Source organism: Trichomycterus rosablanca, chromosome 1 (assembly GCF_030014385.1).
Source record: "Trichomycterus rosablanca isolate fTriRos1 chromosome 1, fTriRos1.hap1, whole genome shotgun sequence".
Taxonomy (NCBI): domain Eukaryota; kingdom Metazoa; phylum Chordata; class Actinopteri; order Siluriformes; family Trichomycteridae; genus Trichomycterus; species Trichomycterus rosablanca.
The window spans coordinates 74,173,283-74,461,640 of record NC_085988.1 but is presented as its reverse complement, the minus strand read 5'-3'; the positions used below and the strand labels follow the sequence as shown (position 1 = coordinate 74,461,640).

Here is a 288,358-nt window from a genome sequence, read left to right as displayed (position 1 = left end):
GACTAGTTTGTGTGCACAGAATACATATAACAGTCGTTTCATTTAAGGGCTTAAAAGATCAAGGATGCCTTTATTTAGTTATTTATGGTGCATTGGTAGCATTAAACTACATTTTCCTCCCAATCTAGTTGTATCTAATTACCTGATTGCTTTTCGCTACCTTTACTGCTGCTGACCTGTAAGCATGTCATCGCGTCTGTATCATGCACATGTATAAGCAGTGGAGAATTATATTCCCCTGACTGCCTTTTACCAAATAATTCTGCATCGCTGGGCTTATGCTTTAACAGTAATTATTAAGAGTTAAATTTACTTAGGGATGATTTATATATATCCAATTTTTTTCTTTTGCATTTTGCCCCTATACATCATCTTGGGGGAAACAAACATCGGTTGTTAAGGCTCTGGTATTACACTTTTTTATAATAAACATAGCTGATGTAATTGCTCTGCTATAAAAGGATGTTATTTTTTCTCTTATTAGATTCGGCTTCTGACACTGAGGATTTTGTCCCACTTTGAGGCAGAACTTCCTAAACCAGCAGAGGTAACATTTGTTTGCCTTAGTGGAAGCTCACAGACAGGCACCATAGACAGGGATCAAACCCAACCCCTTGGGACCCATATTACTGTGCAGCACCCACTTTACCAACTGAGTCTCTTTCTGACTTTTATGGATGTGTTCATATCTTTGCAGGGTGAGGAGAGCTCGAGTTTGCAGACTGTGTTTGCTATCTGCCTGCAGGCTGAGCAGGTTCCTGCTACAGTGCAGGATTACAGAGAGAAACTGCTGCACTTGCGCAAACTGCGCCATGACCTGGTCCAACCCTGTCTTCCTCATGGATCCTTCCAACAGGTATACTACATTTTTAACACAAAAGACATTTTATGCAAAGCCTGAATGACGCATTTTGTTGACAAAGATGTCAGTACAACCGCTGATATTTTTTTATTTGCAAATGTTAATGCATAGTTACTTTATATTTGAACATACATTGTTGTATGAAAGCAATATACAGTGCATCACAAAAGTGAGTACACCCCTCACATTTCTGCAAATATTTTATTATATCTTTTCATGGGACAACACTATAGACATGAAACTTGGATATAAGTTAGAGTAGTCAGTGTACAGCTTGTATAGCAGTGTAGATTTACTGTCTTCTGAAAATAACTCAACACACAGCCATTAATGTCTAAATGGCTGGCAACATAAGTGAGTACACCCCACAGTGAACATGTCCAAATTGTGCCCAAAGTGTCAATATTTTGTGTGACCACCATTATTTTCCAGCACTGCCTTAACCCTCCTGGGCATGGAATTCACCAGAGCTGCACAGGTTGCTACTGGAATCCTCTTCCACTCCTCCATGATGACATCACGGAGCTGGTGGATGTTAGACACCTTGAACTCCTCCACCTTCCACTTGAGGATGCGCCACAGGTGCTCAATTGGGTTTAGTCCATCACCTTTACCTTCAGCTTCCTCAGCAAGGCAGTTGTCATCTTGGAGGTTGTGTTTGGGGTCGTTATCCTGTTGGGAAACTGCCATGAGGCCCAGTTTTCGAAGGGAGGGGATCATGCTCTGTTTCAGAATGTCACAGTACATGTTGGAATTCATGTTTCCCTCAATGAACTGCAGCTCCCCAGTGCCAGCAACACTCATGCAGCCCAAGACCATGATGCCACCACCATGCTTGACTGTAGGCAAGATACAGTTGTCTTGGTACTTCTCACCAGGGCGCCGCCACACATGCTGGACACCATCTGAGCCAAACAAGTTTATCTTGGTCTCGTCAGACCACAGGGCATTCCAGTAATCCATGTTCTTGGACTGCTTGTCTTCAGCAAACTGTTTGCGGGCTTTCTTGTGCATCAGCTTCCTTCTGGGATGACGACCATGCAGACCGAGTTGATGCAGTGTGCGGCGTATGGTCTGAGCACTGACAGGCTGACCTCCCACGTCTTCAACCTCTGCAGCAATGCTGGCAGCACTCATGTGTCTATTTTTTAAAGCCAACCTCTGGATATGACGCCGAACACGTGGACTCAACTTCCTTGGTCGACCCTGGCGAAGCCTGTTCCGAGTGGAACCTGTCCTGGAAAACCGCTGTATGACCTTGGCCACCATGCTGCAGCTCAGTTTCAGGGTGTTAGCAATCTTCTTATAGCCCAGGCCATCTTTGTGGAGAGCAACAATTCTATTTCTCACATCCTCAGAGAGTTCTTTGCCATGAGGTGCCATGTTCAATATCCAGTGGCCAGTATGAGAGAATTGTACCCAAAACACCAAATTTAACAGCCCTGCTCCCCATTTACACCTGGGACCTTGACACATGACACCAGGGAGGGACAACGACACATTTGGGCACAATTTGACATGTTCACTGTGGGGTGTACTCACTTATGTTGCCAGCTATTTAGACATTAATGGCTGTGTGTTGAGTTATTTTCAGAAGACAGTAAATCTACACTGCTATACAAGCTGTACACTGACTACTCTAAGTTATATCCAAGTTTCATGTCTATAGTGTTGTCCCATGAAAAGATATAATGAAATATTTGCAGAAATGTGAGGGGTGTACTCACTTTTGTGATACACTGTATATAAACTAGTTCTTAGTAACAACACTTTCAGCCGATATCAAAGCTTGTAGATGCTATTTGCAGCCAACCAGAAGTCTTGCTATTCTTGTTTTAGCAATTCTCACCTATTTTTATGAAGATTGCATCAAGGTTTGAGATATTCTTGGGCCAGCATGCATGCACAGGCTGTGTAATGATTTTTAACCATGTTTAAGTTTGATGACTGAGAAATGTATTCTCAAAGAATCTGCCGATACAGAGGAATGAATTTTTCCATCTACCTGTGCAGTATCTTCTTGTAACTAAGGCCCTACCTAACTCACGGTCGTGAAAATCGTGTCACGGGCCGTGAAATGAGCCGTTTTCCCTGTGTTATATGCTATTAGCTCCGAAAAAAAAAATTCAAGGTTTGTGTTTAGTGGTTTAACATTTTAATAATTTAATTACTATTCAATCTTAATACTAAAACTATACCGCATTCATAGTCATTACAGTTACCAGCCATCCATTTTTATGTAAAATACAAGAAATACTCAGTTCGAGTTTTTCTGTTTGCTTTGATTTGTACTGTACTGTTAATTATTTGTTGTGTTATGCTACTGGGGCTTTAATTTCCTTCGGGATCAATAAAGTATCTATCTATCTATCTATCTATCTATCTATCTATCTATCTATCTATCTATCTATCTATCTATCTATCTATCTATCTATCTATCTATCTATCTATCTATCTATCTATCTATCTATCTATCTACCTACCTACCTATCTTTTAACACTATAAGGCAATCCCAATGATGACTGGCATGGTGACTAAGTGGGTAGCACTGTCGCCTCACAGCAAGAAGGTCCTGGGTTCGATCCCCAGGTAGGGCAGTCCGGGTCCTTTCTTTGTGGAGTTTGCATGTTCTCCCCGTGTCCGCGTGGGTTTCCTCCAGGTGCTCCGGTTTTCTCCTACAATCCAAAGACATGCAAGTGAGGTGAATTGGAGATACTAAATTGTCCAAGACTGTGTTCGATTTAACCTTGTGAACTGTTGAACCTTGTGTAATGAGTAACTACCGTTCCTGTCATGAATGTAACCAAAAGTGTAAAACATAACATTAAAATCCTAATAAACAAACAAACCAACATTTAATGACTGCTGTGAGAGGCTCTTTTCTTAAAAAATCCGTGAAATCTGTGTTTTTGAAAAACGAGGTCCATTAAATTAAGCATATTGTCCAGTGTATTTAGTAGGGCCTTAATCATAACCCCTAGGGGTGCACATACTTTTCCACACAAATGAAGTAGGATTTTACTGGGAACAACTCTCATGCTGTTTTATGTGTTTTACAGGTTCCACTGCGGTATCTTATTGCAATGCTGTTTGTTAATTTCAGACCTTTGTGGGATGCTGTCATTGATCTGCTTGTGTGAGTGTAGCATCGTTGGAAAATGTATTAGTTTCTTTTTCACTGTTTTTTATGATGGCTTTAAAGTTGATAAGATTTTTTTTCTTTTTAGGAGCCATGCCAGAGACATGGACAACAAGGAATTCTGGAAGGTTTACTATGAACATTTGGAGATGATTGCTGGTCTGGCAGGTTGGTCATGTCATACATGTGTTAAAAGAAATATACAGTATACATTTATACATTCCTTTAATAAAGAAAAATATTTGACATTAGGAAATGCGTTGAATGTCATCAAGAAATCCAGATTCTATAATTATGTAGATATTAAGTGCTGAGATCCTACTTACTGTGGTCTAAAAGTATCCAGACCTGTTGAGTTTTTGCACACTTTGTGTTATTGTTGTGGATTTGATTTTGAAAGGATATAACTGCCATTTTTACCTGACAATCAACTAGAGATGTACCGATCGGGGTTTTTGGCACCGATTCCGATCTCCGCTCTCCTTTCAGGGACATCGGCCGATAGCCGATTCCGATGGGGGGGGGTAGCAGTAAATAAAATAAATAAACTTAAAAAGAGCCTCACAGTGAAGATAAACCGGAGCGCGCGTGTGTGTGTGTTTGTGCCTTTAGAAGAGACGCTTTGTTCACAGTATCGCTATAAGTGATTCATTGATTCATGAGTTGAATCGTTTTATGTGAAGCGTAAGTTTCTCTTCTCAGTTATCTCTCCGTGTTTACTGTTATTAATTAAATGTCGTGGTTTTAAATAAACACCAGCTACTACAGAACATTTTGTGTGACTCTCTTACATTAAAAAGCTTAATTAAACTGCTATTACCACAGATCTGTAACTGAGTCAGACTCGTTCCGTCTAAGCAGCTAAAAGTTTTCTGATCCTAAAAGTTCAGCAGATGATCCTGAACTAACGAATTTGCTAATGAATAAACTTTTGCCTCTGATTGGCTCTGTAACGTCTTCTGTTCTCATCTACATCACAAGTAAGAACCGCGAGTTTATATAACGTGCTGATAGAATCGACTCAGATGTGACCGGGTTGAATTATCTTTTTAAAGTAAATATTACAATCAGCAAAATTACATCGTATGTATGACGCACAACGTTAATGATGTTATTTTAGGTCATGAAGAACTTTCACTGTGGTTTCTGTACGATGGTTGATGAATGGTGATGTGATGGTTGGTGCTTCGTAGCTCAAAGTCTGGATCAATCCACTGAGCTGTTAACTTAACATGGTCTTTATATATCACACGATCGGATCGGCTACTTTTAGGAAATATCGCCGATCGCCGATAGCATATTTTGATTAAAAATCGGCCGATACCAATTCGTAGCCGATCGATCGTCCGATCTCTACAATCAACACCTAATTACCCACACTCGGGGCAGCCGCTGGGGTGGGCATTGCCCCCCAGATTTTCTAACTGCCCCCCAAGCGCAACACAAGCAAAGGCTTTTTTTTTTTTTTTTTTTTTTTTTTTTTTTTTTTTTTTTTTTTTTTTAATTTTTTTTTTTTAATTATCTCTGAACCAATCACAAAAGCGAGTTTCGCAGTTCAGTGTGATGTTATTTCTTTGCTTATTTCTAATTGGTTCTGTAAATCATATAAAACAGGCAGACTGCTTCGAGCAGCTCAGTAGAACAAACAGGTTCTGTCAGTGTGAACAGGAGAGGCGATTACATATCAGGGCAATTTAAAACACTTCTTCGAGTTTAAACTCACTTCCACATGGTAACGTTTTCTTAACGTGCTGATTCGTTGCTTAATATTACTTACTTTTAAAATTATTTTATTAGCAGTTAGCTGCCAGTTAGTAGCAGCTAATCTATCAGACTTAACTTTGCTTGATATCTTTATGTATGTTTTTTGTGTGAATTTTGCATTTAATAAACATACCTATAATGCAACGAACTTAGCATTTAAAAATATGACTAACGACATGCCCACCCATTATGTTTTACTGTCCCCCCAAGCAAAGCAGTCCAGAACCAGGGCTGCCCACACTATGAAAACATTTTTTAAAAGTCAATACAAAAATCTAAACCTAAAGTTCAGACCCATAATTCAATACTTTGTAGAGGCTCCTTGGAGCAATTATAGCTGTAATTAAGTCTTCTTGGATACACTTCTACAAGCTTTGCACACCTGGGTTTAGTCTCTCCACTCATGTTAGATGCAGTTTTTGCAGGGAAAATGTCTAACAAATGTATGGTTGTAAATGCCTCGATCTCTGTGTCTTTTAGAGAAAGAGCTGCAGACGGATGACGGTGAAGAGGAATGTGATCAGGATAGAAGTGCTGGTCAGATTCGAGGTCCGGGGACGGACGTGATTGCCAGTGGGGATGTCGGCATTTTGTTTCTGGAGCAGCTCGATGAGGTGGGCAGTGTCAGCGATCGCACAGACTTCACCAACTTCCGTGGCCTGCTGTGGAGAGCCATGACAAAGTTCCCAGACCGAGTGGAACCACGGAGCCGAGAGCTTAGTCCACTGCTTCTGCGCTTCATCAGGTGTGTTTCAGTGCCTTCATGTTACTAGTGCTAATTTTAGGTGCAACCAAAACTTACTTTATAATAGTAAAAACCAAAAGGGGCAAAACCTGGTGAGACAAACAGTTTTGTTACAGGCTGAAGGTAGAAAGATGGATAGCTGGGTTGATGATTATAGCTGCACAGATGTCTATACACACAGAGTCAAACAATAAACGTAATTGATGACTTGCTTAGTTCGGTGCTTTTTGTACTTGTCAGTCAAATAAAAGTTTAAAAGAATTAACAAATTGAGGGCGCCCAGGTCGCGCGGTGGGATATTCCGCTAGCACACTAGCGCCGAGATTCTGAACTCCTCGGTTCGAGACTCGGCTTTGCCACCGGTCGACTGGGCACCATCTAGCGGGCATAACTGGCAGTGCTTGCAGCAGACGCGTCTCTGTGGGTATGGGGTCTTCAAATGCTGTGTAGGGACCCTGATTGGCAGATGGAGAGGTGCCTGTGCAGAGTGCATGGATGAAAAAGGGTTCTGCTGGGGGCTGCACGTGGGTCGGAGGGGACATGGGCACCAATATACCCACCTCGACTGCAGTCAGGGATCCCCCAGCAGCGGAGGACAAAATTTATGCTAAATTGGGAGAAAATGCATGAATAAAATATTTTTAAAAATCCAAACTGCCTCACGGCAAGAAGGTCCTGGGTACGATTCTGAGGTGGAGTGGACAGGGTCCTTTCTGTGTGGAGTTTGCATGTTCTCCCCGTGTCTACATGGGTTTTCTTCAGGAGCTCCGGTTTCCTCCCACAGTCCAAAGACATGCAGTCAGGTTAATTGGAGATACTAAATTGTCCATGACTGTGTTTGACATTAAAGACTTGAACTGATTAATCTTTTGTAACCAGTAAGTAGTAAGTAATAGTAATTGTCCTGTCATGAATGTAACCAAAGTGTTTAAAACTTGACATTAAAATCCTAATACATAAAGAAATAAATATTAATTAGAACAGATATTGATTATTACTGTAGAGTTATATCAACTAATCCAAAATATCTGTAAAACATAACCCTATATATTCAGATTTTCTTTTGCAATCAAGCCTATGCAGCATTGGAAGACAAATCTTTGTTCATTCTATTCTGCCGGCCAGCTGTTTGCTTTTTTAAGCTAGTTAGTATCTAACTGTTCTCCTGACATGTTCTATTGGGCAGTTTATCCGTCTAATGGTTCCCAAGTCCAGCATGCAGAATGTTCATAAGAGGATTCTCAGGTGGATTGATGTCAACACTGTCAACAACATCAAGAATCTTCACTGAAAATAAATTATGATAAAATACCACATATGAACACAGTGCATTTGGGAACCATTCAGTTTCTTCCTGATTGTCTGACTCCAGTTTGTTTCTGTGGTAATTGACAGGACTGAGTTTTATCCAGCTGATCTGATAGTGGCTCCGACTCAGAACTTGACAAAAAGAAGCCGTTTATCATCACAGTCTGAGGCTGATAACGAGGCTGACGGCATGAAGGAGGACGAGGAGGAACAGGTGGAGGAGGAAACTGAGAGAAAAATACCAAGGAGAGCCGCTGCCAAGTTAGTATGCTCAGTAATGCATTAAATCCACATTCTGCACCCATAGGTAATAACTAAAACATGATTATGATGAATTCCTTGTATATTTTAATTATTGCTTTTTAGGCAGCTCATCACACATCTGAAGGTCTTCTCCAAATTCACCAACCCCAAAGCTTTATACCTGGAACCTGAATTACACGAGCTGTACACACAGGTGAATTTACTTTTTCCTCAGACTGAACAGTATAAGTAACAACCATGACACATTATGCATGTTGTTCTGTTAAAATTATAATCATTGATCATAATTATTTAGCCAATTTAGGTCCACAGTTACAATAGCTGGCATCCCACCCCCCAAAACACTGCTTAACTGCTGTCGCCTCACAGCAAGAAGGTCCTGGGTTCGATCCCCAGGTGGGGTGGTCCTGGTCCTTTCTGTGTGGTGTTTGTATGTTATCTATCTATCTATCTATCTATCTATCTATCTATCTATCTATCTATCTATCTATCTATCTATCTATCTATCTATCTATCTATCTATCTATCTATCTATCTATCTATCTATCTATCTATCTATCTATCTAAAAAATTAGACCCTCATAGTCACACAAACACTCAACCACTATGCACACATGAAAAAATGGACCCACCACCTTGATGTTTAATTAATATTTAAGCTAGTCATGATAATAGCCATTGCAGCTGACATGTAATTAAAAATTAAACAACCAAACAAACCTGGCATCCCTGCCTTCGGTACTTTGTACAGCCTCAATTTTCCAAAACAACTAACTTACTTACTTAGTCTTTTCTCCACATACATATGGCCACATGTTCCTCCATGTTTCAGCCAACCAGTAAGAACTGTGCAAGCCTATAGATTAAAACTGCACTATCAATAATGGGGCTTGGTTGCGCAGTGGTAAAAAGATGCTAGCACACTAGAGCTGACATCTCAGACTCATAAATTCGAATCTCAGTCGCTCAGGTGGCGCAGCGGTAATAACACACGCTGCAACCAGAGCTGGATTCTGAGCACATCGTATCGAATCCAGCTCTGCCTTACCGGTTCGAGGCTGAGTGGCTGTATGAGCAACGATTGGCCAGTGATAGCTCAGTGGTTAAGGTACTGGACTAGTAAACACAAGGTTGCCGGTTCAAGCCCCGCCACCACCAAGTTGCCACTGTTGTGTCCCTGAGCAAGGCAAATTGCTCATCGTGTAAATCGCTTTGGATAAACGCGTCTGCTAAATGCTGAAAATGTAAATGTAAATGGTTGCTCAGTTGGGGGGTGGGACAAAGAACAGGATGTGGGTCTCTCTCTGTCAGAATGCGATTACGACCTCTGCTGGCTGATTAGAGGCGCCTGCACAGAGATGAGGAAGAGTGCCCTTAGGGTGTGCCTCTCCGCACGCAACGCTAGGCGCCACAACGCTAGGTGCCACACTCATCAATGTGTGGGTGGCAAAAATGCATCCGGCTGCTGCCCATGTTTCGGGGGGGGGATATGGGTTAGCTTCGATCTCCTCGGTCAGGGCAGGGTTCGGCATAGACAGAGGAAGCACGATGCAAATTGAACAATTGGATGCGCTAAAGGAGAAAAAGGGGAAAAATTATTAAGGAGTCCGTGGCTCCTACACGGACTATGATTGGCTCGTCCATCAGGGTTGGATGCCGGAGGGGATTCCTCATAACTGATGCAATTACGACCTCTGCCGGCTGATCAATGGCACTTGCATCAAAGACGGGGGATAATGAAGATCAGTGCATGACGCTCTGTTTATGAGACTGAGCCCCATATAAACTCGTGCAGGTTAAAAGATCTAGTCAGCTACTGCACACGTGTCTGGGGGGGTGGGGGTGTTAGTCACGGCTCTCCTCTGTCAGGTATGAGGGTCAGCAGCTGTAGAGAGGAAGTGAAATATATTCGGGTAACTGGACATGACTAGATTAGGAAGAAGATTCTTATTTAATCTAAAGTTAAGGTTAATTAATCATCGTAATTCCCAGTTAATTTCAGCACCAACACTTTCCTTCACTAAACAGACACCTCATACCATTTATTTCAGCTATTGTGCCACAAAGACCAGCAAATACAAAGAGCAGCTCTGGATTGTCTGATGACCTACAAGGACCCAAACATCCTTCCTTACAAGTAAGTTCAGCCCACTGCTTCTGTCTGCCTGCTCTTTATCCTGTTTCCCCACTGTTATTATTTCTTTCCTTTCACTCAGTAATGAGTGTAACATGATAAAACATTTTTGTTCAGTGTATGAAAACGGCTCTTTATATTCTAAATGGATGCTGATATCTACCAATGGTTCTCATGTTCTCATCCCACTTAGAATGGAATGCGTGTCGCTCCAAGAGTCGACTGTAAAAGCCCCACTGTTAGCAACTGTAACTCCATTATGGGATTCATTTCACATCCCAGTGCTGCTGTTGAATGCTTTTGTCATCAACTTAATAGGAATAATGAGCAGTGAAGCAGAAACATTTGTTTGGGGTTTTTGTGGTTTCTGATACTTGTAAAAAAAAAAAAAAAAAAAAAACGTGGCGGTAGCTGTACATGCGTTCACCTTCACTTAATTAAATCAAATGTGTTCATTTACATATACACCAACTAGGCATAACATTATGACCACTGACAGGTGAATAACACTGATCATCTCTTCATCACGGCACCTGTTAGTGGGTGGGATATATTAAGCAGCAAGTGAACATTTTATCCTCAAAGTTGATGTGTTAGAAGCAGGAAAAATGGACAAGCGTAAGAATTTGAGCAAGTTTGACAAGGACCAAATTGTGATGGCTAGACAAATGGGTCAGAGCATTTCCAAAACTGCAGCTCTTGTGGGATGTTCCCAGTCTGCAGTGGTCAGTATCTATCAAAAGTGGTCCAAGGAAGGAACAGTGGTAAACCGGGTACAGGGTCATGGGCAGCCAAGGCTCATTGATGCATGTGGGGAGCGAAGGCTGGCCCTTGTGGTCCGATCCAACAGACGAGCTACTGTAGCTCAAATTGCTGAAGAAGTTAATGCTGGTTCTGATAGAAAAGTGTCAGAATACACAGTGCATCGTAGTTTGTTGCGTATAGGGCTGCATAGCTGCAGACCAGTCAGGGTGCCCATGCTGACCCCAACAATAGGCACGTGAGCATCGGAACTGGACCACGGCGCAATAAAGAAATGTTTGAATTTGAAAGTTGGAGATCTCAAAAGTGGTGGGGCGGCACAGTGGCTCACAGCAAGAGCCCCAGGTGGGGCGATCTGGGTCCTCTCTTTGTGGAGTTGTGCATGTTCTCCCTTGTCTGCATGGGTTTCCTCCGGGAGCTTTGGTTACCTCCCACAGTCCAAAGATGCGCAGGTGAGGTGAATTAGAGGTACAAAATTGTCCATGACTGTTTGACATTAAAATTGTGAACTGATGAATCTTGTGTAGATAGTAACTACAGTTTCTGTCATGAATGTAACCAATGTGTGTAAACCGTGAAGTTAAAATTCTAATAAATAAATAAACAAAAGTGGTAGACTAGCGTGATAGACTGCTGCACCACTCACACACTTTTCATACAGATTATTTTAATCAAGTATTTATTTTTCAGAGAGAATCTGGAGAAAATGTTGGACGACAAACATTTCAAAGATGAAATTGTTCAGTTTAACATCTCTGAGGAAGGCTCGGCGGTGCTGGCCATACACCGCTCCAAACTCATCCCTGTGCTCATGAGGTGTGTATGAACGCTGTTTGTGATGTTTACAGGATATCTGAACATGCTGATAAGTTGTGATGCTGATTTAAGGCTGTCATTTGTCTTTGTGTAGGGTCCTGTATGGACGCATGCGCACTAAAGCTGGGAATAAGTTCCAGGGTAAAGCTGCAGCCGCCTCACGTTCTTCCATTGTGCTTCGCTTCCTGGCAGGATGCCAATCAGAGGAGCTGGCCATGTTCATCGACCTGCTGCTGGAACCAGTGTGCCATTACGGCCAAGGTAACTGTTCAAATGCACATGGTAGTGCAGTGACAGTGTTGTATTAGGTTGTGTGAGTCTATGGACTACAGTTTTTGTCAGAAGCCCTGTCACAACCTTTTTTTTTTTTTTTTTTTAATAAGTTTGTGCCAGTTTTGATCATTCTTGTTTGTATACCTGATTTGGCACAGTTTTGCCAAGTACATTTACATTTATGGCTTCTAGCTGACACTTTATCCAATTTTAACTGAATTCAATGATAGCAATTAAGGGTTCAGAGCCTTGCTCAGGGGCCCAACAGTGGCATCTGAGTGGTGGTTGGGCTTTAACCAGCAACCTTTGGATTTCTAGTCTAGTACTTTAAATGCTATGCTACCACTGCTGTCACTTTGACCAGACAGTAGTATCTTCCTTGACTATCTGAGTCTGTTGAGCACCCAGCCAGGCCTGGCACTGTCGAGACTGGCACTGGCCCCACATGACCAACAGTAGTGGCTTGTAGTTTTGCCACTGGATGTTCCTTCGAGATATTCTTATCCGGTATTGGGTCCGGCTCTGAGAGCGCATGAACAAGTGCACTGTTTAATAGCTACACTGTTCTGCCAGCCTATGTTGACCGAAGTCCTTGTTTTTAATTTTTTTCATTATTGATTAATGTATTTTTGTTTTTTAATATGACTGCTCTTCAAAAAGTTTCCACACTTATATTTTGATTGGAAACGGTGAGGGCGGGAGTAGTAGTAATTGATCTTGTCTGAGAGGCAGAGAGAGACTCTTATAGTCTGGATTTATCTGATTTCCACCTTTTGGATGCCCAAAGAAGCTTTAAGGGGAAAAAGATTTTCATGTGATAATGATGTGAAAGTGGTGAGGCTAAAAATTTTTTTGCTGATGGCATTAAAAAGTTGCTATGACACTGGGAAAAATGCATCAGAAGTTGATTATGTAGAAAAGTGATGTAATTTGTTTTTAAAATTCTAAATAAATAGGGTTAAATAAGTGTGGAAATAAACTCATATATGTACATGCATTAACCCAAATATCTCCCCCTATTCCTCTCATGCAGGAACATGTCTAGCTGCAATAGAGAAGGCCATGGCTGACACTGATTCCTCTTCCGTGCTCCCTCTGGGACGTCAGCATGGTCTGCTTAATGTCATTGAAATGATTCTGAACAAACTTGGTCATCTTATAGACAGCTACCTGCCCAAACTTCTGCAGATCATACTGTGTGCTACTGCCTCTGTGGCCTGGCTGCTGGATTGCAGAGAACAGGTTAGTTTACTGTAATGATGAAAAAAACGGATTCTTAACCCTTTGATGCACAACCTGGGTCAAAAGTGACCCAACTGAGTTTTTATTTTCTATATCTTTGCAATAAATTAATTTCGTCATTCAAGCTTCCATGAATTTTTCAATTAACTTGTTTTTGATAATCACAAATCCTTATTTCAGTTTTATATTTTTTGCTTTTTTAATAAAAATCATTTTTGTATCACTACCCTTCTAATGCACAACATGGGTCAAAAACATATTTACTGATCTTTTGAAAGACAACCAAAGATTAGGCTCTTGAATCTTGAATATGTCCAATACTATTTGCTTGCTATCTGTTTACATATTCTAGTATAGATAGCTTTTATTAGCCAAGACAGCAAATACATGAATAACTGACAAATGTGCATATGAAAATATTCTTGAATGGATGAATACGGGTCATTTTTGACCCATGTTGTGCATTAGAAGGGGTTTGCTTAGCTTGTGCATCAAAGGGTTAATGTCTATCTACACTACAGTTGTTTGTGAGCTGTAGCATTCTCGCACCATAGCAGGTTGGAACCAAAGCTTTCTTGACCTTTCTTGTTTTGTGGTAAATTTAAATACAATTTAATATGATTTGGAAATGTGTGTTACACTAACTGCTTTGTGTGTTTGTCTATGTGTCTAGCTAAAGCCTGGATGTATTAGTCCTCTGAAAAACCTGAGAAGACTGGGGCTTCTGCGCATCCAGGACTTCTTTGATAAGTTTGAGTCATACCAGTTTACGTCAGACGAACTGGACGCTGTGTTTCATGCTGTTGTCTGGCCTCAGGTAAGAGGAAGTTTACAAATTGTCAACCTCTGCAGACTTTGCATACACTCATCAAACCTAAAAGGCATTTGGCCTCTTCAGCCAGTGACAGACTCCTTTGTAGAAGTCTTGCACTAAGGTACACACTATACTCAAAGTACATTTATGGCATCTAGCTGACACTTTTATCCAATTGTAACTGAATACAATGCAAGCAATTAGGGGTTCAGAGCCTTGCTCAGGGGCCTAACAGTGCCATCTGAGTGGTGGTTGGGTTTTGACCAGCAACCTTCGGATTTCTAGTACAGTATCCTAAACGCTATGCCACCGCAAATGCTATTCTCATCACCTGTGCAGCCACATTGACCAGACAGTAGTATCTTCCTTGGCCGTCTGAGTGCCCAGCCAGGCCAGGCACTGCTGACACTGGCACTGGCCTCACATGACCATCAACAGTAGCGGCTTGCCGATTGTGGTGCTTTAATCTTTAAAGCCAACAGCTAAGCCACCACACTCAATAAGGTCCTGCTGATCTGCAACTATTGGTATCTTAGTTGGCTTGGTCTTAGTTATTGATTATTTAAAACAATACCAATGATTATTATTGGTTATTGAAATGATTAGCTGCTTTAAATAAGGAATTGTGAATGTTTTTGGAGAGCTGAGACTATCATGTGCTCAAGCTGCAACTAAAACCTGATTGACTGCCAATTGTGCTTGTTTGGACATCCGTCCAGGTCACTAGAAACATATGGGATTTAAACTTAAGAGCAAGGGTGTAATCTTGCTTTTTGAGGGGATGTGCTTACATCTCCCTGTCAATCTGTCAGATAGACTAGCTACTTTATACATCAAGTATAATGAATGAGACAGTAAGCACCCTTCAGCAAGCATGTTAAAGAGGTGCGGGCTGGCTTTACATGCCTTGGATGAAGCATGTGCTATCTTGAAAAAAATTTGAATCCCTCATTGATAGCTGTTTTGTGAAGAGGGGGATTGGTAATTAGAATGCTTGTATGAGTGGAACTTGTATGGGTTGCTCATGTTTTTATGCTGTCTATTTATTTTACCATTGCTTATGTTTCTCTTGCTTTCCCTTAGGTTTGCCGTTTGCCCTCGGAGAGTACGTATGCTCCCACTCCTCTTCTTAAACTCATCCATGTTTGGAGCAAGAATGCAAGGTGACTTAAGCACACATGCATAAATGTTTCGATTACAGTACACGTCTAGTCTTTGGTTCCAAGAAAAACTGATTTATATTTAGATTTTTGAATTGGATTATGTAACTTTGGCATATTTTGAAAATATAATCACTAATTTACCATTCCAAACCCGACCACACAGCTCTGAGATAAATGGTTAGATCTATAGCAGCGTATCACATTTTAAGTACCCCATCTTATCCACTCTTCTTATACAGTGTATCACAAAAGTGAGTATACCCCTCACATTTCTGCAAATATTTCATTATATCTTTTCATGGGACAACACTATAGACATGAAACTTGGATATAACTTAGAGTAGTCAGTGTACAACTTGTATAGCAGTGTAGATTTACTGTCTTCTGAAAATAACTCAACACACAGCCATTAATGTCTAAATGGCTGGCAACATAAGTGAGTACACCCCACAGTGAACATGTCCAAATTGTGCCCAAAGTGTCAATATTTTGTGTGACCACCATTATTATCCAGCACTGCCTTAACCCTCCTGGGCATGGAATTCACCAGAGCTGCACAGGTTGCTACTGGAATCCTCTTCCACTCCTCCATGATGACATCACGGAGCTGGTGGATGTTAGACACCTTGAACTCCTCCACCTTCCACTTGAGGATGCGCCACAGGTGCTCAATTGGGTTTAGTCCATCACCTTTACCTTCAGCTTCCTCAGCAAGGCAGTTGTCATCTTGGAGGTTGTGTTTGGGGTCGTTATCCTGTTGGAAAACTGCCATGAGGCCCAGTTTTCGAAGGGAGGGGATCATGCTCTGTTTCAGAATGTCACAGTACATGTTGAAATTCATGTTTCCCTCAATGAACTGCAGCTCCCCAGTGCCAGCAACACTCATGCAGCCCAAGACCATGATGCTACCACCACCATGCTTGACTGTAGGCAAGATACAGTTGTCTTGGTACTTCTCACAAGGGCGCCGCCACACATGCTGGACACCATCTGAGCCAAACAAGTTTATCTTGGTCTCGTCAGACCACAGGGCATTCCAGTAATCCATGTTCTTGGACTGCTTGTTTTCAGCAAACTGTTTGCTGGCTTTCTTGTGCGTCAGCTTCCTTCTGGGATGACGACCATGCAGACCGAGTTGATGCAGTGTGCGGCGTATGGTCTGAGCACTAACAGGCTGACCTCCCACGTCTTCAACCTCTGCAGCAATGCTGGCAGCACTCATGTGTCTATTTTTTAAAGCCAACCTCTGGATATGACGCCGAACACGTGGACTCAACTTCTTTGGTCGACCCTGGCGAAGCCTGTTCCGAGTGGAACCTGTCCTGGAAAACCGCTGTATGACCTTGGCCACTATGCTGTAGCTCAGTTTCAGGGTGTTAGCAATCTTCTTATAGCCCAGGCCATCTTTGTGGAGAGCAACAATTCTATTTCTCACATCCTCAGAGAGTTCTTTGCCATGAGGTGCCATGTTGAATATCCAGTGGCCAGTATGAGAGAATTGTACCCAAAACACCAAATTTAACAGCCCTGCTCCCCATTTACACCTGGGACCTTGACACATGACACCAGGGAGGGACAACGACACATTTGGGCACAATTTGGACATGTTCACTGTGGGGTGTACTCACTTATGTTGCCAGCTATTTAGACATTAATGGCTGTGTGTTGAGTTATTTTCAGAAGACAGTAAATCTACACTGCTATACAAGCTGCACACTGACTACTCTAAGTTATATCCAAGTTTCATGTCTATAGTGTTGTCCCATGAAAAGATATAATGAAATATTTGCAGAAATGTGAGGGGTGTACTCACTTTTGTGATACACTGTATACTAATGCTTACTACCAAACACTACTTTGATTTCATTTGAAACAAAAAATGTATGTGTGTATATACACCAATTAGCCATAACATTAAAACCAGCTCCTTGTTTCTACACACATTGTCCATTTTATTGGCTTCGCCGACCATATAGGAACACTTTGTAGTTCTACAATTACTGACTGTAGTCCATCTGTTTCTCTGCATGCTTTGTTAACCCCCTTTCATGCTGTTCTTCAATGGTCAGGACCCCCACAGGACCACCACAGAGCAAGTATTATTTAGGCGGTGGGTCATTCTCAGCACTGCAGTGACACTGACATGGTGGTGGTGTGTTAGTGTGTGTTGTGCTGGTATGAGTGGATTAGACACAACAGTGCTGATGGAGTTTTTAAACACCTCACTGTCCCTGCTGGACTGAGAATAGTCCACCAACCAAAGACATAAGTACCACACCTAAGTACGGGAGCAGCTGAGAGTAAAAAAAAAACGTTTTATTAACCCCACTGTGAGAGATTCTTTATTTTCCACATTGCCCACCAGCTTTCAGCTAAATTCAGCATTGTAAATGATCTGTAAAGAGTAAAATTATTGAGTAACCCTCTTTCTTTCTCTCGTCTGTAGATATTTCCCTTTGCTGGCTAAGCAGAGACCAGGCCACCCTGAGCATGACATCTTACTTAATGTCTTTGCATTACTGTCCTCAAAGAACGTATCTACCAACACGGCAGCCATGGTAATGGACGTCTGTGAGTCTTTACTCAACACGCCGGACTTTGTGCCCTCTGAAAACGAGACAGAGCTAAACGTCAGCAACTGTGTGATTCCTGAAGTAGCCTCAGGTTCTGAAATCGTCGAAGGTAAAAAGAGAACCAGGATTTCCTATTAGAGTCAAGCCCTAGTTTCGTCCTAATCTCTATTTGTAATGATGTTTATCTTTTATCTCTTCTCTACTCAGACTCTTTGTCTGTAGGCTCAAGGCTGCTGTTGCCTCACATTCCTGCAGTGCTTCAGTACCTCAGTGGAGCTGTGCTCAACTCTGATCGTATAAAGAAGAAGAGATTCCGAGCTCAAGTCAGCAAAGAGCTTAACATCTTGTCCAAGTAGGTCAAGCTTTGCTGCTTGCTCTTTCACTCTAGCGATGCGTACATTTGTGATACAAAGCTCTGTGTCTCCATTGAACCACAACGAGAACCATTATCTCTAAACAGAGGAAACTTAAAAATGGTAGATGCTCCCAGGGTTGCCCATATTTAAAAGGCATTCAAGAATCAGCGTTTATGACAGCTTCAAAGATACTACACAAGGTGGGGTTCATATGAGGGAAACAAAGGGAAACCACAGCTAACATGAGAAACCACATTGCCTGTCTGATATTTGCAAAATTGCATCTTGATAATTCCTAATCAGTTTTGGATAATGTTTAATAGACAGGTGAATCAAAATTAAAACATTTTGGGGGAAAAAATGAAAAGCTGGCGCCCAGGTGGCACAGCGGGATATTGCGCTAGCACACCAGCGCAGGGATTCTGAACACCCCAGTTTGAATCTCGGCTCTGCTACCGGTCGGCTGGGCACCATCTAGCAGGCACAATTGGCAGTGCCTGCAGCAGACACAAATTGGCCACCGTGTCTGCTGTGTAGAGGAAATGACCGGACTAAGTGGGTGGGATCTTCAAACGCTGTGCAGGGCCCCTGGTTAGTGGGGTAAAGAAGGGGTCCGCTAGGACTGCGTATGCGTGAGGGCACGTGAGCAGCAGCAGTATATCCTCCTCGAACGCAATCAGGGATCTACAACAGAGGACAACGAATTGACGATGCATGAATAAATAGGAAAAAAAAAAGGAAAGCTAACATCATTTTGTAACATATTAACTTTCAACCACTACTATATACTGTATTTGCTGCTTCAAGATCTAAACGACTTACTTTTTGAAGCCCAATGCCACTCACTATGAGATAATTTTTAAGGTGAATTTAAGGTCAGCTGGAGTCAATTCATTAGGAAGCAGGATAGAGATCAAAAACACAAAAGCAAGTTTATTTGACTGGCTTTATTTGAATTAAGAGTTTTGCAGGCCCCTAGTCAAAGTTATAGTTTTGATGCTGTGGTGGGATCTGAAATCTGCAGATTATACTTGAAAATCTAGCTGGGGGGGGGGGGGGGGGGTTCATGACTTTATGACTTAACAAAGGGAGCCATAAAGGCATTTACATTAGGGCAAATCAGGCAGCAACAAAAGCCACTTGTATACCAGATCCAAAGTACCAGATGGACATCAAATCTATGATACACTTATATATCAAGGACAATTAGCACAATGAATGGAGCACACAAGAGACAAAAAAACCACTGGGACCAGACAGTGTACACAAGATGCCATATTGGACACACCAGAATAACACACATGTATCTGATAAAAGGTGAAGCTGCCCCATAATGTGCAGCATGTCAAACTCGGCTTACAATAAAACATTTAATGTTGAAATGTATCATTTATGATTGCGAGAGACAACAGATCCTAACAGCAAAGTCCATGAAGGATCTATTCAACAACACAAAAGCAAAACCTTTAAATTCTCTTTAAACAATCTTTAAATTCCTGTCAATAACAAAACTAAAGCAGCACATATAATGGACATACATAGACGAGACACAATTTTACTAAATAAAACATAGTAGCGAATAAAAGACATCACAACCTTTCCTGCCATGAACATGGTCCAAGAGCAGGCATGGCATTAAAAAGTAACATTCTGCTTTGATTGTTCCATTCTAGGATCAGCAGATTTGTCACAGACAAGGAACAGAGCTCAACACTTATCAGCCTACTACTACCATACCTGCAAAAGTCAAAGATTGCAGAGGTATCATCCTTCTTCATGCCAACTGTTCTTTAATCTGGAGTTATTTTAGTGGTTAAATTTAATGTTCTGTATTTGTGTGTGTTTCTCGCTGCAGGAAACAGAGCTGGATATTCTTGGCACAGTGAAGAACCTGTTGAAACAATGTTCAGAGCCCACAGTTTTCTTGAGGCCTCTCAGTAGGCTTTTCTCGATCATACAGAGCAAGCCATGCCGAAAAGCTCTGTGTGAAGTATACCAGGTAAGCTAGTGTGGATACAGTACACCTGCCTACCTAGGCAGCTGCCTAAGTAGTGAGGATTCTAATAAGACATCGAACTCATAAGGCAGATTATTTGCACACACTACTTAGACAGTGATTACGGAGATTACGTCGCTTACTAAGCTAACACAGATAGCATTAGGCCATTCAAACAAATGGGCTGAGGTGGCACAACCAGCTAGAATGCCAGCTAACATCTTTTCCCTGTTTACTGAAAATGGTTAAATTGACAAATCTGAATCTGCAAATAAATGACACTTGTACATACAAATTAAACATCAATATGTATTTATTTACATTTGAAAAGAACTTCTTTTGTTGCTCCACATTCGTCCAAGTTGTGCCACACTGAATACTGGGATTGCCTTCACAGCTAAGGAAGCATTAGATGCCCCCTTATTATTTAGTTTCATTTTATTATTTAGTTTAGGGCATCTAAGAATTCGGACAGCCTTCTTCTCGGGAGCGCTCATAGGTTGGTGTAAAATGCATCTATGAAGAACGCTCACTAGACTTTCGGACAGACCTATTGTGTTTCTGTGTACAATTTAATGTCTTGTCACTGACTCTTTCTTCTCATGCAGACTCTATCAGACCTGAACGGAGAACTGAAGTACATAACTGATGTTGCAGTGCAGGTGAGAACAGTGTATTTTTAATATTAAGTGCAAATTTACTTAGAAATAAATACGAACGTATGTTTTATCAAAGGTCAGTTCATTTCTGATGACACACTGACTGTTTGGTAGAGCCGGGGGATTTGAGAGAGACGATTTGGCTGCACTGTCTCTAATGTAGTATAGATCAGTTTTTCACTGTTTTCTGTATAGTCACTTAACAGTACTGCTTTTATAGACCACACTTAAAAGGTGCTTAATTTGTGCAACCAGCACTGTCACCTCATAGCAAGAAGGTTCTAGGTTCGATTTCCAGATGGTGTGGTCCGGGTCCTTTCTGTGTAGAGTTTGCATGATCTTTCTGTGTCCGCGTGGGTTTCCTCCGGGAGCTCCGGTTTCCTCCCACAGTCCAAAAACATGCAACTGAGGTGAATTGGAGATTGTATGTGCGTTTTTGATATTAAAGACTTATCTTGTGGAACCAGTAACTTCCTGTCCTGTCCTGTCATTAATGTAGCCAAAGTGTGTAAAACGTGACATTTAAATCCTAATAAATAAATAAATAAATTTGTGCATCCGGCCAGCAGATGTCTTAATTGCTGCATACAGACATACAGCCAACTGGTCAATAGCACAGCTGGGATTTGAACTTGAGAGCTCGAGATACAGCAGTAGTGGACTAGTTAGATCGGTAGTTAGACCAATGTTCAAAAATAAATCACATATGGAGCTTGGGTGGGGTAGGGTCTATTATGGTGGACATGAAACAGTGGGAGTCAATCAGCTCAGTGGCTATTTGGCATCTATGATATGTACGGTTTATAAAAAATGAGCTTTTCTTTTTAAATCTCTATATTTATTGGAAATTTGGAGTTGTGTCAACGTTTCACCTGTCCTTACTTTATTTATTTATTTATTTATTTTCCCTGTGCAGCTGAATGCCTTTGACAGTCGGCACCTGGACGAGATTCACTTTGACGTGCGATTGACGGCTTTCCAGAAGTGCATAAAACACATCAAAGAGATGAGCACGCTGGACATTAGATACCTCACAGCTATCATGCACAACTGCTTCCACTCTTTTGAAGTGAGTATGGGTGAGATCTTTTGTGTTTGAATTGAAACTAAGAGAAACTTAAGCCTAAATAGAAAAAAAAGAATGAAATAAACATGTTAACAACCTGTATTAATTTTTCTGTGCCTGTGTAATTTCTAAATGCAGTAATACACAGCTTGTTTGTGTTCTCTGTGTGTTTGTGTGCATCAGATAGGGGACATGTCTTTGGCGGACAGTGCCACTCTGTGTCTCTCAGCGATCATTACACAGCTGGCTGCAGTGGGCACCCCTGAGCAGGAGTATAAAGAGATCGTTCAGTACATCATGCTGGATGCAGTGAGGAAGGGACTGAAGAGCAAAACTGAGGTACAGTTTCATACATGCCCTTTGTAAGCCCTGTCTTTTAGCTTTATGGCAAAAGTATTGAGACACCCCTTTTAATTACTGAATCCATGTGTTTCAGCCACAACAGTTGCTAACAGGTGTAATAAATCGATATGATTCCAATAGTTTAAAGAAGGTCTTTCCATGTTCCAGCATTGCTATGCTCCTATGTACAAAGCAAGCCTGGTGCAGTGGCCTGCACAGAGCCCTGACCTCAGCCCACCTAACAGCTTCGAAATGAACTAGAACATCAATTGAGGCTTTCTGGAGCAACACCAGTGCCCAGCCATACAAATGTTCTTTTGACTGAATAGGCACAAATTCCTACAGACATACTATAAAGTCTTGTGAGAACTATTTGCTAAAAAAGGGCTGTTATAGCTAAAAGATCACATTTGTTTTGGAAATGGGATGTCCAACAAGCTCATGGTCAGGTGTCCAAATACTTTTGCTCATGTAGTGTACTTCAAGTATGTCTATATGTAGGAATTAACATTAGTCATTTATTGAAACATTAATAAATGCATACTTGCTCCAATATTAGGAAATGAAAGGCCACCTTCTTTCATTGCTCCATTGTCCAGTTCTGATGCTCACGTGCCCATTGTTGCCGCTTTAGGCGGTAGACAGGGATCAGTATGGGCACCCTGACTGGTCTAACGAGATATGCAGCCTCATACGCAACAAACTGTGATGCACTGTGTATTCTGACACCTTTCTATTAGGACCAGCATTAACTTCTTCAGCAATTTGAGCTACAGTAGCTCGTCTGTTGGATCGGACCACACGGGCCAGCCTTCGCTCCCCACGTGCATCAATGAGCCTTGGCCGCCCATGACCCTGTCGCCGGTTTACCCTTGTTCCTTACTTGGACCACTTTTGATAGATACTGACCACTGCAGACTGGGAACACCCCACAAGAGCCGCAGTTTTGGAGATGCTCTGACCCAGTCATCTAGCCATCATAATTTGGCCCTTGTCCAACTCGCTCAAATCCTTACGCTTGCCCATTTTTCCTGCTTTTAACACATCAACTACAATGAGGATAAAATGTTCACTTGCTGCTTAATATATCCCACCTACTAACAGGTGCTGTGATGAAGAGATAATCAGTGTTATTCACTTCACCTGTCAGTGGTCTCATGTTTCATGAGTTTCTTTTTCTAAGACATTTTGAAAGTGGAATGGCTACTTTTAACTGGCCCTAGTTTACACTTTGGGCACCAGCTATGTATAAGCTCTAAACGGGCATCCAGGGATATACCAATGTTTTTGCTGGCATCGGTACTTTTTATAAAATGTTCTTCCTTGTAGCTGAGGTGGCACACTTATAACACCTGTTCTATTTGTTTATCGACAGAGTGTGAGGAACGACTACACAACGATTCTGGCCTGTCTGGTAAAAACCTTCCCCAGCCGACCTGAGTTCCGGGACCTGGTACAGCTGACCAACTACAATGATCCTGAGTCAGACTTCTTCGAGCACATGAAGCACATTCAGGTAAAGACTCAGCTTACTGTTAGAGTTTAAAGGAAGGTCATTTAGGATTATACAGGGTTGGTTATATTTACATTGTGATCACATTTTTTAAAAATTCATTAACAATGTAAACTGTCATCTTCTTACCACCAATGATTGTGCTTAGTCTACAAGTATACATCTCTACAAGCTTTGCACACCTGGGTTTTTGGAAGTCTGGGCCCTGAATCTGAAGCTCAGCCAGATTGACTAGCAAATGTCTGAACTGCCATCTTTAGCTCTTTCCGCAGTTGTCTGGTCGTAGGCTGGACCACTTTAGGACACCTGGAGATCTGACCCGATGGCTCAGTGTTGTTTTGGCTAGACATTCTGGCCTGTAGCAGTTTGTGTTCAGTCTGTAGATGACTGCATTCATCTGTCCCTCGATTCTAAACACTTTCAATCAACCCTAATCGAAGCAAGTCTGTTGCTACCACCACCACGTTTTGCATATTGTATATTAGCCTAGTGCATAGTGCCTGACAAAGAGTTGTATTTCTTTCTCTTTAGACCAAACAATCTTTTTTCTAATGTTGCCAGAGGCCTTCACAAACAGTTTACAAACACTAAACAGGACGTCATGTGCCACAACTCTGCCATAAAGGCCTGATTTATGATAGACAGGCAACCTTCTATGCAGCCTAACAAGTTCTCACATCTCTGCACATGTCTTTTGTGGCTCTTTTATTGTGACCATTGCTCTCTTTCTTATGTCATTTCCTTCTCAAGCTCTAAGAACATGTTTTACTTTGTTATTATGGGTAGACTGATGAAAATGACACCAATATCACCAATATAGAATCAACAACAGTGTGTAACAAATCACATGGTTTGAATACTTTTTGAATCCACTGTATGCATTGTCAGCAAATCTTGTATTTACTGTAGTATGACTGTTCTAACATGTATATGTTCTCTATGTGTTTGAACTTTAGGTTCACCGTAGGGGGCGAGCTCTAAGGAAATTAGCAAAGCAGCTGACAGAAGGCACAGTGGTGATGTCGTCCCGCTCCATGCAGAATTTCATCATGCCATACGCCATGATTGCTCTGTTTGATGAGAAACTGCTGAAGGTAGTTACAAGAACTGTTTAATCTCATAGAAAATGGGTATATATGGTTATATGAATATGGTTGGTTTTGGTTTTTCAATTAAAAGAATAAACTATAACATGAAGTATCTTAAGTATGTAATATTAAAATATTATTGGTGGTGGTGGTAACATGGTGCTTTGGTTGCAGCATGAGGCTATAACGTCTGCAGCAGTTGAAGTTATTGGAGCAGTGTGCAAGTGCCTCACCTGGTCCAAATACCTCTACTACCTCAAACACTTCATTCATGTGCTACAGACGGGACTGGCTGAACAGAAACTAGCAGTGAGGTGAGTGAGTCTTCTGTGTTTGGAAATGTCATAACAGTTGGGTTTTTGTACTGGGGTAAAGTGGGAAATAAAAGAATTATGGGCACTTATAGTAAGGGCTCTACTAAATTCACTGGAAAATGTCACAGATTTCACAGATTTTTAAAGAAAAGTGACACATTTCACAGCGACCATTAAATAACACTTTTAAGTTAAATGATATAATGGAAGCTAAAATACACAGCCTAGCCTTCCGTAATGGTTGAATGTAAACCTAGAACATTTAGCGGCGGTGCGAGGCTCCGTCTTAAATATGAAAATACTCGTCCGTGTTTTGACACTCCATACTGCGTCCACAGAATTGGTTGGGAATTTTCCCTCATGTATCTGAGTAGTGTTTTTAACTGCTTTAGACTTCGACATCTTGGACATTTTGACTAACTGCTTGCTAACTGAATTGCCGTAGGATTGCTAGTGTAGCAGCCTTTTCTGTGGTGTAGTATGCTGATAATGTTTGATGTGTGTGTTTACGTATTGAGTGCGTTTACATATTTTTGTCTCTTTTGGGGATTCCATAATCAATGGGAAAGTGTGCTTCTCTACACACGTTATCATCTCTCTGTTGTCTGTGCTGAGGCGTTATTTTCACGGCCTTGAATTAGGTAGGGCCTTAGTTAAAGTGTGACTGAATTTTGGGAAGGGCAATGAAGTGGCACAGTACACAAACATGTATGTAAAATAGCTTTCATGTCCTTCCTGCTTTTATTTGGCATGTTTGTGGGCATCCTCAGAATTAAATGTGCAGTTTCTTATTTATAATAGTGGCAGATCTGCATCCACGAGTAGAACAATTAGGTGAAAAATAAATAGGATCAATCCAGAAAGTAACGGCACTATTGGTCTTTATAGATTTGGGCACCAACCTGTCTGTTACTGGATATAGTTCAGTTAAGAAACAAATGCATGTTGCTCCCAACATCTATCTGTCTTTTCTTGTTACAGTTACTTTAAAACCCAATGCTGGAGTAATTTTCTCCCTTTGTTTTTCTTCCCCAGTTTGCTGGTTACTATTTTGGAAGCATTTCACTTTGACCACGAGACTCTAAGCAAAGAAATCGAACTAGCCAAAAACAAAAAAGCTGACGGTGTGAGTGCCGTGGATGCAGAAGTGAAAGATGAGGTGCAGGCTGAAGCCATGGACTCGGATGAAAGTGATGCCGAGGAAGCCATGGAGACCGGCGATGCTAGAGCTGATGTGGATGCTACAGAGAGTGAGGCCATGGACACAGGTTCGAGTGAGTCAGCCAAGCCGAAGGAAGGCCCGCAGGTTCAGGTGATGAAAGCGCCCCCTGTTGTAAGCAGCGGCCTTCCACAGAGTAAAGAGGAGCTGGAGGCTCTCATCACGTCTATTCATCAAACAGTCACAAAGAGTGTCCTGCCCAGACTGCATAAATGCCTCACAGCCAAGGTTGGTGCCCATGTTTTGGTGGAGACTCATGTTTTGTTTGGTAGTTAAATAAACTAATCCTTTATATGCAGATATTTCAATGCTTCTCTGAACTGGTAGATTGTAACCATTATAATAGGGGGGAAGTGGTAACTTAACAGTTAAGGTGCTTTACATTTACATTTTGGCATTAATCAGATGCTCTTATCCAGAGCGACTTACAAAAGTGCTTCCGTAGATTAAGTAAACAACAGTCCAAGAATATAAATCTCTTAGAACCAGGGTTTTTTTTATAATACAGGAAATTAATACGAGCATTAGTAAGTACATGTCAGCTTAAGTGCTTAGTAAATAGGTGATGACGGTTTTTAATCGTCTTTTGAAGAGACTCAGATGTTCGGACAGACAAGGGAAGCTCGTTCCACCACTTGGGTGCAAGTGCAGAGAAGAGCCTTGATGCTTGTCTTCCTCGAGGTCTGGGTGGAGGATCAAGTCGAGCGAGACTAGTGGCTCGGAGGTTGCGTGGTACAGAGCAGGGTTTTATTAGACCACAAAGGTTGCTTGGAGCTGGTCCATTTTTGTCTTTGTAGGCGAGCATCAGTGTTTTAAACTGAATGCGTGCAGCTACAGGAAGCCAGTGAAGAGAACGCAGCAGTGGAGTGGTGGGGCAGTGTTTAGGTTGGTTCAAAACCAGGCGAGCAGCTGCATTTTGGATGAGTTGCAAGGGTTTAATAGTGGACATCGGCGCACCTGCCAGGAGGGAGTTGCAGTAGGTGCTAGTAATCCCTTCCACCTTATAAAACCTTTCAACCTGCCATAAATAGGAATTTAGAATACTAAAACATAATGGAATTATCCCAACTTGTTTCTGCCATCCAGAAATAGTAATAGGCCCCAAAACAGTTGTGTTGTTCGGCTATTCATCTGGCACTGCACACAACCACGGCACTAAAAATAGATGCCTAAAACAATAAGTATGTTGTGATAAAAATAAGGAGGGTTGCCTCAGGACGGTCAGGAAGTTAAACTGTGCTAAATTCAGTATGCGGACCAGAATCATCCACTGTGGCGACCCCTAAAAACTACAGGAGCAGTCGAAAGGGGAAAAAATGACTTAAGAAGGACTTTTGTGTTCATCCAAAATATTTCCCAAGGAAAATGTTATTTTCTAACATTGTATTGTGACACAATTGCAGGAAGGCTGAAGTAATTTGTATGCGAATAACACCACTGATTACCACTGAAAAGCTTGTAAGTGGGGAATATCTCCCACTCTGTAATACCTGCAGAGTACCTCCTTCTATTAAGCATGTACCAACTGAATGTACTAAGTACTCACAGGACGACAATGTCTAACACTACCAAGGACAATCTTTAACCAAGCCATTAAAACAATATTAAAACAATCCTTAATTTCTTTAAAAAATTGTGTTAAAGAGTACATTTAAAGAACAACATAAGAACATTACTTGACAAGGATGATTGACATGAAAATTATTTACCCTTCCTGCCGTGAATATAACTATGGTGTAAGAACAGGGTAAAAACAACAAAATAAATAAATAGAATAACACTGAACTGTATACAATGTAAACAGCCATGAACTAATAAAGAAAAATATGCTTTGATTTTAGCTGTTTTTTTTTATACATGATTGATTTTTAAACTTGAGTTGCTTACCACTGATATATGGGATCGAAACATAATTATTACTTGTGTTTGTGCAGGTTAAAAGAGATGATGAGCACAAGATGGTAAAATCGAAGGAAGTAAGGGATGAAGAGGTGGTGAGGGTGCCCATTGCCTTTGCAATGGTTCGACTTATGCAGTCTCTGACACAGGAAGTCATGGAGGCCAATTTACCTGGGTGTGTACTTTGGTATTAATGTTCTTGTTTTGGTATGTTATAATGTAAAAGAACACAGTGAATATAAATACATCATGTAGATTAATTACATGATATATTCACTAATCATTACACTAAACCTCAAAAGAATTGCTTAACAAACCATTAACAGTCCAGGATAGATATTGACTAACCTCAAAACTACAACCCCCTCCCCAATATAAAAAACCCTGGTTCAAGTCACTGTGTTTACTTTAAATTCCCAAATATATCTTACCAATAAAGTAAAGGGATTGGTTTAATCATTTGTTTATCAATGCATTTTAAAACAAAGACTTAATGACTTGAATACACCTTACACAGTCCACTAATCCATGGACCTAGTGGTGATTTTGAGCACAGTTCACCTTCCGCATGTTTTTGAGACCATAGTACCCAATATGAAACCAAAAGGACACAGGGGACGTGACTCTGTCTTCACAGAAACTAACTGGAGGTGAGGTTTGATCTTGGGTCCCAAGGTTCCTGGTACTGTGCTGAACCCACCCACATTATGGTTCCAGTTGTGTCTTCTGTTGTTTGATCTCATCAGAATTACTTTCATTAATTAAACACGGTCACTATTGTTTGTATTTACAGAGTGCTCATAAAAGTGTGTGTCCACCTGAGGAGCCGTTTTCAGGAGATCCGTGACGTTGCTCGTAACACCCTGATCAAGATCATCGAGGCTTTAGGGCATCGCTACCTGCAGTATCTCCTCACAGAAATGCATGGCGTCCTGGTGAAAGGCTATCAGGTTAAAACGACAAAACTGTCCTTATTTATCAAATATAAACCAAATTGCACTTGCATGGACTTGTAGTAATTTATCATGTTCTTTAGATCCATGTACTGACCTTCACCGTTTACCATCTGCTCTCAATCCTGAGACCATCATTGAAAGCTGGAGATCTTGATCCTTGTATAGACATTTTAGTAGAGGTGAGCACCAATGTCTGTCCTGTCTGTTTATGTTTAATAGCAATACATGTTTTTTTTTTTCACATTGCATGATATTACCCCCTCAGATCTTCAACAACGAGCTTTTTGGGGCTCTTGCAGCGGAGAAAGAGATTAAAGGCATAGTTTCTAAAGTGATGGAGGCTCGTCACAGCAAGAGCTCAGATTCGTATGAGTTTTTGGCACAGTTTTCCAGCCAGGAACGGGTCACTCAGCTGATCATACCGCTTAAAGAGGTAAACAGCCAATAACACAAACAACCCACCTGATCAATGAGTTGCACTAACAAAGTGAGACTAAATACAGCGCATTAATATGTACAGAATTGCTCTCGTGACTCCAAGAAATGCACGTCAGTTAGTTAGCAGAATCTCACAATCACATTTATGCTGTCCATTTTACTTCAAATATAAGAGCATCAAAAATATCCAGAAAAAGTTCAATATTTGATAATGCTTTGCTATCATTGCAAAGTGAAAGCGCACGTTAAATGATAGCACCACGACCCAGATCAACCACACAGCAGCATAAAATCATAACTGCTGCTTACCTGGGTGTTGTTCCATAAGGAATAAAATCACCTTGTTTTACTTCTTTAAGGCCACCTTATATGTTTCCAGAATATTTCCAGAATATATAAAACTATTTCCTCCTTTAAGGTAAAAAAGCTGAAACCAATCAAGTGAGAGTTTGAAATTCTGCCCAGAATCTGAATTCGGAAGCTCTGATTGATTTATACGGCTTGGTGGCCTTTATTTGCCATATATACATATACAGGTGTACAGTACAACAAAATTCTTTCTTTGCATATCCCAGCTTGTTTGTGAGCTGGGGTCAGAGCGCAGGGTCAGCTATTGTATGGCGCCCCTGGAGCGGAGAGGGTTAAGGACCTTCAAGGGCCCAACAGTGGCTGCATGGCAGAGCTGGGATTCGAACTCTCAACCTTTCAGTTGATGGCCCAATGCTCTTCCCACCAGGCTACCACTGTCCCAATTATTATGTATTTATAATAATAATTATTATATTATTATTATTATAAAATGTAATATACTATAATATATAGAGTATGTGGTTAAATCCAATATAAATCAGATTATTCTGTCTTTCTTCAGATCCTGGAGAGCACAGCCAGTTTAAAGGTGTCTCGTCGAGTGCACAGTGTTTTAAGAAGAATAGTAGCAGGACTTCTGTTAAATGAGAGCATGACCCCTCAATCCATTCTGCTGCTGAGTCATGGCCTGGTCAGTCAGAGCCTTCCTCTTATCACCAGCAAGAGCAGGTATTTCTCTCGTACACACAAGTATTCACACACATTCATGTTTTGTTTTACCACACATGCATTTTATTGTTTTTGTTAATATTATGTATTAACAGACAATGTAACAGTTAGTCACTGTTTGAGACAACGCAACATAGTTGTGTAAGGGATTTAAATGATAATACAGTGCAGAGACAAGAGAAAGAAAAGATCAAAAACCCAATGATGGGTTTTCCAGACTGTATCTGTGCAATATCACATATTATAAAGGATATTTTTATAATTATGCATGGATAAAATACCAAGTGTGTTTTGTAGGAAGACAGTACTGAAGCTGACACTTTGTGATGTGTCTGTAAACTATAAAAAGCACAAAACCTTTATATGGCATAAGAAATTCCTTTTATTATTTTAATATATGTATTGTATATAGACTAAAAATGTCTATATACATTTAAGTTACAAATTGGTTACCTGTGCTAACTAAGGTGTTGCTATGTGGTTGATGTAGTATCTGATGGTCTGTACGGTTTTGCTAAGTTGTTACCATGACATATTACAAGGGTGTTGCTAGTGTAATCTTTTTATGGTGACAAACAGACGTGCACAAAAACATTTGTCACAATTACACCATTTATTCTGGATGTTGACATTTTAAAAAAGGTTGAATTGGTTAGCAGACAACAAATCCAGCTAAATAAATAAGAAGGTTTTAATTAAAATAATATTTCTCTGTAATTTAGACAGAAGGCTGCTCCTCCTCCTGACCCTCGGCTGCCACCCCCTAGCTGCCTGCTGCTGCCTCCTACTCCGAAGAGAGGAGGCATGAGGCCTGCTCTCAGCCGCACAACCAACATGCACATACTAGTGGATACCGGACTTAGTGTAAGTGAACCTGAAATGGAACCTGATATTCCGTTCATATAGAACTACACAACACATAAAGGGCTGAAGAATGGTTTGTAAAGCTTTGGATGTTTTTAAGAAATTGGTTAAATAAAATACCTACATAGTATTTTAACTTTCCCCCAAATGTAGTCATTCAGCAACAAGATATTTGGTTTAGCTCTGTGGTTAAAGTTGGTCCTATTCTGTTGTAAACCACATTTACATTACACTACTCAAGATCTGAGTGTTGTAACATTTACAGGAATTATTTTATCTAGACATTTACTAACATCAGTTAACAAAATTATGACCTGCATTTATTTTCTTTTTATCTATTTGTTCAGCTGCTCCACTGTAGTTTAAGAAATTCTAAGATCAACTCATCGGTGGCGTCCGTACGGGAGATGTTGGATCCATTTGTCTCTCTGCTGCTGGACTGTCTCGATTCTATGCATGTCAAGGTCTGTCTCGTCTCTGTCTATGATAAATTTTGCTTTTAAACACTTAGTGGTCTTATAATTACATAATGATATTTATACTTTCAGGGGTGTATTAAACATTTCACTAGCTGAACTTACTGTTTCAGTGGTAGATCAGTGGTTTAGGTGCTGGACTAGTAATTGGCAGGTCGCTGGTTCAAGCCCCACATTTGCCAGGGCACCATTGTTGGGCCCTTAAGCAAGGCTTTTTAATCAGCGAATAAGGTGCTGGAGTGAAAATCAGAAGGTTGCTGGTTCAAGTTGCCACCAGTGAGCCCCTGAGCAAGTCAATTAACCCTCAATTGAATGAGCTGTATTTATTGATAATTGTACTTTGCTTTGGACAAAAGCATCTGATAAATTCTGCAACTGTACATGTTATTAAGAGTACAACAAATTGCTTAGGATGGGCTATACTGCTGCAGAAGTGAATGCAGCTGATATTAGGCAGTAATGTAAATGGAATAAATACAGGATTAACCTATATGGTCCAGGTATGCTTTAGATGACGTTCTATTGCATGCTGTAAATATTTGTGTTTTGTGTGTGTAGGTGATAACCGAGGCTCTTCAGGTCTTTATTTGGATTTTGAAGTTTCCTCTGCCTGCTGTGGAGCAGAACGCTGACCAGCTCACCAAGCAGCTCTTTGTTCTGCTGAAGGATTATGCCAAAGCTGGTGCTGGGCATGGAGAAAATTTCCATCTTGTCCAGAATTGCTTTAAGGTGTGCTGACCTGCTGAAAATACGAAAACTATTTAACTTTTAATTTTATTCAGAGAACTCATGCTCAATTGAAAAAGGTGTACATATTCCAAGTATATACTACTTTTTTGTTTTACAGGCTATTACTGTTTTAGTGAAGTGTGTGGCTAAACATCGCATCACTGATACACAGCTGCAAGTACTTCTGGGATATGCTGAAGAGGACATCTATGATAACACTCGTCAAGCCACGGCTTTTGGCCTGTTAAGGGTAAATGCATGGGTTTACTAACATGTGACTGGTAATTGGGCTTAAATCTGGACTTGGAGCAATGATTGGATCAAAATAAATTACTGTACAGACTCATTACTCTTTATTTATTAATATACTGTACATTAAAAACTTAGTAATAATTAAATAATGAGTGCTTTTTATTATTATTATAAAAATATTAGGAGATATTTCAAAGCAGTAGTAAGAAAATCTAGAAATATAATAACTAGGCTTATAATAGTAAAATACTTTTCTTCATGTTATACCATTGCTTCATTCTGGTTTGTGCTGCCTGTGGGTCCGGTTTCCCCAGAATCACTGGGCGCAATGGGCGAGCCAATCATCAACCAAATGGAAACACAGCATGAGGTGTTAAAATGGATACAAATCAGGCGCCCAGGTGGCGCAGCGGGATATTCCGCTAGCACACCAGTGCCGAGATTCTGAACTCCTCGGTTCGAAACTCGGCATTGCCACCGGTTGGCTGGGCGTATCTAGTGGGCATAATTGGCAGTGCCCACATGGAGAGATGACCGGACTATGTGAGCGGGGTCTTCAAAAACGCTGTGTTAAGGACCCTGATTGGCGGATAGAGGCGCCTGTGCAGAGTGCATGGGTGGAAAAGGGTTCTGTTAAGGGCTGCGCATGGGCTGGAGGAGGCTTAAGCAGCAAAGGCTTGAGGCTTGAACTGCAAAAAAAATTGGGGATCTCCAGCTCCAGCATATATAATACTTATTTTAAGGCACTAGTTTAAAAATCAAGTTACTCTACTAATGGTAACCAAACATTCTGTGTGTTTAGGCGATCCTGTCCAGGAAGCTGGTGGTTCCAGAGATGGAGGATGTAATGAAAAAAGTTGCCAAATTGTCTATTAATGGATCAAATGAGCAGGTTCGCGTTCGCTGCAGACAGGTCAGTCATGATGTCTTTATTTTGTTGTTTACACACAATTCTTGAAAGCATTTAATTAAAATTAGATTTTTTTTATTTCCTTACAGATTTACCTGAAGTATCTGATGGATTATCCCCTTGGAAAGAAGCTTAAAAGCCATTTTGATTTCATTGTTGCACAGCTTACGTAAGTTTCTTATTGCATAATGTACAATCTAAGATACAAAGACCACTTTAAGTAACTCGACTTGTTTTGAAGGATTGTAATTCTGTATGTAATGATAAGTTGCTCTGATCTGTGTTTTAAAAGACTGTCATTCCACATCCAACCTTACTGCGTTCAGATACATGTCAGGCTTTCTTTGCTAGATGTTTAGAATAACAAAATACTATTAGGTGCTGTTTCCACCTTGTACATGTACATCATGTACATCGAAAATATACAGCAAAAGCACTAAGCACTAATCCCCCAAAGGAACAGAATCATATAAAAATATATTAAATTTTTTTGTGTAGTTAGATTAATATTTCAAAATAATAGAATCATATAAAAATGTATTTAAACGTTTTTTTTATTTATGCATTTTCTTCATTCCAATTTAACGTAGCCAATTTGTCGATCGTGTTTGAGGAGGATATATTCACCTGACACATGCTCCCGCCGATGCAAGCACAGTCCACCGACCCCCTACTTTTTTGCATGTGACTACTGACCAGGGTCCTTACACACGGAATATTAACCAGGGTCTTTATACACGGACTACTGACCAGGGTCCTTACACACGGACTACTGACCAGGGTCCTTACACATGGGCTACTGACCATGGTCCTTACACACAAACTACTGACCAGGGTCTTTACACACGGACTACTGACCAGGGTCCTTAAACACAAAATATTGACCAGGGTCCTTAGACATGGACTATTGACCAGGGTCCTTAGACATGGACTATTGACCTGGGTCCTTACACACAGACTACTGACCAGGGTCTCTAAACACAGACTATTGACCAGGGTCCTTACACACGGACTACAGACCAGGGTCCTTACACAGTGTCAAAGACCCCACCCTCTTTTTTAGCCCCTTTTTTAGTTCGGTCTTTTCCCACCCAGCAGACTTGTGGCCAATTTAGTTTTCTGCAGGCACTGCCAATCATGCCTGCTAAAGGGTGCCCAGCCCACGACCGATAGCAGAGCTGAGATTCAAACTCGGGGAGTTTAGAATCCCAGTGCTGGTGTGCTAGCGGAATAGCCCGCTGCACCACCTAGGTGGCCCTGCATTCAAATCTTCTTAAACTTTCTTTCCTCTATGAAGCTGCAGATGGTTACCTTTCTCTCATTGTTACAGATATGAGTATAACACTGGGAGACAGTCGACTCTTGAGATGCTGGAATTCATTTTTCAATCATTCCCGCAGGTATTTTCTTCCAGGACTTCATTTAATCTTTAATATTTTTACTATCCTTGTTTTTTTAACTACAAAATATAAATGCATTCTTACTTTTTATCGTTTCTACAGCCTCTTCTCCTGGAGCACTGTGGTCTCTTCTTTGTTCCTTTGTCTCTGGCTGTGGTTAACGATGACTCGGCACGTTGTAAGAAAATGGCCTCCCTCGCCATCAAGACGTTGTTGGGTAAACTCGATGTGAAGCACAAGAACTCCATGTTTACTCTGGTCAATAGCTGGCTGACCGGAGAAAAGGTGAACAGAATGAATTACTGTCATTATGGGTGATAGTTTTGATTGATTGGTTAAAAGGGCGATTATATCCATTATATCCTATCCCAGCTATTCAATGGGCGCAAGGCACACAGTAACACCCTGGACGGGGTGCCAGTCCATCGCAGGGCAGACACACATACACACACCCATTCACCTATAGCACAATTTAGTGTCTCCTATTAACCTGACTGCATGTTTTTGGAATGTGGGGGGAAACCGGAGCTCCCGGAGGAAACCCACGCAGACAGGGGGAGAACATGCAAACTCCACACAGAAAGGACCTGGACCGTCCCATCTGGAGATCGAACCCAGGACCTTCTTGCTGTGAGGCGACAGTGCTACCCACCGAGCCACCGTGCCTCCCGTGTTGAAAAACAGTCACCTATAAAATGTTTCTTGTGTTTTCGTTATTAAATTGATAACATTTGTGCCCAGGTGACACAGCGGGATAATCCGCTAGCACATCAGCACTGAGCTTCTGAGCTCCCGGGTTCAAATCTTGACTCTGCTACCAGTCGGCTGTGCGCCCTCTGGCGGGCACAATTAGCTAGTGCCTGCAGCAGACAAAAATGGCACAATTGCCAAAAATGGGGGGGGTGTTATCAACACTGTGTAAGGATTTTGGTTGCCCAGGGCACCTGTCCAGAAAGTGGAGAAGCGCAGAGATCATGAGCAAACCCACCAAAGTATGGGTGAATAAGAAGGGATTGGTAGACTGCCCACACATCGGAGGTAGTGTGTGTCAGGCGAATGTACACCCTTGTTGGACTTCGTCAGGGTCCCCAGAAGCAGATTAACCACACTAAATTGAGAGGAAAAGGGGGTAAAACGCATAAAAAAGATGATTATACATTCTACCTTGGGTTTATCTGTGTAGATGGCTCTGCGGAGGCTGGGTGCTCAGGTGTGTGGACTCTTTGTGGAAGTGGAAGGAGAACATTTTAATAGCAGACTGGATTCTCTGCTACCTCTTATAGAGCAAGAAATCCACACAGACAACTTTGGTGATGTAAGTATTGAAGTAGCTCTTTTCCACTGTGATAATTTTGTTTTTCTACAAACAGGACCTAATATTTGAGTTTTTCTTTGCTCATGTACACACCATACAGCTAGATCTAATATTTCAGTAAGATCATAATAGGTAGTATGTGTATTTATTAAATATAAACCTCCACAGCTATGTAATGTTAGCTTTGATAAAGTGAAATTCACCAATGAGGCATAACATTATGACCACCTTCCTAATATTGTGTTGATGTCGAGGCATTGATTCCACCCGTCTGACCCGTTGAGGCATTGACTCCACTAGACTCCTGTAAATTGTAAGGTGGGGCCTCCATAGATCAAACTTGTTTGTCCAGCACATCTCAAAGATGTTCGACTGGATTGAGATCTGGGGAATTTGGAGGCCAAGTCTACAACTCAAACTCGTTGTTGTGCTCCTTTTTGCACAAAAGGGAAATGTGCTGCATTGTTTTGCATATTTTTTTATAAGTAATAAAAGGAAACTTTGTCATCATTTTTCTTCAATTTAATTTTGTTTAAAAAATTGGGAAAAATCGTATTGTGAACCCAGTATCGTGAATCGTATCGTATCGCATCGTGGGTAGAGTGTATCATTACATCCCTATTCCTAAACCATTTTTGCTTTGTGGCAGCGTGCATTATCTTGCTGGACCACACGGGCCAGCCTTCGCTCCCCATGTGCATCAATGAGCGTTGGCCCCCCATGACCCTGTCACCGGTTTACCACTGTTCCTTCCTTGGACCACTTTTGATAGATACTGACCACTGCAGACCGGGAACACCCCACAAGAGCTGCAGTTTTGGACATGCTCTGATGCAGTAGTCTAGCCATCACAATTTGGCCCTTGTCAAACTCGCTCAAATCCTTATGCTTGCCCATTTTTCCCGCTTCTAACACATCAACTTTGAGGATAAAATGTTCACTTGCTGCCTAATACATCCCACCCACTAACAGGTGCCGTGATGAAGAGATAATCAGTGTTATTCACGTCACCTGTATACAGTATGTGACTGCTTGAATTGTTACTACTTGAATTGTTAATATATTACACATTTATTTATTATTCTAAATGCATACTGCAAAGTTTATAAGCTGCTGTGAAATCTGTTTTTTTCAACGGATTGGATATTAATAATATGTTATGCAACTTTGTGCTGGTGAAGGCTTTTGATGGTACCTTGTACTACGAAGTAGACAAACAATTGGATCCTTGAACAAATTAAGACTAACCTACCACGCAAAGCCCAGACAACTAAACTAAAGCTCTCTTTGATCGTCTCTTAATGTGTCCAATATAAATCATTTAAAAAGACAGTTATGCTTGGTAGAATTTAAGGTTAAAGAGGAAGAGGACAGCCAGCGACCAGATAATTGGATACAATGAGAGGAGCAGTGAACGAGCCATTAAGAATCCTAAAGACCCAAACAGTTGACAGGATGTTCTGGAAAAACACTGTCTATTGGGTTGCCAGGAGTAGGAATTTACTTCACGGCACAGAAGCCATGGATACTTAAACCTTTTATGTCATCTGATCAAGGTTGCCAGGTTACAACACAAAATCAGCCCTAAATAGAATCATTTGTTGAAAGGTTTTTAAATACAGATGCGACTAAATCAAAGTTGTTCTCATTAATAAATGTTATGTAAATAAAAATGTATAAAAACATAATAAATTGTATGTTTACATATAATTTATTTAATATAATTGCTTTTACACACCTGCTAGCAATTGCTAGCAACACCCGAACTCAATAAATGCACGGGGTGTAGTTTATTGCGACATATCTTAAGAACCTATATGGTAGCATCCAATTGTGTGTGTGTGTGTGTTTTAGATTGAGGAGGAGGAGAACGAGAAAGCTGCAGACAGGTTGCTCTTCTGTTATCTCACTCTAATCATCAAACTGATCAAAGACTGTGGCTTCTTGGAGCTCCACAAACCTTCTGATACACTCTCAAGCATCTGGGGTAAATGTTAACAAACACATACCTTCCTCCTTTTCATCCAATTTAGTCTTGTCCAATTATCTATTAAAGTTTACTTGTCACATGTTCCGGGTCCATGCTGACTGCAGAAGGTCGCAGACTAGATTACACCCCCTCTGACACATGTGAAGTCACTGGGTGCTTCTCTACGCTGGCCAGTGGCGGACTCTTACAGTGAGCCCTAACATTTATAGAGGTCCATGCTATGCTCACTATATTTCTCGACCACCACAGTGGAATGACACCGCGCCTTTAAGCACAGACAACTGTGTCTGTTAAGTGCCCGACCAGAACAGCAACACTGCAAAGACTCAGACCTTAGGACAGCTTGATAAGCATTTTTAAAGCTATTTTAATTGCCAACTGTTGGGGTGGCTTGTTGGCTCCATGGGTAGCACTGTTGCCTCACAGCAAGAAGGTCCTGGGTTCCCGGGTGGAGTGGTCCAGGTTCTTTCTATGCGGATTTTGCATGTTCTCCCCATGTCTGCGTGGGTTTCCTCCGGGAGTCCAAAAACATGCAAGTGAGGTGAATTGGAGATGCAAAATTGTCTGTGACTGTGTTTGACAGTAAAGACTTAAACTGATGAATCTTGTGTAACCAGTAATTACCTGTTCTGTCATGAATGTAACCAAAGTGTCTAAAACATGATGTTAAAATCCTTATAAATAAAATAATAAATAAATGAATTGCCAACTGTTTAAATGCTGAACTATAATCTGTATCTACTGTCATGTTTTTTTCCAGCTCATATTGAGGCTCACCTGCGTTATCCTCATTCCTGGGTTTGGTTGACTGCCTCTCAGATCTTTGGTCTGCTTTTTGCTGCTCAAAAACCAGAGGAGCTGCTTTCTATGTGGTGCTCTGAGAAAAACGCCTCCAAAAACGAGCGTTCTACGGCATCTTTATTCCTCTCAGCTAACCTGGATAAGAAGGTAAAGTGATACTTCCATCTCTGGGCTGCACTCAGCAGTGTTAGGTCATGTTTATGCTTGTTATCTGGACCAAACATGAAAATAGTATATTGTTACATTTTAGGGCTGGGTTGCTTAGTGTTCACACTCACAAATTTACAATTGAAACTACAAAATAAGTAAAAAAGAAAAGTGATGTATAACCGCACAGGTGGCGCAGCGGTAAAAACACATGCTGACACATCTCAAATACATCGTATCGAGTCTCAGCTTTGCCTGCTGGCTGGGCTGAGCACCCACATGAACAACGATTGGCCCGTTGTTCATATAAGGGTGGGGCATTAAGCCGGATAGTGACTCTCTCACAACTGATGCAACCACGACCTCTGCTGGCTGGTTGATGGCGCCTGCACAGAGGCGGGGAGGGGGCGTGGGTTAGTAGAAGTATGACGCAATCGGGCAATTGGGCACACTAAAAATCAAACCAAAGCTGACAAGCCTTTAAACTCTTTCTTTTTTCTCTTTTAGATGAGAGAGCTCGTCTTATCATGCAGTCACCAGCTGCAGTCGAAATTTCTGGACATTTCTGCTGGCGAGCAGGTACTAATCCTAACCAGTTTATATCAAGCACAAAGTCACATTTTACCAGTAATTAAAATAACATTCCACTCTAATATGATTGGTTCACAGGTAATAAAGAACTTGCTGTTCGTGGCCAAAGTAATCTACCTCATCTCCCCCAAATCTGAGACTGTAGAGAATGGAAAAGAAGAACCATCAGAGGAACAAACTGTGGAGGAAACCGAAGACACTGTGGAAGAAACAGAAGAGGATAAATTGGAGGATGAGCAACAGCAGCAAGCTGTGGAAGATAAGGATGAGAATAAGCCACCGTCTTTACTCTGGGTGATACGGAAATTCTCACTGTTGGCTAAAAGAGAGGCAGCTGATACCCCTAAAATTCCACTCAAGGTACACTATCAAATCTTGATGCTTTTTTTCATAATACATAATGATACTAGTGCTGGGTCTGGCGTTACATTTACAACCTGTGTACCTTAGTATCTGAAGTTCTAGAGAATGGCTAGGTCTCAAAATATATTCGAGGCTCTGTGAAGGACTGGCATTCTGTCCAGTTACTGTTACTGCATTGTGCCCAGTGAACAGGGGGGACCACCTTTAGTGGGTGAAACATTTTGGCCCCACAAGACTAATTGACTCCTAACCTGGACTGGGTATGTCCACCATAATCAAAGTGCAAAGCACAGGGCGCTTGGGTGGCGCAGTGGTAAAGCACGCTATCCCACCAGCTGACATCTCCATATGGACCTGCCTGATGCTACTGCACATTTGTCAGAGAGGGTGTGTGTTAGTTACAGTTCTCAGGAGTGAAGTGCAACAGTAGAGGTGGAAATACAAATCAGGTACAGTTGTGTTCAAAATAATAGCAGTGTGTTTAAAAAAGTGAATAAAGCTCAGAATTCTTATAATAGCTTTTATTTTCATACACACAAATGCATTGACAACACTGCCCATTCTTTTCCAAATCAAAACATGAATTAAAATTGATCAAATGTGTTATTACTTTACAGAAAGTGAAGAAAAGGGAATATTAGGCTGTTCAAAAAAATAGCAGTGTCTGCATTTTTCTTTACAAACTCAAACATTTACTGTTTAAACTGAAAAATGCTTCAATATTTAGCTTTCCTGTAAACCACTAAACTAATAATCAGTTGTATAACCACTGTTTCTGAGAATTGCTTCACATCTGTTTCATGGTGTCAACCAACTTCTGGCACCTGTGAACAGGTATTCCAGCCCAGGACGATTGGACCACATTCCACAATTCCTCTGCATTTCTTGGTTTTGCCTCAGACACAGCATTTTTGTTGTCACCCCACAAGTTTTCTATTGGTTTAAGGTCCGGAGATTGGGCTGGCCAGTCCATAACATTAATCTTGTTGGTCTGAAACCAAGATGTTGCACGCTTACTGGTGTGTTTGGGGTCATTGTCTTGTAGAAACATCCATTTCAAGGGCATTTCCTCTTTGGCATGAGGCAACATGACCTCTTCAAGTATTTGGATGTATTCAAACTGATCCATGATCCCTGGTATGCGATAAATAGACCCGACACCATAGTATGAGAAACATCCCCATATCATGATGCTTGCGCCACCATGCTTCACTGTCTTCACAGTGTACTGTGGCTTGAATTCAGTGTTCGGGGGTCGTCTGACAAACTGTCTGCGGCCACTAGACCCAAAAAGAACAATCTTGCTTTCATCAGTCCACAAAATGTTGCGCCATTTCTCTTTAGGCCAGTGAATGTGTTCTTTGGCAAATTGTAACCTCTTCAGCACATGTCGTTTTTGCAACAATGGGACTTTGCGGGGGCTTCTTACCGATTAGCTTGGCTTCACACAGGCGTCTTCTAACCGTCACAGTACTCTTAGGTAACTTTAGACCTTCTTTGATCTCCCTGGAGCTGATCATTGGCTGAGTCTTTGCCATTTTGGCTATTCTTCAATCCATCCGAATGGTAGTTTTCCATTTTCTTCCACGTCTTTCTGGTTTTGGTTGCCATTTTAAAGCATTTAAAATCATTTTAGCTGAGCAGCCTATAATTTTCTTCACTTTTTTATGTTTTTCCCTCTCCAATCGACTTTTTAATCAAAGTACGCTGTTCTTCTGAACAATGTCTGTGACGACCCATTTCACTCTGTTTTTTAGAGAGAAATGCACCATAACCAGCATGTACAACATCTGCTGCTTTTATACTTTAATAAGGGCCACCTGTTTGACACCCATTTTTTCACAGAATGAATGACCTCACTAATTGAACTTTACACTGCTATTATTTTGAACACGCCCCTTTTAGTTACTTATTCAATTACACAGAATCAGCAGCATGCATGGGTCTGTTGGTTTTTTATTACTCTACTACACCTACTAGTAAGTTTTTTGCCATGTATAAATATAATTTCTACCAAAAACAGTGATTGATCTGGTTAGTGATGTTGGACTGCTATTATTTTGAACACAACTGTAATTGGATTGTAATGGGGGGGGGCTAAGTACTGAGGCTAATGCTTTCTTTCAGATAAAGCTCTGCAAAAATGACGCTACTGAATATTTATTTGAAAGAAAAGTGATTTAAAGAACTGCGTTTTTTATTTCTTTTTTCCCCCCCAGAGAACATGTGTTTTTAAGTTTTTGGGAGCTATAGCTGTTGATCTTGGCAAAGAGCGTCTAGGCCCCTACCTCACCACCATCATCTCTCCATTGTACAGAGAACTGGACAGTACATATGCCGACCAAGGTACTGAATTCATATTCACCACTCAGTGACTGAAGCAACAATCTTACTAAAATCAGGAGCAGTTTGGCTTTTACACTTTACCTTAGTCCCAATTTTTACAAATATTTTCTGTTCTGAGCACTCATCACACTGATTGGCACAAAGTGTTTGAAAATACCAACATTTTTGCTTTTGTGTTTAATTTAGTGTTGCCTAAATCATGCTTTTCTTAAGGAATGACATCTAACTTGCTGCTTCATGGACTCTGCTTGTATCCGACTCACTAGCACAAACATTCAGTAATATAATTTTCTAATCTGGTTTTCTCAGACCCCACACTGAAGAACCTGGCACAGGAGCTGATCGAGATGCTGAAGAAGCTGGTGGGATTGCAGAAGTTCTCACTCGCCTTTGCTGCTGTACAGAAAGAGGCTTCACAGAGACGAGCTACACGCAAGAAACACAAAGCCCTGCAGGTAAAAACCACTCACTGCATTAAAAAATAATTAGGTTTAATTTAGCCTAGATGTGGATAATGGGGAGAAAAAAAGAAAAAAAAGGTTTCCAGCAGGAAAGACCCATGAAATTCATTTATACACTGTAGAAGCAAGGAGGTGGTTTAAATGTTATGGCTGATCACTCACTGTTCATTTTACCAGCTCCACTTACCATTTAGAAGCACTTTGTACTGACTGTAGTCCATCTATTTCTCTGCATGCTTTTTTAACCTGCTTTCATCCTGTTCTTCGAAGGTCAGTTCCCCTACAGGACCAACAAAGAGCAGATATTATTTAGGTGGTGGATGAGTCTCAGCACTGCAGTGACAATGACATGGTAGTGGTGTGTTAGTGTGTGTTGTGCTGGTATGATCAGACACAGCAGCGCTCCTGGAGTTTTTAAATACTGTGTCCACTCACTGTCCACTCTATTAGACACTCCTACCAAGTTGGTCCACCTTGTAGATGTAAAGTCAGAGACGATCGCTCATCTAATGCTGCTGTTTGAGTTGGTCATCTTCTAGACCTTCATCAGTGGTCACAGGACGCTGCCCACGGGGCGCTGTTGGCAGGATATTTTTGGTTGGTGGACCATTCTTAGTCCAGCAGTGACAGTGATGTGTTTTAAAACTACATCAACGCTGCTGTGTCTTATCCACTCATACCAGCACAACACACACTAACACACCACCACCATGTCATTGTCACTGCAGTGCTGAGAATGATCCACCACCTAAATAATACCTGCACTGTAGTGGTCCTGGGAGAGTCCTGACCATTGAAGAACAGCACAAAAGGGGGCTAACAAAGCATGCAGAGAAACAGATGGACTACAGTCAGTAATTGTAGAACTGTAGAAGTGCTCCTATATGGTAAGTGGAGCTGATAAAATGGACAGTGAGTGTAGAAACAAGGAGGTGGTTTTAATGTCATGGCTGATTGGTGTATGTTTTGTTTTATTTTATAAATGTATTTATAAATGACTGAAGCCCTTCGATGGATTGGCACTATTCTAGGGTATTCCTGTGCCCAGTGTTTCCAGGTGAAACTAGACCTGCTGTGACCCTGACCAGGATAAAGCAGTTGATAAAAATAAAATGGAAGACATGCATTAACAGATATGTGGATATATTTTGTTAAGCATAATCCTGTTTTGAATGTAAAGCTTATCTCTTGATTTATGCTTGGTTTCATAATTTTTCTAGGGTTGCCATGTTAAGATTATTTTTCCTCTTTTTTTGTTCAGGCTGTGGCTAATCCAGACATTGCTGCTAGGAAAAAGATCAAGAAGCACCAGAAGAAAACTACGGCTAAAAAGAGGAAAATAGAGTTTTTGAAGCCAGGACACAAAGCGAAGAAACAGAAACGTACATCACTGAGGGATCTGGCTATGGTTCAGTAAACTCCTGCAAGTTTACCTGGCAGCATTTTTAATACATGAACTGGGTTATTGAATGGCTGTGAATGAGGGCATGAGAAACATTGACTATGAAATAACTGGCTGTTTGGTGTGCTGTGTCGATACTGGATCATTTGTACAATGTCATGTACAATTTTTTTATTAAAAGAAATGCATCTGGGTGCAGATCATGATGTGACCAAGACGGAGTGATGATGTGTTTTAATACAGTCCAGATAAACAAGTAACAAAATGAAACCAGACTGATAAAGATTTTCCTGCTGCCACATTTCATTAGAAGTATTATATACAAGTGGTGAACACATTCAATATTTTGATTTGTGTGTATATATATATATATATATATACATAACATTAAAACACTCACTTACCATATAGAAGCACTTTGTAGTTCTACATTTACTGACTGTAGTCCATCTGTTTCTCTACATGCTTAGTTAGCCCCTTTTCATGCTGTTCTTCAATGGTCAGGACTCCCCCAGGACCACTACAGAGTAGGTATTATTTGGGTGGTGGGTCATTCTCAGCACTGCCATGGTGACGTGGTGGTGGTGTGTTAGTGTGTGTTGTGCTGGTATGAGTGGATCAGACACAGCAATGCTGATGGATTTTTTAAACACCTCACTGTCAGTGCTGGACTGAGAATAGTCAACCAACCAAAAACATCCAGCCAACAGCGCCCTGATGAAGGTCTAGAAGATGACCAACTCAAACAGCAGCAATAAATGAGCGATCATCTGACTTTACATCTACAAGGTGGACCAAGCCTGTCTAATAGAGTGGACAGTGAGTGGACACAGTATTTAAAAACTCCAGCAGCGCTGCTGTCTGATCCACTTATACCAGCACAACACACACTAACACACCACCACCATGTCATTGTCACTACAGTGCTGAGAATGATCCACCAGCTAAATAGTACCTGCTCTGTGGTGGTCCTGAAAAAACAGGGTGAAAGCAGGCTAAAAAACCTGATAAAATGGACAGTGAGTGTAGAAACCAGGAGGTGATTTTAATGTTATGGCTGATCAGTGTATATAAACCCCATATTGCCAAAAGTATTCGCTCGTCTTCCTTCACACGCATATGAACTTGAGTGGCGTCCCATTCTTAATTCACAGGGTTTAATAAGATGTCGTTTAGGAGTGTGTTTATGGGAATTTTTGACCATTCTTCCAGAAGCGCATTTGTGAGGTCAGACACTGAAGTGGGACGAGAAGGCCTGGCTCACAGTCTCCGCTCTAATTCATCCCAAAGGTGTTCTATCAGGTTGAGGTCAGGATCTGTGCAGGCCAGTAAAGTTTTTCCACACCAAACTCGCTCATCCACGTCTTTATGGACCTTGCTTTGTGCACTGGTGCGCACTCATGTTGGAACAGGAAGGGGCCATCCCCAAAATGTTCCCACAAAGTTGGGAGCATGAAATTGTCCAAAATCTCTTGGTATGCTGAAGCATTAAGTGTTTCTTTCACTGGAACTAAGGGGCCAAACCCAACTCCTAAAAACAACCCCACACCATAATCCCTCCTCCACCAAACTTTACACTCGGCACAATGTAGTCAGACAAGTACCGTTCTCCTGGCAACCGCCAAACCCAGACTCATCTATCGGATTGCCATACGGAGAAACGTGCTCTAGAGTCCAGTGGTGGCGTGCTTTACACCACTGCATCCGATGCTTTGCATTGTGCTTGGTGATGTAAGGCTTGGATGCAGCTGCTCGGCCATGGAAACCCATTCCATGAAGCTCTACACACTGTTCTTGAGCTAATCTGAAGGCCACATGAAGTTTGGAGGTCTGTAGCGATTGACTCTGTAATTTTATGTGGCTACCACTTCGTGGCTGAGTTGCTGTCGTTCCCAAACGCTTCCACTTTGTTATAATACCACTGACAGTCGACTGTGGAATATTTAGTAGTGAGGAAATTTCACGACTTGCACAAGTGGCATCCTATCACGATACCACGCTGGAATTCACTGAGCTCCTGAGAGCGACACATTCTTTCACTGTTTGTAGAAGCTGTCTGCATGCCTAGGTGCTTGGTTTTATACACCTGTGGCCATGGAAGTGATTGGAACACCTGAATTCAATGATTTGGATGGGTGAGTGAATACTTTTGGCAAGATAGTGTATATACATATACACACCTCGATCAGGCATAACATTATGACCACATTCCTTATATTGTGTTTGTCCCCCTTTTGCTGCCAAAACAGCCTTGACCCATTGAGGCATAGACTCCACTAGACCCCTGAAGGTGTGCTGTGGTATTTGGCACCAAGATGTTAGCAGCAGATCCTTTAACACCTATAAGGTGGGGCCTCCATGGATCGGATTTGTTTGTCCAGCACAGATGCTCGATTGGATTGAGATCTGGGGAATTTGGAGGCCAAAAAAACACCTCAAACTCTTTGTTGTGCTCCTCAAGCCATTCCTGAACCATATCTGCTTTGTGGCAGGGCGAATTATCCTGCCGAAAGAGGCCACAGCCATCAGGGAAGACTGTTTCCGGGTCAAAGACGAGACGTAACTTTTTAGTGTCCCCACTTGATAAATAATATACAATTATATTAATTTAAGTGGATATACCTTCAATCTACTCCATTTGTACATGTTTACTAAAACTTAAAGTAATTTTAACAGAAAATGTATGATTTTTGAAAAAATAACCCTTGAAACCCCCAAAATGTCATTCAGTGCAACGGTCCCCCTACCTCTTTAAGTAATAAAACATTAAGAAAAAACTAATTAATCTTAAGTAAAACTTAAAATTTACTGCTTTGGCATAATTGTACAAATGTCATGTGTGACATATTAAATAATATTCAATCAGATGTGTTTTTTAATATTAATAATATTCAGGACACCTTCAGTCCCCATTTTCCCAATCTTCAGTTGTCATTCAGTACACTGTTAATAAAAAGCCTTATTTTAATATGCCATCAAGTTACTGCAGTCATGTGACCAATTATAACAACAAAAGAAGACTCCTGGGGACCCTTCAGCACACACGAGGTCAATGCATTTTAACATTATTTGATGTTTTTACTGACATAGTACATTAAAGGACAAAACTGAGTGTCATTCAGTACAACACAGAAAACGTAATATTATGGTTACTCTTGTAAACAAACAAGGTTATTAACATTTAAATGTGAATATGTATAGAAATGTCTTTGAGCTAAGGTCAATGTTAGCTTTGGCTAACCACTGGGATAACTGTAAAATGTGCTAAAGTAAAATTTCTGTCATTCAGTACAACAACAGTCATTCAGTGCAACAGAACTTCGCTGTTGCAATAAATTGACAATGACATTGTTATACTGACTTTTTAATGTTTTAAAATTATTTTTAAGCAAAATTGAAACAGAAATTCCTGTGTGGCCAAATCCACCTGATTAAATTTACTACCTTAAGTCTGATGTCAAAATCATAATCGGAGAACCAAAGCCATGTACAGCAAGAACCTCAAGGTTAACAACAAAAGACTGGAAAACATTTGTTGAGCTCATGAAATAAAATGTGACTTCAAATGGTTTTCACTGCTGAATGAATTTAGATTTACTGCAGCAACTTTTTCACGTGTTATGACACAAATTCCACACTTCCACACTGTTCTGGTGCCTTACAAGTTGTTATGATGGCTTCATTAGCTACGTATGTTTTAATATTAAAATGCTTTATGAATATATTGAAATGCTTTAACAGCAACCATTTTTTCATGCTATGACAGGACTTCAAATGATCTCATGTTACATCACTTTTATGCAAGTTTCTTGTTTTATTTCAGAATAAAGTTTACGTTTTTGATTGCCTTACTTTTTTCATGATGTAGTTTGTTTGTTTATTTGGATTTTAATGTCATGTTTTACACTTTCAGTTACATTCATGACAGGAAATGGTAGTTTATCTTCACACAAGGTTCATTAGTTCACAAGGCTTTATCAAACACAGTCATGGACAATTTAGTGTGTCCAATTCACCTCACTTGCATGTTTTTGGACTGTGGGAGGAAACCGGAGCTCCCGGAGTAAACCCACGCAGACACGGGGAGAACATGCAAACTCATGATGTAGTAATATTATAACACATACTTGCCACTGGTGTGGCATAATTTCATTCTACTACTGCTACTTTAATCAATAAAGAACTTAAAAACAAATTAAGTCATGAATATTCTGATGTAACAGGATAATTTGGAGTATGTCATTCAGTGCAGCATAAAATCATCATACAGTGCAACAAAAACATTTGCTTAAAATAACTGTAACAAGTAATTATTATTATTTTTTTTTCATGTGAATGCAAGAGAATCCAGGCCTGCTTCATAGAAAAGAGTTTGATTGGGTTTCAAATAGAATAGAATGTGTAGCAAAAACGTCTTGTATACAAATAAACAAAATCCCAAGACGCGTTAGAGTACAAACAATGCACAGACAATTCAAAACAGAGTAAGTACAGTTTCTTCTGAGGTTTTAAATCTTTTGTAAGAGATATACTAAACGTATAAATTTGAAATGGCTAAGATTGTTCCTTGTGTGTGTATTTTTTCATAAATTAGTCATTGCACTGAATGACATTTTTGTGCCCTTGTGTGTCAACAACACTAAAATTATCAAATAAGCAAAATTCTGAGAAAAAAAATACATATTTACATAGGTGACACATTTGTGCACAATATTAAATGAAAAAACTATACAATTTAACCATTTTATTTTTTTGGTACTTGGAAAACCCTATTCGTCTTTCACCATTCCATGAAAGGGTGTACATGGTCTGCAACAACGCTTAGGTAGGTGGTACGTGTCAAAGTAACATCCACATGGATGGCAGGACCCAAGGTTTTCCAGCAGAACATTGCCAAAGGCATCACACTGCCTCCACCAGCTTGCCTTCTTCCCATAGTGCATACTGGTGCCATGTGTTCCCTGGCCATCCACGTGATGTAAAAGAAAACATGATTCATCAGACCAGGCCACCTTCTTCCATTGCTCCGTGGTCCAGTTCCGATGCTCACGTGCCCATTTAGAGGCGATATATGATTGGCCAGTTCTACTGTCATTTGTAATTGATGTCTAATTGATTTATTATTGCTTGGCCTTCTGTAAATTTATAGCTGGACCACTAATCAGCAATATTTTTTCCAGCAACAGGTAAAGTGGCAAAATTTTAAGGAGACAAAGAAGCTTCTTTAACACTTTACATTTCAACACAACACAAATTGAATAGGCAGGTATGGGGGATTTATTTGTTTTGATTTGTATTAGTTGTGATGTTTGTCAAATTATGAGTAGATAAAATTAAAATGCATACTTTTAAAATATCTTGTGCCCTCTTTGAGGGTGAAGAGAAACATGATGGACAGGTTATGACTGTGATTATACAGGGTTACTGACTCTTTGACACTAAACAGCGTTACTGATCATTACTGTGAATTAAAAAAAATAGCGTCCTATTATGGGAATAATCTGAAGTTCAGTTTCAGTGTGGTGTAAAAGAACAATGCATATAGAACTCTGTCAACATCAGCTTTATTTCACAATATTGCCACTGTACATGCTGGACTATAAATACGCAATGACAAATCCACTGCATACAAACCACAATTAAATAACAACCCACTAAAATACCAAAGTGAAATAATGTATCAAAGCTGCAGGACTGTTGTAGTATTCAAAAGTAAAAGAAGTGACTGTAAGGCACTGTGCGTGCCATGCTCACTGTTTGGTACAAATGTAGTGGATATGAATTACACCAGGGTTCTCAACCTTTGTTGTACTACGCAGGGCAGGGGTACTGTCGGACAAGGAAGTAGGTTACACTGCCTTACAGGAAGAACAGGTCTGTCTGAAACCAGTATAACCTGAATTATTAGAAATTATTCCTTTGAATATCCTTAAGTAATCTGAACTGGGAGCATTTGGACAGATTTTAGGGTCATACTGCCTCCATCTATTAATGCAGCTTCTTCTTTTAAAAAGAGAACAGAAATAAGCAACTGCTTTTAAATGTCAAAGGCATGATGTTACTGGTCCAAAGTGCAGTCTTTCAACAGGAACTCAGAAGAGGGAGTATTTACAGGGTGGGGTGGAAATTACTGTCGGCTCTTCAAGGACTCCACCAGCCTGCGGAGAACAAGGAACAAAAGCTTTAGTACACGCAAAAAAGAAAACATCAAATGCACATATTTGTACAACAGGCTTTGGTGAATGAACAATTTAAAATGTGAACACAAACGCTGGTAGCCAACATTCCATTTCAAGATGAGACTAAATTATCAGATTAATAGTATAATGAAGATGCCATTAGTATTTTAAAATGCTCCCTGACAACATAAGTGTTATTTATATAGAACGTCAGCAGAATGTTAGCTTTATAGAGAGGCACGGTGAAACATTTCTGAATCATTTTTAGGAAAAAATAAAGATAACATTACACACAACGCATGTTAATGATTAACCAGTGATCAATAAAGAAGCCATTGTTCAAACATTACTGCTGTTGCTGCTTTCAGCTGTTCCCAGTACAGCAGTTCGCTACTGTGAATTATTTGCCTCCATTTTGCCCTATCCTCAGCATCCTTCTCGCGACACAAACACCACCTGCATGCCCTCCCTCACCCAAGCATTGCTGTTGCTTAAAAGGTCAGTTACAGTAATTTTCAACAGCTGAAAGATGATTTCAGTTAAGAACACAAATAAAGGGCCGTGTTTGAACTCTCAAGTTTGAATCCCAACAGTGCTACCGACCTGGCCACAATGGGCCGTGTCTGAGGGAGGAGGGTAGAAAGGGGGTTTTCATCGCTACAGCTGTAATATACGGTTCCTGGAACTGGATCATCACAAGTGGTGAGGACTCATATATAGAGCGTAAATTGACCTTCCGTATGCTGTGCATGAAAACCTGCCACTGGTTGGTGAACAGAAGTGTCAGAGGGGGAGTGTGCAGGTCTGTAGCTCTCCCTGACCAGAACCTCAAATTTGACATCAGTGCACACGCTAATGCATATGCTCAGTGCTCAGGGTGTTGAACTGTACTTAAATCAGTGTTAGAATGGACTGTGCACACTGGACAAGCAGGAAAATAATGTACCCCCCTTAAAAAAACAGAACTGCAATTCACAGGGCAGTTCCCCTAGCAGAAGCATGTTATAACAGAAATGTATAAGGCAAAATCCATGTTTTTACTTTTGATCATGTGTATAAATTTCACTTAGACTAATGTTTCCCAAAAGATGCGTACCATTCCATGGCCTCATCCAGCCCTGTTCCTTTGGTGGCAGATGTTTTAAAGATCTGCCACTTTCTGTCTTTGAGTGCCGGTAGTCCCAGCGAGTTGGCCACCTCAGTGGGCGTCATGGCTTGCTCCATGTCCTGCTTGTTGGCAAACACCACAAGGATGGCCTTCTTCAGTTCTTCCTCCTTCAGAAAAAGAAAACAACAACGTCAAACGATGTCTGCATAGAAAATGAATTATAGCAAAACACCATCCCCTAAGCCTACCTCCAACATAGCCACTAGCTCAGACTTTGAGATACCCATTCGGTCACGGTCGCTGCTGTCCACAACGTAGATAACAGCATCTGTATTAGAGTAGTAGCAGCGCCAGTACGGTCTGAACAAAGAGACATGGTGCAAAGTTAAATGTAAATCAATCCAACTTACAGTATATACCAACTTTAAAATGCAAATAAAATACCAGTACAATAACATTCCTGCATTCTGTATGGCTGGAACATACATGCAACAGTACTTTAGTCAATGTGTGTGTGCTGACTGAAATTTCCACTTGCATTGCAATATTAAGAATTAATCTCGAACATCCATGGCAGCTTTATTTGTATCTTTTTAAATGTATTTTACCCATCTAATCGTTGTACCTAATCGTTCGTGGTGGAGTCTCACAGAACAGCACCATGCACAGAAAGCCACACTATGAACTTTTTAAATACCCCAGCACTAGTGCAGATGGCTTGAGCAGACAGCAGATATCAATTGTACAGTGGCAATGAAGACCAACTGACCTATGCCTCCCTCCGGCACAGCCAATTAATGCCTGTTGGGTGCTTGGCCACTAGAGCTCTGCACTAGTGGACTAATGCATTAGACTGCTGCACCACCTGAGGACCCCTAAAACCAAAATCTATTGAAATGCAGATTTATTAAAGAACAAAATGTTGTCTCTCATATTTATCTGTTTTATGTTTAGTAAATGTGTATATTAACACGCAGGGAAAAATCTTTTTTGATTGAATTTTGGCAGTAAAGTCATTAGTTAAGTAGCCAAGTAGACAGCATTATTTATTTATTTATTTCTATTCTGAATTCTTAGCCATACATCAGCTTATGTAAAACATTACCTGGTAACCGGAGTACTTGCCACAAATTTGCATGTGCTAAAACACGAACAGGCACCATTCTTACATCACCAATGGTGTCATTTTTATGCTGACACAATATTTGGTATACTACTCTGTAATTTGAAAGGTTCTCTTAAAAGCAGCACAAAGCAAAGATAAAGGATGTTTTGTAGTAGTTTTAGCTGTATACAAATACATACTGAACAACAAAACACAATACACAGTGCAGATAAAAAGAACTACAATATATACAAGGGATATTTCTGGGACCTAAAAAAAGCTAAGACGTGGGACCAAAAGAAAAGTGTGTTGGCGGCCAGGACGCGGTACTAAATGCCAAGTGAGGAAAAAGAATATACAACATATTTTGATTTGATTTGTAAAAATACAGTCACTGGGTATTTGGTAAGCAAGACTGTGCCAGCCGGATGTGTGTGTAGCCCATAAACCATTCTTCAAGCCAAGGGGTTATGGTTGGGCTGATCAGGTAAGACAGGCCGACTACACTGGCCAAACGGTCCATAAGATTTTCGTATGTTGTCTTTGGATGCATTACAAAAGCAGCCAATACATGATTCAAGAACCAATATGTGAACCATACTTTCTGTCATTCGGTGCACAACTGAGTAAACCATGTGAATAAAGACTAAGGCAAACCACTCTCTGAGGTAGATACACAGTACAGATACAGTACATAGCGGTGGTGACAAGCACAAGTCTACTAAAAAAAGAAGCAGGCTGCTTTCTGTTACTGGTCTGTGATTATTTCGTTTCTGGATCCCTGTGACTTTAATGCCTTATTTTATAATAAACTGAACACCCAAAAGCTTCTTACCTGATACTTGTCTGTCCTCCAAGATCCCACACTTGGAACTTCAGGTTTTTGTAAGTCACAGTTTCAACGTTGAAGCCGATTGCTGTGAACAAAGAAAGCAATGTAAGTCTTATGCAAACAAAAGTATGTATGTAAAAATGTCGTGCAAATGAAGACAATGTATTGCAAACATGTGTGTGTATGTGTGTATGTGTGTATTTATACTCAAGGTCTTTCTAAAACAGTATTATGATTTGTGGTTTATAATAAAATGTCTGTTGCAATGACATACTGGGAATAGTGGTTACGACTTCTCCAACTTGCAGTCTGTAGAGGATGGTCGTTTTTCCTGCACCGTCCAGACCCAAGATAAGAATTCTCATCTCTCTTGTGCCAAAGAGGCCGGAAAACAAGCTGGAGAAGAACCCACCTGTAGGGAAAGAAGCCAGAAAATGACTTTGATCAGTTGATTTGTTGGAAATACTACACAGACAGATATTAAAAACACATAGCTAATGCTACAAGGGCATGCAGCTTGAAATGTTATACTAATAAACTACAGAAAACGTAACTTGAGCCCTTAACTTGTTTATGCTTACAGATAGGCTTCTGGAAGATGCAGGAATCCAAAATCATTTACAACAGAGACAGTTTACATTCATAAGGGATAAGGGCCAACAGTTGCAACTTGGCAGTGGTGGAACCAATGTAAACATTAATCCTTCTATTTGATAGGACAGTGGCCACTGTGGCCCCTTTGAACAACAACTACAAAAAAAGTAGATCCAATCCTAAGTTTACTGATAACCACTTTTAGATATTTGTACACTTCTAAAGTGGGCATTAACTTATTTATGCCACTGCCACATGGCAACATTTTCAAATATCCAACATTTATCCAGTGCTCATAGTAAATAAGTCTACAAGACAGTTATGGGTTGCTTAACATGAAACCAATAGTGCTGGCATGTACTGTGTTTAATCAATTTTTATGTCAGTGAACATCACAACACATTAAAATCACAAAATACAGTTGTGGATCAAATATGTCAAATCTGATGTAATACTTTGCCATCGATTTGGGGGTTTGCATATGCACTGATAATAATGCACAATACCAAAATGGTACATCGACACCATACGTTACTGTGGTCTGTAGGGACTCTCTAGCACTAAGATTGATCTTATTAAAGCCATTAAGATAGTCAATAAAAAAAATTAGGCTGCAGTTAGAATCCATTTGATTTAGTTTTTCTATATTTAGCAGACACTAGTCATGGTGAAATTTCATTAGTATAGTGCCTGGGAATGGACATTACGACTGTGGTCATTTGCTGTGGTAAATTTTCCAGAATGTTTTATTCACCTTTGTTGGTAAAATGCTATGGAAAGTTGTCTTAATAATTTTAATTATTAAGACAATTATTTATAATCCCAATAATTTGGCTCTACTCATAAGAAGTCCAAAATAAGCTTTAGTTTGATTATCTGCTCTCCAAGTGAAAGGTTAGCTTTGATTTGGTCGAGGATTGGAAAGCCTGTCACAGTTGGCACACTCAGTTTCCAAACAGTCTGGTACCAACTTTTGCAAAGACTTTCTCCAGATAGTAATCTCACTACCGGCCAAAGTTACAATAAAACAATAAATAATAAATGTTTTCCTCCTTTTATTAATTATACATACTACATACATACACCATACTTTAAAAACTTTCTCCAAATAGTAATCTCACTACCGACCAAAGCCAGACATGTAGTCATGACCTGTTTCCTCCTATTTTAACTATCTTTAAAAACATAATTATTACTTACATCACTTATTATTATTATTATTTTTTTTTTACAGTTTTTAGTCTATAGAAAATGTACTGTGCCATACTGTTTTCCAATAATTGACACGATGTTAATATCAATCCACGGTGAAGTCCAATTTGCAAACTCTATTTGGTTAGGTTCCAAATGAATCCACATTACCTATATATGTGCAGTAAGTTTGCTGTAAATAAATGACAATGTAGTGCACCTAATTTCTAACAGATATTCATTTGGGATACAACCAAGCATAAGAAACTACGAAGCTATGAATACCCAGCTTTATAAAAACAATTAAATTGTACAATTTGCCGTAATTAATTAAAGGTTATTTTTTATGACGTTATTAAATCTTTATAGCTAAGAACTAACAGTAAACTACAATTTACATAGCAATATTAGCCAATGCTAACAAGCCAGCTAGCGTTGCTGACATGCTGGTTAGCATCAGCGTTCTAACAGGCGACAATAAAACCCTGTTAGATACAAAACGCCACAAAACATTAAATAAATCAGTAGTTCTGTATAAATGATATACAAATAAAACATACCCATTGTATTTAATTGTCACTGCTTCAATGAGTAACAGATTCCAGCAGCAGCCTCCAGTGTTTCCGTCTTCGAAGTTTGAAATGACGTGTCAGTGTAGGTTGGCTTGGAGTAGAGCAGATTCAATGATTTACAAATCAATTCTTCTACGTAGAGCTTTGCACACATGATTTATAAATCGGATCTTTTGCTGTTTCCGTGGTCATTTAACTCGATGTTTGTTGATTCCTTACCAACACCGTGTCAGACTTCAGTGTTTTATTATTTTTTTACTGTATCCAAGGAAACACTCATATTAAACTCGAACACTATTTAATTTTAATTTTCCGTTTTACTGTAACCGTTTAACATATAAATTTAATATTTCAATTAAATTTATAAACAACGGCGGAGGGAAATTGAACATTTAAATGACACTGCTCATATGGCTAAACGGTCCGTGTATCTTTGGTTATTCGTTTTTCATCTCAAATCAAAAAAGTTGAAAAACAAGAAAACGGGTCGTTTTTCGTTTCAAAAACCAATATTGAAAAACGGGAAGTTATTCGTTTTAAGATAAAAAAATCAAATAACAAATAAGCAGAAATTGAAAAACGGCTCGTATTTTAATTTTCCAAAATCAACATTTTTTATCAGTTCAGCCAGAAATAAAAGTGCGAGCGCGTGCACGTGCTGATGTGCGTGTACACGCTTCATATAAAGTGTAAATCAGGTACAAGTGTTGAGAAGACGGAGCTAAAAGTCATAATAACGTTACACCGCGTCCCCTGTTATATTACCGTATAAGACTCACAGGCAGAACTAATCGTACATGTCACGGTGAAACTATTACAACATCTAATGCTTCTTTTTAATCAGCGTTCTGCTTATTGATTGCCAAATAACTTTTTGAAATATATTTGATTGTTGTTGCTCCTTGTTTACTGCAGAGTTAGTTCGTGCAATTTTATTAATTTTTGGATGTTTATTGGCCGAGAACAAGAAATATTGAATCGCCTCGGTTAAGGATTCGAATCTTCGTACTGAATCAGGAATCACGAGTCCGAGATCTCAATTAACCCGGATCCTATATGAGTCCTCTGATCGGCACCGGCTCTGAGTGCATGGAAGATAAGTGATATTTGGATGTATTTTCATGCAGTAAATCAATCGCAATCAAGATGTCAGTACAAGTGACTCAAGTGAACCGAATCACATAACTGAGTGACTCAGACTAACCCGAGTCCATAAAATGAACCGAATTTACCACCACTATGTGACATGTACGATTAGTTATGCCTGTATTACAAAAAAAACTAAAAAATGGACAAATGATTGTTTACTTGTGTTTGTATTACATAAGGGCTGCCGAAATCAGTTGGGTGCTTTTGGCTGAAAGGTGGGTGGAAACCACAACTTATAACAATGTAAGCAAAAGGTTTGAATTGTCCAAAAGACAGAGCTCGAATTTTACAACGGCAATCAAAGCAGTGTGTTCTAAATCACACACTACTGTACTATTATATTTAGTTTGTGCACCTCTAATTGTTTCACTGCATACATTGTAGCATATAGGGTATAGCAGATGTCTGCATTAATAAAGTCTTAATTTTAGTGTGAAGTAGAATTAGAATTAGAGCGGTTTTTATAGCAGTTCATCAATTGTATTGTTCATCAGCAGTATTACAGAATTGAGTCCTATACGGTAATAATAATAATAATAAAAAAGCATTCTTTTTCTTAGAATAGCCCCCTATTTTTTTTAGGAGAAATAGTTCTTGTGTGAATTACAAGGGCAGGAAAAAGTACAGCAGACACAAAAGTCAGAACAGGGGACGCGGTGTAACGTTATTATGACTTTTAGCTCCGTCTTCTCAACACTTGTACCTGATTTACACTTTATATGAAGCGTGTACACGCACCTCAGCACGTGCACGCGCTCGCACTTTTATTTCTGGTTGAACTGATAAAAAATGTTGATTTTGGAAAATTAAAATACGACCCGTTTTTCAATTTCTGCTTATTTGTTATTTGATTTTTGATCTTAAAACGAAACACGAATAACGCCCCGTTTTCCCGTTTTTCAGTATTGGTTTTTGAAACGAAAAACAAAAAACGACCCGTTTTCTTGTTTTTCAACTTTGGGATTTAAAGTGAAAAACGAATTACCAAAGGTACACGGACCCCGCCTCATTGAGTATCAAATTATGCTTGATTATTTAAAATGCCAATATTTATGTGCGCCTTAGAAGAGTGTTTTCGAGTTAAATGTAGTTTGCTTTCTATAAATAAAAAATGTAAAACAAAATTAAAAAAGTAAGGTATAAAACAGCGACGCTAAGTGGCAAATTTATGTACTGCAACTGCTCAGTTGCCCTAATTTTACTGTACTCTCCACATTCGGCTTCTGGAATATTTGTTTGTTTGTTTATTAGGATTTTAACGTCATGTTTTACACTTTGGTTACATTCATGACAGGAACGGTAGTTACTCATTACACAAGATTCATTAGTTCACACAAGGTTATATCGAACACGGTCATGGCCAATTTTAGTGTCTCCAATTTACCTCACTTGCATGTCTTTGGACTGTGGGAGGAAACATACGCAGACACGGGGAGAACATGCAAACTTCACACAGAAAGGACCCGGATCGCCCCACCTGGGAATCGAACCTAGGGCCTTCTTGCTGTGAGGCGACAGTGCTACCCACTTAGCCACCGTGCCGCCCTTCTGGAAGGTAAACCACTGTAAACTTTTGGTTTATGTTCCTTTATTTGTCATATATAATATACACATGTGCAATCTAATGAAATGTTTTTTTCTGCATATCCCAACTTGTTTGGAAGCCATTGTACGGGGCCCTTGGAGCCAAGAGAGTTCAGGGCCATACTCAAGGGCCTTGCATTTTGCATTTGAAGTGGAGTTACTGTACCACTCACATTCTGTACAACTTCTACATTTTCTGGTCATAAATTACCAGATGAGACAGCTCTATATTTTCCAGTTCAAATAAAAACAATTGTACACTGGGGTTATACAGTTGGGTGGCGGAATATATATGAGGGTACAGAGAGGTAATAAGGAATAGGGTCACTTTTTGTTCCCAGAACAGCTTTGATTATTATTAAAATGCTCTTATGGTTTATGGTAAGATGCATTTTTAAGAACAAATTCTTCCACTTCTATAAACCATAAAAAGAGGTGGAGTTTTATTATTATCCTGGAATATGAAAAAATAGTATAATTATACAATTATTATAAATTAAAGTCTTAAAAAACGCTTTTGCACCACATTGTGCATCTTGTCCTCTACAATCCCAATGCAACTTCCTATGTGAGCATATACAATCCAAACAATTGAGGATTAAGGGCCTTGCTCAAGGGCCCAACAATGGCAACCTAGGTGGGGCGTGAACCAGCAATCTTATGATTACTCAGCTGCTGCGCATTACCTTCCGTTAAGTCTATTTTAATCCCATTCCCCACAAGAATTTATTTATATTATTTATTTTTATATTAATTAATTAATTAATTAATTTATTAATTTAATTAAAGTTTTGTTTTTGTGGCAGATGCACCTACACTTTAGGCACTCATCTTTTGGCCTAACTGAAACTCCTATTTCAGATGCCTCCTATTCCTTTAAAATCTCGCATACCGTCAGATCTCTTTCGAATCTTTGTCTTGTTAACTGGCCACATAATTAAATACATATATATCTAATAGTAAATTTAGTGTAATGTAACATGACACTGCAAAATAAGAAAGAAACAAATGCCACAACAAAGTCATTACAACAACAAAAAGCTTTTTACTGTCTTTATGTGCTACACGTACAATCAAACAATACAGAGATATGTAATTATATTCAAATGCTTTCAGATAATACAGATTTAGTCTCCTGGGCTCCTGGTACACCTTGGGTTGATGCGTGTTTATCTCAGCCTGCCGCCCATCTTGCCCTTGCCACGGCCTTTGGCACTGAAAAGAAAGTCATCACAATATACAGTCATTTAATGTAAAATCTTTTTTAATAAAGTCTCTGTGGACTTCATCTACCAACTTAAATGAGAAACATTTTAAAGAGGAACAGCCAAATCTTTTAAATAAAATAAATAAATACATAAATCTTTGTGTTATGTCTGAACATTGATAGTATATGATCACAATATTTTATAATATAATATATAAAAAACAAAAAACTAAAAAATGGACAAATGATTGTTTACTTGTGTTTGTATTACATAAGGGCTGCCGAAATCAGTTGGGTGCTTTTGGCTGAAAGGTGGGTGGAAACCACAACTTATAACAATGTAAGCAAAAGGTTTGAATTGTCCAAAAGACAGAGCTCGAATTTTACAACGGCAATCAAAGCAGTGTGTTCTAAATCACACACTACTGTACTATTATATTTAGTTTGTGCACCTCTAATTGTTTCACTGCATACATTGTAGCATATAGGGTATAGCAGATGTCTGCATTAATAAAGTCTTAATTTTAGTGTGAAGTAGAATTAGAATTAGAGCGGTTTTTATAGCAGTTCATCAAAACCTCCAAAAAATACTTTTTGACAACTAATTAATTCCAATCCATAATCCATTGGTGTCTTGCAATCTAAATCAAAGGTCATTTGTTTCACAGATTTAAATAGTTACTGATATCTCATAATCACATAGTTGCGAGTTTATAAAGCACAGATTACTTGTACCTAGAAGCATTTACCAATGTATTAGATACTTAGTATATACAGTGTATCACAAAAGTGAGTACACCCCTCACATTTCTGCAGATATTTCATTATATCTTTTCATGGGACAACACTATAGACATGAAACTTGGATATAACTTAGAGTAGTCAGTGTACAGCTTGTATAGCAGTGTAGATTTACTGTCTTCTGAAAATAACTCAACACACAGCCATTAATGTCTAAATAGCTGGCAACATAAGTGAGTACACCCCACAGTGAACATGTCCAAATTGTGCCCAAATGTGTCGTTGTCCCTCCCTGGTGTCATGTGTCAAGGTCCCAGGTGTAAATGGGGAGCAGGGCTGTTAAATTTGGTGTTTTGGGTACAATTCTCTCATACTGGCCACTGGATATTCAACATGGCACCTCATGGCAAAGAACTCTCTGAGGATGTGAGAAATAGAATTGTTGCTCTCCACAAAGATGGCCTGGGCTATAAGAAGATTGCTAACACCCTGAAACTGAGCTACAGCATGGTGGCCAAGGTCATACAGCGGTTTTCCAGGACAGGTTCCACTCGGAACAGGCTTCGCCAGGGTCGACCAAAGAAGTTGAGTCCACGTGTTCAGCGTCATATCCAGAGGTTGGCTTTAAAAAATAGACACATGAGTGCTGCCAGCATTGCTGCAGAGGTTGAAGACGTGGGAGGTCAGCCTGTCAGTGCTCAGACCATACGCCGCACACTGCATCAACTCGGTCTGCATGGTCGTCATCCCAGAAGGAAGCTGACGCACAAGAAAGCCCGCAAACAGTTTGCTGAAGACAAGCAGTCCGAGAACATGGATTACTGGAATGCCCTGTGGTCTGACGAGACCAAGATAAACTTGTTTGGCTCAGATGGTGTCCAGCATGTGTGGCGGCGCCCTGGTGAGAAGTACCAAGACAACTGTATCTTGCCTACAGTCAAGCATGGTGGTGGTAGCATCATGGTCTTGGGCTGCATGAGTGTTGCTGGCACTGGGGAGCTGCAGTTCATTGAGGGAAACATGAATTCCAACATTTACTGTGACATTCAGAAACAGAGCATGATCCCTTCCCTTCGAAAACTGGGCCTCATGGCAGTTTTCCAACAGGATAACGACCCCAAACACAACCTCCAAGATGACAACTGCCTTGCTGAGGAAGCTGAAGGTAAAGGTGATGGACTAAACCCAATTGAGCACCTGTGGCGCATCCTCAAGTGGAAGGTGGAGGAGTTCAAGGTGTCTAACATCCACCAGCTCCGTGATGTCATCATGGATGAGTGGAAGAGGATTCCAGTAGCAACCTGTGCAGCTCTGGTGAATTCCATGCCCAGGAGGGTTAAGGCAGTGCTGGATAATAATGGTGGTCACACAAAATATTGACACTTTGGGCACAATTTGGACATGTTCACTGTGGGGTGTACTCACTTATGTTGCAGCTATTTAGACATTAATGGCTGTGTGTTGAGTTATTTTCAGAAGACAGTAAATCTACACTGCTATACAAGCTGTACACTGACTACTCTAAGTTATATCCAAGTTTTATTTCTATAGTGTTGTCCCATGAAAAGATATAATAAAATATTTGCAGAAATGTGAGGGGTGTACTCACTTTTGTGATACACTGTATGTGCACTCTAGGTGACATAGGGATACCTAATAATATGACCAGCAATAGTATTTACTGGTGTTTTACATAAACTAAAAGGAGGTCCTGGGTTCGATTCCCAGGTGGGGCGGTCCGAGTCCTTTCTGTGTGGAGTTTGCATGTTCTCCCTGTGTCTGCGTGGGTTTTCTCAGAGAGCTCCGGTTTCCTCCCACAGTCCAAAGATGTGCAAGTGAGGTGGAAAGTGAAGTGGTCCATTAAATTTGTGAACTGATGAACCAAATGTGTAAACATGACGTTAAAATCCTAATAAACAAACAAACAAAAACTAAAAATTTGAGTAAGTAAAACAAATGAAAAAAAGAGTTGAAAATGTAAACGTACATCATGCATTAGGATTAGTTGACACCCAAATAACAAAAACAACAAAAAATCCCAAACCCATTCCCAGTGTATGCATGCAAAATAAGTATAATCCATATATTCAAAAAAGCACACATCTACAAATCTAATTCCAAATAATAAGAAAGATGTAAATAAAAACAGACAGCAGTGATTTGCTAATCTATTTGACTTATAATAGTACAAAGGATATAATCAATGTTTTAAAAATGTACTGTATTATATTGTACTATACTTTCATTCTGCTTTCTGTTTTTATTTTTATTGTACCTACTGTACCAACTCACCGTTCCATTGGAAGGGACCTTACCTCTGACCAAACAACAAATCCAATTGCTAGACTTACCAAAATTGTCTTAGGATAAGGACTATGTGCTAAAAAGACCCTGTCTAGATGTTTAGGAAGAAAGTATGCCAGGTAAGAGAGCCACTAAACTGGTCTTATTAGGATCAAATTCAGGGATCCTAATGATCTTTCACCTTGATGCCAGTTAGGTTACAGGATTGAGCTGGATGACATGCTCAAAGCTCGCACCCGCTGGCATCTGGAAGTCCCAAAGGGTCTGGTCCATTAAGTTCATTGCATCATTTTTTAACTGAATAAAACTACATACACTATATGGCCAAAAGTAGTTGGACACCCGACCATGCTGACCATGAGTTTGTTGGACACCCACTTTCAAAAACAAATGGTATTAAAATAGAGTGACCTCTATGTGATTTTTTTCAGCTATAACAACAGCCACTTTCCTGAGAAGGCTTCTTACAAGACTTTGAAGTATGTCTGTGGGAATGTGTGCTCATTCTGTCAAAAGAGGATTTGTATGGCTGGGCACTGATGTTGGCTAAGAAAGCCTCAGTTGATGTTCTAGTTCATTCCAAAGCTGTTCGGTGAGGTCAGGGCTCTGTGCAGGCCACTGGAGTTTATTAAAACCAAGCTTTTCTCTTTATGTCTTTCTGGACCTTGCTTTATGCACAGGGACACAGTCATGCTAGAACAGGAAAGGGCCTTCCCTAAAGGTGGAATCATATAACCCTTTATTAATTGATTTACTACACCTGTTAGCAATTGTTATAGCTGAAACACATGAATTTAATAATTAAAGGTGTCACAGTAATTCACAGTAATAATGGCAAGAACATTTCTGCCAGTCCAGGACCCTTTGGCACTAGGAGAAAGTGACCAGTGTGGCACAGTGTACTTACCTCTGGTGATCCCTGACTCGAGCCAGAAGCTGAGTGATCTGTAAGGAACACATATGGAAGCCTTGCTGAGCACAAAAAAACACATACTACTGAGTGCAGCAAAGAGAAACCTGTGAATCCAGGGACGTCCGTATGAAAGCAGCCTCTGACCAAACCCTGCCAGTCACCTGCCTTTGACCTGCAGCCACAACTGAGCAAAAGAGCGAGCCTCCAGACCCAAGATAAGTCTGACCAGTTACTGATAGCAAGCTACACAACAGTGAGGTCACCTTCCTCACAACCATTTACTTACAACTTTTGCTGTTCATTGATTCGGGACTGGAGAAGTGTGATCTGCAAGTAAGTGACAATTTTAGACAGGCGCTTAATTATCATCATTATCATCATCAACTTCTCCGCTTATTCATTCCAGGGTCGCGATGGCAACAGGGCAAGCAAAGAAGCCCAGGTTCTACTCTGAGCTCTTCCCATATCTCTGAGCCATTCACCCCATCACGGACAGTATGTCCAGCAACCCGCCAGAGAAAACTCAATTCAGCTGCTTATACCCTTGATCTCGCTCTTGTTTAGAGCAGGGGCTTACTGTAAAGAGAGAACCTGTACTTCATGTACTTCATACTTAAATGCAAAGAATGCATGCAGGTACTGAAAATCCACTAAAATCCAGCCACCAAAATTGATTTATACACCACATATTTTAAGTCTGCATACTAACAACCTTCCCCATCTATCAAGTGACAAACTTTTTATTACCTTGCTGTAAACTCGGAGTATAATCCTTGCTTATTATGATACATACATGCTTTAAAAGTTGGGATCCTAAGAGGTTATTTACACTTACACATTCCTCTGGACCTAGGCCTGCTTTGAAACTGAGTTTAATATTATTACTGGGTATGTCAAATGAGTTTTTCAAATCAAGGTGTGCTCCCAGGCTTGCCGGCCTATTATCAGACTTATAGACAAGGTTCCGGGGGTAACTTAAACCAAACTTGCAGACTTTAATGTATGAAAATCCTCTTCTAAAGCAAAGAGGAGTAATGTGATTGGATAAAAACATCAACTACTTTCTGTTACAGAGCTCTTACATACCTTATTTGCAGTCCTTGATCCTTAATGCAAATAGAGCAAAGAAGGCTTTAAACACAAGTGACTAAAATTCATGAAACCCCCCCCAGTCCTGACCTGTCCCCATTAGAGAATGTGTGGAGAATTTTGAAACAAAAAATGCGACAACGACGACCCCGTACTGCTGCACATCTTAAGACGTGTTTGCAGCAAGAATGGGACAAAATAAAAGCTGAAACACTAAATCACTTGGTATCCTCGGTGCCAAAACGTCTTTTAAGTGTGGTGAAAAGGAATGGCAACATTACAGTGTAGTAAATGCTTTACTGTGCCAGCAGGAATGGATGTTTACTAATAAATGAAATGAAGTTGAGCAGACAAAACATGAAATATCTCAGGTTTATCCTGTCTGCAATAAAATAAATGTCAAAGTAAATGTAAGAAACTCTGTGTTTTTTTTTATTATTTGCATTTTCCATGCTGTCCCAACTTTTTCTGATTTGGGGTTGCAATAAAAAAATGCAGCCCTGACTTAGTTTTAATTATTTAGATAGAACGTGACTATGTGAACACAATGGTGTTGATAATGGTTTTGCGTGAAAACAGTATAGTATAGTTAATATTGAATGGTAAAAGTAACTTTTGTCTTTTTAAATTAGCATTATACATTTGCTTATTTAATTTAATTAGGACAGAATTTAACAACTGCCTCTCAGTGAATTTTCAGTTTGAATCTCTTTTGTTCTTTTCTCACTACAATGTAATGTGTTAAAATGTTTGCAGTTCTTGCACATTCCTTAAATGTGGTAAATAGAGACAATGTTGAAAAAAATGCAGAGTTTTCCTTTGATTAATTCATACATGGCTTTACCGACTATATAAACTTGTCAAGATTTATCATCTCTCCATCATAATATGGGTTCAGGTATCCTTTTAATGTAGGTCACACAAATTGAGATTGTTGGGGCACTTACATCGTACTTCTGTCTCTTGAGTTTCTCACCGAGGTCAAACTTCTCAGCCTCCAGCTCCATCATCCACTGCCACAGCTCATTGGCCTTCTCTCTGTGAAACGAAATAACACACTCAGACAGTTTCAAATCTCAAACTTGATCTAAGGGCACTTGATGGCAATTTGTGAGTTCGTGTATGTGCCAGAGGGAGTTGGTATCACGCAGGCATGAATGTTATGATGCACTGAATGTCAGAGAGCAATGACTTACTTCAGTTTGTCCTCAGACAGATGGTCGATGTTGAGTGGCTTCCTCCTTTCAGCCAAAATCTTTTTCTTCTTCTCTCTCTCAGTCTGTTTCTTCGCCCCTTTACGACCCTCCATCTGTCAGAAACAAAACACGGAATAAGATGAATTGGCTGCTTTAAAGAAAAAGGAAAAGAATAATCAAGAACATATCTGACATCAATTTAAAATCAAAAGCTTTGGAAGTTTGAGGGCAAATTCTGCAGTATTTCAGACTTAGGAAACTTAATGAAAATGATATTTAATTGATCTGAGAACTGAAATGAACCATATTTAAGTGTTTTTGTTGTTAACATCAAAGAAACGTTTTCAGTGACTGACTGACTAATCCCAATTGTTTAAATACACTGATCAGCCATAACATTAAGCCACCTCCTTGTTTCTACACACACTGTCCATTTTATCAGCTCCACTTACCATATAGAAGCACTTTGTAGTTCTACAATTACTGTCTGTAGTCCATCAATTTCCCCCACATGACCACCACAAAGCAGGTATTATTTGGGTGGTGGATGATTCTCAGCACTGCAGTGACACTAACATGGTGGTGGTGTATTAGTGTGTGTTGTGCTGGTATGAGTGGATCAGACACAGCAGTGCTGCTGGAGTTTTTAAATACCGTGTCCACTCACTGTCCACTCTATTAGACACTCTTACCTAGTTGGTTCACCTTGTAGATGTAAAGTCAGAGACGATCGCTCATCTATTGCTGCTGTTTGAGTTGGTCATCTTCTAGACCTTCGTCAGTGGTCACAGGATGCTGCTCACGGGGGGCTTTTGGCTGGATATTTTTGATTGGTGGACTATTCTCAGTCCAGCAGTGACAGTGAGGTGTTTAAAAACTCCATCAGCATTGCTGTGTCTGATCCACTCATACCAGCACAACACACACTAACACACCACCACCATGTCAGTGTCACTGCAGTGCTGAGAATGATCCACCACCTAAATAATACCTGCTCTGTGGTGGTCCTGTGAGAGTCCTGACCATTAAAGAACAGCATGAAAGGGGGCTAACAAAGTATGTAGAGAAACAGATGGACTACAGTCAGTAATTGTAGAACTACAAAGTGCTTCTATATGGTAAGTGGAGCTGATAAAATGGACAGTGAGTGTAGAAACAAGGAGGTGGTTTTAATGTTATGGCTGATCAGTGTATGCTTTAACAGAAGTCAAATGGGGGCATCAATACACTAGATGGCGGTATACACACAAAATGAGGACCACCAAATTATCATCGACTTTAATCTAGCGATTCTGTAGCTGTGTTGTTATAACAAAAAAGTGCTACGATTAATCGTGTGAAATGTAAAACGATGATTTAGTAGTCTGAAGATTGGACAGTTGAGACAAGGGTGTAATAAATTCCATCATTGTGTCTCTAGTATTAACGTTTTTCTGTGGTTTCTATAATGATATGAAGCACTTATTAAATGTTTTAGATATTTGCATAGTCATCTTTTGTGACCATAATCATAGAAATATAGAAATGGCTTATATCACGGGTGCCCAATACGTCAATCGCGATCTACCAGTTGATCGCACAGTGCACGCTGGTAGATCGCTCCTCATTCAAACAGGTCAATGTGTTTGACATGAATTGTGGCCACCATTTCTTTAATTTGCAGTTTGTCACCATAGCTATGCCTCAGCCCGCCTAAAGCACTGCAAATCTAAAAAGTTTTCATTCATCAGTAGCCAGTTTGCACCATTTTTGCATTTTTCCTTTTGTAACCTACACTGTTTGTGAAGATAAGTGCGCAACCAAGCACAAAGAAACCAAAAACGATTGAACAAATCGATTCGGGCAAGAACACTGCAAAGATGCTGTATCATTCATACATGGAAGAAGCTGACGGAGAAATTTTAACCCTGCAATCTGACATTTATATGAAGTAAAGGGCCTCTGTTGCTGGCTGAGGAAAAATATCCAAACATATAAAAATGTGCCACATATTTAACAGCATTTTTGGATCAACCTATTTGTGTGAATCAGCCTTTTCCCACACAATAATAATGAAATCTAAATATCGGTCCACCCTTACTAATGAACACTTGGAAGACAGCTACTGTCCAGACTACATAAACCTGGCTGACACCATTCAGTGCAAATCAGAATAAAGTTAGTGTGATTTTTCAGTTGCTTGCCCTGTAAAGCTGAATATCAATATAGGCAACCGAAGTGCATTTAAAAAAGCTTCAAAGCTTTTTTGAAAAATGATAAGGCCAACCTTAAAAATTAGATCGCGATGACCTGTCGGATGAAATAGTAGATCTCAAGCCATGAAAGTATGGGGACCCCTGGTTTATTTAAGCTAATCTCTGAGAGTAACATCATTCATTACTATATCTAATGCCCCTTTTCCACATGGTACCCTATGGCAGGGTTTTTCAAACAAAGAGAAAAATAATGATAATTAAGTAAACTAATTTTAACAGGCACAAAAAAAATTTACTTATACACGAACGCCCCCTTGTGGAGGCTTTACGTTACACCTTTTAAATCACAGTGGGACCAGATTGCCACAATTTTCATTAATTAAGTACATTTTGTTTTGTGTTTTGTTTTGATGAATTTGATGTGTTTTGATGTATTGCCTGGGTCACGGTAAAAATCATGGACAAAATGTGGGTTGCTTGAAAAAAGTTAAGAAAGGTTATTTAGATTGACAGGTGACCCATCCTGTATGTAAGTACCCATGCTAAATTTGGTTACCCTCCTTGATCAGGGACCAAAGTATACCAAAGCTGTGTGGGTGGAACAAGAAACATTGCAGGTTGTTGACTAGTTAAAAGAATCGGCAAAGGAGTAAGACAATACAAGCGTCATATTTAAAACTACCCTACAATACATTTCTCATTACAGCAGTGTCAAGATAAACATTAAATTCTTTAGAAAATTAAACACCACAAAGAAACCTTCAGGGCGTTTGGGTGGCGCAGCTGTCAATTGTCCAAGGAACTACCACAGGGATCCAGGGTTCCAATCCCCAGCAGTGCTATCAGACAATCAGGCATCTACATACAAACATGATTGTCTATAACTGAGAGGGTGGCCGAGGTTCCACAAGGGATTTGCGTCCTGTCCAGAGTGTGCATGCAGTAATTCTGGTAAGCCGGACCTGCCAGTATTAGCTCTCAGAATAAATTGTACAAAAGCAAACTGACAACACATTAGGGACGGTACCAATAATTCTGGATTTAGATGCATACCAGATTGTACTGCAGGGTACCGTGTAATGAAAAGGGGGCTTTATGTAACAGCTTATTCTGACCAGAAATCTAATGTTGAAAAATGTTCTGTTAGATATAACAACTGGTAACTAAGTAACAGTAAAGGCCCTTTTAGCTTTGGCAAACAGTTTAACATTAAGTTTAAAAGGTTAAATAATGCATTGATTCAACAGCATGAATCATTTGTGTTGTATCCCACATTTCGTCGCCCCAGCTGATGCACTGATGGACAGGTACTATTAAAGTAAGAAGTAGCCCCATCAAGCATCCAGACTTTAATTTTAATAAATGGATTGTACACTTTAACAGACAACGAATGCATTTTTCCCAATTATCCTTCCAATCTAGTCATATCCAATTACCCGATTGCATTACGCTTCCTCTCTACTAATGCTGATCCCCACTGCTGATTGAGGAGAGCGAGACTGTCACACACCCCCTCCGACATGTGTGCATCTTTTCACCTGCACGAAGCGAGTTCAAATGCGGATCAGCTTTGTGTACGGAGAGCCACACCCTGATCAACGCATTATTCCTCGTCTCTGTGCAGGCGCCATCAATCAGCCAGCAGAGGTCGTAATTGCATCAGTTATGAGGTCCCTATCCGGCTTCCCGCCCTGTATGAACAACAAGACAATCGTTGTTCATGTAGCCGCTCAGCCCAGCCCGATGGCAGAGCTAAGTTTTAAAGCGACGAGTTCGTAATGTCAGCTCTAGTGTGTTAGTGTGTTTTACTGCTACGCCACCTGAGCGACCCCCAATATATCATTATTAATAATAGTAATAATAACTAATTTGTCTTTATTTTTTGTGGTGCTAATTTTGAAATGTTGTTCAAGAAATATGTTAAAGGCTTATTATTATACTTGTTGTATTCTTAAATTTTCTTTATGCATTTTCTCCCCTTTTTCTCCCTTTTTAGCAATTGCCCGATTGCGTCATGCTTCCTCTCCACCAATGCGGATTCCTGCTCTGATTGAGGTTTTTGTTTGTTTTTGTTTATTGCCATTCCAGCTCAATTTGGCTATGTACAGTGTATCACAAAAGTGAGTACACCCCTCACATTTCTGCAAATATTTTATTATATCTTTTCATGGGACAACACTATAGAAATAAAACTTGGATATAACTTAGAGTAGTCAGTGTACAACTTGTATAGCAGTGTAGATTTACTGTCTTCTGAAAATAACTCAACACACAGCCATTAATGTCTAAATGGATGGCAACATAAGTGAGTACACCCCACAGTGAACATGTCCAAATTGTGCCCAAAGTGTCAATATTTTGTGTGACCACCATTATTATCCAGCACTGCCTTAACCCTCCTGGGCATGGAATTCACCAGAGCTGCACAGGTTGCTACTGGAATCCTCTTCCACTCCTCCATGATGACATCACGGAGCTGGTGGATGTTAGACACCTTGAACTCCTCCACCTTCCACTTGAGGATGCGCCACAGGTGCTCAATTGGGTTTAGTCCATCACCTTTACCTTCAGCTTCCTCAGCAAGGCAGTTGTCATCTTGGAGGTTGTGTTTGGGGTCGTTATCCTGTTGGAAAGCTGCCATGAGGCCCAGTTTTCGAATGGAGGGGATCATGCTCTGTTTCAGAATGTCACAGTACATGTTGGAATTCATGTTTCCCTCAATGAACTGCAGCTCCCCAGTGCCAGCAACACTCATGCAGCCCAAGACCATGATGCTACCACCACCATGCTTGACTGTAGGCAAGATACAGTTGTCTTAATACTTCTCACCAGGGCGCCGCCACACATGCTGGACACCATCTGAGCCAAACAAGTTTATCTTGGTCTCGTCAGACCACAGGGCATTCCAGTAATCCATGTTCTTGGACTGCTTGTCTTCAGCAAACTGTTTGCGGGCTTTCTTGTGCGTCAGCTTCCTTCTGGGATGACGACCATGCAGACCGAGTTGATGTAGTGTGCGGCGTATGGTCTGAGCACTGACAGGCTGACCTCCCACGTCTTCAACCTCTGCAGCAATGCTGGCAGCACTCATGTGTCTATTTTTTAAAGCCAACCTCTGGATATGACGCCGAACACGTGGACTCAACTTCTTTGGTCGACCCTGGCGAAGCCTGTTCCGAGTGGAACCTGTCCTGGAAAACCGCTGTATGACCTTGGCCACCATGCTGTAGCTCAGTTTCAGGGTGTTAGCAATCTTCTTATAGCCCAGGCCATCTTTGTGGAGAGCAACAATTCTATTTCTCACATCCTCAAGAGAGTTCTTTGCCATGAGGTGCCATGTTGAATATCCAGTGGCCAGTATGAGAGAATTGTACCCAAAACACCAAATTTAACAGCCCTGCTCCCCATTTACACCTGGGACCTTGACACATGACACCAGGGAGGGACAACGACACATTTGGGCACAAATTGGACATGTTCACTGTGGGGTGTACTCACTTATGTTGCCAGCTATTTAGACATTAATGGCTGTGTGTTGAGTTATTTTCAGAAGACAGTAAATCTACACTGCTATACAAGCTGTACACTGACTACTCTAAGTTATATCCAAGTTTCATGTCTATAGTGTTGTCCCATGAAAAGATATAATGAAATATTTGCAGAAATGTGAGGGGTGTACTCACTTTTGTGATACACTGTACATGGCATTAGATGTGGGTTCAAAAACCAAGTTTAAGTTAAATCAAAATTGATGTACTATATTTGGTTTTTTATTTTTAGATAATTCAAGAAATTAAGTATTTTTTGTGCATTATTGTGTTGGAAGAGATCTTTCATATTAGTGTCTTTGTAATATGTTTTTCTGCTATTGTCGATGGCTTGGCATTCTGTCAGGATATGTTTTATTGATAACTGTGATCCACAGTACTGGCAGTTTGGCGCATCTTCCCCCAAGAGAAGGTGTCTGTGAGTCAAGGCTGAATGTCCTATACGGCATCTTGTTAAAATCGTTTGGTCGTGTCTTTTCATTGGATAATGGGTAGGGGTTCTGTCAAGTTGTGGCTTGATTTCATAAAGTTTGTTGGCTGTGTTGCGATTCCATTCCTCTTGCCATGTGTTTGTGCAAAGTGATCGGATTGTGTAAAGGGCCTCTGATTGAGGAGAACGAAGCTAACCCACGCCCCCTCCGACACGTGGGCAGCATGCCGTATGCATCTTATCACCTACACTTTGACGAGTGTAGTGCAGCTCAGCATTGTGTACGGAGAGACACACCCTGAGAGCACTCTTTTCTCATCTCTGTGCAGGCGCCATCAATCAGCCAGCAGAGGTTGTAATTGCACCAGTCATGAGTGAGAGACCCTATCCGGCTTGGTCCCACCCATATCTGAACAACAGGCCAATCGTTGTTCATGTGGCCGCTTAGCCTTAGCCGAGCTAGAAACAGTACGAATGTATTTAAAAACATACAAATTACTCTAATTTGCTCTTATTTAAGTTCTGACCTTCTGTTGGATTCCACCATACTGGTGTGTCATGTTGGTGAGAGCTTTCTTCTTCTTGGCATCATCATCTTGCTTCTTCCTCTGTTCCTCTTGCTCTCTCCTCTCCTTCTCCTCCTGTACAGTTAATGAATTTGCCCATTTTCAAAGTTAGCTCTCTTTTAGTAGTTTTTTTCTTCTAAACATACACGATTACTGAATGATTGACTGGAAGCGGAGTCGCTCACCGCCAGACGGGCCTGTCTTTCCTTCTCTTTCTCTGCACGGATCCTGTGCTGTTCGGCTCTCTCGCCACGACGCTTCTCCTGCACACAGTGCCAGTTCAGTTGAGCAGTCAGCTTCTAATTAGAATGATAAATTGGGGCTTAATTGCTGTGGGACTTGTACAACACTTATAGTGACTTACAATCCTGTTGACCAGAGCAATGAGCTCCTCTTCATCCTTCTTCCTCTGGACGAAATGAGCCTCGATCAGGGACTGCAGCTCAGCGAAATCCTTGTCCTGACGCTTCCTGTGAATGTCCTGTTGTAGAGTTTCACACATTATTACAACTGTGAGGATTTAAGTTGACATCAATTTTGGGGTCACTTACAGAATTACATAAATGTTATTTTACTTTATTACATTAGAAAATAATCATAAATTATTATATTATACACCGATCAGCCATAACATTGAAACCACCTCCTTGTTTCTACACTCACTGTCCATTTTATCAGCTCCACTTACCATATAAAAGCACTTTGTAGTTCTACAATTACTGACTGTAGTCCATCTGTTTCTCTGCATGCTTTGTTAGCCCTTTTTCATGCTGTTCTTCAATGGTCATGAACCCCACAGGACCACTACAGAGTAGGTATTATTTAGGTGGTGGGAGAACAGGGTGAAAGCAGGCTAAAAAAGTATGTAAAGAAACAGATGGACTACAGTCAGTAATTGTAGAACTACAAAGTGCTTCTATATGGTAAGTGGAGCTGATAAAATGGACAGTGAGTGTAGAAACAAAGGTGGTTTTAATGTTATGGCTGATCGGTGTATATTATATATTATTTTGTGGCTGAAGTGGTATTTTTTTTGGGCATATAATCCACTACATGTGTTTTACACTTCCAATCTGTTATAACCTACTGTATGTACTGTAGTTAGCAAAAATAGTGAAAAAGGTCATATATAGCTGAAATTCAGCTATCACCTCTGAGAGTAAAAATATATATTAAAAATGTGACCAGGTCGCTCAGGTGGCGCAGCGGTAAAATACGCTAGCGCACAAAAGCTGGGATTTCGAATACATCGTATCGAATCTCAGCTCTGCCATACGTCTGGGCTGGGCGACCACATGAACAATGATTGGCTGTTGTTCAGGGATGGGAAAGCCGGACCAGGGTTCCTCATAACTGGTGCAATTACGACCTCTGATGCCTGCACAGAGTTGGGGAATAATGCTGATCAGGATGTGGCTCTCTGTGCACAAAGCTGATCCGCATATGAACTTGCCTCGTGCAGGTGAAATTGGTAATTGGATACGACTTGATTAGGGGAGAAAATGGGGGGGGGGGGGGGGGGGGGGGGGGTTGACCAGGTAGATCTTCCTTGCCCTAATTATTTTAAGACTTCTAGACTTAAGTATTCTAGACCATCATTGAGTCCAGAAATTCATTGGGGTCCACTTTTTGCATTTTGAATTAATAAGACATAGTTTGGAAAGGCACACTCTGGGTCTATAAGGGCTTACATTTACTCTTTATGGTGTGTGTTCGAAAACCTAGGGAGCTCTCTACATAAACAGCATTTTACGTCATCCTTTGCGAGCTCCCGAGAAGTAGACTGTTCGAAATCCTAGATGCCTTAATATGCTCACTAATAAGATATCTTAAAATTTCAATGCTATTTTGACTCAAGAACGAGTGAGCATCCGATGCTGCCTTAGCGGTGAAGGCAATCCCAGCATTCATGCGGCACAACTTTTCTCACAGAAAAATTAAAAAACATGGCGGACGGTGCGGAGAAACGAAGCTGAGTTATTTTCCAACGTAAATAAATTATTACTGATGTTATTTATTTGCAGATTCGGGCTTGTCAGCGAATTTAACCGTTTTCGGTACACGGAGGAAGATGTTACTTGACATGCTAGTGCGTTGTGCCACCCCATCCCATTGGTTTAAATGGCAAGAAGCTAACTGTGTTAGCTTAGTTAGTGAAAACTGATGAAATCACTGTCTGAGTAGTGCGTTCGAATAACTTATAAGTCAATGACTTATTAGAATCCTCTCTACTCTAGTGATAGCTCAGTGGTTAAGGTACTGGACTAGTAAACAGAAGGTTGCCGGTTTAAGCCCCGCCACCACCAAGTTGCCACTGTTGGGTCCCTGAGCAAGGGGCTTAACCCTCAATTGCTCATTGTGTAAGTCGCTTTGGATAAAAAGCGTCTGCTAAATGCTGAAAATGTAAATGTAAATACTTAGGCAGCTGCCTATGTAGGCAGTAAGACAGCAAGGCAGCTCATTAGGTTTTTGAACACACCCATAGTCAGGAGAAAAAAATGCATAAATTCATGGATGTTTGTGGACTTCTGCTATTGTGGCAAAGGGCAAGGATATGGCACAATATTTAAGGCTTTGAGTGTTACCATTCGGTCACAAAAAAAAGTAGAAGTAGAAATCATCCAGATTCCAAAGTTGCCAAGGCATCATGTCTCATAGAAATGTCTCACTTTTGACTCTTTGACTCTACATATTTAGCTTTAGGAATCTATATATATGAAGGGCAAAGAAAAACTCACATCAAAGTCCACCTTGTCTCCCTCTGGGATCTTTGGAGCCGCAATATTTGGCATGAACATCCTAAAAAGGTTTTAATCAGATATTTCTTTTTAAATGAACAGTTTATATAAGTGAAGCAGTAGGTCAAAGTTCAATAATTCAATAAATCTTACTTTGGCTTCGGTTTCGTTTCATCTAAACAAGAGATGACATAAGCATTGGTATTAATATTAGCATTTGGATTATAGTTAAATTGAACATAGCAAGCATATCTACAACCCCAAATCAGAAAAAGTTGGGACAACATGGAAAATGCAAATAATAAAAAAACCAGTTTCTTACATTTACTTTGACGTTTATTTGATTGCAGACAGGATAAACCTGAGATATTTAATGTTTTATCTGTTTCATATTTTATTTATTAATAAACATCCATTCCTGCATTTCAGGCCTGCAACACATTCCAAAAAAAGTTGGGATGGTAAAGCATTTACCATTCCTTTTCACCACACTTAAAAGACGTGTTGGCACCAAGGATACCAAGTGATTTAATGTTTCAGCTTTTATTTTGTCTCATTCTTCCTGCAAACACGTCTTAAGCTGTGCAACAGTACGGGGTTGTCGTTGTCGCATTTTTCCTCTCAAAATTCTCTATTGGGGACAGGTCAGGACTGCAGGCAGGCCAGTCCAGTACCCGTACCCTCTTCTTCCACAGCCATGCCTTTGTAATGTGTGCAGCATGTGGTTTTGCATTGTCTTGTTAAAAAATGCATGGACGTCCCTGGAAAAGATGACGTCTTAAAGGCAGCTTATGTTGCTCTAAGATCTCACTGTACTTTTCTGCATTAATGCTGCCATCACAGAATTGTAAATGACCTTTGCCAAGGGCACTGACACAGCCCCATACCATGACCGACCCTGGCTTTTGGACTTGTTGCTGATAACAGTCTGGATGGTCCTTTTCGTCTTTGGTCCGGAGCACACGGCTTCCATTTTTTGCAAAAAAGACCTGGAATGCTGATTCATCTGACCACAATACACGTTTCTACTATGTGATGGTCCATCCTAGATGCCTCAGAGCCCAAAGAAGTCGATGCCGCTTCTGGACATGGTTAACATAAGGCTTCTTTTTAGCACAGTAAAGTTTTAAGTGGCATTTGTGCATGTAACTCTGTATTGTAGTGCCTGTATTGTTGTGCCCTTGGCCTTTACATACTGAAATTCCTCCTGATTCCTTGAATATTGATATTATGCACTGTAGAGGGAGAAATATGCAAATGCATTCCAATCATTTTCTCACACATTTGTTGACAAACTGGAGATCCTCTGTCCATCTTTGCTCATCAAAGACTCAGCCTTTCCTGGATGCTGTTTTTGTACCAAACCATGATTACAATCACCTGTTGACATCACCTGTTTGGAATCACATCAGTATTTAGTTTTTTCACCTCATTACTAGCCCTAAATTGCCCTGTGCCAACTTTTTTTGGAATGTGTTGCAGGAAATGCAGGAATGGAGGTATATTAACAAATGAAATGAAGTTGAGCAGGCAAAACATGAAATATCTCGGGTCCAAACTGTCTGCAATCAAATACAATTCAAAGTAAATGTAATGTACACTGCATTTTTATTTTATTTGCATTTTCCATGCTGTCCCAACTTTTTCTGATTTGGGATTGTACTTGCTTAATAGATACTACAATTCTAAGTACTAAGCATTCTAATAAAGGAAAACAAATAATACCTGTAGCCTCCTCTTCAGCAGGAGCTAATGTTTGGAATAAACAGATTTAAGAGCTTTATTTAGACATATACATTAAATTATACAACACCGATAATACAATGTAGACAAATGATGTATTTTCGTTTTATGTAAAGAGCAATATACTAGCTAATACTGCATACACGTTTGGCATTTGTAAAGACCAAAGATGGACAACAGAATATAACAACCCTTAAAACCCTTAGAAGCATTTTAATCAGGTGGTCACCCAGTGTTCTGACCGGTGATGACTTTCTTCATCAATCCAAACACTCGTATATTTAATTATCAGATACAAGACATATAATCAAGCATTGGTTGATCTACATGCCACAGTTCAGCATGCTTTAGTGTTCTAATTAACGTCAAGTAAAATATTAAATACCAAAATTCGTTCAGGTGTAAACACAGTAACACAGTCATAACTAGAATACAAAATCAATGTAGAGGTAAGAAAAATAAATAATAGGTTACCTTCTGCTTCTGCTTCAGGTTCTGATATGAAAACATGAAACATGGATAAAAATGTAATGCATTACACACTACTGTGGATGGAAAGTCTCTGTAGTATAGTGTATATTCAAGCCTAAACAAATGTCATGTTGACTGAAATGAAAATGGGAATACTGTAGTAGGTAAGTATGTTTTTGTTTATCTTCTATCACAGCTTCTGGTTCTGATAATAAATGTAAAAAAATGTGAAGATACAAAATGTTTCAGAATTTAGGTAAATATAATTAAAGAATAAAATTAATACATTTTTTAATAAGTGTTTTGTACACTGATCTGCCATAACATTAAAACCACCTCGTTGTTTCTACACACATTGTCCATTTTATCAGCTCCACTTACCATATAGAAGCACTTTGGAGTTCTACAATTACTGACTGTAGTCCATCTGTTTCTCTGCATGCTTTGTTAGACCCCTTTCATGCTGTTCTTCAATGGTCAGGACTCTCCCAGGACCACTACAGAGTAGGTATTATTTAGGTGGTGGATCATTCTCAGCACTGCAGTGACACTGACATGGTGGTGGTGTGTTAGTGTGTGTTGTGCTGGTATGAGTGGATCAGACACAGCAACGCTGTCCTGTGACCACTGATGAAGATCTCGAAGATGACCAACTCAAACAGCAGCAATAGATGAGTGATAGTCTCTGACTTTACATCTACAAGGTGGACCAACTAAATAGGAGTGTCTAATAGAATGGACAGTGAGTGGAAACGGTATTTAAAAACTCTAGCAGCGCTGCTGTGTCTGATCCACTCATACCAGCACAACACACACTAACACACCACCACCATGTCAGTGTCACTGCAGTGCTGAGAATGATCCACCACCTAAATAATACCTGCTCTGTGGTGGTCCTGTGGGGGTCCTGACCATTAAAGAACAGGGTGAAAGCAGGCTAAAAAAGCATGCAGAGAAACAGATGGACTACAGTCAGTAATTGTAGAACTACAAAGTGCTTCTATATGGTAAATGAAGCTGATAAATGGACAGTAAGTGTGGAAACAAGGAGGTGGTTTTAATGTTATGGCTGATCGGTGTAGCTCCAAAACTCACCAATTAATTAAATTAAATTAACTATTGGAATATATTAATGAGAACATGGTGAGTGTAAGTATGCAGTAAGAAATATTACCTTCATCTTCAGGTGCTATTAATTAAAACATAAAATGTGTTTTTTAAATGCTTGTAATGTAATGTAATTAGATTAAAATGAATTTAGAGTCTACAAAGATGATTTCTTATGTTAGAATATCATATATTAGTCAATGTGTTTTATGAAAATGAATGATTGAATTAATTAATTAATTAATTATTACAGTAAAATGTAAAATGTAAATAGATGTAAAAAGTTTAAAATGAATAAAACTTTACCTTCTACTTCAGGTGGAGCCGCTATCATGAAAAAATAACATTAAAAAAATTGCAGTACAAAAATATTATACAAAAACTTTTTATATAATACAGTAAAATGCCCAAATCCCATTTTAAAAACAGATTTAACAGATTTATATATATCAAAGTTTCAAATATCAGCCAACACCAGTACTGATTACACTGACTTTCTACAGGCAAGCTATGCAAAATCTTAAAGATGTGTTGAGGCTGTGTTTAGTCAAGTTTTAGTTCTGTCAATAAACATCTAACACGTTCACAGCATATAATATCAGTAGACTGGATCAGAGAATATGTCAACAGTACAGTTGGTGTCGTACAGAAAAATGAGTCCTGTTGACCTGGGTTTGTTTCCTGCCTCATGTTACTGTCTGTGAGTTGTGTGTATTCAAGCCACGTCCACATGGCTTTCTGTTGGTTACTGCTGGTTGCCCAAAATTTTAGACTGGAAATACAGTATAAATGAAGAATTGTTTATTAATAGAATTTTGTTTTATTGCTTTAGGCAGAAAATTATCCTAAATATTGTGACTTTTTTGAGGCACTCTTTTTTTGGGGGGATCTAGTGGCAGTTTAGAGTAGCCAATCCATCTTCTACATGTTTTTAGGAATACATGTAGAAGAAATACAGCAATTATAGGAAACAGTATAACTGATTTTATTGTAGATACTAGTATTGTTTACTATTACAGTAAAATGGTTTTGAAAGGCGCCTCCAGTTTGATTGGTGTTTATTAGAGATCAGAGATTTATTCAATAGAATATATAAATATGATTGACTACAAATGGAAGATTTGAAATAAAATAGAGGAAAAATAAAGGATTTTGAATTTTTTAATTATTTAAATCTAATTACTTTTGGGAGACGCACTGTACTATACACATTAATATGTGTAAAATAATCTGAGAGTTCAATAAATATTTATGTGCCAAAAAGAACCCCTACATCCAGGACACTGTTTTAATTTTGATATAAAAAAATGACAAACTACATTAAACTATGTCACATGGAAACGAGAAGTCATTAGAGAAGCAATGATTTAATATTAATTATTATTATTGTGTCAAATATTGGCCCAATACATAGGATGTATTTAGTAATCTGATTAGAAACATAATATATTTTTAATCAGATCCACTGTTGTACTGTAAATACTTGTGGTTTTGACTGAAAGGACACAGATCTTGCACATAAAATCAAACACAATTAATCTTAAAACATGGCACCAGCATGTGGCATGTGTTGTTTCTCCTATTTTTTTAGTGGCAGAGTTGACCCTGTAAGTAAAAGAATGTCAGAACTGGATCAGTATCTGGTATTGGTCGACACTTTAAGCTTTGATATTGGTTTTGTATTATAAATGGAATTGGTGCATTGCTAGAATTCAGTAATGTGTTTTATCACAGTACACATCATGCAATCAGTACAATCACAATAGATTGATGGTGCATTTCTATTCTGAATGAAATGTTATATTACGTATGACTATTAATCTGTACAAATGAGAAGTCAAGGGATAGATTAAATAGGCAGGATTTATTCCATGAATTTTAGGTGGTCAAAAAACAACAAAAAGTAAACAGGAGTATCATAAAATGAGGGTGAATGGTGTTACCCTACTGATAAATGTTACCTGAACACATTAAAGAGGAAGAACCCATTGGTGTTAGAATGTATGAACACAAACATGCACTTCACAGCAAACCCACATAAAAGCAAAGCTTTACCTTCTTCTGTGAGTTCCTCCTCCACTGAGTGGACATAATTAGGATAAGTATAAATGCAGCCAAAAGCAGCAAAAGCAAAAACTGATATTCATTCTATGCAAACCCAGCTGTACATTTGTAGTGTTAAAAAGGTTTTAGCTTTACTAGCTTTTACTAGCTTTTTACTTTTTAACCTGTAAAGGAGTTTAAAGAGGTTAAACTGCAGCACATGAATTTGGTATAAATTAACCAAGAAGCATGAATACATATCACCTTAGTCAGAACATTGAGATCCACTCAACATTAAATAGTTTTTTTGTTATGCATTTTCTCCACATTTTCCTCCCGATTTAGCACACTCAATTTTGTCTTCCGCTGCTGAGAGATACCTGATTGCATCCAAGAAGAGCACGTCACTGTACACGCCTCTTTCAACACGTGCACAGCCCTGCTCTTCTCGTCCCTGCATTCTGCACAGGTGTCTCTTTCGCCAATCAGGGTCCTTACACAGCGTATGAAGACCCACCCACCCACACATAGTCTGGCCCCCACCCTGCAGATACGGTGGCCAATTAGTATCTGCTGCAGGCACTGCCAATTATGCCCGCCAGACGGCGCCCAGCCGACCGGTGGCAACACCGAGTTTCTGAACTCCTCGGTTCGAAACTCGGTGTTGCCACCGGTCGGCTGGGCACCATCTGGCGGGCATAATTGGCAGTGCCTGCAGCAGATACTAAGCTGGTGTGCAAATGGGCGCCAACATTAAAAAGATTTTTGTCTCAGAAAGCATATTTAAAAAAAAAAAAATCTTGCATATCAGTTCCGTATCAGTAATTGGATACAAAATTTCATTGCACCCTGGTACTTATGGCATGTAGATCTCCTTTATTGGCAGACATGGAATAAATCTATTTAACTTCATGTCAAATCCCCTCTTCTTCTATTGCATTGTCAATGCCTCTCTTACGCATGACATTAGTGCAGGATAAGAAGTACCACAAACTTGCACACACCCTGTCAGACAATTGTGACTTGTGACTCCTCTGTTTAACAGCCCAACACATACATAGGAATACACTGTACTCCATGTAATACTCTATCACTCATGTTAGCGTTTCGGCCAAATAGTAGAAGTATCTGCTGTGTCAGCAACAAAGAGAAACCCTGTCTGATTTTAGCCAATTATAAACACCCTTGAGGTGAATTAAAATGTTAATTTTAAGCCAGGCATTCTCATGTAACACCACAATCTCACAAATGCTTTATATTAACTGTGGAGGCTGTAAAGGGAGTTTTGGTTGGGGGACACTTTGTTTTAATGCCCATGGTTTTGATTGGTGTTTATTAGAGATTTAGGCAATGAAATATATAATTAGGACTACAAATGGAATACTTAAGAAAAACAGAAGATTTTGAAACAAAATTTTAAAGATTTAAATCTAATTTGCTTATTGGGCAGCACGGTGGCTAAGTGGGTAGCACTGTCGCCTCACAGCAAGAAGGTCCTAGGTTTAATCCCCAGGTAAGATGTTCCGGGTCCTATCTGTGTGGAGTTTGCATGTTCTCCCTGTGTCTGCGTGGGCTTCCTCCGGGAGCTCCGGTTTCCTCCCACAGTCCAAAGACATGCAGTTAGGTGAACTGGAGATACAAAATTGTCCATGACTGTTTGACATTAAACTTGTGAACTGATGAAACTTGTGTAAAGCGTAACTACCTGTTCTGTCATGAATGTAACCAAAGTGTAAAACATGACATTAAAATCCTAATAGATAAATGTACTTATTTTGTGGGTATTACTAGGATATAAAGTGACTTGTAATATGACTAATGGACATCCATGGTCATACTAAGTTTGTTATTCTTGATTTTGGATCACTTGTTTTTTTATATGAGTACTAATTTTACCCCTGTAGCTGAAGTAATATGTATTTACTATGTAATTAACTAACAGTATGTAATTATTGTGAGCTTATAAATCAAGTAGCTTATATTAAAAGGTAAACTTGACTTGCCAGCAACATTCTTACCTTCTTCCCTATAGAGAAAAAGACAGACAGAAGGAAAAAAAACATTAAATAATTATAGGAGTATGAATATAGAATAATACTAAAGATAACATAGAGGTAAGATAAACAGTTATACTTACTGCACTTCTTCCTCCACCACTTCCTCAGTATCAGACATGATTACACAGTTCCTGAGAGCAGAAACACATGAATCAGTTAGAAAAACGTTTTCAAAACTAGAAATAAGCAAAATAGCTGAATATTCTACCATTTAAAGATCAACCAGAATACATATACATGATACCAATCCTACTTTTTAGCCCACAAATCCCAATTTTTGAATCCTGAAATGTAAATAAATGTACTGATTTTTTAAAATTAAACTGGCACTAAAATACTAAAACAAACAATTTCTATGTATTATCAATTCTGATATCACTTCTTTGGCTTGTGCAATTTTGCCTGATTGATTAGGAAGTGGGGGTGTACAACATTTTTAAGGTTTAGCTACGGATGCTCGATCTGGTTAAATTCAGGACAATGAGATAAATTTTCCTCATTTTAACTGCTCAGTGTTGATTCGGAGGTGTGCTTGGCTTTATTTGGTTTGCACAATTCATATTTCACTAAATCTTGTCCAGACTGCCAGTCCATGCTGCTAAAAAGCATCCCCAAAACATCACACCACCATCACCATAGGTTATAGTAAGGGATGATGCTACCTGACTAATACGATTTTCCAGACTGTTTTAGTCTGTTAAGATATGGTTGTTCCAAAAACATCGCATCCAGTCGCAGCCTTTGATTTTTGCACATCCATCGGAGCAACAGCTGGTGCTCTTTAAGTTTATTGTTTGGAGTTTAAAGGTGACCTGACCTAGGCAGTGTGACTATATTTTCTAAACTTTTTATGATGGACTAAACTGAACTCAGGTATCTTTAGTGAATTTGTCCTTTAATATCCTTTGTATTCTTTTCCATGTCAGTGTTTTCCTATGATTCAAACCCTACCATATTATAAATGCTCTTTTGACTACATTTTGATTTGTATTTGTATTTTTACCATACTGAAAGACATATTGTTAAAATTGCTGTTTAAATATTTTAGTATATTATTATATTTTTATTATATTTTAGCTGTCATGATGAGCTCTGTTTTACACAGGTGTTGACTATCAACAAAATGCGTAAGTTAAAACATTATATATAATATAATATATTGCATTATTTTTTACTGATTATTAGTTTGCTGGTGTAGAATGTTCTATAATGTCATGTGACTGTGTCATTTGAATGCACCCATTATGCAATACATGGTCTCTTGTCAAGGCTGGAAAGAAAAGCCAAACTGCCTCCATTATAGTGAGAAACATTTGTAAAGACATGATTTTTCCTCTGGGGTTAATAAAATGATCTATCTTGTCTGGATTGGTCAGAATCCAAGAATCCGAGCAGTGATAGCTCAGCAGATAAGGTACGGGACTGGTAAGCGGAAAGTCAGTGGCTCAAACCCAACCACTGCCAGGTTGCGCCTCCCACTGTTGGACCATTGAGCAGGGCCCTGAAAGTCACTTTGGTTAAAAGCATTTGCTAAATGCCATACATATGAATGTTAAACAAAAAAAAAAAACAGGTCTGCCATAAATAAGATTAGTCTGCAGGTAGTGTGGGTGCTGCAAAGCACCAAGGTCCTGAAAGTCTGGGTTTAGACCTCACCTCTAGTCAGGAGTTTGGTATGGCCTACTGTGTCTGTGTGGATTGTTTTCAGGTACCCCAGTTTCCTCCCACCTCCCAAATACATGCAAAAGCTAAAAAGGTTACTTTTATCCCCCCCACCCCACCCCAAGTGTAAGAGACTGAGTGAGTAAATAGTTAAGCAGTTCTAGTCTTCTGTAACTGTCTGTGAAGAGTTTTATATCTACTCCTGGTGTCAGCATTGGTTCCCTCCAGGTGCTTCAGTTCCCTTCATTGCCCCACCTTACGACATTCAGAAGGTACTGTATATTGGCTAATGTAAGATGACCCTGGATGTAGGTGAATAAGTGAGTATATGTGTGTGAATGAGTGTGTGCTCCTTTTGGAATTGGTCCCTGTGTAGGGTGCATTTCTGCCCTGCATATTGAATGACCCACAATAACCCTGAAAAGAAATGTTTACTACAATTGTGATATTGTGAATCATGGAATTGTGAAGTATAAAAGTATAATAATAAGTATATATAATAAAGACCTCTAGTATCACTATAAACATTTAACTTCACTGTGTTGTCGTATAACACACAGTAGCAAATTGAGCAGTACTTTCAACACAATGAGGAGCATGTCTCTATAACAATGACCTGAACAAACTAAGCATGTTTCAAAAATAGACCACAAGGACACATGCACCTTTGATTTACTGTGCAAATAAGTGAGAGGCTTGGATGAGATCAGCCAAGTTCATTGTCTACAATAGTACGTAGCACCTGTTCCAAAGCCTACTTTATTATTTGTAAAAATATTTCCTTCTTACCCTGCATCACCTGTCCCAACTCTTTTACAACCTGCTGATTTATTTTCTGATTTATTGCGTGAGCAATGTCAGCCAACATTTCAGAGCAGCATGCGCTCTATTTCAAAGGATTGTAAAACTTAGTGTGGAAAATCAATAAGATAAATTACCTTTTTTAACTACAGTGACTTTTTTTAAAGTCAAGCAACTGACATAAAAATATCTGGTTTATTTTACAAACTCGGTTCTGAAAAGGTTTGGACAGCTAAAAAATTAAGTAAATAAAAACAGACCTTTTTAAGTAATTCAATAAATTAATATTATTGGATTTTTTTGTATGTAAATTGTACAGTCATTCTAAATTGCAAGGCTGCAAAACCATCCGAAAAACACCTGTTGTTTTTTCTATAATTTGAGAACTGAGGACACCGTTTGTATAAAGTTGTAAAAGTGGAAGGTTAAAGGTCATGGGCATTCAGTATTAGTTTCTTGACTTTGCCCTTTATGCACAGACATTTCTCTGAACTCTCGGAACCGTTTAATAATGTAATGGATTGTAGATGGTGAAATCCATAAATTCCTTGCAATTGAGAAATGTTGTTCTCATACTTATACTGTTGGACAATTCGCTCGTACGTTTTTCTCAAAATAGAAAACTTCGACTTAACCTTGCTTGTAAACGACTAAGCATTTTATACCCGATGACAGCAACACCTGTTACCTATTGGAAAGTGGAAACTTGTGGAGGGTTTTTAAACTTGTTTGGAATGTGTTGCAGGCATCAAATTAGGAATAAGTGTATATTCTCAAAAATCTATTTGATTAAAAAACATGAAACATCCTCTTTTTGCAATTTGTAATTAATACCTGTTAAAGACAGTTCATAAATCATTGCCATCAGTTTGTATTTGAATTTTACTATTGTTCAACTTTTTGGAACTGGGTTTGTATTTAGATTTTGAGACACTTGTGTCATTTACTTTTTAATACAATTTTAATGCAATAGGATATATTAATTCCATATTTATTTTGTTTGTTTGCAGTCTTTCCTAAAGTCTGACATAAGATGTACTATTACAATAAAACACAAGGAAGGTGGTGCAATATGTTACATAATAAACACACTTTTTAAAACTCTAGTATGTAACTCTGCTACTGCTGCTTGGACCACTGCTGTGTTAAATCTGAATAAACTGTTTCTGACCTGGGTTGTGCTGTGCTCCCCAACCCCATCCAAATGAACCTAATTACTATTCAAGTAATGTCAACATGGGCCATCATAGTGCACCAGATCTGTCAGACAGCTTTGATTTAATGTTTAAAACTTTTCTGTGTACACTGTGTTAACTTTAATACTCACAAATATTGTAACAAACATTGTAACAAGTTTCAACAGCTTTTTATACTGATGTAAGGAAAAGCAATTAACTACACTTTCTCACTCTTATAGGTGTCAAAGCCTGAATATGATAATCAAATGATATAAGTACAGCTAGAATGAACTGATCACACTAGCAAAGTCACATAGTCTTAAATCCTTCCAGTCTTTGCAGTAGATTAGCCCTCTCTGAGTGGTATTACGCAAGTTAAACTTTAATAAGCTGTTGGTGCTCTTGCCATGGTGTATAGACTGGAATAACATGGCCTTCTAGCTGCAGGAATGTGGCAGATAATTCCTGCATTAAACAGCATTACGTAAAAACCCCAAAGCATCCCAACCACAAGTGCTTTCTGATATTACTGATGTTCAAGCTGTCGCTGGATAAACCTTGGCCTTATCTCATACACTTTTATTGAAATGTTACATCACAGCCTTTGAATACAAGCCAGTGACTATCCAGGTGATGTTTTTGTTTAAGTATTATTTATTTAGATCAAAATGCAGACACTTTAGACCATTTTGGTATTTAATAAACATCTAAAACATGAGAAATGATGTGTCTTTTTCTCTTACCTGAGATGTCCTCAAGGACAGAGAAGGTCTTATTCTCGAGGGTCCAGGGCACAGACAGATTTCAACAAACTCTAACCAACCTAATACAAGACCTGTGTGCCCATGTGACCCCGCGCTGTATTTGGGTTGGACAATGTCTGGGTCTATTGTTAGTCAACGGGGGAAGGGGGTGGTACACATGACAATCAAAGGTGATATAACTTTAGCATGGCATAACACTCAGAGTCATACACATACTAGGCCAGGCCTTTAAAAGATGTTCAAATAGAATCAGGACTACTACTTACCTATATGTAATATATGTGACAACTTCATCCTGGAATAAATTAGTTTTCTTCTTTTTATTTATGTTTTATTCTGGTCAGGGTTGCAGTGGGTCCGGTTTACCTGGAATCACTGTGCCCGGCGCAGTAACACACTTCACCTTTCATAGTCATAGTCACACAGAGAACAGCATTAAAAAGGAACCTGTTTAAACACCCGTTTAAGCATTAATGAGGAACCCGTTTGTGCCTGCGTGGGAGCTTGCCTCAGCAGAGATGGGCTATCTGTCTCTGACCACTGCCCACCTGAGCAACAATTTTTTAAATCTAAATTAACTCCAGTTCACTGTTTTACCTTTTTTATGTGAACACATTTTCATGCATTAAAAAAACATGACATGTAATATTGGATAGTCTTAAACAATTCCTAAAGATAAGAACAGTTATTAAAGATAGATTTATCAAGTATTTTAATATGTTTAAAAAGAATGGGCAGAGTATTACAGTTTCAAGAAAGCTCCAGATAACCTTTTTTAGTAAATGTGTGATGAATGAACCTTTTGGGCTGCTCCTGTTAGCGGTCGCCACAGCGGATCATTCAACCACATTTGATTCGGGACAGTTTTCCTACAGGATGATCCTCCTGACCTTCCTATTTATTCGGGCTTGGGACCGGCACTAAGGGTGCACTAATATGTGCCTCCCACTCTCAATGGCTAGATTCATGTAACGCCATGAGCCTTTCATATTTATGAGCCAAGCCTGGGATTCGAACCCCTGGCACAGCTGTTACCATCAGCATGACTTTTAACAACAGTTCCAATTTATATCAAATGTGTTCAATAGGATTAAGGGAATGGCTCTGTGTAGGCCAACACACATTGGGGACATTTTAAAACAGCCAATCCATCATCTGCATATATTTGGAATATTTTTGAATAGGGCAGCCAGACAAAACCCACACAGACTTTGGGATGAAGATGGCAAACACTTTACAAGCAGTGATCAGAGGTGAGGAACATATCCAGCTTCCCAGGACCCATGACATTGTGCAGCACCTACTTTACCCCTTGTGACATCATGCCTGGTCCAAATGAACTGATAAGTAATGCTGAAAATTATTAAAACCATCAATAGTCAATGTTTTACATTTATCTTTTTATTGCTGTTGTTGAGTCATTGATAAAAGCGTTTAAAAGTTGGTTCATATGAATGATTAGCTAAATGGGCAAAGTAGTAAGAAGGTGGTTCAATATGCACACAATATTGCCAATACAGATTTTCTATCAAGAGTCAAGATTCAATATGCAAATACAGACATTACAAGAGATAAAACTTGGTCTCACAAATGACTGTCACACAAATTTTCACATTTTCAGACATAAACAATGATACTGATTTGTGTTGATGCAGATCACAACACCTTTTATTATCCTTGCTGAAAGTGTAAGAATAAAATCACAACACTAAAGGGACACCGAACATAAAAATATGATCATCATCAAAGGTGAAATTAAATCTAAACTAACTGTCAAACTAACTGAACTCTATTAGGGTAAAAACTTTCTATTGTCATCATTTGTCTATGGTAATTGTATGGCTGTATGGTCGATTCTATAGACTTATCTGAACCACTAATTAGAAGAAGTGGTTATGTATTTTTGGCTATATACAGCCTTATGCAAAAGTTTACACACCTCATTCAAATACCATGCATAATTACAGTTTACTGGTCTAATTATTATCGAGAAAAAAACATACAAATTTAAATGTTGGCATGTGTTATGGCACAATGTATTTTCCTCAGTATGTCAAAATTAACAAATAAACTGTTATCATGCAATAACCATGCAAAATTGTCATATATAAGTTTATTCTCTGTAAAGGATATGATACACTGATCAGCCATAACATTAAAACCACCTGCTTGTTTCTACACTCACTGTCCATTTTATCAGCTCCACTTACCATATAGAAGCACTTTGTAGTTCTACAATTACTAACTGTAGTCCATCTGTTTTTCTGCATGCTTTGTTAGCCCCTCTTTCATGCTGTTCTTCAATGGTCAGGACTCTCCCAGGACCACCACAGTGTAGGTATTATTTGGGTGGTGGGTCATTCTCAGCACTGTAATGACACTGACATGGTGATGGTGTGTTAGTGTGTGTTGTGCTGGTATGATTGGATAAGACACAGCAGCGCTGATGGAGTTTTTAAACACCTCACTGTCACTGCTGGACTGAGAATAGTCCACCAACCAAAAATATCCAGCATGCCCCGTGGGCAGCATCCTGTGACCACTGATGAAGGTCTAGAAGATGACCAACTCAAACAGCAGCAATAGATGAGCGATCGTCTCTGACTTTACATCTACAAGGTGGACCAACTAGGTAGGCAGTGCTTCTGTGTCTTATCCACTCATACCAGCACAACACACACTAACACACCACCACCATGTCAGTGTCACTGCAGTACTGAGAATGATCCACCACCCAAATAATACCTACTCTGTAGTGGTCCTGGAAGAGTCCTGACCATTGAAGAACAGCATGAAAAGGGGCTAACAAAGCATACTGAGAAACAGACTACAGTCAGTAATTGTAGAACTACAAAGTGCTTCTATATGGTAGGTGCAGCTGATAAAATGGACAGTGAGTGTAGAAACAAGGAGGTGGTTTCAATGTTATGATTGATCAGTGTATGTGCTAATTATTTTTACACAGGAAAAAAGTGAAAGTGTACTGGTGTGTCCAAACTTTTACATAAGACTGTAATTAATTTTGCCATATTGCCCACCCTTACTTGAAAACTACTAATGTTTTACTCTAGAAACAACATAAATTGGTCCTCAGTAATGGCTCTGAGCCATCTGTCCTTTCACCTACTAAACACACTCGTGCTTTCCTAATAATAAAGCTTTACTTATAATAGAGCAAGCATTATATGCAAAGAAATATGTGTCATAGTCACAGGTTTTTTTGTTAATTTTCATCAGGAAGTACAGAATGTTCCCTTTTCAGTGCAGAGCGAAGCATTTCAATCTATTAGAACTCAAAATATATCAAGTCAAATATACTGCCTGATAAAGCACTTGAAATAAAAATGAATACAGGAAATACTGTAATAAAAATCATGGAATGTTTATGAATGTATTCAGAGTAAAATTCTTAATAAATCTTATTACTGATAAGAAAAGCAAGAATGTTTCATATAAAGTGGCGACATATAAAATATATAATTACAAACATACACTATGTGCTAACATATATTATTAAGACCATAGTTTTACTATTAAATGTGTCATTATGACAAAAGTAAAAACACACTACTCTATGGTGATCGGATTCATCCTGCCCTGGTCTGTGATCATGAATAAAATACAAAGTTGTGAAGCTTGGCTTAAATTAAAAGTGTAAAGGGTGACTAGCAGAGAAGAGCTTAAAGAATAAAAATTAATGATGTGTAAAATATGTAAAGTGTTTAAATACATCTTATCCATCTTTATCTAAATGAAATAGTCACAGGATGATTTCTCTGTATTCAGGTCAATGTGAATGTGTTTTAGACTGATCTTTATGTGAAGCACTGCTCTGTAATTACGATCATACATGACAGAGGCCTTCAAGTGGGGGAGAAAATAGAACTCTCTGTTCCTTGCTTTTTTAAGATGTCTGGGCAGTTAGAAATGTGGACTATTTTTGGTAGAATTGATTCATATATAAAGAAGATGGTGCTTTCACTTGGTCCCTGGTGCCATGGCTTCTTGGAAAAGTTAGTGACCCATTCCTGGAGAATAAAAGAAGGCAATTAAGAAAGAAAGAAAGAAAGAAAGAAGAAAGATATCCTTTATTTGTCATATATACATATACAGGTGTACAGTACAATGAAATTCTTTCTTTGCATATCCCAGCTGGTGTTAGAAGCTGGGGTCAGAGCGCAGGATCAGCCAACTTACGGCGCCCCTGGAGCAGACAGGGTTAAGGGCCTTGCTCAAGGACCCAACAGTGGCTACATAGCAGAGCCTGGATTTGAACCGCCAATCTTCCGGTTGATAGCCCAAAGCTCTACCCACTAGGCTACCACAGGCCTGAATTAAGAATTAAATACAGCAAATCTAAGACATAAAAACGCTTTTAAAGCAGAAAAAGACAAAAACAACAAAATTATCCCAAAATTAGCCAAAGTGGCTGCATGGCAGAGCTGGGATTCGAACTCTCAACCTTTCCACTGATAACCCAAACCTCCACCCACTTTTAAAGTTGACTCAAAGGCACCAGTCATTTTTTTTCATTCATGTTTTTTTCCATCAACCACTTCATCCTGGTCAGGGCCACAACGGGCCGTGACGGGTAAACATTGGAATCATACCCTGAACAGGCTCTTTATGGCAAATCCTCTCAATATTTGTAATATTCGCAATATTCGTCTCTTCACAGATGTTTGATGAGGTTCAATTCTTTCTTACCTTCCTGACCAAGACCCTTCTTGTCTGGATGTCTAATTTGGTGGGATGTCCAAATCTAGAAAGATGCATGGTTGCGCCAAGCTTGTTACAACGTGTTATAATTGTGGCATTATGGTGGGTAAAAATGGCACATTATATATACTAATGATCATATCAAATCATGTAAAATCATGTAAAATCAAATATAATATATTTGATTTAATATAAATATATGTGGTCATAAGGGACCACAATTTACCAACTGAGTTCAAAGAACTGCCTGTGGATCTCCACAATCAAATTGTGGCAAGACACAGATCAGGGCAAGGATATAAACAACTTCTAAGGCTTTGAGTTTTTTTTTTCCAGAACCACAGTGGCGCTAATTATTTTAAAATGATAGAAAATTTACAACTTGAATCTTTAATCTTTTGAGTTGGTTGCGTGGTCAAATGGGGCATCTGTGCAGGAAGGGCCTTGGTGGGGAAGGTAGGAAAGAACCCAACAGTCACTCTAAAAGATCTACAAAAGTCTAGTTCAGAATTTGAAGAGCCTGTTGGGCAGACAACCATCTCTGAAGCACTTCATAAATGGGCTCTTTATGGGGTGTATGGTGTCAACAGTTGTTAGGTAGGGTTAAAGGTATATGACAGCTCACTTGGATTGGTAAATGGTCATGAACAAAGGACGCTGGCAACATTAGGAAAAGGATTCTCTTGGGGAACACTTGGGTAGAACTGCAAGCACTGTGTCTGGTGAAGAACAGGCATTGCAGATCACTTGGCTAATACATCATTAAGGTAAAGCTGGTGGTGGAGGCATCATGATGTGCGGGGGCTTCTTATTGGCAGGAACTTGGAGGCTGGTAAGACTAGATGGCTGCAAACAAAAACCCTACAGTCTGTTTAACTGTTTAGCAGAAGTTTAACTGATGCTGTGGATGTTTTTTCCTCATTAGTTACTGGTGTGTGTTTGTCCAGATCTAGGAGACAGCTGCTCAGCTATACTCACTGGTGTGACATGCTAGCGTGCTAATCTTTTGTCACCCCGCTCAATAATGTGACAAACAGGCAGCTGCCAGGGCACTGAGGGTAAGTGGGGGCAGACGAACAGTGGGAGGTGTATTTGTGTGTGTGTATGTGTGTGTGCGTATGTTTAGCGGACACGTTGCACGTTATCCATCCATGTCCGGCATGTCTGAAGGCCACAGTGTCCTCTTGTAATGGAACAAAAGGTGTGCTTTTAAAATAGAACAGTATGCCACACAGGCATGTTAAAACACCAGCAGCGATGAATGAAAAGCATTTTAGAGTTGGCCTAGATTCCCAGGCCAAGGTGCGGGCATGGAATTGTGGGACTTGGATGATGTCGCCCTTTTTATATGAGGTTCTGATGCATCGGGCAGGACTTGCCTTTTACAGCTTATGCAAAAGTTTAGACACCCCGACCAGAATAAATCAGGAAGGCACGGTGTGTAATAATATGACATCTATACAGGGAAACTGAATGAAAGTTTAATTGCACGGTGGCACAGTGGGTAACACTGTCACCTCACAGCAAGAAGGGCCAGGGTTTGATTCTGTGTGGTCCTTTCTTTGTCATTTCTGTGTGGAGTTTGCATGTTCTCCCAGTGTCCGTTTGGGTTTTCTCTCGTTTCCCCCCCACAGTCCAAAGACATGCAGTCAGGTTAATTGGCACTACTAAATATGCCCTAAGTGTGTGTGTGATGGACTGGCAACCTGTACGGGGTGTTTCCTGCCTTCCTTTAAATCAGACCCACCACAACCCTGACTAGGATAAAGCATTGGTAAAACATAAACTGAATAAATGAATGAGCTGTATTTGACCTGTTAATTTTAAATTCACCTCACAGCAAGAAGGTCCTGGGTTTAATTCCCAGGTAGAGTGATCTGGGTCCTTTCTGTGTGGAGTTAGCATGTTCTCCCCATGTCTGGGTAGGTTTCCTTAGGGTTCTCCTATTTTCAAGACATGTAAGTTATGTTAATTGGAGATGTTTGACACTGAACTTGAAGTGATGGATCATGTGTAACCAGTAACTACCGTTCCTGTCATGAATGTAACCAAAGTGTAAAATATGATGTTAAAATCCTTGTAAATTACGTATGACACAAGTGCACACTAAAATATTTGTTTAATTTACTAACTAAATACATTTCTAATTATAGCAGCAACCATGAACACTACACTGTGCATGAACATTTCTGTTATTATCATTTTTTTCTGTGTTTTTACCACTTAAAACCCCAAAAAATTTAAACAGGGTGTTTACATTATCAGAACTTATAGGGACCATATGCGAAGTCAAAATTCTCCTAGGTAGAAGCTGGTGATGAGCTACAGCTTTATTAAACTAAACACTGATTTCAGATATGTGAGTGCAGACGGTGGTGGCAAATTTGCCATGCCCACTGTCATGGTTCAGATCTGAACCCTTACAGACCATGTAAAACCAGTAAAACAATTAAATTCACTTACCATTGGCAAAAGATTTGCTCTCTCCTCTGCTCGCCACCTAAATGAAGTTCAAAGTGTGAGAGAAGGAGAAAGAGAGGAGAGAGGCTCAGTAAGGAAGTGTCCAGACTGAACAGTTATTACCTTACCCAACATTTCAATCAAAAGTTCCATCATGTTTGGTTCAAGTGCTTGTTTAGTTTTGAAACTATAAGCCTGGTCAGTGGTTCACTGGTCAATTGTTTTGACTATGATAAATAAAAACAAATTACCCATAATGTCCCTGCATTTCACAAATGCAAACATGACCAACTTCAATGCTAAATTGCCAGCACCTTGGAATGAAATACATCTTGCTCCTGTAAAACTTCATCCTGCACCTTCATGTATTTGCACTACACCCATATTAGCTTTATTTATTTTGTGGTCTCTACACACTATGAAACATATCTCTACTAGTGACTGTTGGGTTCTTTCCTACCTTACCAAGGCCCTTCCTGCACAGAAGGTTCAAGTTGTCAATTTTCTATCATTTTAAAATCATTAAAGCCACTGTGGTTCTGGAAAAAAAAACTCAAAGCCTTAGAGGTTGTTTATATCCTTGCCCTGATCTATGTCTTGCCACAATTTGATTGTGGAGATCCACAGGCAGTTCTTTGAACTTGGTTGGTAAATTGTGGGCCCTGATTACCACTATATTTTCCCAAGCTGAAAAATCCTAACTGTACTGCCTTAGCTGGTGGACTACATTTAAAAGTATTAAAGGATACATTTTATTTGAAGAACTGAGTAAGGGAACTTAAGTGGCTGCATGTATTACATTGTAGTTATTTCCTGATTTGGAATTCCATAGAGATCAGAAGATCAAAGCTGCCATCGTAAGGAGGTCACCATTGCCTTGCAAAGTGGTCCATAGAGCATTGCTAAATCTAACACGACGTTCTGATGGGTTTGTCCCATCAGTGTGTCACCACTAGCACAGCTTTAACTTTATTAATGCTCTTTACACCAGCATTAAGAAGAGCTCAAACAGCTCAGGCCATGACTGCAGCATGCGGTGAAGCTCAGCCTTGGCCTGGCCTTAACACATGCCAGCGCTACCTCTCACCAGAGACGGCCAAAGATAGAGCATCCAAATACACATCATGACGGTCTGGTTTTATCTGTGGAACATCATCCTTGTACAAACACGAGGCTTTACACAGGAGAGTCAGGGCTGTAGGCGTGCTGCTTTAGCTACGAGCCGATCATATCTGTTGGATTGGCAGCTGTTCCGGATATGTCTGACAGCCTCTGTGTGTGGGCATGTTTTTAGCTCTTTGCTGGGACTAGATACCCTCATATGTAATATGAGTAAACACTAAGGTAATAACTGAACAATAAGAAAATATGTATTTTTTGGAAAAACTACAAAAACATATTTTCTTTTGGGGACTGGGGTTAAGGTTAGGGTTAGGATTAGGTATGTACTGTATGCATGAAAACATTTCCAGGGCTGATTGAATTTCTGTGACCAGGTCCATGTAACACTATGATGTACAACAACAGCAACACGCTTGCCCTAATAAACAACTGATCTCAAAACAACGACATTGCCATCTGTGACCAGGAATCTATGACCACACATTTGGAGCTGCTTTCTGTACAGTAGTCATATTATTCTTGTCTATCTCTATTAATCTAGCCAATCTAGACAAGTCGAAGTTGGGCATTTGTGATTAAAATAGCTTACTACACACTACTCATGTCTTATTAGGGCCTTAAATCAGTATGCAGCATACAGTATGCGACCAAAATGATTTTTTCCAGTATGTGAAAGATACCTGCATGATGTACTGCTTCAGCCAAAATATCCAGTATGGGACCAGAGCTATCTTTGTGAGGTATTGCATCCCATCATGCAACACAACATGAAAAATTTTCATAGCATACTGCATGCTATGGGGACCAGGGTGCAGTATACAGTATATACTGAATTCAGTAAGCAGTCGGCGATTTTAAACACAGATGATATGTATACAGACCAGGGATGTTTGCACCTGCTTCCAGGCACAATCAGCCCTTTGACTTTGCTTAAAAGACATTTCATAGTTGGCATTATACACTGATCAGCCATAACATTAAAACCACCTCTACACTCACTGTCCATTTTATCAGCTCCACTTACCATATAGAAGCACTTTGTAGTTCTACAATTACTGACTGTAGTCCATCTGTTTCTCTACATGCTTTGTACATGCTGTTCTTCAATGGTCAGGACTCTCCCAGGACCACTACAGAGCAGGTATTATTTGGGTGGTGGGTCATTCTTAGCACTGCAGTGACAATGACATGGTGGTGGTGTGTCAGTGTGTGTTGTGCTGGTATGAGTGGATCAGACACAGCAGCGCTGCTGGAGTTTATAAACTCACTGTCACTGCTGGACTGAGAATAGTCCACCAACCAAAAATATCCAGCCAACAGCGCATAGGCAGCGTCCTGTGACCACTGATGAAGATCTAGAAGATGACCAACTCAAACAACAGCAATAGATGAGTGATCGTCTCTGACTTTACATCTACAAGGTGCACCAACTTGGTAGGAGTGTCTAATAGAGTGGACAGTGAGTGGACACGGTATTTAAAAACTCCAGCAGCGCTGCTGTGTCTGATCCACTCATACCAGCACAACACACACTAACACACCACCACCATGTCAGTGTCACTGCAGTGCTGAGAATGATCCACCACCTAAATAATACCTGCTCTGTGGTTGTCCTGTGGGGGTCGTGACCACTGAAGAACACGGTGAAAGCAGGCAAAAAAAGTATGCAGAGAAACAGATGGACTACAGTCAGTAATTGTAGAACTACAAAGTGCTTCTATATGGTAAGTGGAGCTGATAAAATGGACAGTGAGTGTAGAAACAAGGAGGTAGTTTTAATGTTATGGCTGATCAGTGTATGTGTTTGTGTGATAGTTGGCTTTACATGTGTTGGTGTGATAGTTGGCATTACGCCATTATATATTGCTTAATGTCATGTGATGAGGAAACTGGGTATTAACAGGGAATTATCAGAGACTGAAGGTGTTTATATTCCATCAACCATGTGCAGCTATAAAGGCCAATGCTCCTCTGGAAAGGCTTTGATGTTTATCTGTGGGAATTTGATGTTTATCTGTGGGAATTTGGGCCCAAGGGGTTAAGGTCAGGGTTCTGTGCAGAGTTCCTCTACACCAAACTCGACAAAAAAGAGTGCACAGTCATGCTGGAACAGCAAAGCACCTTTCCCACACTGTTCCCACCAAGTTTAAAGCATTGTACAATTCCGTAATTGTATACACCTGTTAGCAATAGGTGTGGCTTACACTGAACTCAATAATGAGGAGGAGTGTCCACATCCTTTCGGTTCTAACGTGTATTATTATATTTCTTATTATTATACACAGTAAAACAAGGTCAATAGAAATACCTCACAAAGGGACTAATATGAGTTAGTGTTTTTGCACATATGCCAGATCCACCTACGAGGGGTTGTATTTAAATAGAATGACCTGCATAATTTGTTTGTCCATGTACTTATGAGTGTGTGTGTGTGTGTGTGCGCGCAAAGTAGAGATAATAAAAGAGTACAAAATAAAACACTTGTGGAAATTGGATGTTATCCAGATGTAAAAACGTGTGTCCCTAAAAAACAAACTTTGAAAAGTGCTTGCAGCCTATTTTAGTGACCACCTATGATGTAGCATTCCAAACCCCCCTCCCACCACCCCATCTGCCCCACATTCCAGTAAGCCAGTGAGTCAGAGACACAATGAGAAAGCAAGAGCAAGGTAAAAGTGAAAGGCATTATATAACAGAGGCTCTTATTTAGTAAGGTTTTGTGTGAGTAAAGCACATGCAAACTTGATAACAATGTGCACTATCTTTATTTTTAAGCTTCATTTAATTATTTGTAGGTAATTTTTTTAATGCATTTTCTCTCCGATTTCCTTCCAATTTAGCGCACTAAATTTTGTCTTCCGCTGCTGAGAGATACCAGATTGCATCTGAGGAGAGCACGTCTGTGAACACGCCTCTTCCTACACGTGCACAGCCCTCCTCTTCTCGCCCATGCATTCTGCACAGGCGACTGTTCCGCCAATCAGGGTCCTTACACAGCGTATGAAGACCCACCACCCACACATAGTCCGGCCCCCACCCTGCAGATTTGGTGGCAAATTAGTATCTGCTAGATGGCGCCCAGCCGACCGGAGGCAACACAGAGTTTCGAACCGAGGAGTTTAGAAACTCGGTGCTGGTGTGCAAGCGGAATATCCCGCTGCACCACCTGAGCGCTATTTGTAGTTAATTTTAAAAACTGCTTTAATATGACCTGGGTTGGGATGCCTGCTTGCCCATTGTAAATGCTTTCAATAGTGGACAGTTAGAATGAGCACTTTGACGGCCTCATTTAAAGAAAGGTTCAAAACACTGTGATGTGACACATTCACCTCTCACAGTGGATTTAAGGCCAAATCCAAGGCCAAAGCCCAGACTTAAACCCTATTCAACATTAAACTAAAAATGGCAGTTCATCCAACATGCATCGCTTGCCATCCAATATGAGGCCCTGAGAGGATCTGCCATGAAGAATGGGATAAACTACCCACATTTAGATGGGCAAAGATTGTACAGATGTATTCAAGAAGACATGCAGCTGTAATTGCAGCTGTAAGGGGCTTCAATAAGGTAAAAAAAAACCACAACACAAAGTTTATAATAAGTAAAGGCATCTAAATCTACTGCTTCCTAGATAGGGCGCCAATCCGACAAGTAGCAGAGCTAAGATTCAAACTCGGTGGGTTTAGAATCCCAGCGCTGGTGTGCTACTGCTGGGCGCACACAAAGAGCTTTACTGAAAAACACAATGTGCCGCCACCTCAACCAGACACTAGGAGTCACTGTTGCAGCGGCTGGAAGGTGATTCCTTATTTAACCTTTCCAGCTCAGACATGACCAAATGCTTCAGCAGAGCGCCCAACCAGGCTGATAGTGCAACGTGGGACTCTGAGACTTTTCTGAGACAACCCAGCTTTAAAGGTAAAGCTTAAACTGGTAGATAAATGAATCCTTTGTTTTTAAGGATTTACAAATGAATCGGATTCAGCAGTTACATCATTATTCTTACATAAAGGTGTGCTATAGGAGTACATGGCAACATATTGGATAATTTTGGCATAGAAAAAAAAACATATTTTTCTGACTCGCAATGTTCATAAGTTCTGAAAATTAGACAAGGTGGCATTTGATGGTCTTTAAGAATGACTGAATACATCATTTGAAACATACATAATAATGTGAAAAAAACAGGAAAATGTCAATGCAGACAGATCTTTCATCACTATGTGCACATTATTTACTGGTGTTATCTTTTATGCAGTTAATCTTAGATTGCACATGCAAATTAGTCATATTTATTTAGCATCTTAAATCAGAACCAGAAAGTAATCTGCTTGGTGATAAGCGCATTATCAATCACTGTGAATCTTTCTGTGATTAAGTAACATTTACCTCCACAAGGAGCCCAAATCTGAAAAGAACTAGCAGGAAGAGGTCTTTAAACAAAAACATACATTAATACTGCTCGGCTCACTGCCAATGCTCATTTCTTATCACTGTTTATTATCTGAGACTACTGGGGACTGATATTATGACTTTTACGACCCAGACATAGTCCCTTAATGGCATTCCAAATGGGTTATGAAAACATGCAGGGCATTTTTAGCCTGTGGAACAACTTTATATTTCAGCTCTGGCAAGAAAGACGGATGTAAAAATAGTTGTTTAGTCGGTTACCTTGGTAGCTGAGGAGCTTTTGTTTTCCCATAGACTGCGCTTGCCGGTCACATCGCCAGGTTTCAGGTCCTGGAGCGGGTACAGAAGACGTGATGTCAATTACACAATCAATACACATTAACAGTTTAACTGACAGACCAACACAATATGGTTATTCAGAAGGAATGCTGAGAGAGAAAGAGAGAAAGACGCAGAGACATCAGTCCTACCTGGTCATAAGTACAGACAGAGCAGAAGAGGGACAGAGGACAAGAGCCCAGAGGAAATCAGGGCTGAGAGGATGCTCTAGGCGACAGGGGGAAATTTAAGCTAACACAGGACAGACAGAGAAAACACTTAGTATATACGACATCAAAGTGAATTTCATTCAGTACTTTATGTCAGTGCATTACAAACACTTTCACAGAATGGATGAAAACTCAAAGATGCATATTCATAAGCGCTTCTGGTATCTGTTCAGAATGTAAGAATGTCATTGATGCATTAAAAAGTATTGGAGGCGGCACCGTGGCTCAGTGGGTAGCACTGTCGCCTCACAGCAAGAAGGTACTGGGTTCGATCCCCAGGTGGGGCGGTCCGGTTCCCTTCTGTGTGGAGTTTGCATGTTCTCCCCGTGTCTGTGTGGGTTTCCTCCGGGAGCTCCGGTTTCCTCTCACAGTCCAAAGACATGCAAGTGAGGTGAATTGGAGATACAACATTGTCCATGACTGTGTTTGACATTAAACTTGTAAATTGATGAACCTTGTGTAACGAGTAACTACAGTTTCTGTCATGAATGTAACCAAAGTGTAAAACAGGATGTTAAATCCTAATAAACAAACAAACAAAGGAAAAGTATTGGGACACCCTTTTATTGTTCAAATGTATGTGTTTCAGCCACAACAGTTCTTAATATGATATAAAATAAATGATATGATTCCAACTTTGCAGCAACATGTTAGGGAAGGCCCATTCCTGTTCCACCTGATTGTACCCCTTGCACAAAGCAATCTCATGAAGACATGAAGAAATGTTTGGTTTAAAAAAACTCCAGTGCCCTGCACAATGCCCTGATCTCAGCCCCACTGAACAGCTTCAGAATGAACTGAAACATCAATTGAGGCTTTCTCGACCAACATCAGTGCCCAGCTGTACAAATGTTTCTTTGACTGGATGGGTACAAATCCCCACACACATACTTTAAAGTCTTGTGAGAAGCTTCCTCAGAAAAAAGGCTGTTGTTATAGCTGAAAAGATCACATAGAGGTCACTATTTGAATTTTAAATAAATTCAACCATGTTTAGTTCTTGCTTATTCGCACTGATGAACAATTGCCCTATTATTTTAAAAATTGTTTTAAATTGTTTTAGATGTTAAAATTTTTAAAACAAAAAAAGATGTTAGCTCGAAATGCTGACTTACCTGTATAATGGACAATTTTTTGGCTGCCTTAAATACGTTTCTATGCCTCTCACCGCCCTAGGGTAATAATTTTTCAAACTGTATTGTTATTATTATTATTGTTATTTTTATTATAATTATTATAATAATATTAATTCTATAAGAATTCTCTACTTTAGGCAACTGAATTAATGTCCAATCCCCATTTCAAATCTTCTGCTACAACATTTACATTTTCGGCTTTTAGCTGACGCTTTTATCCAAAGCGACTTACAGTACTGTGACAGTATACAGTCTAAGCAATTGAGGGTTAAGGGTCTTGTTTAAGGGCTCAACAGTGAAAACCTGGCAGTGGTGGGGCTTGAACCAGTGACCTTTCGATTACCAGTCTAGTTCCTTAACCACTAGGCTACAACTGCTACAAGTATCCTCGCTGGTCAATGAGAGCTTTCACATGCTTTCTCCAAACCAGTAAGCTATCGACTACTTCATCAGCCAGGAGCGGATTCCTGTACAGATGATTTGATGGCGCTAGTGCCGAAAAGACACAAAGAGTCGCTGTTGCTGCGTCAAGCAGATGAATCCCTATTCTGCCTTTGCTACCTCAGACAAGGCCAGTTGTGACTGTTGAATGCCCAATCAGGTCAAAGGTAAACTAGCGCATTAGACTGCTGCTTATGCCAAGTTCACACTACACGACTTTCCAAGTCGTCAGGTCACTGTACAGTTCACACTACACAACTGGATCTCTTGTAATCGGGAGTCTTTCAAGTCGGTGTGTATTTCACACTACAAGACTGATCAGCGATAGGGGGTTTCACACTACACGATCTATCACCAACTAGAATCGCAGGCGAGCTTCTCTGGTCTCCCAAACTACGTTTTGTCACGCAAGAAGTGACGAAAGGTTTAATGATACCACATCCAGAAATACACGTAAACAAGTAGCGAGCGATCAAAGTTTGTGCGCTGATGTGCAGCGTAAAATCAAGGAGAAAAAATAAATGAATCTGAGTGGATTTGGCTACGTGGCCAGCATGGATTGTTCTATAGTGAGTTGGAGGTTAATAATAATTTTTTTGCAATGCAACGTTGGTGTTACGTTTTGTAGAGAACGATAAGGTCAGAAATACTGTAAAACTTGAGAGTCTGCCCCTGTCCCAACTCCCCTGTGTTTCCCCTCACCTCGTATCTTGCGTTCTCATTGGCTGTTTGCACCTCACTCATTGCCAGTCGGCCGACTCATATCCAGATATTTGACATGCTAGATATCTCTCTTCAACCAGTCGGTGAGCGAAAATCAGGGCAAAAATCGTGTAGTGTAAACTAGGCATTATTCACAACAGTTAAGATTTTAAGAAATCTGTTTAGTAAATAGTATTAGTGTGGCTTGATACACACACACACACACACACACACACACACACTTCTCACTGTTTGCACCCTGGCTTGATGCTACAAGTTTTGCAAGTTTTAATAAATTAACCCTAAATCTAAATATGTGCATGGTTTGTTTAATGTTGCCTTAATGATGTTTATTTTTAAGGGGCAGTCAGATTTTCTGGTCTGATGAGAAAGCTTTGTTTTGATGATCTTGCTGGACCCCTTCTCGGTGCCTAATTATGTATATGGCACAGGTGTAAAGATTCAACCACCCTGGCAGTCACAAAATCTATTAGTCATGATCACTGGAGACACTTTCTAGACAAACATAAATACCAGGTATAATTTGTATCTATCTTTTCAAAACAGCCAATGTACTGTAAATTAAAATCGCCCTTCCTGGCTAACCCCACCATTTCAACAATTATACCAATCGTCGTCACTAGGTGGCACCAGCTAGACTGATTGTCATGCTGGGATCTCTGCTTATGCCCTAATCTTCTGAATACAAGCCTGAACACGTGCAAACACGCGACGTGAAGCTGGTGTGATGAACACTTCATACCACAGGTCTCCCTCCTGACATCTTGCCCGTCTCTGGGGTTTTGGTAAGCCAGTCGTTGATGCGGCCAGCGACACCCACCTTTATTCCAGCTGCATCCTGCACAGAGAACAGAAACTCACCGTGGGTGAAAGTTGAAAGTGCCAAAGTTCACAGGAAGAAGGTGCGAGAGGAAAGAGGTTCCCCTCTCCCCGGCCAGCTGTGTGAATGAATGCTGCTGACCTTGTTGCTGGATGGTGTGTTGCTGTTGGAACCGAACACGTTGCCCCTCTCCCACATGCTCTTAATATTGCGGACTCCGTCAGACACCGTAGGAAGGTCCATGGTGCCCGAGCGAGGTGAACGCACCTCCTTGTTAGTCTGTTAAAATGGAGGGACAGGATTAAATGAAGGGAATATTAAAGCTTTTTTTCTTTTAACACAATCTCTATAAACATTTTACACAGTTTTCCTGTAAATAAGATTCAAAACACTGTTACCTGTTAATCTAAGAATCAACATTTCACCCAATAACTTTCCTCATTTTTGTTAAAATTAGGAACCAATAGAAATACTCTTGAATTCATAGAGGGGGTGCATGTGTGCTACCAGGGTTCTAATTCCCAAAACTCTCGATTTGTTTATATTTCCATAGAGCCGTAGTGCCTTATCTACTGGAGTGACTTCTTTGTTTAGATTCCTCTCATTCCTCCTTTTTTTGCATTTTCTGTGTCTATAGATTAAACGATAATACTGGCAAAGAAAGAATTATCCTGCAGTGATGCTATTTTGATCCTTAATATTAAATTAGAGATGCACAATATGGCCAAAAGTATGGCCAAAAAATACCGTCATTGTTCTTATTATGTTTAAGTCTTTGAGTCACACCTATTGCTACATTCATGTTGTTTGTTTTAGGGTCACAATGGGAACAAATCACTGGGCAAAATGCAGGAAACACACACACACACAGTAATTTTAGTATGTCCAGTTGACCCGACTGCACGTCTTTGGACTGTGGGAGGAAACCAGAGCTCCCGGAGGAACAGGGATAACATGCAAACTCCACACCAAAAGAACCCGAACCGCTCCCAGGTATTTGAACAGTACTACCCATCGAGCCACTGTGTCGCCATCATGTTTGCATTTTCTCCCTTTTTCTCCCGATTTGTTAGCGCGTCCAATTTTTACCCAGTTGCGTTATGCTTCCTCTCTACTGGTGCTGACCCCCGCCCAGATTGAGGAGAGAGAACTGACACAAGCCCCCTACGACACGTGTGCTTTAGCCGACTACATCTTTTCACCTGCACGAGGCGAGTTCATAGGCGGATCAGCCTTGTGCACGGAGAGCCACACCCTGATCACATTGTTCCTCTACTCTGTGCAGACGCCATCAATCAGCCAGCAGAGGTCGTAATTGCATCAGTTATGAGGACCCTATCCGGCATTTTCCTTCCTTGGATGAACAACAGCCAAACGTTGGATGTCAGAGCTGAGATTCAATACGATGTATTTGAAATCCCAGCTCTGGCAGGCTAGCGTATTTTACCGCTGCGCCACCTGAGCGGCATTAAATAAATCAGATGTTTTCAACTCATGGCAAGGGTTTTGGAACTTAACTTTCAAAAAAAAGAACTAATTGTTAACCAAGCAAGGTCTATTAGGACATGATTTGAAGAGTTTGGTGTAGTGGAACCCCTTTGGAATGAATCATAATGTTGACTGGGAGACAAGCCTTCTCGTCCAACATCGTCTTGACCTAATTGGCATAAATTCCAAAATCTTATGGAAAGCCTTACTAGAGAAATGAAGGCTGTTATATCTACAAAGGTGTCCACATAATTTGGACAAAATCCATGATTATATAGTTTATCATGCAGGGCTTTTATCACACTGAGAAAATATGTGGTACCTCAAAGAACCACTAATTCACTGTTTATTCTCTTGCTGGAGGGGCAAACTCAGACACACATGGAAAAGCTCACATCATATCAGTAAGGCTAAATCAGAAATGTCTCACGTAATACTAGAGTAAGTTTATTTAGCATTTTGATGTTTCCTGCTGTTCCAGATTAGCTGAAGGACCGTCCGTGATATGGTAAGACTCACCTGCACAGCCGTGGTGTACTGCTCCAATCTGTTATCAATCTTTGACACCACGGGGGAGTGAGATGCCTTTACAGAACTGACGACACAACAAAGTAACGTGATGTTAGTGACGTTAGTGATGTTATCTGTTGTTATCACCCCTAAAACCATGGATGTAAATTGGTTTTACGTGTCACCAGGATTTAACCTTTGTCTAGGTTAAATTCTATGTCTATTCATGTGAGTAAATGAAGTATTGCATGTGGTTCAGCTATGCTCTCTGTTCCCATCTGTCCCACATGATAAGATGATAAGAAAATTGCCCATGGTAAGGATGCAAATAGTATTCAAATGATTCAGCAAGATGATTCAACAAAGATGGCTCAGCTAAGTACACAAACAAACTACATTCCTGTACCCATGATAAGGCTGTAGCTGTAAAGTAACAAGATATTTAACCACAGTGGAACAATAATGTGTCTAAAATAAGTATCCTGGCATTGCATGCCAACTGAAAATCAAAAGAAATCTGAAAACCTTTTAGTTGTAAATATACACTGATCAGCCATATCATTAAAACCACCTCCTTGTTTCTACACTTACTATACATTTTATCAGCTCCACTTACCATATAGGAGCACTTTGTAAATCTACAATTACTGACTGTAGTCCATCTGTTTCTCTGCATGCTTTGTTAGCCCCCTTTCATGCTGTTCTTCAATGGTCAGGACCCCCACAGGACCACCACAGAGTAGGTATTATTTGGGTGGTGGATCATTCTCAGCACTGCAGTGACACGGACATGGTGGTGGTGTGTTAGTGTGTGTTGTGCTGGTATGCTGGTATATCCAGCCCACAGCGCCCTGTAGGCAGCGTCCTGTGACCACTGATGTGACCACAGCAGCAATAGATGAGTGATCATCTCTGACTTTACATCTACAAGGTAGACCAACTAGGTAGGAATGTCTAATAGAGTGGACAATGAGTGGACACAGTATTTAAAAACTCCAGCAGCGCTGCTGTGTCTTATCCACTCATACCAGCACAACACACACTAACACACCACCACCACCATGTCAGTGTCACTGCAGTGCTGAGAATCATCCACCACCTAAATAATACCTGCTCTGTGGGGGTCCTGACCATTGAAGAACAGCATGAAAGCAGGCTAAAAAGTATGTAGAGAAACAGATGGACTACAGTCAGTAATTGTAGAACTACAAAGTGCTCCTATATGGTAAGTGGATCTGATAAAATGGACAGTGGGTGTAGAAACAAGGAGGTGGTTTTAATGTTATGGCTGATCAGTGTATATTTATTTATAAGAGTGTTTTTATAATATATTTGTGTTATTTTCAGTGTATAAGTGTCAAAAACAACCCCATTATTTTACGTTAGCCTAAAATATATGCAGTTCCACTGGATCATGGAACGCATTAACAGGTTTCTCATACATCCTTATGGGAAAAAAATACCTTGAAACTCAATGCCTTTAAAACTCAGCGCCACTCCCAGAACCAATTGACGTTAAGTTTCAAAGTAACACTGTACCAGAAACAAGTGTTACATCAAGATTCTTAAATGCAGCTTTTGGTAATTAAAAAAATTATAATTTAGAAGGTTAGTACTTCTGTCCTATGAAGACATTCCTATTAGGTATTTTTATAACTGTAGTTATTATGATTCTCTAATTAGCCCTAATCAACATGCTGTACATACTAACCTGTATCTCGACTTCCTACTCATCCTATTTAAGTAACATAATAATACTACATTAATAGAATTTTAATGAATTCTAAAATCTAAATACTTATAAACAAATACCTTCTCTGTGCTGACTTGTTCAGGAATTCTGCTCTCTCACCAATCTGGAAAAAAGATCAGATAAAAGTCAAAAAAGAAAAAGGCCACTGCTTTGATCACGTACACATTCAGAGCATTCAGAAAGTATTCAGACCCCTTGACCAGACCATTTTATTTATTATTCATCTATTTACATTTAATCACCCAAAATGACAGAATAAACATGATTTTAGATGATTTACAAAGATTAATCCAAAATCTAAAACTGAAATCACTAAAATATTCAGACCCTTCATTTAATACTTTTTAAAAGCCACCTTGGCTGCCATCATAGCTGCATGTGTTCTTGGAGTCATCTCTACAAGCTTTGTTCACCTGGATTTGGGCAGTTTTTCAAATTTTTTATGTCAGATTCTCTTAGGTTTAGTTAGACTGGACAGACATCTGTGAACTGCCATTTTCAGGCATCTCTACAAATGCACTCTGGAAGTGGCCTTCGCCGCTAAGGCAGCATTGAATGTTCCCCCTAGTTATTCCCTTAAAATAGCATTCTAAGGCATCTAGGATTTCGAACAGCCTTCTTCTGGGGAGTGCGCGTAGGATGACGTAAAATGCTGTCTACTGTATGTAGAGAGCGCACTAGGTTTTCAAACACACCCAATGTTAATCAAAGCAAACAGGATGTACAGGAGATTAACATTTTCGATTTTTAATTAATTCTTCACAAAACATGTTTTCATTTCATTATGGGTGACTAAGTATGAAATAATGATAAGATGGCAAACATATCCATTCAAAAACAAATCCACACCAAAATAAAGTTCAATAAGTCAAGAAAAATCCAGTCTATACAGACAGAAACAGTTCTCTTTTTGAGTTAGCATGTCGAGTAGCTTTGAGACTAGTATGCTCTTTTCAGTCTGTAGCTGTCAGCAGGCCAGGAAAAGCACAGCCTGGTTTAGCCTAAATTCTCTGTGGGAAATGCAGCCCGTGTTTATGATATATGACGACCAGGCTAAGAGGAGGACGAATGTTCCCAAGAAGCGAAGGAAAAAAATCCCAAACAAAACACAACACTTCCACATAACAGTTTCTCAACTCTCATCAACCATCTCTATGGTCAGTTCTAGAAAAAGGAAGGCGTTTTTAAAATACTCCCTTGTGGACTTTTACTATTCTCGAGCATGTTTCAATCAGCGATGTTTAAATATGGTTACAGTAAACCTATTAGGCTAATGGCCTTCCTGCATTCTCTCAGTGCTGACACAGAAAGCAGCTTACTTTATCTTTGTATGCCCTTCGAAACGGGCAGCACAGCATGCAGGAAGTCATTAGCAAAGAATGACCAGTTTCATCTTAAAAGGGAACAGTGACATTTAGATATTTTTCAGTGGCGGGAAAGATTGTTTTTGTTATAGGTTAATTTGTCCGATAAACTACTTATGAGAAAAAGCCAGAGAGAACTGAACCAATGACATCACTGTGTCTCTGTAAACAATGCAGGGAGTCCCAAAAATCTGTGTGACAGCATAAATCAGCAGCTACATGATTGATCTGTGTAAAGTGGATTTCCCAGTTGAAAAATATTTTTCCCCTTTTCTCGCGACTTTCAGTGTATCCAATTACCCAATTGCAGTGAGACTGACAAACGCGCCCTCCGACACGTGTGCAGTAGCCGACTGCATCTTTTCACCTGCACTAGGTGAGTTCATATGCAGATCAGCTTTGTGTACGGAGAGCCACACCCTGATTAACGTGTTATCCCTCGACTCTGTGCAGGCACCAATGTGCAGAGGTCGTAATTGTCTCAGTTATGAGGAGTCTCCCACCCTGTATGAACAACAGCCAATCGTTGTTCATGTAGGTTTCCCAGCCCAGCCGAATGGCAGAGCTGAGTTTTGAACCGACGAGTTCGAGATGTCAGCTCTGGTGTGCTAGTGTGTTTTACCTTCATAAATCAGTTATGAGGAGTCTCTATCCAGCTCCCACCCTGCATGAACAACAGCCAATCGTTGTTCATGTAGGTTTCCCAGCCCAGCCGAATGGCAGAGCTGAGTTTTGAACCGACGAGTTCGAGATGTCAGCTCTGGTGTGCTAGTGTGTTTTAACCTTATAAATAGTTCTAAGGATTCTTTTTAAAGTCATTTTAGCTGTTAACATAGTAAGATGGGACATTTCCATTTAAAACAATAACACACCTTGCATGCAGAACTACAAATCAGACAATAGAATAATTACAGGAATACCTCAATTTTTAATTTAATCTGTAGTGTATGTGCAATTACTACAAAGAAATTGTAAGAACCAGCTTTTACGAAAGATTCTAAAATGCTTATTTTTAAAGAAAGCTTAACATGACAATGTATTAAAAGAACAACATAAAAAACTAAACCTCTCTTAATTATTACTGATCATAAGTTCTGGACTAGTAATCAGAAGGTTGCTGGTTCAAGCCCCACCACTGCCAGGTTGCTGCTATTGGGTCCTTGAGCAAGGCCCTTAACCCTCAATTGCTCAGACTGTATACTGTAACTCAGTGGCGATTTCTCTAAGACTGCAAGGGAAGCTCAGCTTCCCCTAAAATGTCAAAAATTAAATGGTCAAATACAGTATGTACAGTTGTGTTAACAATTCATTGACTACAAATGCGTTGGAACGCGTTCATCTCAAAGATGAGTTCGTTCAGAATCAGCTACACAAATCGACTGACTCGAACTTCTCATACATTCCCTTAGCGTCAATGCATTTGCCTGCAGAAGCTGAGCATCTATTCACTTCAATGGGGCTGCATGGGATGGTTTTTTTCATTGCTTCGAAACTCGCCGGTCATTGGATAAATGCCACGATTACGCTGAGCGTCTCGGGGGGTGAATGGAGCTGTGGGCGGGTCTGGACGCTGAGCTTCTGCGAGATGATTGGAGGATCAGTCGAAAGGCTGAATCCCGTTTTGATTGACAGCTATTTTGAGATCTACACCTTCACTTAATCACTGGGAGCTTCAGTCCCATCGCAGATTTTGCGAGTGAAGTCGAAAGACAAATTTTATGATGTAAGCCGACAATGAGCTTCCCCTCCCTGAAAGACCAGCAGCCGCCACTGCTGTAACTGTAATGTAAGTCGCTTTGGATAAAGGCGTCTGCTAAATGCCCAAAATGTAAATGGGTACGAAACTTTCACATCTGGTTTTGTGGGGTAGAAGAATCTGGCACAAAACTGACTGCTGTTTATTGCTCTAAAATTAGCAAATGAAAGAGAATATATAACATGGCACACCTCCAATATCTCCAGGCTTTTTGGAATAAACATGCAGGATAGATACAATATGCCTACTGTTATGTACAAGTCAAATAACCTGAACCTTTAGGCTTAAACATCAATTTATTCACACATTTATTGTGGTTATTTAGAATTTTGCACATGCATTAAACAAAGAAACGAACAAACCTATAGTGTATCAGGAACACAGAGCTCGATTTAAAAATCATTCTACAACAACGTCTCATAAAAACCTTAAGTTGTTTATTAGGCCCTAGACATCATTTATAGTTCGGTTAAATAGACAGTTTTTCTTATTGCATAAAAAAGTATCTTAATTGCTTATCTACTGCATCTGTTGTGCATAGGGATTAGATTAAAAACACTGAAGTATTCCTTTAAGTTTTAAACCTGGATTTGTGAAGTGCTTTAGACAAGCAAAGAACTATTACAGGTAGGGATGTAATGATGCACCACAAGACAGTTAAAAATCGATTCACATGTGTAACGATTCAAATTGGTTTGCATGTATAATGAATCAATATTCACTTTAAACAGCAAAGGGCACTGGCACTATTCACCTCGCCTGGTTTACCTCACTACAGGGTTGCCAGGTTCGGAATTCTCCAGCCAAATTTATTTATGTGAGAATACTTTCTTTATTTGTATTATTTATGTATTTATTTAATGTGGAATTTGTTTTGAAATTTCATTTAAGTTTTTTTACACAAAAAGGGAAATGTGCAGCATTGTTTTGCATAGTTTGTACCTACCTCAGAAATAAAAGGGCAATCATTATTTAGATAAATAAAAGATAAGCACAAATACAGTATTGTATTTTATTAAAGAGAAATAATAATAAGAAACTTTGTCATAATTTGTCTTCAATTTAATTGTGTTTAAAAAATCTGGAAAAAATCGTATCATGAACCCAGTATTGTGAATCGTATCGCATCGTGGGTAGAGTGTATCATTACATTCCTAACTACAGGACAGCAAATCTCACACCAAAAAAATCACACAGCATGCGCTACATACAGTGAACATGACGACAAAATAAAGCTGTGGACAAACAGTGAAGTATGTTAGTTTTCCCCCCAAATAATGTTAAGTAATGGTGTCTTAAATATATCCGGCTTGTATAAGCTCCCACTGATTGGATAAAATGTCAGGTACAGATGTTGGCTGGGACACAAGAGAGGTGTTGCTGGTGCCGTTTAGAGGTCTAAGCAAAGCAACAGGGAGGAGATTGGTGACATCAAGCTGCAAGTCCAGCGACAAGTGCAGTAACTAAGCTGATATAAAAACTATTATTTTAAATCCACCGTAACACTTGTTGCTCAGTGTTACCCTATTTTATCATAAAGATAAATAGACAATAATTAACAATGTTGGGCTGGTGAAAAAAGGTTCCACCCTCACCTGAAAAGACTGTATTTCTACATATACAGTCTAATACTGATTCTTACATTGTAGTGCAACACTTGTATTCACAATAGGATTTTATTTAAATATTTAATAATTAAAATAAGTCATTAGTAAAATAGCTTAGTAGAGTCTGTATCTTCTGTCTGTATCTAAAGAAACTCTGAGTAAGTCTGTGTCACGAATCATGCCTCCTTGTGCTCCTGGAGCCATGTTCACATGCCGCCCCTCTCTCCAGGAGCACACGTTGGAGAAGGTTTGTTTAGGCTGGTAAGCCTACGCCTCCTCTCTTTTGATTGAACTGAAGCCAATGAACCACAGCTGCTCCTCGTTTTAGGTGAAATGCTGAAGGTATTTAAGGGAGCAGCAGATTTTGGTTTGATGCTTATGTTGGTTTGTCTTGTCACGATTGTCATGCTTTTGGTTTTGTCATGTTCTTGTTAGGTTGTGTTCAGAAGTCTTATTATGTGTAAGTCTTGTTCATGTTCTTTGTTAGCAAGTGTTAGCTTAGCATAAAGTTTAGGATTGTTTATGTTTATGTTTCTGGTGTTTAGCACTAGCATAGATTTCATGTTTCATGTACATCTAGATTAGTGTTAGCATTTAGTTTAGCTTTAGCATTGTTCATGTTTAGATTAGTGTTAGCATTTAGATTAGGGCATTTGTTAGTGTGTCTGGTCTTGTGCTACCGGTCTTGTCTTGTTATTATTAAATACGTTTTTGCTAAGCATCTCTGCGTGTGTGTCCCCCTCTTGTCTCGTTTAGCCCATATGTAACAGTCTGAGCCAATATACACTGCCTCGCCAAAAAAAAGGTCACACACTCTAATATTTCGTTGGACCACCTTTAGCTTTGATTACAGCTTTGATATTTCCACAAGCTTCTGCAATGTCACAACATTTATTTATTTCCAGAGTTGCATTAATTTTTCCCCAAGATCTTGTATTGATGATGGGAGATTTGGACCACTGCGCAAAGTCTTCTCCAGCACATCCCAAAGATTCTCAATGGGGTTCAGGTCTGGATTCTGGGGTGGCCAATCCATGTGTGAAAATGATGTCTCATGCTCCCTGAACCACTCTTTCACAATTTGAGCCCGATGAATCCTGGCATTGTCATCTTTGAATATGCCCGAGCCATCAGGGAAGAAAAAATCCATTGATGGAGTAACCTGGTTGTTCAGTATATTCAGGTAGTCAGCTGACCTCATTATTTGGGCACATAACGTTGCTGAACCTAGACCTGACCAACTGCAGCAACCCCAGATCATAGCACTGCCCCCACAGGCTTGTACGGTAGGCACTAGGCATGAACAGGGTAAATCTGAACTCATCAGACCACATGACCGTCTTCCATTGCTCCAGAGTCCAATAATGATTTCACCAAACGTTTAAGTGATCGCCGATCACGATCATTCAAGATTTTTTTCCGACCACATTCCTTCCTCGAAGATGATGTTTCCCCACTGTCCTTCAACTATTTAATAATGCGTTGGACAGTTCTTAACTCGATTTTAGTAGTTTCAGCAATCTCCTTTTGCCTAGTTCACACTACACGATTTTTGCCCTGATTTTCGCTCGCCGACTGGTTGGCGCTAGATTTGCCGGCTCGGGAGCAACTCGGCGTTCGCTCGGCGATCAAAACTCGGCTCTTAATCGCTATGTGTGAACTACCCAACAACTCGATCCGAGCGGCTCGGCGACCGGATCGAGATATCTAGCATGTCAGATATCTGAATGGGTGTTTCCCGACTGGCAATGAGTGCTATGCCGAACAGCCAATGAGAACGCAAGATACAGCGTGAGAAGAAATGCAGGGGAGGAGTGTAAAAGGCTGTACAGGGCTTAATATAGTTTATATCATAATACACAGGTGTTACACACAAGTTTTACAGTATTTCTGACCTTATCGTTCTCTACAAAACACCAACGTTACATTGCAAAAATATTTATTAAGCTCCAACTCACTATACACCAACCCAAGCCAAATGGACTAAGATTCATTTATTTTTTCTATTTGTTTTTACGTGCACAAACTTTGATCGCTCGCTACTTGTGCATTTTAGGACGTGGTATCATTAAACCTTTCGTCACATCTTGCGTTTGTTTTCGTAACAAAACGATATTTGGGAGACCAGAGAAGCTCGCCTGCGATTTCAGTTGGTGATAGGTCGTGTAGTGTGAAACCCCCTATCACCGATCAGTCGTGTAGTGTGAAATACACACCGACTGAAAGACTCCCGAGTGCAAAAGATTCAGTCGTGTAGTGTGAACTGTACAGCGACCCGGCAAATCAGAAAGTCGTGTAGTGTGAACTTGGCATTAGATGTTTTCTTTGCTTGATGCAGGCCAATAATTTCACCCTTCTGAAACAGATTAACATCTTTTCCACGACCACAGGATGTGTCTTTCGACATGGTTGTTTAACAAATGAGAAGCTACTCACTGCATCAGTTAGGGTTAAATAACTTGTTGCCAGCTGAAACATAATCACCCATGCAGTAATTATCCAATGGGAGGCTCTTACCTATTTGCTTAGTTAAATCCAGGTGGTGACCTTTTTTTGGCCAGGCAGTGTATATTGGAATACTGGTCGCAGTGTGTGCCAGATCAATACACATTTTTATCACTGCTCTGTGGTAAAGACTGTATGCAATTATATAATATTAGTTATAAATGGTGAAACTATGATGTAATAAATACAAATACTGTTAATTATTAGCGGAATATCTCGCTGTGCCACCTGGGCGCCCTCAATTTCTTTGTTTATAATGTAAAATCTAATTACTAAACTAGTTCTAGCCATGCTTTTTTTCATGTTAATCTTTACATAACTGCCAAGTTCACTATGTAAAGCTGTTTTGAAGCAATTAAGCATCAAGTCTTGCAGACGAAATTCTGTGATGTGCTGGTTGTGTAGGAACCATGTTGGCTGAATTAGAAGAAAGCTTACCTTCAGGGAAGATCCACGTGGGCTCACACATTTAAAAGGCTTGCTGGCTTCTCCGTCCACCTCCTCTCCAACTTTCTGCCTGCGTTCAGCCGCCTCGGCCCTCCTCCTCTCTATCTCCTCTTTCATCCTCCTCTTCTCCTCCTGCCCAAGAGACAAAAACAATACTGCCTTATTATATCATATAGACCCAACAGATTTAGTATATTATTCCATAACTTAAACTACGAAAAGAAAACAAAATGGACACTGTATTATTTTATTAGACAGCCTTTAGTGTGGATTATGGCACTCGTCACATTTATATCCATCCAGAGTTCATCTGATTTTTAGTTAGTCTTGTATTGACAGCAGGAAAGTCGGACCACTCTCTGGCCAAATTATGTGAGAAAATGTTTCACTATTTGTGCCTGAGGAATCTTGACAAGGTAATCCTGGTCATTCAGTATATTCAGGTAGTCAGCTGACTTCATTTTACCCACACAAAAGAATGCCAAGCCTCGAGCTGACCAGTTGAAGCAACCCCAGATCATAACACTGCCTTTACAGGCTTGTACAATGGGCACTATACGTGAGGGGTGCACTGCTTCATGTATCACTCTGGTATAGGGTGAATCTGAAGAAGCTTCCAAAAATGCTGTGTATACACTGATCAGCCATAACATTAAAACCACCTCCTTGTTTCTACACTCACTGTCCATGTTATCAGCTCCACTTACCATGTAGAAGCACTTTGTAGTTCTACAATTACTGACTGTAGTCCATCTGTTTCTCTACATACGTTTTTAGCCTGCTTTCACCCTGTTCTTAAATGGCAGGACCCCTACAGGACCACCACAGAGCAGGCATTATTTAGGTGGTGGATCATTCTCAGCACTGCAGTGACAATGACATGGTGGTGGTGTGTTAGTATGTGTTGAGGTGGTATGAGTGGATCAGACACAGCAGCACTGCTGGAGTTTTTAAATACCGTGTCCACTCACTGTCCACTCTATTAGACACTCCTACCTAGTTGGTCCACCTTGTAGATGTAAAGTCAGAGACGATCGCTCATCTATTGCTGCTGTTTGAGTTGGTCATCTTCTAGACCGTCATCAGTGGTCACAGGACGCTGCCCATGGGGCGCTGTTGGCTGGATATTTTTGGTTGGTGGACTATTCTCAGTCCAGCAGTGACAGTGTGCTGTGTCTGATCCATTCATACCAGCACAACACACACTAACACACCACCATGTCAGTGTCACTGCAGTGCTGAGAATCATCAACCACCCAAATAATACCTGCTCTGTAGTGGTCCTGACCATTAAGGAACAAGGGGAAAGCAGGTTAACAAAGTATGTAGAGAAATAGATGGATTACAGTCAGTAATTGTAGAACTACAAAGTGCTTCTATATGGTAAGTGGAGCTGATAAAATGGAAAGTGAGTTTAGAAACAAGGAGGTGGTTTTAATGTTATGGCTGATCAGTGTATTAATGACAAATAAAGGTGTTCAAACATTAAATGATTCCTTCTAATGTTGCATAACTTGTGTTCAAGTTAAAAATAACATGTAAAATAGTAGCTGGCAGGTTGAGAGTGGGTACCTATCTCCAGAAATAACACATTATAAGCACATGCATATTTACCAATGAATTCAGCCAGCTTATGAAACTACTGTACATTGTACAATTCCAGCTCAACTGAATATTTTTACCATATAGATGCTTGCAGCAGTTCACGGCTCTCATTTGTAAGAACAGTGACTCGAAACAATCTTACAAGTGTCTTAGTTATTCAAGCTATAATTAAAAACATGATTCGGCTTGTATCACAGTGGACAGAACAGAAGAGTTGACTGCAGGTGCTGCTCACTGTGGTTAAGACCTGCTTAATGCTGTGTGTAATTTGCATATTATAATTGAGAAAAAGTCAAAAGTTGAGGCAGTGTAAGCTGAAATGAACATAACAGAAGGTCAAAACAGTCGATAATAAAGAACATTTAAAAAATAAAAGCAATGACCTTACTGGGTCATGATAGACAAGCAAAAAGCGTTCAAAGATGAACAAAAGTCCTAATATGGAAATTCATATGGAACGACAAAGCCTCTGACTGATATGTTATCTACACAGAGTTAAAAAAGATCAAACCTAATGACATTGAGCGCTGTAGAAAAATGCAAAGCATGCCTGCCTCTTTACAAAGAACCAATTCTCAAGCAAAAATAGACACTCAGTCAGAGCCAAGACAAATACAAAAATGTCCCAGTAAGGAATCCGGCTCCTAGGAAGCTATTAAACACTAGCACATGGCATGTTGGCATAGCTGGTAGATTTTTATCCAAAAGCAACCTGAGTCCTGAACATCTGGGTTTGATCTTAGTCTCTGGTCACAGTTTTTAAAGAGTTTGTTAAGTTCTCCTGGTGTCTGGATGGGTTTTCTTAAGTTATTCTAGTTCCATCCCAACTTTTAAAAATATGCAGAAACTGGATTGGCTGTGCTAAACAGCTGTATAATTCTGTACATCTGGGTTCGATTCTCACCTCCAATCCCTGTCTGTGAGGAATTGTCCCCCTGTTTTTTCCTATTGATGGGGATGGTCCAGTTTCCTTCCACTTTGTTAAAAATGTAAATAATGTACAGTAGATTGGCTACTTTGTCATCAAATAATTGTGAGTAAGCAAGTGATCCTCTGTGATGAACTGACACTCGGTCCAGCATATATTCCTTCGGTGGGCCTAATGTTTATAGGGTTCACCAGGCCCACTGCAAACCAGAGATGGGGGCTCGAGTTTGCGACTGGAGTCCGAGTCGCTCGTAAGTCGCACACACAGCGACTTCAGACTAGACTCGGACTCGTTTCAAATGACTCGGACTCGACTCGTGACTTGCATAAAATGACTTGTGGACAACAAAAGTCAGCAACATTAGTTACGTGTGACTATATACAGTGTATCACAAAAGTGAGTACACCCCTCACATTTCTGCAAATATTTTATTATATCTTTTCATGGGACAACACTATAGACATGAAACTTGGATATAACTTAGAGTAGTCAGTGTACAGCTTGTATAGCAGTGTAGATTTACTATCTTCTGAAAATAACTCAACACACAGCTATTAATGTCTAAATAGCTGGCAACATAAGTGAGTACACCCCACAGTGAACATGTCCAAATTGTGCCCAAATGTGTCGTTGTCCCTCCCTGGTGTCATGTGTCAAGGTCCCAGGTGTAAATGGGGAGCAGGGCTGTTAAATTTGGTGTTTTGGGTACAATTCTCTCATACTGGCCACTGGATATTCAACATGGCACCTCATGGCAAAGAACTCTCTGAGGATGTGAGAAATAGAATTGTTGCTCTCCACAAAGATGGCCTGGGCTATAAGAAGATTGCTAACACCCTGAAACTGAGCTACAGCATGGTGGCCAAGGTCATACAGCGGTTTTCCAGGACAGGTTCCACTCGGAACAGGCTTCGCCAGGGTCGACCAAAGAAGTTGAGTCCACGTGTTCGGCTTCATATCCAGAGGTTGGCTTTAAAAAATAGACACATGAGTGCTGCCAGCATTGCTGCAGAGGTTGAAGACGTGGGAGGTCAGCCTGTCAGTGCTCAGACCATACGCAACATACTGCATCAACTCGGTCTGCATGGTCGTCATCCCAGAAGGAAGCTGACGCACAAGAAAGCCAGCAATCAGTTTGCTGAAAACAAGCAGTCCAAGAACATGGATTACTGGAATGCCCTGTGGTCTGACGAGACCAAGATAAACTTGTTTGGCTCAGATGGTGTCCAGCATGTGTGGCGGCGCCCTGGTGAGAAGTACCAAGACAACTGTATCTTGCCTACAGTCAAGCATGGTGGTGGTAGCATCATGGTCTTGGGCTGCATGAGTGTTGCTGGCACTGGGGAGCTGCAGTTCATTGAGGGAAACATGAATTCCAACATGTACTGTGACATTCTGAAACAGAGCATGATCCCCTCCCTTCGAAAACTTTCCAACAGGATAACGACCCCAAACACAACCTCCAAGATGACAACTGCCTTGATGAGAAAGCTGAAGGTAAAGGTGATGGACTAAACCCAATTGAGCACCTGTGGCACATCCTGAAGTGGAAGGTGGAGGAGTTCAAGGTGTCTAACATCCACCAGCTCCGTGATGTCATCATGGAGGAGTGGAAGAGCATTCCAGTAGCAACCTGTGCAGCTCTGGTGAATTCCATGCCCAGGAGGGTTAAGGCAGTGCTGGATAATAATGGTGGTCACACAAAATATTGACACTTTGGGCACAATTTGGACATGTTCACTGTGGGGTGTACTCACTTATGTTGCCAGCTATTTAGACATTAATGGCTGTGTGTTGAGTTATTTTCAGAAGACAGTAAATCTACACTGCTATACAAGCTGTACACTGACTACTCTAAGTTATATCCAAGTTTTATTTCTATAGTGTTGTCCCATGAAAAGATATAATAAAATATTTGCAGAAATGTGAGGGGTGTACTCACTTTTGTGATACACTGTATATATATACTGTATATATACAGTATATATATATATATATATATATATATACAGTATATACAGTATATATATATATATATACACATCAATCTGATCGTGTCATTTTCTGCCAGCTTCCGGCGTAGTGTGATTAAGCATCGCTTCCTACTTAAGATGGTGGAATACCTTACGTAGAGCAGTTTACAGTAACAGATAATGTGAATGGAACGCTCCTACAGAATTGGTGCTAATGATTGTAAGAACCGCTTTCTGAACCCATCAGACCTTCTGATTGTAATTTTTAGTAAGAAATGTTCTTATTTACATGTATTTAGTTTGCAGCGTCACACAGATGATTGTCAATGAAACGCCTGATTGACTTTCTAACGGATTCATGTTTTACTTCACAAAGTTTGGAGGTTTTTAATTATAAGCACATTTACAAAATAACGGATTATATTCCCAATGGGACACACGCTTATAAATTTAATAGCATCTAGAACAACATAGCTAAGGTAAGCAGTATTATGGATTTTTTTGCTGTGTTTGGGATCTTGGCCGCTGTGCTGTAATTTGCAATGAAAACAAAACGTCAGTTTAAGCTTTTAACTGGTACCTAGGAAAGTAAAGGCATGAAGTAAAATGGCAAAATACAGTGGCTAATCTGTTTTTGTTTTTTATCTGAACTTACAGATTATTTGTTTATTTCTACACTACATTTCCAATATATGTTTTGTGTAGATTATATTGACTCCTGACTTGACTCGGACTCTAGCCTAAAGACTCATGACTCGACTCGGACTCTAGCCTAAAGACTCGTGACTTGACTCGGACTCATATTTTGGACTCGACTTGTGAACATCTCTGCTGCAAACCTGGTCAGCAATAACTCTTACAGTTAGTAAGTGCAGTTACCTGCACACACTCAGGTGGTGCAACGATAAACAAGGGAGATCCGGGGCTTAAATCTCCAGCAATACTTTTAGGGTTAGGGGAAGTAGGCTATGTCTGGCCGGGTTGGGGAAGGGGAGTGTTTGCACCCAGATATTCCAGGGAAACCGGACCTACCATGACCCCACCCAGGATAAAGCCTTGGTAAACCATACAAATAAAATGACATTCACAGAATAATGCAATATTACATCAGATTTTAACCTGTCACTACCTACCACAAGTTGGGGACATGGTGGTTGTAAGGGTGTTGCACAGTGCTTTCTTTACTGGCCGAGGAGGGTCAGTCTAGCAGCTGCATCCTCTGACCACTGTGAAGTTTCTAGTCATTAACCAGCCACTTCTTTACACCAGCCAAAAGTGGATTTTTGGAGAGCCACATCGTGTACATAGAGTTATATTACACTCAATGTATACCTCTTCTACTTGTGCTGGTGCTTTGGCCAGCGCATTGCAGGGCTGATAAAAGAAACCCTATCCAACATCCTTTCCTCAGACACTGCTTGTTGTGTCTGTTTACAGCCCGGCCAGGCTGGCAGCACAGTTGAGACTCGAATTCAGAAGCTCAGAGTCTCCAAGGTGATGGGCTAGTGTATTAGACTGGTGCGGCACCCGAATGCCCCCAAGACTGAAGTTAAATGATGGCAGGTTGAATTGATTTGTGATGGTTGTCTCTTAATTAAACACATTTCTTTATACATGTATTACATTTGTGTATAAATGCAGCCGTATATAAATTATTACATTATTTTCTACTCCCCTTATTAATCTGGTTACTATGTATGTAATTTGCGGGTCAGATCTGATCGTAACGAGTGCCGATGAAATCTACCGCACCTCCTCTTTAGCTTTTTTCTCAGCCTCCTCTTGCTTCCTCTGCTTCTCCTCTTCTTCCAGCACCTTCCTCCTCTCCTCCCTCTTCCTCTTCAGTTCCTCCAGCTCAGCCTCAGCCTCATGCTGCTTCTGCTTCATCCTCTCAAACTCCTCGTTCTCCGTCTCGTCTCTCCTGCGCTTCAGCTCCTCCAGCTTTCTTTCAGCCTCCAGACGTGCCTGCTCTGCCTCTTCTTCATCTGTTGCTGGAGCCTCGAAAGAGCGCATGCTGCCACGACTGGTACACAGAAACACACACACTAAGCAAAATATGCATGTGTACAAAGGTACAAAGAGTATATAAACAAGAAAAAGGCACATATATTTATCTTAGAAATGTGCACACACAAGCACACACACACACCAGTCTAAGGTGACAGACAAACGCTCATGTTACAGGAGTGGTCAGCTGGGATTAAATGTCCTGTATAGCAATTCGCTAAGACAGCTGCTGTTAAAGCCATCCTTACACATGCACTTATGTTTATCTGGTTATTAATTGGGCAAGGACTATGTGTGAAAGCACCCCAGAGTCAAAAATTACAATAAGCTGACACAGCAATATAGCAGTTTTACAACTGCCAGGTAAAAATCAGGTAAAAATAGAGGTAGCTCAGTGGTTAAGGTATTGGACTAGTGATCAAAAGGTTGCCGGATCAATCCCCACCATCACCAAGTTCACTGTGTTTGATCTTAGGTTCCGGTCACAATTGGCTACTTTATTGTTACATTTACACTTTCGGCATTTATCAGACGCTTTTATCCAAAGCGATTGTCTAAGCAATTCACGGTTAAGGGCCGTGCTCAAGGGCCCAACAGTGGCAACCTGGCAATGGTGGGGCTTGAACCACCTCCGTTCCATGTCTATGAGAAATTGCCCCCCTGTTTATATGGATGGTCTGGTTTCATCCACCTTGTAAAAAATCACTTTATCACCACCTAATTGTGAGTAAGTAAGTGATGCCTGGTGATGAATTGACAATAAGTCCAGGAAATATTCCTTCAGGGGAATATGTTTTCAGGGGTCACCAGACCTGAAAGGTGTTACCACAGCAATATAGGTAGCTCAGTAGTAGCTCAGTGGTTAAGGTACTGGACTAGTGATCATAAGGTTGCCGGGTGAATTCCCACTACCGCCAAGTTACCACTGTTTAATCTTAGCTCCAAGTTGTCATGTTCTCCTGGTCTGCATGGGTTTTCTCCAGTTATTCCATTCCACCTCCCAAAAATATGCAGAAACTAGAAACTAGGCTGCTTTAAATCTCTGTATAATTACGATAGATCCGGGTTCGATCCACCACCTAATTGTGAATAAGTAAATGATGCCCGGTGATAATTTGACACTCATTGCAGAACAGGTCCAGGATAGATTCCTTCAATGGACCTGATGTTTTCATGTGTTAACACAGCAATATAGCAGTTTTACAATTGCTGAGTAAATATCAGGTGAATATAGTGGTAACTCAGTGGTTAAGGTATTGGACTACTGATCAGAAAATTGCCGGATCATTCCCCACTATCGTCTAGTTAACACTGTTGGACCCCTGAGCATGGTCCTTAATCATCAATTACTTAATAGTATTCTGTCATAACTGTAGGTCGTTTTGGATGAAAGCCTCCATGTGCTACAGGTCACAGGTTGAGAAACCCAATACACTATACAGCCTAATTACCATGACAGATCGGTATCCCGTTTAAGTTTGTGATTACAAACTGTGTTTAAAATAAACTATTCTTGTTTACCTACAATTAAAGTAGAACTATATTTCAAAAATTTCAGCTCTCTGGTACAATCAGCACTCATCCTTATATTCATCGAAAGATTTAATATTTCTGACTGTAACTATAAATTAACATGAACAAATATTTAATAAACAATTTATTGTCATCAACCGCTTTGTCCTGGTCAAGGTTGCTGCAAGTCCAGTTCCAACAAGAAACACTGGGCACAAGATAGGAATGTGCCAATCCATCACAGTGCTTCACCTACCACATTGCCAAGACATAATCAATCACGTCTGTGTAGCCGCCCAGCCGGCTGATAGCGTTATAGACCATTGCACCACCCGACATAGAAGATTATTTTATGAAGACTGTTTTACACCAGGGCGGCACGGTGGCTCAGTGGGTAGCACTGTCGCCTCACAGCAAGAAAGTCCTGGGTTTGATCCCCAGGTAGGGCGGTCCGGGTCCTTTCTGTGTGGAGTTTGCATGTTCTCCCCGTGTCTGCGTGGGTTTCCTCCGGGAGCTCCGGTTTACTCCCACAGTCCAAAAACATGCAGTCAGGTTGATTGGGGACACTGAATTGCCCTGTTGGTGAACACATGTGTGTATGTGTCTGCCCTGAGATGGACTGGCACCCCGTCCAGGGTGTTACTGTGTGCCTTGTGCCCATTGAAAAGCTGGGATGGGCTCCAGCACCCCAACCCCCCAATTGGACAAGCGGTTAAGATAGTGAGTGAGTGTTTTACACCACTCAGGATGTGCATTGTTCTTACATACCTCAGGGTTCTCTCCATCTTCTTGTGCTTGCCCTCCTCATACACTCCTCCATTCTGCTGCTTGGTTTTCCTTCCTACATCCTCATCCTCCATCTGTAAACAGAAAAACAGAAGTCAGAACATGCCGCGGACATGCTTTAGGCTGGGGGAAGCAGTTCGGGGTCACTCGATGGAACAAGGGTGAGATGTAAGACAGTGGAGAGGTGAACACACTTGTGTCATGCACAGGATGTGAAAGCTAATCACTGGTGAGATAACAAGAGTGACTCTAATAATAATGTGGGCAAATCAATAAAAGACAAGGTTGTGAACACACTGTGGAATCACTGCACTCCCTGGTGTGTGGGTAGGTCAAGGTTTGGGGCTAAGTCTCTTACAGATACTTTTGGGTATAAAAAAACAAATATTACAAATGAATTATATTCATCATTTATTTCAATTTTAATACGATAGATCAACCAAAAATAAAATGACCACAATTTTCACCTCATCCAGAAGTAATCCCTTAGGACATGTCTGGTGTCTGTTGTTTAGTTTAACACGGGTGCTCCAAGGTTGTAACATTTAGGCTTATTTATATGAGATAAGCATTGAATAAAGCTAGCAGTCAAAACACTACATCACCCTATCAAGGTCTAGTCACAACAGGTTTATTTATTACATGACTAGTGCATGGTTTGTAATTAGTTGGAAGAATTAATGCATATATGGCCTCAATGGTTGTGTTTTCAGCTTAATATAATATTTTGTACCCACATTTAAAATTATTTCTACATGTACCACATATTAAATAAGTAATTCAGATCACACCAGTTTAGGGCTTTTTACTAGGTGTAAGGTTGTATTTTTAAAAAATGCTGAGGTAAATATAATGCAGTCAAAATAGTAACTTGCTGCCGCTCAGGTGGCGCAGCGGTAAAAACACACACTGGAACACCAGAGCTGGGATCTCAAATACATCGTATCGAGTCTCAGCTCTGCCTGCCGGCTGTTGTTCAGATAGGGGTGGGATATTAAAGCAGGATAGGGACTCTCTCATAACTACTCGTTGTCAACTGTAGGTGACAAAATGCATACGGCTGCTGCCCATGTGTCGGAGGGGGCATGGGTTAGCTTCGTTCTCCTCAATCAGAGGAGGAAGCGTGACGCAAGAGTTGGACACGCTAAAAAGGGAGAAAAAGGGGAGAAAATGCATAAATAATATATATATATATATATATATATATATATATATATATATATATATATACAGTATATATATATATATATATATATATATATATATATAAGTTTAAAATTGTTAACCTACTTCTGTTGAAGCGAATATAATTATATAATATCATTGTTGTTAATTAGTAAATATTAGATTTTTTATTGGGTTTAAAAATTATTAATTATATAAATGTTATATAAAATTAAATAAAAAAATTAAATAAAAAAAATTAAAAGCTAAAATAAAAAGAAAATTTGACTTTAAGCTTTTCTTAATAACAACTATACATGTTGGTGGCGGCACGGTGGCTCGGTAAGTAGCAGTGTCGCCTCACAGCAAGAAGGTCCTGGGTTTGATTCCCAGGTGGAGCAACCCAGGTCCTTTCTGTGTGAAGTTGGCTTGTTCTCCACATGGGTTTCACTGAGCACTGTCGCCTCACAGCAAGAAGGTCCTGGGTTCAATTGCCAGGTGGAGCGGTCTGGGTCCTTTTTTTGTGAAGCCTGCATATTCTCCCTGCGTCTGCATGGGTTTCCTTCAGGAGCTCTGGTTTCCTCCCACAATCCAAAAACATGAGGTCAGGTTAACTGGGGGCGGCACGGTGGCTAAGTGGGTAGCACTGTTGCCTCACAGCAAGAAGGTCCTGGGTTCGATCCCCAGGTGGGGCGGTCTGGGTCCTTTCTGTGTGGAGTTTGCATGTTCTCCCCATGCAGGGCCAACAAGGCTGCTCCTACTAGATGGGACGGGAGCTGGCGTGTCTGCACCAAAAATGTCCAGAACTGCAATAGACTTTTTCGCAGGCTGGACTGAACAATGTAGAATTCCTCCAGGCCACCCAAGAAGGATGGGTCCCGGCTGAGTCTGGTTCCTCTCAAGGTTTCTTGCTGTATTTTTAAGGGAGTTTTTCCTTGCCACTGTCACCCTTGGCTTGCTCAGTATGGGTTTTTGGTCTGTTGGTCCTGGATCCTGTAAAGTTGATTTGAGACAATGTTCATGGTAAAAAGTGTACATGTTGGTGGCTGCACGGTGGCTCGGTAAGTAGCACTGTCGCCTCACAGCAAGAAGGTCCTGGGTTTGATTCCCAGGTGGAGCAACCCAGGTCCTTTCTGTGTGGAGTTTACATGTGGACAACATGCATGGGTTTCCTCCGGGCGCTCCGGTTTCCTCCCACAGTCCAAAGACATTAAGTTCTCATTGTGTGAATGTGTGTGTGTGTGTGTTTGCCCTGTAATGGACTGGTGACCTGTCCAAGGTGTTTCCTGCCTTTTGCCCAGTGAAATGGACCCACCGTGACGCTGAATAGGATAAAGTGGTGGTAAAACAGACAGTGAATAAAAAAATGGGCTGATAATTATTGGTACAGTTCTAATTACACATGCATATTAATTCTGAATGATGGATTTTCTTAAATTAATGATTGTTTGTATACAAATTTTCTAAGGGAACTACGTGACATTTTTTTTTTACAATTTAAGCTAAGGACCACTGACATAGTTCCATAAGCCAAGTCCTGTACATTTAATCATGTACATTTAATATTTTGCCAGGCTATGGCTTTAAATTTTGAGAATGCACCATGTGAAAAGTAAAAATCAATCAGAGACTAAGCCCCCAAAGCTTTGATCATCCATCATCTATGAATGGCTGGCCTCTTACCAAACCCGAATCACTGTTTACAAACTGTCTGTCTGGTTTCTCAGAGTCAGCTGCCTCCTGCTTTTCATCAGATGTACTCTCTGTAATCATCTCTAACTCATTCTTCTCTACTTCCTCTACATCCTCATAGACTTCTTTTGAATTCTTCGGTGCTTCCTGCCTTGAAACAACTGGGGAATCAGTTATGTCTTCAGTTAAAGTTTTACCCTCGGCCCTGGCCTATGAAAGAAAATTAAAAACCACAAGGTTGACGATGGATGTTTTATAAGCCAAAAACAGAGAAAGACACAATGGTCGTACCTCATCATCAATTTTAGGTTTTTCCTCAGTGGATTCCTAAAAGTAAACAATCTTCATGAAGATCAGCTCAATTCAGCACTAATTCATCAAACCTTGCACCAGATTAACGAAAACACACCTGCTCCCTCAGGTAAGACCTCCGTGGTTTCTCCTCCACAATCTCCTCCACTTTCTGTTTCTCCTCCTCCTCCTCTTCCTGCAGTGCCACCTCCTCCTGGTCTTTTTCCTCCTTTTTGCTATTGAGCACTGGCTCTCCCTCCTGGTCATAGTAGGCTTGGCGGGTGGAGCTGGAGGTGGAGGAGAGCTCGGTGCTGTAGGAGGTGTAGGAAGGGGTGTCAGGCTCCAGCTCCTTCTGTCTATCGAGCGCCTCCTTCATTCTCCTCTGTCTGCGCTCCTCTCTCTTGGCCAGGCGGTCTAACAGGGCCTGTTCTTCATCGTCTCCTTCACCGGCATGACCCGAGCTTGACACCGACTCTGTGACTGCCACACTGAAAGAGATATTACATGTTACATAAAATATATAAAATTATATTCATTTTATTATAAAAAGTAGAATGAATAAGGACCAATGGCTTCAAACCACTAAAAGGAATTACACAATTTAATAAGCATCTACCTTTTGTTTAATTATTCATCTTCAGTAACAGACTTTTATTGATCAGGTTTGTGGTGGTCAGAGTGGTGATGGAGCCTATGTGGACATGTCCAAAACAAAAATCCAACTAAAAATCAGTTCAAGTTAATGGTGGGGGTGGCATGGTGGCTTGGTGGGTAGCACTGTCGCCTCACAACAAGAAGGTCCTGGGTTCAGTTGCCAGGTGGAGCGTTCTGGGTCCTTTCTGTGTGAAGCCTGCATGTTCTCCCTACGTCTGCATGGGTTTCCTCTGGGAGCTCCGGTTTCCTCCTAGACTTGAAGTCAGGTTAATTGAAGATACTAAATTTCCCTAGGTGTGTGTGTGTGTTTGCCCTGTGATGGACTTGTGATTGCACCCACCATGACCCTGAATAGGATAAAGTGGTGGTAAAGCAGACAATGAATAAAGGAATGCAAATGGTGTATTTTTGTTATTGATTAGGATAAACAACAAATGGTGACTTCTCTGTGCCCAAATAGTAACCCATAGGTCAAAGGTCAAAGAAGAAAACACAAACTTTCACTTATGCTGAAAGGAAATGTATCTGGATGGTCAAATGGTGAGACTGTCCATTCACAGGCTTAGAGACTGCTGTGCCACCAGAAGCCTGTGCTCCAAAATTAAACTGTCTCTTACACTTTGACTACAAAAGTAAAAAATTAATTTGGTACCAATACTGATACAGTGGACCCTTGTGTTACGAACAGTTTACCATACAAACATTTTGGGTTACGAACGATCTTTTTCAACTTAACGTACGAACAAATTTCGGATTACGAACCGAAATTTGCGAAACATGTGACGTCACGAACAAGTTAACCCCGACCATCTCTCTCTCTCTCTCTCTCTCTCTCTCTATATATATATATATATATATATATGTATATATATATATATATATGTATATATACTGTATATATACTGTATATACTGTATATATATATACAGTGAGCGGACAGAGGACGGTGTTTTTTCAGTGTTTTCTTTATATTTTGTAAAATTCAATATTAAAATGGTCTCAAAGAAGGTGCAGAGGAAGCGTAGTGCTGAAAAAATGAACAAATTTATTACTATTCGTTGTTGTATAATTACTCCTGCCAGTAGCTGTGTATCAGTCACTGTGTATCAGACAGTGGGGACAGTGAGTAAGAGAGAAGAAGGAAGTCCGCTGAGTAAAGTATTCTTTCTTTCATGCAATTACACCTACACAATACAACACTACTGAAATAAAGTGGTTAATAGAAGAAAAAAAAGGAAATGTATTATGGTGTATAGTAAAACACACGTACTGTACTAAAATGTGGTGTGTGTTTTATGTACAGTACAGTACTACTGTGTATTGTTGTTTATTATTGTTTATTACAGTAATGTCTATTCCATAATTTAAGATTTAAGGGAAAATACACTTGTATTTAAAACAAAAAAGACAATTTAAGACATTAGAGAGGTTAGGTAAGGGGGTGGTTTAGGAGGTCTGGCACGGATTAATTCTATTTACATTATTTCTTGTGGGAAAAATAGGTTAAACTAATGAACATTTTGACTTAAAAACAGCCCTTCGAAACCAATTAAATTTGTAATTCAAGGGTCCACTGTATAGGAAACAGGTTGGAAATATATCCTGCATATTAGCCTAAAAGATCTAAATACTTCAATGAATTGGACAACCATGTGAAATACAACATACTGGGTAATTGGTGGGTGGTTTAAGCTAATAAAACAATATTCATAAGATTAGCACAGATTAGCTCAGCATGGGGGCTGCCACCTCAGTGCTACAGTAGGTTAATGTAGTCTGAGTTCACCAGTTGGCAAAGCTTTCCCTCGGCATCAGCACAATACACAACACAGACACCACTGCTCATACACTGACGAGCACAGGCTGCTGTGAAACTCTTTTGTATAAAAGTATTCATGATGTTCAATAGTGTAGTGTGAGTAACATCAGCTCAACCCACAGCTTCAGCATTACCGACCCACTACAGGAAGTTATAGATCACACTAGGGCTGAAACGATTCCTCGAGAAACTCGAGTAATTGATTACTAAAAATCATCGATTCAAATTTTTCGCATTGAGGCATCGTTTAATCCATGCAACTATATACAGCTCACGGTGTTTCACACTTTTGCACAACACGTTCACGCTGTGAGCAGGTGACGTGAAGAAGCCGAGGGCTGCATCCGAAATCTCACACTTAAACAGAACTTAAACCGGGTACTTTTCGCATGCAGTTCAATGAATACTACGTATTTGGACACGCTCGTCGCTCCTGCGTACTGTTCAGTATGAAAGTGTGCGATTTGAAACACAGCTGAGATTTGATAGCGTGCAAAATGGAGAGAGAGAGAAAATAGCGAGGGGCGAACAGATGAGACCGGACAGAGAAAACGACAGAAAGTTTTAGATCATTTTAAGCTGAAAAAACCCCGAAAACTCAGAACAACATCCACACCATCAGAGCGTCTTGTTGATACGCTGACTTTTCTTCATTGTAACCACCACATGCTTTTTTGAAGGCTCTTTTTTTTAAAGTTGCATAAATTAGAGGCGATGTTTATGTATTATTGTTTATTATTATTTATGCCTTAATTTTAGGTTGCCTGTACACATTTTAAAAGTAATTTGATTTATTTTTGATGTATTTGTTTTTGTATATCAAAAATGTTCTCTTTAAACTGTCCTGTATGCAAGGAATAAAAATGTACAGTTTGTTTTAAGAGACGCGTCTTATTTAATCTTATATGTATTTATTTTTGCTCTTCATTAAAGCAAAAGTATTTCTTATCCGATTACTCGATTAATCTGTGGAATAATCGATAGAATACTTGATTTCAAAATTAATCGATAGTTGCAGCCCTAGATCACAAACACAAGACGCAGTATTATAAAAAACAGTAGCCCTCTTGCTAATTGCCTCTGTTGTTACATAATTGCCACACTAGATTATTTCACATAATCAAGGCCCTACCTAATTCACAATTTAAGGTTTGTGTTTAGCGATTTTATTTTTTCATTTACGTAGCATGCAATATGAGGCGGTCCTAGCAATCACACGTTAATTAAGTGTACCAAACTTTTCTGTGGTCTCATGTTTGATGTATGTTATTACAAATTTACTGCATTTTGTCCCTTTGGGGATTCCATAGTCAAAGGAAAAGTGTGCTTCTCTACTCACGTGATTATCTCTGTCCTGTGCCTCAAAAGAACAAACCAGTAAAGTATTTACACTAACTGTACACTAACTATATGTCATGATCTAAGGAAATGTCACCATATGCAAGACAGGAGCACACTCAGTGGTGATATCGGCTTGCCAGGGCGTCCTCTAAAGCTGTAAGACACAATTGGCTATGTCTAAGGGGGGACTGGCCGAAGCCCTGAAATAGATCGACGCCCTGTCCAGGATAATCCTGCCCTGTGCCCATAGTTTCTGGGTGGACCTCTTTAACAAATAAAAATAAAATAATTTAGTGTTACAAAGGGTTACAAAAGCGTGCTCTGTGGGTAGCACTGTCACCTCACAGCAAGAAGGTCCAGGGTTTGATTCCCAGTTGGAGCGCTCTGGGTCCTTTCTGTGTGGACTTTGCATGTTCTCCCCGTGTCAGCGTGGGTTTCCTCCAGCAGTCCAAAGACATGCAGTCAGGTAAATTTAAGATACTAAAATTGCACTTAGGTGTGTGTGTGTGTTAAAGTGTGAATGTGGTTGAGGTGCCCTGCGATGGATTGTCGCCCTGTCCAGGGTATTTCACTGAGAGCTGGGACAGGCTCCAACACCCTGCCCACGACCCTGATTAGGATAAGCAGTTTAAAACATTTCTAAAGCTATAGGACTCACAGTAAGCCAACGTCTACAAATGTAGGGACCTTAAAACAGGCCTAAAATTACCCAAGAACTGCCAGCTATTACAATAAGTCACAAACACCTGAAGTAGTACAGAAGCCTCTAGCCTCAGCTAAGCTTAGTGGTCGATTCCAAAATAGACAAGGTAAAAATGCTACCATGCTAACACAGTGAAATATCAGATATAATATTGTACTTAAAGTGCTCCTGTTACATTTTGTCTAGCAAAAAGCAAATATACAAACAGTCAAACATGGTGATGGTAGTGTGCGGGTGTGGGGTGTTTTGGAGTGTCAGGATTCGGCTGACGTGATTGGTGGTAAGAGCCAGGAATGTGTCTTCTTCTTGTTCCTCAGCCTTTGTCCCGTTTTTCGATTACGGGGTCGGCATTTCCGGCTTCTTCCCGTTAGGGGTCGCCGGCGGGATTTGGCACAGCTTTTACGCCGGATGCCCTTCCTGACACAACCCTCCATATTCATCTGGGCTTGGGACCGGCACTACAATGCACTGGTTTGTGCATCTAGCGGCAAGGTATCTATAGGACAATTTAGTGTTTCCAATTAGCCTGGTGGCATGTTTTTGGACTGTGGGAGGAAACCGGAGGAAACCTGGAGGAAACCCACACAAACATGGGGAGAACATGCAAACTCAGCACAGAAAAGACCCGGACCGCCCCACCTGGGGATCGAACCCAGGACCTTCTTGCTGTGAGGCGACAGTGCTACCCACTAAAGCCACCGTGCCTCCCTAAGAGCCAGGAATGTGTACAGTTGCTGAACAGTGATTATGAAAAACTCTCTCACTCACTCACTTGCTCACTCACTCACTTAACCAATCAGGGTTGCAGGGGGGTGCTGGATCCTATCCCAGCTTTTCAATGGGCGCAAGGCACACAGTAAGTCATGTCAAATTTATTTATATAGTGTTTTTTACAATGGACCATTTTTGTCTTAAAGCAACTTTACAGAATCCAGGACCAACAGACCAAAAACCCCTATTGAGCAAGCCAAGGGCAACAGCGGAACAGTGGTAACACCCTGAACAGGGCGATAGTCCATCACAGGGCAGACACACATACACACACACAAACACTCATACACACACCCATTCACCTATAGGGCAATTCAGTGTCTCCAATTAACCTGACTGCATGTTTTTGGACTGTGGGAGGAAACCGGAGCTCCCGGAGGAAACCCACGCAGACACGGGAAGAACATGCAAACTCTGCACAAAAAGGACCCGGACCGCCCCACCTGGGGGTCGAACCCAGGACCTTCTTGCTGTGAGACAACAGTGCTACCCACTTAGCCACCGTGACGCCCGTTATGAAAAACTACTGTCTAATAATAGTATTCAGCACTGCAATCAGTTTACATCTTTAAAAGACTGACATAGGTGTTGGATATCTTTGTTAATTAAATACATTACAATTTTATTTTATAAAATCTGAACTAATATAAGCAGAAGCAATGAGAAAAGGGGCAATTTTACACAGAAGTAAAAGCTGGTACTTTGAAACTAGGAATGAGTGTGTGGCCTTATTATAAGGCTAGAGTTTCAGGAATGAATTATTAAGACGCAGCGCTGAAGTGTGCCAAGATTCCACCTCTTCGCTGGGTCGCATTTAAGATGCATTCAGTCTCATAAAAATTCTGTAATGCCTCAGTAGGAGCACTGTGGGGAAGTTCTGTACTCCATGTAGAAGAGCAAATGAGTGCTAGTTAGTACCCAATGTCCAGCTTTGGTGTTTAACTAAAGCATTCTTATAATTAAAGCCCACTGGCATACATATAACAAGTATTCTTCAGATTTTCAGATTGAACACTGATGTTTAGTTATTTATACTGGTTATTTATACTGGTGTTTTTCATTAATGCTGTTTTTCGATATGAATGATGACAAATGATACATAAAGAATAGAATGCTTTTATTTGTCCTATATACATATACAGGTGACAGTACAACGTCATTTTTTGTAAACTTATCCCAGCTTGTTTGGAAGCTGGGACCAGAGCACAGGGTAGGCCATTGTATGATGCCCCTGGAGCCGATAGCTTTAAGGGTCTTGCTCAAGGGCCCAACAGTAGCTGCATGGCAGAGCTAAGATTCAAACCCTCAACCTTTCAATTTACAGCCCAAAGCTCTACCCACTAGGATACCACTGTCTCCGTCAAGCTACCACTAGCACTGTCACACACACACACACACAGATGAACACACACACACACACACACACAGATGAACACACACACGTACGTATTTTTGGATGTGTATACACCAACCAGACATAACATTTTGACCACTGTCAAGTGAAGCAGCTGGGAAACCTTGGGTCCTGCCATCAATGTGGATGTTACTTTGACACGTACCACCTACCTAAGCATTGTTGCAAGCCATGTACACCCTTTCATGGAAATGGTATTCCCTGATGGCTGTGGCCTCTTTTAGCAGGAATGGTTTGAGGAGCACAACAAAGAGTTTGAAGTGTTGACTTGGCCTCCAAAATCCCCAGATCTAGTCAAGCATCTGTGGGTTGTGCTGGACAAACAAGTCCGATCCATGGAGGCCCCACCTCACAACTTACAGGAGTTAAAGGATCTGCAGCTAACATCTTAGTGCCAGATACCACAACACACCTTCAGGGGTCTAGTGGAGTCCATGCCTTGGTCAGGGCTGTTTTGGCAGCAAATGGGGAACCAACTCAATATTAGGAGGGTGGGAAGTTAGGAATTTATACACTGATCAGCCATAACATTAAAACCACCTCCTTGTTTCTACACTCAATGTCCATTTTATCAGCTCCACTTTCTATATAGAAGCACTTTCTAGTTCTACAATTACTGACTGTAGTCCATCTGTTTCTCTACATACTTTTTTTAGCCTGCTTTCACCCTGTTCTTCAATGGTCAGGACCCCCACAGGACCACCACAGAGCAAGTATTATTTGGGTGGTGGATCATTCTCAGCACTGCAGTGACACTGACATGGTGGTGGTGTGTTAGTGTGTGTTGTGCTGGTATGAGTGGATCAGACACAGCAGCGCTGCTGGAGTTTTTAAATACTGTGTCCACTTACTGTCCACTCTATTAGACACTCCTACCTAGTTGGTCCACCTTGTAGATGTAAAGTCAGAGATGATCGCTCATTTATTGCTGCTGTTGGTCATCTTCAAGACCTTCATCTTGAAGATGTGTGTGTGTGTGTGCATGTACAGTATATGCTACTTCACAATATGTGAATTTCTTATAACCTGTTACCATGGATGCCAGTAGTTGTGGAGGGGACTGTATGCAAATTAACTATATTAAATTAAAAATAAAATAGTGGTTTCTACTGCTGCATATTAGTATAACACAGTGTATGTATGTACTGTATAAGGGTCAAAACATCTGTAATACCTGTGGCTGTTTAGCTCCACATCATCAGCAGGGTTGGCAGCTTCCTCAATCTCCTTACTGCGCATACGTTCCTGACGTGCTCTTCGTCTGCGTTCACGAGCCGCCTCCTCCTCATCCTCTTCATTCTGCCGATAGGACAACCTACAAACATACACACAAATATCAATTTGGAGACCAATGTGAATGAGTCCTCTGGTGTTCCACTATGTTTTATTTGCTCATGGTAATGGGAGTCTGTCTAGCTACCAAAGATCAACCCAGCATTACCCAGTTTATACTTAAAATATACATCGATTAGCCATAACATTAAAACCACCTTCTTGTTTCTACACACATTTTATCAGCTCCACTTACCATATAGAAACACTTTGTAATTCTACAGTTACTGACAGTTACTGACAGTTACTGTAGTCCATATGTTTCTCTGCATACTTAGTTAGCCTGCTTTGACCCTGTTCTTTAATGGTCAGGACCCCCACAGGACCACTACAGAGCAGGTATTATTTGGGTGGTGGGTCATTCTCAGCGCTGCAGTAACAATGACATGGTGGTGGTGTGTTAGTGTGTGTTGTGCTGGTATGAGTGGATAAGACACAGCAATGCTGCTGGAGTTTTAAAACACCTCACTGTCACTGCTGGACTGAGAATAGTCCACCAACCAAAAATATCCAGCCAACAGCACCCCATAGGTAGCGTCCTGTGACCACCGATGAAGGTCTAGAAGATGACCAACACAAACAGCAGCAGTAGATGAGTGATCGTCTCTGACTTTACATCTACAAGGTGAACCAACTAGGTAGGAGTGTTTAATAGAGTGGACAGTGAGTGGACACGGTATTTAAAAATGATCCAAAAATACTAGCACAACACTCACTAACACACCACCACCATGTCAGTGTCACTGCAGTGCTGAGAATGATCCACCCCCTAAATAATACCTGCTCTATGGTGGCCCTGTGGGGGTCCTGACCAGTGAATAACAGGGTGAAAGCAGGCTAAAAAGTATGCAGAGAAACAGATGGACTACAGTCAGTAATTGTAGAACTACAAAGTGCTTCTATATGGTAAGTGGAGCTGATAAAAAGGACAGTGAGTGTAGAAACAAGGAGGTGGTTTTATTGTTATGGCTGAACAGTGTATATACAGTACATATATAATATATACAGTCTGAAGTCCAATTCGTTAACCAAAGCATATGGCACACATCATCTGTAATAACAGCCTTTGTGGAGTAAGAAAAGTGTTTTAGTGAATAAATAAAATCTGTAAAGTAAGAAATGGTTCTTGGGTGGGAGATTAAACTAATACAAACGTGAACGCAGTGGAAAAGCCACATCAGAGCAGCCAGCACATTAGCGTTCTTAAATATTTTTCTTTCATCCAAACATCTCAAAAATGTCAGTAAAAACAGTCTGGGACTGGCCACTGAGACTAGGGTTGGACACTTTTGCAATCTGAGGTCTTCGAGAGAAAGGAGGGGGGGAAAGCCCTGTCAAAAGGCTTCTATATTCCCATACTCATCCTCCTCCATCCTCGTCTCCCAGTCCACCCACAGACACTCTGCTTTTCTGCTATATTCCTTTACTGCCGCTATTTCTCTAAGCATAAATCCTGTCAGTTAAGGTGGTCTGGACTGATCAGCGACTGTCATTTACAAGCCAATAAAAACAATTCTGACATAAACTGATCCTGAATCAGCATCGTTACTGTCAGTCATTCATCCAGACTGTGTCAGTCACTCATACGTCTGGATTTAACGGTGCAGGGAAAGTACGGTACGGCCTATTCACTGAGGACGGGTGTTACTTCCTGAGCTCTTCCTGGCCTCTCAAGGGAACACAAACACATGTGGGCCAAAATAGCCGTTCTAGTTCTGAACTAGTTCTTTCAAATCCTTTCAACATCTAAGGAATGGACATATTGACATGCAATTAACATCGAAATGAATTGATCCTAGGGACCTGGCTTTAATCCTCACTGCTTGTACACTGTCCATGTGTTTGGCATGTTCTCCACATATCTGCATGCTTTTTCATATCATGCAAAGGTACTGTAGATGGTGAGGTAGATGTGTATTGTACTGTTGATTAGCGCCCTGTACAGGGTGTATGGCTTGGTGGGTAACACTATCACCTCAAAGCAAGAAAGTCCTGGGTTAGATTCCCAAGTGGAGCTATCCAGGTCTTTTCTTTGTGGACTTTGCATGTTCTCCATGTGTCTGTGAGGGATTCTTCTGGGAGCCCGGTTTCCTCTCACAGTACAAAGACAAGTAAGTGAGGTGAATTAGAGGTATTGGTGACTGATGAATACTGATGAATCATGTATAACCTGTAACTACCTGTCCTGTCATAAATGTAACCATTACGCTTGCCCACTGCAGCTGGGATTCAGAGTTCAAATCCCCAGTGGTGCTGTCGACCGGTAGGCCTCCACATAGAGATATGACAGATATGATTGGCTTAGTGGGGAGGGAAAGGGCACAATTCTCGGAAAGTTGGACCCCCTGCGACCCTGACCATGATAGAGAGTTGGTAAAACATGAAAATACTAAATAAAAATACACTATTTATATTGTGTGAACCTCACTGCTGCAGCCCAGGAAAGGGAAAAGGCCACAACAGTCACAGAGGAATAGTGTGTGTGTGTGTGTGTGTGTGTGTGTGTGTGTGTCTGTGTGTGTGTGAAAAAGAAACATAGCCTTGCAGCTATGGAATCTGTGCAACCTTTGACCTGCACCGATCTTGATAGATCTCAAAGGAGCTCAGTTCTCAAAGTCACCAGTTCTCTGTAATCATCCACAGTGTCCACAGTGGGCTGCTGATTTATTTAAAGTGCAAATATAAGAGTCCATCTGTAGCTGTAGCATTTTAGAACTGCATTTAAATAGACAGACATACTGACAGACAGACAGCTAGATGAATAGATAGATAGTAGATAGATAGATAGATAGACAGACAGACATACATGCATATAGATAATAGATAGATAGATAGATAGATGATAGACGGACAGACAGATGGACAGACATAGATAAATAGATAAATATTTTATTGATTGGAAAATTAAAGCCCAAGTACCATGATGCAACAGTGAAAGTACAGAATTAACAGTTCAAATACAAAAAAACTAAAACATACACAACAACTAAAACTAAATGGTTCTAGAACATATAATGGATAACTGAAGCAACCAAAAATTCAAAGAAAAATGTATGGAGATGAGTCACCCACAAGTCTCTACAGTTTAGTAAAAAATAAATAGTAATTAAAATAAATTACTAAATAGTAAAGTGGCATATGTGACAGGTATTGCACAATGAGTTGGGCCATCATACCAACTTTTAATGCCATCAGCAAAATATGTTTGAGTGCATAGCCACTGATGCACCACTGCTTTCACACCATCATCACATTAAAATCTTAAAATAAAAAAAGCTTATTTGCGCATCCAAAAAGATGGAAATCAGATGGCACATCTGAACTACAAGCTCTCTCAGTCTCTCAGTCACGACCAATTACTATTCCTCCCGCCCTCACCACTTCCAACCAAAATATAAAAGTGAGGAAACTTTTTGAAGATCCCTCGTATATTTATGTATGCATATACGTACATACACACACGTGCATATATATATATACACAAACATACTAATACATCCACATACACATATGGCTATATGTAGGACCCTCAGTCTTTAGCTACTGCTTGTCACCCCTGCTTGGTGGAGTTGTACAGCCTTATGGATCTGGGGACAAAGGTCCAGCAGCCTGTCACTGAACATCTCCTTGTTGCTGCAGCAGTGACTCCTACTTTTTAGTAAAAGCACTGCACTACAAGCAGCAAAACAATACAGAAAGCATAGCTTGATACTTCTTATGTGTTAAACCTCTTTGCAGAGCTTTAAATCCTTCAGTGCTCAGTGAAAACCGGAGGAGAAAATAAGTTAATTTAAGAAAGAGGGGAAAAAAGGTTCATTGGCAGCAAAACCTCTCTAACGCATTATACTACATGTTGGTTTTGAATGCTGTACTGAATGCTTCTCATTTAAACATTTCTCTAGTCGTCGTGGCCAAATAACGTAATCTGACCACAACATTTTTTCTCTATGTGCTTTTTTCTTAATGTGATCTTCAAGCAGGAGCTTTTCTTATTTACTGAAACCTGTAGCTAATGTTAATGTAAAGTTTGATTGACTTAAGATGCTGACACCTATATTTCACCACCTTGCAATTAAGGTTCCAAAAGAAAATCTAGATACATTTCTGTTAGTGGAAAGTGACAGTTTGGGTTTTTTCCTGACCTTGACAAAGAATCCACTGCTGAATGATTTGTTTCTTGCACAAAGCCAGGAAGTCTGTGGCTCAGTCTAGTATGGGTATGTGCACAGAGAAGCCACCAGCTCTGATCAATCAGAATTATTAACAGTATATTGAGCGGTAAAACACACTAGAGCTGACATCTCAAACTCGTGAGTTAGAATCTGAGCTCTGCTACCGGCAGGCGGGACGCCTATATGGCCAATGATCGACTTGTTCGTTGGGTTTGATTAAAAGTCAGCAGCAGTAGAGAAGAAGTGAAATGAAATCAGGTAATTACATACGACTGGATTGAGAGAAAATTGGGAAAAATAAAATATATATTTTTTTTTTACTTTATTTATTTATTAACGTCATGTGAAACTTCTAGATACAGTTAAGGTCATTGATTACATAGTGAGCTTGTAGTATGTGTCCAACACTTTTAATTCCTAAGTTCAGTTGATTGTGAACACTCACACTCAATGTTAACAGGTCTATAAAATATGCCTTAAACTTTGTGGTTTGGGAATGCCCTGAACTGTTTCAACATGTCTGTGCCCCTAGGTACAAAATTAGGTCTATAAAGAAAAGTTTGACACGTTTGGTGGCTAGAAACTTAAGTTTGTTTGTTTATTAGGATTTTAACGTCATGTTTTACAGACTTTGGTTACATTCATGACAGGAACGGTAGTTACTCATTACACAACATTTATCAGTTCAATGGTTTTATGTCAAACACAGTCATGGACAATTTAGTATTTCCGATTCACCTCACTTGCATGTCTTTGGACTGTGGGAGGAAACCGGAGCACCCGGAGGAAACCGGAGCACCCGGAGGAAACCCACGCAGACACGGAGAGAACTTGCAAACTCCACACAGAAAGGACTTGGACCCAGGACTACCCACCCACACCCATCTGACAGGCTTTTAACAAAGAAGCACAATATATAGCCAAATCAATGTGGACACCTGACCATGACCTTGTTGGATAAGTCCTAAATCATAACCAACATTTCAGTTCATGCCAAAAGTGTTCAAAAAGTTAAAGATTTAAGTACCTTAGACTGACACAGACCCAAGTTTCTTGGCGGCACGGTGGCTCAGTGGGTAGCACTGTCGCCTCACAGCAAGAAAGTCCTGGGTTCTATTCCCAGGTGGGGCGGTCCGGGTCTTTGTGTGTGTGGAGTTTGCATGTTCTCCCCGTGTCCGTGTGGGTTTCCTACGGGTGCTCCTGTTTCCTCCCACAGTCCAAAGACATGCAAGTGAGGTGAATTGGAGACACTAAATTGTCCATGACTGTGTTTTATATAACCTTGTAAACTAATGAACTACCGTTCATGTCATGAATGTAACCAAAGTGTAAAACATGACATTAAAATCCTAATAAACAAACAAACTTAAGTTTCTAGACACCAAACTTGTCAAACTTTTCTTTATAGACCTAATTTTGTACCACAGACATGTTGAAACAGTTCAGGGCATTCCCAAACCACAAAGTTTAAGGCATATTTTATAGACCTGTTAACATTGAGTGTGACTGAATCAACTGAACTTGAGAATTAAAAGGGTAGAACACATACTACAAGCTCACTATGTAATCAATAACCATAACTGTATCTAGGAGTTTCACTGTATTTTTTTCTTAGACATCAACTGTAGCATTATATAAGTGTAAGTAATCATTATTAAAATGATTACTAGCATCAGGCACGGTGGCCAAGTGGGTAGCACTGTCGCCTCACAGCAAGAAGGTCCTGCGCTCGATCCCCAGATGGGGCGGTCCGGGTCCTTTCTGTGTGGAGTTTGCATGTTCTCCCCGTGTCTGCATGGGTTTTCTCCGGGAGCTCCGGTTTCCTCCCACAGTCCAAAAACGTGCACGTAAGGTGAACTGGAGACACTAAATTGCCCTATAGGTGAATGTGTGTGTGTGTATGTGTGTCTGCCCTGTGATGGACTGGCGCCCCGTCCAGGGTGTTACTGTGTACCTTGCGCCCATTGAAAAGCTGGGATAGGCTCCAGCACGCCCCACGACCGATTGGAAAAGCAGTTAAGAAAGTGAGTGAGTGATTATTGGCATCTCTACGCAAGTCTACACAACAGATCATTAAAAATAAACATACTGGTACTGTGGACACTTTAAATTCTGTCAGTAATGCTGCTTAAGTATGTATAGTAAGTTTTTACAGGTTATGATATAAACCATGATAAACTGCTATAATTATTATTATATGGAGATTTAATAACAGGACAGAGCTGCTTACAGCACTCTATCTGCCAGCGCAGCACCCCGGACTGACAAAAAACAGAGCACACTGTCTCTCTGTGTTTAAAGCAAACAGAAATTTGGCTAAATCGAATACGGGAGTGAAATGGATCTCGTCTAGCCTTCATCGCCTAACGTCGTTCCAGTTGGACTGGGCCGAGGTGCTGCAGCGCTCACTGGGCTTATCGTTTACTTTTTTCTAGTCTTTCTGCACAAGTGCCAACATCTGCCCTCCTTCTGTTTCATACAGATACTTCAACACTTCAGTGAGGGGATTGCAAAAGTTACATACTCAGCAAACAGTGGGAATTTGGAATGACTTGGACAGAGGGCCACTGTTGGGCCCATGAGAAAGGCCCTCAATTGCGTGCATTGTTTTTAGTTGGTTGCTGGCAACAAACAGAGGTAAAAGAGGTAAAAATCACAGTCAGAGAAATCATTGAAATCTCAAGACATAATACATGTGTTTTATAGGTGGATGCAAACTTTTGACTTCAACTAGAAGTACTGGGATGCAGCCGAGTGCTTATTTTTTCCAACGAAAACATAATTTAGGTGACATCATGACACAATAATTACATCTAATGGTGCTGAGCTGTTTTATTGTGAGAAAAACTGTTATAGCCTCACTAGCGGTTACAAGACCTTTATAAACAGTCTTGTCAAATAAGAGCTATTAAAGCTCTCTGTGAAAACATACACTGATCAGCCATAACATTAAAACCACCTCCTTGTTTCTACACTCACTGTCCATTTTATCGTCTCCATAAGGTCTAGAAGATGACCAACTCAAATAGCAGCAATAGATGAGCGATCGTCTCTGACTTTACATCTACAAGGTGTACCAACTAGGTAGGAGTGTCTAATAGAGTGGACAATGAGTGGACACGGTATTTAAAAACTCCAGCAGCGCTGCTGTGTCTGATCCACTCATACCAGCACAACACACACTAACACACCACCACCGTGTCAGTGTCACTGCAGTGCTGAGAATGATCCACCACCTAAATAATACCTGCTCTGTGGTGGTCCTGTGGGGGGTCCTGACCATTGAAGAACAGAGTGAAAGAAGGCTAAAAAAGTTTGCAGAGAAACAGATGGACTACAGTCAGTAATTGTGGAACTACAAAGTGCTTCTATATGGTAAGTGGAGCTGATAAAATGGACAGTGAGTGTAGAAACAAGGAGGTGGTTTTAATGTTATGGCTAATCGGTGTATAAAATCACATACCCATAAAAGTTCATAACCTGTAACAAATGGTCATTACAATGTTTGGGGTTGAGTAGCAGTACAATGTCGGTTCAATGTGGTCCAATTTTGGTTAAATGCAACACTAAGCAAAGAAAATACAGCTCCCATATAGGGAAACTATTATTTTTATGCTACATTAACAAAAAAAATGGAGACAAATGTAATCACCATTCTTTCCCATCAAACATTGGCATAGGATTATGGGAGGCTCTTTAAACAAACCCTAAACATCTACCCAACGTCTGCATGGCACAAACAGTACAGGAACTGAACACGCTAAGCTAACAATGTGCACAATTGACCAAGGACCAGCATTTTAGCCAACGATAACATGGGCGTTAGCTACTAAAAAGAATACGCGGCACTTATTCTTCACAAGTACACAAAGAACAGCAGTGAGTTCGGTCTGTTTGTTCATTACCCATGATGCTTTGTGACAGCAATATAAATCATTTGCCAGCAGCTGCGCTACATGTTTGTAAAAGCTTTTAAAAAATGCAGCATTTGACGAGGAATGTCGAAGCAGAAATCACTGTTTGACTTTCTGCCATCAGTGTTTACAGGAGTGTCATTTTGCCTTAAATGGGCACGAGGCTCGAGCGAGCTGGATTTCAGAGCGCTTCCCACACAGCGCAGCCATCACTGACTCAACTTCATCTAAATCCTGTCAGAAAGAGCTGAGAGCTGGACTAAACACAGCTGTCATCAAGCACAGAAAATACAAGTCATTTTATATTACAGCTCTCAGAGTGAAGATAAAACTGGATCTGAATTGTTCCTTCCTGATCATGAAAACGTCCAGACTTCACAGTACAAATGTAAGAATAGATGTTTTTATTAACACCCGTAATAAAGATGAGCAAAGCCATTTTTAAAAAGTATTTTTTTGTAACTTCGCCCAATCACACATGGCTTTATAGAAACTACCACCCAAAATGGAATTGACATAGAAAGATACAAAAAGTCCTGGCTGCCCAGAGAGGAGAGACTGTGTGCCCACTGTGAGAGTGGAGAGGTAGAGACAGGGTGCACTTCCTTCTTCACTGCCAAAAATTCAAAACAACACGAGAAAATTTTACTGACAGATTTAAACAACAAATCCCAAATTACCAAACACTCATAGAATTGGAAAAATTAAAAAAAATTCTAGGAGAAGGGTATACTGCCCCCCTCGCCGCACAGTATGTATCAGCGCTACACCGCCTGAGAGACATATATATATATATATATATATATGTATGTGTATATATGTTTAGGACGGCACGGTGGCTTAGTGGGTAGCACTGTCGCCTCACAGCAAGAAGGTCCTGGGTTCGATCCCCAGGTGGGGCGGTCCGGGTCCTTTCTGTGCGGAGTTTGTATGTTCTCCCCGTGTCCGCGTGGGTTTCCTCCGGGCGCTCCGGTTTCCTCCCACAGTCCAAAAACATGCCACCAGGCTAATTAAAAACACTGAATTATCCTATAGATACCTAGCCGCTAGATGCACAAACCAGTGCATTGTAGTGCCGGTCCCAAGCCCGGATAAAATAGGGAGGGTTGTGTCAGGAAGGGCATCCGGCGTAAAAATTGTGCCAAATCGGTGCGGACCATGATCCGCAGAGAGCCGACCCCGCAACCGAACAGGACAAAAGACCAAGGAAAAGAAGAAGAAGAAGATATGTGTACGTATATATGTTTATAGAATGCAGTTATATATTGTCTGTAAATTTGCTAAAATATTTTTATTGTTTATTTTTTTAAATTATTTTATCTTTATTCACTTTTATTGTTTATTGTTTAACTGTCATCTTTTGCTTCCTTTGTAATTTTATAATTTTATTATCGTTGTAATGCTTTGGCAACATTGTTTTTTTTTACAGTCATGCCAATAAAGCTACTTTGAATCTTGAATCTTGAAAGAACAATGATGGCTGGCACAGAGGGCTAACTCGCTAGCTCACAACCGCTATAACCCGAGTTCGAATCTTTGCGAAACCACAGGTCTGTTTACGTACTCAACAAACACAGTTTGTTATGTCTGAAAGAGGGGATTTGCATTCCCCTTGCAATCCTTGCAAACACTGACGGCTGTTGTCTGGTCCAGACACAGACATAACTGGTGGACAAATACAGAAATTATAGCTACTTGTTACTGATTAAAGCTCTCTGTAGAAATCTGCCACTAATAAAAAGAAAAGTATGAAAGAAATAGGCAGTGGCATTTCTTGTGTCAAAAAAAGTGTCATTCCAAACTGCATGTCCAAACTTCCATAGTATTGCTTTTAAATCCACACCATGCATTTAATTCACACCCTGATGCATTGATGTGCTTTGTGTGACTGTGTATTTGTTATTTTACTTTTGCAATGATTAGACCATCGTTAGAGGACATTGGAGTTTTATTTAAACCTCAAACATTAGTTTGGTTTGCTCTTGATTGTTGAAATGAGTAGTATCACCATGGTGAGATCTAAAGAGTTCTCTGAGGCCTTCAGAAAGAAGGTTGTAGATGCATATGAGCATATGAGTCAGTCCACTAGCAGACCACAAGATGCGTCAAGAAGTCTCCAATAATCCTACAATGTCATCTCAGGACCTACAGGTAGCTCTTGCCACAGTTGATGTCAAGGTACATGCATCTATCATCAGAAATTGACTGCACAAGTTTGATTTTCATGGGAGGAGTGTGGGGAGGAAACCCTTGCTGTCAAAAAAAAAAAAAAAATCAGGGGAAGACTAAAGTTTACCAGAGAACACCTAGACAAAGACCAGGACTTCTGGAACAATGTGCTTTGGACAGATGAATCCAAGACATGTTTGGCTCAAACCAAACACAGCATTTGAGCACAAAAACTCATACCAACTGTGAAGCATGAAGGTGGAAATAGGAAGTGGTAGCTTGGCAGGTAAAGTACCGGACTAGTAATTTAAAAGTCACTGGTTTAAGCTCCACCATTGCCAGATTGTTGGGCTCTTGTGCACAGCCCTTAACCCTCAATTGCTTGAATTTTATTTGGTCAAATGAACTTTAAATTTAGGCAATAAGTGATAAAACAGCATTTGAATATTATTCATTCATTCATAAATAAATTTGAGTAATTAGGCTACATTACAAGTAGACTTTTAAAAGCTGTGTGCCAATTATAGTACAAATTACAAAACTTACTTTCTTTTTCATTTCTTTTCTTTATCAATCAGACAGCAGAGGTCGTAACTGCATCAGTTATAAAGAATCTTCTCAGGCATCCAGCCCGATGGACAAGCCAATCATTATCCATACAGATGCCCAACCTGCCGGTAGCAGAGCTGAGATTCAAACTCACAAGTTTGACATGTATATTCCAGTATATGGGGTCGCCGAAGCATGTGTTTTAACTCTAACCAGAAACATGTCTGTGTCCCAAACTGTGTTTACTTCTCTTTTAATGTGCACTACACTGTCAGTGAACTGCATGCCTAATAAAAATTATATTTCCTTTACACCTTTAGAAAGTACAACATACAAATATAATGTTTTAACTAATCATCTATGTTTTGTGTGCATATGCTTAATCCAAATTTTGATAGCTGTAAAATTTAAAAAAGTTGGGACAAGAGCTTTGACTTGCTTAAACAAACAGGGGTATTGTTAAGAAAGATACATAGTGCTTCTCAATGCATATGTACTTCTGAGAGTGGTGCCTTAGCAGATTAACAAGATAAGCATAATCATGCTTAATAATGTTATGGACTGTAGAAGGTGAATTCCTAACATTTCCATGCAATCATGAGGTGAAAAACATTGTTCTCAAACTGGTAAACTATAACTGCAGTTTTTACAAAGTGGCAAACCTCAATCCTTCCTTGCTGGCAAACACCTAACTTCCAATTATTATTTTGCTCCTATTGACATATAATGAAAAATAACAAAGCTGATAAGGTAAAAAACATTTAATATATCTTCATGTTGTTTTCAAATGTATACCTGTAAAAGACACTATTTTTTTTACATACTGTCCCAACTTTTTTGGAATAAGGGGTTACCTAGGATACATAAACAAACTAAAAAAGACCAAAAAAGTTATTAAAATAACCATGTACAAGGTTAACAGCACACGAGAACAGTGCTTCACAAAGCACAAGTCATGAGGTTAGTACTAGTATTTTAAGAATGGGTGGGTCAGAGAGGCCAGCAGATGTACAATAACAGTCCTGCAGCTGGGAGAACAGAGAGGCGAGTATCTGTATGATCAGCCACCCATTCAAAAAGGTCATACAAAGATTACATGTGAACATGTGGAGCTTCTATAAACTGAAAAATGAAGATCTGGCATGTGTGTTCTCTTCTTAGATCAAACAGTACCTTTGTACAGTACTTTATAAGTAACTGGTTTTTACAGACCATAAAAATACCATTTATGGCCAAAATATGCTCACAGTGTTTATGAATGAATTCCATATGAATGAACCACTCTTGCGGTATCCAAAAGTCTAGACTTGATATTAGAGTTCACAATATGGGATTTAACTTATACATTTTTAACATAACAGACAATGAAAGTTTGGTAATTACACTCCAATTATAATTGAACTTTATTACAGTCTAATTTAGCCCTGTCATACAGAACACAGTAGTGGCACAAAGTTAAATGGCTAGGTAAATAAATATACACTTAAAATACTTTATATAAGGGTTTAAGTAGTGTCACATAGTCTTTAGTCCATATTTATTAAGAGGCCCATTTTTCTAATGTTATAAATTATATTTTAAAAGGCTAACATCTGTGTATCCAGTCATCAATTAGAAGAAGCTATGTCAACATTATAGGTGTACTTAAGAACTTTAAAGGCTACATAATCCAAAAAAAACTATAATACACCGGTATTTCTTATTTTTTCTATTTTATTTCAGCATTTTCTCCCATTTTAGTGTAGTCAATTTGTCTTCCGCTGCTGGGGGATCCCTGATTGCAGTCGAGGTGGGTATATCACTGCTCATGCCTCCTCCAACCCGCACACAGCCCAAAGCGGAACCCTTTTTTACCTATGCACTCTGCACAGGCACCTCTATTTGCCAATCAGGGTCCTTACTCAGCGTTTGAAGACCCCACCCACATAGTCCGGCCATCCCGCCCTATCAGAACCGTGTTATGCCTGCTAGATGGCACCCAGCGGCATGCCAGGTTTCGGATCGAGGACTTCAGAATCTCGGCGCTGGTGTGCTAGCAGAATATCACGCTGCGCCACCTGGGCGCTCTGTATTTCTAATATTAGATAGAGCAGTGACTAATAAGACGGTGTTTAGTACTTTCGTTCATCTACTAACAACTTTTTTTTTTAAACAAATCATTTGACACCCATTTATGGCTAAAGTGCATTTCCGAGTGTTTACAAGAGGTTTTCCTTTAAATGGACACTCTTTTGGTATCCTTAAAGGTTATAAGTTTTTGATAGGGTTGGGATTCATTGTTTACATTTATTAATATTTAATTGTCAATAGATGTTTGGTTTATGGTTAATGTGAAGTGTAATTACAGCATAATTTAGCTACATATTATTACAGACTAGTAATATTTGGTTCCAGATCACTGATGACAATGTACACAGCAGGACCACTCATTTCCCCCCAGTTTTTCTCCCAATTAAGTCGTATCCAATACTGCACCTCGCTTCCTCTGTACTGCTGCTGACCTCCACTCTTGACCAAGGAGAGCTGTGACTAATACACGCCCCTCCAACATATGTGCAGTAGACAACTGCACCTTTTTTAACCTGCAATAAACTGGTTTATGTGGGGCTCAGTCTCACACGCGAAGAGTCACGCACTGATCTCCATTATCCCTCGCCCCTTGTGCAGGTGTCATCGATCAGCCAGCAGAGGTCGTAATTGCAACGGTTATGAGGAATCCTCTTCAGCATTCAATTCGATGAGCTAATCATTGTTATAGACACCTAGCCTGCCGGTAGCAGTGAGTTCGAATCTCAGCTCTGGTGTGCTAGCGTGTTTTACCACTGCGCCACCAGCAGGACCACTCTCAGTGTTTTAATGTTAAGCAATATATTTTAAAAGTCCAACATCTGTACAATTAGCCCAACTAACACCATGTGAAAGTTTTACTTCAAAGTGTACTTCAAGTACACTATTTGTTCAAAAGTATGTGGACATGTGGCCATGAGCTTGTTGGGTCCATATAAATTTAGCCCAAATCATAATCATGCATCTACAACAGTCCTACTCTTCTTAAAAGATTTCCACAGAACACTTAAGTGGCGTGCGACAGTCTGATTCATCTTAAAGAAATCTGATTAGCTAAGGTCAACCCCCCCTCCCCCAGCCCAGACATTAACCAATCATGTCCATGCCGACGCCCGAGCGGCTGATAGCACTGCTGAGATTTAAGACCTGAATGCCCAGATCTCAGCAGCAATAGTGGGCTAGCATACTTTACCGATGTGCCACCCGAGCGCCTTACATCTGTAACCAATGAGCATGGTAAAACAACTGGCATTACTAGTGTCAGTAGTGGAAGTGTCCACATGCTGTTGGCCATATTGTGTAACTTATTGTTACATGTCATGCAAAAAGCAATTGATGGCCCAAATACACTCAGCACTCTACTTCACAACTTTATATTTTAGGGAAACTAATTCGTGTAAGTATCCAGTCAATCAAGTGGCAGCAGTACAATGCATAATTAAGCAATAGAACACGAGAGGGAGTGTGTTATCGCGAATAACATCACGGCTGTGATTTGCCGTAGATCATCACAGCCGTGATGTTATTCGCGATAACACACGACCTCAAGTGTTCTATTGCTTTTATACAACAGTTTTTACAAAATAAAGAAAGAAAATAAATCAAAGAAGCCCTGAATTTCATATTAAATATGCTTTAATATTGACAATACCTTCCGCCAAAAAGTAGTTCCACAACGAATATAGTTTAACACTACAAAGCAGACATCCCAAGTTGCAAAATCTCATTTTAGGAAGGTGAGAACAACAAGAAGAAGAAGGCAAGAACCTCCGAAGGGAAAAAAAGAAATAAAAAACCTCTCGCACACACCAAAGGATATGGATGATAACAGAACTCTTAGGAGCTGCTAACTGGGCTATTAAGCTAACTGTTCGTGTTACAAACACATTAATGTTCCCTACATAGTGCACTAGATTGTGTATCAGATCACGGATTTAGGTTCCCTACAAAGTGCACTAGATTGTGTATCAGATCGTGGATTTATGTTCCCTACACAGTGCGCTAGATTGTGTATCAGATACCGGATTTAAAACGTGATCGGGAAAAAAGGCTGTGTCGCCTGCGTGCGCGTTTGTGTGCATGAAGCTTGTCGTTCCTGGCAACACGTCAGCGGAGTAATACAGTTGTGGTGTGAAAAGGCTAGGTTAGGTTAGGTTAGAACGCTTCTCAACCAATCAGATTGTAAGGTCGGAACTAACTGTTGTATAAAGTGTTCTATCACAGTGTACTATCTATCTACACTGATCAGCCATAACATTAAAACCACCCCCTTGTTTCTACACTCACTTTCCATATAGAAACACTTTGTAGTTCTACAATTACTGACTGTAGTCCATCTGTTTCTCTACATACTCTTTTAGCCTGCTTTCACCCTGTTCTTCAATGGTCAGGACCCCCACAGGAACACCACAGAGCAGGTATTATTTAGGTGGTGGATCATTCTCAGCACTGCAGTGACACTGACATGGTGGTGGTGTGTTAGTGTGTGTTGTGCTGGTATGAGTGGATCAGAAACAGCAGCGCTGCTGGAGGTTTTAAATACCGTGTCCTCTCTATTAGACACTCCTACCTAGTTGGTCCACCTTGTAGATGTAAAGTCAGAGACGATCGCTATTCTATTACTGCTGTTTGAGTTGGTCATCTTCTAGACCTTCATCAGTGGTCAGACACGTGTGTGCTGCAGGCACTGCCAATTATGCTCGCTAGATGGCGCCCAGCCGACCGGTGGCAATGCCAAGTTTCGAACCGAGGAGTTCAGAATCTCGGCGCTGGTGTGCTAGCGGAATATCCCGCTGTGCCACCTGGGCGCCCAGTAGTTTGATTCCCCTACAGTGTACAGTATATATATATATATATATGGAGGGGAAACAAACGACTATATACTGTATATATATATATATATATATATTTGCTTCCCCCCAAGCCATATATCAATTTCTGTTATTCATACTTGTGCATTTTAGTTGGTCTTGTACAGCATTTATTTATTATCTTTTAAATTTGCTACATAAACGATGACTTCAAACGTGACTGTGATGAACAGAGACAGATATTACCTTTCAGCTTCAATCCGCATCTCCTCTCTCTTCTGCCTTCTTAGTTCTCTACGTCGTTCAATATCATCATCCATGGCTTAGTCCTGGAGGTGTGGCCCTAAAAAAACAGAACCTATCTGTCAGCTTTGTCTGTACTCAATATACAGTGTAACAATAATAATACTACTATTATAATAATAATCAGTTCAATGCTTTTTAAAACCATATAATATGGCAGACAGTCACACGTTTTAACAGCAAAGTCAGACATAGCCATATGCAAGAAATTTCCCAGAGTGAATATGCAGAGTGAATATGGGTTTGGGCGACCACAAATGGAAAATCTTGTGGCCGGGAAGAAAGGAGACAAAACCATGAAAGAGACAGAAAGCGGGTGAAGGAGAGGACGTTAGCACAGGATGTTCACCAGTGAGACACTCATTACATTATTTTTTAGATGTAAGCCGGACCACCCAGGAGCTTCAGGAGGGTCTCTCTAACCCAAGTAGCATACAGAGAAGCTGCCTTACCTTACAATAGCCGTGAATTATTTCCTTACGTTTGCTCTCACACCATTTCAACCTAACAGTCTCAGCACCAGTTGAACAAAAAGAGTTCCTCTCAGTCAGTCCGGCTTTAGCCACCAGAAAAGGCAAAATCCATCCTCTTCCGTTCCCTCTCGTTTACCCTCCCCTCTTTTCCCTGGGTTCTCTATCCCTCCCTCTTTTCTCTCCGGGACAGACAGTATGGGCTTCCTTCAAGCCCTCCCTTCCTTTTCTTGCTCTTGTTTCCTAATTCTCCCCTTCACTCCTCCTTTCCTCTCTTTTTCTCCCAAAATTTTTCTCCCATTCTTTGTGTTATACCAGCCATTCTAGTTCACTTCCCTCCACCCACCACACCACACCACCTTCCTTCCCGGTCTCCCACTATTCTGTGTTGACTGAACCATCCCTAGTTAGTGAGTCACATACAGGGTTTAGTATGAATTAAAACACAAACTTCAGCAAAGGGTTTCCTGTTCAGAGGCCTGTCTGGACTCTACTCCATTTTGTTTTGACACCCACACACACACACACACACACACACAGAAAACACGTCAACATTATACCATATCGCTCTATCTTTGGCTCATGTGGACGTGCATGGACACACCACAAGAATTTCTGCATCTTTTAATTTTGTTTGCAGCAGGACTGCTTTTCAAATGCTCATTCTCATAAACTAACTACACAGTGTCTAGGGCTGCCACTAACGACTCATTTTCGATTAATCTGTCAACTATTTTACCAATTAGTCGATTAATCTAAATGATTAGTTCTCCTCCAAAACATTCAATTCAGAATCTCATTTAAGCTTCTTTTATTTTAACAACAGACTGTATGGCATAATAATATGGCACAAAACTAAATGTAAACAGGGTTCATGTCCATATTAACAAATTCTCAAGTGCTCCATATTAAACAAAGTGCAGCACGTGTTTATGGCATTCAGTACACAAAGCAATGTCCTTAAACTTATAGCAGAAATAAAATAGTTAGAGGTAGGCACGTCTCATTAAGTCCAATATACAGTAATGACAGAATAAGCCCAGATTCTAACCTACACATTCACTCAAAACTTACTTTAAATTCTAAGCCATGTAAACAAAGTGGTAACTGTTAGGGCTCATATATATGAGAAGCTTTTTGCGTTTGTGAGGCCAACGGAGCAAGTGCACGGCGCGTGTGAAGGTCTCCACAATTAAAAAGCTTAATAATACAATATTAACGTGCAACATCGCGCTAGTGCGGCTGTGGTACCATTGAAGCTTTGCACAGTGTACAAACCACCTTTTTGTTTTGTGCCACTTTTAAGTATTCCTAAACTTTTGATGATTTGGGTCTTGGACTTTTAGCTTTTCTTTGAAATCTCTCTACAATCGGCCTCTAACTGCTTTAGACGACATTTTTTAAGAATGCGCTTAATGCTGCCAACCAGTGACTGGACCAAATATGACTTAGATCATGCATGCAGAAAGTAGTGGTGAGGGAATCATATGAACTGTTATATGAATGGAAACGTTGTAGACAAGAAAAAGGATAATTTATAAGCATAGTTTTAAAAATGATGCATCAACTTAAAATATTGAAATTCATTGAAAATTCATGGACTAGGTCAACCAATTGCGGCAGCCTTAACAGTGTTCTATAAATTCATCATGTTTGTTCATCAAGAGTCCAGTCAAATCAAACTAAAATTAGATAATTATTAAATAAACCACAGAATAGATATATTTTATGGTCAAAAGCATGTGTACATCTGACAATAGGATTGTGAGCAGTAAGTATTCCATTCCAAAACAATTGGCATTTTATGAAATTCCACGTACTTCATGACAGTAACTCTTCTCAGATAGACCAAATTTGGTTATAAAACCATTGTTGGGTCAAAAATAGTCATTCTAAATGCTCTAAATAGTCATTCACTGTTTGATGCCAAGGACATGGGTGTGTGTATAGCCAGGCAGTAGATTCACAATTTTATTATCATTAATTTTCTATTTACAGTGGTACCTTGAAACTCAACGTCAATTGGTTCTGGGAGTGGCGTTGAGTTTCAAAGACATTGAGCTTTAAGGTATTTTTTTTCCCATAAGGATGTATGGGAAACCTGTTAATGTGTTCCATGGTCCCATTAACTGCATATATTGTAAAATAATGGGGTTGTTTTTGACACTTACACACTAGAAAATAACACAAATATAATATAAAAAACACTGAAATAAAAAGCTGATTCTTACAATTTCTCAGAGCCCCGAGCTGTAACACAAATTTAAAAGTGAAACAGGAGAGAAATCCAGCTAAACACAGATACATGTGGAGCATTCAGAGTAGATTTGACAGTTATTCCACACAAATGCAGATTCGTCTCATATTCGCACTTTGATGATGTGTTACTGCACCACTCAAGTCGAGTGCTGAACAAAGCGGCAGTCGCACATGCGCTGAGTTTAAGGGAAACATTGAGTTTAAGGGTACAAATTTCTCGACGAAGGGTGATGAGTTTCAAAGATTTTGAGTTTAGAGGACGTTGAGTTACAAGGTACCACTGTATATGGTACTGAACGAGATCACTTTTAAAATCTATTGCTATTAGGGACAGATTTCATCATCACCTATACATGAAAATTGACAAACCTCCAGTATAGATGTGTCCAATACTCTCTGCTTGGCAATGGACAAGAGCTGACCTATATGTGAAGAATGGTGAGTAAAAGTAATAGGATTTATATAGGACTTAAAGTGATGTGTCAGAAGCATGAAATGCTTAGAGCTACAGAAAACAAAAAAAATAGACTAAATGATTACAAACAAAAGCAAAAGCAAAACAGTGCTATCGCTTTGTGAACTATCACAAAAAACAATGACTTTGCACATTTACAAGCAACATAACCTGAAATAAGCATTTAAATATTAACTGTTTTATGCATTACAGGTATGCGTCACATAACGTCCGTTTGGGCAATGTCCAGCCACATATACTGTATGTCCATGGTCCCAAATGGTTATAACAGAGTTCAGAAATCTCAATCAGAAAACAGAATATAGCAGACATAATCAGACATTGCAAAAACAACAGCTACCTTACATCCTATATAATCTTGGTGGTTAAGCATATAGAATGGTGTTCGCATATGTCCAAATTACTTAACGTCCTATTTCAACAAATGTACCATGGATGTTAAAAGGTGCATAACTGTATTTGTAAATCTTAAATGTGTTGTAAAATAAAACCGAATAAATGAATTTTAGACAAACCTGATTAGTTTTGCAGGCAGCACCATAGATCTGTTCTTAGCTACATGTGTTTGGTTGTATATATATATTGATCTTCACTGACACTTAATTTTAAACATTTAAATGGTTGTTGTGCATTTTGACTATTTGTTTCTGGATACATTAATTATTTATTATTTATTCATTACAGCCCATAATTGTACATTATAACTAATTATATATTATAGATAATGTATAATTATTATAAGTTGGGTTTCTTTAAGCCGTCCATTATTTTTCCATCTCTGAAACACAGGGCTAATTTGAAATTCCTCTATTTATGACTGTATAAGTGAATAGCTGTGTGTGCCATCCTGCAATAGACTGACAAAAAATAATAATAATAAATCAATAAATACAAATATTGGTAGCATTCAGACCTCTGGAACGATGACTTGATCATTGGCTAAGTTGTTAACAAAACATTAAAAAACTATCCTGCTTTATACACTGTTGAGTGTTGATTGGTTGTTACAGTTATTTTTTGTTGTTATACAGTTTATTTTCTGTTTATGCATTTTCCCTTCCAATTTTCCTCCCAATCTAGTTGTATTTCATTTCACCGACCAAGGAGGGCTGTAATTAACCCCCTCTGACACATGTGCAGTATCGACTTCTTCTTTTTCACCAGCATGAGGCGACTTTATATGGGGATTTGTATCATGCACGGAGAGGCACGCACTGATCTCCATTATCCCCCGTCTATGTGCAGGCAGGATCGATCAGCCAGCAGAGGAAACCCTGTTTGGCCATTGTACCGCCCCTTACAGACACACAGATAATCGTGTGTCTGTGTAGGCACCCGGGCGGGTTAATAGCAGAGCTGAGATTCAAAGGTCTAAGCGTTGGTGGTCTAGTGCAGTGGTCCCCAACCACCAGGCCGTGGACTGGTACTGGTCCGTGGGTCATTTATTACCAGGCCGCACAGAAAGAATAAATAATTAGAGATTGTTACATCAGCAATGAAAACACTACTTTTTTTTTTACGGGTGTTATTGTCTTCAATCACCCCTAGGTGGGAGCAGCGTCTTGTTGCAGTGAAAAAAGCTTTCGTGAGTAGTATAGTTATTCTATTTTAAATCCCCCCCGCCTCTGCCGGTCCGTGAAATTATATCTTAAATGAAACCAGTCCGTGGTGCATTTGGGGACCGCTGTATAGTGTATTTTACTGCTACTCCACCGTGCTATTACTAAACTGTTAATCTTAATTTTAATAAATAAATCTGATGGTACATATTTGTGTAATGGATTAAATAGCTAATTTATATTAATAAAATGTGTTACAGTCATAATAGGGTCAGTAATATTTATATTTATACATTACAAGAAGCCCCTGTTATCAAGTATTGGAAGTAATTTGGGGCCTGGTTAAGGTTTGTTGGAGTCTACTGACTCATTTGCACATCTTGGTTTATGTATTTCGTGTTCTCTGCATGTGTCCTCCGTGTCTGAGGCCCTGTCTTCCTCCGAGTCCAAACATTATGCAGGGAGAGACCACCCGTATGCAGCTTGAACTAGCAAACACACAGCGGGATAATGGAAGGGTCCTGCTTCCCCTGCTGTCCTACCATTACCCGTCTTCTGGATTTCATACGGAGGCTCGTGCCGAAGCCTCCTCTCCTGCACAGAACAAGGATTAGAACCTCCGTAATGACATACCTACCTACCAAATTACTACCTTTATCAGCAGTGCTTCACACAGGCTGTGTTTAAACACTTTATCACATGATCTGTGCAAACACTGTCTGAACAAGTGCTCATATTTGCCTTTGACATTTTTGATCGCAAATCTGCACTGTAAAGAGTAACATTAACCAGAAAAATTAAAAACCCTGTATTTACCAGTGCAGGAGTAATAACCAGTGCACTGAGGGAGTGAAACAGCCAAGAGATCCTGCAAGCCGCACAGCACTCCCAGTCTAGACAGGATTAAACTGATGGCTGGTTTAAGCTCCACATACTGCACGAGCACTTCCTGAGCTGAACGTCTACGTCACGTACAGTGCTTAAATTGTAAAATATTGTCAGGGGAAATGGTGTGTTTAGATAATGGGGGTGGGAGGTGAGGTGTTGGTAAAGATTAATCATGTAAACTGTAGCTTTGCTTATTTTAAGTGCAGGAAAAAAGCCTTTCTAGAAATAAATCATTTTATACTTAGAAGACTGTCTATTTATTTTATTACAGTACTCCTGTACTGCCACAACAAATGTTCTATGGATCAGCATGCTAAGCAATATTACAACCCCAAATCAGAATAAGTTGGGACAGTATGGAAAATGCAAATAAAATAAAAATGCAGTGTTCCTTTTATTTACTTTGACTTTTATTTGATTGCAGACAGTTTGAACCCAAGACATTTCATGTTTAATATCATATGGTAATATACGTTCATTTCTGCCTTTCAGGCCTGCAACACATTCCAAAAAAAGTTGGGATGGGGGCAAATTAGGGCTAGTAATGAGGTTAAAAAACTAAATAATGATGTGATTCCAAACAGGTGATATCAACAGGTGATTGTACTCATGGTTTGGTACAAAAGCAGCATCCAGGAAAGGCTGAGTCTTTGATGTGCAAAGATGATTAGAGGATCTCCAGTTGGTCAACAAATGTGTGAAATTTTCACAAACAATGTTCTTCATAGTCCTCCCTCTACAGTGCATAATATCATTAAACAATTTAAGAAATCTGGAGGAATTTCAGTGCGTAAAGGCCAAGGTTGCAAGCCTAAGCTGAACACCCGTGATCTCCAATCCCTCAGACGGCACTGCATCAAGAACTGCTACTCAACAATAGCTGATATAACCACATGGGCAAGGGATTACTTTGTCAAGCACTACAATACAGAATTACATGCACAAATACCACTTAAAACTTTACTGTGCAAAAAAAAAAAACTTATGTTAACCATGTCCAGAAGCGGCGTCGACTTCTCTGGGCTCGGAGGCATCTAGGATGGACCATCACACAGTGGAAACATGTATTGTGATCAGATGTGTCAGTGCCCTTGGCAAAGGTCATTTACACTTCTGTGATGGCAGCATTAATGCAGAAAAGTACAGTGAGATCTTAGAGCAACATGTGCTGCCTTCAAGACGTCATCTTTTCCAGGGACGTCCATGCATTTTTCAACAAGACAATGCAAAACCACATGCTGCACACATTACAAAGGCATGGCTGCAAAAGAAGAGGGTACGGGTACTGGACTGGCCTGCCTGCAGTCCTGACCTGTCCCCAATAGAGAATGTGTGGAGAATTTTGAAATGAAGAATGCGACAACGACGACCCCGTACTGTTGCACATCTTAAGACGTGTTTGCAGGAAGAATGAGACAAAATAAAAGCTGAAACACTAAATCGATTGGTATCCTCAGTGCCAAAAAGTTCTTTAAGTGTTGTGAGAAAGAATGGCAACATTAGCAAGTGGCAAATGGTAAATGCTTTACCGTCCCAACTTTTTTTGGAATGTGTTACAGGCCTGAAATGCAGGAATAGATAGGTAGACACCAAGGCAAGACTGTGGAATGAATACATAGATTAAATGGGAACATTTCATCTCACCCAATGAATAATGAGCAGTAGTGAAGAATACAAACTCAGCCTGCATAATCAGTTATCAGTGATATGTTTTTAGTCTGCTGGGACGGTCCGCGAGTGCTCCTCACAACAACAGCCAAGTCTGATCCACGACCCCTGCTGCCAAATGGATTAAATAACTAAATGTTTGGATCTACCACCCACTGCTTTCTGGAGCACAGCCTTCCAGGAGTATTCAAGCCTGGGACTAACTGTACCCCCCTTTTCGCCAACATAAACCGTCACCCCTATTTGCATGTCTGTCTATAAATCTTCATTAACATTGACTGGCTGAACTATTCAAAGCAGCGCTAACACAGTATCGTAAGACACGGCGGGACATCTGGCATGGAGTGCGCTGCCGGCCTGGTTTATCTCTCTTGTATATAAACAGTTGTAAAAGCAAAGTGTGTTGAATTAAAAGCCATTTGGCTGTAATGTGTCTTATTGTACTGCCACTGTGTCTCACCAACTGTTATTTGATATAAATTGAATGAAGTAACATGACAAATTCACATTCTGACATTTCTATCCCTTTACTCACTTGGAATGAAGTGCAAGCATTGAACAAGCTATACAACAATTAGGCATAACATTATGACCACCTTCCTAATATTGTGTTGGTCCCCCTTTTGCTGCCAAAACAGCCCTGACCCGTCAAAGCATGTACTCCACTAGACCCCTGAAGGTGTGCTGTAGTATCTGGCACCAAGATGTTAGCAGCAGATCCTTTAACTCCTGTAAGTTGTGAGGTGGGGCCTCCATGGATCAGACTTGTTTGTCCAGCACATCCCACAGATGCTCGATTGGATTGAGATCTGGGAAATTTGGAGGCCAAGTCAACACCTCAAACTCGTTGTTGTGCTCCTCAAACCATTCCTGAACCATTTTTGCTTTGTGGCAGGGCGAATTATCCTGCCGAAAGAGGCCACAGCCATCATGCTCTGCAACAATGCTTAGGTAGGTGGTACGTGTCAAATTAACATCCACATGGATGGCAGGACCCAAGGTTTTCCAGCAGAACATTGCCCAAAGCATCACACTGCCTCCACCGGCTTGCCTTCTTCACATAGTGCATCCTGGTACCATGTGTTCCCCAGGTATGTAATGCACAGAAAACGTGATTCATGGATGGATGGATGGATGGATAGATAGATAGATAAGTCTGTAAAATGTAGAAGGTTAAATATTAGCAAGTGTGCCAGCCAGGTGCACATGGCATCTCAGCAATGTGCAGCATCAGCAGATTAACAAGGTCTCTTTGACACACTTACTTACTCACTCATGAAAAAATTCTAAAGCTATGCCAGCAATGTGCAGCACGTTTTCTCTAGATCTGGATCAAATCACACCCGAGTATCACTCAACCAACATGCCAATCAAAACATGAAGCTTTTATAAAACTGTTTTTTATCCTTCAGCTTCCACAAATAAATACACACACATGCACAGACTTGAGGTCAGGTGGTGACTAAATATTATGACTAAACATTAACACCTTTAGAAATTGTGAAAAAAAAAACCCTGATACAATTGTGTGAAAAAGGATTCTTCTGGTTGTTGCATACAGTATTTGTCCTTTTAAATGATTTTGGATCATTAATTAAAACATCAGCATAAAAGATAGGACATAACATCCATTTAGGAAACAAAATATCCCAGCATCTACAGCTTGATAACGTGAATTTAAATATGAAACAACACCACAGTTCAGCTGTCAATAAATGTGATTTATGATTCCTATATGCTGCAACAGACCAGCATTCGGTCCACCCAGAACTCGAGAAAGACATTCATTAAGGCTCTTTACTGTACTAGAACCCAAGTGGTGGAATAAACTTCCCGTTTGTTCGTATATCTGAGTGTCTCACTGTCTTCAAAAGACAATTAAAGACCCACTTCTATACTAAGCTTTGTTCTAACAGAGTTTTAGCAGATTTGTATCCTTGGACTGTAGCCTACTTAAACTAGAGTAGGAAAATGTTTACTGTGGAAGCACTTCTGTAAGTCACTCTGGGTAAGCGTGTCTGCTAAATGCCGAAACTGAAAATGTAAATGGTGGATTGCTAATGCAACTTCTGTCAATGCATAATCATCTGTGGCCAAATGTCCAAACAACATAATCGGACCTAGACTCATGGTGGGACTCATATCATTCTTATTTCCCCTACTGATTAAATAAAGCATCCTAACTTTCAAGCTCAGATAGGAGGGGGGAGCTAACACCATCTTTCAAGTCTGCTAATCTTCCTTCCTGAAGTAGCATGACCTGCAATTAAAAAAGTAGGTGATGACTGGCATTACATGTCTTAGAGGAAGCAAGATATATTAGTAAACAGAATGGTCTGATCCAACAGACAAGGTACTGTAGCTCAAACTGCTGAAGAAGTTAATGCTGGTTCTGATAGAAAGGTGGTCATAATGCTACGCCTGATCAGTGTATATATATATATATATATATATATATATATATATATATATATATATATATATATATACTGTATATATACAGTATATATATATATATATATACACACACACATACAGACATTAACTGATATTTTGATAACTGCTAACAATCTTCAGACACCTCTCTTATGAAATCTTCACCCTTTAATCTCACGCAAAAGCTTCCAGCTCTGATGGTTTTAATGGCTTTGATGGTTTTCACTCTGCAACTGCTTTCTTTAAATCCTACTAAAGATTTTAAATGGGATTAATTTTTGGAGACTGAGGGTCACTAAAGGTTATTTAAGTACAGATTCATTAAATAAAGGAATTGGTTGACTTGGAAGCATGCTTGGTTTTTCTTTGTCTTGCTAAAAAGTCCAATAATCACTAAAGTTCAATGAAATGTTTAAAGTTCTAAAAATCATCTTATACAGATTGTCCTTTTGGTGCAATAAAATAATCTCCCAATTAAAGGGTTGGTCATTAAGATCTCTATTGGCACAATAGATTTTAAACAGTTTGGCCACAATGTTCACCAGACCTGCCAAAGCCTTTTTTACTTACTCAGATACCACTCAGTGGGTAGCACCGTCGCCTCACAGCAAGAACGTCCTTGGTTCGATCCCCAGGTGGGGTGGTCCGGGTCCTTTCTGTGTGGAGTTTGCATGTTCTCCCCGTGTTTGTGTGGGTTTCCTCCGGGTGCTCTGGTTTCCTCCCACAGTCCAAAGACATGCAAGTGAGGTGAATTGGAGATACTAAATTGTCCATGACTGTGTTCGATATAACCTTGTGAAATGATGAACCTTAATGAGTAATGAGTAACTACCATTTCCTGTCATGAATGTAACCAAAAGATTTAAAACATGACATTAAAATCCTAATAAACAATCAAAGAAACTCAGATACCATAAAGTCATGTGGTAATAACATGGAAATGCATAAACTGACTGATATACTATAATATACTATGCAAAAAAGCGTAGGTCAAATTACTAACTTCCTGAAACTTGCATGTTTAGACATTTTCAGCCAGAAATTACATAAACAAATTTGAAGACTTTAGCCAGGCAGAAATGTCATTATGGAATGTTATAAACATGTCTCTATTTTTGAAGTCTCCCACCACAGACTTCATTTTTGGGAGGGCTTTAAGAAAAATTTAGAGAGTGCCCGTGGGAATTAGTGCACATTTAGTAAAAAGAGCATTTGTGAGGTCAGGCACTGTTACTGGACAAGAAAACCAATGTCTTAATGACCACCTATTGTACAGAGGCATAAACTCAACAGGAACGGTCAACTAGAAAAGGAAAGTGCCGTCTCCAAACGCTTCAGTAAATACCTGAACTGAAGAGCATCCAAATTAGGGCTGCAACTATTGATTATTTTTGTAATCGAGTATTCTATCAATGATTCCAGCGATTAATCGAGTAATCGGATAAGAAACACTTTTGCTTTAATAAAGAGCAAAAATAAATACATACAAGATTAAATAAAACACGTCTCTTAAAACAAACTGCACATTTTAATTCCTTGCATACAGGACAGTTTAAAGAGAACATTTTTGAAATGCAAAAACAAATACATCAAAAATAAATCAAATTACTTTTAAAATGGATACAGGCAACCTAAAACTAAGTCATAAATAATAATATAAACATTGCCTCTAATTTGTGCAACTTTCAGAACTAAAAGTCTCAGCTACAGCTCACGTAGAACATAAAGCTTTAATATTTTGTTGGGAGGCTTTGTAGTGTTTGTAGGAGGTTCTGTCAGGATTGTATCTCCTAGATGAGGTAGATTTGTGTGTGTGTACATGTGTGTCCGCCTAAGCCTTCAAAAAAGCCTGTGGTGGTTGCAACGAAGAAAAGTCGGCGTATCGACAAGACGCTCTGATGGTGTGGATGTTGTTCTGAGTTTTCGTTTTTTCCAGCTTAAAATGATCTAAAACTTTCTGTGGTTTTCTCTGTCCAGTCTCGTCTGTTTGCCCCTCGATATTTTCTCTCTCTCCCTATTTTTCAAATCGGCTGCGTCCTAAATCGCACTTTCATACTGAACAGTACGGAGGAGCGGCGAGCGAGTCCAAATACGTAGTGTTCATTAAACTGTACGTGAAAAGTACCCGGTTTTAGTATGAGATTTGGGACGCAGCCCTCGGCTTCTTCACGTCACCTGCCCACAGCGTGAGCGCGTTGTGCAAAAGTGTATGTAGTTGTATGGATTAAACGATGCCTTGATGCGAAAATTTTGAATAGATGATTTTTAGTAATCAAATTACTCGAGTTTCTCGAGAAATCGTTTCAGCCCTAATCCAAATACTAAGTAGAACACAGTAGAATAAGTTTATAGACAACAGCTCTAATAAGAAAACTGTATAAAACGTTCTAGTTCATGACCCACACTGGCTGGGACCGGTATGAAAATGAGAAGTCCTACTCTTTGAAGATGAAGCAGACGTTCACCCTGCAAGTCTGGAGCACAGCCACTTGTCAACTACTGGTTTGAGGGAAGGGTTGATCTTCTTTTTAAGCATTTCCCTTCAGCAATACTCAGTGAGTGAACTCAAATGAAATGGAGAGATAAGAGAGCTAAGCCTGGGAGTGGAGCTCCCTCAGGGCCACATCTGAGCCAAGCTGGTGAAATCTAGCCTGCTGCTGAGTCTAGCACATCTACCAAGTCAAATCAAACTGTCGAAGTCTGCAGCGTAGCCTTGTTCAGAATAGCACTTGTGTCTGATCTTGATCTCGGTCCAGAATTATGGCTATACTTGAGATGCTATTTAGTACTCCCACAAGGACAGACTTGAGATTCCTTAGCTGCTTGTGGTTTTCATCATTCGGGTTTAAAAGTTTTGCAGATCTAGAGCAAGTATCATCTTAGCACTGGCAGTCGCTGAGCTTTAGCAGGTCTGCTCCGTGTACTCTGCAGAGACAGACCTACAGCCGTTATTATCCTCCAGCTGTGTTTATATGTAGGACATAACAGAACCTGTACAGTCTCCCAAAGCTTATTGGAGTAACAGAGAAAGAGAAAAAACTACAGACCATGTATTTACTGGTGAAAATGCTCGACTGGATGAGACAGCACACCCATTCCCACATCATAGTTACAGGCAAGGTCTGAACCATCTGTCATCATAGGGATGATTTGCTTGGCGGTGGTCAGTTGATTGGAGACTGCTTCAGCCCTGGAGAGTGAGCATTGTGAATTGGTTTCGATGATGATGCATCAGCACATTTACAGAGCGAGACAGAGAGCAGGATGTTCAGTCATAAATTTAAAGGGGTTTCTGGCAGGCGAGAACAGTTCCACCGCTGTTACCATGCCCATGAGTGCCATGGGGCAGCAGAGGCAAAATAATTTATAATAAGAAACAAGATTTCAAAAGTGTACAGTGCAGTAAAACCATATTTGCTTTTGTATATTTGTCACAATAAACCAATAAAACCCTTATACAAAGTTCTGTATGTAATGAAGATGTACACTGATAAGCCATAACCTTGTTTCTACACTCACTGTCCATTTTATCAGCTCCAATTACCATATAGAAGCACTTTGTAGTTCTACAATTACTGACTGTAGTCCATCTGTTTCTCTGCATGCTTTGTTAGCCCCCTTTCATGCTGTTCTTCAATGGTCAGGACCCCCACAGGACCACTACAGAGCAGATATTATTTAGGTGGTGTGTTAGTGTGTGTTGTGCTGGTATGAGTGGATAAGACACAGCAGCTACATGATGGAGTTTTTAAACACCTCACTGTCACTGCTGGACTGAGAATAGTCCAAATATGTCCAGCCAACAGTGCCCTGTGGGCAGCGTCCTGTGACCACTGATGAAGGTCTAGAAGATGACCAACTCAAACAGCAGCAATAGATGAGCGATCGTCTCTGACTTTACATCTACAAGGTGAACCAACTAGGTAGGAGTGTCTAATAGAGTGGACAGTGTGGAAACAGTATTTTAAAACTCCAGCAGCGCTGCTGTGTCTGATTCACTCATACCAGCACAACACACACTAACACACCACCACCATGTCAGTGTCACTGCAGTGCTGAGAATGATCCACCACCCAAATAATACCTGCTCTGTGGTGGTCCTGTGGGGGTCCTGACCATTGAAGAACAGGGTGAAAACAGGTTAAAAAAGTATGTAGAGAAACAGAGGGACTGATAAAATAGACAGGTGGTGGTTTTAATGTTATGGCTGATCAAACAGCTTTAAGTCTTTCACACTGCTGTAAAGAAGGGCTTTTAAACATATACTGCCCATCCTGTCATAACAGGGTGGGTTGCACCTTCCTACTGAAGCACGAGGTGTAGCCCTGCAACTGCAAAAACTGAAATTGAACCCAACTGTAGGATGCTTGGTCAAGATAGAACTGTACTTTTGCTAAAAAGCCACTAACAAAAAGCAAAACTGGAAACCTGTAACATTAATGAACCTACCCATAACTCATCAAGGGAATTAAGTAAGAACCTATAAAAATTAGACCTGTAGATGTCTCTATTCTTAGCTAAGATCAGTGTTCTACACTGACTACACAATGCGATGGAAACTGGGAAAAATAGTTTTAATGAAATGGGAAGCAAGGAGGAACCCACAGCTTAAAATCAGGAACATTAGTGCACGTCTGACAAAAACCTGGAATAAAATTCCTTCAGAGCAATATGGAAAACTAATATCAAATGATCTAAACGTTTAGTAAAAGTAATTACAGTAAAAGCTGGTGCAACCTGTTATTAACTTAAGTGGGCTATTACTTTAACACAAGGGTAATAAGGGTGTTGGTCCCACTAAATAAATAAAAGTATGTTTCACATAACATTTTTTACTCGAGTTTTCTTTGTGTAATATTATGATTTTTAATGATGGGAAATTATTGTGTCACACAAAATAACAGAGGGTATCAGATAGGGGGAAATACAATATTTTACATCATTTTACATCTTGATCACTATTTGTCAACCTTTGATCCATCCAAGTCTGTATGCATTCCCCAAAAATAAAAATAAATGAATAAACAAATAAAAATAAGGTTTTTAAAAGATTCATCTGGCCACTGCATAAAATAAAATACACTCGGGTATATGGCTAAAACAGCCTAGTCATTGCGAGACGCATATGTCAGTGCACTCTTCATGCCTGTTCTAAGTCCAGATATAAAGATGGGATGTGTCAGAAAAGGTATTTGGTGTAAAAACTGTTCCTGGTATGTGGACCAGATCAGATTTGGAGACCCCTAAATAATAAAAAAAAAAAAAAAAAAAAATGATGAAAGCGACGGGACTGTGGCTAAGTGGGTAGCACTGACGCCTCACAGCAAGAAGGTTGTGGGTTCGATCCCCAGGTGGGCCGGTCTGGGTTCTTTCTGTGTGGAGTTTGCATGTTCTCCCCGTGTCTGCGTGGGTTTCCCCCAGGAACTCCGGTTTCCTCCCACAGTCCAAAAACATGCAGTCAGGTTAATTGGAGACACTCAATTTCCATATAAGCGAATGGGTGTGTGTATGAGTGTGCGTACATGTGTCTGCCCTGCGATGAACTGGCGCCCCGTCCAGGGTGTTACTGTGTGCCTTGCGCCCATTGAAAAGCTTTGAAAGAAAGATAGAAAGATATCCTTTATTTGTCATATATACATATACAGATGTACAGTACAATGAAATTCTTTCTTCGCATATCCCAGCTGGTGTTGGAAGCTGGGGTCAGAGCGCAGGGTCAGCCAACTTATGGCGCCCCTGGAGCAGACAGGGTTAAGGGCCTTGTTCAAGGACCCAACAGTGGCTACATAGCAGAGCCAGGATTTGAACCGCCAATCTTCCGGTTGATAGCCCAAAGCCCTACCCACTAGGCTACCACAGGCCCGTGATAGGCTCCGGCAACGCCCCACCCCCACGACTTGCGACCCGGATTGGATAAGCGGTTATGAAAGTGAGTGAGTAAATGATGAAAGCTTTTCCTTAACATATATCATATATTTAAAAAAAAATTAAACACTGTTGTTTTTTTTTAAACACTGTGCGATTAAGGTACTGGACTAGTAATCATAAGGTTGCTGGTTCGAGGCTCAACACTGCCAGGTTGCCACTGTTGGGCCCCTAAGCAAACCCTCATTTGCTTCAGTTGTATTCAGTTATAATTGTGACACTTTGGATAAAAGCGTCTGCTAAATGCTGCAAATATAAATACGAAATTGAGCTTGTGTAAATGTTGATACATACACCAATCAGGCATAACATTATGACCACCTCCTTGTTTCTACACTCACTGTCCATTTTATCAGCTCCACTTACCATATAGAAGCACTTTGTAGTTCTACAATTACTGACTGTAGTCCACCTATTACTTTTTAGCCTGCTTTTACCCTGTTCTTCAATGGTCAGGACCCACACAGGACCACTACAGAGTAGGTATTATTTGGGTGGTGGATCATTCTCAGCACTGCAGTGACACTGACATGGTGGTGGTGTGTTAGTGTGTGTTGTGCTGTTATGAGTGGATAGGACACAGCAGCGCTGCTGGAGTTTTTAAACACCTCACTGTCACTGCTGGACTGAGAATAGTCCACCAACCAAATATATCCTGCCCACAGCGCCCCGTGGGAAGCGTCCTGTGACCACTGATGAAGGTCTAGAAGATGACCAACTCAAACAGCAGCAATAGATGAGCGATCGTCTCTGACTTTACATCTACAAGGTGGATCAACTAGGTAGGAGTGTCTAATAGAGTGGACAGTGAGTGGACACGGTATATAAAAACCTCAGCAGCGCTGCTGTGTCTGATCCACTCATACCAGCACAACACACACTAACACACCACCACCATGTCAGTGTCACTGCAGTGCTGAGAATGTTCCACCACGTGAATAATACCTGCTCTGTGGTGGTCCTGTGGGGGTCCTGACCATTGAAGAACAAGGTGAAAGCAGGCTAAAAAGGTATGTAGAGAAACAGATGGACTGTGTCAGTAACTGTAGAACTACAAAGTGCTTCTATATGGTAAGTGGAGCTGATAAAATGGACAGTGTGTGTAGAAACCAGGAGGTGGTTTTAATGGTATGGCTGATCAGTGTATATACTAATTATATATTTGTATTTTTTATTACTATTATCAGTAATGCATCATTTCAGTTTATTGTCCCAACACATTTATACAGGAATTTGACCAGGGGTGTTTAAACATTTGCATAACACTTTAAATTTGTCCTAAATATCCTTTCCTCATTTGCATTTCATGCCAGAATAAATTCAAACACGATAATTATGCTAATCAAACATGTCAAAGCAGCCACTTTTAGTTCAGTCTGAAACGGATCGGCTACATCTGTCCAGATTTCCTTTCCAAGACAAATTCACGAGTAAACAACTCTCTATTTCATTCTGACAGCTGTCCAGCTTAGCTAAGCATTTCATGTCATAAACGCAGTCTCTTGAGAGTAAAGTTTTCTCAGAACAAAACATTATGCTAATGCTAACAGCATAATAACTTCTGCTGACAATCACTGGCATTAGCCTGAACATCAATCAGCACATCATGTTTAAATATAGTTCATTGTTTTATTCAGCACTGTTTAAATGCCATTTTACTTTTTCATTTATTATACTCAGAAACCCCATGATATTCAGCATGTATAAATATTAATGATATGTTTTTCAATACTTTTAAACTAGAAAAGCCTACAGCAAGAATTGAACTCTCTCCCCTTTACCAGGACTAAACAGAGCTTGAGAGAAGTGAATTAATTCATTTTTGCAGTGTAGTACCAGTTTTGAGAATGGAGGTTGAGACTCCCACATTCCCAGACAATAGATCACAATCCTACCAGCTCAGTCTGTAGATAGTCACTACTTATAGATCAAATAAGTCTCAGATGTTTTACTAAGCAAAGACTCGCACAACTGCAACAACATGGCTTTAGTGCATGCTTTAATATACACATATGCATGTTTAAGATTCATCTGGCCACTGCATAAAATAAGATAACCACTCGGATATATTGCTAAAACAGCCTAGTCTTTGGGAGATGCATTTGTCAGTGCACTCTCATTGCCAGTCCTAAGTCCAGTTAAAAAAGGTGGGATGTGTCAGGAAGGGTATTTGGTAAGGATGTAACGATGCTCCACAAGACAGTTAAAAATCGATGCACATGCGCCACGATTCGAATGGGTTATTCATTTAAAATCCATATTCACTTTAAACAGGCGCTATTCACCTTGCCTGGTTGACGGCACTTCACAAAGTTGCCAGGTAGGGGGATTTTCCAGCCAAATTTATTTATGTGAGGATACTTTCTTTATTTGTATTATTAATTTATTTATATAATGTTGGATTTGTTTTAAAATTTCATTTGAGTTTTTTTTACACAATAAGCATTATTTGGCATAGTTTGTACCTACCTCAGAAATAAAATGATATTCATTAATTAGATAAATAAAAGATAAGCACAAATACAGTATTTTATTTATTTATTTATTATTTATTTATTTTGCGAACTCAATTTTGTCTTCCACTGTTTAGAGATACCAGATTGCATCCGAGGAGAGCACGTCGCTGTACACGCCTCTTCCGACACGTGCACAGCCCTCCTCTTCTCGCCCCTGCATTCTGCACAGGCGTCTCTTCCACCAATCAGGGTCCTTACACAGCGTATGAAGACCCACCCACCCACACATAGTCCGGCCCCCACCCTGCAGATACGGTGGACAATTAGTATCTGCTGCAGGCACTGCCAATTATGCCCGCTAGATGGCGCCCAGTTGACCTGTGGCAACACCGAGTTTCGAACCGAGGAGTTGGTGCTTGGTGCTGGTGTGCAAGCGGAATATCCCACTGCACCATCTGGGCACCTTATTTTTTTTTTTTAAAGAGAAACAATAAAAGGAAACTTTGTCATTATTTGTCTTCAATTTCATTTTGTTTAAAAAAATTAGGTAAAAATCGTATCGTGAACCCAGTATCGTGAATCGTATCGCATCGTGGGTAAAGTGTATCGTTACATCCCTAGTATTTGGCGTAAAAACTGTGCCTGTTATGCGGACCAGATCCAATTTGGGGACCCCTAAATATGAGTGCAGCCAAAAAATAAATAAATAAACAAATAAATACAGCAAGAAATAAACTCTCTCTCCCCTTTACCAGGACCCAAAACGGAGCTTGAACAGACATGAATGAAAATTCATTTTTGCAGTGTAGTACCAGTTTTGAAAATGGAGGTTGAGACTCCCACATTCCCAGACAATAGATCACATTCCTAACAGCTCAGTCTGTAGATAATCACTACTTATAGATCAAATAAGTCTCAGATGTTTTACTAAGCAAAACCTCTTGCAACTGCAGCAACCTGGCTTCAGTAAATGCTTTAATATACAAATATGCATGTTTTAAAATGTTTATATACTCACTACATGACCAATAGTATGTAGACATTTTTGCCTATGAAAAGTTTCAGCAACACCCATTGCTAAAAGTTACAGACATGCAGCCATGCAATCTACATTAACACATCTTCAGAAGAAGAAGTTTATACAGCTTAGTGACTTGTAGTGTGGCAGTTAAACAAATTATTTATTTAAATGTTTGCCCTGTTTCAGCTGCCTGGTTTAACAGCCTTGGTAAATGTTTTTATTGTGAAGCAGTGCTTGAAGTGAGGATAAAAGTGCCAGTACTCCCCTTATTAACATGGTGGCGTGTGTATCAACAAATCATTAAGACATATAAATAGACATATAGTTGGGATTAGCATCTAAAAGTAACATTTAAAAGTAATAAATCCCTATTCAACATCTGTCAATCTAACAGATGAATCTGGGTTAAGCAATACCAGTAGAACACTGCATACATGTGTAATACCAACAGAATGAACTGGAACATCAACGAATCATTTACTGACTGGGCATAAATTTGCACAGACATACTGTAAAGTCTTAGAAGTGTGACTGTTATAGCTGTAAAGTCACTCGCCTTTAATACCATTTGTTTTTGAGATGGGGTGTCCAGCAAGCTCATGGTCAGATGTGAATGTGAAGTTTTTTGTGTTTAGGTGCAGTACTTTTAGGCTTGTGTAGTAACCTTACTGATAAAAAAAATATTTTAGTTTAATTTTAAGCATGGGGTGAAGTCTTTGCTCTAGTATTGACATACAGACTTACAATGTGTTTTTATCATAAAACGCTAACACTTTAACAAAGAAAGCTGCTTCAAATTGTTTGTCAAAAATGCTACAACTACAAACCCCATCATGCCCTGCACATCACTTTACTATCTCTTTAGCATTCTTTGTTTTCAGTAGTATTGTTTAGTTATTCCTTGCTTTGAATAGTGATTAGTTTAGTTTTTCGTATACTTCTTGTTTTTATTAACAGTTTGTTTAGCTTCAGCATTTAGTTTAGTATGTAGATTTCATTGTTTAGCATAGCTTTGATTTCATTAGCACTAGCAGTTAGTTCTCACTTGCTCACACTGTGTACACGTATAATTCTAGTTCTGGTGGTGGTTTTATTTTCCAATGTTCTATTGTTACAAGCTGAACTTGTGAGCTAATAGTAACAGTAAAAATCTGTAGTAGTATAAATGTATATACTTATTGTTTTTGTTAACAGTTAGCCTTGTAAATCTAGCCTTAGCTGTTAGTTTAGTTTGTAGATTTCCTTGTTTAGCATAGCTTTATTATTAACATTTAGCATAGCTTTGATTTCACTAGCACTAGCATTTAGTTTGCACTTGTTTATATTGAGTTTTCGTATAATTCTAGTTCTGGAGGTGGTTTTGTTTTCCAGTGTTCTATTGTTACAATATTATTTCAGGATTAAAGGCCTTTAGTGTTGGAAGCTGTCATAAGCTGAACTTGCAAGCTAGAAGTAGTAGTATAAATGTGTATGCTCCTTGGTTTTTGTTAACAGTTAGTTTAGCCTTAGCTGGTAGTTTAGTATGTAAATGTACTTGTTTAGCAAAGTTTTTATTAGTTATTAGCATTTAGTGTAGCTTTGATTTCATTATCACTAGAAGTTAGTTTGCACTTGTTTATGTTGGGTTTTCTTATAATTCTAGTTCTGGTGGTGGTTTTATTTTCCAATCTTCCATTGTTACAATGTTATTTCAGAATTGAAGGCTGTCATTGTATTTAGAGCTGTCATTAGCTGAACTTGTGAGCTAGTAATAGTATAAATTTGTATACTTCTTGTTTTTGTTTAGCCTAGTGGTTAGTTTAGAATGTAGATTTCCTTGTTTAGCAAAGTTGCATTATTAGCATTTAGCATAGCTTTGATATCATAAGCACTGACAGTTACATTTCACTTTCTTACCTTGTGTTTTTATAATTCTAGTTCTGATGGTGGTTTTGTTTTCCAGTGTTCTATTGTTACAGTGTTCTTTTAGTATTGGAGCCCTTTAGTGTTGGGATCTGTCATCAGCTGAACGTGTGAGCTAGTAGTAGTAGTTTAAATTTGTATACTACTTGTTTTTGTTAACAGTTAGTTTAGCTTTAGCATTCAGTTTAGTTTGTAGATTTCCTTGTTTAGCATAGCTTTATTATTATCATTTAGCATAGCTTTGATTTCATTAGCACTAGCAGTTAGTTTTCACTCGCTCATACTGCGTTTTCATATAAATCTAGTTCTTGTGGTGGTCTTGTTTTCCAGTGTTCTATTGTTACAATGTTATTTCAGGATTAAAGCTGTTCATTGTGTTGGGATCTGTCATCAGCTGAACTTTTGAGCTAGTAGTAAAAGTATAAGTCAGTAGTAGTGTGAATTTATATACTTCTTGTTTTTGTTAACAGTTAGTTTAGCCTTAGCTGGTAGTTTAGTATGTAGATTCCCTTGTTTAGCAAAGTTTTATAATTAGCATTTAGCATAGCTTAGATTTCATTAGCACTAGCAGTCAGTTTTCAGTTGCTCACACTGTGTTGTCGTATACTGTGAGTTAGTAGTAGTAGTAAAAATCTGTAATAGTATGAATTTGTATACTTCTCGTGTTTGTTAACAGTTAGTTTAGCCTTAGCGGATAATTTAGTGTGTAGAACTTCTTGTTTAGCATAGCTTTATTATTATCATTTAAGATAGCTAATTTCATTATTTCATTAGCACTAGCAGTTACATTTCACTTGCTCACACTGTGTTTTTTATTCTAGTTCTGGTGGTGGTTTTGTTTTTGTTTTCCAGTGTTCCATTGTCACAATGTTTAGCTTTCCTTGTTTAGCATAGCTTTATTATTAACATTTAGCATAGCTTTGATTTCACTAGCACTAGCATTTAGTTTGCACTTGTTTATATTGAGTTTTCGTACAATTCTAGTTCTGGAGGTGGTTTTGTTTTCCAGTGTTCTATTGTTACAATATTATTTCAGGATTAAAGGCCTTTAGTGTTGGAAGCTGTCATAAGCTGAACTTGCAAGCTAGAAGTAGTAGTATAAACGTGTATGCTCCTTGGTTTTTGTTAACAGTTAGTTTAGCCTTAGCTGGTAGTTTAGTATGTAAATGTACTTGTTTAGCAAAGTTTTTATTAGTTATTAGCATTTAGTGTAGCTTTGATTTCATTATCACTAGAAGTTAGTTTGCACTTGTTTATGTTTCTTATAATTCTAGTTCTGGTGGTGGTTTTATTTTCCAATCTTCCATTGTTACAATGTTATTTCAGAATTGAAGGCTGTCATTGTGTTTAGAGCTGTCATTAGCTGAACTTGTGAGCTAGTAATAGTATAAATTTGTATACTTCTTGTTTTTGTTTAGCCTAGTGGTTAGTTTATAATGTAGATTTCCTTGTTTAGCAAAGTTGTATTATTAGCATTTAGCATAGCTTTGATATCATAAGCACTGACAGTTACATTTCACTTTCTTACTTTGTGTTTTTATAATTCTAGTTCTGATGGTGGTTTTGTTTTCCAGTGTTCTATTGTTACAGTGTTCTTTTAGGGATTCTAGTGTTCTGTTGGGATCTGTCATCAGCTGAACGTGTGAGCTAGTAGTAGTAGTTTAAATTTGTATACTACTTGTTTTTGTTAACAGTTAGTTTAGCTTTAGCATTCAGTTTAGTTTGTAGATTTCCTTGTTTAGCATAGCTTTATTATTATCATTTAGCATAGCTTTGATTTCATTAGCACTAGCAGTTAGTTTTCACTTGCTCATACTGCGTTTTCATATAAATCTAGTTCTTGTTGTGGTCTTGTTTTCCAGTGTTCTATTGTTACAATGTTATTTCAGGATTAAAGCTGTTCATTGTGTTGGGATCTGTCATCAGCTGAACTTTTGAGCTAGTAGTAAAAGTATAAGTCAGTAGTAGTGTGAATTTATATACTTCTTGTTTTTGTTAACAGTTAGTTTAGCCTTAGCTGGTAGTTTAGTATGTAGATTTCCTTGTTTAGCAAAGTTTTATAATTAGCATTTAGCATAGCTTAGATTTCATTAGCACTAGCAGTCAGTTTTCAGTTGCTCACACTGTGTTGTCGTATACTGTGAGTTAGTAGTAGTAGTAAAAATCTGTAATAGTATGAATTTGTATACTTCTCGTGTTTGTTAACAGTTAGTTTAGCCTTAGCGGATAATTTAGTGTGTAGAACTTCTTGTTTAGCATAGCTTTATTATTATCATTTAAGATAGCTAATTTCATTATTTCATTAGCACTAGCAGTTACATTTCACTTGCTCACACTGTGTTTTTTATTCTAGTTCTGGTGGTGGTTTTGTTTTTGTTTTCCAGTGTTCCATTGTCACAATGTTTAGCTTTCCTTGTTTAGCATAGCTTTATTATTAACATTTAGCATAGATTTGTACTTGTTTATACTGAGTTTTTTTTTTTACAGTGTACAGTGTTGGGATCGGTGAGCTAGTAGTAACAGTATGTAGTAATATAAATTTGTTAGCTTAGCCTTAGCTGTTAGTTTAGTTTGTAGATTTCCTTGTTTAGCATAGCCTTATTTTTAACATTTAGCATAGCTTTGATTTCAATAGCACTAGCATTTAATTTGAACTTGTTTATACTGAGTTTTTATCATTCTAGTTCTGGTGGTGGTTTATTTTCCATTGTTTATTGTTACAATGTTATGAGCTAGTAATAGTAGTAGTAGTAATAGTAGTATAAGTCTGTAGTAGTATAAATGTGTATACTTCTTGTTAAGTTAGTTTAGGATTAGCGGTTAGTTAAGTCTGTAGATTTTGCTGTTTAGCAAAGCTTTATAATTAGCATTTACCATAGCTTTGATTTCATTACCATTAGCGGTTAGTTTTCACTTGCTTACACAGTTTTCACTTGTTTTCTTATAATTCTAGTTCTGGAGGTGGTTTTGTTTTCCAGTGTTCTATTGTTACAATGTTATTTCAGGATTAAAGCCCTTCAGTGTTGGGATCTGTCATCAGCTGAACGTGTAAGCTAGTAGTAGTAGTATAATTCTAAGCTAAAATAAATCTGTCACCCACCTCAAAAGTGCTCTTAAATCCACTTTATACTTTGCCACTGTGTGCCAGTAAAGACATTTATTTTTTTACTCTCACACAAACAAATAAGTCAGTTCTGTCAACCTGCTGCTGGTATTTGTATTCACAATGCTATCCTATTTACACTATGTTTTTTGTGCTCTGTTGAAATGAGGCTTTCACAGATTGCACCTCTATCAGCCAGCGTTGGCATGTGAGATCCTGAGAAAAGATCGAGGAGGACGAAAAAAATAATGTGAAAAAGGCATCAAACGTCTGCTGCTTACTGGTGCTGCTCCACATGACCAAATATGGTAAAAAATAAGCTACCATTCCCGTAAGTTCAGGAAAAAACCCCAAGAGGGTTTATAACATGCTGTGCAGTAAGATAGAGCCCTAACACTCACATGCTGACCACAAGGAGTGGGAGAGAAGCTCTATCTACAGCCATAGTGCAAAACTTTGTACTGTCCGAAGGATTCACACACACACACACACACACACAGACTTCGAAAGCACAAATTGTCCTAACAGTCCCAAAACAAGCAAAAACCCTTTACTTCTTTAGCAGAAGAAATACACTCTCCACACTCCGAGAAATATGAGATCTGGGGAAAAACTGAAAAAAAGATGATTTTTTTCCATCCCCCAAATTTTTGTTCAAAACAAATTTTAGCCTTCAACTACTTCTCTTCTTATATAACTGAGAGGAAGAAAAAAACCATGCTGGTCCACATTGTTCAGTCTGTCAACCAACACGGCTATCAGCAAATTGATCAACATTGTATGCAGAAACTAGTGGAGCTTGCAGAGCCATCCATGATCTCAAACAAGATAGACACCTGAGGAAATTCTTTGCAATAGCTGCCTATTAACAGTGATAGAAACATAGCAGTAGCAGAAATCACTAAAAGCACGAAACTGAATGACATGTCTCTTACAAGTGTATGGACAGTTTTGACTGTAGTCAAAACTGTTACTATATCGATGGTAGCACACAAATTAGACATACAGTTTAGTACAGTAGGGTCTGATTTGAAACACAGTCCATTTTAATCACTGATGTCTGCATGTGGAATGCATTTATTGCCTAATAAAATTAGAAACTAGTAGAAGACTTTGCTCTCTGTCATGTTTATGACAATCAGCAACATTAACATCTTAATAAATAATAAAATAAAATAATGTCATGTTTTACACACTTTGGTTACATTCGTGACAGAAACGGTAGTTACTCATTACTAGGTCTGGCTCCATACCTTTTTTTTATGTCCGATACTGATACTGATACTGCAAATTAAGTATCTGCCGATACCAATCCGATACCGGAATTTCTCCTCTCAAACAACTAAGCAGTAATAATACATGTCTCAATGCACCATGGTTAAACTATCCATCTAAATAACGATGCTCAGACTGTGAAACACATATTCTAAAGGAATAAATACAGAACCTACAACATCACACTTACGCAAAACGCTGTTTTTATTTTCACTTTTACTCACAGAACATTTAGCAGCAGTTTTGGCTTGTTTAACAGCACCATACAAACATTTTTAAAAAAATTTAAAGTGCAACTTTATCTGTATTTAACAAATAAATAATAATATTATATAATAATATATAATTTCAATATGAAATTCTAGAATAAATTATAAAATAAATAAAAAATATTACTTAAACAATAAAAATGAAATAATTAAATAATAAAAAATAAAAAATAAACAAATGTATCTATTTTGTCCTGGCTTGTAGATCTCTCACATCCTCAATGATTAATCAATTAGTGTTATGAAACTACACCGTTTCCCGTTTAGCCACAGATGTCCTCTTCAAAATCCAGCAGGGTTTTTTAATAAGTGCACTTTGGTTTTTAATCATCTAAAAACGTGACAGTACTTTAACGGAAAATCTCGACCAAACACTGTGTCAATTCTAATTGGTCCATCGCCTTTGATTGACATTCACATCTTCCAATTGTAGACACTTTATACGACACGCCGTAAAACAGTGTTTTTAGATGTGGCAGTAGTAGATGATTTTTTTAAATGCTAAAAGTTTAAGTAGATCAGTGTGTTTGAATTTCTGAATGTCCTTATTTACATTAAGTGTTATTTACATTAAGCAACAGTATCGGATCGAATTACAATTTTTTTTTTTCTTTCGATATCCGATCCAGTGATTTGGGCCAATATCGGACCAATACCGATACAGAGTATCGTATTGGTGCCAGCCCTACTCATTACACAAGATTCATCAGTTCACAAGTTTAATGTCAAACACAGTCATGGACAATTTTCAATTTTGTATCTCCAATTCACCGCACTTGCATGTCTTTGGACTGTGGGAGAAAACCAGAGCTCCTAGAGGAAACCCAAGCAGACACGGGAGAACATGCAAACTCCACACAGAAAGGACCCGGGTCGCCCCAGCTGGGGTATCAAACCCAGGACCTTCTTGCTGTGAGGCGACAGTGCTGCCCACTGAGCCACCGTGCCGCCCGCCGATCAGTAACAAGTAATCTACTAACTACTAACATAATTGGTTACCTCTGGATAACCTCTGGATCCACTAGACTTGTAGACTTTCTATTAATGCTGCTGGAGACTTTATTAAATTTAACAATTTAGCACATAAATCTGCCATGGTTGTGTATGTATGCAGTTTAAATGAGTGGTAGAGAAAAGGCTTTTGGACCTTGTGGTTAGCAGGAGAACGGAAACATACCAGCCTGAACATGTATTTCATTTGGACTCTTTTGATATACTTGCTATGAGTAAGCCTTTTAAAAAATTCTGTTTCTTTTACACTAGCCTACCACCACTGAGATCCGGGTTCAGACCTCAGCGGTGCTATTGGCTTGCACCCAGCGTTTTCCGGTAAAATCAGACACCTTTCTAATCCTGACCAGGATAAAGCAGATGATGAAAATATTCGAGTTTAGTTTGAGTTTTATATAAAATATTTTTATAAATTTATTCTTGCATACACAAAACTACTGAAGTGAATTTCCCTGTTTCCTGCTGTGTCCCCAAGCAATTCTATAAAACAAGCAATGACAAGCAAATGGCGGCACAGTTCTCAGGAGTTCTCTTCAATTTATTTATGCATTTTCTCCCAATTTAGTGTCGTCAATTTGTCTTCCGCTGCTGGGGGACCCCTGATTGCAATCGAGGTGGGAATATTGCGGAACCCTTTTTCACTTATACACTCTGCACAGGCGCCTCTCTATCTGCCAATCAGGGTCCTTACACAGTGTTTGAAGACCCCACCCACATAGTCCGGCCATCCCGCTCTAGCAGAACCATGTCTGCTGCAGGCACTGCCAATTATTCCCGCTAGATGGCACCCAGCCGACCGGTGGCAACCCGAACCGAGGAGTTCAATTACAGATAAATTACAGACAAATACAGAGGGTGGATAATCCAAAACAGGATATTTGCAAACAAAGCAAAAGTGACCTGTATCAGACTTGATACAGAAAATGCTAGTTTTAATTAACATGCTGTTAATTAAAACTAGCATTTTCATACCTCGATATGTGCGATTTCAAGAGACGGAAAAGAACTAACAGAGTTCGAAAGAGGCTAAATAAAGGGTGTCTAAATTGCAGATCCATCTGTTACAAAAGCAGTAATGTTTATTTTCATTCATCCTGGTCGGGGCTGAGGCATGTCCAGGTCCGGTTCCACCAGGAATCACTGGGCACAAGGCAGGAGTACCCTGAGCAGGGTGCCAATTCGAACCAGAATCTTAGCAGTGATGGACAGTGTAACAGACAGTGTAATAGACCACTGCACCGCTTTAAAACTTTTTGTTAAATGTTAAAAAGTACAATCACAATAAAAATAAGTATCCCACCAATTGTTAATTACATTTTCGGCATTTAGTAGACACTTTTATCCAAAAGCTCAGGTAAAAATCTGATAAGCTAGGAGTAAAGCTAAAATCTGTTCTTCCCTAGCAACCCTATTCACCCCAATCCACATTTCATATACCACCGCTCTATGCCAGTGGTTTCCAACTGGTTTCCAAGAGAGCTATCTTCCTAAAGCAAACCTTGATCTACAACACCAGTATCTTCAGACAACTTTAATTTACTGGGTCAGTTTAAAATGGACATATATGGACTCTGCAATTATGTAATTCTCTAGGAAGATGGATGGCTACCACTGATCTTTACCGGTTCAGACGTTCTTTATAGAATCTATACTTGTTTGCATGTGGTTGAAAGTCTGGGCATGTGTACAAAGCCTCATACAGTCCAGACAGCACGAGCTATTAAATAGCCACATCATTTCCCTATGGTAATTAACAAGAGCCAGGGCCTGGCTGCACAGCGCGTGCCATATATAACATGTCCCAGTGGACCATTTCATGCCACATTAAAAAATGTTCAGCATAATCACAAGACGTTCCTGACATGACCTGTAAAGTGAGGCTGTCCAAACAGAATCTTGCTGATGAGCGTCTTTTAGCTACAGTGAGCAAATTTTGCTTTTATTTAATGCACGTTTTACTGCATGTATGCACTTTAAACCGCACATTATGTTTGCTTTAATACAAGAAAGTATGTATTTACGAGCATAAGCAAAAATACATTTACAACTGCTCATCAAAAAGTATTTGGACACTAAAAAAGAACAACATCAGTACTGTGTTGCAAAGTTGGTTTAGACAATTACAACTATGAGACGTCTACAGTGGGGAATAATTAGCTTTTACAGAATTATGTGTTTATTCGGCCCATTTATTTTGGCAAATTGTCTTTTTTCCATGATGATTGAAGGGATCGTTTAAAGGAACCGCAAGTAGTTCAAGTAGTGCAAATGATTGCAACAGAGTTCATTGCTTATTGTTCAATGTATAACTGTTGCTTCTGCTGTTTTCAGGTTGACCAACAACTACACCGACGAGGCATAACATTATGACCACTGACAGGTGAAGTGAATAACATTGATTATCTCTTCATCACAGCACCTGTTAGTGGGTGGGATATATTAGGCAGCAAGTGAACATTTTATCCTCAAAGTTGATTAAAAGCAGGAAAAATGGGTAAGCGTGAGGATTTGAGTGAGTTTCCAGTCTGACTGGGTCAGAGCATCTCCAAAACTGCAGCTCTTTTGGGGTGTTTCCAGTCTGCAGTGGTCAGTATCTATCAAAAGTGGTCCAAGGAAGGAACAGTGGTAAACCGGCGACAGGGTCATGGGTGGCCATTGATGCACATGGGGAGCGAAGGCTGGCCCGTGTGGTCCGATCCAACAGACGAGCTACTGTAGCTCAAATTGCTGAAGAAGTTAATGCTGGTTCTGATAGAAAGGTGTCAGAATACACAGTGCATTGCAGATGCAGGCCTGTTTTGGTGGCAAAGGGGAGACCAACACAATATTAGGAAGGTGGCCATAATGTTATGCCTCATCGGTGTATTTCTGAATGACTGTTTGCTTCTCTCTTACCTTCATTCCCATTAATAAATCTGTCTGCTGATGATTTGTACAAGGGTTCTTCAAAAAGTTTCCGCACTTTTTAACTGTATTTATTAAGAATTTCAAAAACAAATAACATCACTTTTCTAGTCACCTTCCGATGCATTTTTCCCAGCGTCGTACCAATTTTTAATGGCATCAGCAAAAAACGTTTTCGATTGAGTGTGTAGACAGTGATGCACTGCTGCTTTCACATCATCATCAGATGGCGCCCAATCCGGACTATAAGCTCTCTCTCAGTCACTCAGACATTACCAATTATTACTCCTCCCAACAAAAATATAAAAGTGCTGAAACTTTTTGAAGATCCCTTGTAGTTTTATTTAGGGTTGAGGCTCTGCAGACATTGTTATTCATTTAATCCAGTAGAATTTTTTGGAAGAATTTTGGGAGAGTCCTTTACTATCATTTACATTTGCAGCATTCAGCAAACACTTTATCCAAAGTGACCTACAATTATTACTGAATACAATTCAAGCAACTGAGGGTTAAGGGCCTTGCTCAGGGGCCCAACAGTGGCAACTTGGCAGTAGTAGGGCTTGAACAAGCAACCTTTCGGTTACTAGTCCAGTACCTTAATCACTTAGCTACCAATTCCCTAAGCAATAGCACTTTCACTGCAAGCATCATTGTGTGAAGTCTTCCCAACCAATGGCAACATTTTTGAAAACCCAACTAGGTGCAAAAGGCTTGAGAAGGTTATTTAAGGTTTTAAATAATATCTAGGAGGGTGGCTAGCCCACTACCGCTGGGATCTAGGGTTTGAATCCCCAATCAGTCTCCACATACAGACATGACTGGCTATGTGCAGTGGATGGATGAGGCCCAACAATGGATTGGTGATCGGAAGTGCAGTACTGCATTGCACCAAGTGATTCCGGGGAAGCCGAACCCATTATAATTTAATATATAGACTGTATACATACATTTTAAAATAGTGACAAAATAATTTCTTCCAAATCAAGTTCATTTAAAAACATTTTATGCTTATAAATACACTGTTCAGCCATAACATTAAAACCACCTCCTTGTTTTTACACTCGCTGTCCATTTTATCAGCTCCACTTACCATATAGAAGCACTTTGTAGTTCTACAATTACTGACTGTAGTCCATCTGTTTCTCTGCATGCTTTGTTAGCCCCCTTTCACCCTGTTCTTCAATGGTCAGGACCCCCACAGGACCACCACAGAGCAGGTATTATTTAGATGGTGGATCATTCTCAGCACTGCAGTAACACTGACATGGTGGTGGTGTGTTAGTGTGTGTTGTGCTGGTATGAGTGGATCAGACACAGCAGCGCTGCTGGAGTTTTTAAATACCATGTCCACTCACTGTCCACTCTATTAGACACTCCTAGTGGGTCAGAGACGATCGCTCATCTATTGCTGCTGTTTGAGTTGGTCATCTTCTAGACCTTCATCAGTGTTCACAGGACGCTGCCCACAGGGCGCTGTTGGCTGGATATTTTTAGTTGGTGGACTATTCTCAGTCCAGCAGTGACAGTGAGGTGTTTAAAAACTCCAGCAGCATTGCTGTGTCTTATACACTCATACCAGCACAACACACACTAACACACCACCTCAATGTCAGTGTCACTGCAGTGCTGAGAATGATCCACCACCTAAATAATACCTGCTCTGTGGTGGTCCTGTGAGGGTCCTGACCATTAAAGAACAGCATGAAAGGGGGCTAACAAAGCATGCAGAGAAACAGATGGACTACAGTCAGTAACTGTAGAACTACAAAGTGCTTCTATATGGTAAGTGGAGCTGTAGAAACAAGGAGGTGGTTTTAATGTTACGGCTGATCAGTGTATATACTTTATATCTCATACAAATGCAAATGAAAGTGTGTGTAAATTGAATGCATGAGCAAAAAGTCAAATTAAATACAAAACACAAATGTGAATGACCCGAATGCGAATGTATGTACTGTGTATATTTAAATGGTCTCCAAACAGCAACAATCAAGCTACAAACAGACTGATTAGGGAGCTTGTTCAGGATAATAGTGGGTGCAGACTTTTCTGTACTAACCACTCAGCAGCATACATGTGCTGAACACGTGGCCCTCAAGCTCATATGCCTGTCAAAACCTTTCCTTTATGAGCTGTAAGAATTAACACCACTCCGACACCCTGTTACATCCCCCCACATGGCTATAAATTATTATTAGCATAACATTTGACAGCCAAGAATCAGACAAAGGATTTTTCTTTCTCTTTCTAAAAGGATGCCAGTGGATTTTAAGGCTATTGTGAGACAGATCTGTCATGGCTGGCACAATAGCACAGCTGGCAAAGTAGGGTTGCCAACATGACCGAATTCATGGAGATATCTTAATCACACTTGGTAGCTTTATTTTCATAAGATTAACCCATGTTATTTCTGATTAAACAACATACTAAAAGAATTAGGGATCGTTTCTGATCGTTTTAATAGCTGGTTTTTGAAGGAACGCTGCATAGGTTTGTTTTAAAATAGATCAACATCTTTCAAACCCTGAATTAATTGCACAATACTAATCTCACATGTTCTGTGCAGGAAATCTTGCAAAATACGAAAAGTGTTACTCAGTTTATTGTTTATTGATTTATTGCATATTTTATTTATAGTACTTCGACAGTCAGTAGTTTGACACAGTTTTTTTATATTATTATCATATTATTCATTTTTTGTGGTTGTGCTTTTCTGTGCTTCTGTATGAAGCATACACACACACACACACACACACATAACACTGATTATCTCTTCATTACGGCACCTGTTAGTGGGTGGGATATATTACGCAGCAAGTGAACATTTTATCCTCAAAGTTGGTGTGTTAGAAGCAGGAAAAATGGGCAAGTGTAAGGATTTAATTGTGATGACTAGACAACTGGGTCAGAGCATCTGCAAAACCTCAGCTCTTGAGGGGTGTTCCCGGTCAGCAGTGGTCAGTATACATCAAAAGTGGTCCAAGGAAGGAACAGTGGTAAACCGGTGACAGGGTCATGGCCGGCAAAGGCTCATTGATGCACGTGGGGAGCTAAGGCTGGCCTGTGTGGTCCGATCCAACAGAAAAGCTACTGTAGCTCAAATTGCTGAAGAAGTTAATGCTGGTTCTGATAGAAAGGTGTTAGAATACACAGTGTATCACAGTTTGTTGCATATGAGGCTGCAGAGCTGCAGACCAGTCAGGGTGCCCATGTTGACCCCTGTCCACCACCGAAAGCGACAACAATGGGCACGTGAGCATCTGAACTGGAGCACGGAGCAATGGAAGAAGGTGGCCTGGTAATTTTTATCTCTCTTGTTTGAATTTCATGTTCTTAATTGTAACTAAATATTTGCAAGAAGTCTTTCTGAGGTTCTAGATCTCAGGAACGTTTTACTGCTTTTAATTTTTCCTTATGTAAAGCACTTTGAATTGCCACTGTGTATGAAAGGTGCTATACAAATAAACTTGCCTTGCCTTGCCTTGATGAATCACATTTTCTTTTACATCACGTGGATGGCCAGGTGTGTGTATGTCGCTTACCTGGCCGGCGGAGGCAGTGTGATGCTTTGGGCAATGTTTGCTGGGAAACCTTGGGTCCTGCCATCCATGTGGATGTTACTTTGACACGTACCACCTACCTAAGCATTTGGGTATGTACACCCTTTCATGGAAACAGTATTCCCTGATGGTTGTGCCCTCTTTCAGCAGGATAATGTGCCCTGCCACAAAGCAAAAATGATTCAGGAATGGTTTGAGGAGCACAACCAGTTTGAGGTGTTGACTTGACCAGTTTGAGGTGTTGACTTGTCCTCCAAATTCCCCAGATCTCAAGCTAATCGAGCATCTGTGGGATGTGCTGGATAAACAAGTCCGATCCATGGATGCCCCACCTCGCAACTAGTGGAGTCCATGCCTCAACGGCTCAGGGCTGTTTTGGCAGCAAAAGGGGGGCCAACACAATATTAGAAAGGTGGTCATAATGCTATGCCTCATCGGTGTATATATATATATATATATATATATATATGTGCGTGTGTGTATGCTTCATGCGTAAAAGAACAACTGAAAAAAATACATATATTAATAACAGAGGTGCCAATAATAATGACCACATATCTGTAGGTCAGAAACAAATGACGGCACCAGGAAGTGAGACTTTTTTCATTTCTGCCCTGCTCATAAACCACCTCTTACTCTTTGTCTTTCACTTTGCTTCCTGAGCAGTACAAGCATGAAACACAATAGATGCATTCCACTTTTATATTCACTTGTTTAAAACCAGCAGAGCTGAGATGCTTCACATTAATCATGTCTGGGAGGAATGTACTTAATGTAGGTAAAACTCCCAACATCAGGAACGCTTACAGATCCTATTTAAAATGTGTGTGTGTGTGTGTGTGTTTCGGCTGCAGGATATTCAGACCACACATTCCTGTGAGTGTGAGTATCAAAACCCTCTCCTGTGCCTCTCGCTGTGCTGCTATCGTTACACGAGCATAGCCACGTCTTTCACTATATTTATGCTAGCTGTTTTTGTTAGCAAGATAATTGGTCAGGATTTGTGAGCGCCACTCAGTAGGAGATTATAAGACATTTTTGCTCTTAAAAGTCAATATTCTCATGTAATGTCAAATAAAATGCACAAAAGCAGCAAATATGTAGGAAATAAGTTCAAATTAGAGATGCGAATGTTGCTAAATTCTGTTAACCAATACCCGACTGCTAGTAGTCGAGGATTAACCTGATTTATTAATTAAAAAGAGCCTACTGTAGTGAATGTGCCAGTCATGTAGAACAGTAAGATAAACAATTTAAGCACAAACAGTTTAGCATTCAGAATGTAGATTTTACTCAAAGTTGGTAGCAAACAGTTCATTGCAAGCGCTAACTAAACATGCTAATCAAACAACAGGAATTAGAGTTGGCAAATTAAAGTTCTTCCTGAAAACACTGGTGTGGTTATAACACTAGATAAGTTATTACACAGAGAATCAGAGACTTCTTCTTCTTTATTGTGGAACATGATGTAATATATCCAAATAATTTTGTGACAAAAGAATACTACACACATTAACACGCTCCACATGATAAACATGCAGTCAGACTCTATACCTATCTGATATAAATGTGTAAAAAAATAGCTAACAATATTAAGTTAATATAAATACCAAATTAAACAGCATTGCCCAGGTGGCGTGGCGGGATATTCCGCTAGCACACCAGCGCTGAGATTCTGAACTCCTTGGTTCGAAACTCGGCGTTGCCACCGGTCGGCTGGGCGCCATCTAGCGGGCATAATTAATTGCTCATCGTGTCTGCTAGGGCGGGATGCCCAGACTATGTGGGTGGGATCTTCAAGTGCTGTGCAAAGACCATGATTAGCAGATAGAGGTGCCTGTGCAGAATGCAAGGGCGAAAAGAAGGGGTTCGCTAGGAGGAGGTGTGAGCAGCAATATACCCTCCTCGAATGCAGCGGAAGGCGAATTGACAATGCTAAAACGGGAGAAAAATATGAGAAAATGCATAAATAAATAGAAAAAAAAAAGAATGGCAGCAAGGGGGCCAATGCAAAGTTGAGAAGCTCCTTGACCCTGACCTTCAACCAATTGGAAGAAGCTGGTCAGGTTCTCAAGTCTGACCTTAAGCTCAACGTGTTGGCCTCCAACACACGAGCGCACACAAAGACAGTCAATATTCAGAAAAAACATTAGGTAAAGGAACCCAGCAAAGCATCAGGTCACAAGTCCAGTATATAAAGAGCTCCACCAGCTGAAGCGAATTTTACAATAATATTTGAATATAAAAACACAGGCAAACCTCATTCTACTTAATGAGGTACTAAGTATTAATACTAATACTAATACAATACTAATGACCTGAACTGTTGTCTTTTAACTTTTATCTGAAATCTAGGTAAACTAGCTAAAGTATACATGGTAATGTTGACACAGTACCTCAGAAGTAATTGGAATTAAAAATAAAAACAACTGACCATGCCAAGTGGAAAAGAGAGGTTCAATTCTGGCTTTACTGGCAGTGAAATAAAGGGAGCACCATGGTTTCCTCCATCATTACAATTTCAAAGACAGCAATCCATAAGAACAAGGTCAGGCAGCAGACTTTAGGGATAACAAAGTGATGGAAAGCCCATCTGTGACATGAACCCCACTGCAAACCTCTGGAATGTGATTAAGAGGAAGATGGATGGACACCAGCCATTAAAAAACACTGACCTGATTGATTTCTTGCAAGTAGTGGCATAAAGTTACCCAACAGCAATGTAAAAGACTTATGGAGAGCATGCCAGAGGGCATGAAAGCTATGACAGGGTTATTCCACCAAATATTAATTTCTGAACTATTCTTGAGGTAAAATATTAGTATTGTTACCTTAAAAAACTATGCTCCAAATCAAGTCATGTCCAACTACCTCTACTGCTGCTGACCTCCACTCCTGACTGAGAAGAGCTGTAACTAACATTCAACACTCCCCCCTCTGACATGTGTGCAGAGAAATTCGAGAGAAATTCATATGGGGCTCAGTCTCGCACATGGAGAGTCACACACTGATCTCCATTATTCCTCGTCTCTAATGCAGACACCATCGATCAGCCAGCATTAGTTATAGAATGCTTTTATTTGTCATATATACATATACAGGTGTACAGTACAAAAATTATTTCTTCACATAGCCCAGCTTGTTTGGAAGCTGGGGTTAGAGCACAGAGTCAGCCATTGTATGGTACCCCTGGAGCAGAGAGGGTTAAGGGCCTTGCTCAAGGGCCCAACAGTGGCTGCATGGCAGAGCTGGGATTCGACTCTCAACCTTTAAGTTGATAGCCCAATGCCCTACCCACTAGGCTACCACTGTTATATAAGGAATACCTCCAATGGATGAGCCAATCAATGACTGTGTAGGTGCCCAGCCTGCTGATAGCTGAGCTGAGATTGAAACTCACAGGGTCGAGATGTCAGCTCTGGTGTGCTACAGTGTTTTACCGCTGTGCCACCTGAGCGCCTGGGAAAATGTTGTCAATGTTTAATGTTATATTATTAGTTAAACACGTACCTATATACACCGATCAGGAATAACATTATGACCACTTTTCTAATATTGAGTTGGTCCCCCTTTTGCTGCCAAAACAGCCCTGACCCGTCGAGGCATGGAGTCTGACACCTTTCTATCAGAACCAGTAGCTCGTCTGTTGGATCGGACCACACGGGCCAGCCTTCGCTCCCGCGTGCATCAATGAGCCATGACCCTGTCGCCAGTTTACCACTGTTCCTTCCTTGGACCACTTTTGATAGATACTGACCGGGAACAGATCGGGAGATCAGGAACACCCCACAAGCGCTGCAGTTTTGGAGATGCTCTGACCCAGTCGTCTAGCCATCACAATTTGGCCCTTGTCAAACTCCTCAGGCTCGCCCATTTTTCTTTCTTCTAACACATCAACTTTGAGGATAAAATGTTCACTTGCTGCCTAATATGTCCTAACAGGTGCCGTGATGAAGAGATAATCAGTGTTATTCACTTCACCTGTCAGTGGTCATAATGTTATGCCTAGTAGGTGTATATTCTCCTATATGCCCACAGTTGAGTGGATAAACTATGATAATTCTAGATTTTATTTACAGACAAAATGTGATTGTATTAATGGGATTATTGCTTAATATGTAAATACAGCTGGGTTTTATGTCAAAGCCCCTGACATAAAACCATTCAATTCACAGTAATATATTTTCTGACAGCCATTAATAGCTCTGGTTATTAGCTGTTGAGTTAAATCAGGTGTGTTAAATGTGGTAAAATGCAGCTTTGCAGAGTTGTGGTCCTTCAGGACTGGAGTCTGATCCCCCTGCACTCACTGAATTAGTCTTCTGTGTGGCAGTGTTGACAGAGAGCTTGACTGACTGACTGACTATTGCATTTCAGGCAGGTCTGGGCAGCTGGGACGCCGTTACTGATCATTAAGTTGAACCTGAACTAATGGAGGGCTATTATTATTCAAGGTGGTCTTGCAGACGGCTGTTAAAGACTTGAGTGGCTCTGCTCTCGCCCTTTCGCTCCGTCTCTCACTCTGTCTCTCTCTTCCTGTCATTCTCGCATTCATTACTGTAACAAGAGTTCATTGTTCTCTGTGGCACTGCTACATTCATTAAATCATACGTTAATAAGACCGGTCTGTACAACACAAACACACTCTTTTAGTTTTATGTACACAAGGATACACACTAGACACGCACATAAACACATATGAACTGTGGATTCAGAAAGTATTCAGATCCCTTCAGACTTTAAGCACCTTTTATTAAGCTGTGGATTTGATTTGGAATGGGTTTATACAGTTTTCTTACCAATAATGAAGTAAATTAAGTAAAAACCTTTTTAACCCTTCATTGCATGATTTTTTTTTTTGCATTTTGTTTGTTGTAGCCACTGATTACACAGAAAAATAGTAATATTATATTTTTAATTCAGCTTTTTAAAAACGAGATTTTTAATTTGTAGCATATATGCAACATCATGCATTTGCAAAATAGTCATATGTTGTATGTACATCATGCATTCTGGCATTTTTAAGGAAATAATATGGAAATTCTGGGCCTGGCTGCTGCTGCTTGCTTTGATACTGGTGACTGATTTGATGTTGAAGGCCAGGAAAGGTCAATGTCTTGTCTTGAAACTGCTTGAGAGGCGGCAACAGAGTCGCTATTGGCATCATTATCACTCTCTGATAGCGCTTTTCCACCAAAAGAACCATGGTTCTTGAACCGGATCTATTCAGGTTTCTTCGAACCTTGGTGTTTTGTAGAGAACCAACCGGCGTTTCCACCAGTTTTTGGGAACCAGTCATGCGTCATCAACGATGGGCGTTACACAACGACAGTAAAGAGTACTAACATGATGGCGGAGCATGTAGATTACCTGCGAGTATTTGTGCTGTTGTTACAGATGTTTGTTTTTATGCAAAAAGCACCGATCAGCTATTTGTGATAAGAAGACATAGACGTGTTTGTCGCAGTTGTTTTCTTTAGTTCACTGACGTGAGAAGCGTACTGCGCTTCGCTGTCACCGCGACCCTCGGAGCAAATAGCCGGTTTGCTCAGCGCTCGACTTGAGCGATAAAACATCACTAGTTCCATGACACCAACATCCATCTGTGTGAAATAACCATCAACCACGTGTATCTGTGTTTAACTGGATTTACTTCACGTGTGGTGTTTATGCAGCTCGGGGTTCTGAATCCGAAAAAAGCTTCACCTAAAAAAAGCGTGGCTGAATGTGCTAAGTACCACACAGAAACACTAGATTTCTCTCCGTTATTACTGGTTATAAGAGCTCTGTACTGCCCAAATTCATTAGTCATTGTTTTAGTACAACAATCCATGTTATGCTTTATTTTTCACATTAAGCGTTTATACTGTCTGGTGAAAGTGGTTTAAATTCTATATAATGTTATAATGTCTCATGTGAAAACGTCCACTCCAAACCTCTACACTGTGACACGCCCACAGATGACGTCACGGTTCGCGCTGAAAAACCAAGTATTCTGTGGTGCCAGATTAGAACCCTAGTTCGCTGTCTGGAACCTCTTTTTTCCAGTGGAAACACACAGAACCGGTTCAAAATCAAGTTCGCGAACCGGAACGGAGCCGGATCCGTGTCGGTGGAAAAGGGGTATGAGACATCTGAATCACTACTGGTTCCGTCGGAAGCCCACACATCGTCATCATCGTCACCACACAGTTCGTCTTTGCTTTTGCTTGGGAGGTCCAAAAAGGCAGCTATCGCACCATCTCCCGGGTGATCGGGCGAGTTCCCCTTTTTCAGCATAAGGAGCCAACCTTACTGCACGTTGTTGCGAATGTGCTACAAATAAATAACATAACCGTAAGGACGCAGCGTACGATTATTGTGTACGGTTATGCGACTGACAAGAACTACATACCAGTAGCTTCACCTGGGATTTTTTCGGAAAGCTTACTTGCTACATTTTTCACTCTATTTCACGGCCTAATTCACTGACCGGCGTGGACGCATCCATTAGCCAGAACGAAAGGACATATTCTCGATTTGTACGCCATCTATGGTACAGATACATGAGTGAGACGTAAAGTAGGTCAGTCAGCGCCTCTGCTACACTCACAGCTTCACAATCTCACCAATAGATGTTGGCAGAGCATCTATTTTGTAATTTGTTGCAAATTTGATGCAATGAAGGGTTAAAGATAAAAAAAAACCCCGTTCCTGTGGCAATCAACTTAAGTAAGGAAAACAGGATGCACCTCAACAATTGTGTTTAGAACTCAACTGGAGTCCACCTCTTGTATTTTGAAATTATTGGCACACACCTGGCTCTATAAAAGCCCACAATTTACACTGTATTGTCAGGACAAACAGCTGAAAGAACCCAATGGTCATTCTAAAAGAGATAGGAGGCCCTGTCTGAAGATAGGAGAGATAGGAGACAACTACCTATTCAGCACTCCATAAATCAGGCCACAAAGGCAGAGAAAGAAGCCAGTGTTGAGTGAAAGGTACATAACAGATACCACACTGGTAACATGAAGAAAACAGATTCTCTAGTCTGATGAGACAAACACCGGGCTAATACCATCCATGTGGTGACATTTGGTGGCAGTATCATGCTATATGAAGGTTCTTCTGCATCAGGGACAGACAGACTAAGTAAGAATTGAGGGACAGGTGAATGGCACAATGGATGGCAGCCAAATACAGGAACATTCGAAGACATGTACCTTACAGTGCAACAATAACCCAAAGCCTACAGCTAAAACAACACTGAGGTGGATCCGGGTCAATTCTTTGAATGCCTCTAAATGGTCCAGCCAAAATTCAAACTAAAATCTAATAAAACACAGTGGAGTGACCTAAAGATGGCAGTTCACAGATGCTTAATATCCAGTCTAATGGAGCTTGGAAAGATTATCCAGAAGATTTTTCAACATTGTATCTGTTTACTTCAGTAAGCCTAATAAAAACAAACAGAGGGTATTAAATCCCTCATGTAGTCCTGCCAGTGCGTCATCATGCCCTTGCTTGAGCCACTGCCACAGTTCTTGTGATGTAATCTTATAACCAGCTGTACAGCCTGACAATCTGATGTGTGATTATCCTCATTCTGTCAGCTTAAAAACGCCTGAGAGGTCTGATTCCTTTCTCTATGAATATATTTGCAGATGGATGGCCCAAGCAATCGATACCCAGAATAGTGCCTCAAACACATAAATAGCAGCATCTAATGCCAAGTTCACACTACACGACTTTCCAAGTCATCAGGTCACTGTACAGTTCACACTACACAACTGGATCTCTTGTAATCGGGAGTCTTTCAAGCCGGGGGTTCTGGAATCGCAGGCGAGCTTCTCTGGTCTCCCAAACTACGTTCTGTCACGAAAACAAACGTGAGAAGTGACGAAAGGTTTAACGATACCACGTCCAAAAATGCACGTCAACAAGTAGCGAGCAGCAAAGTTTGTGCGCTGATGTGCAGCACAAAATCAAAGAGGAAAAATAAATGAGTCTGAGTGGATTTGGCTACATGAACAGCATGGATTGTTCTATAGTTGGAGGTTAATAAATATTTTTTGCAATGCATCATTGGTGTTATGTTTTGTAAAGAACGATAAGGTCAGAAATACTGTATAAAGCTTGTGTGTGTATGCTGATGTATTCTGATATAAACTATATTACGCCCACTGTCCCACCTTTTTACAATGCCTCCCATGCGTTTCCCCTCACCCCGTATCTTGCGTTCTCATTGGCTGTTCGACATAGCACTCATTTCCAGTCGGGCAACTCAGATTCAGATATCTGACATGCTAGAAATCTCGCTTCGATTGAGAGCCGAGTTTCGATCGCCGAGCGAACACCGAGTTGCTCCCAAGCCGGCAAATCTAGTGCCGACTAGGAATAAGATGTGCAGCAGGTAGACCAGAAGAGTCTCTCCATGTTCAAACTAAAGCCAATCATTCCTGTAGCAATCAACTTAAAGATTATTAAAGCAAACAGGAGGCACCTCACCAATTTTGTCTCTAGAATTAAACTGGAGTCCACCTTTAGAAATGTATTGCAGCATCTAAGATGTGTAGCAGGTAGACCGACTGAGTTTAAACTAAGACTCGTTCCTGTGGCAATCAACTTAAAGACTACAAAAGCAAAAAAGGATGCACCACAACAAACTAACTACACTTAAACTAAAGCTAACAAACACGTTCAAACTAAAGCCAATCATTAAAATAAAAATGAAAGACCCACAATCACAAACTGGGAACTGGGTGATTACAATCATACAATCACAAGTCATTTTAGTACACTTCTGATGAGGTAAGAGGATTTCGGATGCCAGGCTCTCCCCCAGAGGAGTGTTCTTAATTAAACAACACTAGCTGAGAAGCTGCTTCTACACCTCAATCTATGCCAGGTGTCTGGTAGCCACACAGTGGTGAATTACCCAATGGGACTTCCACGGTTCCTGATAAACTGCCAGATTTATAGTGCCTACAGGTCAGGGGACTGAACATAATATAAGCTATATTTAAGGTTGTCAAGACCCATTTGACATCAAACTTCAGCCCTGGAGGGCTACAATGCTATAAATATTTGTGGTTTTCAATGTACAGTTAGGCTAACTTCTAAGCAAATGCACCAGAAGAGTTGGCACTGGCTAAGCCTTTGCTTTTTTTATGGCTAGAGCAGTCATGCTAACTATGATGTTGTGCTACACTGAGCAGTAAGATTTTACAATTTGCCACTTAACGTTAATGAATTAAGTCTAACCTTTAAAGACAGCCACTAAGACAAACATTTTATTTAATGTAGTTAGCGACAACTGGCTTTAGCATAAAGCTGTCCTTTTTGGCATGGTTTAAAAGCATTGTACGTTTTTTTTTAATCCAAGCATAGCCTTATAGCAATATTATAGCCTACTATGGTTTTCTTTTATATTCTTATTTTGAATGATTAAACAACAATTTCTTCGCATTCTTTACAACATAATGCTATTTCGCATTGTGATTATGAATGCAAATTTTGCTAATTCCTTTTAACCAATAGCTGACAAGCAAAAAGTGTAACAAAGCAAACATGGCAGTAATGTAGAAAGGTAAGATGAACATGAACACTATAAACAGAACAAATTCAGTGTGTAGATTGTTGATTATACACTGATTAGCCATAACATTAAAACCACACTCACTGTCCATTTTATCAGCTCCACTTACCATATAGAAGCACTTTGTAGTTCTACAATTACTGACTGTAGTCCATCTATTTCTCCGCATACTTTGTTAGCCCCCTTTTGTGCTGTTCTTCAATGGTCAGGACTCTCCCAAGACCACTACAGAGCAGGTATTATTTGGGTGGTGGATCATTCGTAGCACTGCAGTGACACTGACATGGTGGTGGTGTGTTAGTGTGTGTTGTGCTGGTATGAGTGGATAAGACACAACAGCGTTGATGGAGTTTTTAAAGACCTCACTATCACTGCTGGACTGAGAATAGTCCACCAACCAAAAATGTCCAGCATGCTCAGTTGACTTTAAGCATGTGAATTAGATCTGGGTGTCTGAAGTTTGTTTAAGTTAATATATCTGCAGCCACTGATCAACTGTCATACATACGGCTAAACTAAATACTGAAAAGTTCAAGAGAACAATGCAAAATAGAAGAGTTTGCACTAGTGGCCTCACTATAGATAAAACAGTGAAAGTAAAATTATATAATATAATAAAAAAAAATAAACACATGGGATTTCTGCATTCCTGCACTAATTATGTAGACACATGCAAAAATGTAATTCAACCCACAGCCCCCATAACATTATGACCACTGACAGGTGAAGTGAATAACACTGATTATCTCATCATCATGGCACCTGTTAGTGGGTGGGATATATTAGGCAGCAAGTTTTATCCTCAACGTTGATGTGTTAGAAGCAGGACAAATGGGCTTAAGGATTTGAGTGTGTTTGACAAGGGCCAAATTGTGATGACTAGACGACTGGGTCAGAGCATCTCCAAAACTGCAGCTCTCGTGAGGTGTTCCCGGTCTGCAGTGGTCAGTATCTATCAAAAGTGATCCAAGGAAGGAACAGTGGTAAATCGGCCAAGGCTAATTGATGCACATGGGGAGTGAAGGCTGGCCCGTGTGGTTCGATCCAACAGACGAGCTACTGTATCTCATATTGATGAAGAAGTTAATGCTGGTTCTGATAGAAAGGTGTCGGAATACACAGTGCATCACAGTTTGTTGCGTATGGGGCTTTATAGCCGCAGACCAGTTAGGGTGCCCATGCTGGCCTGATCGCTGTATATTTTGAACTGTGTGTGGCATCACACATTTGTTAACAGCTAAAAAGGCTGTGTAAGTGTGTGAATGTCCAAAAAGAGGATTGCATTATGTGGTAGGAAAGTGAATTACATTACCCAGAGAAAATGCAGCACTTTTGCTGTGTGGCACTCAGCTGTGCCTGTAATCCTCGCAAAATTCCTCGTAATTCTGAATTGTGAACAAATGTTGTATGACATCAACTTTATCCCTGGTAATTATCCGATAAAACCCTTTAGTCAGACCCCCCTGATATAGAGAAAAACCAGTGTAACCAAATGTTCAGCTTTGATCTGGGGCAGATTTAAAATCCTGCTTACGAATGACATGTAAAATGAAATGAAAATTTGGAGGCAGGGTATGTGTGTGTTGCCTACAGCACAATTCTCAAGAGGCTTGTATATTACCACATAAATATTCTCTTGATTAACTGTAGCGAATTCACTCCATAAAATTCACCCCTAAACAATTACTACTGCGCCCATTCCAAGACTACAGGGAGCCTGATCCAGTTCGGCAGTGGTAAAGCAAGAACACAAGCTACTCAGCAGCATGTCAAACATCATTCCATAGCAACACTGTCATAATGTGAATAAAATATACAAGGTAATTATATAATAGTTCTGGAGAGGGGTGTAATCAAGTCTGAAGAAACTGGTATACTACATTCATTATTATTAGAAAATACACAGATCAGCCATAACATTAAAACCACCTCCTTGTTTCTGCACTCACTTTCCATTTTATCAGCTCCACTTACCATATAGAAGCACTATGTAGTTCTACAATTACTGACTGTAGTCCATCTGTTTCTCTGTATGCTTTGTTATCCACCTTTCATGCTGTTCTTTAATGGTCAGAACTCTTCCAGGACCACTACAGAGCAGGTATTATTTAGGTGTTGGATCATTCTCAGCACTGCAGTGACACTGACATTGTGGTGGTGTGTTAGTGTGTGTTGTGCTGGTATGAGTGGATCAGACACAGCAGTGCTGCTGGAGTTTTTAAACACCTCACTGTCAGTGCTGGATTGAGAATAGTCCATCAACCAAAAATATATCCAGCCAACAGCACCCTGTGGGCAACGTCCTGTGACCACTGATGAAGGTCTAGAAGACGACCAACTCAAACAGCAGCAATAAATGAGCGATCGTCTCTGACTTTACATCTACAAGGTGGACCAACTAGGTAGGAGTGTCTAATAGAGTGGAAAGTGAGTGGACACAGTATTTAAAAACTCCAGCATCGCTGCTGTGTCTGATCCACTCATACCAGCACAACACACACTAACATACCACCACCATGTCATTGTCACTGCAGTGCTGAGAATGATCCACCACCTAAATAATACCTGCTCTGGGGTGGTCCATTGAAGAACAGGGTGAAAGCAGGCTAAAAAAGTATATAGAGAAACAGATGGACAACAGATAGTAATTGTAGAACTTCAAAGTGCTTATACATGGTAAGTGGAGCTGATAACATGGACAGTGAGTGTAGAAACAAGAAGGTGGTTTTAATGTTATGGCTGATCGGTGTATGACACACTTAAATGTTTATAATAGACAACATAATACACTGAAACAAGTAACCACTTAAATCATCTTAACAAGGTTTGAATTTGGCTTTGTAACCAAAAATATCAATATTAAAAAGAAACAGAAACACTTTTTATATCGAGTTGTTGAGTAGTTCACACCTAGCGATTGAGAGCCGAGTTTCGATCGCAGATCGAACGCCGAGTTGCTCTCAAGACGGCAAATCTAGCTCCGACCAGTCGGCAAGCAAAGATCTGGGCAAAAATCGTGTAGTGTGACCTAGGTATAACATACCCCACAATCAACTAGCAGCCTGACTAGGGTGTATTTATGCCCCACAGCAATTATTTTCATGTTAGTGAATTTGACAACAGTAGCTTGTTGGTAAAAATTGGAACACAATGCCTTTCTATTGTCACTACTGTATGGGTAACACATGCTTTTATCCAAAAACCAGAATCCAACATTGTCTTTTAATTCCCTGCTTGCCGCATTTAAATGTAATTTCCATCATGGCATATCTGGCATAGCATCATCATCATTAGCCATGTTTGTTTGGTTTGGTCCTGGATGTGGACTGGGCAGTGTGAGAAGCAGAAAGTCCTTCCACACACTAAACATGTGATCCTCATGGGAAAAGACTAGGGATAATGAACTTAGACATTTCCTGTAACTGTTTTATCTGATGAGAAGTTGTCGGAAGATCAAATGATCTCTTTAATCAACAGTGTGTCATTCCCTCATCATTTTATGAATCTGGCAATCTGATCAAGTATCAGTTAATGACTTTCTGTAAGTTTTTACCAGTCTTAATAATGCATACATTTCCTATGAAGTCAACAAAAGGATCAGGGTAGCAGGTTCAGCTATATAGTAAAATTCCATCATCGTACCATCATGACCAGAATGGCCTTATAAGTTAAAACTTCAGCCCCAACCATCCATCCTTTACTGGGTGGATTTATTTCTAAATGTAACATAGCCGTGCCCTTGGAAAATAGAGCAAGAAAAAGGCATTCGTCAGCATTATCCATCACCTCAGAGAAATCCTCGCTCAGCAGCCCCAGCCTGCCTCAGACCTCCTTACTTAAAAGCTATGCAACCTCGATCCAACTCGCCATCGCTGTTCCAGAATCTGATTTTTCCAATGAAATCTGCGACCGTGCTGAAGAACAACAAACAGACCACAACATCAAATTACCAATTAAAAAAAAACTCACTACGGGACGATTGGCTTCAATTGTGAGAGCAGAAGGACTTTCTGATTTCTATATTACTATCAAAACATCTGTGAGGCACTTATTGGATATTTGCTAGAACCTAAATAAACACAAGCTATGGTTTCACACGGCTCTGATCTCACAATTGTGGAATGTCCTGGTTCTGTCACTTTTTCCCCAAATCATCAAACCCAGTTAGAAATGGAACAGAACCTATAAAACGTTACATGACTATCTAAATGGACCTAGCTATGAGATTTAAAGTAAAAAGCAGCTGGTACGGAAAATGTTGGGTTAGTCCCCTAATTTTTCCCGCTGTGTTAATTAGGGAAGTAACAATACACTCTACCCACGATGTGATTCACGATACTGGGTTCACGATACGATTTTTTCCCGATTTTTTAAACAGAATGAAATTGAAGACAAATTATGACAAAGTTCCCTTTTATTATTTCTCTTTAAACAAGAATTTTATAAAATACTGTATTTGTGTTTATCTTTTATTTATCTAAATAATGAATGTCCTTTTATTTCTGAGGTAGGTACAAACTATGCAAAACAATGCTGCACATTTCCCTTTATGTGTAAAAAAAACTTAAATGAAATTTTAAAACAAATCCAACATTAAGTAAATAAATGAATAATACAAATAAAGAAAGTATCCTCACATAAATAAATGTTGGAATGAAAATTCCAAACCTGGCAACCCTTTAGTGACGTCAACCAGGCGAGGTGAATAGCGCCAGTGCCCACTGCTGTTAAAAGTAAATATCGATTCATTATACATGTAAACCGATTTGAATCGATTTGTAACTGTCTTGTGGTGCATCATTACATCCCTAGTGTTAATAAGTATAACCAAAAGCTAATGAATCTTCTACAATTGCATTCCAAAAGAAAAATAAACCCACCGACCCACGTTCTGAAGGGTTTTTTTAAATAAATTTGCATAATAATTGACATGATAACTGGTGATACTGGACTAGTAATCAGAAGGTTGCTGGTTTAAGCCCCACCACTGCCAGGTTGCTGCTGTTGGGCCCTTGAGCAAAGCTTAACCCTCGATTGCTTAGACAATACACTCTCACAGTACTGTAAGTCGCTTTGGATAAAAGCGTCTGCTAAATGCTGAAAATGTACATTTAAATGTAAATGATTGGGGACAACCAAGGGATTGGGTTTGGGATTGGCGACCTGTCCGGGATGTGTTACTGCATTGCGCCCAGTGATTCCAGAGAACCTGGACTTGCCGCCACCCTGACCAGGATCATCAGTCGACTGTCAACAGAGAAGTCCTGTCTGTGTAAGTAGTTGCAGATTAACAAACAGGAAATAAAAATGACTACGTTAGGAAAAAAAGGGGTGACATTGGCTACGGTGGCTCAAAGCAAGAAGGTCCTGGGTTTGATTTCCAAGTGGAGTGGAATGGGTCCTTTCTGTGTGGAGTTTGCATGTTCTCCACATAAAAGTGCAGTCCAAAGACTTGCAAGTGAGGTATATTGAAGATATACAATTGTCCATGATTGTGTTTGACATTCAATTTAAACTGACAAATCTTGTGTAATCAGTAACTACCTCTCCTGTCATGAATGTAACTAAACTCTACTTACCATATAGGAGCACTTCGTAGTTCTACAATTACTGACTGTAGTCCATCTGTTTCTCTGTTTTTTAGCTGGTATCACCCTGTTCTTCAATGGTCAGGACTCTCCCAGGACCACCACAGAGTAGGTATTATTTGGGTGGTGGATCATTCTCAGCACTGCACTGACACTGACATGGTGGTGGTGTGTTAGTGTGTGTTGTGCTGGTCTAAGTGGATAAGACACAGCAATGCTGATGGAGTTTTTAAACACCTCACTGTCACTGCTGGACTAAGAATAGTCCACCAAAGAGAAATATCCAGCCCACAGCGCCCCGTGGGCAACGTCCTGTGACCACTGATGAAGGTCTAGAAGATGACCAACTCAAACAGCAACAATAGATGAGCGATCGTCTCTGACTTTACATCTACAAGGTGGACCAACTAGGTAGGAGTGTGTAATAGAGTGGACAGTGAGTGGACAAGGTATTTAAAAACTCCAGCAGCGCTGCTGTGTCTGATCCACTCATACCACATACCAGCACAACACACACTAACACACCACCACCATGTCAGTGTCACTGCAGTGCTGAGAATGATCCACCACCTAAATAATACCTGCTCTGTGGTGGTCCTGTGGGGGTCCTGACCATTGAAGAACAGAGTAAACGGAGGTTAAAAAGTATGTAGAGAAACAGATGGACTACAGTCAGTAATTGTAGAACTACAAAGTGCTTCTATGTGGTAAGTGGAGCTGATAAAATGGACAGTGAGTGTAGAAACAAGGAGGTGGTTTTAATGTTACTTACAGTATATACTAAATACATATAACTTGTTTAAAATGTGCATATTTTAATATCAATCTGTCAGTCCCTTCATTCAAATTCTGTTACAACGAATACATATGAAAAGTACTTTTAAAGCAGCTACAGAGCAATTTTAAGAAAAATGTTATGCACATTTAATAAACGCCTCTATGATACGAAGCCTTTCATTAGACTGTCATCAGCAGATACCATAATAGCATGTTTAGCAATGTTTAGAGAATTTAAATACAGCTGAGGCCACCAGTTCAAAAGATTCTGCACTTTTATCTGCACGTTTAAAAAAAGGTTTGTGCAAACCCCAAGTTGAACACATCGACAAAAGATATACTGAACTACAAACCATGATGAGCATAAAAACATGAATTTTTAGTCACTGACTAAAAACACTGAAGCTTTTCTTTCCATAAGCATCTACAGTATGTGCAAAGTTCTCTGTAAGTTCCAAAGAAAAGTAAAATAACACCAGCAGCTTTTCTTTCCTCCTCACATAAAATCTTTCTTAACTTTTAACCATGCAGCTCACTCCCTTAACAAGAGACACCCCGAGTACATGCAAAGTAGAGTTCTGAAATTAACAGAATAGAATAGAATGAGTTTATTTGTCATATATAAATACACTGATCAGCCATAACATTAAAACCACATCTTTGTTTCTACACATTTTATCAGCCCCACTTACCATATAAAAGCACTTTGTAGTTCTACAATTACTGACTGTAGTCCATCTATTTCTCTACATACTTGTTTAGCCTGCTTTTATCATTAAAGCTTTGAATCATAAACTGATGACCAGACATTCTTCTTCCAGATTTGCTTCTGGAAACCAAAATCATGGTTCCTGCCTCTCAGGTGGCGCAGCGGTAAAGTACGCTAGCACACCAGAGTTGGGGTTTCGAATACATCGTATCGAATCTCAGCTCTGCCTTTCCGACTGGGTTGGGCGGCGGCATGAACAACGATTGGCTGTTGTTCCTAGGGGTAAAAAAAGTCGGACCATAGGTCCTCATAATTGGTGCAACTGTGGCCCCTGCTGGCTGACTGATGGCACCTACACAGGGCTGAGGAATAATGCTGATGGGTGTGTGGCCCTCCGTACACAGTGCAGGTGAAAAATGCAGTCTGTACTGACTGTACGTGCCGGAGGGGGCGTATGCCAGTTGAGAGGCGTCCTCAGTCAGCGGTGAAGGGTCAAATCAGTATAGAGGACGAAATCAGGGTAATTGCACACGACTAGATTAGGAGAGAAAATTGGGGGGGGGGATAGAAAATTCATGGGAAAAAAAAAAAGTCATGGTTCCAGAGGACTATCGCTACAGTTGGCTGTTGGTATAAGGTTCTTATTGGGGAATGTTGGATTGGCAACATTTCAGGTCAAGAAACTAAAGAGTTTCTTTAGTAAAGGCTTTATCTAACCTTATCCAGACTATATATATTTCAATAATTTCAGACATTGGCAGGCTCCACCCATGTTTTTGATTGGCATTTGTCAACAAGACTGTAGACATTCCCACATTTTTTGATAATTATTAAGGTTAAAGTTGTTAGCGTTCCATAAGGTCTGTGTATGTGGGGTGAAAACCCAAATATTAGTTTGCGCTCAAAAATTACGCAAATTAGCTCAAATGTAAGTGGGCGGAGCTATATGGTTCTTAAAGCTTTTTTGTAGAGCATGAGACAAGTGTCATACAGGGCTACAACCTGTTGACCAAGTCTCTTGTCCGTTCGACTTATGGTTTGGTCTGTGCGTTTCGTTTTATCAAAGAAAAAGAAGAAGAAGAAAAATTCCTGGCGCCCAGGTGGCGCAACAGGATATTCCTCTAGCACACCAGCGCCGAGATTCTGAACACCCCGGTTCGAGTCTCGGCTCTGCTACCGGTCGGCTGGGCGCCATCTAGCGGGCACAACTGGCAGTGCCTGCAGCAGACACAAATTGCCCACTGTGTCTGCTGGGTGGGGAAATGACCGGACTAACTGGATGAGGTCTTCAAACGCTGTGCAAGGACCCTGGTTAGTGGAAAGAGGCGTCTGTGCAGAAGCACAAGCGTAAAGAAGGGGTCCGCTAGGACTGTGCAAGCGACGGAGGGCACGTGAGCAGCAAATATACCCTCCTCGAATGCAATCAGGGATCCACAGCAGCAGAAGACAAATTGACTAAAATTCAATAGGGCCAATAGGGTTCCAGCACCTTTGGTGCTTGGACCCCTAAATTTGCTTGTATGCCTTTATTTACCCAACATGAGATTACATTTACATTTTCAGCATTTAGCAGATGCTTTTATCCAAAGCGACTTACAGTTGTGACAGTATACTGTCTAAGCAATTGAGGGTTAAGGGCCTTGCTCAAGGGCCCAACAGTAACAATCTGACAGTGGTGTGGCCTTGAACCAGTGACCTTCTGATTACTAGTCCAGTACCTTAACCACTAGGATACAACGTCCCTTTCTACAGATTACTGATAACAATGCTGCCGGGTTCGATTATTCAGCCCCTCTAACAGCAGGTAGGTTAAAGTTCATAGTTTTGATGGTAACATTGATACCAAGCTTGTTTTGACTATTTATTTCATTCCAGCTGCGTGTCGGTGTTCATTGTAGTTGTGTTGCTGCATACTTTTAGATTCAGTTGGCAGCCCCGCTACATAAAACACCTTCCCGCACACCTGGTACTCTGAAACCATGATATTTTATCATATTCTAAAAAGGTCAAACTGTACCACCCTAAGCAAGTTAGCACCAGCCCTAAAGACAAGAAAAAAAAAAAATCCATCCATCAGCATACCGCAGTCCACCCTGTGTTCATTTCCTGTATCACCCTCTGTGTGTAGATGTGTTATTTAGCCTGGACACAGAGGCTCTGGACTCCGGAAACACAGGGCAGTGTTCTCAACATCCTGTCCCAGCCAAGCCCATGGCAAGGCCTCATTATCACTCCGCAGAATTACCTCCAGATTCCTCTGAACTCTGCTCACCCTCACAAAACAGCGAGTGATGGCGAGGGAAAGTGAATACAGAGGTTCAAAAGAAGAGAAAATGGTGCACTTATGCATTCCGAGGCATATTCCAATCGTCTGTCACCAGGTTCAATCTGTTCCTTATAAGGCAAGGGCATTCCCCTCATATTTTCCAAACACCATGCTGTTATCAGATCCAGTTTCGTGGCCAATTACCAGCTCGGATTGCTGCTCAGAGCTCAGAAGCGTGCATAGCTACTGCCACAGTGCAGCACCACCTATCTAAATACTGGCTTAATAGCCAAACGTGAAATATCAAACCTGAAAACTAACCAGCATTAACGAGCATTTCTGAAGCTTTTACCATGATTTAATGAATGTTAAAAAATTTATAATTTAAAGGATGGTTGTACAATGACCTGCATTTGGGTGGTTCACAAATGTTAAACGTTAAAATCCTAGACCCTCTAATGCATAATAATCAGCAGGGAGAATTCCCTTCTCATCCTTATACTCTTGTCTGTCTACAATCCCACAACAGAAAACAGATGAAGCAATGCAAGAATGTTCCTGCCTGGCAACAGCACACCACAAATATTTTGGGAAGAGAACAAGGGTGGAAATCCAGCCAGAACATAGAGCATAAATGCTACTGAAAGCTTAGAATTTGGCAATGTAAGTGCAACATTGCTAAACTTGGACTACAGATCGAGGGACCACAATTCCACTTCTGGAGGGCCACGGTCCAGTGTGGTCTGAAAAATCAGTGCTGAACTCAAACCCTCCAAAATTACAATTGGTGCTGTAGACTTTCATGAGAAACAAGCCATTTCATTGGCTTAGATATACACTGATCAGCCATAACATTAAAACCACCTCCTTTTTTCTACACTCACTGTCCATTTTATCAGCTCCACTTACCATATAGGAGCACTTTGTAGCTCTACAATTACTGACTGTAGTCCATCTGTTTCTCTGCATACTTTGTTAGCCCCCTTTCATGCTGTTCTTCAATGGTCAGGACTCTCCCAGGACCACTACAGAGCAGGTATTATTTGGGTGGTGGATCATTCTCAGCACTGCAGTGACACTGACGTGGTGGTGGTGTGTTAGTGTGGGTTGTGCTGGTATGAGTGGATAAGACACAGTTATATTGATGGAGTTTTTAAACACCTCACTGTCACTGCTGGACTGAGAATAGTCCACCAAACAAAAACACCCAGCCAACAGCGCCCTGTGGGCAGCGTCCTGTGACCACTGATGAAGGTCTAGAAGATGACCAACTCAAACAGCAGCAATAGATGAGCAATCGTCTCTGACTTTACATCTACAAGGTGGACCAACCAGGTGGGAGTGTCTAATAGAGTGGACAGTGAGTGGACATGGTATTTAAAAACTCCAGCAGCGCTGCTGTGTCTGATTCACTCATACCAGCACAACACACACACTAACACACCACCACCATGTCAGTGTCACTGCAGTGCTGAGTATGATCCACCACCTAAATAATACCTGCTCTGTGGTGGTCCTGTGGGGGTCCTGAACATTAAAGAACAGGGTGAAAGCAGGCTAAAAAGGTATGTAGAGAAAGAGATGGACAGTCAGTAATTGTAGAACTACAAAGTGCTTCTATATGGTAAGTGGAGCTGATAAAATGGACAGTGAGTGTGGTTTTAATGTTATGGCTGATCAGTGTATAGGTTTTACATTAATGTCCCAGTTTAATGTCAGAGTTTTCAGTTTGGACTTGGAGACTTTTCATGGAGTCTAAACACACAGCTGTGTTCTCGATATCCTGTTTTAGCCAAGCCCATGGCAAGGCTTTGTTATCGCTGCACAAAATTACCTCCAGATTCCTCTGGTCTCCACTCACCCTCACATTGAAACACTGCTGCTGAAACCTCACAGAGGTCATACACCAAGGGTCACAAATTCTAGTCCTGAAAGGCTTCAAGTTTGAAATTGGAATTTGATCCAATTTAAAACAAACAGAATATATGCACAAATACATTTCATACATATAAATATATATACACAAAAAAAAGTATATATTTGTTTATGCATTTTCTCCCCTTTTTCTCCCTTTTTTTAGCATGTCCAATTGCCCGATTGCATTATGCTTCCTCTCCACCAATGCCAATCCCTGCTCTGATTGAGGAGAACGAAGCTAACCCACGCCCCCTCCGACACGTGGGCAGCATGCCGTATGCATCTCCTCACCTACACTTTGACGAGTGCAGTGCAGCCCAGCACTTTGTTCGGAGAGCCACACCCTGACAGCACCCTTTTTCTCATCTCTGTGCAGGCGCCATCAATCAGCCAGCAGAGAGAGAGAGACCCTATCCGGCTTAATCCCACCCATATCTGAACAACAGGCCAATCGTTGTTCATGTGGCCGCTCAGCCTAGCCGACAGGCAGAATTAAGATTCGATTCGTATTTGAGGTCCCAGCTCTAGTGTTCCAGCGTGTGTTTTTACCGCTGCGCCACCTGAGCGGCCTGCAAATAGTTATCCTAATTGTTTTTTTCATTTGTCATGTAGATTTCAGTCAGAGAATTAAGTTTGTCTTTAGAATACTTCTTCTGATTATTTGAAATCAGTTGGAAGACTTAATATCAGAGTTAATATGATGTTTTATTCAGCATGAATAATGAGACTTTGGACATTGGATAGAAGGCACCCCAAAGTGTCTTTGGCTTTCTAAATTTTTTACAGCTAACCTAGTTAAAAAGCTTTATGTGCACTGGGAAAAAACAAACAAACAAACAACAAAACAGGTTCATTTGGGCTCACATTACACGTGCCTTGACATCTTTAGGATGTAAGTAAACGCTGACTCAAGGGTCACAAATTCTGGTCATGGGTGGTCAAGAAAGCACATTTCGGTGATTTAAGCTTACCAATACATCACAAGGTTTTAAAGTGTGTTACAACAAGATCACCATACTGTATAAGTAAAACCCATTAAATAAAAAAGCCTCAACAAAGCACAAAGACATTTAAAAGACATAAAACATGTATTTGCTAGTCATTCATAAAATTTCTAGCGTTAATGGTCTAAACATTTATAGAAACTATGCTTCACACAACTGTTTGAACATAGATAGATAGATAGATAGATAGATAGATAGATAGATAGATAGATAGATAGATAGATAGATAGATAGATAGATAGATAGATAGATTTATTAATCCCATAGGGAAAGTCACAGCAGTTCAAGACACATTAAAGCAAAAAGTATTAAAGTACACAAGTATTGTTGTACAACCTATGTAATTAAATAAATATAATTTACAAAATGTAGTATGTAGTATAAAAAAAACTTTAAAAGTGTCGTTGCAGTAAATATTATCAGATGCGATATGTAATATGTGAACACCCCAACATCCAGCTATAACCATATGCTGATTGGCAATATAGATGAAGCTGGTCAAGTTCTTTCAGTCAACCAGTTTGTTCAAGTTGGTTATCTTGGCCAACCACTTTGTTCAAGTTTGCTATCTTGGCCAACCAGTTTGTTTAAGTTGGTTATCTTGGCCAACCAGTTTGTTTAAGTTGGTTATCTTGGCCAACCAGTTTGTTTAAGTTGGTTATCTTGGCCAACCAGTTTGTTTAAGTTGGTTATCTTGGCCAACCAGTTTGTTCAAGTTAGTTATCTTGGCCAACCAGTTTGTTTAGGTTGGTTATCTTGGCCAACCAGTTTGTTCAAGCTAGTTATCTTGGCCAACCAGTTTGTTCAGGTTAGTTATCTTGGCCAACCAGTTTGTTCAAGTTAGTTATCTTGGCCAACCAGTTTGCTTAAGTTGGTTATCTTGGCCAACCAGTTTGTTCAAGCTAGTTATCTTGGCCAACCAGTTTGTTCAAGTTGGTTATCTTGGCCAACCAGTTTGTTTAAGTTGGTTATATTGGTCAACCAACTTGGTCGACCTATTTATGGTGTCCAGCTGCCACTTTGGTCAAAATGATTACACTAGCTGCTCATGATGATTAAACACCATGATAATACTGCCCGAATACCCTAGTCAACAATGTTACCCAGCATCACATCATCAAGTACAGAGCAACACAGAGCACTACAGTAAACATCTAAAAGAAACTTCCAGCCGCGTAAAAGGTGTACACGGATTGGAGAAACCCGTTGAGTTGTTTACATTAAAAGCACAAGTATTAACTCCTCCAGGCTTACCTGGCACTGACTGCAGCTTCAGAAGTGTAGTGTTGAGAAGCAGAATTCCCGCGGACACTCTCTCTCAGCCTCTCAGCCTCTTCTCTCGTGGAGAACGTGGAGCTGCGTTCCTGCTGTACACAGATAATCCAGCTAAACTCCTCCTAGTGCTTCCTATAAACACAGAGACTCAACAGCAGCAGCAGCGGCAGCAGCGGTAGCAGCAGCAACACCCGCTTCCACTTCACTGTCTGTCAGCACACGGTTACACCCACTCACAAAAACAACACGACTTAAATACCACTTTGTTACTGATTAAAACAATACGGATTTTTAACAGCCAGAAGTTTCTCAAACGTACATTTATTTAATGATTTGACTCAGTATATTGATCCAGTGCTTTTGAGTTAGTCTTAGTGCATTATTTTCAACCGATGGAAACGATTTCCACATAAAGTACAGTACAGATTTACTCCTCTTGTTTACACAGCCTGAGAAAGCATGGAAATATCTGTCCGTTTATCTGTATGTCTGTCTCTGGATCAGTCTTTCTGTCTGTCCTTCTGTCCTTTCTGTCTGTCTATCTATCTATCTATCTATCTATCTATCTATCTATCTATCTATCTATCTATCTATCTATCTATCTATCTATCTATCTATCTATCTATCTGAGTCATTCTATAATTTGGGGTACATTCCATGTCCAGTGATAATAATTATATTTATTCTAACAATTTTCTTTAAAAATTTCATATTTTACCTATTAATGGAAAACATGTTGTAATATCACAAAAACATTATGTGCATCCTATGCTTCATTTAGCTTGAAATTTGTCATGATGTTCCTAAATGAACAGTTTTTGCTGTGTCTGTTTTTTAAGTTGAGGGTGCCTTGGTTTCAAAATAATGAATAAAATTATTAAGGGCATCAACATCTTTTTTTTTATTTATTTCAATAGTTTAAATACTAAAGAAAAATAATATTTTATATTTTAAATATCTCTTTTAAATAATTTAAATATATTTATTTATTATTGCCCGCAAAAGTTCTGTCAACTATGTTACTAACAGAACTCCACTTAGCAACTCAAAAATGGTTTGTTCTAAAACTATGTGACTAGCATTACATGATATAATTTTTCTCTGTGGAGGGTATATTGAACAAACTGTGGTGAATGTTCTCTTATTTTTTTAAATATTTTATCTATAATAGAACATTGTCAATGAGTATATTAATTGACCGTCAACTATGTTACATACATTGTTATGGTTACAATTTGTTTAATAATTTTAATTCAAATGTATGGTCAAATTAGACATTATTCTGTTCAAGAAATGACATGTGGTCAGCCAGGCAAGGTCTACCACTGAAGTTATGGGTCAAAATAGGGAAATTGTCAACTATGTTACCTGTCAACTAAGTTACCTAATAGTCTACATCTACTTGCCCTTTTAAATAAAATAAAAAATAATTATGTTTAAGCTTTGCAACTAGTGGATATGTTACACTAAAGGAATATATTAATTTGAACCACTGATTGTTCTATTGAGAGAGAACAATTTTTTTGTACTTTTTTGGAGATGTGAAATGTACCCCAAATTATAGAATGACCCATCTATCTATCTATCTATCTATCTATCTATCTATCTATCTATCTATCTATCTATCTATCTATCTATCTATCTATCTATCTATCTATCTATCTATCTATCTGAGTCATTCTATAATTTGGGGTACATTCCATGTCCAGTGATAATAATTATATTTATTCTAACAATTTTCTTTAAAAATTTCATATTTTACCTATTAATGGAAAACATGTTGTAATATCACAAAAACATTATGTGCATCCTATGCTTCATTTAGCTTGAAATTTGTCATGATGTTCCTAAATGAACAGTTTTTGCTGTGTCTGTTTTTTAAGTTGAGGGTGCCTTGGTTTCAAAATAATGAATAAAATTATTAAGGGCATCAACATCTTTTTTTTTATTTATTTCAATAGTTTAAATACTAAAGAAAAATAATATTTTATATTTTAAATATCTCTTTTAAATAATTTAAATATATTTATTTATTATTGCCCGCAAAAGTTCTGTCAACTATGTTACTAACAGAACTCCACTTAGCAACTCAAAAATGGTTTGTTCTAAAACTATGTGACTAGCATTACATGATATAATTTTTCTCTGTGGAGGGTATATTGAACAAACTGTGGTGAATGTTCTCTTATTTTTTTAAATATTTTATCTATAATAGAACATTGTCAATGAGTATATTAATTGACCGTCAACTATGTTACATACATTGTTATGGTTACAATTTGTTTAATAATTTTAATTCAAATGTATGGTCAAATTAGACATTATTCTGTTCAAGAAATGACATGTGGTCAGCCAGGCAAGGTCTACCACTGAAGTTATGGGTCAAAATAGGGAAATTGTCAACTATGTTACCTGTCAACTAAGTTACCTAATAGTCTACATCTACTTGCCCTTTTAAATAAAATAAAAAATAATTATGTTTAAGCTTTGCAACTAGTGGATATGTTACACTAAAGGAATATATTAATTTGAACCACTGATTGTTCTATTGAGAGAGAACAATTTTTTTGTACTTTTTTGGAGATGTGAAATGTACCCCAAATTATAGAATGACCCATCTATCTATCTATCTATCTATCTATCTATCTATCTATCTATCTATCTATCTATCTATCTATCTATCTATCTATCTATCTATCTATCTATCTATCTATCTATCTATCTATCTATCTATCTATCTATCTATCTATCTATCTATCTATCTATCTATCTATCTATCTATCTACCAGTGGCGGCTGCTGGTCTTTCAAAGGGAGGAAGCTCATTGTCGGCTTACATCATAAAATTTGTCAATTTATTTATATATAAATTGTGCCCTCTGTTCCTTTTCAAGAAAATGGCCTGAAATGGGTTGCAGTTTGTCTTTCGACTTAAATCCGCGATGGGACTGAAGCTCCCAGTGATTAAGTGATGGTGTAGAGATCAAAATAGCTGTCAATCAAAACGGGATTCAGCCTTTCGACTGATCCTCCAATCATCATGCAGAAGCTCAGCGTCCAGACCCGCCCACAGCTCCATCCCCCCCCCCATTTATCCAATGACCGGCGAGTTTGCGAGATGCAATGAAAAAAACCCTCCCATGCAGCCCCATTGAAGTGAATAGACACTCAGCTTCTGCGGGCAAATGCATTGACGCTCCGGCAATGTATGAGAAGTTCGAGTCAGTCGATTTGTGATAAGTAGCTGATTCTGAACGAACTCGTCTTTGAGATGAACGTGTTCTAACGCATTTGTAGTCAATGAAATGTTAACACAACTGTACATATTTGACCATTTAATTTTTGACATTTTAGGCAGTCTTAGAGAAATCGCCACTGCTATCTACCTATCCAACCATCCATCCATCTATCTATCTATACTTACCCCAACACCATTGGTCAGTCAGGCATCTACACACATACATGGTGGGTTTGGGGATGGTCCAGGCCCTGAATCCTGCATTAGAATTAAAGCACCATGCATAAGAGCTTTATAGCTGCAGTAATTCTGCTGTACATCTGGCTGTCTGTCTGGCTGTCTTTCTATCCACCTGTCTGTCTATCTATCTATCTATCTATCTATCTATCTATCTATCTATCTATCTGTCTGTCTGTCTGTCTGTCTGTCTGTCTGTCTGTCTGTCTGTCTGTCTGTCTGTCTGTCTGTCTGCCTTTCAGTGACAGTGGCAGCCTATTAATTCCTTTTTCCTACTTTGTTACCTCACTGTTTCCCATTTATAGAGACCCCATAGGATCCTACTGACCAGACTATGTTTGGATGGTTGACCATTGTCAGCACTGCAATAGCACTAACATGACAATGGTGTTTAAACATACTGGACTTTTTATTAGGAACACAACCTGTTAACACTCATTGTTGGTGTATTTACAGACTAGAGCTAATTTCTTTTCAGCTTTGACAGTGAAGTGTTTAAAAATTTAAATGATGCTGAAACTGAGACAATCTTGACATTCTGTTTTGCCAATATTATTTCTACTATATGAAGGCAAATTACATTTACATTTTCAGCATTTAGCAGACGCCTTTATCCAAAGCGACTTACATTACAGTTGCAGTATACAGTCTGAGCAACTTCAACTCAAGGGCCCAACAGCAGCGGTGGGGCTTGAACCAGCAACCTTTGGATTACTAATCCTGTGCCTTAACCACTAGGCTACGGCTTGCCCACATTGTGTAAGTCGCTTTGGATATAAGCGTCTTCTAAATGCTGAAAATGTAAATGTAAATGTAAATGCCCTAGCCTAATTATATAGAATATATACCAGTAGGAATATATGTATACATTGTACATATACCAGTAGAAATATTACGTTCTTTTAATTGCCCCCCTTGGTGTTTAGGATAGGCTATTAAAAACCTGATAATGAAAAGCTGTGAAAGCTGTGAAAAGCTGTTACTAAAGTTAAATAAATATATGAATAAATGAAAAATTAAATAAAGTTAAATAAAGTTAAATAAATAAATTAAAAGTAAATGAGTAAATTAACAAACAGTTTATTAGCATACAGCTGTATTATCTTTGGCAGTAAATTAATTTTCAGTCAAACATAAAATTGTGAAAAATGCATAATACAACAAAACCTGCCAAACCTTCACTGGGTGGAAATGTATTTAACTGTCAGTATCAGTCAAAGTTGCTCAAAAATAGCTGATTCATGCATAAAATTGCCAATACTCACAGAACTAGGTTGAGAAGGCTAGGCCTGCTCACTGACTGCTCGGTGGCTTTAGAATTTTTACCTTCTGCTGCCAGATAAAACAAGGCTGACTTATTTTTTAAAACAATTAAAGGAACAATCTGTCAAAGTGTCACCAAAATACAAAAAAAGTTTATATAATTATGTGTGAGCTTAGAGAACAGAGGAAAGCAGCCAGTCTGGCTTGCAGAATGCCCTTTTTTGGTGATCCTTGAGAAACCTTATTTGAAAAGCAAAGCGAATTTCAGCAGAGATTGTAGCTAACATAAATCTTGTCAGAAATTTGGAGTAGTGGTCTGTTGAAACTCGTGTACACGTACTTAATAAGAATTGAGAGCGAATGAAACTGTATACTTTTTTAAAAACACATTTACAATTCAGACACGGTGCCCAGAATACCTACTGATGCCATCAAGTATGTAACTGAGACTTTAAAGCAACTTTTATTTTATAATATGGCAGGCTTCCGAAAATCCATTACACTTACTATTGAAAAAAAACAACTGTTTTTTTGGAACCAAAGTGATTCCATAGATATTATGGTACCCCAACACTACTGGTTGGTCGGACATCTACACGCATACATGATTTGTTCTTCAGGGTGGGAGGTTTTCTGTCCTGTCCAGGGTGTGTTCCTGCATTGTGCTCAGTGATTCCAGGGAAGTTGGACCCACCGCAGCCCTGACCAGAATAAAGTGGAGGTAAAACATAATAATTAAATAAAAAAATTATTAAGTGGTTAATGCTTTACTGTCCCAACTTTTTTGGAATGTATTTCAGGCCTGAAATGCAGGAATGGAGGTATATTAGCAAATTAAATAAAGTTAACCTGCCAAAACTTGAAATATATTGGGTTCATACTGTCTGTGATGAAATAAAACTCAAAGTAGATGTAATGAACACTGCATTATACAACCCCAAATCAGAAAAAGTTGGGACAGTATGTTCCTTATATTTACTTTGCCTTTTATTTGATTGCAGACAGTTTGAACCCAAGATATTTCATGTTTTGTCTGCTCAACTTCATTTCAGTAATAAACCTTAAGCAATTTAGGGCTAGTAATGAGGTGAAAAAACTAAATAATGATGTGATTCCAAACAGGTGATTGTAATCATGGTTTGGTACAAAAGCAGCATTCAGGAAAGGTTGAGTCTTTGATGAGCAAAGATGATCAGAGGATCTCCAGTTTATCAACAAATGTGTGAGAAAATGATTGAAATGTTTAAAAACAATGTACCTCAAAAAAAGATTGGAGGGGATTTGCATATTTCTCCCTCTACAGTGCATAATATCATTCAAGGAATCAGAAGAAATTTCAGACCATAAAGGCCAAGGGAGCAAGCAAAACTGCATCAAGAACCGCCACTCAACAATAGCTGATATAACCACATGGGTGAGGGATTACTTTGGCAAACCTTTGTTAAGCACTACAATACAGAGTTACATGCACAAAATTTCACTTAAAACTTTACTGTGCAAAAAAGAAGCCTTATGTTAACCATGTCCAGAAGCGGTCCTCGACTTCTCTGGGCTCTGAGGCATCTAGGATGTTCCATCACACAGTGGTAACGTGTATTGTGGTCAGAAGAATCAGATGAATCAGCATTCCAGGTCTTTTTTTAGAAAAAATGGATGCCGTGTGCTCCGGACCAAAGATGAAAAGGACCATCCAGACTGTTATCAGCAACAAGTCCAAAAGCCAGGGTCTGTCATGGTATGGGGCTGGGTCAGTGCCCTTGGCAAAGGTCATTTACATTTCTGTGATGGCAGCATTAATGCAGAAAAGTACATTGAGATCTTAGAGCAACATGTGCTGCCTTCAAGACGTCATCTTTTCCAGTGACGTCCATGCATTTTTTAACAAGACAATGCAAAACCACATGCTGCACACATTACAAAGGCATGGCTGTGGAACAAGAGGGTACGGGTACTGGACTGGCCTGCCTGCAGTCCTGACCTGTCCCCAATAGAGAATGTGTGGAAAATTTTGAAACGGAAAATGCAACAACGATGACCCCGTAATGTTGCACATCTTAAGACGTGTTTGCAGGAAGAATGAGACAAAATAAAAGCTGAAACACTAAATCACTTGGTATCCTCAGTGCCAAAACGTCTTTTAAGTGTGGTGAAAAGGAATGGCAACATTACAAAGTGGTAAATGCTTTACTGTCCTAACTTTTTTTGGAATGTGTTGCAGGTCTGAAATGCAGGAATTCATGTTTATTAATAAATGAAATGAAGTTGAGCAGATAAAACATGAGATATTTCAGGTTCATTCTGTCTGCAATCAAATAAAAGTCAAAGTAAATGTAAGAAACTCTTTTTTTTTTTTTTTTGCAGAATCCATGCTGTCCCAACTTTTTCTGATTTGGGGTTGTATGGGGTTGTGTATGCTCAAATATTTTATGGTGTAAAAAGTATAAATAAACATGTTCCACTTACTAGCTTTGCACAATATTTGCATGTCAGTGTTCCCATCAGTTGTTGATACTGCAGGAATATTCTAGAATGACAGGGAACCCCTCTCCCCCCATGCTCAATAGATTATGCAAACACCACCAGAGGGATGTTGTAATTTATTTGCTTTGTAATTACACCTTTGCTAAAATAGAGTAAACCAAAAACAACAGAATGGAAATGTTCCCACACTGAAACAGACCACAATCAAATCAGGTAAATAGGGAGAAGCTGCCAATCTATGTAATAGTCTTCTGATTTAGGAGATTAAGGAGCTCGATATTTATATCATTTTGTTTATAGCAACTTGTTCTAAGTATGATCTCATGTGTGTCCGTAGATCAGTATGAACTTTTAGACATATTAGGCAAAATGAAAAGCAACAAATATGGCCAAGGGGGTGTGGATAACAGTGCATGAACATCATCCAAGGTTGGGCAAAACACTTTCTAAAAGTATTCATTACTGCAAGTGAAATACACTGTTCTAAATGCATTAAGTAAGATGCACTACATTGCCAAAAGTAGCTAGACCTCTCCTAATTATTTTGCTCTGTAACAAAAACTCTGTGTCTATGTATGGCCTTGTTTTAATCAAGCATAACATTGCAGTGAATAACACAGAAGGCTGCAGTGGGCTAATATCTCCTCTCTTTGCCCAGAGCACAAGGACTCATTTTATTTATTCCCCTTCAAGTTTCTACCCAACGGCTGAAAATAAATAGCTTCCTAATGAAGGGTAGTTTTGAACAATGCAATCTTGTACGTCTAACATGCACAAGTGCAATTACATTCTCATAACTCACTTCAATTGCCCTCATTTATCAGCAGTACTTGACAGGGGTGTTTGAGAAAACACATTGGCAAATATCACCTGTCACATTCTCCACTCGCCAATACTTTTTCACAACCTGAAGGGCATGGAGTGACAGAACTGCACTAGCTTTTGCTCATAATTGCTGAAGCTAATCTTGATTCTTGGTTTTCCCTTGACTGGTCAGGTAAAATCACAGTAAAGCTGACAGTAGCCATGCCAACCACCAGCAAGGAGTTTGGAAAGCATTGAACATCAAAGTGACCTCCTTTCTCTTTGGTGTGTGGGGGTCACATCACATGGACATCTGTAAGTCTAAGTAAGACCATCTGCCTACATACTGTACATTCAGTGCTGACCTCACAATATGGACATAACACGGAGTGTGTGGTGCGTTGCAATATACACCGATCAGCCATAACATTAAAACCACCTCGTTTTTACACTCACTGTCCATTTTATCAGCTCCACTTACCATATAGAAGCACTTTGTTGTTCTACAATTACTGACTGTAGTCCATCTGTTTCTCTGCATGCTTTGTTAGCCCCCTTTCACCCTGTTCTTCAATGTTCAGGACCCCCTCAGGACCCCCACAGAGCAGGTATTATTTAGGTGGTGGATCATTCTCAGCACTGCACTGTGTGTTGTGCTGGTATGAGTGGATCAGACACAGCAGCACTGCTGGAGTTTTTAAATACCGTGTCCACTCACTGTCCATTCTATTAGACACTCCTACCTAGTTGGTCCACCTTGTAGATGTAAAGTCAGAGACGATCGCTCATCCATTGCTGCTGTTTGAGTTGGTCATCTTCCAGACCTTCATCAGTGGTCACAGGACGCTGCCCACAGGGTGACAGTGACAGTGAGGTGTTTAAATACTCCATCAGCCCTGCTGTGTCTTATCCACTCATACCAGCACGACACACACTAACACACCACCACCATGTCAGTGTTACTGCAGGGCTGAGAATGACCCACCACCCAAATAATACCTGCTCTGTGGTGATCCTGGTAGAGTCCTAACCATTGAAGTACAGCATGAAAGGGGGATAACAAAGCATGCAGAGAAACAGATGGACTACAGTCAGTAATTGTAGAACTACAAAGTGCTTCTATATGGTAAGTGGAGCTGATAAAATGAACAGTGTGTGGAAACAAGAAGGTGGTTTTAATGTTAGGTCCTGATGACCTGGGTTTGATTCTTGCCTTTGGCAACAGTCTGACAAGAGTTTTACATCTTGTCCATGTGTCTGCGTAGGTTTCCTCTGGGTACCGAGTTTGGGATCGCCCCTTACCTGCAGGGGGCATTCCACTAGGCACCCTCTTAAGCCCTGTTGGTGAACTGTTGGTACCCAAAAGCTGGTCAACTATGCCTGGGCAGGCCGAAGCCTGAGGAAACTATGGTGGAGGCCCGCAGCAGTCTAGCGGTAGTAGCTGATTCCCTCAAAAGTTTTCCTTAGGATAGCTGGTGCAGTTTTATCTATTGGGGCTGAAACAATCTATATTTTCAAATTATAAATGAGTAAGAAGCTCAGCTTACTTTCTTGGAGCTGGGCATGGAAAGTGCCCAGTGGGCTACTTTTTGTAAGCAAAACTGGTGCTTTTGATGGTGGTGGTGTGTTAGTGTGTGTTGTGCTGATATGACTGGATAAGACACAGCAATGCTGATGGAGTATTTAAACACCTCAGTGTCACTGCTGGACTGAGAATAGTCCACCAACCAAAAACATCCAGCCAACAGCACCCTGTGGGCAGCATCCTGTGACCACTGATGAAGGTCTAGAAGATGACCAACTCAAACAGCAGCAATGGATGAGCGATCGTCTCTGACTTTACATCTACAAGGTGGACCAACTAGGTAGGAGTGTCTAATAGAGTGGACAGTGAGTAGACACGGTATTTAAAAACTCCAGCACCATTGCTGTGTCTGATCCACTCATACCAGCACAACACACACACTAACACACCACCACCATGTCATTGTCACTGCAGTGCTGAGAATGATCCACCACCTAAATAATACCTGCTCTGTGGGGGTCCTGACCATTGAAGAACAGGGTGAAAGCAGGCTAAAAAAATTATGAAGAAAAATAGATGGACTACAGTCAGTAATTGTAGAACTACAAGGTGCTTGTAGTGTATATACTATATATTTTTTATACATAGTATATTTTTATACTGAACACCTATATAATAGTTTTCACATTCAGCAATACTGAGAACAAAACAAACATGGTCTGGTGCAAATCTTAGAAAATGCAACCGAAACACCTACTGATGTTCTGCAATGTATTAACTCGGGAGGATGCCAAATGCCAACTGACAGTGATTGTGGTACATATGCAACCACTTTATCAAGCATTTTCGTTACCTCTAGCCCTGGTTGTGATTATAGTTTCTCGGTAGAACTGCTGTGACACGCAGAACAGTTCAGCGTAAGACAACAAACCTTTGGAAGCAATTTAAAAGCAAAGGTCAGACAGAACAATATGTGGGAGCTTTAACAGGGCCGTTGAGACAGCATCTGCATCCTATCAAAGATGGTCCATCTGCTTATCATAAAATGCAAGCAGTGAATTAAAAAAAAAACATTAGAAGACCATTAGAAGTTGCACACAGGAGGCAAAAAAAAAAAAAAACATAGCTAAAACCGGTAACATAACTATTACTGTTTAAGGTAATTGGAGCATGGGATAAACACAGATCTCAGCTATCAATCATAAACATATACAGTATATGTATAATATTAAAACCACCTCCTGTTTCCACACTCACTGTCCATTTTATCAGCTCCACTTACCACATAGAAGCACTTTGTAACTCTACAATTACTGACTGTAGTCCATCTGTTTCTCTGCATGCTTTGTTAGCCCCCTTTCATGCTGTTCTTTAATGGTCAGAACCACCACAGGACCACTACAGAGCAGGTATTATTTGGGTGGTGGGTCATTCTCAGCACTGCAGTGACACTGACATGGTGGTGGTGTGTTAGTGTGTGTTGTGCTGGTATGAGTGGATAAGACACAGCAATGCTGATGGAGTTTTTAAACACCTCACTGTCACTGCTGGACTGAGAATTGACCACCAACCAAAAACATCCAGCCAACAGCGCCCCATGGGCAGCGTCCTGTGACCACTGATGAAGGTCTAGAAGATGACCAACTCAAACAGCAGCAATAGATGAGCGATCGTGTCTGACTTTACATCTACAAGGTGGACCAACTAGGTAGGAGTGTCTAATAGAGTGGAATTTAAAAACTCCAGCAGCGCTGCTGTGTCTGATCCACTCATACCAGCACAACACACACTAACACACCACCACCATGTCAGTGTCACTGCAGTGCTGAGAATGATCCACCACCTAAATAATACCTGCTCTGTAGTGGTCCTATGAGACCACTAAAGAACAGTATGAAAGGGAGCTAACAAAGCGTGCAGAGAAACAGATGGACTACAGTTAGTAATTGTAGAACTACAACATGGTAAGTGGAGGTGGTCATAATCGCTGATCGGTGTACATAGGCACTCAATTGATCACATTTTGCCTCAGTCAGTTTGACCTTTAGGGCAAAAGCATAGCCTGGGTCACATGTTAAACAATGATTTTGATAATGATGATGTCCTATTATGTATATTTGGCCTCTAACTGTATGACCTTATTTAAAAGGATGCCGTGCCCATGCAGTTCCCTTCCTTTTACCCACCTTCTGTTTCCTCTATCAGTCACCACCTTACAAAGGTTTCACATTCACAGTTATTCTGCAATTTTAAATCAGTACATGAATGGAAATGTAACAGCAAAAATGTCTAAATATGGTGAAAACCTTTTGCTCAGCTGGCTTATAATGACAGTACAATAAAGAAAATAAAAGGTGAAGGAAATAGTTTTGGGATAAATAATGAAGTAGCAAGAATGTGTTGCAGTCAGGACATGTTGGCTGGTGCACTTTTAATTACATCATCTTCTTTTTTGTTCCAAATATCCACCTTGAGTTTTTTAATACTCCTGTGTCCTTCACAAACATTTCACAGTTGCTTACAGTTGCATAGATGTACTTATTTTACAGATCCTGCCCTTGAGTAAATTTTATTAGCCTTATACAGTTTTCTGAGCTAATTATTAATTTTATTTGCTTTTTGTACACCTCACTTGTTAGTCATACCTAGAGGTATTCATATTTGTCCTACATCATCAGTGTTAACAGGCACTTATAGAGCATCAATACTTCCACATTTTCGGCATTTAGCAGACGCTTTTATCCAAAGTGACATACAGTACTGTGACAGTATACAGTCTAAGCAATTGAGAGTTAAGGGCCTTGCTCCCTTGCCCAACAGCAGCAACCTGGCAGGGGTGGGGCTTGAACCAGCAACCTTCTGATTACTAGTCCAGTACCTTAACCACTACACCTTACATGGAAACCAGGAACCTCTACTTCCGGGATCCGCCTCTGTTACTACTTCTACACACAAACTCTTATACATACACTGATCAGCCAACATTAAAACCAACTCCTTGTTTCTACACTCACTGTCCATTTTATCAGCTCCTTTTACAATATAGAAGCACTTTGTAGTTCTACAATTACTGACTGTAGTTCATCTATTTCTCTAGTAGTTCTTCAATGGTCAGGACCCCCACAGGACCACCACAGAGCAGGTATTATTTAGGTGGTGGATCATTCTCAGCACTGCAGTGACAATGACATGGTGGTCGTGTGTTAGTGTGTGTTGTGCTGGTATGAGTGGATCAGACACAGCAGTGCTGCTGGAGTTTTTAAATACCGTGTCCACTCCCTGTCCACTCTATTAGACACTCCTACCTAGTTGGTCCACCTTGTAGATGTAAAGTCAGAGACGATCACTCATCTATTGCTGCTGTTTGAGTTGGTCATCTTCTAGACCTTCATCAGTGGTCACAGGACGCTGCCCACAGGGCGCTGTTGGCTGGATATATTTTTGGTTGGTGGACTATTCTCAGTCCAGCAGTGACAGTGAGGTATTTAAAAACTCCATCAGCATTGCTGTGTCTGATCCACTCATACCAGCACAACACACACTAACACACCATCACCATGTCAGTGTCACTGCAGTGCTGAGAATGATCCAACACCTAAATAATACCTGCTCTGTAGTGGTCCTGTGGGGGTCCTGACCATTGAAGAACAGCATGAAAGGGGGCTAACAAAGCATACAGAGAAACACATGGACTACAGTCAGTAATTGTAGAACTACAAAGTGCTTCTATATGGTAAGTGGAGCTGATAAAATGGACAGTAAGTGTAGAAACAAGGAGGTGGTTTTAATGTTATGGCTGATCGGTGTATGTCTGTCTATACGTAAATAAAACATTGCACCTTGCACACTCTCCATTGGACTGATTGCATATCCTACTTCCTAACAACTAGTATATGTATACATTTTATATATATATTTTTATATATATTTTTTATTTCCTAAGAAATAAAAACTGAATATCGTTGTACTTGTACAATGACAATAAAGGCATTCGTCTTTGTATCCACACTAGGCTACAACGTCCTAGTACACAACATGTCCTAATACAACACAATGTTACTTAAGTTGGTGTTCTCCTATTCTCTCATGTTTAGCATTATTACTTACCTAGCTTTGCCACATTCATTCATTAATTGTCTGTTTTACCACTGCTTTTCCTGGTCAGGGTCATGGTGGGTCAGATTCACTGGACAAAAGGCAGGAAACACCCCGGGCAAACACACACACACACACACACACACACACACACACACACACACACACACACACACACACACATATATATATATATATATATATATATATATATACAGGTATATACTGTATATATACACACTCATACCTAGGTGGACTTTAGTATCTCTAATTGACCTGCCTGCATGTTTTAGACTGTGGAAGGAAACTGGAGCACCCAGAGGAAACCCAAGCAGACATGGGGAGAACTCCACACAGAAAAGACCTGGAGACCTGGAGTGCACCTGGTAATTGAACCCAGGACCTTCCTGCTGTGAGGTGACATTGCTACCCACCGAGCCACTATCGCCACTAAACTGTAACCTTTTACTCTACTTTAACAAACATTTAAATAACACTATGCTACATTCAAATATACAAAACGCTTTGTATTTAAATTTACAAATTGTGCATTCCAGACAAAGGCACCAATTCAATTAGTCAGTGCACTCACTCACTCACTTTCTTAACCGCTTATCCAGTTAGGATCGCGGGGGGTGCTGGAGCCTATCCCAGATTTTCAACGGGCGCAAGGCACACAGTAACACCCTGGATGGTGCGCCAGTCCAGATATTGTGTGGCACCAACACTACCTGTAGGAACTCTGTGTTTACTACTTGTTTTAAAATAGGGTGACCATATTTTGGTTTTCAAAAAAGAGGACACTCAGCAGGATTGCTGCTTTGGCCAGACGGACACCTGCACTGGGTGGAAGGTTTGGTTCGGGGTGGGTTGAGGACGTATGGTCACCTTATCTAAAATGAACATGTGTTAAAAAACACATGCTAACTAAGATAAGATAAGATAATCCTTTATTAGTCCCACAGCGGAGACATTCACACTGTTGCAGCAGCGAAGGGACAGTAAAGCACTCAGTACAAAAAATAGACAATAAAAAGTACAGTGTATAACAATAATAATAATAAAAAGTCAGAAAAAACTCTGAAAAAATATTGCACATATTGCACTAACATGCTAATTTCAGTTCTTTCTTATCATCCTAATGAGTTTTTGTTCTTTGAGTTATAATTTAAAATACTTTTAATTAAATACCTAGTTTAGCTACTCTACCCACCTCAGTACCTGACTACCTTCATTGTATCTTCACTTATCATAACCGTCTCAGAGAAGTGTGTAGATTTTTACATTAAAAGAGCTGATTAACTATGTTTGGATTTAAAACCAGTCTGTGTTTCTTTATACTGGTTTGTATTTATGATAATCCATGACTGGCTGTACATTTCTAATTTAGGTATGTTATAACAGGACTGGTTCCGGGGCAGTGACAATTTATAGATGCAGGATAGGAGTGAAGACAAAGCGTTGTCGCCTCCATCTGGTGAAGATGATGCATTAACCCAATACAAGAGCACTCTCCAAACAAGACATACAGTGTAACTTAGACAGACACACAGACAGACAGGCAGGCAAACAGATCATACACACCTACATACAATATCATATAAACTGAGAAAATTAAATAAAAAAAAATGTAGGGTCCTGGACCAATAGCCAATACATCAACAGGAATTCATAATAATGGGGGGCATTTTAGAGTTGCCAGCTGAAGTTAACCAGAAGTTAACCAGTGTACCTGAGGGAAACCCCACACAGACACAGGAAGCACATGTCAATCTCATTAAACAGTATATTTATGAACAGAGCCAAGGTTAGAATCAGGAGCCTGGCACTAACTTTACCTGCTGCCACCATGCCACCCCAACTTTTGGGTCCCGGTCCTATCTGTGTGGAGTTTGCATGTTCTCCCCGTGTCTGTGCGGGTTTCCTCAGGAAGTTTTGGTTTCCTCCCACAGTCCAAAAACATGCAAGCGTGGTGAACTGGAGATACAAAATTGTGCATGACTGTGTTTGACATTAAACTTGTGAACTGATGAACCTTGTGTAACGAGTAACTACCGTTTCTGTCATGAATGTAACCAAAGTGTGTAAAACATAACGTTAAAATCCTAATAAAATGAATAAATAATTATTTGATTGGTGGATCATTCTCAGCACTGCAGTGACACTGACATGGTGGTGGTGTGTTAGTGTGTGTTGTGCTGGTATGAGTGGATCAGACACAGCAATGCTGATGGAGTTTTTAAACACCTCACTGTCACTGCTGGACTGAGAATAGTCCACCAACCAAAAACATCCAGCCAACAGTGACCATGGGCAGCGTCATTTGACCACTGATGAAGGTCTAGAAGGTGACCAACTCAAACAGCAGCAATAGATGAGCGATCGTCTCTGACTTTACATCTACAAGGTGAACCAACTAGGTAGGATTGTCTAATAGAGTGGACAGTGAGTGGACACGGTATATAAAAACTCCAGCAGCGCTGCTGTGTCTGATCAACTCATACCAGCACAACACACACTAACACACCACCACCATGTCATTGCTCCGTAGTGGTCCTGTGGGGGTCCTGACCATTGAAGAACAAGGTGAAAGCAGGCTAAAAATGTATGTAGAGAAACAGATGGACTACAGTCAGTAATTGTAGAACTACAAAGTGCTTCTATATGGTAAGTGGAGCTGATCAAATGGACTGTAAGTGTAGAAACAAGAACGTGATGTTAATGTTATGGCTGATCAGTGTGTTTTAGGTACTCCTAGGTAAACTGTTTCATGTCAGTCATCTATCATGGAAGATGTTTATTTTAAGTTGGCTCAAAATTTTAAGCCCAGCAACAAATCCAACTTTGTTGAATATAGTGAAATGTAACTGAAAGCACTAGTTAATTAATGTTTCCAGATTTTCAAGGCTTTTAGGTCAGATCATCTTGTATGTTTTAAACAGAGTTTATAAACAGATTGAGGTCAGGGGTCTGTGAGAACGATAGCAAAAGTTTTATTCTGTGCTCATCAAATAAATTAAAAAAGAGACCAAAAGCACCACAGATCTCACTGAACAGTGGATTAATTAATCGATTGTTGCTTTATTTTGATCTAATCTGACCTGTTAGTTTCAGCAGTGATTAATAAACTCCAGTTGCTTACAAGTATCTTTAATTAAAGGAAAAACTTTTTTTTTGACACAACTAATGGTTCTGGGTTTGACCTACAGTCACAGTCTGTGAGAAGTTATTGCTGTTGGTTTCCTCTTACCCTCCAAAACTATGCAGAAGGTGGATAGATTATCGTAAATTCTCTATATATCGTAAATTTTTTCTATTTGTTTCTGCATTTTCTCCCATTTTCTCCCGATTTTAGCGTAGTCAATCTGTCTTCTGCTGCTGGGGGATCCCTGATTGTATTTGAGAAGGGTATGTTGCTGCTCCCACCTCCTCCGACCCATGCGCAGTCCTAGCAGACCCCTTCTTTTTTGCCCATGCATTTTGCACAGGCACCTCTATTTGCTAATCAGGGTCCTCACACAGCGTTTGAAGTTCCCACCCACATAGTCCGGTCATTCCGCCCTAGCAGACAAGGTGGCCAGTTAGTGTCTGCTGTAGGCACTGCCAATTATGCCCGCTAGATGGCACCCAGCCGACCGGTGGCAACGCCGAGTTCAGAATGTGCTATTGGAATATCCCGCTGTGCCACCCGGGCGCCGTAAATTCTCCTTTTAATGAAATGAATAAGTGTGTAGTATCCTGCGACGGATTGGCCTCCTGTCCAGGGTGTGTTCCTGCCTGGCACTCTATGCTCATGTGTGGTAAGATATTTTTTTTACTAAAGTGAACAAATTTATAACCTCTTCTACAAAACAATGTGTACTGGAGAACGTTTAATTATCATGTCTACATCTGCACAACAAGAAAGGACACAAAAATTGTTCTGGGTCATCTTAACTCATCTTAAAGACATGTACCCAAAAGCTATTTTCCATTTTCATGAATAAGAAAGTAATCATGTGTACCTTGTTTGATGCTTATCCAGGGGAATAAATGTTTTAAGAAATATTCATTAATGGGTACCAGAGGGGAACAGTCACAGCCTTCTAGGCCCTCACAGATATACTAAAATAATATAATTTATTTAATAATATAATATAATAAGTGATCTATTTAAGTTTATCTACAGTGGTAGCCTAGTGCAGCGCTCCCCAACCTTTTTTGCACCATGGACCGGTTTCATGTAAGATATAATTTCACGGACCGGTGGGGGCGGGAGGATTTAAAATAGAAGAACTACTGAATGGAAAATCCTGAGCTTTTTTTGCTGCAACGAGACGCTACTCCCACCTAGTGGTGATTGGGGACAATAATTGGAAATTTAATTGCTCTTGTAGTAATAAATGACCCACGGACTGGTACCGGTCCGCAGCCCGGTGGTTGGGGACCACTAGCATAGTGGGTAGAGCTTTGGGCATTCTATTCTAATGTTTAAATAAATAAAAATCTAAGCATACATGCCTATTCAATTTGTGTTAGAATGTGAAGGGTTAACTTAAAGAAGTCCTTTTGTCACCCTCTGTAGTTCTAAAAAGAAATATCAGGGCAGTGGGATATTCCCTCTAAATAGCTTGGCTTTGTTACTACAACCTTTATGACAACATCTGTCTGCTGCGTGAACACAGGTGTAATTGTGTAAGTGTACTACAGGTTTCAGTACAGTGAAGTCTACTGACTACACACAGGTAGTTATGGCTGTTCTTATATTAACTGAATAAATATGTATAAGGAAAGCAAAGATATTTGCTTTAACCATCCGTTCTGTTTAATTATGAGTATATAAGTGTAACAGGAACATGCACGATGTACTGCACCTTGTATGATCTAAAGTGACTGTTTGTAAGAAGAATTTGCATTTTGCTTAAAAAATGAGCTGTTATGTTTTTGTTATGTAATGTTAACCCTCTTTGTGTTGCTTGCTGGATGATCATTCATCTTAATTTTTGTTTCTTAACTTTTGCAGCACCTCAGGAGAGAAGACTACAGTGTTTCAGAGCCACTTTTAGAATTTTAAATTTCTATGTTTGACTATGAGAATAAAGTTGTAATAATATGGCCAAATTGGGTGACACGGTGGCTCGGTGGGTAGCACTGTCCCCTCACTAGTCCTGAGTTTGATTTCCAGGGAGAACGATTTGGGGCCTTTCTGTGTGGACCAAAGACATGCAGTCTGGTTCATTGGAGATACAAAATTGCTCTAGGGCTGACTGTGTGTGGAGTGTTGACCTGTCCAGGATGCTTCTTACCTTTTGCCCAGTGAATTGCACCCACCGCAACCGTGACCAGGATAGAGCAATGATAAAACAGACAATGAATGAGTGAATGAATGAATGAATAATATGGCCACATAGTGAGAGTTTCACTTATAAAGAAAAATGCAATTGTCTGGCTGCATCAGTTTGTAATATAAGAACATTGACACTGTCTACATAAAGTATTATAATTTTATTTCCAAAACATAATTTTATTCTTAAAGTAAAAACAATTGACTGTAGCCCAGTTTTATTTAATTTAATTATTTATTTCTCTTTCATTTCCAGACATTTGGGGCAGACAGGCGAGATTTAAGAGGCATGTTTCACTACTGGTGCTTCTTTCAAGATGATCTCACTTAAACAGCTATTGACTGCATATGTAGCTTATAGTTCTTGATGCCCTCAGTACCAGTTTCCATTAAAATGATGAAATAATGAAATCAAAACACATTTTGGTAAAGATACACAGAGATTTAATCAAACTAATCACACAAAATATGAACCAAATATTTACATAGTTGGTATGAGATGCATAATCCACCTCTCCACAACTCACACATATTTTAGCTGCAAGTAATCAAGAAAGATTTCATGCAAATCAGACAAATCAGACTTAGAATAGAAAGAACTAAATCTCTTCAGTTTTAAAATCTCTAGTAACAACAAATTCACATATTCACACACACATGAAAAACAAATACACTGCAATATACACTGATCAGCCATAACATTAAAACCACCTCCTGGTTTCTACACTCACTCCATTTTATCAGCTCCACTTACCATATAGGAGCACTTTGTAGTTCTACAATTACTGACTGTAGTCCATCTGTTTCTCTACATGCTTTTTTAGCCTCCTTTCACCCTGTTCTTCAATGATTAAGACCCCCACAGGACCACTACAGAGCATGTAGTATTTAGGTGGTGGATCATTCTCAGCACTGCAGTGACACTGACATGGTCGTGTGTTAGTGTGTGTTGTGCTGATATGAGTGGATCAGAGTTTTTAAATACTGTGTCCACTCACTGTCCACTTTATTAGACACTCCTACCTAGTTGGTCCACCTTGTAGATGTAAAGTCAGAGATGATCGATCATCTGTTGCTTCTGTTTGAGTTGGTCGTCTTCTAGACCTTCATCAGTGGTCACAAGACGCTGCCCATGGGGCACTGTTGGCTGAATATTTTTGGTTGGTGGACTATTCTCATTCCGACAGTGAGGTGTTTAAAAAACCCATCAGCGCTGCTGTGTCCACTCATACCAGCACAACACACACTAACACACCATAAAAAAATACAATAAAACCTGCTCTTCACCATTACTTTTTTATTGTTTCCTTATGCTTCTTCATCATGGAAATGCTTGATCTTTGAATACCGTATTCCATTCAGTAAGGGCACATTCACATAAGAAGCAGCAAAATAGCTTTTGCGCTGGCTGTACCGCTAATTTCTATGGAGTGTGGCAGTGCACAAAGCTTAACGTGACTTATTGAATTAAAACGAGCGAGAAATTTTATTAGTGGAGAGAACTTATGAGCAGTAATAATTAAGAGAAGGTTTAGTGTTTCTGTCATTCTTTTAATTCATTAAAAAAAACTGATGACGTTGAGCTTAAGGGAAATGTTGAGTTAAAGGGTACACATTTCTCGACAAAGGGTGTTGAGTTTCAAAGATTTTGAGTTTAGGGGACGTTGAGTTACAAGGTACCACTTTATATACAACTTTGGAAGTGCACTGTGTTGCCCATTGGTGTACCACCACAGGACCACCACTGAAACCCAGCAATGCCTGATACATAATGTCATAATGATACTATTTATTTTGTGATGTGGTTTCCATAGTGACAGTTTAACAGCACAATAATCAGCACAATAACAACCCGAATCATACAGCCTAAACAACACCGAGATGGCTTCAGTGTGGTCCAGCCAAAGCCTGACTGAACCTTCATCAATCTGAGGAGAGACCAGGTACTGGTAAAAATGCTCAACATACAATCTCATGAAGTTCAAAAGGATTAGTCGTGAATCCTCGTGTTCAAGATGACTTTCAATTTCAAATTGACTTCAAAGTAAATTCATTGAAAATCAAACCCACAACACAATAAAATTAGCAAAAATAAATAATTGGTCAAAACTTTTTGTGTTTATTTTTGTGGTTTCCATAGCAACAATTTTAGTAGTTGCCTATACAAGGGATCTTCAAAAAGTTTCCGCACTTCTTTATTTTATTTATTTATTTATTTATTATAATGCATTTTCTCCCTTTTTCTCCCGATTTGTAGAGCGTCCAATTTTTACCCAATTGCGTTATGCTTCCTCTCTACTGGTGTTGACCCCCGCCCCGATTGGGGAGAGCGAACTGACACACGCCCCCTCCGATACGTGAGCACTAGCCGTCTGCATTTTTTTCACCTGCACCAGTCGAGTTCATATGCAAATCAGCCCTGTGCACGAAGAGCCACACCCTGATCAGCATTACTCCTCTACTCTGTGCAGACGGCATCAACCAGCCAGCAGATGTCGTAATTGCATCAGTTATGTGGTCCCTATCCGGCTCCCTAACCCTGTATGAACAATAGCCAAGCGTTGTTCATATAGCTGCCCAGCCCAGCCGGATGGCGGAGCTGAGATTCGATACAATGTATTCAAAATTGCAGCTCGTGTGCTAGCGTTTTTTACCGCTGCGCCACCTGAGCGGCCCACACTTCTTTATTTTGATTGGAAACAGTGAGGGTGGGAGGAGTAGTAATTGGTCGTGTCTGAGAGACTGAGGGAGCGCTTATAGTCCGGATTTAGCACCATCTGATTTCCACCTTTTTGGACGCTCAAAGAAGCTTTAAGGAGAAGAAGATTTTCATGTGATGATGATGTGAAAGCAGTGGTGCATCAGTGGCTACACGCTCAACCAAAAACATTTTTTGCTGATGGCATTAAAAAGTTGGTATGACGCTGGGAAAAATGCATCGAAAGGTGATGATATAGAAAAGTGATGTTATTTGTTTTTAAAATTCTTATTATAAAACGGATAGTTCCGGTCCTAAAATCTGATTGGCTGAGCCGCGTTCGAAGCCGTTGTAAAATCCCCGATAAACGCACACCTATGACCACCTCACATCATTCCATATTAATACGCCACTGAAAAGAAAAAGTTAATGTTATTTTCGCCCTCGTGTTGCCTAGCAACAATGTTAATCGAACTTCCTGGCGTCGCAGAAGAATGCTTTATTGTAAGTTTATACACAATAAATACATTTATGAATTAAACATTGTTGTATTTATTGTATTTTATGTTGACCGCCATTTTATAAAAGCTATAAGCCACTCGAGACCGTGCGTTACTGCTATGATTTTAGCACGGGAAAGAAGTTTTAGGCACTCCGCTTCGCGTCGTGCCAAAAACGTCATCCCCGTGCTAAAATCACAGTAACGCACGGCCTCTCGTGGCTTATTGCTTTATTAAATACAGTTAAAAAAGTGCGAAACTTTTTGAAGAAACCTCATACGTAATAAACGTCAATTGCAAGTCAGTTGTCCAACATTCCTTGACCTTACAAGAGCTCTTTTGACTAAATGAGCACAACTTCACATACACACACACACACACACGCACACACACCAATATATTGTAAAAAGCTGAAGATGAGGTCGTTATAGCTGTTATATTTGTTACAGATAAGAAGTTGGGCAACTCCAATTATCCGCTTACTTTTGGCCTACAGCACGTCTATTTAAATTGATTTTGAAACTTATTTAAATGAGCTGTGCACCCTTACGAACTTTAGGAAGCCTTTTCACCCCTATCATGATTGCAACTTGAACGAAATCTTCCCAACCAACTATTATATTTATAATAAAACCAGGCACATTTATAGAAACCTTGGAAAGCTTTCTAAACATCACCATGATTGTAACTTTTGGTTTATATTTATTCAGAAATAAGGCCAAAAGGCATTGTGTGAAAGTCTAAGTAGATGCATAAACTACAAATCAAACTGGTTATGTTGACTTTTCTCCTAAAATATAAACAAATAGAAAATAAAATTTGGTTTCCATCTTTTTGAATAACACTTTATACAGTGGTGATCCCCTGGTGGCCTTAATTTATATATATATATATATACATATATATATATATATATATAAATATATATATATATATACTGTATATATACACACCGATCAGCCATAACATTTAAATCACCTCGTTTCTACACTCACTGTCCATTTTAACATATAGAAGCACTTTGTAGTTCTACAATTACTGATTTTACTATTTACTTTTTATTTTACTGATTACTATTTTTGGTTGGTGGACTATTCTCAGTCCAGCAGTGACAGTGAGGTGTTTAAAAACTCCAGCAGTGCTGCTGTGTCTGATCCACTCATACCAGCACAACACACACTAACACACCACCACCATGTCAGTGCCACTGCAGTGCTGAGAATGAACCACCACCCAAATAATACCTGCTCTGTAGTGGTCCTGTGGGGGTCCTGACCATTGAAGTACAGCATGAAAGGGGGCTAACAAAGCATGCAGAGAAACAGATGGACTACAGTCAGTAATTGTAGATATACAAAGTGCTTCTATATGGTAAGTGGAGCTGATAAAATGGACAGTGCGTGTAGAAACAAGGAGGTGGTTTGAATGTTATGGTTGATCGATGTATATATATATTTCTTTTTTCTGGCCTGATCTGAGACCTAATTTATAATGATTTTCTACTGGTAATAAAGTATTTAACTTGCAAATAGAAACTCTACTTCTTTTTATATGTGCTTTCTACTATGATGCTGTCATGTTGAAATTATGTCCCTTGATTTCAGCTCCAACTTTATAAATCTGGAGTGCCATTTAATGTAATTGTTGTTGCTCAGTCTATGTTAGTCTGTGGTAACTAAACATACCTCAATAAACATGTATTTATCAGTCAGACCTGTCATATTTTTTACACTGGTTGAAAAATACTTGTTTGTTTTCACTGTCCAGCAGTAAAAAGCTTCTTTCTGCCCTCCATTCCAGACATGGCTTCAACATTCTTCCTCCAATCTGTCACCTCTTCTTTCTGTGGGATGACAGATAAATATATTACATTTTCAGTAAAGTGGAGAGATGAAACCAGCAGGTCGGCAGTAAAAATAGAACAATGTTCTGAGTGTGCAATTACCCAAAATGGCAGATGAATGCTCAGTGACTCACAAGTGTTTAAAGACTATATAAACCTGTCAAAAACTAACTTTGGCTCTGATATCAACCATGAACATCTTACTGGTGCTATATAAGAAACATGTACAAGAAATGTAAAGTGTAACTTGGCCACCTGCTGTGGAGATCAATGGGGGCACGGTTATAGAATCATACCCATCTGCAGGTGGAGGTGCAGATGATTGACATGATAGTTTGTCTTAACTGACAATCACCTGCGCCTGCTATTTACCCCGTCAGGGTTCTTCCTTACAGAATTGACAGCTCCTCTGTTGGCAACCTGCTCTTCTCTAAAACCAGGCTAGATCTGGTCTTTTTTTTCTTTTCTTTATGTTATCGTGCCGGTTCCTCCTTTACAACATCAGGAAGATTCGACCATCTCTCTATGGAAGCTACCCAGGTTCTGGTCCAGTCACTTGTAATTCCACGGCTGGACTACTGCAACTCCCTCCTGGCAGGAGCTCCCATGTCTACTACTAAACCCTTGCAGCTCATTCAAAATGCAGCTGCCCATCTGGTTTTTAACCAACCTAAACACTCCCACATCACCCCACTGCTGCGTTCTCTTCACTGGCTTCCTGTAGCTGCACGCATTCAGTTTAAAACACTGATGCTCGCCTACAAAGCCAAAAATGGACCAGCCCCAAGCTACCTCGTGGTCTAATCAAACCCCGCTCTGTACCACGCAACCTCCGAGCCACTAGTCTCACTCGACTTGATCCTCCACCCAGGACTATAGGAAGACAAGCATCAAGACTCTTCTCTGTACTGGCACCCAAGTGGTGGAACGAACTTCCTCTGTCTGTACAAACATCTGAGTCTCTTGCTGTCTTTAAAAAACGATTAAAAACCTTCATCACCTTTTTACTAAGCACTTAAGCTGATTTGTACTTACTTACTAACACTTTCATTTCTTTAAAAAAAAAAAAAAAAAAAAAAAAAAAACTTTGGTTCTAACAGGTTTGAGCAGATTTGTGTTCTTGGACTGTTGTCTACTTAAACTACAGTAAGGTAATGTTTACTATGGAAGCACTTCTGTAAGTCAGTTATCTGACACTGCTTTGGTGATGAGTGATCGAGCTACATCATAGGAGACATGATGGCCCTCTCAGGAGCTGGTCCCATGTATGGATCCATGCTGGGCATCCCCAGCATGTTGCAAATTTCCTTTTTTTGCAGGCACTCTGAGCAGCTTGCCATATCGTCATAACCAGTTTTAATTTCTGCACTATCCTTTTTCTATTCACTTTTCTATCCCATTTGTGACTTTGTTTACTTTATTATGGCCACCAGTGTTATTTTCCCCTGACAACCTTTGCTTGTGGCTTTTTAAGCATGGTATTGTCCTACCTTGGTTAAGCATCCTGCAAATTGGGCTCATTTTCAAACAAAGAATTGACACGGTTCAGTTATAATTAAAAAGACAAATACTACAAAGAAAAAACTACAAAACAAAATAAATATTACACGAAAAATATAATGGAGCCAATATTTGCACAAAAGGTAAAGATTATAGGCAAAATAGCATATAGCAGTACAACAATGTGGGGAATCAAAAGAGTGTTACACAAAACTATTCTTAACACTGACATATTCTATTTCTTCTATGATCAAATTCTAAATCAAAATATTATAATCTGATCAGGTATAACATTATGACCACCTTCCTAATATTGTGTTGGTCCCCCTTCTGCTGCCAAAACAGCCCTGACCTGTGGAGGCATGGACTCTACTAAACTCCTGAAGGTATGCTGTGGTAGCAGATCCTTTAACTCCTGTAAGTTGTGAGGTGGGGCCTCCATGGATCAGAATTGTTTGTCCAGCACATCCCACAGATGCTGTATTGGATTGAGATCTGGGGAATTTGGAGGCCAAGTCAACACCTCAAACTCATTGTTGTGCTCCTTAAACCATTCCTGAACCGTTTTTGCTTTGTGGCAGGGCGCATTATCCTGCTGAAAGAGGCCACAGCCATCAGGGAATATCGTTTCCATGAAGGGTGTACATGGTCTGCAACAATGCTTAGGTAGGTGGTACGTGTCAAAGTAACATCCACATGGATGGCAGGACCCAAGGTTTCCCAGCAGGACATTGCTCAAAGCATCACACTGCCTCCGCCGGCTTGCCTTCTTCCCATAGTGCATCCTGGTGACATGTGTTCCCCAGGTAAGCGACACACACGCACCCGGTCATCTACGTGATGTAAAAGAAAACATGATTCGTCAGACCAGGCCAGGTGCTTTCGGCCATGGACAGGGGTCAGCACGGGCACCCTGACTGGTCTGTGTAATCAGTGTTATTTTCTTCACCTGTCAGTGGTCATAATGTTATGGCTGCACGGTTTCTTAGTTAACTTTAGTTTACTTAGTTTTTTGTGTGTGAGAACTGCTGTTCTCTTGCTTTAAGTTGTAGAGTAATTTTGAAGAGTAAAAGCAAAAAAACGTTCTGAACTTTGGAACCAAGTCTCTTGATGCATGCTCAATAATCCAGGTACACAAATCAACAAAGTTGAATCAGTTCATCTGGACACAAGTTTGTTGTAGACATACGTTTTGCCACTCATCCAAGTGACTTCTTCAGTCTGAGCTGGTGGTGGATACCCCAACCTTATATGCAGACGATTTGCAAAACGACCGATCACCGCCCATTGCATAACAATGGAACTGGTGATCGGGACCATATGCAAATCACAATGACCATTAGTTACAATGGCCATGTGAGCCTTTCACACATGATTGGGGTATAGCTCCTATTACTGCGTTGTAAGATGGTGACAGATGTACTCTCAAACAGCCACTGGCGAAACAGATGGCCCAACATAGAAGATCAACCTCTTCTGGCCAGGACTGTGCAGATCCTTGACAAGGAGGAACGCTGGTTTGAACGGGAAGTCAAAGAGGCCATCTATGTGAAGAGGGAACGACCATCCCTGAACCAAGGGGAACTTTGTGCATTTGGGACCAAGTGTTATTAGTTGTCACCTATTTTTTGTGTTTTATTGTTTTGTTGATTAGTGGAAACCAATTTATGAAGCTCTTAAGAACCAGTACTGTGCTTCCAGAGGCAGTTTAGAACCAGACAGAACCTGAGTGTTGGAGCTGAGGATTGAAGATTTCAAACAGGAGCACAAAAATTGACAAACGAACTTGTTGGAGTCCTATGATTGCTAAGCTCTTCAGTGTGACATATGCTGCTGAAATAGCCCAAGCCACTAAATTACTATCAATGGCCATATTTTTTGGGCTTGTCATGTACAGTGTATCACAAAAGTGAGTACACCCCTCACATTTCTGCAGATATTTAAGTATATCTTTTCATGGGACAACACTGACAAAATGACACTTTCACACAATGAAAAGTAGTCTGTGTGCAGCTTATATAACAGTGTAAATTTATTCTTCCCTCAAAATAACTCAATATACAGCCATTAATGTCTAAACCACGGGCAACAAAAGTGAGTACTAAGAGACTACACCCCTAAATGTCCAAATTGAGCACTGCTTGTCATTTTCCCTCCAAAATGTCATGTGATTTGTTAGTGTTACTAGGTCTCAGGTGTGCATAGGGAGCAGGTGTGTTCAATTTTGTAGTACAGCTCTCACACTCTCTCATACTGGTAACTGAAAGTTCCAATATGGCACCTCATGGCAAAGAACTCTCTGAGGATCTTAAAAGACGAATTGTTGCGCTACATGAAGATGGCCAAGGCTACAAGAAGATTGCCAACACCCTGAAACTGAGCTGCAGCACAGTGGCCAAGATCATCCAGCGTTTTAAAAGAGCAGGGTCCACTCAGAACAGACCTCGCGTTGGTCGTCCAAAGAAGCTGAGTGCACGTGCTCAGCGTCACATCCAACTGCTGTCTTTGAAAGATAGGCGCAGGAGTGCTGTCAGCATTGCTGCAGAGATTGAAAAGGTGGGGGGTCAGCCTGTCAGTGCTCAGACCATACGCCGCACACTACATCAAATTGGTCTGCATGGCTGTCACCCCAGAAGGAAGCCTCTTCTGAAGTCTCTACACAAGAAAGCCCGCAAACAGTTTGCTGAAGACATGTCAACAAAGGACATGGATTACTGGAACCATGTCCTATGGTCTGATGAGACCAAGATTAATTTGTTTGGTTCAGATGGTCTCAAGCATGTGTGGCGGCAATCAGGTGAGGAGTACAAAGATAAGTGTGTCATGCCTACAGTCAAGCATGGTGGTGGGAATGCCATGGTCTGGGGCTGCATGAGTGCAGCAGGTGTTGGGGAGTTACATTTCATTGAGGGACATATGAACTCCAATATGTACTGTGAAATACTGAAGCAGAGCATGATCCCCTACCTCCGGAAACTGGGTCGCAGGGCAGTGTTCCAGCATGATAATGACCCCAAACACACCTCTAAGACGACCACTGCTTTATTGAAGAGGCTGAACGTAAAGGTGATGGACTGGCCAAGCATGTCTCCAGACCTAAACCCAATAGAACATCTTTGGGGCATCCTCAAGCGGAAGGTGGAGGAGCGCAAAGTCTCGAATATCCGCCAGCTCCGTGATGTCGTCATGGAGGAGTGGAAAAGCATTCCAGTGGCAACCTGTGAAGCTCTGGTAAACTCCATGCCCAGGAGAGTTAAGGCAGTTCTGGGAAATAATGGTGGCCACACAAAATATTGACACTTCAGGAACTTTCACTAAGGGGTGTACTCACTTTTGTTGCCGGTGGTTTAGACATTAATGGCTGTATATTGAGTTATTTTGAGGGAAGAATAAATTTACACTGTTATATAAGCTGCACACAGACTACTTTTCATTGTGTCAAAGTGTCATTTTGTCAGTGTTGTCCCATGAAAAGATATACTTAAATATCTGCAGAAATGTGAGGGGTGTACTCACTTTTGTGATACACTATATCTAGAATAAGTACACAAAGACAACATGAATAGCAAAAGATGAAGCAGAGCTTTGACAGTATTGACATCACCTTCTCTTCCTCTTTCTTCACAGTCTTCAGGTTTGCTTTGAAGTCCGCCTTCATAAGCTTGGTGTCGGTCAGCGCTCCTAACATGTCATCTGCTGACTTCTTCACTCTCTTCAGTTTGGGTCTGTTCATTTTCCCCTTCAGCTCATAGATCTTTCTCTGGAGAGTCTGAATCTGATGTGAACAACAGAAAGCTTAACAGTAATAAAAGTTAGCTTATTAGATGAATAATTGTTGACACTTTAATTAAAGGGTAGCTATACTTAGTATTTTGATACTCTTAGTTTTGACTTTTTATTTCCATTTTATCAACCACTTTATCCTGATTAGGGTCGTGTGGGGTCTGGTTCCACTGGGAAACACTGAGCACAGGGCAGGAATACACTTGACAGGGTGCATGTCCATTGCATGGCTTTGCCACCCCACCTTCCCCCAGATACAGCCATTTGTCATGCAGTATGACAAAACTTTATTTATTAAACTGGCAATTAGGCTTCATAAACACATAAAATAGTACAATGTTGAGTAATTATAGATTAATACAAAACCCCAACAAATTTTCTAAATGATAAATATTTATAAATCATAAAATAATTTACTCACTTTCTTAAACGCTTATCCAATCAGGGTCATGGGGGGTGCTGGAGCCTATCCCAGCTTTTCAATGGGCGCAAGGTACACAGTAACACCCTGGACAGGGCGCCAGTCCATTGCAGGGCAGACACACACACACACCCATTCACCTATAGGGCAATTCAGTGTCTCCAATTAACCTGACTGCATGTTTTTGGACTGTGGGAGGAAACCCACACAGACACGGGGAGAACATACAAACTCCACACAGAAAGGACCCAGACAGCCCTGCCTGGGGATCAAACACAGGACCTTCTTGCTGTGAGGCGACAGTGCTACCCACCGAGCCACCGTAATGCTCTAAAATAATGTAAAAAAGCTATATACATTTAATACTGCTTTATCCTGGTCAGGGTCACAGTGGGTCTGATTTATTGAGCGAAAGACAGGAAACAACTTGAACAGGTCACCAGTCTATCACAGGGCAAACACACACACACACACTTAGGGCAATTTTGGTAACTCCAATTGACCTGACTGCATGTCTTTGGGACTTGTGGAAGAAAATCGGAGCACCGAGAAACCCACACAGACACAGGGAGAACATGCAAACTCCACACAGAATGAATCAAAATCAAACCCAGACCCTTCTTGTTGTGAGGTGACAGCACTACCCACTGCACCACCAGGCTGCCCTTGCTGCCAGTACAGTAAATGTCAACAATTTAAATCCACTTGTAAGAGACATTAATGTCATGGCAGATTTAAGTGATTTTTCTGTGACTGATTTATCGAAACATAAAAGTTTATATATAAATTTAAGTTTGTCTAAAAATATGCCAAAAATATTCTGGGTTAAATTTATACACACAGAAACGTACAAAGCCTATTTCCAGAAAAAGTTGGCATGCAATAAAAAGAAATATCTGTGATTTGTTGATCCTTTTAAACATTTATTCATGACATTATTTATGACGAAAGTATAATAAAAAAAACATTTTCACTGACCAACTTAAGAGGAAATTTTCTGAATCATCAGATGTTATCCAAAAACAATGTTAAAAACATGCCATAAATCAGAGGCTGCTGAAAAACACACTGCACTGTTCATAATCAAAACCTCTCTACATCACAGTAGCCCATGCACTTGCTTTTCATTGTTTGTTTTATCAGTAAGTAACTTCAGTCATGATTTAAGATGCTGATGCATGACAGAATTTTTATTTGGTTATTTATGGCTTATGGAAACTGACCTTTAGCTTAAATTGACTTTTTTTTACTTACTTTGTTGTAGACCACTTCTAACTAAGTAATGGGTGCAGTCTAACTGGTACTAATTAAATGGGCACAAAAAAGTTATAGTCAACTGTTATCACCTAGGAGAAAATAAGGTTTCAATTATAAAACATTTTACTGTATGTATAATTTTGAACCAACATGAACAAGAAACCGACAAAAATTTGACACCCTGATCAGCATTATTCCTTGACTCTTTGCATTCGCCATCAATCAGTCAACAGAGGTCGTAATTGCATCAATTATGAGGTACCGTCTGGTTTCCCACCCTGTATGAACAACAGCCAAACGTTGATCATGTAGCCGCCCAGCCCAGCCGGATGGCAGAGCTGAGTTTCGAAACGACGTGTTTGAAATCTCAGCTCTGGTGTGCTAGCATATTTTTACCGCTGCACCACCTGAGCAGCATACAATAGTATTTAAACATTTGATTTAAACTGTAGGTCCTTTTAAATAAAGTCTTATTAAATAATTTAATTTGTATTTATTTATTAATTTTTTATATTTTATTTGTGCATTTTCTGCCATTTCCTCCCAATTTAGTGTAGTCAATTTGTCTTCCACTGCTGGGGGATCCCTGATTGCAGTTGAGGCGGGTAATTTGTATTTATTTTCTACATTTTGTTGAATTTTGGCAATGTTTAAATGCCACTGCTTTGAACTTTGAATATACCTAAAAACAAATGATTAAACTTAAAAAAATATGATTAGAAACAAATATATGGAACAATACCTCTGTATCATTTCTGCCCACTTTTATTGAAAGGTCGTATCGTGCCTCGTCCACAATGTCAATCTTTTGGTGCAAATCCTTGGAAAGTTCCTGCAAAGAGACATGAGACATTGAGCTATTTTGCGCCCCCTGACACGTGTGCAGTAGCCAACTGCATTTTTTCACCTGCAGGAGGCAAGTTCACATGCCGATCAGCTCTGTGCATGGAGAGCCACACCCTGATCAGCATTATTCCTCGACTCTGTGCAGACGCCATCAACCATCCAGCAGAGGTCGTAATTCGCTCAATTATGAGGAACCTTGTCTGGCTTCCTACCCTGTATGAACAACAGCCAATCGATGCAATGTAATCAAAAACCCAGCTCTGGTGTGCTAGTGTGTTTTACCGCTGCGCCACCTGAGCAGCATGAAGTATTTTTTTTTTACATTTATTTAACAAGTGTCATTACCTAACTAAGTAGGCATGTGACCATGCTTACATTAAACTGCATTCAGTTAGGTAACAGCACTTAAATTATGGTCTGTATTACTATAAATGGTGCATTACCAAATATTAACAAAAGGCTGTTATTTGTAAAAATAATTAAAACTTTAAAGTGCAACATTATGGGTGCAGCCATCTGAACTTTTTCTTTTGGTGTATTCCATCCAGTGGAATTGTATTAAAATGTTAAAATGTACAAAATTGAGTCTTTTCATCCTATTACTGTACTACATTAGAGGAACAGCTCAATGTAAAACAGTCTTCATTGATGCCTCACAGCAGAAATAACAGAGAAAACAGATTATTAGTAAACATTCATTTAGCTTACAGCAGTTTATTCCTCTCAGTCCTACAAAGATTTGGACTTTCATTTTTAACAGAGTTTTTAAAACAAAGTCTTGCTGTTTAGCAGACAAGTTATTATGTGTGTTTGATGCTGAAAGGCAGCAGGAGAGTAAAGCACATAAGGTAAAGCAATTATGCTGCCACTTGGTTGAAAAACTGCACAGTTTGTTTGTGTATTCGGATTTTAACGTCATGTTTTACACTTTGGTTACATTCATAACAGGACAGGTAAATACAGGTTACACATGATAAATCAATTCAAGTTCAATGTCAGACACCATCAGGGCCAGTTTTGTATCTACAAGTCACCTAAATTACATATCTTTGGACTGCAGGAGGAAACTGGAGCTCTCGGAGGAAACCCTCACAAACATGGGGAGAACATGTAAACGCGACACAGAACGACCTGGACCACTCCACCTAGGAATCAAACCCATGACCTTTTAGCTGTGAGGCAACAGTACTACCCACTGAGCAACTATGCCGCCCGAAATAGCACAGTAAAATAATTATGTTTCATTTTGAAGTACCTGTGGGAAGCCTTCAAGATACAGCGACAGCATGCTAAAGTCTTTACAGACAGCACTTGAAAGTCCTTTATTTTTGAAGCACTCTTCTAATTGCCAAAATGTAATGAGTGTAATGAACAAAATATGTTTAATTAAAGAGTGTAATTTTGTTTCATTTTGATAAGACAATAGTACAAGGTAAAATCAGTTATGATTACTTGTAGCATATAAAAACCTAGTACTTAATACAATTATATACAAAACACAACAACAACAAACATAACCAAGAATATAAAGGTCTTATTAAAATGACATTATGTCATGACAAAAGGATTTGAATGAGGCCGCACATAGTCTCACATTTACATTTTCGGCATTTTGCAGACACTGTTAATCCAAAGCAACTTACAGTACTGTGACAGTATACAATCTGAGCAATTGTGGGTTAGGGGCCTTGCTCAAGGGCCCAACAGTGACAATCCGGCAGTGCTAGGGCTTGAACCAGCATCCTTTTGATTACTAGTCAAGTACCTTAACCGCTAGGCTACAACTGCCCTAGTTGCCCTAGAAGCTCGGAGAGTGAGATAAGAAAGAAAAAAGATAATCACCATTTTGCTCCGATCAGTGACAGTGGAAGATTCAATTGTTAACAGAGATTTCTTAGCTGGAACATAGAAACTGGTCTAAACCAGCTAGAACTGGGTTTTGGAGGTCATACATTATAATTGATGCACTTCTTATCATGTACACCACTTTCCAATAACATTTAATTGTAGCAGTATTCTTGGAATATTGAAATATGACTACTGGCAATCATGCCCTAAGCTTATCTACATATTCTAAGTAGTAAGTGATTATGTATTAATATTTCTAGTGTAAATTAAAATCTTAACATTACTGCAAAAACATCATTTCTAAATAAAGGGCTCTTTGAATAGTGAAGATTCTCCTTATGCCTAGTTCACACTACACGATTTTTGCCCTGATTTTCGCTTGCTGACTGGTCGGCGATAGATTTGCCGGCTCAGGAGCAACCCAGCATTTGCTGAAGATAAGTATCACTGAAGATAAATATCTAGCTTGCTAAATATCTGGATTTGAGTTGGCCGACTGGCACTGAGTCCAGTGTCGAACAGCCAATGAGAACGCAAGATATGGGGTGAGGGGAAATGCAGGGGAGGAGTTGTAAAAAGGTGGAACACTCAAGTTTAACAAGATTTCTGACCTTATTGTTCTCTACAAAACATAACACCAATGTTGTATTGCAAAAAATATTTATTAACCTCCAACTCACTATAGAACAATCCATGCTGTTCATGTATTTTTCCTCTTTTCCACAAACTTTGATCGCTTGCTACTTGTTGACGAGCATTTTTGGACGTGGTATCATTAAACCCCTCATCACTTCTCGCAAGTGTTTTCATGACAAAATGTAGTTTGGGAGACCAGAGAAGCTCGCCTGCGATTCTAGTTGGTGATAGATGGTGTAGTGTGAAACCCCCTATCGCAGTTCAGTCGTGTAATGTGAAAGCCACACTTGAAAGACTTGAAAGACTCCCGATTACTAGAGATCCAGTTGTGTAGTGTGAACTGTACAGCAACCTGGCAACTTGGAAAGTCGTGTAGTGTGAACTTGGCACTAGGAGTGACCAGCCTGCTGGCAACAAATTGAGTAAGTAAGTAAGTAAAAAAAAGATCCCGGAAAAAGTCTATTCAAGAGAAAAATCAGAGATTGATTGATGGACAGACGAATCAGGATGGACAAGACAAGATTCTCATTACATCCTAAAAAGCCTGAAGCGTAGCTGAAGTGTAGCTGAAGTGTTCTATCAAACAGAATATGAACAGCAGGGAGCAGGTAATAGAGTTCTGGGCAGATACATAGATGGAGACTGCAATATTAATTAAATGATATTAAATACTTTTTTATTTAATTTTTAATTTATCAGCCTTGGTTATTTATTCAATTTAGTTCTCCACTCATGCTTGTGACAATATCAACAAGTCAGAACAATTTAATTAAATGTAATATAATCTGCATGTGCTAGAATATAATAATAATTAATTTATAAAATGGATTTGTTGCTTTTATAACTTTTAATCAATTTAACAATTTAAAAAAATTACACAGCTAAGATTTTAATAAGGTAATGCACTGTACTAATAAGGCTGTGGGGTGGGGAGTGGGTTGGAGGCTGCGTTGCCAAAATATTAAGACCCTAAAATTGGGTAACTGGCCCTAATTGATTGGTATTGTTGAGCAATGCATGTAAAGTAGCTTTTTATAGTCACTGTATTTTGGCCACCTTTGATTTTACAATGCCAAATCAGAAAAAGTTGGGACATAAAATAAAATGCAGTGTTCCTTACATTTACTTTGACTTTTATTTGATTGCAGACAGTTTGAACCTGAGATATTTCATGTTTTGTCTGCTCAACTTCATCTCATTTATTAATAAACCTCCATTCCTGCATTTCAGGCCTGCAACACTTTCCAAAAAAAGTTGGGACGGGGCAATTTAGGGCTAGTAATGAGGTAAAAAAATGAAATGATGTAATTCCAAACAGGTGACATCAACAGGTGATTGTAATCATGGTTTGGTACAAAAGGCAGCATCCAGGAAAGGTTGAGTCTTTGATGAGCAAAGATGATCAGAGGATCTCCAGTTTGTCAACAAATGTGTGTGAAAATTATTGAAATGTTTAAAAACAATGTACCTCAAAGAAAGATTGGAATGGATTTGCATATTTCTCCCTTTACAGTGCATAATATCATTCAATTATTCAAGGAATCAGGAGGAATTTCAGTGTGTACAGGCCAAGGGTGCAAGCTTAAGCTGAACGCCTCAAGAACCACCACTCAACAATAGCTGATATAACCACATGGGTGAGGGATTACTTTTGTCAGGCGCTACAATACAGAGTTACATGCACAAATGCCACTTCAAACTTTACTGTGCAAAAAAGAAGCCTTATGTTAACCATGTCCAGAAGCGACGTTGACTTCTCTGGGCTCTGAGGCATCTAGGATGAACCATCACACACTGGAAACGTGTATTGTGGTCAGATCCAGAATCAGCATTCCAGGTCTTTTTTGGACTAAATGGACGCCGTGTGCTCCGGACCAAAGACTAAAAGGACCATCCAGACTGTAATCAGGAACAAGTTCAAAAGCCAGGGTCTGTCATGGTATGGTGCTGTGTCAGTGCCCTTGGCAAAGGTCATTTACACTTCTGACCTCTCTACACATAAATGGTTGAGTTTATATTGGTCATGAGTGTACAGCTCCCTCAGCATGCATTATATACCTGTATGTTGGGAACATGTTTAGTACCTGAAGTTCCTGTACTGAAAGTCCAGAGAGCTTCAATGGAGGCACTCTCTCATTCAGAGCGCTCTCTCGCTCTATTTTCTTCTGCTCTTTTTCTTTCACCAGCAAACTTTCGGCCTTCTTCATAAGTTTGCTCTGGAAAAAAAAGAGAGAGAGAATTGAGCCTGACATACATTTCATAAATTTCACCGTTTTTGATTAGCCATATCATCATAAAATAATGCTTAAGCCTTTTGAAATGATGGAAGATCAAGCTAACTCACTAATTAGGTCTGTGGTATTAAAGGAATTAAAGGATAATGAATACATGTGGTGATTTAGCTGCTGAAGATAACACTCACCTTCAGCAGAAGTCGGCGTGTTGCCGGGTATTTGGACTTTGATCTGGACTTCTTCTGTGAGAAAAGAATCAAGGCAAGTCATTTCTGTTATAATCTGCTGCTACACTGGGATTAAATGAAGTCTAATCTGCATACACCATGGAGCAGGTGTTAATTACCAGAGCAGATTAAGGACAGAATTCTCAGTCCAATGGATCTAGAGTACATCTACAGTAGCACATACTCCACGACATGCTGTTATATAATCTCATACAGCTGGACAAGGACAAGCTCAGTTAATGCTGGTCAGTGGTAGCCCAGTGGGTAGAGCTTTGGGCGGTTGAGGGTTCGAATCCCAGCTCTGCCATGCAGCCACTGTTGGGCCCTTGTGCATGACCCTTAACCCGGGTCCAGGGACACCGTACAATGGCTGACCGTGCGCTCTGTGCCCAGTTTCCAAACAAGCTGGTATATGCGAAAAAAGAATTTCATATACTGTACATCTGTGTATGTATACACCGATCAGCCATAACATTAAAACCACCTCCTTGTTTCTACACTCACTCTCCATTTTATCAGCTCCACTTACCATATAGAAGCACTTTGTAGTTCTACAATTACTGACTGTAGACCATCTGTTTCTCTGCATGCTTTGTTAGCCCCCTTTTATGCTGTTCTTTAAGGGTCAGGACCCCCACAGAGCAGGTATTATTTAGGTGGTGGATCATTCTCAGCACTGCAGTGACACTGACATGGTGGTGGTGTGTTAGTGTTTGTTGTGCTGGCATGAGTGGATCAGACACAGCCAACTCATTGCAAGGCTGTGCCCACTACCCTTTCAGACATAACCAGTCGTGTGTGTGTGTAAATGCCTGGCTGGCCGATAGCACCACTGAGATTCAAACCCCAGATCTCAGTGCTAGTGGGCTGGCTCAATACATTTACATTTTCGGTGTTTGGCAGACATTTTTCTCCAAAGCCACTTACAGTATACTGTACAGTCTAAGCAACTGAGGTTTAATGGCATGGCTCAGAGGCCCAACAGTGGCAACCTGGAAGTGGTGGGACTTGAACCAGCAACCTTCTGATTACTAGTCCAGTACCTTAACCGCTAGGCCATCTGAGTGCCATGACTTCTTTACCGTTGTCAATATGTTTTGCTTTACTTGGAAACATTAGTTATAGGTTGATTAATAGGTAGTGGATTTTATGAAATAGACATAAAAATGTCCTTCTGGATTTAAACCAGCTTAGAAAAATTAGAAATTTTTCAGCTCTACTTAGTTAAATTGCTGCATTAGAAGACAATATGGCTTATTATAATGTAAAAAAGCAGATTTATTTGCTTGTTTTTGTGCCCATTGGTGCAGGTAATTATTGGGTAATGAGCAGTATAAATATAAATAAGTTGGATTAGAGAGAAGACATAATCAAAAGGTATTAGGCATGCTACTGGCATAAGTATTAATGTGTGATTCCTGCAATTCAGTGCCTTGTGAGTTCCCTAAATATGAAATTAACTATTTATAATTTATACTTTACAAAGGTTAACACGTAATACACCGATCAGCCATAACATTAAAACCACCTCCTTGTTTCTACACTCACTGTCCATTTTATCAGCTCCACTTACCATATAGAAGCACTTTGTAGATCTACAATTACTAACTGTAGTCCATCTATTTCTCTGCATTCTTTGTTAGCCCTCTTTCATGCTGTCCTTCAGCCCTCTTTCATGCTGTCCCCCCCCCCCCCCCCAATTTTCTCCCCTCATCTAGTTGTGTCCTATTACCCTGATTGCGTCCTCTATACTGACCCTTCACCGCTGACTGAGGACACCTCTAAACTGACATACGCCCCCTCCGGCATGTACAGTCAGTACAGACTGCATTTTTCACCTGCACAAGTCGAGTTCATACACTGACGGGCACTGTGTATGGAGGGCCACACCCCCATCAGCATTATTCCTCAGCGCTGTGCAGGCGCCAACAGTCAGCCAGCAGGGGCCGCAGTTGCACCAGTTATGAGGACCTATGATCCGACTTTTTACCCCTATGAACAACAGCCAATCGTTGTTCATGCAGCTGCCCAGCCCAGTCGGAAAGGCATAGCTGAGATTTGATACGATGTATTCGAAACCCCAACTCTAGCGAACTCTGGTGTGCTAGCGAACTTATTACTGCTGCGCCACCTGAGCGGCCATCACAACATTCTTATATAATAAATTGATTTTATTTTACTGACTGACACATGATTTTTTCTGTTTAGTTATTTGTGAACATGAGCTCTCATATGATAAACACTCAAGGTCAATGATTCTCAAACACTGTTAATACCACTTCTAGTGGAACATTTTCTAACTACTGAAAGGTACTTGTTTATGTCTGTCATCATTTTATATAACCACTTTTTCAAAAAGCATGAGAGGTTACACAGCTCTATTTTAATAAATCAGTGTTATTGGTATTTAATAAAATTATTGCAAAGGCTTCTCAATACTTCTCAATATTTCAGGTTCTTTATTTTAGCTACCACTTTCGCTTAAAAAAACATGAAAACAAATAAAACTCTGACAATAGCAACTCTGATGGATCACAGACAGCTGTTAAGAAGGAGACATATGACTGGACTCAGCACAGCTTTATCCTGGTCAGTGTCGGAGTAAGTTCGGTTTCCCTTAAATCATTGGGCACAGTGCAGTAACACACCCCGGACAGGACGCCACTCGAGCGCCTGTCCGGGGCTTCTGTTTTGCCACGCTGCAATAAAGACCTGATTTATGGTGCTGCAAATGTGGTTGTCCATCCAAAGATTCCCATGTTTCTACACACTACCTTTTGCTTCTTTGACCAAGACTCTTCTTTGTGGATGCCCAGTTTAGCCAAGATTTAATGTTATGCCAATCTTCCTCCATTTCAAAATTAACATGCAAAGTCTTTGGTATTATTTCACACCCTTTCCTTGATCTATGCCCTGCCAAATTGGTAAAATCCCCAGACAGTACTTGGACTTCATGACTTGTTTTTTGTCCTAACAATGCAGTGTAAATTGTTGGCCGTTACAGACTCAGGTGTGAACCTTTCCAAACCACATCATTTTACAACAGGTAGAGAACTAATCGGGTTCTAGACCCATGTCAGTGATAAATAAATAAAACAGGATGCATCCAACCATGATTTGGAGTGGCTCAGCAAATGGTCTAAATACTTTTGTGAAAAAGAAATAATATTTTAAAATTTGTAATTAATAAAAAAATGCATTATGGGTGATGAAGTGTTGATTAATGGGTAAAAAATGTGTGCAAAAAGTAGATGAATCTAAACACTTTCAGTCTGAATCTGAATCCATTGTATACACACTGCTCAGCCATAACATTAAAACCACCTCATTGTTTTTACACTCACTGTCCATTTTATCAGCTCCACTTACCATATAGAAGCACTTTGTAGATCTACAATTACTAACTGTAGTCCATCTATTTCTCTGCATTCTTTGTTAGCCCCCTTTCATGCTGTCCTTCAATGGTCAGGACTCTCCCAGGACCACTACAGAGCAGGTATTATTTAGGTGATGGATCATTATCAGCACTGTAGTGACACTGACATGGTGGTGGTGTGTTAGTGTGTGTTGTGCTGGTATGGGTGAATAAGACACAGCAATGCTGATGGAGTTTTTAAACATCAACTGTCACTGCTGGACTGAGAATAGTCCACCAACCAAAAATATCCAGCCAACAGCGCCCCGTGGGCAGCGTCCTGTGACCACTGATGAAGGTCTAGAAGATGACCAACTCAAACAGCAGCAATAGATGAGTGATCGTCTCTGACTTTACATCTACAAGGTGGATCAACTAGGTAGGAGTGTCTAATAGAGTGGACAGTGAGTGGACACAGTATTTAAAAACTCCAGCAGTGCTGCTGTGTCTGATCCACTCATCCCAGCACAACACACACTAACACATCTCCAGATCCACCATCTAAATAATACCTGCTCTGTGGTGGTCCTGTGGTGGTCCTGACCATTGAAGAACAGGGTGAAAGCAGGTTAAAAACGTATGTTGAGAAACAGATGGACTACAGTCAATAATTGTAGAACTACAAAGTGCTTCTACATGGTAAGTGGAGCTGATAAAATGGACAGTGAGTGTAGAAACAAGGAGGTGGTTTTAGAAGGGATTAGATTGGATTAGAAGGGGGTCTAAAAGTTTAAAAAACACTGCACTGTCCAACAGAATGTGAAAGAAAATGATTAACACACAACCACATTAGTAATATACAAGCAGATTATTATCTATAGAACTTATTGAACTTATTGGTGGTTTTCTTACCGGTCTGTTGAAAAATGTACATGTATGTATAGCAGAATAAAACAAAAACACAATTACTGAAGCATTCATCATAACCTGCTGTATATCTGTTGAGTGAATGTCATGGTGACAGCATTATTACTGTAGTAGAGATAACCCTTACCCCTCAGACATGGTTGTCCTGTTCTATGTGTCCTGAAAGCAAGCCAGAATATTTATGGTCAGTGTAAATCCCAAACAAGACAATGCATTTCTGCTCCACTCGAATGACAGTTGTGTGGCTTGGCTTAACAAGGACACCACGGAGAGAATGCACTCATAAAAAGCAACCCAAAAAAAAACATAATAAATCAAACAGCGTTACACACTAACATCTTACAGATGGTGTTGATATAAATGTGACGGACACTGTGATGAGAAAAGGCATGTATTACATTTACTGAGTTCATTTTTTTATTTATATCACCCACTTTGTCCTCGTCAGGGTCATGCTGGGTCTGGCACCACATGTAAACCCAGGCAGCAGGGCAGTAATCCAGTGTTATTTACACCTTCAGATTTTATAGTAGCCAGTCTGACTTCTACACATTTCAGAATTATCTTGTGGAAATCCATAAAGACACAGGGTAAACAGACAGTAACCAGAGATAAGGTCGCTAAGACCCATGTGGTTGTGCAGCACCCACTCTACCAGCTGCTATCAAATGCTGCCCTTTATTACCTTCCAAAATGCTATTATTGCAAGTAGATCACAGATGCACAGTGACTTCTGTTCTGTCCATGATGCACATAGTGTCCCCTATAATCCAGACAAAATGCTGTATTACAGTGAGTGGTGTCAAGGGCAAAACTTTGTGGCCCGAGACAGCGACGAGTGAACTATGCTCTTCTATTCCTGCAGAGGGCATGGCTGGCACAGGGCTGGGGTTAATGGGTTCTGAGACCGAATTGTTTCCAGGAGGAGAACAGAAAATGAGGGGAAAAAAGCAAGGACATGAAAACTGAGGAGCAAAAGGACATAGAAAGTAAGAGCTTCAACGTGTCTCAGGGCAGTGGGAGATAGAGAGATAGACCAGTGTACGTAATGGTATTAGTATTGTGCTAATGGGAACAGGATCCATCATCTGCCAGAATCCACCATATCAGAATATAAAAAGGTGAAAGGCTTCGGTCACAATCACAATCACTTTAAAACCACAATCAGGAATCTTTTTAACTGATATTTCTGACCTGAAACCGATATTTCTGTCACAACCTTTATCATTCTAAAGGTTCCCTAAACATAAATGGTTCTACCTTGTATCTTAACATCTAAAAAACACGATGTTCATTTTGAAATCCTGTGTCCCACAGCTGTGTGTCAGTGGTTTTTTAAACTGACAAATACCAACTGATATGATGGTCAAAGTAATACTTTATTCTCTGGAAAAATTTATCATATGGACAAAACTATGTTAAATTAGGCGCCCAGGTGGTGCAGCGGGATATTCCTCTAGCACACCAGCACCAAGATTCTGAACAGTTCGAGTCTCGGCTCTTCTGCAGATATAGGCAATTAAATCACATTTCCTTCTCCCAGTTAAAAGACGGGTTGCTGCATTTTGCACCAGTTGCAACCAACAAAGGGACGATTGGTCTACGTCCACCTACTAAACTTTTTTACAACCAAACTTATCTGCTTATCAAAGTGAAAAGAGTTATTGGAAATAAATGTCTAAGAATTGAATTTACTGACATTTCAACAGCAAGTCTTGAAGCAGTGGTTATGAAAAAAATATAGTGGTTACGAAAAAAAAAAGAGTAAGAGATTATTATCTAGCAAAGACAATGATTATCTAGCAAACTTTATGCTTTCTTTATTTTCTGGCCAGTCGTATTTTCCATTTAATCATCTAATATGCATGCACCTCTGGTAGGCACCCTAATGCCGCATTTGTTAGAGAAGAGTGCTTATATCATAATAACACAATGGGTTATCTCCACGCTTTATTCCTCAAGGGTACTTCTGATAGTGAGGCTGTAGGAGATGTCATTGTGTTATATTCTGACATGCAAGGTCTGATGGAAAATGAAATGCTTCCACCGTGTGCCTAACGCTTTTAGTTTTCTAAAGATCATTTCAATTAATGGTTCTTCCACTCATATTCTTTCACAATATTCTTTCACAAAGAATGTGTCATTGCAGACAGTATGAACACAAGATACACAACTATTACTGCATTTCAGGCCTGCAACACATTCCAAAAAAATTGCAACAGTAAAGCATTTACTACACTGTAATGTTGCCGTTCCTTTTCACCACACTTAAAAGACGTTTTGGCACTGAGGATACCAAGTGATTTAATGTTTCAGCTTTTATTTTGTCTCATTCTTCCTGCAAACACGTCTTAAGATGTGCAACAGTACGGGGTCGTCATTGTCGCATTTTCCGTTTCAAAATTCTCCACACATTCTCTATTGGGGACAGGTCAGGACTACAGGCAGGCCAGTCCAGTACCCGTACCCTCTTGTTCCACAGCCATGCCTTTGTAATGTGTGTAGCATGTGGTTTTGCATTGTCTTGTTAAATAATGCATGGATGTCCCTGGAAAAGATGACGTCTTGAAGGCAGCACATGTTGCTCTAAGATCTCAATATAATTTTCTGCATTAATGCTGGCATCACAGAAGTGTAAATTACCTTTGCCAAGGGCACTGACCCAGCCCCATACCATGACAGACCCTGGCTTTTGGACTTGTTGCTGATAACAGTCTGGATGGTCCTTTTCATCTTTGGTCTGGAGCACACGGTGTCTATTTTTTCCAAAAAAGACCTGGAATGCTGATTCATCTGACCACAATACACGTTTCCATTGTGAGATGGTTCATCCTAGATGTCTCAGAGCCCAGAGAAGTCGACGCCGCTTCTGGACATGGTTAACATAAGGCTTTTTTTTTGCACAGTTTTAAGTGTCATTTGTGCATGTAACTCTGTATTGTAGTGCTTAACAAAGGTTTGCCAAAGTAATCCCTCACACATGTGGTTATATCAGCTATTGTTGAGTGGTGGTTCTTGATGCAGTGCCGTCTGAGGGATCGAAGATCATGGGCGTTCAGCTTGAACTTGCGCCCTTGGCCTTTAAGCACTGACTTTTCTCTTGAGTCCTTGAATCATTTAATGATATTATGCACTGTAGAGGGAGAACAATGCAAATCCCTTCCAATCTTTATTTGAGGTACATTGTTTTAACATTTCCATAATTTTATCACACATTTGTTGACAAACTGGAGATCCTCTGATCATCTTTGCTCATCAAAGACTCAGCCTTTCCTGAATGCTGCTTTTGTACCGAACCATGATTACAATCACCTGTTGACATCACCTGTTTGGAATCACATCATTATTTAGTTCTTTCAACCTTTTTACTAGCCCTACATTGCACTGTCTTAACTTTTTCTTAATGTGTTGCAGGCCTGAAATGCAGGAATGGAAGTTTATTAACAAATGAAATGAAGTTGTGCAGACAAAACATGAAATATCTTGGGTTCAAACTGTCTGAAATCATTCATATATTGCATGTCCCATCTTTTTTCTGATTTGAGGTTGTTTAACCAAGATTCACTGGAGACTTGATTATTTTGAAATGAATCAGTGTAAATAACTAAAACAAAACTCATACCAGCAGAGACGATGTTTTCTTTCTTTATTCTTTTCTTTGTTATTCATTTTTTATCAGGTTAATGGGTTAGAAAAAAAGTGATAAAAACAGTCAGAGAATCAGATGCTGTAAAATAAAGAGACAATAAAGGGTAAATAGACCATGTTAGCACCTTAATGAGTAATTTAGTTTGCTAACCTGTAGGATTCTAAAAGGTTTTATGTACACCGACTAGGCAAAACATTATGACCACTGACAGGTGAAGTGAATAACACTGATAATCTCTTCATCACGGCACCTGTTAGTAGGTGGGATATATTAAGCAGCAAGTGAACATTTTATTCTCAAAGTTGATGTGTTAGAAGCAGAAAAAATGGGCAAGCGTAAGGATTTGAGCAAGTTTGACAAGGGCCAAATTGTGATGGCTAGACGACTGGGTCAGAGCATCTCCAAAACTGCAGATTTTGTGGGGTGTTTCCGGTCTGCAGTGGTCAGTATCTATCAAAAGTGGTCCAAGGAAGGAACAGTGGTCATGGGCGGCGAAGCCTCATTGATGCACGTGTGGAGTGAAGGCTGGCCTGTGTGGTCTGATCCAACAGACGAGCTACTGTAGCTCAAATTGCTGAAAAAGTTAATGCTGGTTCTGATAGAAAGGTGTCAGAATACACAGTGCATCACAGTTGCAGGGCTGTTTTGGCAGCAAAAGGGGGACCAACACAGTATTAGGAAGATGGTCATAATGTTATGCCTGATCAGTGTATTATTGTATACAAGAAGTAGTTCTAGTCTTTTCAAAAGGTGTGATTAAAAATAAATAACATTTATTACATGACCGTATGGGGTTGGTGAAAGGCTGCTTAGGCCACTTTACCTTTTAATCTCTTTTCCCAGTCATGGTAAAGTACCAGTCAAGTTTTTACCTCAGGGCTATTAGTCAATTCGTGACTCCAAGGGTACGAGCGTCAGAAGAAAAAAAACTTCTGCACAGGTCCATTCTTTATCGGTTACCCACCTTTAATTGGTACACAAAATCTTATAGGCTATATAACTAAAGGTACAAACAATGTACACCCATCAGCCATAACATAAAACCACCTCCTCCTTCCTACACTCACTCCACTTACCATACAGAAGCACTTTGTAGTTCTACAAATACTGACTGTAGTTCATCTGTTTATCTACATGCTTTGTTAGCCTCCTTCTATGCTGTTTTTCAATGGTCAGGACTCTCCCAGGACCACTACAGAGCAGGTATAATTTAGGTGGTGGATCATTCTCAGCACTGCAGTGACATGGTGGTGGTGTGTTAGTGTGAGTTGTGCTGGTATGAGTAGATCAGACACAGCAATGCTGATGGAGTTTTTAATCACCTCACTGTCACTGCAGGACTGAGAATAGTCCACCAACCAAAAACATCCAGCCAACAGTGCCCCGTGGGCAGAGTCCTGTAACCACTGATGAAGGTCTAGAAGATGACCAACTCAAACAGCAGCAATAGATGAGCGATCATCTACTTCATGACTTTACATCTACAAGGTGGACCATCTAGGTAGGAGTGTCTAATCGAGAGGACAGTGAGTGGACACGGTATTTAAAAACTCCAGCAGCGCTGCTGTGTCTGATCCACTCATACCAGTACAACACACACTAACACACCACCACCATGTCAGTGTTACTGCAGTGCTGAGAATCATCCACCACCTAAATAATACCTGCTCTGTGGTGGTCCTGTGGGGGTCCTGACCATTGAAGAACAGCATGAAAGGGGGCTAACAAAGCATGCAGAGAAACAGATGGACTACAGTCAGTAATTGTAGAACTACAAAGTGCTCCTATATGCTAAGTGAAGCCGATAAACTGGACAATGTGTGTAGAACAAGGAGGTGGTTTTAATGTTATGGCTGATCGGCATATATATACTTTTATACTTTATTTAAGGCTTCAAGAGAACTACCAAATGCCAGATTCTTATTTGTATCGCATTTTAGTCGTAACTCGTAACCCTAGATTATATAATGTACCTTTTAAAACTCAGTTAAACTAAATAATGGATCTTAAAAAACAGTTTTACATTTTGTATTTAAAAGGCAGTGTGTGGTCAGGTACCACTGACTCATATGTTTAGATAGAACATAAATAGCTTCCATCATGTGACTATCACAATGTGAGTGGTGAAAGCCTACTTAAGCCTCTTCTGTCTATCTCTCTGTCTGAACCATTTTTAAACCACTGTCATAAATTGACCTAAGGGCTAACAGTGAGTCAGTGTTCTAAAGAAAACTTTGGGGGCTTTGTGGACTATAATTGACTACTTAAGGGTATATTATCAGAGAAAGTGCACAATAGTTGTACTTTAAGTTTAATTATATACCTAGCAGGTACACTACATTAAAGCCAATTAACTAACACAAATGTTTTAGTAAGCAGTGTCCCTGGTTTTATAAAAATAAATATGGTTCCTTGATGGTTCTTTGGACTGTTTTTAACATGACCTACACTTGTGGTGTTTTTTCCATTTTATTTATGCATTTTTCTCCCAATTTAGTGTAGTCAATTTGTCTTGACTACACCTGATTGCAGTCGAGGTGAGTACACTGCTGCTCATGCCTGCTCCGACCCACGTGCAGCCCTTAGTGGAATCTTTTTTCACTCATGCACTCTGCACAGGCGCCTCTCTATCTGCTAATCAGGGTTCTTACACAGTGTTTGAAGACCCCACCCACATAGTCCGGTCATCCCGCCCTAGCAGAGACGTGTCTGCTGCAGGCACTGTCAATTATGCGCGCTAGATGCCGCCCAGCCGAGCTAGATTCAAACCGAGGAGTTCAGAATCTCAGCGCTGGTGTGTTAGCTGAATATCCTGCTGTGCCACCTGGGCGCCTCTTGTGGTGTATTACTAATGTAAATTATGATGGAAAATGGTTAACATTCTGTGACTATCTGAAAAGAAAGTGGTCAAATGCCATTTAAATCTGATTATCTTTCATTGCACCTACCACAGACAAGAATTTGTCAAGAATACCTTGAGACGAAACCAGTTTTGGGTAGATTGTGTCACCTTGAGGGTGGAGCTTTGTAGCCTTAGTTATGCAAACCCCATTTCTAAAAAAGTTGAGACATACTGTTGAATGCATTAAAAAAAGAATTTGAGATTTGTTAACTATCGTGAACCTGTATTTAAATGACAAAAGTACAAAGAAAAGTGTTCCAATGTTTTTACAGCTTAATTATACGGTATTTTGTAACTGTTGACACATTTAGAATTTGATGCCTGCAACATTGTCAACATTTTAAGTAGAAGAATGATTTGGACTGCAGACATGCCAGTCAAGCACTCTTGTAGCATTGAGCTATGGCCCAGAGAACTCAGCAGCATTTTTGCAAAGAAATGATGTATAAATTTGTCTTTGTGTAAAAGAGTTTCAGGTTGGGCACTTGATGCTGGAGCAGACTGTGTTAAGTTACAACGGTTTACTGAAGTACTCCTGAGCCTGTGTGGCTATATTTATCATAGTAACATTTCTCAATCAATGCTGTCTAAAGGCTCAAAAGTTATACACATTCAACAGTGCTGACTTGCCCTACATGGGCTGGGATTTCTTTGGATTCTTGGAATCTCTTCATAATATTATGTATGGTGAATGATGAAAGATTGTGAACTGATAGACAATTATCACACAGCCATGAACCCATTTTCCTCCTGATTTAGCGCAGTCAATTTGCCTTCGGCTGCTGAGGGATACGCGATTGCATCCGAGGAGAGCATGTCGCTGCTCATGCCTCTTCGACATGTGCACAGCCCTTCTCTTCTTGCCCATGCACTCTGCACAGGCGTCTCTTCCGCCAATCAGGGTCCTTACCCAGCGTATAAAGATCCCACCCAAGGCACTGCCAATTATGCCCGCTAGATGGCGCCCAGCTGACCGGTGGCAATGCCGAGTTTCGAACCAAGGAGTTCAGAATCTTGGCACCGATGTGCTAGCAAAATATCCAGCTGTGCCACCTGGGCACTGCCATGACTCATCTTTCCCTCTGTGGGATCTGTACCTTACACAAAAATCAAGACTTACATTTCAAATTTAAATACAGAAATGTAATCAATAAGGGACTTGTTTCAGATAATACATAATTAGAACTCTTTGGTAAATCAGTGGATCAAGTCTGGAGAAAACTAGATCATGCTTGTGATTACAAAAACACTAAACCCACAGTGTAGTATAAAGTAAGTGATTAAGTTATGGGGCTGCTTATTAAGGGAACATGAATAGAGTGATGTTATGTGGTGTATTTAAAAATCATTCAATCTCATTGACTAAGAAATGAGAAATAAGGAATAACTTTAAGCATACAGCCAATTTAACCAAAGACTTTTTTCTAAAGTTGAAGGTGCTTGCTTATTCAGATTGACGAATCACACTAGAAATGTATGGAAATTTAAGAACTGAGAGTCCTTTTGAGGGATTATTGCAACCCTGAAAAAATGAAGACTGTCTGCCATAAAAAAGGACTAAAATTAAACCATATATACACTGATCAGGCATAACATTATGACCACCTTACTAATATTGTGTTGGTCCCCCTTTTGCAGCCCTGCAACTGTAACGCACTGTGTATTCTGACACCTTCCTATCAGAACCAGCATTAACTTTTTCAGCAGTTTGAGCTACAGTAGTTCGTCTGTTGGATCAGACCACACGGGCCAGCCTTGGCCGCCCGTGACCCTGTCGCCGGTTTACCACTGTTCCTTCCTTGGACCACTTTGATAGATACTGACCACTGCAGACCGGGCACACCCTACAAGAGCTGCAGTTTTGGACATGCTCTGACCCAGTCGTCTAGACATCACAATTTGGCCCTTGTCAAACTCATTTTTCCTGCTTCTAACACATCAACTTTGAGGATAAAATGTTCACTTGCTGCCTAATATATCCCACCCACTAACAGGTGCCGTGATAAAGAGATAATCAGTGTTATTCACTTCACCTGTCAGTGGTCATAATGTTATGTCTGGTCGGTGTATATATTTGTAATAGGTCAAAAGAATATGTAATTTTTGAGTACTTGTATGTAATAAAAGTGGTTGATTAGTTGTTTCAGCAAATTAAAGTTTAGGTTGACCCAGGATAAAGTGATTAGTAATAATAAATGAATCAATAATACCAATGTCCATTTAAAATAACCATTGAGAAACTAATTTGTATTTAAGTGCACAGCTAAAAGCCAGCCAAGTTTATCCATGAGCCAAGGTCAAGGTCAACCCTTCCACATCACTCTTTGTTTTAGTAACACATCATTCATAGAGGATGAAGTGTACTTCCATAAAATTCAAAAAGGGGTTTTTAATTTGTGGCCCTCAAGAAGTAGGTGCGGCATACACTTATATGCTTAAAGCCAATTGTTGCAATACATCATGTATGTTAGGGACTGATTTTTGGCACTACCAGTGTGGTCCAGTTAAGGTTCAGAACAACTGCTTTAAAGCCTCTATGTAAAACCCTAAACAATTGGTTTAAAAAGAAATCCTTTGAAAAGCCATTTTAAGAGGCCAGTAAATAAAATGTGTATATTTTATACAATTGACCACCAAGAGCTTGAGAATTATCACCCCAGTAACAATTTGTACTCTAAACTGTACAGTCAATACCTTATACCCTTTTAGGTTAAATGAGCATCATGGTGTGTAAATAATACCTTGGCCTTTTCAAACCCCTCTAGTAAGAGTAAGTGTTTTGCCTGTGCCATGACATCTGCAGCGCATTTGGAAAATATGACGTACATCAACACATACTTTGGAATATCTTCGAATAAAAATTACTGGCATGCGCTGAAACAAAAGCACATGCGAACTCACAATTGCACCTGTGCTTCATGCCTATCCATACATTCATCACTATCACCTGTCACATTTCACTCTTTTCTCCCTCCCTGCCATCTCTCTATTGCCAGGGAAAGTAGGCTCAGTAAAGGCTCGGCAACAATAAAACACCAGGGTTTTTTACTGCAAGAAATGCTCCTTGTAAATACATCTGATATAAAATGTATTTCCAATAAACAGCAGGGTCTTCATCTGGACACAGTTCACTGACAGAAACAAGTCAATAATCTATCAGCCTTTTAAATGTCATACGGTTATGTCTCAGGATGTCATCTTCAAGCCAGAATATGCACCGCAGTGACCTAGTAAAATCTCTTTTCGATTCAAGAAATGAACTGCTGCCCCTGATCTTGTTAAAGAACAAGTATAATAATAAACCAGGATGGAAAAAAGAGTCAATAAATGAAGCAGGAAAGATAAAGGAGTCGATCTGAGCATATTTGAGCAAATAGAAAATGTTCTCTGACACTTCAGACACTCTTCACACTCTTCATAGTTAATCTCCACTTATGTCTGAGCCGGGCTGTTAGTTAGGATGAAAAGTGGCCGAAACAGTGTTCTTACCTTTAAAGAGAAGGCAGAAACAGTGAGCAGTGATGTGATGGCAGAGGACAGGAGAGTGGATTTTTGATGACTGATGACTCTCCTCCCACATGTGTATGGCTCACTAAAATAGCTCCCGAGCTACGCCTCCCACTGTGTCGTCCAGCACCTTTATGACCTTCAGTGTCCTCGACCTGCTGTAGGCAAACAATAGATAAAAGTAGTCATGGTATATTAAAAAATTTATAAATAAATAAAATAAGTAAATAAATAAATATATATATATATATATATATATATATATATATATATATATATATAATATAATATAATATACAATTGACCACCAAGAGCTTGAGAATTATCACCCCAGTAACAATTTGTACTCTAAACTGTACAGTCAATACCTTATACCCTTTTAGGTGAAATGAGCATCATGGTGTGTAAATATTACCTTGGCCTTTTCAAACCCCTCTAGTAAGAGTAAGTGTTTTGTGCCTGTGCCATGACATCTGCAGCGCATTTGGAAAATATGTCGTACATCAACACATACTTTGGAATATCTTCGAATAAAAAATAAATGAAGTATTATCATAAAGTTATTGGTTTACTGGTTACACAAGATTCATCAATAAATATATATATCAATGGTATATTGAAAAAGTATTCACAATATTAACGGTGTATTTAGAAACAGAAATGTAGACTTGTTAGTATTCATTCTCTGTTTTAGTTATTGGTTTGGGTGGCATGGTGGCTAAGTGGGTAGCACTGTTGCCTCACAGCAAGAAGGTCCTGGGTTCGATCTCCAGGTGGGGCGGTCCGGGTTCTTTCTGTGTGGAGTTTGCATGTTCTCCCCGTGTCTGTGTGGGTTTACTCCCACAGTCCAAAGACATGCAAATGAGGTGAATTGGAGACACTAAATTTTCCATGACTGTGTTCGATTTAACCTTGTAAACTGATGAACCTTGTGTAATGAGTAACTACCATTTCTGTCATGAATGTAACCAAAGTGTAAAACATGACGTTAAAATCCTAATAAACAAAGTTATTGGTTTAATTAATGATTTGGTAGTTTTTACAACCAGTAGTTATTAGGGTTAGGTCTAAATTACTCTTGTTATTTATTTATCACAATTTAACGTCATGTTTTACACATTTTGGTTACATTGATGACAGAACAGGTAGTTACTGGTTACACAAGATTCATCAATTCAAGTTCAATGTCAAACACAGTCATGGACAATTTTGTATCTCCAATTCACCTCACGTGCATGTCTTTGGACTGTGAAAGGAAACATCCGCTCCTGAAGAAAACCCACATAGACACGGGGTTTGTTTGTTTGTTTATTAGGATTTTAACGTCATGTTTTACACTTTTTGGTTACATTTAGTTACAGTTACATTTGGTTACTCGTTACACAAGGTTCATAAGTTCACAAGGTTATATCAAACACAGTCTTGGACAATTTTGTATCTCCAATTCACCTCACTTGCATGTCTGTGGACTGTGGGAGGAAACCGGCGCACCCGGAGGAAACCCACACGGACACTGGGAGAACATGCAAACCCCTCACATAAAGGACCCGGACCACTCCACCTGGGGATCGAACCCAGGACCTCCTTGCTGTGAGGCGACAGTGCTACCCACTTAGCCACTGTGCTGCCCCACATAGACATGGGGAGAACATGCAAACTGCACACAGAAGGGACCCGAACCACTCCACCTCTTAGCTGTGAGGTGACAGTGCTACCCACCAAGCCACTGCCCCCCACCCCCCAAAATGTATCTTGAACAATGCAATGAAATGCTTTTCATTTTCCAAAATTCATGCTGGTTATTTGAAAAGCAATTTTGATGCTTTGATATACAGTAGACTTAAATCACTCACAAATAGGCCAATTGTGTCACTTACGTTTGGTCAATCTCTTGCGAAAAGACAATCTTTCCGCCGCTCAGGTGGTGCAGCGGTAAAAAAGTACGCTAGCACACCAGAGTTGGGGTTTCGAAAACATCATATCAAATCTCGGCTCTGCCTTCTGACTGGGCTGGGCTGCATGAACAGCGATTGGCTGTTGTTCATAGGGGTAAAAAGTGGGATCATAGGTCCTCATGGCTGGTGCAACTGTGGCCCCTGCTGGCTGACTGATGGCGCCTGCACAGGGTGTGTGGCCTGATGGGGGTGTGGCCCTCCGTACACAGTGCCCGTCGGTGTATGAACTTGACTCGTGCAGCCCTGTCTGGGGATCGAACCCAGGACCTTCTTGCTGTGAGGCGAGGCATTACACCCCTGCATAACCCAATTATCCAGGGTGAATGCTTCTCAAGGCACTATATATTATAGAGGTAATAAAAATAAAGGTGAAATGTCCATTCCAAACACAACAAAGTTTTTGAGGTCAGACCCTGCAGATATATGCACATAATTGTTTAATTGAGCATTTTACAGCATTGCTTGACACTATTATTCAGCCTCACTCAGGATCCGGCTTTTAATATAAAAGCCTCGAATCCAGTCAAGCACGGTTTTAATTACAGGCGAATATTTTCCACACTGCATGAAAAAAATCTTATCTTTATTTTATGGAAAAAAGGCAATGTCTCTTGAGAACCCATGTGTTCAGCTCTACTCAGAAACCCAGGACCTATTTCTTTATTTAATGAATCCCAACCGAAAGGTTACAGTAGAAAGACTCTTTAATAACAGATTAAAATCAGGTCAGGCTTTATAAATTTTGGTCTGGAGACTAATCAGCTAGCAAAGTACTCATCAGCTAACGCCCCCCCCACCAGCTAAAAGGAAACATGCAGCCTAGGACCTGCCATGAATGTGGCAGCTGTCAACAGCTACAGTTATATGCCCAGGATGCTTTTTGATAGCGGGTATGCGGGTGAAGGTGAATTCCTTTGTATTTGCCCTCATATCACATGCTTGCTGGCAGAGGTCAGTCTCTATTAATGGACAGACAAGCTGACTGTCATTCTCTCCAGTTGTATTAGTGTAAACAAGCACGTACAGGTAGACCATACATTGGATGGGGTTCAGCTGGGACCTTGAAAGTGTATAGGGTAAAATTCTGCTCCTAGTGGTTGCAAGGTGTACTACAGAAGAAGGTCATGTTTTTCTACTATAATCGGTGTTAGTCTTCTAGCAAAGGAGATTATTTTATTATTTGTTATAAAATAAAATATATAAAATATATATTGTTATATCATAAATATTATGAAAAAGTTAATTTAATATAAATATAAAATATAAATGTATTTATTTAGTATATTCAAAATTAAATAAATATATATATAAAATAATTAATAATTTTTTTATTTGTTAGCAGTAAGGATCGACACAACTAGCAGTAAAAAAAGTAAAAAAAAAGCCAGTCCAGCTCAGTACTTTAAATGCAGTTTTTAATGTCTTATGTTCTCTGATCACCTTGATTCTAAAAATCTGTTTTATTGTATGCTCCAAAAAGTAACTCTTATACTTAAAAATCACACTAAACACACAAGGTATATTCAATGATTAATAAAGAGTCTTTATAAAGAAATTTAGCATCCACAAATATAAAAATAATGCAAGGTGACTTTTTAAATATATTTTCTCCCTTTTTCTCCTGATTTTGTAGCATGCCCAATTTTTACCCAATTGTGTTATGCTTCCTCTCCACTGGAGGAGAGCGAGACTGTCACACGCCCCCCTCCAACACGTGTGCAGTAGCCAACTATGAGGTGAGTTGATATGCGGATCAGCTTTGTGTACGGAGAACCACACCCTGATCAGCATTATTCCTCAACTCTGTGAAGACGCCATCAATCAGCCAGCAGAGGTCGTAATTTGCTCAGTCCCCTCTCCGGAGTCCCTTTCCGGCTCCCCACCCTGTATGAACAAGAGCCAATCATTGTTCATGAAGCTTTCCAGCCCAGCCGGATGGCAGAGCCGAGTTTTGAACCGACGAGTTCGAAATGTCAGCTCTGGTGTGCTAGCGTGCTTTACCGCTGCGCCACCTGAGCAGCTGCAGGGTGACTTTTTCATGATTTTTTTAAACTATTGATAATAGTTTTTTCAAATTTTGAATACAAATATTGTCATTTAGAGCATTTGTTTGCAGAAAATTACAACTAGTCACAATAACACAATAAGAGTTCAAGTGTTTTCAGACCTTTAAATGCAAAGAAAATTATTTTATTATAATAATAATTTTTAAGAACACAATACTGATATTTGAACTTAGGAAGGGTTTAGAAATCAATATTTGATGGAATAACCCTAATTTTTAGTCACAGTTTCCATGCCGCTTTTCGTGCTCTCCTCCAGTTTTTTTTTTTACTGTGCTATTGGGTGACTTTCTGCCACTCCTGACGCAAAAATTCAAGAACTTCAGCTTTGTACTTTTGAGGTACTACTAGCACTGTTTTTGCCACCCCGCTGATTCTTTTGCAGATAGTGATAACCACTGCAGCAGACTTTTCCTCAATAAATAAGATTTGGTTTAGATTTAATTTAATTAGGTTTCAATTTATGGCATTTATTTAAAACAACTTACAGTTGTGAACGAACACCATGCAAGCAGTTGAGGGTTAAAGGGGCCCAACACTGGTAACTAGGCAGAGGTGGGCATTGAACTCACAATCTTCTAATCATTAGTTCAATACCTTAAACACTGAGCTGAAAACTGCCCTTGTACTTTATTAATTAGAGTGAAGTTTAGCTGTTTTGGATTTGTACAGACATGCAAAGCTACAACTAAAATCCTTGGATACATACCAAAGCATTCTCTTCCAGGCAGTTTAAACTGTTTTAAGCTTTCTAATTAATGCTTTAAAGTGGATTTAGGTATTTTAATGCGTGACACTATTATTATATCCATTGTCATTATTGTCTTTTGTTTCTATTTTTGATTTATTTATTGTTGTTGCTATATGTTGCTAATTATTAATGCATTTTTTAATAGCCACTTCCGCTGCTGTGGACCCTGATCGCATCCGAGGAGGGTATATTTGCCTGACCTATATTTGCTCCTTCTGACAGGAGTGCGCAGTCCAAAGACCCCTTCTTATTCGCCCATACTTCGTTGCAGTCGTGTATGAGGCCAGTCTAGCACACGGAGAGTCATGCACTTATGTCCGCGTTCCTCCACTTCTGTACAGGCGCCTCATGCTACTAACCAAGGTCCTTACACAGCGTCAAAGACCCCACCCAGCAGACAAGTGGTCAATTTTGTCTGCTGCAGGCACTCCTGCAGATCTTTACATAAGTTCATATGTACAACAAAATTAATCTAACAGCATGTAAAGGAAGAATATACAGTGATCAGCCATAACATTAAAAATACCTCCTTGTTTCTACACTCACTGTCCATTTTATCAGCTCCACTTACCATATAGAATCACTTTGTAGTTCTACAATTACTGACTGTAGTCCATCTATTTATCTACATACCTTTTTAGCCTGCTTTCACCCTGTTCTTCAATGGTCAGGACCCCCACAGGACCACCACAGATCAGATATTATTATCAGCACTGCAGTGACACTTACATGGTGGTGTGTTAGTGTGTGTTGTGCTGGTATGAGTGGATCAGACACAGCAACGTTGCTAGAGTTTCTAAATACCGTGTCCACTTACTGTCCACTCTATTAGACACTCCTATCTAGTTGGTCCACCTTGTAGATGTAAAGTCAGAGACAATCGCTCATCTATTGCTGCTGTTTGAGTAGGTCATCTTCTAGACCTTCATCAGTGGTCACAGTATGCTGCCCACGGGGCACTGTTGGCTGGATATTTTTGGTTGGTGGACTATTCTCAGTTCAGCAGTGACAGTGAGGTGTTTAAAAACTCCATCAGCGCTGCTGTTTCTTATCCAGTCATACCAGCACAACACACACTAACACACCACCACCATGTCAGTGTCACTGCAGTGCTGAGAATGATCCACCACCCAAATAATACCTGCTCTGTAGTGGTCCTGGGAAAGTCCTGATGGACTACAGTAAGTAATTGTAGAACTATAAAGTGCTTCTATATGGTAAGTGGAGCTGATAAAATGGACAGTGAGTGTAGAAACAAAAACATGGTTTTATTGTTATGGCTGATTGGTGTATTTGTCATATATACATATACAGATGTACAGTACAACAAAAAATTTTCTTCGCACATCCTAGCTTGTTTGAAAGCTGGGGTCAGAGTGCAGGTTCAGTCATTGTACGGGTTAAGAGCCTTGCTCAAGGGCCCAACAGTTGCTGCATCGCAGAGCTAGGATTCACACTCTCAACCCTTCTGTTGATAGCCTACAGCTCTACGCACTAAGCTATCACTGTCCTCTGAACCTCTAAAGCAAGGCATTGTGACGTGAAAAAAACTATTGTAGAATTACATTTTTAAAACTGAGGTCCTGTGAATGTTTAACATAAAAAAATTTGAATTTAATTTAAGCATCATGCAAAAAATTTTTTTTTATCACTTTTTATAGTGTGATGACACTAATAGGCCTGTAATAGGCTGTTTTAAACACTTGCCACTAATTATATGCCGTGTGTGGATAGTTATGCAATAGCAATTTATTGAGCACAGACGCTTGCAATCTGAGAGTAAAGAAAATTCAGTGCCTTTCTGAAGCTTCGTTTTCACCTAACGAACATAAAACAAAGCACTAACCAGCTGTTAATAATGATTGCTGCTAATTTGCAGGCCCAAAACTGGACATTAACATCCCCCAAATGTATGCACACCCAGGATTTGAGTTTTTTGGCTCTAGTCTTAATTACACTGAATTTGCCTAACAATTGTGCGCTAAATTGTTCCCTGGCATCCCTGTCCAGATAGAGAGAATCACACTACTGTGCTCTGTCATTAGCAATGGGCTTGAGATTCTGTGCTGAAATGTACAACATAGCCACTGGCAACTCAGCTCTACTTACTGAGAAGGGGCTTTTTAAGAATGACAGAATGCCCATGGGTAATGTCGTCGTTAATCATGGTTAAAACATGTTCATTTAGAACAGGAGTACTGGGACCTGCTGGACAGGCTGCATTGTTGTCATTTGTGTAACTACTCTACAAAACTACGGTGGTTTTTACAAAGACAAGGGGGGGATTAACCTCTAAAACGTGCACCATGACACGTAAATAAATAATGCAAGGTGAGACGCTCCATCAGATATGATTTAGTCAGCAAAGTTACATACCAAATCACAGAACTGGGCATGCTGCCAAAAAGATGCCAGCATACAGAGATGTATTGTTTGCCTAGTTTTCAGTTTTAATACATTTACCCTTGTAGTAGGGCACTTGAAAGTGCATAATGGGTGTACAGTTGAGCACAAACTTCCATAGATAGATAGATAGATAGACAGATAGATAGATAGATAGATAGATAGATAGATAGATAGATAGATAGATAGATAGATAGACAGACAGATAGATAGATAGACAGGCAGACAGATAGATAGACAGACAGACAGATAGATAAACAGACAGAAAGACAGACAGACATATAGATAGATAGATAGATAGATAGATAGATAGATAGATAGATAGATAGATAGATAGATAGATAGATAGATAGATGGATACAGTGGTGTTAAAAAAAAAGCAGTCCAACACCATTAACTTGATAAATCTAAGTTTTTAGTAGAAATGCTATTTCTACATAGCAAAAAATTTACTTGAAAGTGTAGTAGAGTATTGAAAACAAAACAAACCCAACAATTTGGACATGCATGCCGTTCATTCTGAGTAATCGAAGCATTGATTGAAAGGGGGTTGTTCAAAATAATAGCAGTGAGGAGTTCAATTGGTGAAGTCATTCATTCTGCAGAAGAATGGGTGTCAATTTTGGCCCTTATTTAATGTAGGAGGGTGGCAAATGTTGCACAGGTTGGTCATAGCGCATTTCCTTCTGAAATACTGGGTAAAATAGGTTGTTCCAGACATTGTTCTGATGAACAGCGTACTTTGATTAAAACGTTGATTTTAGAGGGAAAAAACATACAGAGAAGTGCAGCAAATGATAGGCTGCTCAGCTAAAATGATCTCAAATGCCTTAAAGTGACAAACAAAACCTGAAAGATGCAGAAGGAAGCGTGGAACTACTGTTTGAATGGATCAAAGAATAGCCAGAATGGCAAAGGTTCAGCCAGTGATCACCTCCAGAAAGATCAAGAAACATCTGAAGTTACCAGTGAGTACAGAAAATGATTAAGTGAAGCCAATTTACCAGCAAGAACTCCTGCAAAGTCCCGTTGTTAAGAAAAAGACGTGTCCTGAATGGGTTCAAATTTCCCAAAGAACACATTGACTGGTCCAAAGAGAAATGGCTCAACATTTGTGGACTGGTGAAAGCAAAATTGTTCTTTTTGGGTCAAGTGGCCATAGACAGTATGTCAGATGACCCTCGAGCACTGAATTCGAGCCAAAGTACACTGTGAAGATCATGGATCAGTTTAAATATATCAGAATACTTGAGGAGATCATGTTGCCCTATATCGAAGAAGAAATGCCCTTAAAATGGGTGTTTTAACATGACAATGACCCAAAACATCTTGGTTACAGACCAACAAGATTAAGGTAATTGAGTGACCAGCCCAATCCCCTGACTTCAGTCCCAGAGAGAACTTGTGTTCTGATATCTGAAACGCGTTTTTTTGAAATTTGCAGAAGAACTGTGGAATGTAGTCTAATCATCCTACACTGGAATACCTGTTCAGAGGTGACAGAAGTTGGTCGACTCCATGCAACACAGATCTTGGAAACAATTGTAATGCCACTAAATATTAGTTCAGTAATTTAAAGTAAAGTGAAACCTCAAACATTTTCAGTTTATAGATACATTTTTTGAGTTTTTAAAGGAAAATGCTGGCACTGCTATTTTTTTGAACAGCCTAATATTCATTTTTCTTAACTTTCTGTAAAGGATTAACACAAACTGGCTAAATGTTGTTAATGTTTTGATTTAGAATTAAAAGTGTAGTATTTTCAGTGCATTTGCATTTATGGAAATAAAAGTTATTATAATGATTTTGTGCTTTATTCACTTTTTAAAATCACTGCTATTTTTTTGAACACTACTGTAGATACACAGACCGACATATAGATAGATTGATAGATAGATAGATAGAAAGATAGATAGACAGATAGATAGATAGATACACAGACAGACAGACAGACAGACAGATAGATAGATAGATAGACAGACAGACAGACAGACAGATAGATAGATAGATAGATAGATAGATAGATAGATAGATAGATAGATAGACAGACAGACCGACGTATACAGTAGATAGATTGATAGATAGATAGACAGACAGACAGACAGACAGACAGACAGACAAGTGCATAATGGGTGTACAGTTGAGCACAAATTCCCATAGATAGATAGATACACATACAGACAGACAGACAGATAAACAGACAGATAAGTGCATAAACGGGTTTACAGTTGAGCACAAATTCCCATAGATAGACAGACAGATACATAGATAGATTATTGTTACAGAAAGTATTCAGACCCCTTGACTTTTTGTGTACTTTTTGATTTTGGATTAACGTACCTTTAATTGGGGACTAATACAACACAAGCAATTGAAAGTTAACAGCTTTGCACTGGTCCCCAACTTTGGCAATTTTGGGACTTAAACCAGCAACCTTCTGATCACTAGTCCTTTACATTATCTACTAAGCTACCCCTAACTTGTTTGTTTAGGTGATTATTTAATTGTCAGACACTTTAATTTAAACTGACCTACAGTTGTAAATAAATATTATGCAACAGTGGCAACTCATCAACTAGGCAACTAGTGGTGGGCATTAAGCAGGCAACACTCTGAGCACTAGTCCAAACTTGATTCTCTATGATTTCTGTAATTGTTCTTTTTCTATGATTGACTAAATGAAACCCTAATCCTTCCACATATAAGTTTCTTGTGAATGTTGTGTGTGTGTATTGGCAAAAAAAAGTTTATTGTATTATCTGTCAATAAATAAGAGAGCCATGCCACCAAGTTTAATTGCATTCTAAAACATTCTACACCACCAATCCATTGCAGGGCTTTGGCCAGCCCCACCTCAGACATAGCCAATCACGTCTGTGTAGATGTAACGAAGGGGAACATGACGGGAGACAAGGGCGGACACTAGGGTGGCCAGCCGTCCGGCTTTAGGTCAGACAGTCCGATTTTTCAGCTGCCAGTCCTCCACCCATGCAACGCTAGGACGGACACTTAAAAATCCTCCTTTTGGAATGAACTGGTTACATTTTTAATCAATATTATCTGTCATTGGCTCAGGTACATGTCAAAACAAATGCTTTGTATTTCATTGGTTTAACAGCCTCATTTGACTGCTTATAGTGCTACCCAGAGCGGTAGAGAGAACAGAGTGGCGACACTCTCATAGGGAACCGTTGGAAAGGGGGCGGGACATATTTTCTGCGCAGCTTCCGGGTTGTGGAGCTCTGAATAGTTCCAAACATCCCATAGAGCCTCATTCATTTCCACTACTTATCAAGCATTTTTAGCTGTATGTTGCTTTGTTTTAAAAAAATAATGAATTTAATGTCATTAATATACTTAATACTGTTATTGTTTAGCATTTGCTCAGCACTAAATGTTACATGTTTATCTTAATTAATAGGTATAACCCAATTTAGCTCAGTCAGTTAAGATTAATTAATGACACTAGAGTCTTTTCACCTAAAATTAGTTGATTAATCAAGAGTCTTGTTACAGAAATGATCATAAAACATTAGAACCACAATAAATCATTATACTTTTACTTTCATACTTAAGTACATTTGAAGGTAAATTTAGTTTAGTACTTTAGTGGAGGTAAAGAGTATTTTTACTTTTACTACTACTTTTGCTGGAGTAATATGTTACCTTGGATATCTCTACTTTAACTCAACTACATGGTTTGTGTTCCTTCTCCACCACTTACATTAGACAAAATGAACTAGTGCATATTCATAATGAATTCATTAATGTATTACATGTAGGAATCAATGATTAATCACTCATGAAATAAGAGATGAATGAAGCTTTTTCATGTACCTGCACTATAATGTTAAAGGTACGGTAGTGTGTTTATCAATCTGTTCATTCAGTGCAGGTAAACCTTATGAATCCAGCACATGACTTAGTGTTTAGCCAAAATGATTATTATTATGAATCCTCAGGAAAGTGAAGGGAGATTAGTTTATGCAAAAAACAAAACATAAAAAACTCTTTAATCCCTGTACTGTATATTGTCTCTACTACTTGATGATATGGCATTATGTAATGTATGCTAATATAATGTACTGTGTGTTAACAAGAACGACCTATTAACAAGTCATTATAAACATCAATCTTCCACTTCATATACCAAATTGACATTAAAGCAGATGCAGTAAATGTAAACGCAGTTGAAAATCCCCAGAAATTGTACAAATGTTTATTATTTAGCGTTTAATATTTAATTCACTGCTGCCTGTCCCATATGAGAACATGACAGCGCCGGGTTTGTTTGGAACTATTGGAGGGTTACATGAACCACGTGACCGCGTGGCGGCGAGATCAAGGAGTGTCGCAACTCTCTCTATCTACGGCTCTGGTGCTACCTATCGTGGGCGGACCTTCTGCGATTGGCCAGTGGTGGGTGGCTCGCCCACCACTGGCCAATCGGAGAAGGTCTGCTCTCTAAACGCTAGTCTGTGATTGGGTGGTTGAATTTCGCCCGCTCGCTCTGTTCTGCATACACCTTTACCCGAGTCAATTAGTCAGCTCTCATGCTTAGGAATGCTAGTAAAACAGTAATTTGTTATAGAATTCTTGCTTAAATTGATCAAAAACTCTGTTATATGGGTTATGGTTTCATTCTGTGTATTGCAGTGTCATGTCCCCCTGTTCCTGGTATGACGTCCTCCTTTTGGGGGTGTAATGTCCTCCTTTTTGTGACTATGAATGTGGCCACCCTAGCGGACACACATGCAGAGATGATCCAAACGTTCATTTCAAATAACAGACAAGACAGGATTGCTCAAGACAAGACACACTAACAAATGAACTAAGCTAAATTAGATTAGATTAGATTGATCTTTATTGTCAATGTTCAAACAACGAAAAACCATTCAGCACTCTGGATTGACAGCAAGTGTATATATCCATTAAGTCACAAGGACACACAAGGTACAACAGATGTCAATGAATAAATGCTATGCTAACTGCTAATGCTAATCTAACCACACATGAAACCTGACACTAATCTATCCTGAAGAGCAACTATCAAAACCATGAACAGCAGGAAAGTCAAAATCATGCCAAAGTAACGAAGAATCTATTCAAAATAGCCTCCCCAACAATACACAGCCTCTCCTTAAATGACTTGGGCACTTATCCTGCAATGAGGTTCAGCTGTAAATTATTAGCTAATTGTCCAATAAACATGAGGGGCGTTAACTTGACACTATGAACAAAACCATCTCCAACATGTGCTCCCGTAGACAGAAGCGTGGCACATACACATGAGCTCTGGGAGCACAGAGAGACTGGATCTTGGTGTGTTGGTGGGTTAGTATAATAGACTGCTGCAGTACCTGAGCATCATGTTAAAATCATAACATGTATGTATTTATTCATTGTCTGTTTGACCTTTATCCTGATCAGGATCATGGTGGGAAACACATAGGATAGGTCAGCAGTCCATTACAGGGCAGACAGACACACACACACACACACACACACACACACACACACTCAACACCAAATGATTAATCTTAGTCAATATGTTTAGTCAGAATCCACAAAAAACTAATAAAGACTCAAATTTCCATCCATCCATCCATTCATTGTCTGTTGTACCAACGCTGTCTGGGTCACGGTGGGTTCTATTCAGTGGGAGAAAGGCAGGAAACACCCTCAGGAAACAGATTGTCAGTTCATCACTGGGCAAACACACACACACACACAGACTCACACGCCTAGTGGGACTTAGTATTTCTAATTAACCTGACTGCAAGACTGTGGGTAGAAATCAGAGCACCCAAAAGAAACCCACACAGACAGGAGGAAAACATGCAAACTCTACACAGAAAGGACCCGGACGATTCCACCTGAGAATCAAACCCAGGATGTTTTTGCTGTGAGGTGACAGTGCTACCCACTGAGCTACTGTGCTGCCCTCAAAATTCCAAACATTCAGTTACAAAAGAATTACAGTTGCAGAAATAATTTAAATTCAGTACTACCATGGCAAGCTGTAGCCTAGTGGTTAAGGTACTGGGCTAGTAATCAGAATGTTGCTGGTTCAAGCCCCACCACACAGGTTGATGCTATTGGGCCCTTGAGCAAGGCCCTTAACCCTCAATTGCTCAGACTGTATACTGTAACTGTACTGTAAGTCGCTTTGGACAAAGGCGTCTGCTAAATGCTGAAAATGTAAATGTAAATGTAATGGCATATGTGCTTCTTCCAACTGTAGGTTTCCAGACCTGTCTGATAAAAGATTAATAGTTACACTTTATGAAGGCATAAAATATACAGTTGCTTGTGTATGTCACGACTCCAGCCTCCCAGTGTTCCTGAGCTCCCAGAGACTGTAGACTATGTTTATGTGCCACGCCCACCTCTCTGGGAGCACTCTCACTGAGCCCTGAGCCAACGCCCCCTTTTTCATTGGTTCTCTTGGCCAATTAACTCCAGCTGTTCCTCATTTGAGGAGTATAAGAGGGGAGCTAGTGGAAGGCTCAGTGGAGGTTTTTTGCTATGGTTTTATGGTTATGGTTGAGTCTCTTGGTTCGGTTCGGTTCGGTTCGGTTCGGTTCGGTTCGGTTCGGTTCGGTTCGGTTCGGTTCGGTTCGGTTCGGTTCGGTTCGGTTCGGTTCGGTTCGGTTCGGTTCGGATCTGTTCGGTTCGGTTCGGTTCGGATCTGTTCGGATCTGTTCTCCTTGTTCTCCTTGTTCTCCTTGTTCTCCTTGTTCACCTTGTTCGCCTTGTTCGCCTAGTTAGCCTTGTTCTCCTTGTTGGCGTAGTTAGCCTTGTTCTCCTTGTTGGCCTTGTTCGCCTAGTTAGCCTAGTTCTCCTTGTTCGCCTAGTTCTCCTTGTTCGCCTAGTTCTCCTTGTTCGCCTAGTTAGCCTTGTTCGCCTAGTTAGCCTTGTTATCTGTGTTTAGCCTTGTTTTGTCTTGTTAGCCTTGTTTAGCCTTGTTTAGCCGTGTTTAGTCTTGTTAGCCTATTTAGCCTTGTTTAGCCGTGTTTAGTCTTGTTAGCCTATTTAGCCTTGTTTAGCCGTGTTTAACCTTGTTTAGCTGTGTTTAGTCTTGTTAGCCTTGTTTAGCTGTGGTTAGCCTTGTTTAGCTGTGGTTAGCCTTGTTAGCCTGTTTAGTCTTGTTTAGCTGTGTTTAACCTTGTTCAGCTGTGCTTAGTCTTGTTAGCCTTGTTTAGTCTTGTTTGCCTTGTTAGCCTTGTTTAGCTGTGTTTAACCTTGTTTAGTCTTGTTAGCCTCGTTAGCCTATTTAGCCTTGTTTAGCTGTTTAACCTTGTTTAGCTGTGTTTAGTCTTGTTAGCCTATTTAGCCTTGTTTAGCTGTGTTTAGTCTTGTTAGCCTATTTAGCCTTGTTTAACCTTGTTCAGCTGTGTTTAGTCTTGTTAGCCTTGTTCAGCTGTGTTTAGCCTTGTTTAGTCTTGTTAGCCTTGTTTAGCTGTGCTTCACCTTGTTTAGTCTTGTTTGTTTTGTTTGTCCTGTCTTTTGTTATTAATAAATCTTAATTTGAGTACATCTCTGTGTGTGTCCGCCCTCTTTGTCTAGTCCTAGCCCCCTCGTTACAGTGTATTAATATTGTAGACAGATTGTAATGTTGATTTTGTAAATTGTGAGATACAGACAACCTAAATACTAAAGGTTTAACACTTAATGATTTGGCTTTGGATCAAATGGAACAGCTTCTGAATAAGTGGTTTGATAAATGAGCACCATCTCTGGTCCCATACTAGCACTAAGTCAGTGTAAAAGTCGTACTTGAGTACTTTGCTCCACTGAGAGTGTCAAGGAGAGATAGTTAGCCTCTAGGGGCAAATTTTCCCTTTCTCTGCAGTCTGAAATCCCGAGAGAAGAGCTCTCACCAAGAGATGCCTTTTTGTGGAAAACAGACAGAGTGTAAAGGCACGCTGGGCATTTTTGACACGCTTTTTGTGATTTGTGCACTGTTTCTCACTGAAGTATGGCAATCGTGTGCATGTTTTTAAGCAACATGATTTATTTATTCATTTTTTCAAATTTCAAAACAGAACCAGTCTTTTTTTCTGCCCTTAAAACTTTCTCTAGGGCAGGCTCATAAACCAGATCAAACATTCTCACACACACACACACACACACACTCATGTGCATGTCTACCCACCACACCTGCTCTACACACGTGCAAATACATGACATGGTTATCAAACATTTAACAAAAGAAGCATTTGATCTTTGATTTGAGGGCATCTTTGGTGGTAAAACTGAATGATTTTGTGAAAGCACATGTCCTGCTTTGCATCGCACACTATACACCGATGAGGCATAACATTATGACCACCTTCCTAATATTGTGTTGGTCCCCCTTTTTCTGCCCCATATGCAACAAACTGTGATGCACTGTGTATTCTGACACCTTTCTATCAGAACCAGCATTAACTTCTTCAGCAATTTGAGCTACAGTAGCTCGTCTGTTTGATCGGACCACACAAGCCAGCCTTCCCAACATGCATCAATGAGCCTTGGCCGCCCATAACCCTGTCGTCGGTTTACCACTGTTCCTTGGACAACTTTTGATAGATACTGACCAATGCAGACTGGAAACACACCACAAGAGCTGCAGTTTTGGAGATGCTCTGACCCAGTCGTCTAGCCATCACGATTTGGCCCTTGTCAAACTCACTCAAATCCTTACGCTTACCCATTTTTCCTGCTTCTAACTTCAACTTTAGGAATAAAATGTTCACTTGCTGCCTAATATATCCCACCCACTAACAGGTGTCGTGATGAAGAGATAATCAGTGTTATTCACGTCACCTGTCAGTGGTCATAATGTTATGCCTCGTCGGTGTAGAAGTTCTTATATGAAATTCTGTATCTGACACCAGGAATAGCTTGCAATACAAAATGTTTACTTCATACAGTAGTGTTCAAAAAAATAGCAGTGATTTTAAAAAAGTGAATAAAGCACAAAATCATTCTAATAACTTTTATTTCCATAAATGCAAATGCACTGAAAATACTACACTTTTAATTCTAAATCAAAACATTAACAACATTTAGCCAGTTTGTGTTAATCCTTTACAGAAAGTTAAGAAAAATGAATATTAGGCTGTTCAAAAAAATAGCATTTTTCTCAAAAAATGTATCTATAAACTAAAAATGTTTGAGGTTTCACTTTAGTTTAAATTACTGAACTAATATTTAGTGGCATTACAATTGTTTCCAAGATCTGTGTTGCATGGAGTCGACCAACTTCTGGCACCTCTGAACAGGTATTCCAGTCCAGGATGATTAGACTACATTCCACAGTTCTTCTGCAATTTTGGGTTTTGCCTCAAAAGAACGCATTTCAGATATCAGCTCACAAGTTCTCTATGGGATTGAAGTCAGGGGATTGGGCTGGTCACTCTATTACCTCAATCTTGTTTGTCTGTAACCAAGATGTTTTGGGTCATTGTCATGTTGAAACACCCATTTTAAGGACATTTCTTCTTCGACATAGGGCAACATGATCTCCTCAAGTATTCTGATATATTTAAACTGATCCATGATCCCTCGTATGTGATAACTAGGCGTAACACCATGGTATGAAAAACATCCCCATATCATCATTTTGTACCACCATGCTTTACTGTCTTCACAGTGAACTTTGGCTTGAATTCAGTGCTCAAGGGGCGTCAGACATACTGTCTACGGCCACTAGACCAAAAAAATCAAATTTTGCTTTCACCAGTCCACAAATGTTGAGCCATTTCTCTTTGGACCAGTTAATGTGTTCCTTGGCAAATTTGAACCCATTCAGGTCATGTCTTTTTCTTAACAACGGGACTTTGCAAGGAGTTCTTGCTGGTAAATTGGCTTCACTTAATCATCTTCTGTACTTACTGGTAACTTCAGATGTTCCTTGATCTTTCTGGAGGTGATCATTGGCTGAACCTTTGCCATTTTGGCTATTCTTCGATCCAATTGAACAGTAGTTCCACGCTTCCTTCCGCGTCTTTCAGATTTTAGTTGTCAATTCAAGACATTTGAGATCATTTTAGCTGAGCAGCCTATAATTTGCTGCACGTCTGTATGTTTTTTCCCTCTACTATCAACTTTTTAATCAAAGTACGCTGTTCATCAGAACAATGTCTGGAACAACCCATTTTACCCAGTATTTCAAAAGGAAATGTGCTATGACCAAGCTGTGCAACATTTGCCACCCTCCTACCTTAAATAAGGGCCAAAATTGACACCCGTTCTTCTGCAGAATGAATGGCTTCACCAATTGAACTCCTCACTGCTATTATTTTGAACAACTCCCTTTAAATCAATGCTTCGATTACTCAGAATGAGCGGCATGCATGTCCTAATTGTTGGGTTTGTTTTGTTTTCATTACTCTACTACACTTTCAAGTAAAATTTTTGCTATGTAAAAATAGCATTTCTACTAAAAACAGTGATTTATCAGGTCAATGGTGTTGGACTGCTATTTTTTTGAACACCACTGTATGTAGCATGCAATATATGGTTAAACGCCATGAGTGACTGTTGGACTTGTTGGACATCTCATATAAAAACATGCGCATTGACATTGAGTTGTCCTCCTTCTTTTTGCTATGACAGCCTCCAGTCTTTTGGGAAGGTTTTGATCTGGAATTTGTGCCCATTGAATCAAATGAGTGCGTGTGAAATCATGCACTGATGTTGGACGAGCATGTTGGACCTGGTTCACAATAAATTTTCCTATTCATACCAAAGATGTTTAATGTGGTTTAGATAAGGGCCCTGTGCAGGCTGCTGAAGTTCCTCCATACCAAACCATGTGTTTCCAGACCTTTTGTTCACAGGGCACAGTCATGCTGGAACAGGAAAGTGTCCCAATTGCTCCCAATTGCTTTAATCTGGTCAGGGTTAACCAGGAGACACTGGATTAAAGGCAGATACGAGGGTTCTTCAAAAAGTTTCTGCACTTTTTAAAATCTATTTATTAAGAATTTCAAACAATTTACATCACTTTTGTACATAGTCACTTTCCTTTGCGATGCATTTTTTCCAGCATCATACAATTTTAAAGCCATCAGTAAAGATGATTTTGGTTGAGTGCGTAGCCACTAATGCACCACTGCTTTCACATCATCATTACATGAAAATCTTCTTCCCCTTAAAGCTTCTTTGAGCGTCCACAAAGGTGGAAATTAGAAGGCGCTAAATCTGGACTAAAAGCTCTCCCTCAGTCTCTCAGGCACGCCCAATTACTACTCCTTACACCCTTACCGTTTCCAACCAAAATATAAAAGTGTGGAAACTTTTTGAAGATGCCTCATATATTCTGGACAGGGCACCAATCCATTGCAGGGCTTCGGCCATACTCCCTTAAACATTGCCAATCATGTCTGTGTAGATGACCGTCTAGTGACAATCATCAATGATTCATTTATTGTCTGGGGTGGGTTTGATTCACTGGGTGAAAGGCAGGAAACACCCTGGACAGGTCAGAAGTTCATTACAGGGCACGCACGCACGCACGCACACACACAAAATTCTTGTAGCTCCAGTTGGTCTGACTGTATGTCTTTGGACTTGTGGGGGAAAAACGGAGCACCCGAAGGTAACCTACGAGGACACAGGGAAAACAAGCAAACTCCACACAAAAAAGACTCTGGCTGCCCAGTCAGGGAATCGAACCCTGACCCTTTTTGCTGTAAGACAGCGCTACCCACTGCACCATGCCACCATTTTTTCATGTAATGAGAAAATAGGAGCAGTTTTGATAGACCATCTATTCATATTGAGAACAAGGGGGATTATAGATCTTCAGGTGCAATATCTGATTTTATTAGCATGTAAAATTTGCTCTATCTATAACTGGAATTCACTAATAATGTAACCAAGATCACAATGCTAAACAGGCTCCCACCACCATTTTACTGTAAGGAAGGTATCAGCCAGTGCCTGTTTTTCACTAGACAGTTTGCTTGCTGTTCAGCCCAGAGTAACTTTTTTTCTTATCAGATCAGAGACTATTTCTCCTCGTGTTGACAGAGTCATGTACCTTTTATTCAACAGTGGCTTCCGTCCTGCCACTGTGCCATAAAATCCTGATTTATGATGTGCTGTAGATATAGTTGTCCATCCAGCCTTTTCCCATCTCTGTACAGGACATCTAGAGCTCTAGAACTGCTTATAATGGGTCCACCTGCAGTATAGAGCGCCTGAGGGCACGGATTGCAGTACCATGCTCACCTGCCATTCATTAGAACCAGCAGAAGGCATGGACATCAATTTCTTAAATAAACTCCCTCTACACCTTATTAGGCATTAATGCATTTTAGTTGCGAGGAGTCCTTTTTGTTTTCCTGCACAATCTGTGAGGCCGGTATGCTGGGCTGCCTAAGGCTCAACTTTCTTTTCCACCGGTTCTTATGTCAACATTCTTTTAAACTTTTTCCTGGGAACTCGCAGGATCCCTCCTGGGCTCAGATAGTGTCAGGTGTAGGAGTGGCAGTCTGGAAGGTTACAGATTTTGCCAAACTTCTTCTTATTTACAATTGTTAAGGTTACTGTAGTCCTGGGAACACTCATAGGGTCTGTAAAAACCTAGTTAGCTGCCTTGCTGCCTACATAGGCAGCTGCCTATGTAGAGAGGATTCTAATAAGACATCAAACTCATAAGGCAGATTATTTAGACGCACTACTTAGACAGCGATTATGCTGATTACAGCATCACAGTTTTAGCTTACTAAGCTAACACAGTTAGCCTCAGGCCATTCAAACCAATCAGGACTTCTGTGATAGCATTTTAAAAAGAAACACACGAACCCTCAGTGGTTTAATGGATCTTTACTTATTAAAGCAATGCGTTGAAATTAGTCATGTACAATTCTCTGAGACTCGAAGAGTGATCAGGGGTTTGACTGTCTCTTAAATAGTCAGTGAGATAAGGGACAGCACGAAAGCTTTGAATCAGTCCCACCCATTTCTGGTGGTTTATTGACGTTTTCGAAGCTTTCTACGTCATAGCCACATGAGGGTAGGGACTTCAATACAAGCTCAGATACACTGAGTCGACTCTGCGAGTGTTACAAAAGTGAAACAAGCTTCGAAGCCTCGGTATCGAATGTGCCATCCTTATTAAATTATACAAATTTCCAAAGTCGTCAAACCATGTCTTTATGGACCTCGCTGTGTGCACTGGGGCACGATGATACAGTAGACCCTTGACTTATGAATTTAATTGGTTCCAAAGGGCTGTTCTTAAGTCAAAATGTTCGTTAGTTCAACCTATTTTTCCCATAAGAAATAATGTAAATAGAATTAATCCGTGCCAGACCTCCCAAACCACCCCGTTACCTAACCTTTCTAATATCTTAAATGGTCTTTTTTGTTATAAATACAAGTATATTTGCCCTTAAATCTTAAATTATAGAATAGACATTCCTGTAATAAACAATAATAAACAACAATACACAGTAGTACTGTACTGTACATAAACACACATCACATTTCAGTACAGTATGTGTGCTGTACCATACACCATAACACATTTCCTTCTTTTTATATAAAATGTATCTACCAAAAACAACAATAACTCTTATATTTCTCTATTATTTCCTTCTTTATTTCAGTAGTGTTGTATTTTGTAGGTGTAATTGCACGAAAGAAAGAATACTTTACTGAGCCGACTTCCTTCTTCTCTCTCACTCACTGCCCCCTCTGTCTGATACACCGTGACATCTACTGGCAGGAGTAATTATACTGTACAACAACAAATGTAATAGATTTTTAAATTTTTCAACACTACGCTTTCTCTGCACCTTCTTTGGGGACATTTTAATATTGAATTTTACAAAATATAAAGAAAACACTGGAAAAACACAGTCCGCTGTCCGAATGTTCGCTCACTGTATATATATACATATATATATATATATATATATATATATATATATATATATAGAGAGAGAGAGAGAGACGGTCGGAGTCAACTTGTTCGTGACATCACGTGTTTCGCGGATTTCGGTTCGTAATCCGAAATTTGTTCGTACGTTAAGTTGAAAAAGATCGTTCGTAACCCAAAATGTTTGTATGGTAAACCATTCGTAACTCAAGGGTCTACTGTATATGTTTTTTTTTTTATATTGTCATTGGACTTATGCTGATTATTATGATTTGTAATTAAAAATTAAATACATTTAAAAAAGCAAAATACAAGCATATTATTAGTAGTGCAGACTCATCTTGTGTTGACACTATCACTGATTTTAAACTTTAAGAGTTTGTTGAGGCGTAGAAAAACCTTGGTGTTTTATACCCAATTAGTATCTGCCCACATGCCTAGTGCGAATAATAGAGTAGGTGTGGGTGGGATAAGAATGAGCGTACACCCAGAGCACAAAGCATTTCTTTAGTGTGGGAGCTTATACAACACTCTGTCCTTGAATGCTGAAAGATGAACTGCCCCTCTGCAGTGTGTGAGGGGGCAGCAGTGTTGGACGGGTGACCTCTGTAGACTAGATTCATGTACACTAATGTACTGCTACTCTAGGCACTACCACTGCTCGACGCCCCACTAGGGGTCAGAATTTTACAGATTTGAGTTCTCTTCTCAGCAACAAACACAAAATGTCATCAGTGATTAATAATGACTGTTCTGCTTGTGAACACATGTATCTATACCTACAAAACACTAGTATGGCAGGAAATTACACAATCCCAGAGACATCTCTGGCAAAAATAAAATCATAGCAGCTGAAATTTGGACAGGATCGCACGGAACGGCAGCGTGTTCTGTCTGTTGATAAAAATAGTCTCACCAGCTGAAAGAAGGCATTTCAGCACCATTAGTCTTCATCGCATACGCTCTATTAGCTTGAATTTCTATGGCAACAGAAAGAGCTCATATTCTTGTCACTGCACGGCTCGCAGGCTTAGGCCAGACATTGGGGTGGATTGACACCTGTTTTCCGCAATGCTGGGAGAGCGAGGGAGCTTTTGCCAACAACGCTGGCACAAACTGACACTTACTGTGGAATGGCTCTTTGCAGGCGTAAGATTGAAAATAAACAAGTGTCATTTGGATTGTTTGCTTAGGCTGGTCCCACCGGGCTTCACGTCTTTTACTAGCAAACAAATATCCCATCCAAGCAAAATATGTACACAATATGGTCATAATATGTGGACACCTGACCATCAGCTTGTTGGACGACTCCAACAACAACCCCTACAACCCTGGGCATTCATTAAAATGTAGACGCCCACCCCCTTTTGTGCAAAACTTTATATAATGCTTAAATCACACTACACAATTTTTGCCCTGATTTCCACTTGCCGACAGGTTGCCGCTAGATGTGCCAGCTTGGAGGCAAATCAGCGTTCGCTCAGGGCTTGAGAATTGAGAGATCAATTGATCAAGAGATCAAGTTGTGTAGTGTGAACTGTACAGCGATCTGAACAACTTGAAGGCCATATAGTGTGAACTTGTCATAAGGCAACTGCAGCTGTGTTGCTGGTAGTGTTGCTGGTTATCAGGTAATTTCCTTTTCTTTTTCTGCTAAATTTAGTTAGTTCGTACTGTATAACAAAGACAGTAGTTTTCTGCCTCCAGATGGTTTGGGTATTTTACAGACTGCATGTTAGATTATTAGATTGAATGACATACTGGAAGGAGCCATGGTTTTCTGGGGGTTTAAATCCTGGGCTGGATTCACAAATACAGAAGGTACATGGCGGTAGGCAAACCTAGTCATTGAGGGGAAGGCACATATCAGTTCACCCTTAGTGCTGGTCCCATGTCCGGATAAACAGGAGGGCTGCATCAGGAAGGGCATCCGTGCCAAATCAAATGATCCGCTATGGCAACACCTAAAGGCATTCTTTTACATTAGATTTATAATATATTATTATATAAACAAGAACTCATTCAAGGGAGTTGGGGGGGGGGGGGGGGGGGGCAGGGGCCTTATGAACTCTGACACACACACACACATACGCATACATACAGTGTATCACAAAAGTGAGTACACCTCTCACATTTCTGCAAATATTTTATTATATCTTTTCATGGGACAACACTATAGAAATAAAACTTGGATATAACTTAGAGTAGTCAGTGTACAGCTTGTATAGCAGTGTAGATTTACTGTCTTCTGAAAATAACTCAACACACAGCCATTAATGTCTAAATAGCTGGCAACATAAGTGAGTACACCCCACAGTGAACATGTCCAAATTGTGCCCAAAGTGTCAATATTTTGTGTGACCACCATTATTATCCAGCACTGCCTTAACCCTCCTGGGCATGGTATTCACCAGAGCTGCACAGGTTGCTACTGGAATCCTCTTCCACTCCTCCATGATGACATCACGGAGCTGGTGGATGTTAGACACCTTGAACTCCTCCACCTTCCACTTGAGGATGCGCCACAGGTGCTCAATTTGGTTTAGTCCATCACCTTTACCTTCAGCTTCCTCAGCAAGGCAGTTGTCATCTTGGAGGTTGTGTTTGGGGTCGTTATCCTGTTGGAAAACTGCCATGAGGCCCAGTTTTCGAAGGGAGGGGATCATGCTCTGTTTCAGAATGTCACAGTACATGTTGGAATTCATGTTTCCCTCAATGAACTGCAGCTCCCCAGTGCCAGCAACACTCATGCAGCCCAAGACCATGATGCTACCACCACCATGCTTGACTGTAGGCAAGATACAGTTGTCTTGGTACTTCTCACCAGGGTGCCGCCACACATGCTGGACACCATCTGAGCCAAACAAGTTTATCTTGGTCTCGTCAGACCACAGGGCATTCCAGTAATCCATGTTCTTGGACTGCTTGTCTTCAGCAAACTGTTTGCGGGCTTTCTTGTGCGTCAACTTCCTTCTGGGATGACGACCATGCAGACCGAGTTGATGCAGTGTGCGGCGTATGGTCTGAGCACTGACAGGCTGACCTCCCACGTCTTCAACCTCTGCAGCAATGCTGGCAGCACTCATGTGTCTATTTTTTAAAGCCAACCTCTGGATATGACGCCGAACACGTGGACTCAACTTCTTTGGTCGACCCTGGCGAAGCCTGTTCCGAGTGGAACCTGTCCTGGAAAACCGCTGTATGACCTTGGCCACCATGCTGCAGCTCAGTTTCAGGGTGTTAGCAATCTTCTTATAGCCCAGGCCATCTTTGTGGAGAGCAACAATTCTATTTCTCACATCCTCAGAGAGTTCTTTGCCATGAGGTGCCATGTTGAATATCCAGTGGCCAGTATGAGAGAATTGTACCCAAAACACCAAATTTAACAGCCCTGCTCCCCATTTACACCTGGGACCTTGACACATGACACCAGGGAGGGACAACAACACATTTGGGCACAATTTGGACATGTTCACTGTGGGGTGTACTCACTTATGTTGCCAGCTATTTAGACATTAATGGCTGTGTGTTGAGTTATTTTCAGAAGACAGTAAATCTACACTGCTATACAAGCTGTACACTGACTACTCTAAGTTATATCCAAGTTTCATGTCTATAGTGTTGTCCCATGAAAAGATATAATGAAATATTTGCAGAAATGTGAGGGGTGTACTCACTTTTGTGATACACTGTACATACATGATGGGACTCTGACACACTCAAATATATACATACATGATGGACTCTGACACACACATACATACATGATGGACTCTAACACACTATCTAAATACATACAACACACACACACACAACTTAAATACATACAACTACTGTATTGTACTGCTGTGACTGTGTTACTTGCATCTTTGCACAATATTGCAATTTGCACAAGTTTTTGCATCTTTGCACCTTATTCTTTTATCTCTGCTGCTATAAAAAAAACTCTACGCTGCTAACTGCATATCAGAATATGCTTTTCTACCTCACGTACCATTTACTCAGTACAATGTACTGACCAACACTTGTCTCTAGTCTTGTCTCCCTTAATTACTTTTTAGATTAGAAATATATTTTTGTATTTATTTTAGGCCTTTTTGTATTTATTGTACTGTTGTCTATCTGCACTGTCTACTGTATTGTCTTGCACTTTTTGTTCTATGTTGCACCCTGGTCCTGGAGGAACGTTGTTTCATTTCAATATGTACTTGTATATACAGTGCCTTGCAAAAGTATTCAGCCCCCTTGAACTTTTCAACCTTTTGCCACATTTCAGGCTTCAAACATAACGATATGAAATTGTAATTTTTAGTGAAGAATCAACAACAAGTGGGACACAATCGTGAAGTGGAACGAAATTTATTGGATATTTTAAACTTTTTTTAGAAATAAAAAACTGAAAAGTGGGGCGTGCAATATTATTCGGCCCCCTTGCGTTAATACTTTGTAGCGCCACCTTTTGCTGCGATTACAGCTGCAAGTCGCTTGGGGTATGTCTCTATCAGTTTTGCACATCGAGAGACAGAAATTTTTGCCCATTCTTCCTTGCAAAACAGCTCGAGCTCAGTGAGGTTGGATGGAGAGCGTTTGTGAACAGCAGTTTTCAGCTCTTTCCACAGATTCTCGATGGGATTCAGGTCTGGACTTTGACTTGGCCATTCTAACACCTGGATACGTTTATTTGTGAACCATTCCATTGTAGATTTTGCTTTATGTTTTGGATCATTGTCTTGTTGGAAGATAAATCTCCGTCCCAGTCTCAGGTCTTTTGCAGACTGCAACAGGTTTTCTTCCAGAATGGTCCTGTATTTGGCTCCATCCATCTTCCCATCAATTTTAACCATCTTCCCTGTCCCTGCTGAAGAAAAGCAGGCCCAAACCATGATGCTGCCACCACCATGTTTGACAGTGGGGATGGTGTGTTCAGGGTGATGAGCTGTGTTGCTTTTACGCCAAACATAACGTTTTGCATTGTGGCCAAAAAGTTCGATTTTGGTTTCATCTGACCAGAGCACCTTCTTCCACATGTTTGGTGTGTCTCCCAGGTGACTTTTTATAGATATCTTTGAGAAATGGCTTTCTTCTTGCCACTCTTCCATAAAGGCCAGATTTGTGCAGTGTACGACTGATTGTGTCCTATGGACAGATTCTCCCACCTCAGCTGTAGATCTCTGCAGTTCATTCAGAGTGATCATGGGCCTCTTGGCTGCATCTCTGATCAGTCTTCTCCTTGTTTGAGCTGAAAGTTTAGAGGGACGGCCGGGTCTTGGTAGATTTGCAGTGGTCTGATACTCCTTCCTTTTCAATATGATCACTTGCACAGTGCTCCTTGAGATGTTTAAAGCTTGGGAAATCTTTTTGTATCCAAATCCGGCTTTAAACTTCTCCACAACAGTATCTCGGACCTGCCTGGTGTGTTCCTTGGTCTTCATGATGCTCTCTGCGCTTTAAACAGAACTCTGAGACTGTCACAGAGCAGGTGCATTTATACGGAGACTTGATTACACACAGGTGGATTCTATTTATCACCATCAGTCATTTAGGTCAACATTGGATCATTCAGAGATCCTCACTGAACTTCTGGAGTGAGTTTGCTGCACTGAAAGTAAAGGGGCTGAATAATATTGCACGCCCCACTTTTTAGTTTTTTATTTCTAAAAAAAGTTTAAAATATCCAATAAATTTCGTTCTACTTCACGATTGTGTCCCACTTGTTGTTGATTCTTCACAAAAAATTACAATTTCATATTGTTATGTTTGAAGCCTGAAATGTGGCAAAAGGTTGAAAAGTTCAAGGGGGCTGAATACTTTTGCAAGGCACTGTAGCTGAAATTACAATAAAGCCTCTCTTGACTTGACTCTTGATCTGACTCTTGACTATTAGTTCACTCTTAGTGCCGGTCCCAAGTCCTGATAAATAGGAGTACTGCATCAAGAAGGGCATTCGGCTTAAAACACCAAAAAAACAAAAACAAACTGTGCCACATCAAATGATCCACTTTGCCGACCCCTAATGGTTGCACAGAAAGGCATTCATATACATTAGATTTATAATATACTATTATATAATAAAGGAGCCATGCAAGGGGGACCCTACATATTATTTTAACATGAGCTCTGTTTGTGCCTGAAAAATAATTAAAATACAGTGGTACCTTGTAACTTGACGCCCCCTAAGCTTGAAATCTTTGAAACTTGATGCCCTTATAGTGTGTGACTACAAGACAAAGCTGCATTTGTGTGAAATAACTGTCAGATTTACTCTGAAACAGGACACAAGGGTTGAGCAAATTCACTCTGAAAGTGTCCACATGTATCTGTGTTTAGCTGGATTTTTCTCCTGTTTCATTTTTAAACTTGTGTTATAGCTCTGGGTTCTGGGAAATTGTAAGAATCTGCTTTTCCAAGAGAGTCTAAAATGCTTATCGTAAAAAAAAAAAAAGCTTAACGTGACTTAATGTATTAAAAGAATGACATAGAAACACTAAACCTCTTTTAATTATTAAGTTCTCTCCACTAATGAAATTCCTTGCTCGATTTAGTACAATAAGTCATGTTATGCTTTGTGCACCGCCACACTTCATACGAAATAAATAAAATAACACAGCCGGCACAAAAGCTATTTTGCCGCTTCTCATGTGAATGCGCCTTTTACTGAACTCGCTAAGGAATACGGTATTCAAAGATCAAGCATCTCCACATTTAAGAAGCATAAGGAAACAATAAAGAAGTAAAGTGCTAAAGTGCAGGTTTTATTGTATTTAAGTATTTTCAATTGTATTTCAGTATTTTTATATTATATTTGTGTTATTTTCAGTGTATAAGTGTCAAAAACAACCCCATTATTTTACATTATCCTAAAATATATGCAGTTCCACAGGACCATGGAACACATTAACAGGTTTTCCATACATCCTTATAGGAAAAAATACCTTGAAACTCAATGCCTTATAAACTCAATGCCACTCCCAGAACCAATTGGCGTTGAGTTTCAAGGTAACACTGTATATGTATTAATCAATGAATTACTTTATACACATTCTGTACTGCACCACAACATATGGCAACAACACCAAAAACAGCAACTTGGTAGTAGTTGGGCTTGAACAAGCAACTTAACTGCTTTTTACTTTTAAAGCTCTCTGTGGTCTGGCCCCAGCTTATCTTAGAGAGCTCTTACACCCTTACATTCCCCCTCGCTCCTTAAGGTCCTCTGGTGGTAGGTTTCTCTCTACGCCTCTGACCAAACTGTCCTCAATGGGTGGTAGATCTTTCAGTGCTGTTGCTCCTAAGCTCTGGAAGTCTCTGCCTCAATCCCTGCTAGATTGCTCTTCTATCTCTTCCTTTACGTCCCTCCTGAATACTTATCTCTTCGAACAGTATTTTTGAGCTACCACTGCCATTCAGATTGTGATCTGAAATCCTTTACATGTCCATACTTACAAACAATTTTAAACACAAATGCCAATTTTCAAATAACCTCCTCTTCACAGGTTCGATTAAAATGGGCAGCATGATGGTGTGACACTTATTGTGGGTGCTGTTTAACAACAGGGTCTTGGAAACCTGGGTTCCACCCCTGTCTCCACTCACAGTCTGTTCCGTTTTTATTCACATGGGTTTCCAACCAAAAGCATGCAGTTAGTGGATTGGCTGCTATAAATTACTCTTAAGTATCAATAAGTAAGTGGGTGTGTGGAACTTTGTGATAAATTGGCACCCTGTCCAGTGAGTATTCTTGTTCCAGAGTTTTCAGCCAAAACTGAACCCTGATGAAAGACTATAAAATTATTATTAAGGATAAATTAATGAAATATTATTATTTTTAAATTGATACTAAATACATCAGTGAAATGAAAGAACTCTCTGCATCAGCTGTATGTGATCTGAATTTTAGGTCAGTTGATGGTGCTGTTGCAGATATTCTGACCCTAGAGCTGACCCCTCAGACCCTTTAGCTCTGCTCCACCCTTGTGTCCTGTCATTGAAACTGATGGAGCGTGAGACGGCCAGGAGATGCTCCGCTGAGCTGGAGACACCTTGTATAGTTGGTGTCATCATGGGGCAGGTGCTCTTCACACAGCCATCGCACTTCAGCCAGCACCACACACCAACGTTAAAAAAGAAAGAGGGGAAGGGAATGCAAATGTCCATTCTTATATGTGTGTTTTTCTGTAGTTTTAAAGCAATACAACATATAATTATGAATGTATAGGTACCTATTGTTTACTGCACCTTTTAGTTAAAACCCCAAATCAGAAAAAGT

The 288,358-nt window shown here is 39.9% G+C and overlaps 5 protein-coding genes across 9 annotated transcripts in view; 1 reads left to right on the top strand and 4 right to left on the bottom strand.

Moving 5' to 3' along the window:
* utp20 (UTP20 small subunit processome component) overlaps positions 1 to 45,007 on the top strand; it is a 58,051-nt gene extending 13,044 nt beyond the window's left edge. Inside the window, exons 17-61 of the mRNA XM_063006473.1 lie at positions 485 to 547; positions 698 to 856; positions 3,923 to 3,999; positions 4,091 to 4,170; positions 6,247 to 6,511; positions 7,907 to 8,080; positions 8,186 to 8,276; positions 10,135 to 10,220; positions 11,670 to 11,795; positions 11,890 to 12,056; positions 13,102 to 13,310; positions 13,984 to 14,127; positions 15,208 to 15,287; positions 17,734 to 17,969; positions 18,068 to 18,212; positions 19,890 to 19,977; positions 20,072 to 20,215; positions 20,821 to 20,874; positions 21,788 to 21,940; positions 22,121 to 22,276; positions 23,655 to 23,795; positions 24,749 to 24,886; positions 25,055 to 25,194; positions 26,230 to 26,641; positions 28,348 to 28,487; positions 29,106 to 29,262; positions 29,349 to 29,447; positions 29,534 to 29,701; positions 30,578 to 30,744; positions 31,467 to 31,608; positions 31,956 to 32,072; positions 32,643 to 32,813; positions 32,932 to 33,063; positions 33,868 to 33,978; positions 34,065 to 34,144; positions 35,306 to 35,375; positions 35,478 to 35,660; positions 36,559 to 36,690; positions 38,545 to 38,677; positions 39,441 to 39,628; positions 40,136 to 40,207; positions 40,298 to 40,579; positions 42,802 to 42,928; positions 43,238 to 43,383; positions 44,651 to 45,007. Of these exons, the coding sequence (XP_062862543.1) occupies positions 485 to 547; positions 698 to 856; positions 3,923 to 3,999; positions 4,091 to 4,170; positions 6,247 to 6,511; positions 7,907 to 8,080; positions 8,186 to 8,276; positions 10,135 to 10,220; positions 11,670 to 11,795; positions 11,890 to 12,056; positions 13,102 to 13,310; positions 13,984 to 14,127; positions 15,208 to 15,287; positions 17,734 to 17,969; positions 18,068 to 18,212; positions 19,890 to 19,977; positions 20,072 to 20,215; positions 20,821 to 20,874; positions 21,788 to 21,940; positions 22,121 to 22,276; positions 23,655 to 23,795; positions 24,749 to 24,886; positions 25,055 to 25,194; positions 26,230 to 26,641; positions 28,348 to 28,487; positions 29,106 to 29,262; positions 29,349 to 29,447; positions 29,534 to 29,701; positions 30,578 to 30,744; positions 31,467 to 31,608; positions 31,956 to 32,072; positions 32,643 to 32,813; positions 32,932 to 33,063; positions 33,868 to 33,978; positions 34,065 to 34,144; positions 35,306 to 35,375; positions 35,478 to 35,660; positions 36,559 to 36,690; positions 38,545 to 38,677; positions 39,441 to 39,628; positions 40,136 to 40,207; positions 40,298 to 40,579; positions 42,802 to 42,928; positions 43,238 to 43,383; positions 44,651 to 44,806 (6,501 nt within the window). The 3' untranslated portion in view covers positions 44,807 to 45,007. The remainder of the gene's footprint in view (positions 1 to 484; positions 548 to 697; positions 857 to 3,922; positions 4,000 to 4,090; positions 4,171 to 6,246; positions 6,512 to 7,906; positions 8,081 to 8,185; positions 8,277 to 10,134; positions 10,221 to 11,669; positions 11,796 to 11,889; positions 12,057 to 13,101; positions 13,311 to 13,983; positions 14,128 to 15,207; positions 15,288 to 17,733; positions 17,970 to 18,067; positions 18,213 to 19,889; positions 19,978 to 20,071; positions 20,216 to 20,820; positions 20,875 to 21,787; positions 21,941 to 22,120; positions 22,277 to 23,654; positions 23,796 to 24,748; positions 24,887 to 25,054; positions 25,195 to 26,229; positions 26,642 to 28,347; positions 28,488 to 29,105; positions 29,263 to 29,348; positions 29,448 to 29,533; positions 29,702 to 30,577; positions 30,745 to 31,466; positions 31,609 to 31,955; positions 32,073 to 32,642; positions 32,814 to 32,931; positions 33,064 to 33,867; positions 33,979 to 34,064; positions 34,145 to 35,305; positions 35,376 to 35,477; positions 35,661 to 36,558; positions 36,691 to 38,544; positions 38,678 to 39,440; positions 39,629 to 40,135; positions 40,208 to 40,297; positions 40,580 to 42,801; positions 42,929 to 43,237; positions 43,384 to 44,650) is intronic.
* A 5,329-nt stretch (positions 45,008 to 50,336) lies between these two features.
* On the bottom strand, positions 50,337 to 56,594 carry arl1 (ADP-ribosylation factor-like 1). The gene is made up of 6 exons (XM_062996264.1): positions 56,361 to 56,594; positions 54,290 to 54,427; positions 54,019 to 54,100; positions 52,327 to 52,438; positions 52,067 to 52,245; positions 50,337 to 50,949 (listed from the first exon to the last, which is right to left on the bottom strand). Exons 1-6 carry the CDS (start codon positions 56,362 to 56,364, stop codon positions 50,919 to 50,921), a joined length of 546 nt encoding a protein of 181 aa, XP_062852334.1. The 5' UTR covers positions 56,365 to 56,594; the 3' UTR covers positions 50,337 to 50,918.
* A 3,536-nt stretch (positions 56,595 to 60,130) lies between these two features.
* Positions 60,131 to 87,898, bottom strand: tnnt2e (troponin T2e, cardiac). Of its 3 annotated transcripts, XM_062996252.1 has the most exons (13): positions 87,838 to 87,898; positions 83,534 to 83,584; positions 83,415 to 83,422; positions 77,758 to 77,781; positions 76,186 to 76,207; positions 76,033 to 76,093; positions 73,659 to 73,775; positions 73,480 to 73,557; positions 73,256 to 73,369; positions 66,556 to 66,668; positions 66,307 to 66,397; positions 64,557 to 64,597; positions 60,180 to 60,320 (listed from the first exon to the last, which is right to left on the bottom strand). In XM_062996252.1, exons 2-13 carry the CDS (start codon positions 83,569 to 83,571, stop codon positions 60,275 to 60,277), a joined length of 753 nt encoding a protein of 250 aa, XP_062852322.1. In that variant the 5' UTR covers positions 83,572 to 83,584; positions 87,838 to 87,898; the 3' UTR covers positions 60,180 to 60,274. The 3 variants fall into 3 exon arrangements, with proteins under 3 accessions (XP_062852307.1, XP_062852315.1, XP_062852322.1); XM_062996237.1 differs by lacking the exons at positions 83,415 to 83,422; positions 83,534 to 83,584; positions 87,838 to 87,898 and adding exons at positions 78,250 to 78,270; positions 79,660 to 79,754 and having other exon boundaries at positions 60,131 to 60,320; XM_062996245.1 differs by lacking the exons at positions 64,557 to 64,597; positions 83,415 to 83,422; positions 83,534 to 83,584; positions 87,838 to 87,898 and adding exons at positions 64,265 to 64,302; positions 78,250 to 78,270; positions 79,660 to 79,727 and having other exon boundaries at positions 60,131 to 60,320.
* A 2,860-nt stretch (positions 87,899 to 90,758) lies between these two features.
* Positions 90,759 to 208,021, bottom strand: cald1a (caldesmon 1a). Of its 3 annotated transcripts, none has more exons than XM_062996215.1 (15): positions 207,923 to 208,021; positions 151,590 to 151,686; positions 135,505 to 135,645; positions 127,747 to 128,116; positions 127,629 to 127,664; positions 124,464 to 124,555; positions 121,929 to 122,199; positions 115,662 to 115,802; positions 108,051 to 108,094; positions 106,248 to 106,323; positions 104,382 to 104,519; positions 104,163 to 104,258; positions 100,834 to 100,902; positions 95,041 to 95,077; positions 90,759 to 91,886 (listed from the first exon to the last, which is right to left on the bottom strand). In XM_062996215.1, the coding sequence occupies exons 2-15, from the start codon at positions 151,661 to 151,663 to the stop codon at positions 91,873 to 91,875; spliced, it is 1,599 nt and encodes a 532-aa protein (XP_062852285.1). In that variant the 5' UTR covers positions 151,664 to 151,686; positions 207,923 to 208,021; the 3' UTR covers positions 90,759 to 91,872. The 3 variants fall into 3 exon arrangements, with proteins under 3 accessions (XP_062852285.1, XP_062852276.1, XP_062852294.1); XM_062996206.1 differs by lacking the exon at positions 207,923 to 208,021 and adding an exon at positions 152,099 to 152,238; XM_062996224.1 differs by lacking the exons at positions 127,629 to 127,664; positions 207,923 to 208,021 and adding an exon at positions 152,099 to 152,238.
* A 23,778-nt stretch (positions 208,022 to 231,799) lies between these two features.
* LOC134327990 (troponin I, slow skeletal muscle-like) lies at positions 231,800 to 288,150 on the bottom strand. Its single transcript, XM_063009268.1, has 7 exons — positions 288,023 to 288,150; positions 285,929 to 286,040; positions 244,663 to 244,716; positions 244,325 to 244,456; positions 239,653 to 239,742; positions 237,054 to 237,224; positions 231,800 to 231,949 (listed from the first exon to the last, which is right to left on the bottom strand). Exons 1-7 carry the CDS (start codon positions 288,148 to 288,150, stop codon positions 231,863 to 231,865), a joined length of 774 nt encoding a protein of 257 aa, XP_062865338.1. The 3' UTR covers positions 231,800 to 231,862.
* Between the last annotated feature and the right edge of the window lie 208 nt (positions 288,151 to 288,358).

What these genes read in the sequence shown, in the direction of transcription:
- arl1 (XM_062996264.1), bottom strand. An exon ending in AGCTAGTGGCTATGTTGGAG is followed by an intron (nt 52,246 to 52,326) that starts GTAGGCTTAGGG and finishes CTTTTTCTGAAG; the next exon opens with GAGGAAGAACTGAAGAAGGC. An exon ending in CTGGATGAGGCCATGGAATG is followed by an intron (nt 50,950 to 52,066) that starts GTACGCATCTTT and finishes TGTTCTCCGCAG; the next exon opens with GCTGGTGGAGTCCTTGAAGA.
- tnnt2e (XM_062996237.1), bottom strand. Translation starts at nt 79,687, where the DNA reads ATGATAGCGGCTCCACCTGAAGTAGAAG. An exon ending in ACCTGAAGCAGAAGCAGAAG is followed by an intron (nt 77,782 to 78,249) that starts GTAACCTATTAT and finishes TCCAAACATTAG; the next exon opens with CTCCTGCTGAAGAGGAGGCT. An exon ending in CTGTCTGAGGACAAACTGAA is followed by an intron (nt 66,398 to 66,555) that starts GTAAGTCATTGC and finishes TTCGTTTCACAG; the next exon opens with AGAGAAGGCCAATGAGCTGT.
- cald1a (XM_062996215.1), bottom strand. Translation starts at nt 151,663, where the DNA reads ATGGATGATGATATTGAACGACGTAGAGAACTAAGAAGGCAGAAGAGA. An exon ending in AACAAGTCAGCACAGAGAAG is followed by an intron (nt 106,324 to 108,050) that starts GTATTTGTTTAT and finishes TTGTGTCGTCAG; the next exon opens with TTCTGTAAAGGCATCTCACT. An exon ending in ACACACCATCCAGCAACAAG is followed by an intron (nt 104,259 to 104,381) that starts GTCAGCAGCATT and finishes TTCTCTGTGCAG; the next exon opens with GATGCAGCTGGAATAAAGGT.
- LOC134327990 (XM_063009268.1), bottom strand. Translation starts at nt 288,150, where the DNA reads ATGACACCAACTATACAAGGTGTCTCCAGCTCAGCGGAGCATCTCCTG. An exon ending in CACGCCGACTTCTGCTGAAG is followed by an intron (nt 244,457 to 244,662) that starts GTGAGTGTTATC and finishes TTTTTTTTCCAG; the next exon opens with AGCAAACTTATGAAGAAGGC. An exon ending in TGGGCAGAAATGATACAGAG is followed by an intron (nt 237,225 to 239,652) that starts GTATTGTTCCAT and finishes TGTTCACATCAG; the next exon opens with ATTCAGACTCTCCAGAGAAA.